The 288358-nt window shown below is 41.0% G+C and overlaps 8 protein-coding genes and 4 long non-coding RNA genes across 35 annotated transcripts in view; 6 read left to right on the plus strand and 6 right to left on the minus strand.

Annotated features, from left to right (window-relative positions):
- The window catches only part of LOC125700251 (uncharacterized), a 15448-nt gene extending 3230 nt beyond the window's left edge, over positions 1 to 12218 (minus strand). The window contains exons 1-2 of the long non-coding RNA XR_007379822.1: positions 12075 to 12218; positions 2906 to 3041 (exon numbers count right to left, since the gene is read on the minus strand). This is a non-coding gene — a long non-coding RNA (uncharacterized LOC125700251). The remainder of the gene's footprint in view (positions 1 to 2905; positions 3042 to 12074) is intronic.
- LOC125700249 (uncharacterized) overlaps positions 1 to 14658 on the plus strand; it is a 15025-nt gene extending 367 nt beyond the window's left edge. Inside the window, exons 2-3 of the long non-coding RNA XR_007379820.1 lie at positions 6714 to 8519; positions 14242 to 14658. This is a non-coding gene — a long non-coding RNA (uncharacterized LOC125700249). The remainder of the gene's footprint in view (positions 1 to 6713; positions 8520 to 14241) is intronic.
- Positions 14659 to 42865: 28207 nt separating this feature from the next.
- Positions 42866 to 45040, minus strand: PTTG1 (PTTG1 regulator of sister chromatid separation, securin). Its single transcript, XM_048960689.1, has 5 exons — positions 44944 to 45040; positions 44484 to 44656; positions 43983 to 44076; positions 43384 to 43533; positions 42866 to 43012 (listed from the first exon to the last, which is right to left on the minus strand). Exons 1-5 carry the CDS (start codon positions 45023 to 45025, stop codon positions 42933 to 42935), a joined length of 579 nt encoding a protein of 192 aa, XP_048816646.1. The 5' UTR covers positions 45026 to 45040; the 3' UTR covers positions 42866 to 42932.
- Positions 45041 to 45815: 775 nt separating this feature from the next.
- On the plus strand, positions 45816 to 56019 carry SLU7 (SLU7 homolog, splicing factor). Of its 3 annotated transcripts, none has more exons than XM_048960687.1 (16): positions 45816 to 45930; positions 46051 to 46233; positions 46388 to 46541; positions 46824 to 46904; positions 47295 to 47459; positions 48333 to 48398; positions 49809 to 49856; positions 50315 to 50446; positions 50712 to 50809; positions 52212 to 52279; positions 52493 to 52632; positions 53465 to 53626; positions 54033 to 54137; positions 54289 to 54363; positions 54611 to 54715; positions 55593 to 56019. In XM_048960687.1, the coding sequence occupies exons 2-16, from the start codon at positions 46070 to 46072 to the stop codon at positions 55770 to 55772; spliced, it is 1743 nt and encodes a 580-aa protein (XP_048816644.1). In that variant the 5' UTR covers positions 45816 to 45930; positions 46051 to 46069; the 3' UTR covers positions 55773 to 56019. The 3 variants fall into 3 exon arrangements, with proteins under 3 accessions (XP_048816644.1, XP_048816643.1, XP_048816645.1); XM_048960686.1 differs by having other exon boundaries at positions 45843 to 45947; XM_048960688.1 differs by lacking the exon at positions 49809 to 49856 and having other exon boundaries at positions 45843 to 45947.
- Positions 56020 to 61550: 5531 nt separating this feature from the next.
- Positions 61551 to 70091, plus strand: C1QTNF2 (C1q and TNF related 2). The gene is made up of 3 exons (XM_048960902.1): positions 61551 to 62376; positions 66346 to 66594; positions 67619 to 70091. Exons 2-3 carry the CDS (start codon positions 66354 to 66356, stop codon positions 68230 to 68232), a joined length of 855 nt encoding a protein of 284 aa, XP_048816859.1. The 5' UTR covers positions 61551 to 62376; positions 66346 to 66353; the 3' UTR covers positions 68233 to 70091.
- A 3116-nt stretch (positions 70092 to 73207) lies between these two features.
- CCNJL (cyclin J like) lies at positions 73208 to 98360 on the plus strand. Of its 6 annotated transcripts, none has more exons than XM_048961029.1 (6): positions 73507 to 73727; positions 74482 to 74772; positions 82417 to 82627; positions 90577 to 90876; positions 91675 to 91834; positions 92874 to 95229. In XM_048961029.1, the coding sequence occupies exons 3-6, from the start codon at positions 82462 to 82464 to the stop codon at positions 93319 to 93321; spliced, it is 1074 nt and encodes a 357-aa protein (XP_048816986.1). In that variant the 5' UTR covers positions 73507 to 73727; positions 74482 to 74772; positions 82417 to 82461; the 3' UTR covers positions 93322 to 95229. The 6 variants fall into 6 exon arrangements, 4 of the variants coding, with proteins under 4 accessions (XP_048816987.1, XP_048816986.1, XP_048816985.1 ...); XR_007379929.1 differs by lacking the exons at positions 73507 to 73727; positions 74482 to 74772 and adding exons at positions 75177 to 75355; positions 96016 to 98360 and having other exon boundaries at positions 92874 to 94636; XR_007379930.1 differs by lacking the exons at positions 73507 to 73727; positions 74482 to 74772 and adding exons at positions 75177 to 75355; positions 95236 to 96000 and having other exon boundaries at positions 92874 to 94636.
- FABP6 (fatty acid binding protein 6) lies at positions 86642 to 137652 on the minus strand. Of its 11 annotated transcripts, none has more exons than XM_048961049.1 (6): positions 136980 to 137302; positions 135858 to 135945; positions 103147 to 103251; positions 102125 to 102300; positions 99499 to 99588; positions 86642 to 86802 (listed from the first exon to the last, which is right to left on the minus strand). In XM_048961049.1, exons 3-6 carry the CDS (start codon positions 103211 to 103213, stop codon positions 86788 to 86790), a joined length of 348 nt encoding a protein of 115 aa, XP_048817006.1. In that variant the 5' UTR covers positions 103214 to 103251; positions 135858 to 135945; positions 136980 to 137302; the 3' UTR covers positions 86642 to 86787. The 11 variants fall into 11 exon arrangements, with proteins under 11 accessions (XP_048817006.1, XP_048817005.1, XP_048817001.1 ...); XM_048961048.1 differs by lacking the exon at positions 86642 to 86802 and adding an exon at positions 98472 to 98575 and having other exon boundaries at positions 136980 to 137303; XM_048961044.1 differs by lacking the exons at positions 86642 to 86802; positions 136980 to 137302 and adding an exon at positions 137539 to 137652 and having other exon boundaries at positions 98582 to 99588.
- A 74-nt stretch (positions 137653 to 137726) lies between these two features.
- Positions 137727 to 163415, plus strand: PWWP2A (PWWP domain containing 2A). 4 transcript variants are annotated; one of them, XR_007379928.1, is made up of 3 exons: positions 137727 to 138404; positions 148969 to 154777; positions 155117 to 157466. XR_007379928.1 is itself a non-coding variant. In XM_048961023.1 (3 exons), exons 1-2 carry the CDS (start codon positions 137728 to 137730, stop codon positions 150647 to 150649), a joined length of 2358 nt encoding a protein of 785 aa, XP_048816980.1. In that variant the 5' UTR covers position 137727; the 3' UTR covers positions 150650 to 150663; positions 160790 to 163415. The 4 variants fall into 4 exon arrangements, 3 of the variants coding, with proteins under 3 accessions (XP_048816980.1, XP_048816981.1, XP_048816979.1); XM_048961023.1 differs by lacking the exon at positions 155117 to 157466 and adding an exon at positions 160790 to 163415 and having other exon boundaries at positions 148969 to 150663; XM_048961024.1 differs by lacking the exon at positions 155117 to 157466 and adding an exon at positions 160790 to 163415 and having other exon boundaries at positions 148969 to 149936.
- Positions 163416 to 173039: 9624 nt separating this feature from the next.
- TTC1 (tetratricopeptide repeat domain 1) lies at positions 173040 to 206279 on the minus strand. 4 transcript variants are annotated; one of them, XM_048961037.1, is made up of 8 exons: positions 206188 to 206279; positions 205370 to 205720; positions 194140 to 194200; positions 192169 to 192281; positions 190019 to 190055; positions 188645 to 188793; positions 181325 to 181379; positions 173040 to 173667 (listed from the first exon to the last, which is right to left on the minus strand). In XM_048961037.1, the coding sequence occupies exons 2-8, from the start codon at positions 205709 to 205711 to the stop codon at positions 173534 to 173536; spliced, it is 891 nt and encodes a 296-aa protein (XP_048816994.1). In that variant the 5' UTR covers positions 205712 to 205720; positions 206188 to 206279; the 3' UTR covers positions 173040 to 173533. The 4 variants fall into 4 exon arrangements, with proteins under 4 accessions (XP_048816994.1, XP_048816995.1, XP_048816992.1 ...); XM_048961038.1 differs by having other exon boundaries at positions 206162 to 206193; XM_048961035.1 differs by lacking the exon at positions 206188 to 206279 and adding an exon at positions 205926 to 206010.
- An 11158-nt stretch (positions 206280 to 217437) lies between these two features.
- ADRA1B (adrenoceptor alpha 1B) lies at positions 217438 to 238359 on the minus strand. Its single transcript, XM_048961026.1, has 2 exons — positions 236859 to 238359; positions 217438 to 221585 (listed from the first exon to the last, which is right to left on the minus strand). Exons 1-2 carry the CDS (start codon positions 237817 to 237819, stop codon positions 221023 to 221025), a joined length of 1524 nt encoding a protein of 507 aa, XP_048816983.1. The 5' UTR covers positions 237820 to 238359; the 3' UTR covers positions 217438 to 221022.
- A 37122-nt stretch (positions 238360 to 275481) lies between these two features.
- LOC125700450 (uncharacterized) lies at positions 275482 to 280080 on the plus strand. Its single transcript, XR_007379933.1, has 3 exons — positions 275482 to 275617; positions 277739 to 277818; positions 278486 to 280080. It is a non-coding gene; the product is annotated as an uncharacterized LOC125700450 (long non-coding RNA).
- Positions 280081 to 284428: 4348 nt separating this feature from the next.
- The window catches only part of LOC125700449 (uncharacterized), an 11684-nt gene continuing 7754 nt past the window's right edge, over positions 284429 to 288358 (minus strand). The window contains exons 4-5 of the long non-coding RNA XR_007379932.1: positions 285812 to 286022; positions 284429 to 285696 (exon numbers count right to left, since the gene is read on the minus strand). This is a non-coding gene — a long non-coding RNA (uncharacterized LOC125700449). The remainder of the gene's footprint in view (positions 285697 to 285811; positions 286023 to 288358) is intronic.

A 288358-nucleotide genomic window follows, 5' to 3' on the forward strand; every position in this document is an offset into this window, starting at 1 on the left:
CAGGCATTGAATAAAGTAAGGTGTTGCCTATGATGATGGTAATTCGTATGGCTATTCTGCACCTAGAGTGCCTGGCACTGCTGCAGCAGTGAGACTGCCTTTACCCATGGCATCTCCTCTGCTCACCCTGCTCTGTGCCTACAGGCTGCAGGCATGCCATCTTCTTCTGGGCAGGACTGGGCTGTGATGCCCAGCACCATGCAAACTTCCATGTAAGACTTCATCTGCTCTCTTTCTTTCCTCTCTGTCTCAAAAATCACAGCAAAGTTAAACCTTCATTGTACAGAAAGGTTGGGAAATTCATCGAGAAGCTTGAGGGAAGAAGTCAAAGTTGTAAGCGACCCTGAGATCCCTCTGATCCCTCTGAGTTGCTGTGGGGTGTCCATGCTTTGTGCTGCTTGCAGCACCAGATAGAGCTGACAAAATCCAGAGCTTCTGTCCCCAGAGCCCTAACATCTCTTTAGCAATACTTGTGGCCTATACAGGGTATAAGCTGCAGGTTATATGTCCCCGGGGTCTGATGTAAAAAAGCCTTATGCCACTGCATAACTGGGAAAGAGCCAGAAGTGAGCAAAGTGGTATGAAACAGAGATGAAGAGACAAAGTCTTTCCTGAGCGAGAGGTGGCTGTGCTGCTGGAGATGCAGCTCAGGTGAACCATCAAGCTTTTGCTTGCTCATTCACCTCTTCCAATTCTTTTAAGCTCAGGAGGTTTTTCTGCTCACACATGTCCCTGTGAAGCTTTTAATTTACAACAGAAGGAATGATGGTGCTGCTTCTAGTGGTGTCAGACACTGTGAGAGCTCGTGCCCTCTTACCAGGCACCTCTTATTATCAAACAACATCAGAAACCTGATAGTTGGCAGAGAGAGGAGACGAAAAGGGTTGAGGTTAAGGAGAAATGATGGAAACTTTCTTTTCAAATATCAAACTTGTTTTCTGCACCAATTATGAATGAAGATTGCAGTTGGCTTTTGTTCTATTGATTGGAGAAGGGGATGGTGGGTGAAATATAGTGGAAAGGACGTGAGATTTTTACAGAGCTGCTCACATATGATTGATTCATATCACTGAGATTTAGAAGGCTAAAGAAAATCCATACAAAGGATTGCAAGGGTTTTCCAGCTCTCAGAGATCATCAAGGCCATAAATGCATTATTTCTATTTGAAAGGGAAAAAAAAAACCATTGTAAGAGCCCTTGGACTCCAGTACTTCTAGTTGAGCCACTCTTCCTGCATATTTTACATTTCCCCTTGTATTATCAGTCCCTTCTTTGATCAGGTAGCATATCTAGCAAGAGACAAGTTTCCTCTGGGCAATCACTTCCCAGCACACCGGTAGGCTCATACACCATGAATATACCAAGCAAAACCCACACAATAACACTGCAACTGAGTACAGGTAGAAGCAAGTTTAGCCCTCACATTCTTTGAATCAGCCACAGAAGGGCTGTGCAACAGTTGCTTTGTCTTTCAATAAGCTTTTGCAGACTGCCAAGTTTGAGGATCAATTTTATTTTCTTTTAAATGCACTATTTGGCCAGACTGCCTTCCCTTCCCTTCCCTTCCCTTCCCTTCCCTTCCCTTCCCTTCCCTTCCCTTCCCTTCCCTTCCCTTCCCTTCCCTTCCCTTCCCTTCCCTTCCCTTCCCTTCCCTTCCCTTCCCTTCCCTTCCCTTCCCTTCCCTTCCCTTCCCTTCCCTTCCCTTCCCTTCCCTTCCCTTCCCTTCCCTTCCCTTCCCTTCCCTTCCCTTCCCTTCCCTTCCCTTCCCTTCCCTTCCCTTCCCTTCCCTTCCCTTCCCTTCCCTTCCCTTCCCTTCCCTTCCCTTCCCTTCCCTTCCCTTCCCTTCCCTTCCCTTCCCTTCCCTTCCCTTCCCTTCCCTTCCCTTCCCTTCCCTTCCCTTCCCTTCCCTTCCTTTTCCCCCTCCCCCTTTCCCTTTCCCTTTCCCTTTCCCTTCCCCTTCCCCTTCCCCTTCCCCTTCCCCTTCCCCTTCCCATTCCCATTCCCATTCTCATTCCCATTCTCATTATTCTCATTCTCATTCCTCTTCTCCTTCTCATTCTTGTTCTCCTTGTCATTCTCCTTCTCCTTCTTCTTCCACTCCCTCCCCTTCCCCTGATTCACAAGCTAGTTACAGAATCCTTTAGCAGTACAAGCTATTTGTCCCTTGCAGTAATCAAACCCAGTTTACGGCATGGTGCAATTTTGTGGAGGGGCAAGATGAGTGCACAGGTCTTGTACCAGCTGTTAGGCTGTCATCTGAAAACTCCACCCTGGGTGATTTGAGAGATGGCACTTGTGTATGCAGGAATCTTTTCTAGTTGGTGACCCCTGAGTTCGCTATGGCAAAGAGGTGTGCGGTGAGGGCTGCCCACAGGAGGCTACTACTTACATACATCTGTGATACCGATATCTCAGATGGTTCAGTGCCTCCACGACTGAAGATCTCAAAGCATTTCACAAAAGAGACAACGACTGATGAAAGCATTCAGCACACACTTGAAAAGGAATCACAGCAATCTCCAAAATCTTTCTGAGCATCAGGGAAGGGGAGGCACCTACACAGAACTCTAACACTTATCTGCCATAGCTACCAGCTCTGACTATATAAAGCACTCAGAGATTTACATCAGGAGACTTTAAATATAGAAGTCATTTTGTGTAAACTCTTTTCTTCATTGCAGCTCTGAAAAGGGGAAGGAGGGAAAAGCCCTTCTTTTTTTGGACTTGGCAGGAAAAAAGCAGTTAAGTAAGCAAATACTATAAAATGAAAATCTTAAAGTGATTACAAATATGAAAGGAGCGAATACCAAATTGAAACAGCCGTTTAATCAAGATAAAGCACTGAAATCCAGCAATTGGCCTCCTTCCATGATCCTGTAGAGCTGTGCAAAGGAGGCAGCTTACCGTGCTATAACCGATCTCAGATGCTCTCTGCTGACTGCGATACCCCAATGTCTTCCACTCTTCACAGCTTTTCACATGCAAAATGACTTCCTTTATGGATCACCCTTGATGTAAAGTGGCTTTAATTATTCAAGAACTGAAATAAAGATGAAAAAGTAATTGCATTTTAATTGCTGTAATAATGGCAGGAAGCTGCACTGTGACTTAAATAGTGAGAAACGAGAGATGAAGAGTAAGACTACTTCTGCTAAGATGCTATTTCTTCAAACGCAACTTGTGTGCATTTTGCCCAAGTCTCACGTTATTCCCCCACCCCACAACCAGTCCCACTAGTAAATGCCAGGTTTATCCTTAAGCTCCCGAGACAGTTTGTTCTGTTAGACAGCGATACCTACAAATAGGAGCTTTTTACCATAAGCAATTTTAAGCCTGAAGGATTTTCTTGTTATTTACTGATACCAAAGTGCAGCTTATCACCACGAGGTGCCTGCCTACCCTAAGCACCCACAGGCTGTGCATAGCAGCCCGCTGTCTCTTGGCATGTTGGGGCTGCAGTGAGGATGTTCCATGGCAGGAGCTGGCACCCACAGCTGGGCAGACAGCGAGGCACTGGCCAGGGAGAAACATGCTTGGTTTTCCTTGGCATATGCCATCAGCAATATAGAGCCCCCAGGATTTGGAAATGGGAGGGCAATAAAAAGGAACTGCTTTCTCTTCACTGCACGTTCTGTATCCATGCCAGTAGGAACAAACTCTCCAGCAGCAGTGGGAAGCAGCATCACCCTGCAGCCCCAGGCTAGAAAGCATCAGGACCTGAACAAGACTGACACCACCGCCACTTTGGGAATTAGTGTGAAACCCATTGATCAATATCCATGCATCCCCTCCAAACATCTGTTATCACACAGACAACTTTTCCTTCTGCACGAGGAAGTTTTCTGCTTTTGTTACCATCTCTGTCACAACAGGAGCTTTAATCCCTCACACCAGCTCCTGCCTCAAACCAGAGAGCTCGCTCTCTCGCACACGATCCCTCCTGTGACTGCACCATTCAGCAACACAAAGCCAGACAGAACAAGCTCAGAAAAGGAAAAGATGCAGCTGGAATATAGAGTGAAGCTATTGACTTGTTGTGCCAGACGCTGGCTGCAGTTAATTCCAGATGTGAGCTGAACAATAACTAAAATCCTATACTTTATCACCTTTTAACATATCTGGAGAGATGTCCAAACAATTGCTTTCAGTGAGTGATTTCAGGCAGTCATTAGCCTCACACAGGGAGAACACAGATAAATACACAGAATAGTCTATTGTAAGCACATGAAATCCATCAAAAGAATTTTTAAGAATCAGTCTGTTACATAGTGGGGAAGCAAACTCCCTTTTGTCTCTCACCCTCCTCTGCCTCTCCCACTATTCCTTTTTCTCTTTCAACGCTTGTGGTTCTCAGTAGGAGCTCAGTGCTGACAGTGGCTATGCAGTATTTCTATCAGCAGCCCAAAGAGAAGCGTCAGGGTTATGAAGATGTTACTATTTGGGGGTAGCTTATCTTTGCTGGAAGAATCATTCATTCAAAATGCAAATCATAACATAAGCAAATCCCCCTATTTATTAATTAATTGCTCATTTAAATCAAAGTGAAATACACCACGTATTGGCTGTGCCTCAATAGGTTCCTGTTGTGGGAGTACTGCACTGCTGGAGCTGCACTAAGCACTTCCCTCCAGGAAGAAGAAGAGCACTAAGTCACATCGTGCCCCTCCCAAAGCCCCCACTTGTCCAGGACACTGTCAGCCTGACCAGGGCAGCCAACCTCTGTGTGCAATGCCAAAATACAACACACTGCACAGGGGGAGCTGTGGGATGAGAGAGAGCTTATTGGAAAAAAAAAAAAAAGAAAAAAAAAAAAAGCAATAATGAAGTAAATATTACAGACATTCTTCAGTCCCATGTAATGGGAATGCCACCATAGTAAAGTCTGAATTACAACTTGCATTCAAAAGTAGGAAGAAATTACTCTACTGCACATTTCAGTGAATGAAATTCATTTCATGAATTAGCATATGTTGCTGTGAGACAGTCTGCAGTTCCAGAGGAAGCTGAACCTTGTGTGCATGGGTTTAAAAAATCTTTGTTTTTTGTTTTTTGGTTTTTTTTTGGCAAAGGAAATACTCTCAAGGGTTCCTCCCTTTCTTTTCCCAACACCATCAGGGAATGCTGCCCAAGGGCAGCCCAGATCTCGGCTGGAATACAGGAATGTGGGGCAGCCTCGTAACACTTTCTTCCTGAGCAGTTCTCACAGGATCAGTGGGGTTTCAACTTCACTGTTAATGAGACACATCCGAGCTCTGTCTCTTTAGCACCCTCACAAGAAACACCCTTGCACTGACTGAAAGATGCTTCAAGAACAGGCAAGGTCTTCTCCCTTTACACAGAGATGATTAGACCCTATTTGTGGATGCTCTGAAGGGAAATGTTCCCATGTGTTGCAAGAGCTCCCAGAGAATGTTTTATACCTCCCTTAAATGACAAATCACCTTTAGTAATCGTGACATTGTCAGAGTGACCTGAAAGAAGGGTGCAGGCACGGCACAGCAAGGCACAGCAGGCTTTGGTCTCACAAACCAGCTCTCTCCCAAAGCACCCTCATTCTTTCTGTTCCTCTTTCAAATACAAATAAAATACTTGATTGTTACCATTAAAAATTCAGCAACTATGCTGTTTAAGCCATCAAACCTATTGCAAACAAAGTGCTAACATATTTTAAAGTAATGAACCAAGCACAGTGTCTAATAACGAGGCCATCTCATTGTTCTTGGCAAGTGCTGTAGAGGGATGAAATTATATCTGTGACAAGGGACATCCCTTAATTTGAATATCAGCTCTACTAAACAGAAAACAGCAAATGCTCTACCTACCACCTGATAGCATGAAAGGAAATACTTGGTATGGTCAGTACACGAAAAGGGGGCAGAATAATTCCCTGCCTCTCCAGGAAGCTGCAGAAGTCACACATGCTTATGGGGAAATTTAACTGAGCCTATGGAGATTTATTCTGTGAGAATTTTCCTTTCTTCATGGTAGTTGTTTGGAGCTTCTTTCCAGTTTCTCATTATGAAAACAATTATTCAGAGGGGAAAATAGCATCATACAGATGCTATGTAAACAGTAAATTTTGGAGGAGTAAGAGAACATGGCAATTTGGTTTACAGGTGAACAGACAGGAGAATGAAAAGGAGTAGCTCTCATGAGGAGATGCCACCTCAGGAGCTAACACAGCTCTCAACACCCAACTCCCAAGGTCAGGCTGGACAGGGCTCTGAGCAGCGATGAAGCTGTAGGTTTATGTTCATTGCAGGGAAGTTGGACTGCTTGGTCTTTAAGGATCCCTTCCAACTCAACAATTCTATGATTCTAAAGGGAACACTTGCACAGAAAGCACCATCAAACAGTTAACAGCCTCGTGATGCAGCAGGTTTCACTGTCACTAGCCACCCCAGAGCAATGCAGGGACCAGCAAAGTGAGTAGCAGCAGAGTGAGCATGCAAAGAGCTGGGAGGTTAATTAGCTTGTGATTTTAATTAATTTGCCATTCCTAATAGATGCTACAGATGCAGTCCTGAAGTGTTGCCTATTGGCAGAGTAAATTTATTATGTGTCGAATGAGCAGCATATGCGTGTCCTGTGCATACACAAGCACAGATCTCCTGGGACCTGTTTCCCTGGTGGGAAGTATCCAGGTGTGCCCCATTCCCCCCTGTTCATACAAGTGGGTTCCTGCCCCTGCACTGATCTCTTGTTCTCCCAGAGCACAGGCACTGTCCTGGTTTAAAGCATGAGAATGTAGACAGATGTCCATACGGGTTTGAAATCAGCATCTTGGACAACGTCTGCAGCACTGGGCTTATGGTTTGCAGTTGCCACAGGTAAGGAAATGGGCATTGATATCCCCTGCACCCTTGTGAGAGTTGTACCACAGACAGCAGAGTTTAGCCCCAGAAATTAGTGTCTTTCCACTCTGAAATGTCTGCCATGCTTACTACAGGGTCAGGTACTGCATTGCTTACAGGCAAGCCAGTGATCTGTGGTTTAGCACAGGGCAGCTGCTCCCTTGACATCATTGAGGGTGGTCAGAAAGCCAGCACCAGGCAAAAAACTATGTTTTAGTTTCCTCATCATCATCTGAGGAGGAGGAGAGGAGAAGGAACAGGTGAGACAATCAGAACTGAATGCTTCCAGCCATAATTAACAGCAAATCTCAGCGGCACACACAGAGAGCTCTGTGACACCCACATGGAAGAGCTTGTTTAGGATGGAATGCTGGCCTCGGGGTCTACTGTCAGCTGGGAATATTGATGTGATTAACAATGATTTGATTTGGATATCAATGCAAGGGAGATTGTTTGCTTGCTTTGTCCAATTTAGTCCATGAAATATTGGCTTCACTACAGGGAGAAATTCAGCTGAAGCAGGAAGGGGAATTTGAGGAGGGGTGGAGTGGGGAGTGTTTGTTATTTTGTCAGACATCCGTCTGGATTCTAGATGGTGAAAACTTGAGCATTCAATCAAACGTTTTATATGTGCCTATAATAATCCAAACAAAGGAACAGCTGACAGCTCATGATCATTTAAAGATAGAGCGATTTCTATTTAGCAATCTTGTGACTGCATTTTCTGTATCTACGTGCAAGGCTTCCTAATCATTATGTGGGTTTTGTTGCAATTTGGCTGCAAATGAAACACAGTGAATTTACAGGAAGCCCAACAAAACCAGTCAGTATTTAAGAGGAATATTAAGAAGCCATTCTCCTGGGCCGCGCAGCCAAGAGGCTGCAAATGCCATTGCTAGGTATAAATGGTTGAGCTTCTGTCTTAATCCTATCTATATCTGGAGAAATCTTGTGATAATTCATCACAGACAATGTGTATTAGAAAGAAGAGACTTTTTTTTTTTTTTCATTTTATTCCCAGTAAATTGTTTCTCTTGCATTAGCTCCAGGGAGCCTCCATCAGTGGCTTCTAGGAGCAGTGCAAGGATCCCTGGGTTTTGTGGAGTGGGTTGGGAAGCAAAGCGGTAACTGATAAATGGTCTCTCCTGATATGAATATGATTTTTTCAAATATGTGAAAAGCTTGCTCATTAAATCCTGGATTCCATCTTAGGGTACAATTCTGACACACTAACATTGCTGAGTAGCCACTTTTTCCAGACAAAGCACTGTAAAAATCAACACAAGAAGAAACAGCAAACATCACATCAGAGTTGAAAGCTCATTGTCTTAGCATTGCCCTTGGGAAATTTATCCTCCTAAAAGCACCAGCTTTGTCACTTATGATGTAATTATGTCATCACTCACTGTGGGAAATGGATGATTTGCCCTCCCCTCTTCCATACTCATATTTACCATGAAATGCTGAGTCATGTCCTGAAGCAGTGATTGAGCACCTGGTGAGAAGGCAGGGCCCACCCAGAGGAGCTCAAGTGTATGCAATGTACCTGAGTGACCAGAAGGGATGGAGCCAGGATCCGCCCCTTTCCAGACTTCATTTAAGGGTTGGCAGTGGAAGTGAGGATATCTTGTTGGAGACCCCTGTGTGTTGGACGATTTCTGAAGGTAAGCAGTTGTTTTTTTTTTTTTTTTTTTTTTTTTTTTTTTTTTTTTTTTTAATCTACGTCTGCTGCATTTGGGCTTGTCCTTGTTTGCTGCAGCTAACTCCACTATTATTGCTGTACTTTCCATCATATTATAGCATTACACTGTAAAATGCTTTGTCTCTCTGTTTTGTTATACTGGAGCTGCAAGAATCTCCCTGGCTTGAATTGAGACTGGGTGTTCAACATTCAGTCAATTCTAAACAAAGAAACCTTATGAAGCATGACAGCAGACAGCTCTGCCTTCTACATGGGTTCTTTGCAGAGCTGTGGGCTGTGAGAAGACCACAGGAGATAGGTTGTAGCAGGCAGTGTTTCTTGGAAGAAGGCTGGCTGTCAACTCCCACATTCCATCACACCTCTCTTTAAGCCCAAATGGAGGTGCTGGTGGCTGAGTCCCTATAACTCTGATCAGGCAGATTGCTGAGAATTGGCTTACTGAACAGCACATAAGGGAGAAGTACTGCTCTTGTATGTAAGCCTGCATGGCTTATTGAAGCCACCTTGTCTTGGATACCTGCTGTTTGCTTACACACATCCCTGGGTGGAGCTCATCTCCTTGCCTATGCCATCCACAGGCCCAACTTCTCTGTAGCAGTTGTTCTTACAGACTCAAACTTCAGTTCCTTGGAAAGTCTTCCCCTGCCTGACCCAGGCCTTGATTTACCAAGACCCAAATATTTCCTTTCAACACAGGCTTCGTGCACAACATCACCAGCGTGGCTTTAGCATGCTTGTGTCAGCTTGGTCTCTTTCACTGGATGCATCCCACTAGCAGAGGCCTCCCAGAACCACTGGGAGTTCTGCGTGGTGCAGGCATCCCTTGCACCACTATCTGAAACTCAGAATAGCTCCAGAGTGAAGCAGGTGCCAGGACATCAGCTTATAGAAGATGTTCTGCTGCTTAGTACAGATCAACACATTTTACATACAAAAGCACTGAATGGAAACATTGTGTTAGTCTATATTTGGACAGTGGGCAATACCAATGTAATCCAAAGGGAAGTAGAACAATCAAACGAGGAAAAAGACATCAGCACTGAGGCTGAGACCAAACTGCAGCAGTTAGCAAGTTAAAGTGACTGCAGCAGTTTGGGCTGTGATCTCCTTGGACCTTACAGCTTTTCCACTAACCTTTTCTCTGCACTAAATTCCTCACACTAGTCAATTTGAGCAGTGATTCAATTCACTGCGGTCTCCTCCCTGATTCATTGCTGAAGCAATTCTTCAAGAAAGGTTTAGCATTTAAAACAAAATGTTCTGCCTTTTGAGATGGGATGCAAACCCCAGCTGGTCACAACTGCTCAGACTTCAGTTATCACAAGTGAGATCCATCTGATGCATCTGTATCTGGGCAGTGTGATGCTATCCTTCAGCCTCTTTGTGCAGCTATTCAGCAAGGCTCTTTACCTCACTGCTGTGTACCTGTGATATTTAGATGTTTTTGTTCACATAAAAAGAACATTACTCTGAGCTGGACAGTGGCCGTAGCTTTTCAGATCCCCCGAATAATTCTACAATTGCAATTATTAAGTGGAGTAGTTCTGCAGTGTGGGTAACAAAGGACACTGCTCTGGGCACAGCCATTGAGCATTTTTGGGTGCTTCTGTGCACTGAGAAGAGGCAGCTCTACCCACAGGAGGGCAGTGCTGGGAGAGTGGTTTCTGTTTCAGTAAATGCTCTCCCAGCAGAGCACATGGAGGGCTGCCTCCTTCCCTTGTATTTTACCAGGAAGGTTGGCCAGGGGCAGACATGCAGTGCAAGTTCCCACTGCACTTATCCCTCTGCAGTGCCAAAGCCCTTCAGCCTCTGTGTCACTCTGAGCCAGATAAAGACTTTCTTTTGCCAGAATCAATACAGGCCCCCTGGCCTTGCACCCATGAGGATGCTCTGCATGGGCCTAGTGCTGACCCAGCAGCTACCCAGGCTTTAGGCAGGCCCAGCTGCAATTAATTCCATCACTATTCAGAACTAATACCATTGCTGCTGGTAGAGCAATAGCTGAGCTATATCCAGGCTTGCCCACAGCACAGGCTCTTGGCTCAACTATTAAGGTGTTTGCCCTGTTCTTACTGGCATCAGCGCTGCTGACAGAAAGCAAGCAATGCATTTCAATAAATCCAGAGAGCTGTGTTTGGCCTCCCAAGCAGCTCTGCGGTCAGCTTAGTGGAAGCGAGCTGCATGCTGCTGCAAGGCGGCTTCTTGGGGACAGGGGAAGGAGATGCAGTGAATATTTAGGAGGTTCAGTTGAGCAGCCTCTGTGTAAACAGTCTCTGAAGCAAAGGCAACTGCAGAGCTCTTTGGATTAAACAAGCCTGAGAGCACTAAATGTCTTCTGCAGAACCCAGGGAAGGAATAGGACAATTCCCAGTGCCAGTCAGTGGAAGTAACAGTTCTGAAATCACCCTTTGCTGTCTCTGTCCCCTTCTTCCAATGCCACCTGTAAATTCTCTGTGAAAACAAAGATTCTTAGAGTAAAATGCCTTCCTCCTTTACAAATTCCATCTGTAGAATTGACAAGCATTCATTTCCCTGATTTTTATTTTTATTTTTCCTCCTAAAAATATTTGATAGATACTTTGCATCTCATCTCCCAGAGGTCCACACCTCCGCTTTCTCCACTTCCCCTTTCCCTCTCCTAATGAGAGCAGCCCCTCACAGACACCAGCCCCCAAGCCTGCTCGGCACAGCCTCGGTGTTGCATTCCTGCCCTCTAGCGCACGGCGAGCTCAGCTCTTCTTGCTGCTCTGAGAGGGAAAAAAACCTCAGTATGAACCCTGGGTTTAAGGCTTTCATGCTATCTGTTCTCAGTACACAGGATGGTCATCTCCCTATGTTTCCGAAGCAGCAGAACCCCGTGGCAGGAGGCAGGTCATCAATAGCTCCTATAAATGCTTGTGCTCGAATGAATATGTGCATTTTCTGTTTCTCATCCAGTTTTGAGGAATTCGCATCAGAGAGCTGGGCTTTCTCACAGGGGGCCTCTATGAAGCTGGGTTTGTTTAACTAGAAGTTCAGATAACTTCTCCCCCACTGCCAAGGATGTGAGCTGTAAGGGGAAAGAAACAAATCCTGAAGGAAAGCAAAAGGAAAAGTAAAAAAAATATGGAACCAGAGAACTCATGGTAAGCCAGGAAGAAGCAATGAAAGTTTTCAGGCTAGCTAAGAGAATTAAAGAGGAATTTCCAAGTTACCCCACCAACATTTGATTTATGCAAGGCACAGACCCTGTTGATGTGAATCTCCCAGTATCAGTCCCTGTTGTCGTGCTCGTCCAGCTGTTAAAAGAAGCCTTTGGATTGGTTGGACTTTAAGACCAACCAGGAAAACAGCAAAGCACAGCAAGTTATGCCGTGGTTTCTGACTTATCTTCCTGGGTGCCTCTGTGTGAATCAAAATGTTTTCTCTTAAGCCAGAAATATTTGTCTCATGGTATGACTGTATTGCTACAGTGTCCTGAAGTAGAGGGAGTGTTAATACTATTTTAATCCCAAGCTTTGCATTAATCCTGCAGTACCTCCAGCATATGGATGGAAGTGCATTGAGGCCATGTATGTCTGTGTGCTGCACGTGGCAATTTCCAGAGAAGGCAAAGGAGCTTTAGTCCTCCAGGCTGACAGAGTTCCTCCCAGGACCTGGTAGAAGAGAGGACAGACATGAGTGTATGACATCCTTTTAGCTCTGTGCTCTGTCCCCTTCCCTGCTGTGCTGGCCTGTAACAGACTGTGCTGGTGCTTGGCAAGGCTCTGCCCTTCCGTGTGAGTTCACTTCTGTGCCAAGGGCATGCAGAGCTCTGCACATCCTGTCAGCTGTAGCTGAAAAAGGGAAATGTTACAGCGTAGAGCTGCTAACAGCTGGATCCAGCCCTGAACCCAAGCCCTATGTTTCCTTTTTGCCTATTAATGCCTCATAGCACATTGCATGGCTTGGACTAGGTGATCCCTTTAGAACTCACCCAGCCTTATTTTCTTTGATTCTTCTTGTCTTATAGAACCATAAGTTTCTCCTCCCAGTACAGACATACTTTCAGTCCTTTTGGCAGCTTTTCTAGCCTCCGTTAGATCTTCACAACCCTGAGCAAAGTGTGGTTGCTTTACTACAGGCAATGGTCTGCAAAGTTTCCTTATTTAAATTAATCTCTTTCATAGTCATGCAGTTCCAGAGCCATGCTTGTCCAATAGGCATAGATTCCTCTGTGTTTGGTCCTTCTCGTCTGATGACTGCAACAGGTGTGCCAGGTGGACCATACATGGGCTGCTCATTGCGTGGGGAGACTGCTTATCATCTGAAATGCAGAGTGGGAGGGCTGCAGGATGCTGAGCATTTCCCATCCCTTGCATGTTTTCTTTTAGATGTACTGTCAGATGTGATCAGTTCAACTTTTCCTCTATAGATAAGTATAAAGAAACACAAAAATCCTCTCTAAGTACCTTGATAACACCTCCTCAGCTGCTTCATTATTACCTATTGTGAGGCATTGCCAAAAAGAAGAGCATTTCACTGTGTGTGTCAAGTGGTTTGGACGAAAGGTGCGGATGCTCCATTACACAGACTTGTGCTAGCCCAGGAGCATGCCTGTCTGCACCTCAGGTGTCTTCCAGCAGCAAACCAGCAGCTCCATACCTGCCCAGGTGAAAAAGAGCAAGAGTGGCAGGATGGACATGCTCCTACAGCCATCAGGGAACAAAGTTCCCTGCCACAGTACTGAGAACTGCTGATGGGGGGGGGGGGGGGAAGAAAAGCCCTCTCTGTTGAAGCTGTAATTACACAAATCCCTTAGATGAGTTTATGTCAAAACCATTGGTCAAGAAATAGTATTAATGAGGCCTAATCCACACTTCGGAGGCACTAGAACATAACACCATGGCTCAGGGGGTTTAAGGCAGTGGAGTGCAAGGCTTCCTTAATTTTATCCCTGTGATTTTGAAGGCTCATGTCTGCGGAGAAAAAGAAGAGGGAAGAAAACAAAGAACAAAAAATTCAGCAGCTTTATGAATTTAACCCCATCAGGTGGAGCTGACACACTGAGATGGGTGGGAGGTTGCAAACTACTGTGGCTGAGCCCAGGCAAATGCAAGTGCCCCCTGGAAGTTGTACCTTTGTGAAGAACTGTTGAACTATCACTAAATAGGCTAACTGCAGGCACATCTATTTGCTTCTCCCAGAGCAGGCAGACACCTGAGAACTGCATTGACAAAGAACTAAATAAATTATCTGGATTATTTACTGTGGAAAGGCAAAGACTGGCAATGCTCCAGCCGAGTCAGCCCTATCCAAACATGACTGTGCCCTTCCACCTGCCATTACAGACAGCCATCTGTTAGCAAGGGCAGAAGGCTGGGGAGGAGCAGGCAGTGGGAAAGTGCCTCAGGTTGTGGGCTCTCTAGGGTTAAAGCAACCAGAAGAATCTTAAACAAAAACAAAGAGAAGACCAATTAAAAAATAAAAAAAAAATAGAGCTAAGCGGCAGCTCTCGCAACAAAAAAAGCAGTTCCAAAATTAATGAGATTTTGATAACCTCCTTTAAAAATTGAATATTTCCATTTTAAAATGTACAAAGACTAAAATCTTCATAAATATCCTATTAAGAAACTTCTGCCGCTGTTTTAGAGTTTCAATTGAAATACAGCGCATGGAGGTTGCCATAGCGACAAGCACATTTTTAAATAACTGTTTTTCATCAGAACAGCTGCAGCATCATGCAGAAAGGAGGGCGAAGAGGGGAATCTGGAAGGAGTCCGACCAACTTCAAGCTCCTAATCAAGCGGCTCCGAGATCTTCACAAACACAGACTGGGAACTTTTAATACGCTTTCTGCTTTTTTAAGAAAATGCTGCCCTTCGTTACTTGGCAGCAGCCCAGCAAACACTGTCAGCGCTGCATGAAATCTCAGTCAAGAGAAGAGCTTTGTTTTCATGCAAGAAAAGATAAAATTTTCTACTGTTGAAGCCCTGCCATGCTGAAGCCCAGAGCTGTGGCCTCAGGTCTGCTCTGGGGGCTCTCTGTGTGACCCGGCTGATTGGCAGCAATGTGCCCCAAAGTGCCTTGTGAGCCACAGATATCTGTATCTACAGCCCTTCCACGCTGAAAGCACAGAAAGGTGGAGATGTGAAAAACAAGGGAAGCTGTCAAATGTTAACAGTGTGATTTGGGAGTGGGAGTGGTTTAGGTGGTCCTTCTTGCTGTGGGATTCGTCATTTTGCTATCTTGCAAAGCCTTTTGCTGGCGGGAAGAGGCAGAGCAACTTTCTGAGCAGCAATGCAACCAAAAAATGGACATCTCTGCACTGTGTGTATCTGTTCAGAGGCGGATGGGCTGTGAAGAGACTGATGGCCTCCTTTACACTAATGCTTTTCAACAAGTGATATTAACTATGGCAAAATTCCTAGAAAGCTTCAGATAGATTCATTTTGTGTCCTCAGCCAAGTATGTCCCTGTATCTTGGTCTATAAAATGAGAATAAATAAATAATAAAACTTCTCACAGGAATACAAGGAGACTCAAGCCCAATAATAATTGAATTGCTATCTATAGAAAGTAGAATTGCATGGCTGTTTGTTTTTTTTCTGAAGAACAAATGAATGGCCACTATTTAATACATTCTTGTGAACCTGCATGGATCATCACGATGGCAACTGTTGTCACACAGGCTGCTTCATTTGTCTGTGAACTGCTCCTAGGAGGTATGGGCTGTATTGCACAGCATGGGGCTGTGCCTGCATGTGTGTGGGGCAGAGCTGGAGGTTCACAGGTCAGAGCAGATATGTACCTGTAGAGACAAATCTGAGCACAGCTTATGTTTATTGCAAATCTGATTCAGAAGTTTCCTTCTTGTCTTGAAATGAAATAGCCGCCTTTCCCAATGATTGCCTGTGCTTGTTCCAGTATGTATAGGAGGCAGCTGACAACAAAATGTTGGGAATATAAATGAAAGGGAAACAAAGGTGAGGAAAGTTAAAGAAAGCCTGAAAAAAAAAGAACAAAAAAAAATTAAAAGAAATGGAAGTAAAAAAATTCTATCTTTTCAGGTTCTTTTAACAAATTACATTATTTGATCAATCCATATATTATCTTTAAATGCTGAGGCAGTGTGAATCCTATTTTTAGCAAAGAAAAGGAAGAAAAAGTGAAACAAATCTGTCCCTCTTGCTCAAAACCAGATGCTTAATGGTAGCCAGAGGCATCTTGGTGCCCCAGCAGCTTTCAGCTGCCTGTGCCCATTGCTCCTCCGCAGCTCAGCTGCAAGCATACAGAAAATGGAAAGCAAGGATGGCTACCAGAGAGACAGCCTAGCAAATATTTTTCAGAGTAACTTCAATCTAATGTAAATTGAAAGAGCATCTCTGTATCAGTGTGAAAATAGGCTGGTAGAGATTCCAGTGAGCAGAGCTTTCTGTACTCAAGAACATGCACGCTGTCAAAGGGAGAGGCCTTCCAGGACGTCTGGAGCTAGCAGCTTTTCTCATGTAGGCCTTTCTTTTCTTAAAAAAAAGAAAGAAACAGAAGATAAAAAAGGCACAACCTGCTGTATGGCAGGGCTGCCAGGAAAACAGATTGTGAGTCACTGAAAGCTGCTGACCTTAGCCAGCGCATTGCGACTCCATGGCTTTCAAACCCTGCTGTTTCCTTCCCAAGGCAGACGAGAGGCTTGTCAAAGCTGTAGTTTCCATATATACACATGCACAGTCATGCACATATTAAAGCGCTATTTCTCTCAGCTGTGCAGACATCAGGATTACTGAACCTGACATAAACTCATCATTTTCCTGGAAGCAAAAAGGGCTGCTAGCCAAAAATGGATGAGCTGCACTTGGCAGCAGCTAGCTTGTCTTGGGGTACCAAAGGGTAGCAAGCACAGAGCCTTCTGCAGAGCAGTGTGCAATGTGTAGTCACCCTTTAGAAAGTGCCTGAGATCATTTGCTGAGCAGAAATACTAGTCTGCAGCTGGCACCCACCCCTCTCCCACCAGCACCCACCAGGCAAGGTGCACACAGTATCAAGAACGAAGGCAGAGGCTTTCATGGGGTAGGAGGGAGCGAAAGGGACCAGTGGTTGGTCAGCAAGTGGGGACAGAACGTCAGCCAAGGGAGAAAACCTCAGCGGGACAGTGAGGAACACTCCTGCCAGCAGGTGAAGGTGCTTGTTGTCATTTATGTGGTGGGAATGAAAAGCAGAAAGCCAGAACTGACATACAGCAGGCACACAATGGAATTCAGGGTTGTGGTCCCATTCTAAGGATCAGGACCCAGTTTATTTATCTGTAAAATATGGGTGGTCATGCTGCTCTGCCATAGCTGTGCCAGGAGGACTCAGCCCACTGCTTTACCTGAACATAATGTGCAGGCTGAGATCTGTGAATAAACACTGGAAAGAGGTGTAAATCAGCTAGAAAAAGATAGAGAGAAGGGTAATCTTTTCTAGCAAATGCTTTACTTGGCCCAAAATTGAGTTTCAAGTCTACAGCAGCAACAAATACAGCTGAATTCACCTGAATGAGTCTGTAAAGAGAAGCAAAAATTACAATGACAAATCAACATTTCCCTCTGAAATTAAACACGAAGAGGCCTAAATTAAAACGATCAGTTTCATAAGCCTGGGTACAGAAGAAGCTAAAAGAATTTGGGTATTACATCAACCAGCACATCGCATACCCGGGTGCACAGTGGGAATCACATCAGAGGTCCTGGAGTTGGAGTGCCTGAGCATTGCCCAGCTCAGACTGGAGAGGGGTCTTTGTGCGTACTGCAAGGCTGCGCAGGCAGAAGGCAAGTTGGTTTGAAGCCACGTGTTAAAAATAATTTTAATTCTGCAGGAGTGCTCTTGAAAGGTGAACCATGTGATTTAAAGAAAAAATCCCCGGAGTATCCGGAAAGAGAATGCTTTGTCATGTTGGGCAAGGAAGGATCAAAATAACTACAGGAGCTCACAGCAAAGGAAGAGCACATAGAGTGGTCAGCACCGAGGGCTGAAGGGCAGGCTGGATTTAAGAGCTGACTAGAAATTCCATTACTTCCAGCTAGACACCAGCAGCACTATTGTTAGTTCACAACTTACGGTACATTTCTGAGCAAAACCAGCGTTACTAACACCATGCTTTAAGGACCACCCTCGAAGTGATAGGACGGCAAAACTGCTGTACCAAAGGCTATCTTGATTTCATCAGTGGCTTTGTGAGGCTGCCATCACAAACACATCTCCTGTGCTGCATCAGTGCCTGCAGGCTGGGCTTTGCCCCAGAGGTGGGACTGCAGCCCTGCTAGCGGATGCCTGCCTCAGGCATTCTGTGCAGCTGCTGCCTCACTGTCTTCTTTTGCAGATTTTGCTAACTCTGACCTCCAGTTTAATTCCCTCTTCTTGACAGGGAGTATAGCAGAAATGAAACTTCAGAATTTCCCTTTCATTTGTATGTGTTTCTCCTCCTTCTTGTTTAATGGATATCTCCCAGCAGGAGCTGGTGGGACTGGTGAGTCCTTCCAAGAACCATTATCTCACAACTGGGGAGCATGATATGCTTCAGACAGCCACAAAGAAAGCCTTCAAACCCTAGAATAAAATTTATATGAAAAGCACATCGGTACAAAGGTACATCTGTATCCACAGGCAACAGTGATTACATCTGATTATTTTTAGTGTAAATACATTTTCAGAATAAAAGGCACACAGCAGCTTTAAACTACTTAGCTGAACACGCTCCTCCTGCACCTGTGGGATTTTAATATTCCTGTGCTTTTAACAGCATTGCACCACAGGGATGAGATCAGTGACTGATCCATTTTACTGAGTTTGAAAAATGTAATTTAGGAAGGGTTATTATTGCAGGAATGAAGTAGAAATCTTGTTGGTAATTATACCTCTTTACGTGTTTGAAGACCATAAATTTTATTTTCCTGACGCTTGAAAGAAAATAAACTTTAACACGGATCTTCCAAGGAAGAAACACAAACTTTGGCAGGCCACAACTTGAATGAGTCCACCTCCAGGTGGCCAAAAAAGAGGAAACAGTAACTGTGCAGCAGTGATCCCATGGGAGGCTGCAGCAGACCGACAGTGGATTGACCTGGCAGGGCCGGGGTGCTGCTGGTCCCATCTGGGATCAGAGCCACATTCAGCAGCACACACAATTTTTGGGAAGCATAATTCAGTCAACATCATCTCAGCACTTTATATGTAACTTCGATAAAACTGGGAGTTGAATTAACCAGCAAGCAGCCATGCAGGGACAGACTGTCAGCCACGGAGAGGTTCAATCACTGTGCAGCTACTCGACATGAGAGAGCTTGGTCTTTGCAGTGAAACCTCCCTGCCAGAGTGATTCACATCAGTTATTCTTTCTCATTCCTATTTGCTGCTATCAGAATCCAGAAGAGTCAGCACATGATCAAGTGCTTCTTTGATCTCCGGTGTATGTGAAGACAGAAATATCCAAGCTGAAGAACTGAGCCCCATGGGTCTGACAAAGGATTCAATTACAACCCATGGAATTCAGTTCTCAAAGCTGAGGATACACGACATTCGTTTCAAGGCCATTCTGATGAGTGGCTCTATCTCATCCTCTGCTCTCTCTCCCCGGTGCTTGGCTTTCCTCCAGGTGCTGTAAAACAGAAGAGGGAAATCTTCACTGTAGCCAAAGCAACTCTATCCAGACCATAGGTCAGATGCAAAATAATGGCTTGAGGACATATATATTGAGAAACAGGCTATTTTATGTTTTCTTTTGGCACAAAGGAGGCCACATTCATAGACAGAAGGTGCCCTAACACATAGCAGAATCGCTGGTAATAAAAATTGAAATTTATAGCTAAGGAGCATAAACAGTACAACACTCAGCACTTTCCTGGAAGCCTTTGTTTGAGAATTTCACAGGGATAAGTTATACATTTCCTTCTTTTTCTTCTCTCTCTCTTCTTCTTTTTTTCTTTTTTAAATAAAGTATGAAGGCACAGAGGTAAAATCTTCCACAGTCATACAGCAATCTAATACTTCCAGATGCTCCAAAGAAGGAATTCCAGTATGGGTACAACCCTCCAGCCATCAGAGTCTGGGTGGCAGATAGGCAAGCAGGAGCCATCCGTGCCATGGCTGCACTGCTATTGTGGCACAGCCTGCTCTGATGTGACAGTCTCATCCCAGGGTGACAGCCTTACCCCAGCACAGCAGTTTTGAGCTACAGATAAAGTGCTGCTCAAGTGCACTGGTGATCAAAGCTGGCATCTCAGCCAGGAAACACCTCATCATTACTGTACAAATGTAAGAGAAGTCACTGGTGTCATCAGACTTCACACCCCAAACTTAGAATTTTTGAGGAGAAACAGATTGGGTAAGATGTTGGATGATGTGCTCATCCCTTCAGCGTCACTAGATGAGACACTGCATCTGCACAGCACTGCACACACTCTGTGGTGTCCCCATTAAAAAAAAAAAAAAAAAGTTTCAGATTTATTTGGAACAGTTTAAGCATATTTCTTTATATTCTGGATGAGATGTCTCAAAAAGTCTCTTCAGGATCAGTGAAAAGAAATATTTGCTGTGAGGTAAAATATTTGGAGGTTGAAGAGGTTCAGATTAAATCTTTCACTTCACCCTCACAAACAAAATTTAGGTAAATGTATTTAACAGCATGGCTGAAAGAGAATGAATTATTTTGTTCTACTGCTGGTTTTCTTATAAGTATATAAGCAAATTATAAGTAAGCATATATTTATGAAATATTGAAACAAAATGTTAAAAGTTTAAGGAGTTTATAGGTTGTCCCCTGAGAGAGTAATTTGAAAATTTTTTTCCACATTTCCAATAAAAATGTGCAATTTATTCTAATCACCCTCAAAAAGATTGCCCGGTGGTGGCAGGAATCCAACCCTCCCAGCAGAGCCCACTGGCAGCACGTTGGTGACTGCCACGCAATTGGGCTGAGCTCTGCATGGATGTCAAATCTTGTTTTCTATACAGCCTGTCCTGCAGCAATCAGCATCAGCTTTTCTAAACCATTTCACTAGGAACAGCTCTCAGATTTCTTTCTAAAACCTTCACTATGAGTGAACAACCAACACCTGAGCAGAGGGAAATGAGTGATTTTGCAAACACCCTGTGCCACTTTTTCAGCTGACGGAGCGGCACCCGCAGCCCAGTCGGCAGAGCCCCAGCGCAGTGCTTGGCACAGCACCCAGCAGTTTGGCTGCTGCAGCATCCCACAGCATGCCTGTGGCTCTACTGCTGTTAATTGTTTTCTTAGTCTATTAAGGCAGTCATCCAAAGAACAGAATTTTCAATATGCTTCTTGAACAATTTCTCTTGCAAAGCAAATGTCTTGTGGTACCCTCAGACCAGTTCAGTCCCCCCAGTTAGGCTGCTGGCTTTGTGAGACATCTACTATAGAGAGAAAAAAACAAATTAGCACAAGTAGCTTCTTGTTAAGACCCTCAAATAACAGGCAAATTTTCATTTGAAAGAAGATATCACAGCAGTCTCATTTGATAGGAGAAGAGGGAATGATCTTAAGTTGCACCAGGGGAAGCTCAGGTTGGATATTAGGAAAAACTTCTCTGAAAGAGTAGTCAGGCACTGGAACGGGCTGCTCAGATAGGGGGTGCAGTCACCATCCCTGGAGGTGTTCAAGAACCATGGAGATGTGGCACTCAGGGACATGGTTTAGTGGGCAATGTTGGTGTGGGTGGATGGCTGGACCTGATAATCTTAGAGTTTTTTCCAAACTCAATAATTCTATGATTCTGTAATTCAATACATTCTGCTTGTTTGGTTTTTCTAATTGGTCACAGGAGCACGGCTTACCAAGGAGATCTTTGCTGATGTAAAGCGAAATATCTGTCTGTAGCCCAGCCCTGCTGTGATAGTGACTCTTCAAGTCTAGAATATGAAAAACATCAAACAGTGATCAATGAAAACATTGATGGTAATGGAATGGTAATGGAATGAAATATGGTAAAATAGAGAAGTAGCCAAATAGAATAAAGCATGGAAGTGCCCCTGGAACAGACTCCTGGGCACAGAGTCGATAGGTATGCCCTGGAGCAGCCAGCACTGTGTGGGCACCCAGAGCAGGGGGACACTGATTTGGTTACTCGTTTATATTCTGACCAATCAGACACACTAAAGACAAGGGAAAACATCACAACCCCCTCCTCAATGCTCAGTAAATGGACCTGAGGTAGCTGCAAGCAAGCTAACATGTCCCAGTGTTCCACCTGAAGGACATCCCAGCCAGATTCTCCACCAGCACAGCCGCTGTCTAACTTAAATTCCTAAACTGCTGGTATGGATGAGTGCATCTTCACAATCCCAATCATTTTCAAGGTAAGTTGACTTTAGAGGTTTTTTTAAAATATGTAGGAGAAAAGGTCAAACTCTCTCTCAGTTTTCCTGCTGCGTTTAGTGTCGTCACAGCGCATTGGTTCTCTTCCACCTTAAAAACACAATGCCAATGTCAGACACATTCTGCTTTGACCCAATATCAACTTCACACATGGCATCCTCTGTCCTATCAGTGTCATTCCTGGAGCGTCCCCCAGCCTCTGAGAACTCATTTTCTCAAGAATTAAATTCGTGCACTTGCAAACAAGAAGAAAGCCCATAGAATTATACTGTTCTACCACTGTAAGAGCAGTAAGGAGGTGAGCCTCTCAACAGACCATAAATCCACTTATTGAAGAAACATTATTTTTTCCTATTCCATCAGGGTCACTTAGTACCTCACAGCTTGGAGGTCTTATTACACTAGAAATAACTATCCCTAAAGGACAGGCACTTAATAGGCAATCACTGTATAAAGTTTTAGTGCTACACCAAAAGGCGAATCTTTTTAGAGCGATTAAGTAATGTTAAGTGCCTGAAGACTATTCTTCCATAAGTTTCCTTCTGAATTAAATATGTTTTAACAGGAAATGAACATAATGATCCTAAAGCTATCAAGTTAATGGATTGTGTAAAACTTTGGCGTTTTCCTTACCATCCCCTATTTTTATTCTCCATGTTGTTGTTAGTACCTTTCTTGCTAATACAACATCTACATTTGTCTGTGTACACACCAAAGAGTGAGATTTTAATGCTTCTTAACCAGTCAATGATGTACTGCAGCTCCGTGTGAATCCAGATACGTTTTAAATGAGCACATCGTGAGTGATAATTAATTAACACTGATGGGGAACTTGAAATAAAAATATGAATATGGTCACATTTCATTAGGAGCATAATGCATCTTTTTCACCCTTATTGAGTTAAATACATTTCCCCCCCATAGCTAGTGGGAAAACACATATCCCACAGCTATGCTGCCATCTGGCTGGATGAAGCAAGAGGACAGAGCAGAAGAAGGAGGCACTGAGGCGGCAGGACAGGCAGCACAGCAGCTGGGCCCTTGCTTTGCTGAGCAGCTCTGCTCCCATCACATGTACCAATACAGAGCTGCTCTGCATTAAAATGTAAGGATCAGCAGAGAGGTCCTGACACAGTGCTTGGACACAAGGCAAACACTCTGTATATCTTAGTGCTTTGTCAATTTTGTTAATCCATTTTGATAAAGCAAATATCCATGTTTGCAAACATCTCTGTGCTTAAAAGCAGAGAAGCTACAACTCTTCCCCAGTTTTGTAAAAACTGTATTCAGTACTGAAAAATACAAGAGCAGACCTCCAGTGCAATCACAAAGAAAGAGCTTTGCACTTGAGCTGCACTCTGCTCTACTATTTCCATCAGACAGACACCTGGTTGCTAAGCACGCCCTGCTCCAGCATCGCTCCCTGGGCTCCCAGTGTCAAACAAGAAACTGATTCCTCCTCCTGAACCCTTCAAATGCATCAAGCCAGCAATGCCTTCAGCCCAGGAAGAACACGTAGACTTTTGTAGTCCCCCTCCACTGAACAAAAAAAAAAAGAGCTTTAAAAAAACCCTATTTTTTATACTTGTATTTGAAACAAACAATCTCACATTTCATGATAAATTGGTATTAGCCCCCCCTTCCCCTCCCCCACACCCCCCATGTTTTGCTCTTGGCAGAAGCAGCTGCGTTTGTTCCCAAACTGCTTTCTGAAACTCGCAGTTACTTTCTGGATGCATTTTTAATTTCAGGCGGTAGCTGTGTTTCTGCTGCCAATACCCATGTCACGAATAACAAACATGCAATTTCCTCCCCTGTAGAATTATTCCACTCTGCTTATCTGGAGGTTCAGTTCTGTTGTCACCATTTTAATCACATTTTCCAACAACACATTACTTTGTGCAACAGACCGTTTTCCTTTGCGAAAGATAAAAATCATTGCATATTCCATTTCATTTCTTGACCTGAAACTGACAGTTTTTGCATTGCACCACTAATTTAATTTAAAGAAAAAATACATGGCAAAATGCTTGGATCGATATTTGAAACATATTTCACCTTGACTGCCATGCATGAACACTGTAGGTGTTTAAAACAATCATATGGAAAATCATAGCATGAAAAACTTGTTTCAGAGCTTTAAAACTTTCTTGCCATCAGTAATAATTATAAAAGCCTCTCAAAACAAGTACTTTTAGTAATCTCTGTCGTGCATAGAGTGTGGTGATACTACAGCACGGTTTCAGTTACACTTAAAGGAAAGCACAGTAGATCACACCTCTCCAAACACGATTCCAACATGTTTTTGTACTGAAAAATACAGACATCCATGTTTCCAGATTTCTCTCTATGCACTGTCAGAGGACCGAAGGGAGCACTGAGCAGGGAATGTAAACAGTATAAAACATGCACTTTGCACATGGACACAACTGCAGTAACAGCTGCACTGACACTGCCCAGATGTTGCGAGGAGCAGCAAGGACAGCCAGAAAGCCCATTCTCAGCATGCTAACGAGGGCAAATGAGAGCTGAGAAGTTAAAAGCCCTTGCAAAGCTATGAAACTCCAACCCTATTTATTCCTTATCATTTCATTGATACATTTTTAATCCTAACGGCAAAACGTTTCATGTCAGTAACAGTGTCAGGAAAAGACCTACCTCTTCATATATGGAGCTGGTCCCAAATCCAGTAGCGCGTCCTCCCTGGGCTCAGATATCCAACCAGGCATGTGCTGCAGATGCTGGGTGCAAGGCACGTGCTGCATCGCAACACGTGGCATTATGAATTGCTCACCTGAACCAATTCCTGATGCACATGGAGGAACCAAGCACCAGAAAGGACTGGTCCGGCCATACATGTCAGACACAATCTAAATATCCAGTAACACAGTGAGAGGGGGGTAGAGCAAACAGGAGAGACTAGCTGGCTATTCCTTGCTCCCTTCCAATTTCTACGTTTTTAAGAATTCAAAAGAACTGGCATTGTTCTATCTGTGGCAATAACACAGATACTTACAAGTCTCTGTCCTTGTGCAACTGCTGTGCTCTGTGTCACTAACCCGAAGTGATTAGGCCCTGCGTAAGTAGTTGAAAAACAGGCAAACTTTAATTAATAGTTTTAATTAATTAAAATGTTTTCGCAATTATTGCATTATTTAAAAAAGGAATGCCATGATCTCTCAGCAAGGATTTTATTCTTATTTATATTAGGCTATTATTATTCAATTATTTATTAGTTAGAAATCCATTAGAAACTGGAGATATTTTTTTTTTCAGACAGGTTCAATATCTGAATACTTGAAACATAAAAGATGGAGTTGAAATATAGAAAGGCTGGTTGGATTCAAAGGCTTTTAAACATCCCTTCAAACTCCACTGATCCTACAATTCTGTAAGAGATGGCTGTATTTATATTGTAACTATACTGTAGCTACTTAAAATAAGCTGTGAAGAGCAAGCGTGCTTTCTGTTCACACATAGCCCATTTCAACATTAATTCACTGAAACTGACTACTATTAAAATCAGAATAATGAAACAGCTCAAGTGCTGTGCAGACCGGCCGTAGCTATGCAGAGGCACACAACAGTGAATGCAACAGCCCGAGAGCTCTGGCTCGTGACCAGGTGCAGGTGTGACACCGCTGGGGGCTGGGTGGGTGTTACACAGCCCATGGGCTGCAGCCCACCGCTTGCTGTCAGACACCAGAACCTGCTCAGTGCACGAGCTCATTTAGAAGATCCAAACCACACGTCTGCTCCGTTTGGCAGAGAAGCGCCAGTGCTGGCAGACGGAGCCGGGAGCCGCTCTCTGGATGCTGCCAGTGAGCGCCTGCAGGTGCAGACGGCTCCTTGTTGTGCATGGGAAATGGTCCAGCCGTGGCTTTTCCAAAAAGGCCCCATTAGAGAAGGCTGAGAAGCGCTGATGCAGACAGCCTGCAGGGAGCCAGCCTGCTCTCCACTGGGATAAGCTCACCACCATGTTAATTCTGGCTCCCTTTGAGCTCACCAGGGCTGATTTTAAAGAAAATAGTTCTGGGTGCCATTCAGATTCGATGATCATCTCTAGAACGTTTTAATCAAGTGTGTTGACTGCTAGAAATGATTACAATGGAAAGTAAAGATGTTCTTTGATTTCTACACATGGCATTGCTCGAGTTGTCGACTTGGCTATCCAGTATGCACTAAAGAATCCAAGCTTTGCAATAGTTTTCAGCAGCTCTGTGTTTTCCGGATTTCTCCTTACTGAATCCCCCACAAAGGCTGCAGGCAGTCACTGACACACTTGAAACCTCTGTCCAGGCAAACATCCCTCGGCTCCAGGATCTCCAGGCTCTGCTTCCCAAGGGAAGAACTCAGCCCCAGTGGAAGCTGCAATGGAGCACGGGCACCTGAAACACTGCGGGAAAGAGACTAGCTGCAGCCTTTCATGATGGTAGGGAATTGGGTCAAAAGTCTTCCAGAAAATCTATTTCAATAATGAAAGCTGATTTTTCTTCTTCTTTTTTTTTTTTTTTCTAATTATGGGAAAAGGTGGATTATATATTTAATCTAAAAGACCAATAAAAGCACATTAAAGGGTACATTTTTCTCATAAAAATAATCCACTTTTTAATTGCCCATGAAATCTCCATACTCTGACTGATTAATACAGCTGAAATATAGCTGGTCCTGACAATGGTGTGGACTTTTGGTTGTGGCAATTAGCCATGTTTTCCTCTACTAATAATATATATATATACACATATATATAATAAAAATAAAAGAAGAAAAAAAAAATGCCATTCAGCGGAACCTGGAATGATTATTGTTCTTTTCTGAACAATAAATAAATAAGCAAATAATTCTAGCTGTACTAGAGGGTACTTCTTGGTCTAAAACACAATACTTTGTTTCTTCTTTGCTGTCACTATTGCTGCATAAAAACAATATATTAGAACAACATGAAAATGAAAATAGCATTTTCAAAGAAAGAATTAGCATTTAATTCTAAAAATGTCAAAATATTTCTACTTTTTATGATGTTTATCCAATACTATTTGCACCACTCCGTCCATCTCTGTCAATAATTTCGGCTCATTCAAAACGGCATTTTTTAGCAAAAAAACTATTCTGAAATAAAAAAGAGCATAAGAATAACTGTCTAATTAGGTGAAGAAAGAGAGGGATGGGAGCTGCCTTATCCTACAGGCTCCAGATGCCCATCTCAACACCTACAAAAGCCTGGAAATTTCACCAAGAAAACTTGTGGTGCGTCCTCTGTCCCTCTTCTTTCATACTATAGAACAAAGTTTTGGATGCCCAGCTAAACTCAGAGCATGCAAAGGAAGAAATAAACCTGCAAAAGAATAAGGAATTAATGTGAAAGAAAGCAAGGTGTAGCCAGCTAAACCCTCCTGCTGGAGTCAAACACTGCACTTTCAAAATCAGCGGCATTTTGTGGAGAAAAAAAATACTTACATCAACTATCTCATGCCATTTCCCCATTTAAACAGTTGTTAAAATACTCAAAGTCAAAATGAACATACATAAATCATAATGCAAGGAAACATCACCCCTTCTTTCTGTACTGCCATTGGATTCAGAATAAAGTCAAAACAGCACCTCAGTGACCATAGCAAAATTCCTGCCCAGTGAAGACAAGCATTAGAAAATGTGCAGCTTCCCTGACAAAACGTTATTTAAAAGTCATTCTAAATTTCTCATAACTTCAGCATAAATAACTCAAAATGACTTAAAGGACTTGATCTTGATTCAGCTGCTGTTTACAAATTGTAAATCCGTCGGATCTGTCGGAATTACACTCGTTTAAAGCTGGAGGAATTGAGGAAGAATTTGGCATTTTGATTCAATCTTTAATGTGCAGTTCACCCCCACACACACAAGGAGCACTGATTCTCTGGCAGAAGATAAATATGTAATAAATCAGCTTACTTTTTTTTCAGCTCTTACTCACAGTGGAATCCCCAAAATTCATTTTATTTATTTCTTTTTCCCACTCTTCAGCTTTTTCTCTTTCATTTTCCTTCCTCCTCTTCAATCACCAAAGGTTTGCTTTTCTCATTTTCTATTTTACATCACTCCGCTTTGTTCTCTACAATGGAAAGACAGACAAGCAGAAAGAAAGGCGGACAGACAGACAGACAGCACAGAGAGATCCAGCCAGTCCGAGGCAATAACTCCGGACACCCACATTCTGGAGGAACCGTTGCTCTCTCAAAAACTTTTTATCTTTATAAAGGGAAGGGAATCAAGACTCATTTGCATAAGGGTTCATTCCATCTCTTCAGCTCACATGTTTATAGCTCTGGAAAGTCCCTTTCTGATTCCCTGCTTGATAAGGAGCCAGGAAGGTAAGCAGTAGCAGGGAGAGGTGTTTTCGCTGACCTTGCAGGCAGGGCGTAAGTGCAGTACTCCATTCTCCATGCTCTTGGACCCAGCTGAGAGATTTGGGTGCTTTTTATCCTTTGGACTTCAAGATTCAGACTGTGCTTGTAAAGCTAAAGATTCAAGTTGGAGAAACCCCCACTCTTGCACAGGAGGAAGCTCTGGTCAGGCGCTCAATACTTCAGCTTCCTGTCTGTACACTCCGCGGTCTAATCTGGGGAAATCCTGAAAACATTATCAGATGCCTGATAAGCTCCTTAGCTTTCAAGTACATAGTGATTCAGTTTCGGTCAAAACCTCATTTGAATACAGTTTTAAAATCTAAATAAAAAGTAAGTCCCTAACAGAGAAGAGATTAGACTTGTAGTCTAACATCACTGGTATCCAAAATAACGTGAGTGGTATTTAAAACTGGCATAAACAAACCTATTCTTCCGTACCTGCATCAAGATGCTCAGTGTGTGTAATTCAAACTTATTAAAACGGTCTGGAATTACACGTCTGGTTAACTAAATGCCTTCATTTATCCACAAACAGCGCAGCAGAAGCAGCAACACAGATTGCTTGCCCCATCCCAATGCTGCTCACCATTGACTCGAGACAGATTGCTTCTGAGAGAGGGATTACTTGAAACTCCAGTGCCCACTCATCCTACAAGCTTCACTGGCAAAACTGGCAAGTGTGGCAATGTTTGCTTTGTTCAGCATAGACACTCATTTACCAGGCATTAGATGGATATTTCCAAACTCTTTCTCAGCCTCTCATTGCAGAATAGCAGTACAAATCCTGTAGAGGCATGCTCTGCTCTCTGATCTGTGGATTTATCCCTGGAAGATTAAACTTCCACCACCATAGTCTGAACACCCAACACCTTGCGTTTCAGACTGACACCGAATCAGGGCTCACCAAAGGCAATCACTCCTGCTCCGCTGCCACCTTCATCCCAGCCTAGCCAGAGAGCTTGGGAGCTTCTTGAGGACATATTCTGGGAAGTAATCCTTCACAGACAATTTTTGAAGAGCTTGGAGAAACCCAGTCTGTCTACAGGTCTAGAGGGAACTGGGAACACTATCCCGGGTATTGTAGATCTGCAGCAATCCAGTCTTACTTTTCTTCCCCCTCTCTGACCATAAAGTATATCAAATGCTTTTCATGAGAACTCTGATGTTTGCACTCACCCTTAGGGTTACCACAAAAACTGTGCTCATGTGTGGACCAGTTACTTTGGAGAAGAGAAAAATTGAGAGAGTATTTGTTGTTAATAACCACATTCCTCTGAGTCTGTACAAAGGCTCAGATCATCCATACTCAAAACAAAGGTTTGTATCATCTTTTGTTTCATCCCAAGGTCTAGTTTACAGATTCCTAACTTGGCAAATGTACAAAATACAATTCACAGGAGCAGAGACTTCAGACACAAAACTACTCACTATTTTAATAGCCCTATTGAAATAAGTAACAACAAGTAAGTAAGTATCACTGGAAGGCAGATCCATTGACTCTGAGCGCAGATCCAAGTGTGAAACATCCCAATGTTTAAAAAGCATCTGGAACTGAGATTTAATCTTTCAGCAGCAAGAAATACCCAGTGTAGTCAAAGAAAATACCGTGTCTGAGCTCTCAGGCACTGCCTTGAGCTTTCTGGTGGTTGATGCTTGTCAAGTTTGGGTATGAGAAGCAAAGGCCCTGATAGGACTTACCAGTAGTGATGCTTGAATGAACTTGCACGAGTCTTTGCACAAGAGAGAACAGTTATATTTCGGGCTGAAATTCAGCAGCATTTGCAGTGCTCACTGGTGCAACTTTCATCACATATCCCCATCTCAGTCCCATGTTTTAAAACATCCTTGTAAGCAGCTCTGAACTAAATTCATCTGTTTCCTGCAATCCAATACACTCTCGCTGTTTGGGGTGATCTCTTTTAGGGATTATCTCCATTTCTTGGGTGACAAGAGGTAAGTTTCACTATGCGCTCATCAGCTGAATAACCTAAAACAGAAAGTAGCTCAACAGCAGCAGAGAGACCCACAGGGAGATAATGGCACTTCCTCAGTCCATTTTCCAAGCAAGAAGGAAAACACGACCAGTAAAGTCTAAACACTTATATAGGCTTTCAGAAAGGAAAGGTGGCAGGACAGGCTCTTCAGTTCACTTTGTGGAGCTAAAGCAAAGGCTCAGGGAAAAAAGCTATATGGTGACAGAAAAGAGAAGATATATATGCTGTGCATCATTCTCAACAGCTGACATCAGTTGGGATGGTTACTATCATCTTCACATCTCATCTGGAAAGTTCTGACTAGCAGAATTTGTTTTTTGACAGGAAGTCTAGACCTCACCCTAATTCAGTCGCTGGAATTTCTTGAGGCAATATTATGTTAAGCTAAACAAGATAACAATACAGCCCTGAGTGCAATGTTCTCAGAAACACAATATGTAGACAAGCAGTACTTTGTAAAGGCACCAAATCACAGCCCAGGTTCTGCTGTCAGCACCACCTGGCAGTTTCAGCTTTTTTGCTTTATTTATTGCTGTTCTCTGTATTCTTTATAAATACAAAGGGCTAATTTTCCTCTTTCACTGGGGAGGAATGTGTTCTCAGAAGAGAGAGTCTCTCATAAGTAAAGCTATTTAAGCAAAAGCTTTACAGCAGTATGAAACATGGAGGCATCAGAGATAAATCAGATTCATACGTAAGTATCTTTCACAAAAACTGTCTTCAGAAAGCACAGTAGACATACAGACATTTCTTGCATAATTTCATAAATCTTCCATTCCTGCTTACAGCATTTCTCTGTAACAAATTGCTTATTTTATCTTCAGAGATGAGTTCCATAGGTCTTTTTTTCTGTCATGTAAAGCCTTAAACATACATGTAAATATATGTTCCTTTTAACTTTTTTGTTTCTAGGTGTCAAATTTCTTCAGGTTGAATTCACATGTAAGTCTTGTGCACTCTCCTACTGACTTCTATCTCATGGCTTTAATATGCAGTGCAGCCATTTGATTCAAAAGAAGATGATAAAGAAACCTGGGGAAATTCTTCATAAAATGTGAAATTTTGCATGTTTAGAAAGATATATCACAAACCAGATAAGCTCTATTTTGCACTGTGATGGATATATAAGCTAAAAGACAGCGCTTCCAACTCTTGTGTGAGCAGCAAAGGGCCATGGCAACATACCTGGAAGAGCGGAGGGGAACAGTAGGAGCAGCCCTTCTGCATGCTACTGTTGCCCCGTGCAGCCTGCAGAAGTTACAGGGCTCTGCTGGCAGACAGGGCTCACAAAGAAGGGGGAATGTGCCAAGACAGGAGAGCTGAAGCTGCCCTCCGTGACATTCTTTTCTGTACTGGGAATCGTTCCCAGTAGGAAATGCCTGCAGAGATTCACACAGAAACACCATTAACCTCCCCCACAGAGCCTGTTTGTGTACGTGAGTGCACATACATGCCCATATTTCTTGTCCTAAAGGAAAAGCTTTGCTCTGTAGCTGCACAGAAGGCTCCAATATCACCAGAGGAGCCCTGCAGTTTTGTTCAGGGTCCTCCATGACAGCCAATGTATCCACCCTAGATTCTTGCATCCTGCCAGGGTAATCCCTCTCTGGTTTATCATTCTTTTGGGCATTTTGCTATGAGTTGCTTTTCTATCGAAGAAGGCAAGGTCCTGAGTGGTTGATTACCACACCGTGAGCCCCATGATCTCAGTGAGGCCTTGGCCTGCTGCCCTGCTGCGATGCCTGCTGAGCATAGGTCCTACATACAGCTCAGCTCCTGACAGGAGGCTCCCATTGGTAGCAACGCTGTGTTCCAGTGTGCAAAAAAAAAACCAAAAACCGCTGCTGTCCTACCAGCCAGCTGGGCCAAAAAGAATTGATGCAAAGCAGTATGGGGCAGCAGAATACAGTTTCTGTAACCAGCTTCATAAATGACTTCACTAGATGTTTTGCAGTCAGGAGTCAAAAACAGGAAGGTTTCAAATGAGTTACGAAGGCAGGAAGTGAGTCAGCCCCAAGTGGGGGGATAACAAACAGCAACCCCTTGCACCGCTTCAGAGCCAGGTGAACCAGCCTGGGACCAGGGACCAGAGGGGCAGGAGTCGACAGTTGTCCTTCTCCTTGCATGAGCAGGCTGACCACCAGCCACCCGCAGGCCCTCCCCCTCGCCAGGGGCACCACGCTCCTGTGTACTGCACTGAGACTCAGAAAAATGCTCTGGAGTCGCCCTGCTGGGACTACAGTTTCAGTGCTTCTCGAGCATTTTGAAACTCGAGCACAGGCTTCTCACACATTCAGATGAGTACTGTGCTCTTGGAAATAGAAACGCCAACACCTCCTCCTCGGCTGCCATCCCACTCCGCCAGAATCTCAGAGAAACTGCTCTGAAAACATTGTCATATCAGCCTCCATAGAACAAGGAGGCCCAGGAACATCTCAGCGGGCTGAGGCATAAGCCAAACTCTATCTGCTTGCCTAGAAACAGATGTTTATCATGGAACTCATCTGGAATAATCAGAAGAGCCGTAAGCCATTGTGTGACCACAGCTGAGCAGCATTATGGCAGGAGATCTGAGGAACTGCAGTTTGGGGATAGGTGCAAAGGAGGCCCAAGTCCTTTTGTAGGCGTACCTGCGGGCACACAAGCTACGTTTAAAAATAGAACCTGGGTTCTGAAGTCACACACACAGCTTTGAATATTATATTTGAGATATTCGACAGTATTGCATTTCACACAGAAGTGTTGCATTCCTGGTTGCAGCATCAGGAAAGAACATCCAGCACTAAAGGCTGGGCAGTCACACAAGCACTCACAACAGAGGTTAGTAACAAATTCCCACCAGCTTTTGCAGACTCCCAAACGGGACAAAATAGGTGAAGTATTCGCTATGAGTGCATGAGGTTCCTACTATGTTAGTCTGTAGTCTCAAGGCTCAGTGTTGAAGCTGTCAGGAGGACGTGTCATTTTTCTACTCTGTGTATCAATCAGAAAGATAGGATGCTAATTTCAGCTAAAAAATGAAAATAGAAAAGTAAGACTGTAGAAGAACTGACAGAACTGGCTCAGTTCCAGTGCTAGCAAAGGCCCTTGCCTCTCTGCTTCTTCCTCCCAAAAATAATCTAAAAAGCAGCAAGCCACTGTATCAAAAGCCTTAAAGTGACAGCATGGTCATATACAGCAGAGTGAGGAGTCAGGAGACAGACAAGTAAAATATGACCATCCTCAAGGTGAGTAGACTTCAGTACCAAGCATTGCTTCAAAAGACACTCAGAGTAAGACTCTGGAGGGTGAGCATGGAATTACAACACTTCCAAAGAAGGTTTACAAAACTGAAAGAAATCGCAGAGAACTCCTTATCTGGAAGGAGAAAAAAAGTAGTTGGGGTAAGACTGGGTAGAAGGTAAAAAAGTGAAGTCCAGCATCTGGTTGCAACTTGCAGGCTTTGAACATTTTCCAGTGGAATAATTATTCATAGAAAAGTGCTGTGCTGTTCAAATATTTCCCACAGGAATGTTTTCGTTTTGATTTTTTTTTTCATAAGGTCCAAATGCTTCTGGAACCAGGGAACATTGGATCAACAAAATGATGTTGCATTTCTAACTTTTTCAGGGTAAGATTCTGTAAGTCAGGTTTGGAATGGGAGTCTTTATTTCATAAAAATAAGACATTTAATATGACAATTTAAAATACCTGAAAGAAACTTAATTTCCTTCACAAAATCTAGGAGATGAGATAAATATAACAGGCGCTTCCAAGCAAAGCATCACGCAGCTGCTGAAGGCAAAATATATGTGGCTGCCTACATACAGAACAGTTGTGGTGGCTGTTTTGTCAAGGCTTGTGTATTTTTAAAAAATAAGGGGGATGGAAGGGAGCAGACAGTACCTAAACAGCTTAGAAACAAAACTGTGTGAAAAAAGCTTTCAAGCAGGAAAGGTGTGAACAGCAAAGAAACCATCACTCATTGTTTGATGCTCAATATGTTTAGGCCAATAGAACTACCTAAAAGTAAAAAGAAACCATCAGAAATAATCACAATTTGTTTCTCCTGCTGGAAGTTTCCAAGCAGCAGGCATAGAGAATCTCACTTCTGGCTAGTCAGATGTTACAGGGAGGTGCTATCATGTTGAATAAAATGGAAAACCCTTTGAATTAGTAAATACTGGCAGCACCTTCTATTTTATTATGTATTTGATTAAGGAAGAAGATGATAGCTTATTTTAACATTATATTAACTTACTGATTCCTGAAGCTGCAATGTTTTTGCTCACCAGGCTTACAGAAAATAGAAGCCAAACAATAACTGATTGAAGCTGTATCTTTTCTTCCTTGTTGCAGCACTGAGTCACAGGGCGTTTACAGAACCTGAACTGGAACAAAGCCAAGAAATATATATATTCTTGGTGAGAAAAAAAGTTCTGCTGAAAGCCAACATCCCCTGATGGGGACATCCTGGCACAGAAGCTGTTTGTGCCTGCTGAGATTTGCCACAAGCCATAGCCCATCCCTCTGAAGACATCTGATTCACCAGCACATGGAGCAGCAGCTTTTTTGCTACCCTGCAGGAGTATTCAGTGCTGCTCTTGAGATCCATCAGGGACCTGGTCACCACACAGAATTCCTGCACCTGCCCAAGGTCCCTCAAAGGGGATGCTGGCCGTGTTATTTACCCTGCAGAACTGCACATTGCTCAGGGGAGCAGCAAGAGTCTGTGGGGCCCCACAGTTGGGATTCCCCTGCAACAGCACCAGGGACATCCCTCACTGCAGGGGCAGGCACACGTTAGTTTTGTTTCCCCGTGGACAGCTGGGAGTTTACCAGGGAAGGAAGAACAGGATGACTTTCAGTTCAGCTCCCTGGAAGCTCAGCAGCTTAGTCTCCCTGAGGCACAGCTCATCTCTCTGTCCTCTGAGGTGCACAGTCAGACCACAGAGCTAGAGAGAACCACTGCAGGGAAAGTGAACATTTCTGGGCGTTTTTACTTAAGCCCACTGACAGCCCTTATCCAGATGGCTGTTTAAAGAAGGTTAATAGCAACATCATGCTTGGATATGACAAAAAAAAAACTGAGCAGCAGCAACAGAGAGAAGAGTCACAGTGGTACTAAAAGGCACTCGGTTGTTGCACAACAGCCATGCTGGTATCATTCACAAGGAAAGATGGGAGGCTTTTGTGAAGAAAGGGTCAACCTCTGCCCTCTGGGAAGACAAGGGTCTGTAATTTGGGATCAGAGACACTTCTCCTCATCAGGATCCACGTCACATGCACAGGCAGTTGCAGTTACAGAAAGAAATCACAATGGAAGCATTGCTGAAATCTGTCCCTGTGTAAAGTGCACTGAGCAGCCGTGGGTGCAGAAGCCAAAGGCAGAGGCTCTGCCCCTCTGCCTTTCTCAGCACCGATCCCTGCTGTGCAGGGAGCCTGAGGGCTGGAGCCCATCGACACAGCTCCGTAGCAGCAGGAATTGACGAAAAATTTGCTCGTGTCCTTCGTTTTCTGATAGTTGGTAACAGCGGCTCCCTCTTGTGGCCCAGCTCGCTAAAGAAGATAAAAAACGCCTGCCAGAAGCGTTAGGAAGTTCTTGGCTGTGTCCCCATCCCCACCACCTGCCCCAAACATCGACTCAGTCCAAGGACGCTGCTTCTTACTGCTGACTCCTTTAGCTCCCTTTACCGCCCTCCTCCTACCAAGCTGTTAGCCACATTCCTACCTTCTTGTATTTTCACAGCACCAACTCTGATCCCTCAGATGTTGTCATTGAGGTCTCTGAATCCTTCTACTGCCATGCTGTGTGCTCACTTATATTCACAGTGATAACGTCCTCTGTCACTAGTAGAATGTGTTATCTCCAAATAAAATGTAACACGTAATCAGCTCTTTGTCCTCATCCTTCAAAGCTTCCGCCCCAGAACATCTACTTCCCCGACAGGTCATGAGGCTGCCTGCACCAGCCCTGTACAGCTCCTGGCTGTCAGCATGGCAATACCCAATTCTGCCTCCCACAGCATGAAGCACAGATGTGCCTGATGGCTTACCCACCATGCCTGCAATACCAAAACAGAGAAGTGACTGTTTTTTAACATGCAGCAGTTAGAGGGGGAAGGCAGCAGGAAAATGGCATCTTTCATAAGTACTGATTGGTTGCACCTCGATCAGAGGCAAGGCAGACACCAGCACTGCTCTCCTCTGGCACTCACAGCCACTAAGGGGTGAAAAGGCCAGACAGTACAGACTCCAGAGTAAGAAAGAGGAGCCAAAGGAATGCTGCATATAACACGTGAGGCTCAACAGGTCTAAAGCCAGGCAGAAGGATTCCTGATGTGCCTGCACAAGCTGCAGATCAGCCCCTTCTGACGGCAGCACAGCTGTAGCCCCAGGCACTTTTGATACTCTTGACTGCTTTCAGCCAGTGCTCTCAGAGTTTTGCTCATGGAAATTTAATCTGAACTGGGAAAGAGCAGAAGACTTAGGATGCAGTCTCTAGAAAGCACCAGAGCAATTCCCAAGGGCTGCTGAGCACCCACATGAAGGCAGCACAGGCCTGAGGCTGCAGTGCTGAGTATGCACCACAAATGTCATTTTTGATCACAGTGGTGATTTACTTCTGGGTTACTGGGCAGAAAAAAAAAGAGGTCAAATCTATCTTCAGAATCTGCCTCACCCATACTCTTACATCTTCTGCAGGACTTTGTCTCAAATCTGTCACCACACAGCTCAGAACGATCTTTTTATTAAGAGGACTCAGGGCTAACTGTGAAACTGAAACCAGGTGCATATGTCTGAGGTCAAACCAAATGCTCAAGTGGAACAGGTTCTTTCTTAAGTTTCCAAATATCTCAAAACCAGCTGTTTGTTTGGGATTTTCTACACAAGCCGAGTTCCTGAGGAAAACATTCAACCCCTAAGTACCAAGGCTGTGAACTGAAGAAAGTGCCTGAAATTTGAACTGGGCACTGCTGCCAGTACACATCTTAACCTTATTAAGTAATAAAGCATAATCTGCTCAGGTCAGAAATTGGTGCATTTGGAGTCATTCTGCAGGCTGTTGTAAGATCTGCTGAAGCTTGTGGAAGTTGAGCTTGCAGTACTGTGAGGGAAGTGGCATCACCAAGCGCCTGTGTCTCTTGTCACACAGTGATACCACTTCGGGGACATCTGAGAGACGTTATTGTACTTCTATCTAGCACTTTGCTGGCGCTAATAAAACTACAGTGAAAATAAAAGTTACAAAATTCATGGCCTTACTAGCCCTAGAGAGACCAATTGCCTGCAGGCTTCTAATTTCTGTTCCTTTTAAACAACGGAAGATAAAAAAGCCCTCAGCTGATATACTGTTCCCTGTAGCCACAGGGTAACGGCACACTGAATTCCTTACAGCTGACTCTTACCCTCCATTTCACATTAATGGTGGAATGAAACCCATTACAGATGCCTGCGCTGTGCACAATGCACCAAAGGCAAACTTCATCGCAGCACAGCTGTCAGGCTGCAGGAGCTGTAATGCATGCTGTTACCACGGTGCCTCCTGCTGCCAGCACCTTACAAATAGGGTGAGTTATCTGATGTGCACTGCAGTAATTTTACTCAGCCCGCTAAGACATTATTTTTAAGTGAATCTCTGAGTTCTCTTTGCAGAAATTCAGGTAAGGATTTAAAGTAGTTGTTACCATCAGGTTGCTGAGAAAGACAACGTCTGACAGACTGATAGCAGTCAATGAGGTACCTGTTATATGTCTCATTACAATCCAGATTTCCCAGTCACATCATGGTTACACTGGCCTTTTAAGGATCACTCAGACAACACACCACTTATATCATAGCCATGGATTTACATCCTTGGCAGGAAGCATAAACCTGATCGAGTGAACTGAAAGAAGGCAAACAGTTTTAAGCAGGGCTTCTGTCGGTGAGGTAATGCTCTGACACCTCTTTGAGCTCAAGTTGTATCTATTTCTGACGCTGCCCCATCAAAGAAGCAACATTTTACAATATATGCAACTTTTTATATATATATCAATAGCAAAACTGTTCATGAAATTGTTTTTTGGTTACCAAAGGTAGTGTTTGCCCCTAGTTGAAACAACAGGTAGCAGCGCAGAACTCCCAAAGGGTGGGCTGCCTGCATCTCAGAAAACAGCATTTTGTGGGCTTACATAGCCTCAGAGCTGCAAAAGATGCCTCAGAGTTTATGTTTTCCTGACAGAAGAGACTGTGCACATGTGACTGCGATCTCATTGAGTCACTGCAAACAGGAAGGCAATGATTGAGCCTCATCTCAGCTTGGTTGTCATGCAAGTTACAAGAATCACAAGAGCATGCATTTCCCTTTAACCCCAACCAACCGAGTTCAGAAGTACCTGAAACAGGAAAATTAAAAGCTAACTGAAACCAACGGATCTTTCTGACAAATGTTTACAGAGCTGAGCTTTGAGGCAGATTTGACCTGCATTCGCCAGAGAATCCAATGAGAATAAAACAAGCCTCAGGGGGGCTCATGGGCAAAGTTTACCAGCAGCAGGAAGACTGTCTCAACCATCCGATTATCATTTACGAACATGACAGAAGCTATCCATACCAATATGAAATCTTACAGCTAGCAAGCGTGCTCTGAATGTTTTGACATCATGAGCAACACTGTGGGTGTGGCACAAAAATGTAAGTACTGGAGGAGTGAAGAATAGATGTGTGCACTTGATTACTGAATATTTCAGAAGAACGAATAAAGAAGGATTGTCATAAAAACCTCCCTAGCACAAAATACTAATATCTCTCCAGATCAAACAGATGGACATGCAAATAGATGCAGCCTATATTTATGCATTTAACTTGATTTAGTGTCACAGCCTTACGTTATCTCATACTATGTTGCCCGGTGTTTTGTATTACATCAAATGACTTGTTTTTTGTTTTAATTTGCATGGCTGCATACGAGGCCACATGGTGGCACTGTGCGATCAGTTTCAGTGCCTTACTTACAGGCATTTGCAGCTTCAATGGGGCCTGGAGTCTCATCCCGGCTCAAATGAACTGGTAGAGACAAAGTTTGAGAACTGCCCATTTCCTTACTTCCTTCTAGTTTTGCCTTAACTCCTGTGACTGTTAGATTATACCCAAACTTAGATTTCAGCTGAAAAGGCAATGATAATTTTAATATTTCTTGAGTCTGAAGTAAGGGTCATCAAAAACCTGAGCTACATGATTAAAGGAAATTCAGTTCAGAGTTTTTGTTGGTCTGATACTCTCCTGATTATTTTTTGAAGTTTCAAGCCAAAGGCAAGAAGCTAGTCATAAAGACAAAGAGCAGCTACTGTATAATTCATTGGTATTTAACACTGCCTAAAACCCTGACAAGTTTGAGAGCAAAGCAGAATGAGCGCCTGTTTTATTTCAGGTGGCTGATAGTTCAGAAACAGCAAACCTGATTAAAGGTCAGGATTTGCGACAAGACAATTCCCAAAAGGCTTGTCTACCTTCAGGCTCATCTGCTTCTGATGAGTAAAAAGCATTAAGGACTTGAAACATTCTGAGGCCTGTTATTCTTTCTGGTCTTCAAACGGATTTTTTCCACCTTTGACAGCTGTGCAGGGCACAGCACGAAAACAATTTCACATTCATATCACACCTTTAAGCAGTCAGGCTGCACCCTTAGCACGCTTCTAAAACCATCCCTGATCTGCACCAAATTAGCCTGATTTCTTTTAGTTACCATGCAGTGAGCATATTATTTGTTACTTCAAGTACCAGTATAAGCATGAGCTGGAAAGCTGTTTTTGTGGCTGCTTAGTTGTGGCAACCTGGAGCACCCAGACCACCTCACTGCAAAATCCAGGCTGCTACACTCCACAAGACTGTAAGAAGCTGTCTAACAGTTCTGAGAAAAGCTTCTAGAGGCTGCTGGTTCCCAAGTTCATTTTAAAGATTCAATAAAACATAAGAAGTCTTAGGCCTGCTTTGAGAAGCACCGTAGAAGTGTTTTCTAAATAGTCTCCAATTACGTTTATCCAGTAGTTTTGTTGGTTTCTTTTAATAGGATCTATGGATCAAAACACTTTTCTTCCATCTTCATGGACTTAAAATCACACTCTACAAGTCTATCTGCAATCTCAGGTTCCCAACAACCCACTGAAAGTTGAGCAAGTGGCAGAGATTGCTCAGAATCTCTGCTGAGTAGCAATAGCAACATCTTCAACATATTTTAATTAAAACAGTTGAAAGGACAGCCTACAGGACCTTAATTACAAACACAGAAAGCACCAAGACACCCTTTCAAATGTATAGCAACAACATCAGTAGAATGTTTAGCACTTAATATTTAGCACACTGGAAGTGAGATGTAGAACCCCTCTCTAGGTACTAGACTGGTAAGATAGCCACAAGGAGGGCAATAACAAAAACCGTACGTTCTACTGATATATGTAGAATTATTAAAGCAAAGGACCCTAGCAAGCAGTCAAGTATTTTCTCAATGCAGACTATCATGGGGTTCTAAGACAGTAAACAGAATATACAAGTTACTCACAGCACCATTTCCACAACCTAGATATGCAGCTCTTGTCACCTGTCACCTTTGTGTTCTGTGACTAGTGCTGAGTGATGCTTTTAATTCACCCTTATACAGGAAAGCTATTGGACACTACTTAATAAACATCTTGTATACCACTGGCACACAGCACAGCATACAGTGATGTCTTAACTACTACAGCCGTCATTGTGGTGATTGCAATGTATGATCATAAGAAAGCATTGTTCATTTCTCAAGAAAGTGACTTCCATAGACAGGAGATGGGAATAAGGGGTTAGGAGCTGAGATGCAGAGGTCTGGAAAACCACTAGTTTGGACTCATTAAACTGCTTCTCTAACACCTGCTTTCCTTCAGCCTTGAAATGTCATCTACACTACACACCTACCAATCAGGAAAATAAAGCTGTTGACAAGCTCCGTCCCTCATCTGTCAGTCACAATGATGTTAAATTTGACACAGCAGTTCCTGTCCATTGTACAGGAGCTCAGCTGCCCCAAAGAACAACAAAAAACTATCACAGTGTTGTAATTCATGGTCAGAATGAGCTTAAGGCAGCTCAGGCTGCAGCAATCCAGGTAGATCAAAGTATTGCCCAGGAACTAAAAGCAAGTGAACATCAATTGCTAATGTTGTGTACAAAACTAGAAGCAAACATTACTGGCTATGATTCCTGACTTTCGCTAGGACTTCCTGTAGCAGAAACACTAAGTCATGGCCTGAAGCAGTGATTAAGCACCTGGTGGGAAAGCAGGGCCAAACCAGACAGAGGTCAGGTGTGTGTAATGCAACCGAATGACTGGAAGGGGTGGGACCAGGATCCTCCCCCCTCCCAGAGCTCATTTAAGGGTTGGCAGTGGAGGTAAGGTATCTTGCTGGAGATCCCTGCTTACGTGAGTCCTTCTGAAGGTGAGTTTTTTTTTCCCTTTGTTTTTGCATTCACGGCTGCTGCACTTGGGTCTGTCCTCACTTCTGGCAGCCTGGGACTCTGCTACCTCACTATCATTGCTGTGTTTTCCATCACATTATAGCATTACGCTTTCTGAACTGGCTTCTTACTGCTTAGAAATATACTTAAGAATTAGAAATGTAGTGTGTATATCAAATGAGGACACGAATCTGCTATTAATTCACTTTTTTTTTTTCCTCACAAGAGTGAATTCACAGCAACAGCAAGTAAATACTACTTTTTCTGGAAAAAAAAAACCAGATGTTTATAGTAGTAACTATACGTAACTACTACACATGTACAAGCATCATAAGACTTGCAGGAAGATGGAATAGCATATTTTCATCATAGAATCACTATGAAAAGACCTTGATATCCCATCCACCTATCACCAGTAATTCCCACTAAACCACATCTCTCATTACAGTATCTATCTGTTTCTTGTATGTTTCTAGGGACAGTGACTCCTCCACCTCCCCAGGCAGACCCTTTCAGCACCTGACCACTCTCTTGGAGAAATATTCACTAATTTCCCACCTGAACCTCCTGTGAAGCAACCTGAGGCTGTTTCCTCTCATCCTATTAGTAGCTATGTGGGAGCAGAGGTTGACCCCCACTTCACTGACCTCCTTTCAGGTGGTTGTGGAGAGTGGTTAGGTCACCCCTGAGCTTCCTCTTTTCCAGACAGAACAATCCCAGCTCCCTCGGCTGCTCCTCTTACAACTTGTGCTCCAAACCCCTCACAGCTTCATTGCCCTTCTCTGAACGTGTTCCAGGATGTGCCTTGTAGTGAGGGGCCCCATATTCCAGCCTTCATTAAACACCCCAAACCAAGTTTTATCCACTGTGGTATAGCAGGCAACTATGAATCATGCCACCTCTAAACCTGACTTGTCTTATGAGATTACAGAAAGGAACTGGAACAACAACAGTGATGAGAAGAAGAAATTGAATCTGTACTTGTGACTTGAAGATTCATATACTAACATCTGGATATAGTTCAGAACGCTGAATTATAGATGAGCTCTTAAGCAAGACTAAGCTTAGTTTCAATAGCCTGTCAGATAGTAAAATGCCTACATCTTGGGCACGCAGCATATTAACTCTACTGAAAGAAAAAAGCAAGCAAGTGTTATTTCACAAGTTAAACTAACCTTTATTATAAACAGGAAATTCAATAGAGACTTCAAAGTATACTTTTAAAAGTCATAGTTCATAGGTGGCATATCGATGATGTCATCCAGCGTAGAAATAAAGTCAGTAGGTGGTTGTAGCAAGTCTGAAAGTTAGAGAGAGAGCAGATTAGTTACTCATAAAATCCAGAAGTTTACACTCAAGCTAGCTGCTGGTGGATTAGCAAAAGCCTCTTGAATGGCTACATCAAGTATTGTTAGCCTGTATAAACTAATTCCTCCTAACAAATGAGTTAGCAATACATCACAGAAAGTTACATGGCAGAGCAGCTTTGAGACCACTACCTATGCCAGTAGAGCTGACCAGTTAAATTCAGCTCTGTTGTATACTGAAAGCTCTTTGAGACAAACGTCCTGCTGTTGTACTTACAGGAGCAATAGCTGTTCACTACTGCAGCCAACTTGCTTCCTTAATGAGCACTGTATGCACTGGAACTCAGGGTAGTTTTCCACTTACCAGACTCCCAAGGCATCTTTTCAAGCTTCACAGGTGAACAAGTTATGTTCACAGGCTTGTCACAAGTACTTGTGTGTATCATGAGAGGAACACCATACAGCTTGATATTGCTTAATCTGTGCTCTTCAGGAACTTCAAAACTCTCGAAGTCTGTTTAGGAAAGACATGCTGTAGCTCAGTAACAGCACACAATAGCATGAGGAGCTGCAAGTTGTCTTTGATTAAGTGAAACAGGAGTAGTTCCAGGACAATTCAATCCAATAGTTCCTTCTTATGGAGTGCTTATTGTCAGTTACTTATCAGTGTCCATGAAATTTTGTATGCTAACGCTTATCTGAAATCTACGTAACAGTCATTATGAAGCAAGAGCTGTAAGGAATTTTTCTAATCCCTATGCTATGTAAACTGTATCAAGCAGTATGTGTGTTTACAACAGTCAAACAAGAACAAGGTGATGCTTCAAAAATATTGAATGCCCTTATGTTTAAGAAAGGACTCTGCAGAAATGTAATACCAGCTTAATTACCACAACAGCTCAGTGAAAGTCTTACAGCATCAACACTTAATTTGGTTTTAATAACTACCCCAAGAGCTCTTACCTAGAGGATCAAATGGAAACATGTTTTCTATTTCTGGGTAAGCTTCGTCACCCACTGCATCCCAGCTTTCTAATCCAACAGCTTTTTCAGCAACCTTAAAATGAAGAAGTCACATTATTTGTGCTACCATGTTTTCTCAGTGTAGTACCCTTTTTGTGTCTGTAAACCTGTATAGCATAGAAAAGACATGAGCACTTGCCACACAGGCTCTGAATTCCATTGCCATACTGTCTGAATTCTAACACCCTTGATACAAATAAGCTGCAAAAGGGGAAATGCTTCAGCTGAGCTTGTATGGTGATACACAGTGGCAACTAATCTCTGCAGTAAGATATTTAGGCTCATAACAATAAACACCCACTGAACAGAATATGAACAAGTCAATAGCCCAGCCAATATTTTGTCTAGAGCCACTTCTTCACCCTTGTGTGTTCCCTAAGCTGTTGTAGGCACATCATGCATTCTTCTGATACCAATCCATTACAGAAGGGTTGTACTCACTTTCTTTGCACTGCAAGGCTGATTTTTATCTCTCTGTTCCTTCTTGCTTGTAACTCCTACAGTTCTGTTCACGTTTCCAAGAGCTTTTCTGACAGAGTGGGATGTGGCTGGAGTTCTGATTGGTTTTTTTGGAAGTGGAGTATTGACTTGTGTTCTTTCTGATAAGACTTTTGCTGCAGACAGGAAGGGAAGGCAAACTTTAGAACCATGTTAATGCTAAAGCTTGCTTCTAATGAAGTGCGTGTGCTAGAAAGCTACTTGTTGTTCTCCGCTTGTAACTCAAAAGTGTAAATCCTGTCTGTGACAAAAGACAGGCGATTTCCACATTTATAATAGTTGATAAACTTAGTTTTATTATTTATCAACTTAACCTGTTATTTCTGTTCAAAACAGTGATTAACAAAATCCAGGACATGCACTGTACTCCATCCCACACTGCCTCCATGGAGCATATACCCACATGATACTGAAGGGCGCCTCAACTGGTTCTTAGTTGCACCAACTTCACCATTCTCCTTATCCACAAAGATCAGTGTTGACATCTCTGGGCTGATGAGACCACCCTGGAAAGGCATACAGAAGATCTAGGCAGTTCTTGCTAACAGAAACAGCAAGTGTTTGAAGTACGCTAGGAATGGTGCCACTTTGGACGGGGCAACCTGGTGTAGTATTGTATATGGAGGCTGGCGGCCCTGCGTGCAGCAGTGGGGGGATAGGGTGGGGAAGGGGGGGGGGGTTGGAACTTGATGATCCTTGAGGTCCCTTCTGACCTAAGGCGTTCTTTGACTCTCTGATGACAGTTGCCACGTGCTGGCACGTGAAGAGAATGCAGCAAGCCGTACTTCGTGCCACAGCAGTTTAGCTACAGACTATCGGCCCTGGATACATCGATACCCGGACCCATGGAGCTCACGTGGGTTTGAGAAAGACTCAAGGTCTCACCGCAATCCTGCGCGTTTGCTGCTTCACTTCTCTCCAGCGCTCAGTGCTGCTCACAGCAGGAAGCCTGGGCTGGCGATCCGACTCGCAACGCGAGCAGCCAGCGGTCACAGGGGGCCTCTTCCCCCAGGGCAGAAGGATCGCTCGCAGCCAAGAAAGAACTCCCTGCGCGAAGCCGCACACTTACCTGCGGTGAGAACCGGACGGGAACAGGAGAGAGAGGACAGCGCGGAGCGGGCGGGAGCGGCTCAGAGTGCGGACAGAGAAAAGTACAAACAGCGCCCTGCCGCCACCGGCCCCTACAGCCCTTCCGCTCCTCCCATTGGCTGTTTCGACTAACGCTCAGGCATCCGATTGGCTCAGCGGCGTCGGGGCGACGGCGGGACTGCCGGGTTCCGGTGCCTCGTTGCCGTGGTGACTGCGTGACGGCTCCTCGGGGGACGCGGCGCCTTTAAGGGGCGGGGCTCCCGGCCGCGGTGCATTGTGGGGCGGCGGCGCGGCCTAGCTGGTAAACAGGCGACGGAGGTGAGGGGTGGGCGCCGGGTCGCGGGCGGCTGGGCGGTTATGAGGGGTGCCTGAGGAGAACCTCGCGGGATCCGGCCGGGTTTGAACGCGTGTGGTTCTTTAGTGTTACAGGGGGAAGTAAAATGGCGTCTGGGACAGCGGTAAACGCAGCTCCTTCGGGAGGGCCGGGCGACGTGAGCATGGAGGAGCCGAAGAAGATGACGAGGGAGGACTGGAGGAAAAAGAAGGAATTGGAGGAGCAGAGGAAACTGGGGAACGCGCCTGCGGAAGTGGATGAGGAAGGAAAGTGAGTTCGTAAAGCAGATTCATCAGAAGTTAACAGTTCTGTTGGTAAAATAGGTTCACCTGGTGACAGAGTTTAACGTAAGAGCTGTTTGTTAACTGAATGTGGTGGGTTTTTTTTCCTGTGTCACGTGTTAATTTCGTAACGCCTTTCACAGAGATATCAATCCTCACATCCCTCAGTACATATCTTCAGTCCCGTGGTACATCGATCCTTCCAAAAGACCAACGCTGAAGCATCAGAGGCCTCAGCCAGAGAAGCAGAAGCAGTACAGCTCCTCGGGAGACTGGTACAAACGGGGAGTGAAAGAGGTATGGGGCTGCCTTTGTCCTGAAACAGAGCTGTGGTTTATTCCTGTGCAGTAACAGGTATTGACACCCTGCATGTTATGGTTATGTGTTGTGGAGGGTGACAGGAACTGGAAATTTGTACTCAGCAAGCATTACCCAGTGTTTGGTTGTCATCAAAATGGCCTTTTGAGTTTGGAGCATGCGTGCTTTGGTTGTGTTAGAAAATAAATAAATCCATTGGTGGATTCATCTGTATGAATCTTAGCACAGCTTTGTTTAATGCTGTCTTCTTTTGCTGCTTAGCACTCTATAGCTACCAGATACCGCAAGGGAGCTTGTGAGAACTGTGGTGCACTGACACACAAAAAGAAGGACTGCATGGAGGTGAGCTTGACGCTGTTGATATTTTAATGGTTCAAAAGTGAATGTGACTGCAGTGAAAAATGCCTTGCTATAGGTAAAATAGCAGTTACTTTGGAAAAGATTACAGGTGCTGTAATGCTGTTTGAAATTATCTAAAGCAGCTGTTCTGTGGGGAAAATAAAGAGGAAAAACAAAGAAAAAAATAATCACCATTTAATTCTGCTTGCAAGAAACACTGTAATAAAAGTTGGAAGTGTTTGACATTTAGTTCCTTATGTTAGTGTACTTCAGTTCCAGTGCTGGTGTGGCCATCTTAACGTTTTTACATTAACGTTTTTAAAGAGTGGTGTCGCAGGGCATGTTTCAATTGGATCAATTGATCCAACCCTTTTGTATGTTTTTTACATCCAGAGACCCAGGAAAGTTGGAGCAAAGTACACAGGCATGAATATTGCACCAGATGAACACGTGCAGCCTCAGCTGATGTTTGATTACGATGGAAAGCGAGATCGCTGGAATGGTTATAACCCAGAAGAGCACATGAAGATTGTGGAGGAATATGCCAAGGTTGACTTGGTACGTAGGCGTTGCAGTTCAGTGGGGAAAGATGTAGTGTTTGGGTTACTGTGAGGGGTGTTTGTTTTGCACACTTTTAACATTAGACCTTGTGCCGTATCAGTAATGGAAAAACTGGGTGCGTGTTGTGTTAGCAGATTCACTAGAAATAGAGGAATTCAGATCTGAGTGGGGGTCTGCTATGTGTCTCTCCTAATTGCTTGCATTAACTAGACAAACCCTATAATGAGCTGACCAAAGTGCAGATTAATTTGTAGGCAAAAATGGAATTTCTAAGCAATGCTTACTATCTGGAGTCCTTCTTGTTACTATTGTGGAACAGTGGTTGTTCATGTGTGTCTCTGTGGTTCTGTGATGTCATGCACATAAAAGCTTACTTTGTGCTGCTCTAAAATATCACTTTGATTGCTAAAATGTCATGATTCTTGTATGAGTTGTAAATGCTTGCACTATCTCAGTGAACTACCTTAACTACTGAAATTCCTGACTACATGAAGAGGGCACTATGGTAAAACACATTTGTTCTCAAACACTGTTGAACTAAAATAAGCTGTATTTCTTTAATTAGTTCACACAAAGCAACGGTACAGCTGCATGAGCTATAGTAAAATTGCTTATTTAACAGTATACCATAAAACAGCAAAATGGTGAGTTACATGTAGTTTCCTTGGGGCTCTAAAAGCTGTGATGAGTCTTAAGCATAGATGACATAAACTTTAGGCTACTGATTTTTTTTTTTTACAAGTAGAACTGGAAGCTGATTTTCTTGTGATCACTGCCATTTAAAATCTGTTACAATAAATGCTTATGACATCACTATGTGCTTGTTATGAAAAGGAAATATTAAAACAAATGCATTTGCATGATATGCAGGCCAAGCGCACGCTGAAAGCCCAGAAGCTTCAGGAGGAGTTAGCATCAGGAAAGCTGGAACAAGTGGTAAGTGCATTAAGCTCTTGATTTATTTTTGCTTAGGCTGAATAAAAACCCAGCAGGTTATTTCTGCTCTCTGATGCGTTTAATTCTCTATACACAGTTTCCTGTTGCTTTTTATAGCCTGCAAAATATTAAAGTTCTTTGTAGCCCCAGGTGGTTGTGTGTTGTACAAGAATTCAGAGTACCTTCTTTCAGATGTGTGACTTTGTATTTCGCTTCTGGACAAAACTTCCTTCTGATTATTAACCTTGTAAAATTAACAATGTGGTATTTTAGATCAGAAAGCTCATCTGCCATACAGTCATTCTGCTCATACCCTGAGATGCATTTTTTTTGTCTGGTTTTTTTTTTTAATTTAAAGGTTTGTTTTGTCTAATACTGAAGTAGTGATTGTTGCGTGGATTGTTTTATTATGGTCGGTATAAATGGGAATAGGAAGATATCTTTATCCTGGAACCAGGCTTGTTTCTTCTTCAGTCATTGCTATGGCTGTTTGCAGTGTCTTTGATTATGTGAAGGCTGAGCACAGATATTTCCCTCTGGATTGTAACTCTGTGAAGTTTGCATCTTCCACTTCAGTTCTTCTTAGATTATAGGCAATGCTTTGGATAATATTTGATATCAAGTTCTGATTTTAACAGCATGGTTTTTTCTAAGCTCAATTTCTGAGTTTTGACAACAGGTTTCTAACACAGAGACAACATAGGGATTGTTTCTGGTCAAAAGAGTGTTTGAATTGGTATTTTAAGACAGAAGGCATTGAGCAATAATGATGTACAATCAGAATCCATTTTCCAGAGGTTGCCACCCTGCATTCTGTCACCAGGTGGCAGAGTGAACCGAATCTCTGACCCAGCATAAAATAGAGTTCTGACCTTCCAGATAAAGCTTCTGTTATTTTTTTTTAATGTGTGTATTCACTGCAGAATAACATTTAAAGTGAAAGGCTAAGCAGGTGAATTAAAAAATCAGGTTTTGTTTCTCCAGATTGAATTCAGTCTTCTGATTCAAGCTCAGTCTTCTTGTCAGTGCTAATTAAATATGCATACCTAGCTTCTTAATATATATTTTTTAAAGCTTTCAGAATTTAATCTTGGATTTATTTGCACGGTGTGAAATATTCCAATCTGTTCTACTCTGAAGGTGTAGCAGGCTTTAGGTAACAGTGACAGTACTGAGCCTTTGCAAGAACGGCAAATCCTAGAAATTTGGTTGGTAATTCAGTGATGAGCTGTGTTACAGCTCTTTCCTAGGATACTCAGCATTCAGTGATCTGTGTGTTTTGTGCCACAAGTGCATTGTATTTTTGTATCCAGCATCAAAGTCCTGCTTTGATTGGTCTTGATCTGCCCGCTGCCTTTCCTCTCTGCCCTATCTTATCTTCTCTGCTGATGTGCTCTTTGTTTGCTGCAGAACTCCCCAAGACACCAGTGGGGAGAAGAGGAACCAAATTCACAGACAGTAAGATGAATACCCACTGCATCACATCATGGGCAGAAATAAAGGACCTGTAGTTAGTGAAACAGCAAAACAAGGGTGGCATAAGGGTTTCAGAGTTGGGCTCAATCACTGGCTGCCTGTTTTTCTTTCATGAAGGGTTTTTTGTTATTAATTGCTTTGTTTTGTGCTTTTTTTTTTTTTTTTTAACTCCTGTGTGTTGCCAAACCTTAAAGGTGTCAGCAAGTAACTGCTTCTTAAGGCATGGTATGATTTGCCCAAGGTAGCTTTTTCAATTCATCACAGTTGCAGTTTTTAATTGGAGGAAGTGGCAATCCTTGATGAGTATTTCTGGAACGATGAATGTAGCTGCATGATCCATCTGCACACTTAAGCCCATTTGTAACGAAACCACTAAAGTCAGATTCTTGTCTCCAGAGTGAATGACTGCTTCTAAATAAGTTCTCTATCTCTGTTCTTAGGAAAGAGATCATAACAGTGAAGATGAAGATGAAGATAAATATGCAGATGACATTGATATGCCTGGGCAGAACTTTGACTCTAAAAGACGAATCACAGTTCGGAATTTACGTATTCGGGAAGATATTGCAAAAGTGGGTAAAGGATTCTTCACAGGTTTTCTTTTTTTCTTCATATTAGTGAATATTAAAAGTTGAACGCTCCGTTATCACTGAGTTTGAGTGTGAGTCCCTGTGTTTGGAAGTTGAGGTCAGTTCTCAGCTCACTTCCAGCTTATTTTGTGACGTTCTCAAGGTTACTGTTCTTTTAAAATGTCTTAAGCTGAGGCATCAGCAGTAATTTTAGTTCCTTGAAAATCAAAAATGTTAATGAAATAACTTATCCTCTTTTCTTCCCCAGTACCTGAGGAATTTAGATCCAAACTCTGCTTATTATGACCCCAAAACGAGAGCAATGAGGGAGAATCCATATGCCAATACAGGCAAGAATCCAGATGAGTAAGTTGAAATGGGCATGCAGGTGCATCCAACAAAACTCCGTTAAAAATGAGAAAATGAGTTTTAATAGCTTTGTATTTTATTTTGAATCTGTATGTGATGTTACTAATTAATCCCTAGTCAGTTGTAGGAGGAGGAGTCTTTCAATAATGCTTTACATTAAACATGCAAAAGTTCTTCTATTTATTACCTTCGTGGTTTAGTACATGCAAGTAGTATTTTATTGATACTGGTCTTTAATCCTCGGGTGCATGAACTGTCATTTACTAAACTGACACAGAACTAGGAACTTCTCTCTAGAAGTGGTATTTATGAACAGTGGTGATGATGATGCTTGTGCAAAGTATTTCAGTAACTGAATCTAAAACTTCCTCCTTTGTTTTTTGGGAGGCATTCAGCACTGGAGACCTCTAACATGGAGCGTCTGTGTTCCCTAACTGCTAGAATGGGGAACAAAAGCTCACCATGTATTCATAGAGCCTGCACAGAAAAAGTCTGAATGTTTTATGGTTGTCTAGATAGGTCACTTGATTGAAGGATACTGTAGGAGGGCTTGGTTGCAAGTAATGCTGTCTCGCCTAAAACCTGGGTCAAGCACTTGAGCTGTGACCCTGCCTTGACCTGTGTGTGCTGTGGACATACAGAGCAGACAAATTGCAAGTAGAAACACTTATTCAGGGTACAGTAATTGGATTAGCTTGCTGCCTGAAATACAACGGCAGTGGCTAAATGACAGCAAATAATGCTCTCTGCACCTCTCCTTGCCCCCAGATAGAGTGAAGCTAGTCAGTTTTATTTCAGATGCAAGTACTTCCTCTTCTCCCCAGTCATAATTTGACCTTTATTGAATCTGTGTTCCTGCTGCAGTATTGCAGACTGGAAACTTTTCAGGGTGGCTGTGGGGAGGTGCAAACTGAATTTGTTAACATAATTTGATTTTTTTCAACCTATGTTCCAGCTATGGTTTGTGAACCTCTACAAAGAGGTGAGCAAAAGGTAACAAAGGGCAGTAAAGCTTTTGCCAGGCTTTAAATTGCTGAAATATGCTGAAGCTGAGCAGGAAAGATTGATAAATACAAAAGCTGAGAGTCACTGCTTGAATATTACCTGCCATTCATGCAGTCAGATCCAAGCATGATGCATGGTGTCTTAGGTGGAGCTCCAAGGAAGTGTTGCAGGATGTACCCGTATAAATGCAGGCAGTGAATATTCTGAAATGCTGCCCAGTGCTTCCATGACTGCTGGGAGCCTAGGCCTCGATTTCATGTAGTGAGCTGCACACTCCCTCCCTATGCTTGTAACTCAGGGCACAGAGAAGCTTATTTTCCTGTTAGAGTTGCATGACTGCCTTTAAAAGACAATCACTTAGCTGCATACTAAAAATATTTCTTTTTTTTTGCAGGGTTGGTTATGCAGGTGACAACTTTGTTCGTTACACTGGAGATACCATTTCAATGGCGCAGACTCAGTGTGAGTGGTTTCTGTTTTTCTGTGACTTGCTGGGCTTTTTGTATTGGGTTTTATTTCTTGGTTGCTTGTTTTTAGGGAATAGATTTAACGGATCTATATTAATGCTGCTCTTCTGCAAAAGAAAAGTCTTTTAGATGGAGAATTAAAGATGGAAATGTGAATGAGTACCTTAGTTTGAGAATAAATGTTGAGTGATGACTCTTGTGTGTACAGTGTTTGCTTGGGAGGCTTACGACAAAGGCTCTGAAGTTCATCTTCAAGCAGACCCTACAAAACTAGAGCTGCTCTATAAATCCTTCAAAGTGAAAAAAGAAGACTTCAAGGCACAGCAGAAAGAAAGCATTCTAGAGAAGGTAAAACACACATGGTTTTATTTAGTTAGAATTCTGTTGAGTTTGAATTCTGGGTCTTAGGAAACAAATACATAATGTTATGTGAAAACACAGCAGCTATTCTAATGACATTTATGGTATGTAAATTAAAAGACTTATATACACTAATCTATTGGAACCATTATTTAATACAGGAACCTTTAAAGATCTACAGATATCTCTTTAGATTACTGTGGGAGCTTCCCTTACCTGTCAGAATTTCTCTAGTGAAAAATCTGACACCAGTGTGTGTGATGAATTCTAGGTATTTTGTTTTAAAAATAATACAACTAGTTAAAAAAACATTCCATATGCTTTAAAAATGGCATCTTTGTAAAAATACCCCAGCAGCTGTGTCACAAAGCTTCCTTTAAGTTTTTCTTCTCTTGAAAAGCAGAGTTTTCAGAATCTAGTTTTAGGTGAAGTCTTCTTAATGAATATATATCTCTTATATTTTGCTATTGGATTTTTGGCCAACTGACCAAGAACTCAGTAATCCATGTAGGTTCTGACCTTGCCGACATGAAAGTGTGGAGTGGGGGGGAAAAGGTGTACTTTCCAGCCTTTGATTTGATCTGAAAAGTTTTCCTGCTTCGAAACATCACTAACAAGGATATCTGCTGCTGCAGTCCTCCAGGAATAAAAGAAAAGTCAGTGGCCATAGGAAATGCATTTCTCATAGCCTTTAGTGTTGTATTTCTGGATTTATGTGCTGTGGATAGAGAAGGCACCAAAGGTGGCATTCTTGAAATGTATGGTTAACCATATGCATAGGTTTTCTTCAGAACTCACATGATTTCTTCTTGCATTGTAGTATGGAGGACAAGAACATCTAGATGCCCCACCAGCTGAGTTGCTGTTAGCTCAAACAGAAGATTATGTAGAGTATTCTAGGCATGGAACAGTGATCAAAGGACAAGAGAAAGCTATTGCTTGCTCTAAATATGAGGAAGATGTGAAGATTAACAACCATACAGTAAGTATCTAGTTTAAGGGAAAAAAAAATCTTCCCTTTGTAAGGGAGTGACATGTGGTAGATGCAGCACAGTATGATCAAAACAGCATGTAAATTTATCCTTCTGCAAAGAAGGAATTTCAACCTCATTATCACAGCGTGAATTTAAAGAATTATGATGGCCATCTTAAACTGAAAAGGAAGTTACTATGTTTCCCTTTGATGTGAATGAGTTGGCCACATCCTGTTTTGTTGTTTATTGTTAAATAATACCTGTAAGACTAATGTAAAATTGCTAATTTCTCATAGCTTCTCCCCTCTGGGCTGTTTAAATAGGTTACTCATCAGGAAATAATGGCAGGCATAAATTGTATCCTGCCTCATTAGGGGACTGTCCTTATGACTGCTCTGTCATCTTCTCCTGCAGTGCATTTGGGGTTCATACTGGAAGGAAGGCAAGTGGGGTTACAAGTGCTGCCACTCATTTGTCAAGTTCTCATACTGTACAGGAGAAGCTGGGAAAGAAATTGCTGTAAGTATATATGTATTTATTTTTTTTTACTATTTGAGAAGAGTTGGAAAGCATTAATCTCTGTAAGCCTTAGATGATTTTGCTTTAAGTTGTCCTTCTGCTTTCAAACATGCTTTCTAAATGGATATCCTTTCTCTTGCCTGCTGTACAGAATGCTGAAGCAAACTTACTAGAGGAGCAACCCAGGGAGGAGGAGCATGTGACCAAACCCAAAACACTGATGGAGGTGGGTTGTTTCCCTTTCTGAGGGAGATATTTTTCTTTATCCCTTTAAGCAACCCAAACATTTGTGCAACTACAAAATTATTTAAGTTGTTTTAGTAAGTCTGGAAGTTACCAAACATAATTATGTCATTGACATCTCTATTAAAAACTAAGCTCTCAGTAGCATTAGTAGACAGTTGGGATTTAATGGTTTGAATATTACAACTGTTTACTGAATCTTAACTGCTGCTATTTTTTTCACCTTGTAGATCCACCAAGAAAAACAGAAGGAGAAGAAAAAGAAGAAACACAAGAAGAGCTCAAATTCAGACAGTGAGGGTGAAGAGAAAAAGAAGCAAGAAAAACTTAAAAAGGTACATTCAAAAGCACTCCCAATTTTTTTGTGGCAAAAACAGCTTCAAATGCATTTTACATCAGGTTTATAAATTCTGTAATAGTTCTGCAATAGAATTCTGTGGACAGAGTTCTTTTATGTTAATTTTGAGCTGAAGCAAATTTAAAATGCTGTTAGATGTTGTAAAGCACACTGCTGTTGTTTCCTGTTTCTCTAGCTCTGGAAGACTTGGTTTAGAAGGTACAGAATGCTTCCTTCCTGGTCACCTGTTACTGTTGCAGATATCTAAAAGGCATCACAGAGTATTGAGTATTAAGGAAAGATGCAGAGATAAAAAGCACTGTCAAAGCTCAACGTAGCATTTTTTTAATCCCATAGTTAGGCACCAACTCACAGCTAATAAAATAAATCCATTCACGAGCTATCCTGTCCACTGCTGAATGGACCCTGTGCAAACACAGAGCCATGTCCGCCCTACTTTGTGCTTTTCTAATAGTAGTTGTTTGAGGAACTGAAAAACTTGTATTTCAAAAGGTATATTTTCATCTAAAAAATTACAGCCTAAATGAAAAAAGACACATCAACCCCCTAAGATGGCATGTTTTTGTCCTTCCAGGATCATGATTACTCTTTAGGTAGAACCCAGGAGTTTCATACTTGATTTTGGCAATTGGAAAGGAGTATCTTGTTTGCAAACTCCAAACTTACCGTTGTCTTGTGGTTAAGACTAAAAAATGTGCATTGAACAGCACACAAGGTGTGCTGTAGGCAGCTAGGCATGTGTGCATTGCTTATCTCAGCATTCTGCCTGTTCTATCTTTGTTATGCTAGGATTTGATGCAAAATCTTGGGTTTTTTTTTTTTTAATTTCATTGCATTTTTTTCTTCCATTTCAGGCATTAAATGCAGAAGAGGCTCGTCTCCTGCAAGTTAAAGAAATTATGCAGTTAGATGAGAGGAAGAGACCATACAACAGCGTGTATGAGACCAGGGAGCCAACAGAAGAGGAAATGGAAGCCTATAGAATGAAACGTCAGAGACCTGATGATCCCATGGCCTCTTTTCTTGGACAGTAGCTGAAGTCATTTCAATACCCAAGACTTTTTTCTTCTTTTCTATGCTTGTTTACGAGTCCATAGACAGTTCCCTTCTATGCAGCTCAGAAATGCCAGACATGGCAGAGATCCGTGTACCACAGAGGCTGGTGAGAAAGTCTTTCGGTAGACTTGAGCAGTCTAGTACTTAAAACAATGTTATGTTTGTATGTATATATACAGTCACAAATATATATGTACATAAGTGTATAAATGCATTTTAAAAACATACACTCTAAATTCTTGATTGGAAAAGATCAGATATTGGCTGTAATTCCAGAAGTTCCAGGTTCATTTGGCCGTACATAAAGACTTACTAACTCAATAAAATTAACTACAGTGAAGAGATGGTCAACAGGTGTCACTGTTAATGTATAGCAGTAATTGTTGCATGTAAATTTGTGCAGCTATTGAAGCCCAACTTTTACTTGTGTGACAGGCAAGCCCTTTCACGGCTTTAAAGGGAGAAATAGTTTTTGATCAGTTTTCACTGAGTATTTTGGAATGTGAAAATCATTTTGTACAGCTTTGATTAAATTAATGTAAAGGTCTTAAAAACTATCTAGGTGTTGTAATTAAGAGTTCAGGAGAAGCTGACTACAGAGCTATAAAATTCTCATTATGTTCCTGCAGGTGTTGGTGCACGTTTCAGCAGCAGAGATCTCAGTTGTTTGGTTTTGTTCCATAACAATATACATCTTATCCTCATAATGTAACTGGACTCAGGAGGTTGTGTGGAAGTGATGGTTAAATATCAGTACCTTTTGCTAGCATGCAGCATCTGCATGTTGTTTGGACATATTTGTCCTTAAGCTGTGAATTCTCTGCTATTAAAAGCTGAAGAAATAGGTGAAAAGCTTCGTGCCATAGCTTTGTACTTGGGTGGGTTGAGAATTAGCACAGAGATTGTTTTTATGTTTTCACAAAAAACATGGATGTTTAGAAAGTCAGAGGGGAAGAGGGGTTGGGGTGCAATTTCCCTTCTGCTTTACCAGTGATTTGCTCTCAAGGTTTTCACATCAGCTCATCCTCACCTTTCTAGTTTGTGAATAATTTCAAAGGGAAAATTACACTTTTCTACAAGTAGCTGTATACACTAAGAGCAAATTTGAATGTTCTGCATATGATTTCTCAGCCACCTTCTGAGGTCTGAGCATTTTAATTTAGTGTGCAGTAAAATGGAAATTGTGCGTTAGGCACTGAAGTAGTTCTGTGTTTTAAAAAAACAAAAAACTTATCTGTGCTGTTGTCATTGATCAGTGTTGTGGATCACTTTATTGTGGTCCAGAGATCTCCTGTTACGACCTTTGAATGATTTCTTTTTCTGATGTAGTTGTTTTGAACTGTAATACTTTTGTACTGGCCAGTACAGCATCCAGGTGCCAACTGCTGTTGTCTTAGTGCCGAGCTCAGTGTGAGGGAGAAGGGGATGTTAAATCAGTCTGTGCTATTGGTTCCTTGAGCTGTTTGGATACTTTTTGAAGTCTTGACTCTTTACAAAGGAGGCAGTTCAGAAATGACACCGAAAAGAGCAATTAAAAATGATAAACATAATTCAGCAGTCGAGCAGCTGAGCACAGTAGTGTGTATTTTTATGAGAGAGAAAGGGCAAGAGTTAAAGGCACCTGTATTTAAAAGCTCATGTAACATGCTCAGTGCTCTAGAAAGACAGGTTTCTTACAGAAGCATACCGAATTCCACCATAAGTACATTTATGTGACTGGATTTTGTGTCCAATGCCTGAAGCCATGAGTAGCTCCCTGGCAGGTCCTGTCTTGCTCTGCTCAGAGAGAGCCTGGGTGACTTGTGTTTCCCAGAGCAGCCAGCTGTGGAGTGAAAAAGCATTTAGACTCATGCAAAGTACACTTCTTTGGACTTGTGAATGACAGAGGATCTCTCTTCTAAGTCAGCCTCCACAGTTAAAGGGAAAAAGCTAAAAAAGTATTGTTCTGTTTCTGTGTCAGAGGTTAAATGTTACAGAACATCACGCATCGTGATGAGGATTAATTTTCCTCCATCTGTTTCCCCTTGCATTTGGCATGCAGTGTGACTGCGTGTCCAATGATCACCTCCCCTTGAACAAGCAGGGTTGGGTTTGTTGGGTTTTTTTTGTTGTTGTTTCTAAAATGAGTTGGGAACAAGTTTATGGGCAGGTTTGGATGAAAATAATCATACAGTGGAAAGCAGCAGGGATGGCTGCAATTGTTTCTTGTGTACACAAAGACAAGGGAGATGAGAAGAAATGTAGTAGCCTGTTAACAGAACTTGTCACGTTCTGAAATCATAACGCAAACCAGACCCAGCCAGCACGCTCGGAGCAGCTTTCTCTGCATCTCACCCTTGGCAGAGCTCAGCATTCATTTTCCCATCTCCCTTCCCAGCAATTGCTTCAATTACCTCTTTTTTCCTTCCCTGTTTGAATCCTGGTTCTGAAGGCACACTCAATCTGCAAACTGAGAGCAAGACGTTGATTTGAAGGTGTTTACATTTATAAGCGTCCAGATAAAACGTTTTCCTTTATTTTTTGCTGATAAGCTTATCGTTCTGTGTTATGTTCCTTCGAGGCACAGCAGAAGATGGTTCTTTTACTGTCTTCCACATTTCTTTGTAATTGGATCTTTATGGCTTTCCTGAGTGGATTAGTGAAAGAGAGGTGCTGTTCTACATGTGTGCAATTGTTCAGGGATCAGAGCATAGCAGGAATCTTAGCAATAGTCAGGAATGAAACGGAATTGGTCCTTTGGGGATTAAAAAAACAATTAAAAACTGCAGAGACGGGATTTTCTGTGCCTGCTAACGCAGTGGCTATGCCCAGTGCAGCCCAATAGCTGTTTTCCATCCCATTTTTGGATATGTTTAGGCCAAAACACTACATGCAAGCAACTTCCTGTTCTGCTAGCTCTCCTGGTGGCATTAGCTTTGCTGGATGTAACACAGAAAAAGGCAAAAATATTTTAAGTTCAGCTAGTTATCTTACATGGAACAAATTTGTTCACTTCTGGGATAATTCAGGCAGAGACCCACCCAGAGATAGCAGGCAGGGGTGGGCGTTGCTTCCACTAAATACTACTGTATCTCAAACCTCAATCGAAGAAAAAGAAAACCTTTTGTCCAGGGAAATGTTGTTCCATGGGCAGATGAGCAAACCCAAAGCTTCCTAGCAGCAGTCTTAAAAAGATATTCGCATCATTCCATTGCGTTTTAGGAAAGCCATCACCCTGCCTCCTCTTTGCACTGCACTCCAAGCACAGCCCATGGCCCTGCCCTGTTCACTCCCACTTCACCTCAGCAGTGGGACCTTCCAACAGCATCTCCCCTCTTAGCTTTAACCCATCCCCGCTGGATGCTGAAGCACCTGCTGCAATGGTCCATCAGCACAGGGCAAGGAGACACTGCCCACGTCAGCATGTGTCCTGTGCATGGGCAGCACCCTGAGAGCCACTCTGAGATGCACTGGGAGGAGAAAGCCCGCCTTCAGTCAGCCCCTGCTGTGGTGTGGCTGCTCCTTCTTGCTTTAAGAGATCTCACACTGGGCACATATAGAAGTAAAAGCAGCAAGGGCAGCTCCTAGCAACTGAGAGCCAGTGCAGCCTACAATGTGCTCTGTTTTAGGAGCAGCAGAAAGTCAATTTCTAGCAAATTAATTGTTGTCTGAGGACCAAAAATCCAGCTCTAATGTTAAATTCTCCACTTGGAAAGCAACAGAGAGAGATGGGATTTGTTCCGTAGCTATTATTAGCTGTGCAGACTGTCACGGCTCACATGCAGACTGTGTAGGGGATGCAGCTTTGCCTTGCAGGACGGAGGCACTGCATTGAGGCTCTCAACTTTCCTGGCCTGGGCACTGCCCTTATCCCCAGGTGCTGCCATCACTGTCAGTGATGCTCAGATCCCAGCTCAGAGGTTTTGCTAACTCCAGGTCTGGCTCCCCTGGGCCTTCAGAATGTACACAATCACTCAGAGTTTGCAAGGTTTCTGGATCAACTCTTGCTTTTCTACTTTGTTTCTTGTCTATATCTGTATCTGGCCTTCAGTTTGAGGAGATTATTTTGCATCTTTTCCCCATTCTCTACTAAATAAGCAATCTGCTCTCCCTCTTCTCTGCTGCTTTCAGATGCTCACTCAGCTCTATATAACCTGCTTATGCACAAATCAGTGCCATTGCATTTCCATCGCTCAGTGCTCTGAGTACAGGCTTGGGCTCCTATAGAACTCCATGCTAATTTCCCATTCCCTTTTTTAAGCTTTCCTGGGAAATGCAAGGCATTTTCAGAAGAGTTCTTGTCTAAATGTGTTACTGGATAGATCAGCAGAAACCAGATGTGGCAAGTCAAAGAGACTGCTGGTTTTGAGTTAGAAGGCGCATAAGACAAAAGAAAGTACAAAAAAAAGAAGCCAAATAAACAAAACCACAGCACCACTTGTCTTCTGCACACATTGGCAGTGTCTCACTGATGTTTGGGCTGGTTCCCACTTTCCTCCTCCCAAAATAGACCTATTTATTTTTATCTTAATGGGTTAGGACAGCAGCTTCTAAGCAGAGCTGATGGTCTCGAGCGTATCCTTAAAGTTTAAAGAGCGATTTGTCTCATTTTATGGGGGCTTTTGGAGAGGGACAATCACTCTCTGAAGAGTGCTCAGAGGCTTCCAAGCTCCTTTCAGGCAGGGCAATAAAAGTGACTCAAATCACCACTCCACGCTAAGCCAGCAGACCTGCTGCAGAGAAAATGCTTTTTTCCTCCCATTAGTATCTTCCAAACATAAAAATGAAAAAAAAAAAAATCAAAGGCCCTGCATTCATCTTTGAAGAGAGACAAACCTGCTCAGCCATCACCCCGCTTCGCCCTGAGGCCACCTGTCAGCCACCTCCAGCTGCAGCTGCTTCTGTCCTGTCTGACTCCTTGTGTCTGGTTATGAAGGCACTGCCATGAGGTCAGCGTCTGTAACAGCACAGTTTCCAAGAACCAGCAAAGGAAAACCCTCTGTTGCTGAGATACACCTCTTGTAACAGTCTCCTGCAGTGCATTAAAAGAAAAAGAATGGAGAGCTGCATGCCAGGGCTGCTCTGCTTCACTGCAGAGGGGCGGCTCATTGGTTTACAGCACATGCTGTCAGCGTGCTCTCCAGCTCTGCTGTCTGAGGGCCACGACCTGCTCACACTTAGGTGGGAAAAGCCAACACAGGGTGCAGGGAAGAGGAGCCTGTGGATAGCAAGATACATGCAGTATTTGAATGCTGTCACAGCTCTGCTGTATTGATTAGTGCCCCGGCAGCAGCAAGACATCCCCACCCCTCCAGGAGCAGCCTCACCAACTGCAGGTCACAAAACCAATAGCAGATGCACTCAGTTTATAGGTTGTCTCTCTAATGCAAATAAATGCAGCTGAATCTGCTCTCACCATGTTCTGAGAGCAAATGCTGCAGAAAACTCAAACAAACAAAAAAACAAACAAACAAAAACTCTGAAAACAAAAACCAACCACGTCAGATCTCCGATGCAGACAAATTCTGGCATGAAGAGGAATGGCACCTATGGAGCACTGCTGCTCTGCTGGCCCTCGGCACTGAACAGAACACCAGGCGCCGACTGGCTGGCAGCAGCTGTGTTGGCCTCAGGGCTGGCTGCCAGCACATGTGCTGAGCAAGGCAGGGCCCTGTGCCTATGGCCAGCAGCACCAGGGCACAGAGCAGCCCCAGGGCCAGCACTGCCATCCCACAACAGCTGACTGCATCGCACAGCAGCCAGCTTTCACTGCAGCACCACCTCCAGCACCGCTGCCTCATCACCAACCATTGCTGGGGCTTTGCAATTACTTTGAAAGCTTACAGCAAAACCTCAGCCTTTCCAAAGACAGAAACTTTCCCACTCCATCATCTCAGTGTCAGTCTCCACGCCTTATCTCACACACCCTCCTGCAGCACCTCTGTGCAGTACCTGCTGTCTCCTTTGAACATACATTTTTGCAAAGCTGCTGCTTCACAGATATGTCATTCACTCCAAGCCCTGAATGATCTATCCTTACTGCTTCGTCTAAATTATTCCATACACAAGAAGCTTGTTCCCACCCTCAGCATGAGATTTGCTTCCCTTGCTAGTGCTCTAAGATTGAGCATCAATCCCTGTTGCCCACGGCCCTACAAACCCTGCCCATAGGGGCAGTGGCTATGGCAGAGCAGAACCCACCCAGGCCCAGCTCCGCAGCAGCCTGCAGAGGAGAGGAAGGGGAAAGGCTCCTCAGGCACTGAGAGCTCTCCAGCCATGTGTGTGCAAAACTTCTGCCCACGCCACGTGACAGAGGAAGAAGCTCGGATCCATTACACAATAATAAAAATATGCCTTTGGCAAAGCTGAGCCAAAACGTAGAGCTGCAGCGGGAAGCCAGCAATACATGCAAAACAGGGAAAAACATTAATAGAAAAGAAAGACCCACCAAGTCAGAACCACAGAGCACACTTGGAAGGACGCAGTGGCAGGAGGACGGGGTTTGTGCTCCATGATGTGACAGCAATCTGCAGCAAAACATCTGCTGCAAGCTGAGCGGAATCCCAGCGCCTGTCAAGACCTCCCTGAAGAGATTAAGCCTGAGTGAGTACATTCCTTTTCCCTGTTTTTTTGTTTTATTTTGTTTTGTTTTGTTTTTTTTGTCCCCCTCTTTCTCTTGACTTAGCAAATGTGACCTAAATTATCACGCACTCAGGTTTCCAACACCTGCACAGGAAACATAAAGACAACAGCCCAGGTTGGAAGAAATAGTTGGGGAAGGACAGCAGAAGAGGCGGTGTGGTTTGGGGTGCAGGAGATCCATTGTTCTCCCTCAACTCCTTTAACACTACTTTGTGCAGCAGAGCATATCAGTTATAGCAACTTCACTCGCTTAATCGGAAGTTAAATGCATGCTTTTCAGCCTCCAGGCAGAGGCTCTCACTGTCACCGCATTACATGAGGCCACTTCCCTGCCAAAAATCTCCATTTGTCCACTATGCCTGGTGCCAAACCATCACCACAACCAGCAAGCCCAGGAGACTTTCCCCTCCGCTGTGGTCTCGGCCCAGCTGCCTCACAAGCACCAGGAGGTTCAAGCACTCCTTCGCTCCTGGGGCTCACTCTCATAGGCAAAAGCTTTTCTTGCAGATGCTCCTTTTTAATGCTTATTCATATACAGAACTAGAACCCATGGGGATCCGCAGCATCATTTTACACACTACACCAATCCCAAGGGATGCCCTGGACCCCACAGCAGCAGTTCTTATGGATTCAGCTGAAGGATGAAGGGCACACCGTCCTAAATCCCAGCTGATGCTACCTGTCACCACCTGCCCGTGGCTCATCCTGCCGCCTCAGGACCCAGACATTCTCTGCACGTTTTGGAGCCTCTCTCAGAGATCAGAGGCTGCCAATAGATGGCCCAGCAGTGATGAACCTGCCAGCATCCAACGCTGACCTCAGAGCAGCTCAGCATTGCCTGCCTCCGCAATCGTCCCATCTCCCCCTCCAGGCTGTGCTCAGCCATCAGCCCTCACATTGCTGGGCACAGGGTGCAGTCCCACACAGCAGGGATTTGTCAGGGCCGAAAGCCTCCAGAACCCTATTACAAAAAGCATTAATTAAAACGTTTCTATAAAAGTGAGACCTCAGCTGAAAATGTGCTGTATGGCCTTTGGTGCCAGGTCTGCTGCTTGTACCGAGGAGAGGAAAGATGCTGGTCTGTTTCCAATTTGCTTTTTGGAACTCATTGTATGTTCTTCACTGAGATGCAATTTTCCTTTTAAGGTGGAACAGAAGGAGATTTTTTTTTCTTTCAAAGGGATTCCTTTAAAAGCTTATTTATAGATCCTCCTGTGAATGTGCCACTGCTGTGATGTGGGATGCAGTGCTCTTGTGGAGCCCCAGACTAGCCATGCAGAACACCCAGGTGGCCAAATGTTCCACATGTGTGCATGTGTCAGTACCTGAACCTCCCAGCCTCAGGGTGCTGTGTGTGTTACCCCCCTGGGTTAACAAGGGGCACTGCTTGGAGGTAAATAGAAAGTTCCAGAGAACTTGCTGCCCTCTGCCCCATGCTTTACTCCTGCTCATTCCTTCTCCACACAAAGCAGATCCATCTATGTTTTTCCCCAGGTTATGTTCCACAACAGAATGCCTCCTTGCCACAACCGCTTAGAGTCAGCCATCTCCAAACACTTCTCCCTTCTCTTCTGCCCCATCTGATGTGGTTACTGGGAAGAGAGGATGGAGCTTTCCTTAGCATCTCCCCATTCCAAAGGCATTTTAGCACTTTTTTCCATTTCTGTAAAGTGAGAAGACTTTTTCAACTGTCCACATCAATACTGGTTGGTGGTTTCAGTTTCACAAGGCCATCAAACCAACACTTTTCACCAGCAAATAAATTTGGGTGTAAGGAAAGCAAAAGAGCCCAGACGAAGGAAATGGCTTAGCAGGCACAACCAGCTCAGAAATCTGTTCTGCATTTCCTACTCCTCTGCATGTTTTTAATTATACATCTCTCAGAACCAGGGGGCTCCCACTCAGCATTTATATATGGCATATTGCTGGCCGGATCTGGAGCATGTAATGTGCATTCCCACCCCCTTCAGGAGCTGATAGCAGGGCGGGAGCACTAAGGCAACGTTAAATGTACGCAATCCTTCAAACATCTCATTTCCAGTGCAGGAATTGAACATAATGCTGCCAGAGAGATGCTAAAGATTCCCAGTACTTGGCCTCATGCCACACAGGATCCTGCCTGACCAGAAGGCCAATGAAAGACGGGAGATAATGCAGCTCATCTGTCTATTGCAAATTTGCCTCAGCACCAAAGCATGAAGAAATATCTGAAATGCAGTTTTCTCGCTTCATAATCCCTGCTTCTGTATTTAGCTAACAGGACTGGAGATGTGATAAGAAAGCCCACGCAAGTGGATAAGCCTTTCAAAATATTTAACCTCCTCCAGTACAGGGTAGCTGTAGTGAAGGTAAAGACTGCACTTCATAGAGACTTTACCACCAAATAAAAGTGTGCACCTCCTAGCTTGGAGCTCAGGAATTGTATCAAAGTGATACATGCCTACTCCTTTGGCTCCATCTCTCTTGATCATGGAGCGAAAACAGTGAGTTCACTGAGAAAACAGTGAACCAGACAGAGATGTTTTAGGTTTTGTCTCATTTCTCCAAGAGCTACTCCAACTACAGAAGGTCAAAGAAAGAAACTGAGGCAGGGAATGCCTTCCATCCCCCACCAGCTTGTTTCCACACTGAGACCACTGGGAAAAAAAACCCAACACCAAAAGCATTTCCCTCAGTACATGGTCAGTGCCCGCAGCTCATGGCTGTGATCTCCCTCACTGGCAGGAGAAGGAGAAAATCTTCAACTTGGACACCACCAAATGCATAGCATCCTCCAGAGCTGGGAGGGGATGGCAAGAGGATCTTCGTTCGTCTGCCAGAAACTGATACCTAGGGGAAATCCTCCTTTTAAGTATATCTGTAATGAGATGCAGAACCAATGCAAAGTCTACTTTACTCTCTTCTGACATTCAGAGTCTCAGGCAGGTTGTGCATGAAGATGAGCTCCTGTCAGTCAGATAGATTTTGAGCACCTTCCCTAAGCTGCCACTCCAAGCACCATTTTAAGATGCAGTGGGGTTACTCTGTGTGCAGCTCTTAGCAAACAGCTCACGTGCAGACATCCAGAGGGAGGTGTTACTGCATGATAACTGCTCTGTATCGCTAACAGTTCCACAGGAATAGTTTTATTCTAGAAATGATTTCCTATCAGAAATCTGTCCAGGAGGGGAGTCAGACGAGCCCAGGATGATCAGCCTCCTCTGTCAATGAAGGCAGAGGCAAGGCTGCTCCAAAAACAAGTAAAACAAACCTTGCCATATTCTAGACCTAAAGCAATGGCTTATGGTCGAGCCAGGAGAAAAGCAGCAAACAGTGCTGTTAATGGCCATCCATCTACAAGGTGAGCGAGAGCCACAAGCCCCTGCAGCAACACAGGTCACAGCAGTGGTGGCTGCAGCAGGGCTGATCCTGGCTGCAGGCAGTGCAGCTGAGCATGATGAAGAAAAGGAACCCCAAGCAGGTGTCCTCAGCTAGCAGAGGCTCAATGCATACTGTCAGGCAAACCACATTAAGAATTTCCTTGACTGACTTGTCCCCAGGCTTCCACAACTCAGCTCAGCCCCACATCACCCTAGAATTTGTGCTTGGACCCTGTAATAGACTCAGCAATGCAACAGCAGTGCATATCTCAGAGCTTTGGTGTGAGCTTCCCCAGTTTTTCCTTCCTCTGCCCTGTTAGTCCAAAGCACCTGCTTTCTGTAACTCTTTGCCATCATTGCTCAGCTCCTGGGGGGAAAGCAGGATCAGCAAAGGGCAAAGAGGAGCAAAGAGGTAAGAGAGAACACACCAAAACAAAAAACTCCCCCATCCTGCCAAAAGGAAAGATCTCATTTGTGCTCCATTTTCACAGAGCCCTGGCAGAGGGCACCGTGCTGCACCCACACACGGGTTGCCGCACGCATCAGCCGAGCCCCCATCTCTTTTCTCCAGGCTGTGCCATGATTTCTGCCGTCCTCCTCCTCTGGACTGTGCCCTGCGTGGCCAACCACATCCTCGGGGGCTTTGCCAAGGCAGCGCTGCAGGAGGGCCCCCAGCTGACGTGCAGCCTGCCGGGTCCCCCCGGGCCTCCCGGCCCTCCTGGTGCACCTGGGACTCCGGGGACAGTTGGCAGGATGGGCTTCCCAGGGAAAGATGGCAAGGACGGCAAGGATGGGGACAAAGGCGATCACGGTGATGAAGGTAAGAGGGAAGAGCTTCTTTGCAAAGCAAGGGTAAAATGTAAAAGCATGAGTGCAACAGCCCAGTTAACATCAACTTGTCATCCCACATCCAAGCCTCAGAGCAGGCTACATCTCATGAGACACTTCCAGGAATTCAGCCTCCTCCTCTTAACATTCTCCTCTTCTCAGATCTTGCCAGTGAGTTTTGGATTCTCACACTGTGTCCAGGCGCTCCCACGTAGCGCTGCCACAGCAACAGGTGGATACTTTTATTTTCACAATATCGAATCCTTGAAGGTCTAATCAGCCTAAGCAGCAATAGAAAGTATTTCAAACATCACCCCCAAACCCGTGCCAAAACCTCCCAAAACATATTGTTTGCTGATAGATTTGTAATGCTGCATGTAATCATTTTCTTCTTCTCTTTGTTGATGCATATTTCCTGTGGAGAGAGATCTTCCGTTTTGACACACACACGTTATGTGAGAGACAAAACACTGATCTCTGATTCCTGCTTTCAGGGGAAACAGAATCAAATGAAAAATTAAGCACTGATTCCCTAGAGCACTCTCACTGAGGGTCAGGCACTGCTCTGACCGTGCTCCATTAAAATCAAAGCACACATCCACCCTCCTCTGGTCCTGCAAAGGGGCTCTTTTTTCCATCAGTCCTCACTGTGAGCATCAGGGCCAGCTGGAGGCAGAAGGCAGTGATTTCCCATCACCACACTAGAGTGCACTCCTGGTTCAGCATAATGCCAGTGTGCCAGTGCTGCATCTTCTCTCACAGTCAGAACAGGGAATCTAGAGAACATTTCCTCTCACGGCCATCTACCCTTGCTATGGCAGATAATAAGACACAGCATAAATCCCAGTATTTACATGATTTATGACCTGACGTGTGTCCAGCCCCAGGTGGTATTTCATTGGTTTCTTACCACTACGATTTTCCTCCCAAATGAAAACATACTGCTGCAATGATAACAACCCCTTTCCACTTATTAAACTTTCACTAAAGAGTTTACAAGGTTATTTGTCTTTCAGGTCCACAGGGCAGAACAGGAAACCCAGGCAAGCCGGGACCAAAGGGGAAAGCAGGAGCCATTGGCAAGGCCGGCCCACGAGGACCAAAGGGTTTAAAGGGTAATCCTGGAAAAAACGGAGCACCAGGAAAGAAAGGACCCAAAGGGAACAAAGGTGAGACTGGGATGCCAGGACCCTGCACCTGCAATGCCAACAAAGCCAAATCTGCCTTCTCTGTAGCGGTCTCTAAGAGCTACCCAAGAGAAAGGCTCCCCATCAAATTTGACAGGATCCTGATGAATGAGGGAGGACATTACAATGCTTCCAGTGGGAAATTCATATGCAGCATCCCAGGTATTTACTACTTCACTTATGATATCACTTTGGCCAACAAACATTTGGCCATCGGTTTGGTCCACAACGGGCAGTACCGGATCAAGACTTTTGACGCCAACACTGGGAACCACGACGTTGCCTCTGGATCAACCATTCTCTCTCTGAAGCAAGAGGACGAGGTGTGGCTGCAGATCTTTTACTCTGAACAAAATGGGCTCTTTTATGATCCCTACTGGACAGACAGCTTATTTACTGGCTTCCTGATCTACCCTGACCAAGATTATCTCAATGAAATATAGAGTGAGAAACAAATAAGAAACGGATGCAACTTCAGTCTAGCAAAATGTAGCCTGCACATGGACATGTGTGATATTATTTCACTTTTTTGGCACTAACAGCCCATATTGGCAATACAGATATTTACTTGATGTCTCCAACTAGTCCATGAAGTATATCGTGATCTTTAGGACCTACCTTTAAGTGACCTCATGACTGTGTAATCCTGGAAGCCAGCCGCTATGTTTTCCTACTGTTCAAACATACCACAGACACGTAACTCAAAATACTGATGCAGAATGTTTTGATTTTATATTATTGTAATGCATAGAGACCAAAAACCATTTCCAGAAAACTGAGCTTATAAGTGCCATTGATGTTGGAGATTATATCAGTGCCCCTCCTTCTGCCACCCTCAATAATAATAAAACTTACTACACTTTACCAGCTACTTACAAGTCAGGAAATTATCAGCTGCCGTTACAAAAGTACCAGCAACCTTCAGCCTCATCAAAGCAGTGCTAATAAGCAACGGCATCCGGTTTAAATAGGACACAAAGAAAAGAGCTCATTTAAGGCTAAAGGTAAAACTTCTGCTAAGACACACGCTGTCGAATCGAGCTCTGCTGGTGTTGCTCAGAGTTCAGCCACAACAAAGCAGTGCTGAGTATTGCATCTGCTTTCAGATGAGTGTCAAAAAGCTGTGACCAGAACCTGACATTGGCTGTGCAAGCCCAGTACCTGCCAGCCTCTGGTCCATGGTGGAGAGCAACACTGCAGATAAGACTCAGTTTTTAGAGAGAAAGCGTGAACCTTCACTCCAGAAACAGGTGCATCAAATCCCACTCCTCCATCCCTGCCAGCTTTTGCTGAAAGGAAATACTCATGGTGCTGCTGAGGTGCTCCTCACAGGCTTAATGCTGCAGATAGACTCTGTCTTAATGACGTGCTTTGCTTTTTTGGTTTTGTATGTCAAATGTTACAGATGATCCAATCTTAACATAGTGGTTCTAAACTGTATAAAAAAGAAAAACAAGGCAGAAAAGGCCAGAGGTGAGCTTTTTGGTCTTGCTATGATGAGCTCTGCATTTTTTCCCATTTCAACCAGCAGCCATACAGGGATATGCTCCCAAATGGAGCATTATTATCACAGCAAAGAGCTCTCCAGCTGTATGGCTGCTCAGCCAGTTGCCTTGCCCCAGTGTGTGCAGCTGCTCACTACCAGAAGTCAGTCTGCGGTCAGAGGGAAGGAGTTTTCCTCAATATCTGACACATCTTGGTTCCCACAGTCATATTTCTTGTATTCTCTACTGCAACACAAAAACTTGTATCAATTTCCAGTTCTACTCATTTGCACATTTAGACGTTGAGCCCAGAAGAACAAATTAAGAAAGAACAAATTAAGATATATATATATTAACCTTACTTCTACAAGTCATTGTATTTGCATGATTTTGTGAACAACTTTAAATGTGTTATATTTTATGAAAACCTTTTCAAATACTTTTTTTTTTTTAAATAAAGCTGAACAAAACTACCACTGCAACATCCTTGATGCTTATTAAGCAGTTTTCCTGAAATTATTTCAAAACTGTTACAGATTCCACAGACGCTGCCAGTTTCAGTGACGGATTTTGTAGGGCCAGATGCCACCAGTGTATTTCCTCCCTCCCAACCCTACAAGCCAGGGAGCACACACTTTTTTACTCTCTGTGCAAGGCCTTCTACAAGGTGGAACAGGGTCTATACGTTCCCGCGTAGCTGCTCAGCCCGCTGGCAGAGGTCCTTTCCCAGCAGTTGCTGTGCAAATAATGTACTTTCCTTTGCAATGCCCTCATTTAGTATGTCCTGGCCTGCATTTTGCAGGCAGCAACAGTTCAAGCATTGCCTTTCTCTCTCAGTGCCCAGCCCTGCATTTCCACCAACAGCCCCAGGGGGTGGCAGGACTGCCATCTTGTTGCCCTCAATTTCTCCAATCAACCATCCCCAGCATGATTTTCATTTTGGTTTTCCAATGGGTTACTGCTGAACCCAGTTGGTACAAGGCAGGTGCCAGAGCTGGGAGGGAATGGCAGAGCACCACAGGGAATAAGATTGAGGTGGGGAAGCAGTCAGCAATTAGCACAGCTGCACTGCCAACCAGCGTCTAGGGCTGGACTCCTTGTTGTCCTGTTATCTCAGCAGCCCCAGCAGGGAGCATTTCCCCACCATCAGTCCTCTCAGGGGCCCACTAGCTGGTTTCCCCAGATGTGAAGCCATGGGAGTTATTAACTCTCTGGCAAAGCTTCGTTTTTGATCTAGTGAAAAGGAAAACATGCAAATGCATTCAAATTCCGAAGATCAAAATGCAAGTTATAAAGAAACCCCCTGCTAAGCACTCACTAGCACAGAGCTTGCTTTCTGTCCGGGGCTATGAGGCCCTCCCTGCTGACCTGGAGCTCTGGCTCCAACACACCCACATCCACCCCTGGGAGCTGCCCCAAGTCACAGTGCTGCTTCTGTGGGCACAGCTCAGCCCCAGCTCTGTGGATCTGCTGCCATCAAGGACTCAGAAGAGAAAGCTCAAGCCAATAAGATACAGCAGGCAGAAGGGAGAGGACTGTTTTCTTCCAATTGTTTAACCTCCGATTGCGCTGCAGTCATTCAAAAGATATCATACATCAATTATGTCTGCAAAAGAGGCACAGTTGTTTGAAGTACACAGATTGCTCCGAAAAAGATTTATCTCTTCCCAGCATGTTTTAAGATTAAGCAAGGCAGCCTGCATGCTGACCAAGATGGCTTCTGCTCAGCACAAACCTGCACAAGCATCTCCTCCAGCAGCTGTGGGCTGCCCTCCTTCTGCCTCCCCCAGGAGAGGAGGGAGGGAAGGGCAGCAGCGCCAGGGTTATCTCAGGGCTGACCATGGGAACATTGAGTTTGGGGTGTTTTTTCCTCTCTTCAAGAAACTGGCTCAGGCTTCAGAGCATTTCAGAAATGATACATTCTGGCTTGCTCTCACATCTTCAGGCTGCAGTTCAGTTTGCAGTTCCATTTTTCTCCAGCCAAACAGCTATTCATTCGGTTTTTATATGTACTTATTTTTGTTGTTGTTGATTGTTTTTTGTTGTTGTTGTAGTTTTTGTTTTTAATGAAAAATGAGATTTGCATAAGATTTTTTTCCAGGAATATGGAGTTTCTGGAATAACACCAAGTAAAGACCTCTGACTTTCACAGCCAAGCTGTCACAAGAGAGAACTGCTCCCACGCAGGCTGCTCGCCCCAGCCCAGGCAGCTCCCGGCACCTCCATTACTGTGGGAGCAGAGCTGGGAATGTCTTGGCTAGGCAAATGTGTGGGCAGATGCTATCAGGAAGGAGGGAGGAATGTCCTGGCTGAGGCCGGATGCTGTGTGAGGGCAGTGGATGCAAACAACGCCTGTTACACTGCAGCAACCTTCTCCACTGTGAACACCAGAGCTGCCCTAGGCTGCTTTGTGCACCAAGTTTTGTCACAAGCAGGTCCCTCTAGGAACTCAGCATGCCAGGTGAAAACAGGGAGTGCAACACCTGCCCTCAGTGATCAGTTAGCAATGACAGCTCAGCTGTTTCATCTCGTGGTTCATTAGAAGCCAGCACAGACGCAGCTGTGAAAACACAGACACAGGTCCTCTCCATGGGGTCAAAGGGTTTCATTACCACGTGAACTCCTCTCCACCACCACAGAGCTTTCTCCTTCCCACCTTCATCACCGAACCGTGCAGCTCACTCCAGCTGAGCAGAGCCTTCCAGTCTCCATCACATCTTCCCTCAGGGAGGCCAAGGAAGGCCCAGGAAAACCTGCCTCAAGTAGCTGTGTACCAATTACCTGGCTGTGCACTGCTGCGTTGCCAGGGAGCGTTTCTGCCCTTGAAGCAACCCAGCCTAGCAGCAGAAGCTGCAGCATGCCCTCTGGATGACACAGACCTGTGACTGCAGCTGCACAAATCCCCAGCCCCTCACCCCACAGCTCCTGGTGCAGCACCCCTGCCCAGCACAGGGACGCAGAGGCTGGCCTTGCCCTCACATGTAGCACCAGGGATTTTACTGCAGGGAAAATAATAGCAGGGCTGTCACCCAAGAGCTGCTCTAGTACTGCTACAACCCCATAATTACCTCAGCTTGAGGCTTTTTCAGTGAGCATGTGCTGGAGACCACGTCCCCAGGTGCTTGACAGGCAGGTCAGGAAGGGGAAGACTCCTACAAGGGAGGACACTTTCACAGGGTTTCCAATTTCCACACGAGCTGGTGGCTAGAAGGAGGAACAAGGAAGTTCCTATGCTTCAGCTATAGCATGTTCAAAGGGATATCCTGGGGGCCTGGCTGGGCATTAGTTCTTGGGCACAGAACTGAGGTACACCAGGCTGCTGGCCCACAGACCTCCCCAGCATTTACCACAGCCAGTGCTGTATCCCCAGAGTCACAAATCTCTTTTTTTGAGTGTTTAAAGGTGAGGGAACAGGACAGCCTCTCTGCAAGTCCCACTACAGCAGTGAACACTGCTGAAGGAAGAAATCATGCTTACATCTTGCTGCTCTTCTTGTTTGCTTTGTGCTTGCTTCAGATCCCTGTGAGCCTACGGAATGCTACAACTTACAGAAAGTTACCTTGACAGAAAGACTAGGTTTAATGAGATGGGTCACGTAGTGAAAAATGCATGCTGAGTGACAGAGCTACAAAGGAGCAGAGTGAAGAAGAGAGATAGGAAAATATAGATACAGAGAACCAGCAAGAAGGAAAATCAGTTCTTCTTTCAGTAGAAGAAAACCACCACATTAATTTGAGTGAAAGCACTCAAACTGGCTGAAATTGTTGCTCAAACTGCTGCTGATACAATCTGGCTTTGGGATTTTGGTGAAATGTGGAGCACCTGAGTGGCATCAACCTGGGCTGCCCACCTGTGGAAGGAGGAGCCCTGTAGGGCTATCTGGGCAGGCACCAGTGCTCTCTTCTTGTACTCACCCCTTGCTGAGCACCAGAGCAGCTCCTGTCTGCCTCCGGCAGCAGGTGGGGGTGGGCAGGTGGAGCTGCAGAGCACAGCCGTGGGCTCTGTGTTGTGCATGGGACTTCAGAAGCCCATTCTTTTCCACCAAGAGCGCTCCAGCTCCTTGCTGACTGATGCAGGTGCAGCCTCTGCAATGCAGCATTTCCACTGTGTTCTTTTCCAGCTGAAGCTCGCTGTGCCAGCAGGTGAAATACAGGTTGCCTGAGCCCTGTCTGTTAGACTGAAGGCTTGTACCTTGGCTATTGTCGGGTAACTTTATTCATCCTGAATGCATTTTATTGCTATAATGTCCAGAATGGTGGGGTAGTGGGAAAGCTGCTGATTTGCACAATTTAAACTGATTCTTAAAGAAAACCTCCATAATGCTGATGACATCAGTGACTTGAAACTAGGTTTGCATCACTTAAGTCTCAGTGGCTGTACCTGTGCTTTACCCAGCCGTGCCTTATTCATAGATAGATTCACATGAAGTTTCTCTAAAAGAATGTAAACTCTCAGTAAGTCTATTTACTTTGGGAATTCTTCTGTGATTTTGTTGTTGTTGTTCTTTTTCAGACTATTTGATAAACTGCTCGCAAGTTTAATACACACAGTTCTGATGTGGCTGAAGCCTGTGTTTTAACCACAGCTGTACCCATTGTATCAGAATGTGTGCTTGTCCTGAAAGGTCCCATGGTTCAGATGGAAAAATTACACTGTAACTGGGCTCAATTTTTAGAACAATATTATTCAACAGTATTAAAGTTGATAATAGTGTTGAGATAACCTAGAGGTTAAAAAAAAAAAAACAAAACCAACTAATAGCAACTGAATACAGTGCTGTATGAATCACATGGGTTATTTGTAAGGAAACTCTCAGACTGCTGTTCAACACGTTTTTAAGTATGTATTCAGTTTTACATGAAAAGAGGGGGAAAAAAAAAGGTGGTTTCGTAAATTGTTTCTGACGGACACTTGGTGGCAGCTTTTATCTGCGGGTTTAATGGGCGCTGCTACTTAACTTCATTGCTTGGCTTTTACAGCAGGGCCAAGGCAGAAAGCTGATCATAAACAACTGGGGATGTTTTCACCGGTAACCGCTCAGCAGCTTTTCTTTGCTGATCCTGAAAGCATTTTCCCAGGAACGGTAAAATCAACCAAGATAGTAACTTAGATGGAAGCAAAGCATGCAGGTTTTCTGTGTTGTGTTTGTTTGTTTGGAAACCAAAGAAGAAAACATCTCATGAGGGTTTTTTTGTTTGTTTTGCGAAGTCCTGTGCAGGACGACTGACAGACAAAGCCCCCAAAAATGAATGCTGAAACTGGGGTCTAATTCCCAAGAAGGGAAAGCTGCTGCTAGGCCGGGGGAACTCGCTGTGGCACTTTCATCATGAACAGATCAGCGGTGAGGTTTTGGTATAGAACAGGCTGTATGGTGATCTTCTTTTCCTGGGCTCTTCGAGTGTCAAGCTGGGATGTGGAAATGGGCCCCGCGGCAAAGCGGTGACATCTGGGCTGAAACCGTAGCCAGGTCACGCCGCCTGCACGTCCCCGTAACTGAAGGTGAGGAAGCACAGAACGAGGACAAAGCCCGCGCCTCCCGTCCACGCTTGCGGACTCTCGCTGAGCGCCGCTCGCCGCCGCCAGCACGAGGAGCGGCTCTGCCCGCACGGAGCCGGGCAGCCACGTGCCGTCGGTGCCGCGCCTGCAGGGCGGGGGATCCGCTCCCCCCGCGGGGCCCCAGGAGCGCGCAGGTGCCGCTGCCGGCGGCGCGGAGGGGTCGGCGGCGTCCCGCCGGGGCGGGCAGCTGTTAATTACAGCCCATTAACCCCAGAGCCGCGCCGGCGGACGGGCGGCGGTCCTCCCGCTGTCTTCTTTCCCCTCCTCTCCCCTCTCGGCCGCGGGGCTTCCGCCGGCCCGAACGCCGGCTGCGGAGGGGGGCGGCCGCAGCGGTCAGCGCGGGGGGGGGCTCGGTGCCAGCGGGAGGTGCGGGGGCCGGCGAAAACGGCTCTTCCGCTCTGTTCTCCGTCCCGGTGGTTCCCCGTCCGCCTCCCAGAGCTTTGTCTGGATGGGAAGAAAAAGGATGGAGGAGCAGTGGTGGAAAGGGGAGCTGGCGGCAGACATCCATCAGACCCTGAGGACGAAGGTTTGCTCCCGCTTTGTTCCTTTCCCTCAGCTTTGCTCTCCGTTGTGCCCTCCCCAGGAGAAGGGCTGTGCTGCGGTGACCGCGCTGTGCCTTCAGCGGGGCTGCCGGGCGCTGCTCCGATCGAAACTTGTTCAAAGTGAGCCCTGAGCGAACGGCAGCCTAGAGAACCTGCGGCTCTTCGGTAGCTGTGACTGTAACTTAGCCGGGGTGGGGACTTGTTCTATTAGACGCTGGGAGGATGCGGGTGTTGTCCTGTGAAAGAAAAGTCAGCGTGTTGCAGGATCTGGAGAAACGGCTTTGCTTCTCTGCGCACAGATAAGCGCTAAGATTTGGGACGTCGTGCCCAGGAGGGCTGTACGGGAGCGGGCATGTGCACAAATGGGCATGAGGTGCTATTTCTAGAAGTTCAGTGTCGTTTACACGTTGATTGGAAAGCCAACTGTACGTCTTGCAGTAAGCAAAACAGGCACTGCTTTTAAGACTTAGCGTACTTTTACTGAAGGCAGGTAAAATTAAAGCTGCTGTTTCTTTAGGTAGATTTCCAAAGTAGTAAGTAGAAATAAACCCTAAACGCAGGTGGTTGGGCACGAGAGCCAGTCCACAGCACATAGTGACTGCCTGTATGTAACACAGCTTGATGTTAGCAAAACTATGGGTAATGAAGTTACCTTTGGATGTTCCTTACCGCCATTGAGCAATAAATGATGTTAGGTGATGCAGTGTTCCCAGATCCAGGTTCTGAGGGGGTCAGGTCCCTTCTATGGGGTGGGAGGAATGGCGGGCATCCAGTGCTGGAGTGTGAAGGGGCCGGGGATAACTTTCTGGTGTGTTTGTTAATTCAGTGTATCTGCTGCCTTTTAAACAACCATTTCATTCTTCAGACTTCTTTCCAGATGCATCTTGCCACTCTAGGTTCCTAAAATCTCTCCTTTGTTTATGGATGTAGGCCGGCTGAGATGATGTAAAGAACCCTCAAAGAGGGAGAAGGGTCTTTGGGCTGCACTTCCTCAGCTCTGAGGAAGGTTTGGGGCACTTTGTATACTAATTCTGCCCACCTTACAAGGATGACTTCTTTCCTTCTCAAAGTACTAAAGGAGAATCCAGGGTGCCACTGTAGCGAGAAAAAATAATTGCAGGTGGTAAGACTAATATTTGGTTCACTCTTTGTTTCCTTCTTCAAGTAATATCCTGCAAAAACTACTCTGAAGTGCATTGCTGAGTTGTTTGTTTTTTTTTTTGAGGGTTTTTTTTTTTTTTCAATGTCAGAAGCACCAGGACTTTAAATAGAATGTCACAAATCTCAAAAGGACCAGACAACAAAGTTTGGGAAGATGAGCATTGACAGCTTTGTGAGCATGGGCTGAGGATGCCTGTGGCAAACGTGTAGAGAAAATAAGCTTCAGTAGCTGCATCTCCACTTGAGCTGTCGTGTGTCAGTGCATTGTTAGTGCACTGCCTTATTGATGATGGGATGTGAAGAATTAATGCAATGGTACCTTCAGCCTGAGTGACCTCCCTGCTTTAAGGTGCCTTCTGAAGAGTCTTAGTGTGGGCCCGTCTGTGTCTTGGGTCAGAAGAAACAGGTCTTAGTTGGAGCATGTGAGTATGAGAGGAAAGTTATTTAGTAATTGTCAAGGATGTTGAAATGTAGGCTGCAGGCTGTCCTGCTTCTTTTAAGTACATATTTAAGTCTGTTTAAGGTGAGGAATGAAAGGTGATGCAGCTCTTCCTAGAACACTAGAAGCGATTGAGATGCAAATGGAAACAACCAAGTTTTTATGTTAACTGCAAGAAGTGTAATTCCCACCCCCTTGGATGGAAGTTGTTGTTAATCTTTTTAGAAGTTGGCTGCTTAGTGACAGATGTTGTGCACTGTTCTGATGGATGCGTTCTGCATGAGAGCAGATGCTGAATGTGTGGGTTATACCTGGCTTCTCATTCTGACAGCTGAAAAATGCTGCTCCCCAAAGGCTCCATCTCAACATGGAGGAAATCAATAGCCCCTGAATTGTCCAACTATGAAATATCAGTGCTGTGATAACGTAGGGACGTTGCAGAAATAGGTGATAATAGAAAGGTACTGATTGGTCCAGGCTGCTGGCCCACGCTGAAAGTCTGAGCTTTCTGAATGGAAATGGAACTCCTGCAGCACCTTTACAAAGCTCTCTTCTTTAGTAGCTCAAAATACTCAGTAAGTGTGAAAAGCAGAGTAACAAGTCAGTGTGTGGTGGTTTGTTTTTGGTGTTTGAGAAAATCCTGTACTTCTGAAGGCAGTGTGAATGTCCCAGAAAATGGAGGGATGTCTGGTTGCTGTTCCTCTCCTGTTGCTGCACTGCGTTGAGCTGTTTCCTCTCAGGATATGTTCATTTCTTGCAATTAATGAGAATAACTGGATCTGTCTGCATTTCCTTTTTATTCATCTCTTGCATGGCTTCTCAGAGCAGGGCCGAACTTTGCAGGACCTTTTTTTATGTATTTAAAAAGTTAATATTGTAATGTGATCTCTTTAAAGGCGGTCCAAATGTCTGTAAGTAACTCCCTGTGAGGAGCGCTGATCTTCTTCCTGCTGAAAGCAAACAGTCCTTTAAGTGGTAAATATGTCTGGGTGAGTTCCTCTAGGTGCATCACATCAGCTCATGATGTAACAGGCACTGTTTTGTCTTCCAGCCAATGAATCCACTCGTCCTTGTTATTTTAAAAACTTGTGATCCCTTCAACACTAAGTGAGCATTGATGGAAGTGCGATGTGCTCAGATCTGCCTGGCACTGCCTGAAGGTGGGATTGGCGCAGGCCCCATGGGTTGTGCTGCAGAAGAGGGAAGGCAATGGGGCACTGTGCAGGTGGTGCTTCTGGTGTGGGGTTTGTTTTCTTTTTTTAAAGAACTCTAGATGAGAAAATCAGGGGAACCAGATACCTGGGGCATTCAAAAGGGTTTGGACTCTCACTTCAATTAATCAAGAGGATAAAGCATTAACCTTTCATTCTGATGAGCTTTTCCACTTTGAATCAGATGTAAGAAAAGAAGGTGTTAGAAGGCATTGAGGCTTACTAATATCAGGCTTTTCCCAAAACTGGAAGTCCAGCAACAAAGCATAATCTGTTCACTTCAAAAGCTAGATTATTTTTTTTTAAACCAGTGACAATAGCATTACTGGCCTCTAGCTGTAGCTTGCTTATGTTGTAGATGGCAGCATATGCATGGAGCTGAAAGGAACAGGTGTTCTGGTAAAGTACATGGTTATTCATGACCTTTTTCTTTCTTTCTTTCCTTCCTTCCTTCAAGTAGGAATTTTGATTTTCACACTTCTTTCTCTGATCCTTCACAGATCAGTTGCTGAATTCTGAATGCTTTGAATTGTGTAAAAAGGTCTTAATGAAATGTTTGATAATACACTACAGTGAAACACAGGAAGTGATGCATTTTTCAAGCACAACAGCAGTCTGGTTTTCCCTCAAATTTCAAAAATTTCAGACTGCTGTAAGGATGCTGAAGGGCTGAATAAGATCAAAATGATTTTAAGCACAGTTGAAATATGGTTCTGCTCTGATGCTTTTTTTTTTTTTTTAATGGCATCTTAATAGTGTGACTGAATCTTAATTTAACTGTCTACATACCACAGATCACATTGAATCCTCTACTGACCTTAATCGCTGTAAATTTGAACAGGTATAAAGATTAGCCTGTATTACAAGACAGCACGGCTCGTGCTTGCCCAGACAAAGCAAGTTCGGCTGTTTTGGAGGCATTTACGATGCATTTTTGCTGTGAGAGGAAATGCATCCTGCTGGCTATACCTGAAGAACACTGCACTGTCACTTATCTTTGCCTTTCTCTGAGCCTGCATGGCCACAGGGAGTCAGAGGTTGCTGCATGATTCATCTATGGGAAAACAGAGCCAGGCTGAAGACGTGGTAGAGAAGCAGATTCAGTTAACATCTTTATGAATGTCAGAACCTGAGGAATGTTTGTCATAGAGGCTCACTTTTCCTTTGTCGAGGAGCCTGCGAGTTGATGAATTTCACTTTTGTTCTGAGAACTGATCATTCTTAGTAGGAGTTATTACTGTAATGTCACATCACTTGCTAACTTGTAAGTTTTCTGCTGTTTGTCAGTTTATTACTGGCTTTAAATCTGGGGAGGAGGAGTTGTGCTGAAAGGAAATGGGATGCAACTTCTTGCTGTATTGAACACCCAAGCACTATGGTGTAGTGCTCTGACCACATTGAGTGGGGCATGGAGCAACTGCTGTAGGGGAGCTGGAGGACATCATCGTGCTCAATTTCCTTCCTCTCCTCTTCAGTTGTGGTTGGCTAGTCCAGCTCAAGGAGCCTAAACTTCATGAGGTTCACTTACTCTGCTTGTTGCTCAGCATCTCCTCTGGGGTGGCTCAGAAGGGTTTGCTCAGCCCTACTGTGAAGCCAGCTGACCCATAGGTGAAGCCTGGTTCTTTGGGTCAATGAGCAGTGCAGGAATCAGTCAGGTTACCTCCTGGGAACTCCCTGAGCCTGGCTACACTTCAGCTCTGACTGCTGAAGATTTGTCATCTTTAGCACCACTTAAACATGTTTATACCAATTCCCTTCTTTTACAAGGTCAGGTTTTGAAGCTGATAGGAGCCAGCTTATAATTGACTTTGCCTTTAAAGCTGCTTCTCTTTCAGCCCATGCACAACCTCACTCTTGCAAGCCTTAGTTATCTCAAAATGTGATAAGTGGCAATCATCCCAAACGCTGTGTTCTGCCTGCCTGGAGGCTTTTAGCTGAGATACTGACCAATAACTGTTGAAGGAGCTCAGTTGGTCAGCCCTGAGCCACATGAGAGCCCATGCTGCCACGTTCAGTGTTTCAGTGCATTGACTGCCAGCAGCCACAGCCAGGTGGTGGAGGGAGATAGGAGCGAGCAGCATGAGGTAAGCAGCAGCAGCATCTGAAAGGACCAGCAGACAGCAGAGCTCCTAGCTTCTTCTCTATTGCTTTACTGGAGATAGAGGAAAATTCTAAGCATGGGAAATTATTCTATTCTTGCTTCCTGAAAGACTTTTTTTTTTTCTTCTAAGACTTTTAGCTGCTGGTTGTGCACCAGTATCCCTAAAGTAACAAAGGTTTGTTACAAACACTTTTAGTGTTCAAAGAAGTAATTTTTTTCTTGGAGAACTGGTGCTAAATAACCCTGTGAGGGGAGGCTGGGGAGGAAAGGAATGCATATCAATGGCTGTGTTTATACAGCTTCTCACTTTGTGTAGGAACTATATACTTGCCAACCATAACTCTGGTCCATGCAGGAAGTTTCATATTAAATACATATGCTGAGATCTGATATATCTAGAGAGCATAATTTTGCTGGGAGATCTAACTGTTTCTAAGCCAGAAACATTTCAAAAAGTAAAACTTGACATTCCTATTAGTCATCAGGAAGAAAAAATGTTTTAGAGATTGAATTTCCACCTGATCTTATCATAGCTTGGACTTTGTACTGACATTTAACACAAATGCAGTTCTTTTTACTGTGAAATAATTTCTTCCAGAATGCTTAGTTGTGAGTATACTATGAACTCTTGCTCTCAACCTGTGTCCTATTGATGGGTTGATATCCTGGTATGTAAGGTGGTTGTGGTGGTGGGCATTATGGTATGTTTTTGGGCATAAAACAATGTGGGGGTCGTGTTCCATTGCCTCCCTTCTTTATAAGAAGGGGTATTTTTTATAATCCCCCAGTGAAGGTTGCCCCAGGTTTCAAAGGGCTCCTTGCTTGTCTGCAGCATGTGTCTGTTCAGCTCAGAGGAAAAAAAAAAAAAGGGCTGGTAACAGTGCCCAGCTTGCTGTCTTTGTGAGCTGCTTCTTGGTAACAAGCCTCTCTGGTTTCCAGTCATGTGCACCCCTCTGAGCCTGACTGTGCAGCTATTTTCTCCTGACAAGTTGAACCTCCTCACGGAATGCTTCCTCCAGGGAGATGGGAGAGTGTGGGCAGGCACTGCTCCAGCTGTGCAGGGAGGTGCCCTTCTGCAAGCAGCACACCAGCGTGGATACTTCTTCTGATCTCATCTGTTCAACTCTGTGTTTGTTTTGTAGAATTACTGCTCTATGCACTACTTTGTGTTCTGCTATAAGACACGTTTATCTCACAGCGCTATGCAGATTCCAGTTCCTTTTCAAATGCATGCAATACAAAAATGATCTAAAAGTGGAATCTGAATTACTGATGTGCACCATGTTGATATATACGTATATATATAGTTTGCTTGCTTTTATCTGTGCTTACCCATGTGCATTCAGTCCATTTCAATTTAAGTCTGGCTGCTTAACACTAAAGTGGCATTTGCTTGTGGGTGCTCCCCAGGATCTTCACTCCCTCCCTCACAATGTGGCTACAAATCTGTATGAAACGCTTTCAGGTGAAGGGATAGCATAGGTAGACCAAAAAACTTCAATAATTCTGCCTTTAAAACTAAAATTTCTATATCACATATGAAACATTTTGCAAGTTCAGAGGTTAGTTTTTATATTGCTGAAACACATCAGCATGAAAAATGCTTAAATTGGCCGTAATTGCAAGTCTCTCATTATTTTTCTTGTTAATGTCTACTTATTGCAGCTGTGCACAATGGCTTTTTTTTAATATTAGAAATTCTTCATGCTACAGACCTGTGGGGTGCTTGTTGGTTGGATGGTTCTTGGTATGGAATGTAGTAAGTTGGAAGAGGCACTATCAGAGAAATTTATCTTGCTGTTCTAGCTTATGAAAAAGTACTTAATAGCCCAATTTTAGGTGAAGAAAATAAAGTCCTTAAGGGACAGCTCTCATGGCCAGAAGTTTGGTGTTCTGTAGGAAGTGATAACAAGATGTTCCTGGGTGAAACTATGTTTAAATGCTTGTAGGGAAAGTGCAGTATGACCGAAGTACTAGAATTTAATTGGCTGTTACACATGCAGCCCTGATTTCCATCACAGTGCTGTTTTTGCTACGTTTTCCATAGCAGGTGGAGAGCGTTAGGGATTCCTGATGGTTCAGTGGGATGTTTCAGTACTTTCCTCCTTATCCCCCTCTCTCCCCTCCCTGTAGGAGCGTAACCTGCCTCTGTACAAGGCCCATTCACCACAGATTGGGATGCGCCGTTACTTCATTGATCTCTTGACCGTCCTCAGCAACCGTTGCAGTCTCTGCCCTACAGCTCGGCATCTCGCTATCTACTTACTGGACCTCTTCATGGATCGCTATGATATCAGTGTCAAGCAACTGTATGTCACTTCATTTGCCTGTCTTCTCCTAGCAAGTAAGTTGGCTCTTATTTTCTGTGGCTTTTCTTCCCTTCTCTAGCAGATGGTTGTTCTCTTTGCATGTCTTAACACAGAAAACTGCACAGGATAACCACTCCCAATTGCTTTCTTTAAATGTTTAGAAGTAGTTTTGAGGGACGTGGTTTAGTTGGAAATACTGGTGGTGGGTGGATAGTTAGCCTGGACGACCTTAGAGGTCTTTTCCAACTTCAGTTATTCTATGATGTACTTAAGGTAAAGCCCAATGAAGTCCACAGAAGGAACTAAAGTAGTCTTAAATTCTTCTTGACTGTACAGCTTGTTCTGCACATTCATATGATGGTGTTAGTGTGTGGAGGAAGTTTAGGTACCTGAAGTTGGATTGGTGAAAAGGGGCAATGAAGATAAGGGAGTAATGGAAAGGAGATGGCAAGATTGGGGGAGTTTAGTTCTAAAGAAGAATTAGTAGTAGAGAGTAATACAACTGTCCTTGGATCTGTGCCTCTGTCATGATCACTGGGCATAATCAATTCCTTGCAAATCAGAGTTCTCTTGTACAAGGACCAAAGGAAAATTGCATCCGAAGGCACTTAGTAGGTATGTTGATGGTACTGGAATGCATATTGCTTGTTCTGGGCTCCTACTCGTTACTATGAAACAGAAGTTTTGGTGTTGGCATCCATTTGGCAGATGATCTTGAATGACTGTGGTTAGTACTTTCTTGAAATCTCTGCAGGCAGTGATGTGCAAGTGGAAGAAAGTGAGGCTGGTGCCTCAAGGAATTACAGACTTGCAATCTCTGTTTCTAGGTTACTAGGAAATTATCCTGCCATATGGGAGCCAGGCAGAGCAGCGTGCTATTGTTGTAGGCAACAAAAGTTATGCAAACTGCAGCATCAGTGGCTGGAAACTGGTTCAGTGGCAGTTATACTGGTTAAGGTTTAAAAAAAAAGAAAAGAAAAAAAGGAAGGAAAAAAGAGAGAAGAGAGAGAGAGCCAGAAGGGATCTGCTGAGGAAAGAATGTGATATCATGTGTTTATTGATCAAGGTACAAGTTTGCTAACACTTTTCTTTATGGGGAATGCCCTGAAGAGCTTGATCTGCAGAGATAACAGTAACAACGAGCTGTACTTTACCATAATATACACATAGTGTATTTAAGCATTGGCAGTGTTGCCTCTAGAAAAAGATGATGAGTTATATGGGTAGGTGCTTGCTTGTGTTGCAGAAAAGCCAGAGTTAAAATCAGAGGAAAGAAGAATTGAAATAGTTTCCGTAGGTGCGGTTTTACTGCAGACTAAGTGGTACTTAGTCTGGAAGAGCTGTTGAAGTTCTGCTTACCTGAACCTTTGATGAGCTCCTTCAGACTAGAAAATTGGCAGAAAACAATCCCAGCTGAGGTGTTTGCTTTCTGTTTCCTATACTTTTTTTTTTTTTTTTTTTTTAACACTCCATTTTTGTATGTGTAACCTTGTAACTGCAAGATGCATCACAGCAATGCTGATTTATTTTCCAGGTTCATGGTTGAAAGTATCCATAAAGAATATAGAACAGGATTTTCTTTAAACCTGATACTTTTGAGCATTCTCCTCTCCCACTAATCCCTGCCATAAAATTGGTGCTTCAGCAGTTCTTTTTAGTGATGTTTTTTGAATTTACAGGAAAGATTTATAGATATAACTTACATGTGCAGGTAGGATGGCATTGGTGCCCTCGAACTTCTTATGAGTTGTCAGATTTGGTATAATGGTAACATCTTGAGTAGAGCCTTCCTGTATGAGACTGGGAGGGCTGCACAACTGGTTCATGTAGCGTCTAGGATTTAAAATGAAATAAAGTTTAAGGCTGTCGTTGAGTAAGGGGCCAAAGTCAAATGCAGCTTTAGATCATCTCAGAAACCGCGAAGGAAAAGGAAGTTGACAAACCACCTCATGATGGTATTGGAGGGAAAGAGGAAAATGTTACTTAACTTTTTCTTTTTTTAAAGGCAGTTTGATTCAGGGATCAAGTCCAAGCCTAGTGAGCTAATGAGTATGAGGATCTTTCTAAACCTGACACTAGCTCAGTGCAGCGTTCATGTATCCTATTATGGAACCATCCTTTATAAGAAAGGGGAAAAGTCTATCATTGTAAAGCTAGCTTTCCTACCAATGTGTAGAAACAAAATGCTAAAAATTGAAGCAAAGCAGCTTTGCACAAAATTAATACCTAAACACTTTGTGTAGACAAGGTTTTAAATCTGGAGAGTCTCTAGATGTAGTAAGCTCTGTTGTTCGTTGTTTGAGCCATACTAATGTTCAGTAAGGACCTTCTGCTTTGGTACATGTAGCTTGAATGGGGAAAGTCAAGTTGGGGAAAGCCATTTTATGCCAAATGGGAATTCCTGGGTTTAGTTTATTTTCAAAATGATAAGAAGTAGAATAAATGGTATACTATAGTCGCCTGATATTTCTCATTATAGCAACAAATATAACTGGTTTTTCTTTTTTTCCTTTCACTGCAAATACAATAATTAGGACTTCCTGCAAATAATTAGGAAGTTGCCTATTTGTTCAGCAAAGGATTGCAGCAGAAATACTCTTCAGTCTGTAGCAAGACACTTGTACTTATTAAAATATATATTAATAAGTTTTGAGAGCAAACAGTCATCTTCATAAAAGTAAGGTTCAGTTCTTTGGAATACGGTGTTTACCTCGCTCAAGATGATTATTGAATGTTTATCAGAAGATAATTCTGCACGATAAACACCGTTTGAGAAATTCTGCTTTTTCTTTCTGATTGTTTCCTTAGAGAAAGGCAGGAGGTTAATGGCAGTGTGCAGACCACAAACAAGATGAGGTGTAGTGAGAGGTGACGTTTCCGATGTAAGTGTGGGGGAGGTGGATTTTCTTTCTTTTGTTGGGGGACACTGAGGACAGTTGTGTAAGTTCAGAGAAATTGTTGTCAACTTTTATTTAGCTTTCAGGTTTGCTTCTCGGATCTGAAGAATCTCAAACTTTTATTTTTTTCCCTTACCAACTTTGTCATCCATCTTTGAGCATACAACAGCAGTGTTCTCATGTCACAGATTACAGCTGTCTTTTAGTTAGCTGGAGCTGATTTCTCTTGCTGTGTTCTAGAAAAGCATTTTAACTGGCTCATCAGTTTCCCCATCTAGGAAACTGGATGGTGACAGTGCCTCCTACTATGGAAATAATTGCAAAAAGAGATGAGAGAGTGGGAAGATGATGCTCTTCCAAACAGATTGTGTTGGCAGCCAAATCATGTTCAGCCTGGACTTACTGCAGCTGAGAGGAACGTGGGTGGGTGTCCCTGGAATCATCTAAGTGTTCTCTAGTTGGAATATGTATGTTTCTTCTGCAGATGATCTCTGGAAATTCCTGCCGGGTACATCAGCCCCCCCAGAACAGCTATGAAATCTTTGAACTTTACTGTCATCAACAGTTATTTCCTCTGTATCAGTTCTGAAAATGAATGGTAATTGTTCACGGTAATCTAAAGGTGAATGGAAACTCATCTGGGAGGGAAGGAAATGTTACTGGAAAAACTGATGTCACATTTTAATAAGAACACAAAAAATAAGTTCTGTTACTTGTATACAGTAACTATATTGTGTATTTCATATGTGGCTCAGGTAAGCCCAAAGGTTGGGCACTCATGATCTAAAGAGCAGGAGCAAAGTAGATGAAGCCAGGCAGTTCTTGGTGGTGCCCAACAACAGAACAAGGGGCACTGGGCAGAAACTGAAACATGGGAAGTTCCATATGAACGTGAGGAAAAACGTCTTTACTTTGAGGGTGACAGCAGTGGAACATGCTGCCCAAAGGGGGTTGTGGAGTCTTCTCTGGAGGTATTCAAAACCCAGCTGGACACTTCCCTGTGTGACCACTGTAGGGAGCCTGCTTTAGCAGGGTTTGGACTAGATGATCTCCAGAAATCCCTCTGTGATTCTGCGAAATCAAAAAAAACTTTGCCCTTTTTTGGCACAGTACCTTTCTAACACTCCCATGCTGATTATCTTCTCCCCAAACTATGGTCTGACTTTTTGAAATTTCCAAGGTTGAGTGAGAAAGATGGAAGGAACTGCAACTTACAGAAGTTATAATGACAGCTTCTTAGTTTCTTAGCTGTGCAGTGGTTTTTCTCCTTCTGCTGGTATATTCCTTAAGCTTCTGTATCAAACTGACGTCACCTTTTGGGGTGGAAATAAAAAGGAGGGGGTTATCTTCTCTCTTCTCAACTTTTTTCTTTTTAAACAGTTCTAAATTCAAGTTTACTGAGGAGATTTATGAATGTGTGTACACAGACTCCTGAATTTTTAGGGCTTTTTCACTGGTAGAACAGGAAATGAATGTCTACTTCTTATGGTAGATGTATTTTGTTTTTGACTTCTATTGTGCTCTTTTATGGTGGAGTGGCTGCTCTATAATGCTTTTAGTACATTTCATATCCATGATATCTGAACTGGTTCGAAGATAACAAATCAAGATGGAAACATTTTGTTGAATAGAATTGCTATCCTAAATGGATAGCAAGATCTTTTAATGTAATTTGCTGGCACAGTACTGTTTTTAATTATTTTTAGATTGACAAGAATGTTCTGAATATTATGGTAACATCTCCTCAGTTCATCTCTTTCTCAAAAAAAGAGGCAATGGGAGAGGCAAAAAAAAAAAAAAGAGGCTCCCTTGGAGGCAATGGGAGAATCACTGAAGCAAGAGTCTCTTGTGGGTGATGGGCATTCAAGAAGAAAAGGAATAATAACTACAGTATACTTTAAAATAGCTGTACAGCTAACCAAATGAGTTTGAATTTTTCAGCAAGGGTGTTATTTAAGCAGCATTGGAAAAAGTTGTTATTACTGGTGATTGATTCTTGCTAGTTTTTGAGCAAGGCATGTTAGGTAGCTATGTCATTTTGGTTTGGTAACTGCAAATTTAAAAAGGTCTCCTTACATTTGCTGCAAAGGAACACTTTGTTACTAATAGGCAAAATCCTGGCGGTATCAAATCTGCCTTTTCTGTATTTTTTTGGTCTCTTTTGAGAACAATAAAAATTGAGATCGCGTTTTACTGTACAAAATGACAGTACTTTCTAGCTACTTATGGAAAAACTGACTGCTTCTAGACACTGCTGCTGTTTCAATAGCCTAGTAAATGCAAATTAGAAAAAGGTGTGGCTTTGCTCAGCTATTTGGACTCTAAAAATGCATGCTCTGGGCTAATCCTATGGGAATTATTTATGTTAATCACTTGGCTACAATGTACAACTACTAGCTTTTCAGCGACCCTAGCTAATGAGGCCTTCCAAGACAGGATGGAACAAAGAGAAATTATGAAACAGCAAGGGCAAAGGTGGTGGTGCCTGAGGGTTTTTACCTCTTCTTTTTTGTAGCATATGCATTTAGCTTCCTTACCCAAAGGACAGTATTGATACCCAAAGGACATTTTTTCCCTCAGTATTAGATCTTTGCTTTTTTTTTTTTTTTTTTTTTTTTTTTTTCTTCTCCCCTGTGCTGCCTTTTTTCTTCATGCTTTACTGAATGCCTTTCATCAGTCTGCTTCCAGTTAGGAAAAACTGGTCTCTAAAATGACTACAAGAGAGATGACATGACTGAATTGTGGTGTGTTGTTTTGTTTTTTTTTTAACTTTCTTTCAACTTCACTCAATGTGTAGCTTGAGAAGAAGAGTCAATTTTCTGTCCTCTGTTCTGCTAGTAACATGGATGTAGGAACACATAGTGGGAATGAGGAACCCGAATTACCTTGGTATGAAGGCCTCTTGAAATCTGTTGTGAAACACAGAAGTATAAACTAACATATTTCTGTAATCCAATAATGAAATCCACTCATTGCATACTTTAGGTTTTACTCATTTCTTGTAGCATTGCAGAGTCTAGATCCTACCTGCAGTTCTATAGCAATCTATTAAATTGTTCATTAGTGTACTTATGAAAAGACAGAAATGGCTTCTCCTGCTGTGGATCAAGATTTATACGGAGGTTGAGAGAAGACGAACTAATCCCATCAGCAGAAAAATGTTTGTGATGCTCTTGTTTAACTCGCTGAGAATAAACAGGAAAAGAGAGATAAGCCACCACTTCGTGTATTTTCAAATACTATTAGTCCTGGCTTATTGTGAATTCTTAACTCCTTCTCTCTGGCTAGCAAAGTAGTGAGGTCCTTGAGATTTTGTGAGAGAATGGTGAGAAATGTGTGTCCAGGTAGATGTTGGCCCTTGTGAAGGGCATGGGTTTCATCCCTGGGTGAAGCCGTAGCAGACGGGATAGCTGCTCAGGCTGAAATGATAGTATCTCTGCTTTGCTGGGAATGGCTGTCCTTGTTGGCACATGAAATCACTGATTCTGCAGAATTTTGTAGTTTTGTGCCACTTTAGTAAGCTGAAGTGGCATTTAGCAGGAGGGTGTCAATTGTGTCATCGAGATAATGTAAAGGAAAGGCAGGGTCAATCTAATGTCTTGCTTCTGGTCATCTCAGGATAAACCTGATACTTTGAGCTTTGATTGTCTAAAGCATGCCAAGCATCCAGTTTGCAATTGGTAAACCAGTACCAGCAGTCTCCCTCACTGCTGTACTTGCAGCACCTGAAAGTCAACTGTGGTTAGGATGCCTGGTGATCAAGAATGATGGTGGGAAGCGTTCAGGAGCATCAATCAAGATTAGACCATGACTTAACCTCTAGCAATTGAAACATGCTGACTTCTGTCCTGGTATCCCAGTCATGTTTGTTAGTTTGTTTTAGTATGTTTGTTTTGTATTTAATTTTATATTAGCTTTTTTATTTCTTTAAAAGTATTTCTTCATTGTCAAAAACTGTTGGTTTTTTTTCTAGTGGAAAAACATTTAAGCAAAGATCTGTATCATATTTAGTCTTGTTGACTCTTCAAGGGTATAATACACTCCAAAAAGCTTGTGGTGGGATGCACAGTTCATGTCATAACTTGAGAACTTCTGAACATGACCTGTCTATGATTGCAAGTCACATATATAAATCAACTTATATATAGTGGTCAACTTCAGCTATGATTACAGTATTTTTTCAGATCTCTACGGCTGGTATTTTTATCATCTGCATTTAAAATTGAGGATTGTTCAGTTATTTAAACTCAACTTTAATGAAAAGGCTTAACAGAGTATATTGTGATTAATGCTCATTCAAAAACTTAAATACAAGAAGGTTTGTAAGCTAGTAGACAACTTCCTCTTTAAATACGGACTTGTTAGTTTTTATTATTTTACTTTTGAAACCTTATGTATAAACCCTACATTCAGTACAAAACTGTCTTGAAAAGACATCAGTTTCTCCCTGTTCTGCTTCCTTTATAGAAATGCATAAGCCTCCTTGACTGCAATGCCAGGCATTCTGCCATGAATAAAAATGCTAATGAATTGTAGCATCTGCTTCTGTTAAATTCTTAGCAAACATTCAGTGACAATGTTAATGTTAAATGGATACAACAGACCTAATTTGAGATGAATGCGAAGAAGAGGTACCTCTTTCTGGAGAACAAAAAAAAAATGATTAATGAGCAAAATACAGATGAACATCTAAACTTGCAGTAAATGATTTGGCTTTCCCAGTTTCAAAAGTATACTTTTTTCTGTGAACAAGTGTTCTTAAAACCAGAAGCATCACGAATATTAAACTTCTATTTGTTGTACTCTTCCAGCTCTCCAGTCCAGCTCTTCTAAGGAATTAATCTTTATTTTGGTTTTGGCATCAAAACTACATTAGATATAATAATGATATATGATATGGGAACATGTTGACCAGTCTTTTTCCCTTTTTTTTTTCTTTTTTCCCCTTACTTGTGTCCCTGCACTCTCTTATCTCTCTTTCATCCATTGTAGAAAGTGCCTTTCACTGTTAGACTTTCTGGTTCTTTGGCTTTTTGACACTCCATCATTATGATGTACCTTAGCTGATAACCATCTTTTTTTGGCAGGTAAATTTGAAGAAAAAGAAGATAAAGTTCCAAAGTTGGAGCACTTAAATAACCTGGCATACATGTGCAATGTGAATGTGGTACTGAGCAAGAAAGACTTGCTTCAAATGGAAATGCTGCTTCTGGAAAACTTCAACTGGAACCTGTGCATACCAACAGCAGCGCACTACATTGACTACTACCTCTATGCATCTCTTGGTGAGAATGACCTTCACAACGGCTGGCCAATCACTTCACTAACCAAAGTCAAAGCTTTTATGGAAAAATATGCATATTATTTCCTTGATTTTTCAGTGCAAGGTAAGAGACTTAGTTTATGTTAGAATGATCTTCCATTTGCCAAAGGGCAAAAATCTGGAAGAGAGAAGGGTTTTAAAAGTTGTCATTATATGGACTGTACAAAATGATCTATGTAGACCAGCGTGCCACTTGGCAGTTATTTCAGATGGCAATTGGTTGTCCTTTCCTTGCAGATTAGTCTCGCCTCTACTCAGAAATGAGAGATCCATTTTTTTAATCTCAGAACTCTTAATTGGCAAGACCACTGGAAATGGTTATCTGACACAGTATGAACTGCTGTCAGTTGTAGACATGACTGAATGCAGTTTAACGTATGACTTTTTTCAGTTATGTTTTTGAGGATGCTGTGCTGACGTGGTGATATGATACGACGCACTCAGACTGAGCTTATAGTGATTTGGTTTGCAGCACCAGTTCCAATATCTGCCTGTGAGAGAGGCAATAATCTGCAGTATTCTTAAAATTCCAACTCTAATGTGAACGTATGTGGCTGTCAGTAGTGAACATCATTTCACTTGACACAAGTCTAAAAACTTTGGCATAGTTAGTCTATTTCATATATTTCGTAGTTTGTTGTTGTTGTTTTTAATCAAAACCCTCCAGTCACCAGTAGCACACAGCTTTTCAGTAAAGCTTCATCCAGTTTTGACAGAATTCTCATTGGCGTGAGTTGCTACTTTGAGATGTGTGGAATAAAGTTGAGGATTTAACTTTGTCCTGTGTTGCCATGTACTACTTACTAGGCTCACTGCAGTGATCAGTAAGAGTATAACCCATGCTATTTTTATTGCTTCGTAGATCACAGTTTCCTTCATTTTCGTCCATCTCTGATTGCTGCGGCTTCTGTGTGTGCCTCACGCATCTGTATGCAGATTTCTCCTGCCTGGACAACACAGCTTGAATTGCTCACATGTTACTCCTGGGAGCACCTTGCCCAGTGCATTGAAATGATGCTCATGTAAGATCAAAATGCAAGTAGCCTCTTGGCATTCTTAGCAAGTTGTTGATGCTTGCTTAGAACAAAACAAAAAATACGCAGGAAAAAGGACCTGTTATAGCTTAATGATAGCTATTGCTTTTAGCTATTACACTGGTAATCTCTAGCTTTAGTATGGGGAGAGGAATAAAATGGAAAAATTGGATCATTTCACTAAATACTGTTTTTTAACAGTACGTGCATTGTAGAATGGCACACAATTTATTGTTCTTTTCATCTTGTACTGGTTGTCCATGCCATTGGATGGAAGCTTTTACGGATGGTTGCTGAAAGTTTTTTTTCTTTTCTTTTCTCCTTGTAACCAAAAAGATCTTGCTGCAGAGGGGCACCGGTGTATCTCCAACACTGGGAATACAGTAGGGAGATGTTTTTCAGGACTGTTCTTTGCTGCTTCTGCAGTAAAGGACATGACTGCAGTGTGTCAGTACTGGTTGATTCATGTGAGCACATACAAGTCTCAACAGAAAACGCAAAAGATCCATAGAATGATGGTGGACTTCAGAATTTTTCCTTAAAGTGGGGCCAATTGAACTTGAATCCAGACTGCTTGGGGCACTGTCTAGTCAGTTGTTGCTATCTAAGGACAGAGATTTTCCAGTTTCACTGAGCAACTTGTTTTACTGATTGATGACCCTAATGATTATCAGATGTGTGAACGTGTTTCTTCCTGGTAACTTACAGGATTTTTCCTGTGTTTCTCTTAGCTGTGCACTTAAATACTTTGCAAGTACCCATGCAGACTATTTTAAGAAAGTCATGCTGTGGACTTTAAGGTCTCATAACTTTCCATAGCAAGTCCAATTGTAAATGTACTTGGGATGCAAAAATTATTCATAAGCCTTCTTAGGATATGAAGATCTTACCAGAGTAATTAGAAATGAACTGTGAACGTGTGAACTATCATATATACCTATGGGTAAAAAGCCTAATGGGTGGAAATTTTGGTATATGCATATTCTGTGAATTTTTCCTGTTGATGAATCTAACTTATTTGTTTCAGATATTATGAGAATGACATCAAAGAAGCCAGTAATATAAAAAAGGAAGTAACAATCCAACATCAGCAGCAGGAAGTAATGGAAAACCTGAGACATGAAGCCACTACTCAAGTTCTATTTCAGCAATCCAGTTATCATCCTTTAGCCCAGCATTCAGCTAGTCTTTCCCACTTCCAGTCACCAGTACAGGATTTGTGCTCTGCTTATCGTGACTCCTTACAGCCACACAGACCCAGCACTCTGATTGCTGGGAGTGCTGACAGCTCAATGCATCCCTATGCTGCTCTTCAGACCAACCTGCAGCCATCTGCCCAGACTCTGCATGTCCAAATGCCTATTGCTGTGCAGGTGGCCTTAGGAACAGAGCCCAGTCACTGCATTTCCATGGCTTGTGGTAGTAGTTATTTCAGTGGTTGCCATTCGTATCCAGCTGGGTGTTTTGATGGATAAATATCGGCACGAGAATAAGGTGACATGAGTGAAAACTAAAGAAAAGACCCTGTGAGTGATACAGAATGTGTATCTGAATGAGAACCGTGAAGGAACAGAATCCGTACATCTTACTCATCCACAGGACGTGGATCTGGATCCATTGATCACTGGAAGCTGGGTGCCTTTGCCAAGGATTGTACCTTTCTCTCTTAATAAGAGAAACAGAAATGCAGTAACATACCTCATGTGAAGTAACTTTGAAAGACATGCATAGCAACCCTGTGGAGATTACTGCTTTCTAGTTCTCAGATCGTGGCTCACTGATCTGAGTTGGCTGAAAGCTTGTATGTTATTTCAGGCTAGAGTGTTCCTCGAATTTTTGGTTTAGTAGCAATGTTCTTAGAGGATGTTATTGAAAACAGAGTGCTCTCTCTCCCAGGGATGTGTCTTTTCAACAGTGGTGGCTTATACTACTGGAAGCTTCTACAAAAAGTGCCCTGAAATGGTGTTCACTTAAATGCGGGTGCTCTTTGTTTCTGCAGAAACAGATGCATAGAACACTTCAATTTTCTTTGACCTGGAGTGACAATGCAGGAGTAAGACTGCATAATAAAAGGAACAAAGGCTGGAAGACTATCAAATAATCTTTGACTTAAAATTATCTTGGAAACAAGATGTGATGATACTGAACTGAACACACAACACCGCTCTGCCTTTGCTTATTTGAAAAAAAAATAAGCAACAGAAACATTAAAAAGCATAAATGATCTTAGAACTTAAACATGCTGCTGCTTTTTGAGACTGGAGATTACAGTTAGTAAAACTGTTTACAAGCTTTATCAGGGATTTAATGTTACTTGAAGAAATTTTCTTTGAAAAACTCTCAAAAACTTCAGTCCCTTCAGTTATTTCGTAGTGGTTTTGGCAGTAGTTCAATTTTAGGACAGAGGAACTGCTGGTAATGTGGGCAGAGATGGGGAACTGGTTAACTTTATTGGGAAATTGGTTTAGTTGCAGCACTAGGCAATCCTGACTTAGTTTTCTTGAATATCACCTTGATTCTATTGGAAAATATAGCTGGTGAACTGCAGATCATGTTACTTTATAATGAGATGCACCTACTGCCAGATACCCAAATGTTCCCTTTTCGATTGAGATCAGAGAAGATTGTAGAGGTTTTTGTTTGCTTAACTGCAATGTAGGTATTTACAAGAAACAGACTTCTGAAATGTGAAACTTCTAGTTTTGATACGCAACCACAATTGTGTGTTTGTTTGAAGACAATACTGTTGGACTGTCCTTTTTCCCTAAGGATCTCAGGACTGCAGTACAGGTAATGTGCAATATGCTTTTTCTGACTTGGGGCAGCTTTTCCAAGTCACGTGTCAATGTTGTTTTAAATTATATTTTCAGAGAATTGTTTTTAAGGGTGTTTAAAGGTGGAGGGAGAAAATTACCCTGCATGCTGATGTGTGCTTGTGTAACCATCTTCTGAGAATGCAATGTTGGATGTTAAGCTAATGATTTCCTGCATTCAGCAGGCTAGGGGCATTTTTTTTTTTCATTTAAAAAAGGCAAACTGTAAATGAAGAGGCTGTACTCTTCAGAAATTGATCTAGAAATGTAGAGAACTTAGTCTTTACTCTTTAACTCTGTTGGTTTTGTATTTATATTAAACTTTATTTTTAGAAGACTTTAGTGTATTTTATAATTAGTCATTCGTCAGAACTACTGAACAAAACAGTAGTGGCAGTATGTTGGATGATTTTTCTTTGTTTTTATCACCTTTTTGTTCAGGTCACACACACTGTTACATTTTGGGCTGCCATTCTGCTTAATGTGAAAATACTTGCAGCATTTCCAGTGAAAGCTTCCAATAAATAAGTGTACAGATGAAGTACTCTGTTAATTTTTCTACTGTTTTCTCCCAAGCTTTCAGGAGCTAACAAGGAATACATCTGTACCTTAAAAAACACCTGATCTGAGTACTCATAACATCTTACAGAACAGTGGTAGGACAAATGTGATGGAATGGCCTTGTCGAATAATAAGTTGTGAAGGGTTAGGCAGGAAGATGAGGAAGTTGGTCCCTGTGCAGAAAGTGAGGTTTTGCTCCAAGTTTCAAGTGTTGGTGTGTATAAGGAAACACAAAGCAGGCTGTGGGGATTGCTGAAGAAACAGGCAAAAAATGTGCAGACATGAAGCAGGACGTAAGAACTGATTATTCCAGCTCATATGGCCCAGTGCCATGAAATACTGAATCAGAGAACACAGTTGTACGTTATCTTTTCTTCTGGTAACTGCATTTTAAACAAGAATTGTCCATTGGCTTCTCTAGCATTGTGCCTTTGTAGCATTGGTGAAGTTGGAGCAGATTTTGTTCAACAGCAGTCTCAGAAAAATACAGAAAAGATTTCTGAGAACTGAGTTGGCCTGATAGTGTTTTGACTGACTGTTCTCTGCAGACTGCTTTACATGTAGGTGAGATTTCCTAACAGATTTTTAAGTGGATCTTTTCCCTCTTGTGAAAACTTGGGAAGAGAGAACATAGAAGAGTTCAGACAATCAAAAAGATGCTTCTCTATTGACTTTCTTGCCACAGTTACTTTTGAAGTGAGCTGTAGAGATGCATATGAAGTTTCTTTTGAAATGATATAAAACTTCTCACCCTGTGTCTGTGTTGGTTGATGCTGTCATTTCTTGCATAAACAGATCAGAATTTTTGCAGTCTGATCAACATGCAATTCCCTGGAAAGCTTTGTGAAGAAACATCACTGCAAAAGCACATACAGAACAACGTGGCTACGAATAGAAAGCACCGTGCTGCAATTGCCAAAATGAACACTAGCAGCCTGTGTCTGGCTCTATGGTTCTATGTAGTAGGTATCATGGGCACATTTTTTAAGATCTGTAAGATGTCCCATTGTTATTTGAAGAGAAATGATGAGTGAGCCTGAAGAAATATCTGTCACTTCCTGAGATGGTGTTCTGCAACTGGGTCTGAATTATGCTTCAGCTTCCTCATGCAAGATAATGACATTGTTACTGTCCTAAAGGAACACAGAAGTTGCATCAAGCCAACCCTGCATCTACATAGTGGTAGTCCGTGTGTTCTTGAAGTTTTGCAAATGCTTGTGGCTTGCTCTCCTGATTGCTGCATGTGCCTGATTTCCTTGAGCACAGACATCCAGTTAACCAAACCAAACCAAAACAAAAAAAACCCCTTCTCATAGTCAGAGAAAAATAGCACTGTCCCTCTTGTACTTAGTTTCTTAGTAATAGTCTTCATATACTGCATATACCTGGAACCATTAACTGCAGAAATATTTCTGATTTATGGTTTTCATTATATTGTTCAAAATTTTTAATGACTGCCAATTCATTATTACTTATCAGTTAAAATGTGATGTTAATTTGGCATACAGATGACATTTCACTTTTTTTTTTCTTACGAATCCAAGGACTTTCAATCATTAAGTTATCAAAATAACTGTTTTACCTCCTCCATCCTAACCCACTCCAACCTTCACAGGAACCCAATTACTCTGATAAAAATGATACTGATTTACTGGTGAATATAAGAATCTTAATAAGCTTTCCATTATCTCTGTTACAGGCAGTTCTGCTTAACAAAACTGTTTGTCTGCTTGATCAATCTGAAGTATTGCAATTTTAATGTTCATATTTCAGTGGAAGTTTCTAATAATGATATTTCCAGTCATTCTTATGACTGTGAGAGGGGTTGCTTGCTTTTCCCGCACAAATGTTATGAAGTTCAAAATAAGAGCTTTACTGTCCAATTCTGATGGCTCTATTATTTCCTTTTAAAAGCAAAATTAACATCAATGGATGATAAGAACTGAAATCACTTATTCACTGTCTATCAAAGGACCATCCAGCAGGGTCGACAGCACAAGGCTTTTGGGCTGCTATCTATGCAAGTGGCAAAATGCCTGTGTGCTCCAGAGGACCTGCTTTTATGGGTCAACTTTGCAGCTCTCTGTTTTTTGCTTTTATTTGTTTGATTTATGCTTAGTATTGCTTTCTACCCCATCCATATTGCAGCGAAGTAGCAAGGGTGTGAAATCTAAATGGAGTGTTCTTGTTGAGGGAAGAAGAAATGAGTGATACCTCTTCCATTCAACTGAAGAGGCTGAATTGGAAATAAATGATTTGTTAATGCAGTAGATTTGTTTGCTGCATGTACCAAAAGACTCCTTTAAGACTGAGAGGTTTTGGAGTTGACAGATGTTTTTCTAATTAGGGGTTCAGCATTATGAGTTGCCTTCAATGCAAAACAAGTAATTAACTGAGCAACACCTGGTCATAAGCTGTGTGTAGCCTATTTTGAGTAAACTAATGCAGATAGGAAACATTAGTAGTCTCAATTAAGATGAAAAATATAAAAGCAATTAAGAACACTTTTTGACTGCAAGATACCTGAAATGATTAGGATTGTCAGTCATGAACAAGAGAGAAATTAGACAATGAACTTTTGTGTACACAAGCCCTGTCTTGTTATTAATTAACAAAGGGTGAGAGCAAGCAGCTAGATGGATCCAGAAGAAATGACAGCTGGAAAAAATGACTTCAGAGCGGAAGTCTGAAAAGAGAAATCTTTGTGGACCAGATGTTGGCCAGAAATTACTTGGAACAGCGCATTCAAAAACTTTTATCAAATTCCTTCTGTGTTTAAGAGAACAGATTTTCATGTGTTCTTTGTAAACTGGATTGTGGTGAAGAAGTAAGATTCCGAATTTTCCTGCAACTATCCGTGAAGAACTTGGATCAACAAGAGATGTTGATGAGAACAAAGTAACCATGAGAGCAGTGTGAAAGTGGGTCTAATTTTTAAAGCTGCTTAATTTCTGCCTTCTAATCAGTGAAAAAGCAACAGATGTTCCTCAGGTCTTACGCTTTGATGTCTAGACAGAAGCTGGATGGAGCTTCCATTAAGTGTGTGGTGAACAACATTTGAATATGCCAAGTATTTATTATTATATCCTGAAATAGTGGTGTTGCTTCAGTATAAATAAATGCCAGTTTGTGTTTCTTTAGGAAGTTGATAAGCATCAGTGGAATATCACTCATATTCATTTGTGAAGCAAAGAGAAAGGAAGAGCAAACTAGATCACAATAGATCAGAATTATTTTTATTTGTATTGCTGCTTATTTTTGAGTGTACCAGAAGACTGACTTTTTTTTTTTTTTTTTTTTTTTAAGCAATCTTTTTGCTGGTTCTCTTGTAGACTACTCCAGCACAAGTGGAGATCTGGAATAAAGAACACACCAAAACTTGGTTGAACAGGGTTCTTAAAGCTTCAGTGTCACAAACAGAAAGACCTATTAGCTTACACATGGAACCTGCCACTTACTGAAGCAGATTTACCCTTTAGTAGAACATACATAAACAATAAGCTAAATAGTTTAGACTGCTCCAAGTTACTGCAGTGGTAGACTTGGCTATCACCGACACCAAGCTGGTATCAGGATTTTAGACAGTTGTTCTCCAAAAGCAATAACTGAGTAACAACATCGCTTTGTTTTTTATTGTAAGTTACTATTACTCAAAGTTAAGATATGCAGACATATGTAGCTGACACAGAGAAAAGCCACAAATCAAGATGCCTTTTGAGAGTCAAATCAAGATTTACCACTGCCATGTGACTTCAATGATAAAATAGGACACCATTCATAATATAAGCTCTTCCAACATTTTTGTTCTAGGAGTAAGACTGAAAAATAGACTAGGGTCCAACAGAAATGCTGTGAGGAGTTATAACATATTGACATTTTAAAAAATAAAGTTAATGACATTTTGTACAAACAAACATAGTTCAAGTAGCAGGTGAATAACTTTACATATTATTTTCTATTCTTTAAGCATATGCTTATTGACTGTGAATATAGTCAATAAAAAAAACAGCAACTCAGGAATACCTCAAGCTGAACACTCCAGTCTATTACAGTTATGAAACTGTGTGTCTGTGTATATGATACAAGACACAAAATATATAACTAAAAGTTTATTCCATGAATTTTGGATTAGAATTTTAAGAGATTATCTAGAAAGGAGAAAGTTAATACACAGTTTTGCATTGCTTATTTGGATGTATTTTTCTGAACTCAAAACTTAAATAATAATAATAAGACTTGCAGTCCTAACCAAAATAGTCTGGACACTTGAGAACTCACCTCTACAAGCTTTCCTCCAGAAATCTCTACAGTATGACGATAGTTGGGAAATTCAGCTACTATTTTTCCACCTTCCATTTTAACAGTTGCCTGTAACAGACAGAGGTTTAATGGTCTCTGAGCTTACTGGCATTTCTATTATCAGTTATGCTACATACATCATGTTTGAAGTTTTTCCTTTAAAAGAAGAAAAATTCGTCCATTACATTCACAGATTCTTCAATAAGACTAAAACTTTGTGCTTTAGTTCCTAAATGTAAATATTCACAATTTAAATAGAAAAATGTTCAACTAACAATACCTCTAAGTTTCATACTTACAAATAAGGCATGGACATTATTCATCCATAGCTCTAAAAATGGTCTTACTACAGACTATATTCTCAGTCATCAACACTTTGTGTGGTTCTTTTGTTTCGACAGTTGTATGGTAACTGTTGAGTCACAGGCTGAACCCCTGATTGAGCACCCAGGGAAAGAACCAGGTCAGCCCTGGGAGCACAGGTGAAGGCAATTCAGCTATGTGACTGGAAGGGCTGCAGCCTGGCTGCATTTCTCTTAGACCTCTTTTTAAAAGAGGGCTGACTGCTGCTGGGGAAGGATATCTGATTGGAGATCCCTCCCTTGTGGAGTCTTTCCTGCAAGCCAAGATCTTCAGAGACAGGTGAGCACTTTTTCTTTGTAAAACCATTCCATTTTCTCTAGTCCCTTTGCTTCTGGACTCCTGTATCATCCTTCCACCATGTTGACCTTTCTGACTGTAACAACAGTGAACTAAAAAGCATAATTGTAGGAGTTACTTTTAAAGTACTGTTCTCAGATAGTAAACAGCTGGCTGCAAACAGCAGAAAAGTGACTGTGAGCTAGTGATACCAATTCTTCACTCTAGATCCTAAGTTTCATAACTTCAACTGTGCTAGAGTTCACCGAGATCAAGTATGGATGAACTGACTGTACAGTTTGCAGTCACACCGTCATACTATGATCTGTGCCAGCTGCTTTGTGTTCTGTAAATTCCTGAGAAGAGGAAATGGAGAGAGGTTCCAGTCTCTTCTCCCTGGTAACCAATTAAAGACAACAGGGAACAGCACATGGCTGCATCAGCCAGAGGTTCAGACAGAACATCAGGAAAAATTTCTGTGGTGTGAGCAGTCGAACATTGACACAGGTTTCCCAGAGAGGTGGTTGATGTCTCATGGCTCTCTACTCAAGAGGCATTTGGACAGTGCCCTCAACAACATGCATTAACTTTTGGTTAGCCCTGGTCAGGCCATTGGAGTAGATGATCTTTGAAAGTCTTTTCCAAGTGGACTATCATTCTCACAGCTATTTCTGCATGGAAGAATTACGTAGGACACTAATCTAAGATCACAAGTTCCACAGCAGTTCAGCTGACTGCCAAAACCAGCTCTGTAGAACTAGCTACACAACTGGATGACAAAATGAGTCTTGTTTACATAGGAAGTCAACCTACTATGAAGTAGTAATAGACGGGTGAGTTAATCATACCTAGAAGGGAAAAAAACTGCAAAATGAAAAATGGGCTGTTTTTGTTTTTTTTTTTAACTAGATACAAGGAAAGAGTCTTACTAATTTAGGTATTGTTTAGTGACTGCTAAAAAGGCAGGGGTTTCACTGCTGAGTCGTTTATACTGCCTCTGGCTTTAGATACTCAGCAGGATTTGGACTGCTGAAGATCCTAAGGCCAAAAGAAAGGCAGTATTTGTAATACTTCAAAACTGTAAAGTAGACTAAGTAGAACTACGTTTTGTTCCATACGTTAGGCTTCAAAAAGGTTTCTCACAACCAAAGACAAATGTTCTTTTTCTCCCCTGTATAATTAGAATGGTATGACTGAAAAAGCGTTCCAGAAATCATGCAATGTTATTGCTGTTATTTTGTCAGAGCTGCCCAATGCAATTGATCATTTTCCTGTCTCTTCAATATAAAGCATTTATCTATTAATCTGTTGTAGGGTTAATGCTGAATTTAGTCATCTGAAACTATCCGTTAAAATAGGTGAGAAATGAATAAGGTATTAAAGCAACCATTCTATGTAGATATCAAAATTTTGTCCAGGTCAGGTGCAGATCAGGTTGTACAACCTTATCTCTAGAGACTGTTCCAGTTGCAAGTGGATCTGTACTTCCAATATCAAGGATGGTACACAGAGATTTGTTTACTTTCACTTTACATAGTCCTTACATAGTTTAAGGCAGCTTCAAAGACTGAACACTACAGTCAGGCTAAGGACCACAGCACTGCTGTCAGGGTGTGCTTCCTTTGTATGGTGCTGGACAACAAGGACAGCTGGGAGCCAGCTTATTACAGTTCTAATGGGCACTAAGATTGCTTGAGCCACGACAAGAGTAGATGCTCTTCACTTTTTCATCATTCTTTACTAGTTAATAGTTTTGAAGCTCCAGCCCTCATCAAAATGCAGTTCTAGATTTAGATATTTTGCTAGGACAACAAGAAACAGGGAAAAAATACATATGATGTCCAGGCTATGATAGATGAATTAACAGGTTAAGGGAGATGTACCCGAGTCATATTTGATTTTCACTCTATATTGAAAAACAACAACAATCGAGACTGCACAGAACTCAAGGGCTAAGTTAATATACCTTGAACTTTCTACCACCCATTGTCTCCATGTCTGCTTCCTTGTCTATAGTGAATGAATTAGTTGTGGTGTGTCCTCCTGGGAAATGCTGAGACCAGGTGAAATCATTTCCATTCTGCACCACCTCGGTGACTATTTTGCAATTCCTTCCCAGTTCGATCTTGTCAGCAGGGAGACCTTAATAAATAGAAAAATACAGTTTATCAAATCAAATGTCTCATCAGCTGCGTTTGAAGTAAAGCACGCTACTGGGATGTTTGTTCTCAGACATTGATGTCTGAGTATCTGATTTGTGTTTTTGTTTCTTTATTTAAATTAGTGATACAAAGAAAAATACAAGGCAATCAATGCATTTGCTAAAATTATAGGTTTTGGTCTTGATTTCTTTTCCCTTAGGAATGATATATAATAAAGGTGCAGGTAGAAGGAATATATAAATGTCTGCATCTCTCTACTTAGGCTACACATGCAGATACATGGAATTTCATGTGAATGAATTTCTGCCTCTGCCATACAGCTGTGCATACATACTTACTATTTGCATTTGCTTTTTAAACAAAGGAATACAAGAACTGAATTTATGCACACAGATCATAGTGTTCCTAAGGGATTTCCCAGGAGTGATCTCAGACACAGGCTTACACAGTTTTTCTGAAATGCTTCAAAGAAACCTGGTCCAGTATAAGACTGACAAGTATTTTTCATACTTAAAATTTACACTTTCACTAATGAATACCCAGGACAGAAAAAAATTGTTCTAATGGTCATTATACTGCAAATATCTTTGCCCTTCATTCCACTGCCACTGAAAAGGAATAACAACTTCTGTACAACAGGACTATTTCCTGCAGATAACAGTGCTTCTTGTTCTTAATGAGAACTGATTCTCCTTGCTGAAGTGTGGAGCACTCCAACCAGTTCTATCTCCTGTTGATCTCAACACATTTTCAATAAATTGCTTTATTTAAACAAGTATTTCTAGCTAATTTAAAACCTTTAAGGCTCACCCCAAGACATACTTACCAATCTTCTTCACAAAGTCATCATAGTTCTCATCACTTTCGAATTCGTATTTGCCTGTGAATGCCATGTTGCCCTGCAGATGTGGCCGCTAGAGCAGAATAGCTGCTGGAACAAAGAAGAATGGGTAAGTGCAGCTGGCCTGAAGACCTGTTTTTATAAGCCAGACAAGCTGTTCAGCCCACCTGTAGTCACACCCCTTGGAAATGTACTTTTATGATCTAAGTGAGTCATTAACACGGATGCTATTGACCTATATGAAAATGAAGATCATAATTCAATAAAAGATCCTGAATTGATCTGGAGATCAGCAGAAATCAAGGGCAAAAGATGGATTTCAGGTTTTGTGCATATTTAAAGAAAGTGATGCATATTTACTTTAAATATCCGATTGATTTTGCAGAGACAGTGAAATAATGGTAAAATAAGTTATGATAAACAGAGAGAAAATGCCTTCAAAGCAGTGTCCTTAGATCACAACCCTGCTGTATTTGGAAGCATATCTTGTATTAGTTAACACATGAACGAAGGAAGCAAGCTGCACAGATTCCTAAGTAATTCTGCTCAGACACAATTCTGTGTAAATTACTCCAGTTCCACATCCTTCCTTATCCCCTCATGGAAAAAAAGAATTGTGAAATATATTACATTACTTGGATATAAAGTACATTGGATGTGTTGATAGATGGCACCATGTTCCTGTATCTTTTTTAACATCAGAAAACAAATAGTGCTTGATATTGCTTAGAGAATGTTTGCACAAAGCACAAATGTTTTAGAAACATATACTTACTTGGGAAATGCAGAATTAGAGTTCTGATTTGTGTAAGATGCTCAAAGTCAGAGTTTATTGGGTAATTTAGAATGCATACAGGAGCAGGGTAGGAAATCCCAGCTGCTGTGCATTGGCATTGCTCCACAGACCAATGACACAGACCAACAATCTGAACAAAAACCTTCCAAGGATTTATGTGCTAACAGTGTGTTAGCAATGGGAGACACAAGGTACCTGAGGTTTGAATAGAAAAACATCTCCTGTCTTGGGAAAATCTTTGCAGTTCTGAAACTTTTCCTTACAGAGGCAAAGTGAGAGGATACCAGAACAATACATTGGCCAGTGGGTTAAAAGGCTGAATCAGGTGCAAAAGGCACTTCTAATTGAAAAGAATCTTATGACTGTGGACTAGAAGAGATCTTGCCTTGTGTTTATTGCTTGCAAACTTATATTTCTGTTTTTCTCCCCCACCTACTTCCTCTTCTGAGGTCTGAGAGAGTAACTTATAAACCTTAGTACAGAGGTGTGTTTTTTGAAGTTGACAATAATCCTTTCAAAACTATTTGTTTTGGCATGCGCTCTTTGTGGGAAATCAGTTTTCTAGAACAGATGCAGAAAGTGAACAAAAGGGAAACATAAAAAAATCATGGTCAATTTGTAAAATAAAAACGGAACAAATGTCCTCAGAATTATTGCCTTCCCACCCCTAGCCTGTCACTCCCCCCACGTTCACTCAGCTTTAAATCGTACCACGCTGTGCAGCGGCTGACTGCATTGTGCTGGAGTTCGTGACACCACAAAAGCCATACCATCTGCTGTCTGCTTGCAATTAAAAGGATGTCTCCCCACTTGAAATAGAAGGGAGCCATATACCTTTCCTCAGTGAATGTTCTCCCTGTTCTGCGATCTGAATTCAAAACACAGGGCTGTGGGAGGAAAGAACTTAACCGTTTTCTTGTTTATATGTGTGTGTTTGTGTGTGTATCAGTTACAAATTCAAAAGGTTCAGGAAAGAAGCAGAAACTTGCTGTGCAATGAGTGTTACCTTCGTGCTGATTTTCAAGTGTCTGCCAAAGGATTCTGTCTGTTCTGAAACTACATTTGACACATTTTCTTTTAATTACAACTCCTTCACCTCAATCTCAAGCTTGTTCAGGAGCAGATAACTGAGAAAGAAATTTCCTTTAACAACTAGGTCCAGATTACTAGGCCTTCAGTAGATGAAGTAGCATGGCATCAGCACAGAAAACAATGAAGTGGTTGCACACAAAACCCTCTGTTCTTATTGCCATGGTAAAGCTTAGTAGGCACTGGTTAAGCTCAACAGTGTAAACTCTGTGCCATTAATAGAGGCAAAACAAAGGAAAAAATAAAACAAAAAAAAAAAAACAAAAAAAACAAGTGAAATTACTATTCACTCCATCACAGATTCCAAAATATCATTTATGGGAAGGTATCACCAACTCTACTACATACTTGAGCAGGCTGAAACACAAAGAAAAAAGAAGTGACCTGTCAGAGCATTTAACGTATGCAATGGATGACACAGCAAGAAATTCTAAGTCCGTGCATAAACCCCATGTCCAAGAAATGGCACTTAAATTAAACATTCTTATAATAAGTCACTAGAAGCAGACAAGGAGAGCTCTGGACAACCAGTTACTTTCACACAGTCACCCAGGAAGTTCTACAGTTGTTCCACTGACGGGCTGTGAACAAGCGTTTCTTGCTGCCTTGCATGGCTGGCTGTGTAAGCGTCTGGTTCATGACACACTCTGCTCATGGCTCTACATGCTCTGTATACTAAAAGGTGACCAATGTCCAGCACCAACTGTGCTTTCTGGGACTGGGAACCACTGATAGACACTGCCCTCAGGTTAGCTCAGAAATGAAGGCCTCCGTCTTGTACCAGGCTCTCAATGCTTTGGAGAGACATACGTAACTGTGAAAAAGGTAAATGAACCCAAGCCATAAACCCGCCTGTTTACACTCAACTTATTATGGGCCAATACCATTGGTGCTGTAATGCCACATGGACCTTGAAGGATAGATCAAACTGGATAAAGAAAATGGTACAACTCTGTCAAACAGGAAAAAGATAACTAGATTATAGGAACAGTACTTGAGCTTTTACATTCTCCCTCTTTATAAAGATTAAATTACACTGATGACTATCTTGTGATGAGATATAAAAATGCTGACAGCTACACAACTCTGAAACAGAGCTTGCCTGCATTGGGAATGGGGGAGGAATAGAGCCAGCATGTAGTACAGTGAATTACAGGTGAGCAGCTACTTGACTGGGTGGGTCACTCTAAGTTTATTCAGTTTATTCACCTCCAAAGAGTTGTACACTACATCACACCTGCAAGCTGCAGCATATGTTACAAATCTCCGCATCTAAATAAAAATAAAAGTACGTGGTGTTAGTAGCTGTGCTTATTCTGCCCGGGTGTTTGGAATCAGAACAGTTTAGAACAAGTTTTGAGCAAATTTCTGTACCTGTCTCTGCAGATGAACTTTTAATGTGCATAGTGAATTTTCATCCATTTTCTGTTCACTTATTCTGAAATAAACTCTCCCTTTAATTGATGTCTTTTTGTTGTAAAAACTAACAAAATTCAGGAGAGTACTGGAAAATTCAGAATATCATTACATAGACTTTCAGACAGTGAATCTGGATAATGTTTATTCCAAGAATAAAGAGATGGAGACCCTCTGACTTTAATTGGTTATGGTCACTTTCACAACTGCTAAGGTTAGTTAATCAAGTTCCTCTCTCTTTGGTGTCAGTTAAAAACTATGTTCATTTAATGACCTTACAGTATATTTACAATATTCATGGTTTTCTTGCCTCTTCAGAGCTGAGCTTTCAGTGTTACTTCTGCATACCTCTACAGCAGTGCTTCATCTTTGGTGGGCTGGGCACTGAGCAAAATGGTGCAGAATAACCCAGTTAAAAAAAAATAAATGAAAAGAAAATCATCTATGTCTTTTTCATAGTACATGAACACTTCATTATGTACTTAGTCCATTCCATCTACTACTGATGCAAACATCCTTGTGTATGCTATGCTTCTACTTAACAAAATTGATTTGAAATGCAACTGAATGAACAACAATATCTGAGATCAATGGAAAAAGAAAGGGTGTTTTCCTGTTCACATTCAAAGATGAAAAGGAAAGGCACGATACAGGAGTTATAATGGCGAAAAACAAAACAATAAAAAGCTTCAGGTGTAAAAAGCTGAAAACAACTCTTAAAACTTTATGAACTTCATTGTACCTGGCACTACCATTTTCAATGGAGGGATAAACAGCTGTTCTTTATGGAGGTCACAAAATTATTCTATAGAAGATCGTGCCATCTGGTGGCCAGCTCCCAAGGCCTGTCTGCCAAGGGAGGAGCCCTGCCTCATCCATGTAGGGCCCTGTCTTCCGTTACAACGCACCAGGGTTTGTAACCAGCCTGGTGCCACAGCTGACCCCAGTCTCCTCATTCTCTGACTGCTTAAAACAAACAGAAAAAAATTCTGCCTGAACCAGAAAAGGGTCACAGAATAAATGCTGGCTCCCCTAAATTCAGTCAGAATTGTCTAAAGTGAAGCTATAACTTCAGAACAATCTAATGAATCTAACTTTATGTGCAAATGTTATTTGTGACAGATTGGCATCGATGAAATCTGAGTAGATACAACTGTCACAGAAACATAAACAAGGGTGTGTGTGCTTAAACAGAGCAGACAGAAGGCAAGGAAGTGGTATACACAGGCTTTTTACATTGAATTTGTCTGACAAAGTAGAAAACCAAAACAAAACAAAAAACCACAAGACTTGCATTCACAATCAAGCTCATCTATCTTAGAAACTTTTCTGAATCACTGATCTAACATCAGCACACAGCAAACCTCAGATTTGAACGGCCAGGACTTTGGGAAAGAATCAAACTGTTAATTACAATGAGAAGTTACACAGAAAGGCTGCACGTTAGTTTATTAGGATGTTAGTTTATTAGGATCACACGAGTTGAAAATGTGGCTGCTGTAGATGTTTAGCATGAGTAAGTTTTCAAGAGAAGTAAAACTCTCATGAAAGCCGATATCCAAAGGAAAAGCTCATCTAAAGCAAGCAGTTCATTCCCTCTGTGTCTCAAGTCAGTTACCTCTGATATGCAAAACAGCTGAGTTTTCAAATGCTAGTGGAACAGGAGGGACAACTCAGGAACAAAATCAAAGGCCAAGGATATCTTTACTTTCAGAATTTACTTGCCACACAGTCATAAATATAACGCCTTTACATTCTTTTTGTCATGTTGGAGTTACTCTGCCCTTGAATGTCTCCCAACATGCTTTAAAGTTTATTAACCTTTCAGAAGTGTTGTATAAAGCCAACTGATGTACGCTCAAAGACAAAACGGAGATAAGGAAAGTAATTCCATTAGTGAATGAACAAGGTTGAGTGACTGCCTTTGAAGTGCTTTTAAAACTGGAATGCAGTTGAACAAGGAGTACAGACTCAGAATAAAAGCAGGAGCTCTCCAATGAAAAGAAACTTACCCTTAATGATTCTTTCAGAATGAAACTTGATCAGGAAAACCTGTAAATTCTTAATACAGCTGTATTCAACAGCAATTCAACAGCCCTCCACTGCAAATGGCTAATGATTATTATTAATTCCTTTGGTATTCAGAGTAATCATTCATAATGAACTCAGAATGAACACATTTGGTGTTAATGTAATGTGTAATTCCATGAGAGCTGTATTATAATTTTGTCTTATTAAGTATCCATTTAGCATGGTACTCGGTGTAGGAAAGTAATTACCAACAAGATGTGGTTGAAGTATTGAAGAGCTTGTACGAAGTCCAACCATTTCACAGCAATCCCCTGGCCAGCTCTACAAGACAGCTACAGGTGACTTAGTGGAGATTCTGCCCTTGCTCTAGATGTGAGATTCTGAAGGTCTGAATCTGCCTAAAGAAAACAATAAAAGATCCTACCAGAAGCTGAGAGATAGGAATATTTGCAGGGGATGAAGGCTCAGACCCTTCAGAAATCAACTATTTTGGGGAGTCCCTGAAAGGAAGCCTGCATATTTTTTTTTTATTTTTTTTTTCAGTCAAAGCATTATATCAGGAAAACCTTTAGTCTGCTTTGATTTCCAGAAATGTACCTTCCAGAGAGAAAACGATGGATTAACTGGCTCAAGCTGGCAGAACTTCCGTAAAAAGTGATTGGTTCTGCTGATCCTGGCTGGCATTACTGAGCTTCTTAACAGGACTGAGGTCTGGTTTGGGCAACTAGAAAGACAGAAAACTAAACTTATGGGGGGTGGGGGGGGAGGGGGTGGAGGGGGGGGGCTGGAGAGAGTAGTTTTCAGGTGGTTTCACTAGTTTTCAGCTGATTTCATTCTCTGAGCTGTCCCAGTGTATGGTCGTACTCTGCCAGTACAACAGGAGGTACAAGAGAGGAGAGAAAGACTAATGGCACTGTTATCACCAACATTTGGCCCTTTTGGTGGTCCAGAGGTGACTGCAAACCACACAGTGACTGAGAGCATCCTGAGGACATGACAGCAGTGCTTAAATCATGGCTGTTCTTGAGCTACCTCTTGCTTTGTGCTGACACAACAGTTTATGCAGTAACATAGCAACCAGAGGAAGGGCTTAGTTTGAATTAAAATACAAAGATAAATACGAAGGTTCTTTAGAGATGGATCAGTGCTCTGATGGCCACATAGATAGCTGTATTGGCATAGTGGAAGTTCTGGCATGGAGGAGGGCACATGCAGCTAAGGGAATAACTGCACAAGGTGATTTTGCCCCTGAGAAATGCTCACTGCAATCATGATCTGAGTTATGCTTTATCATCCATATTAAAAGAAAAAAGAAGTCAAAACTGATGATTATAAGCAAGGCTCTACAGGACAAAATCCGAACTGTGTTCATGCTATTTGAGCAATTGATATGTGCCCAGTTCAGCTCAATTGAACAATTTTTTTTCTGTGAGTTTGAGGCCCAGATTCTCTACAATTAGTATTTCACATTGGCTGTTCAGAATCCAGCACATAGGTAAATTAAATCAGAAGCATCTGAACAAAGAACTGGGAGGGATACCTGTAATTATGTCAACCTCTAAGAATTTACAGCATTCTAAGAAGTGTTTGTCTTTGCTATTTAAGCAGGCAGTTTACTGTCTTGTATGTAACATTTTTCTTTTAATTTCTAGTTTAAATCAATTCATATTTGTTCTAAACATGTTTATATTTGTGCCAGCATTACCCTTTCTCTTAAGTACCACTTCCTTTTCTAAGTTTACCTCCAAAGTGCTTTAGGGAGCACTTTTTCTGTTAAACTATAGCAATCAGGTTGAGCCACACCAAACTGTTTGACACTTCTGAAGTCTTCTTACTCTTATCATCTCAGTATTCCCCTCCACTTCCCCTGATTTCAGATAACCTTTTGGGAACAGAGGTGATTAGGATCCAGAACATTTTCCAGCTCAACAAGTTTCACTGGTACACTACCCACCTTATAATAAAAGGTCTTTATGGTACCTACTAAAATATTTTAGTTTATAGAGTATGACTGATACTGGCAACACCTTCTGAATTTAATTGTTCCTTCCTCTCTTCAGGACTCTTCCCTTTAATTAGTTCTCTTAGACTGATTTTATCAATCGTCCCCAAAACAATGGGTAATGGGAGCTGAGAGCAGAACTAGGAAACTATCTTGGACCACCATGGAAGACTCAAAGGCCTTTGTTATGCCACTTTTGAGACAGGCAATCTGAAAGCGCACAATAAAAAAATAATTTTGGCTATCAGTTTGGCTCACACAGACCTGTTAAGATCCCTCCAAATTACCATCTTTGGACTAAAAGTCACTCTGAAACATTTTGAACCCCAGGAGTTTTAGCCCAATGAAAAGAATTTTTAATAAGTTGGTAAACAGAAGATGAAAATTGAAGTCAGGCTGGGATGGTCTCTGAGCTACCTGATTGAGCTGTATGTGTCACTGCAGGAGAGATGACCTTTAAGGGTCCCTTCCAACTCAAAGGATTCTACAATTCTATGAATTCGGCCTTATCTACAGTCTTCTGGTGAAAGCCAACTGACTTAAGGATGCTACCTCTATATATTTGTTCCACATATATATACAAACCAGAAGTCCCTAACAGAATGCAGCTATGGTTTAAAAAATTCCTGTCTGACCTCTCTAAAGACAGGAATCACCGCAATTACCCCTTCTGATTTTTTTGACCAAAAAATAATAGCCACGTCCCCTTTATCTACAGATGCGTTATAAAGATTTTATTACTTGATAGTATCTATGTGATATTACTCAGTGACTCATCAGGACAATATAGCTTCAAGTGGGAGCTTATTTTCAAGGTAACAGTCTCATTTGGAGACCTGTCGCGTGACTGGGGCCTTCTAAGCAATCCTCATTCACCACCTGAAGGGGAAAAAGGGCTCAAACTCAATATGAGATGAATGCGCCCTGAGCTTGCAGTTAACATTAGCAGAACCTGCTGGCAGGGAGGGCCACTGAATGCATGTTTCTGCAATAAGCTGTCACTGACACATAGCACCACCACTACCACATTTAAATTCTCCCTTAGCCACAATGTGTTTTGAAGGCAGCAATCGCATCCTAGAATTCTTCTGTTTTCATTCTTATCATTTACCTACAAAACTCATTCAATCATATCAGAAATTTATACAAATGAGCCTTAGAAGGCAATGGGATAAACATGGGAAGAAACCAGGACTTGGATGTTGCACAGACGCTCCCTGCTTCTGCAGTACAGACAAGTTCAGCAGAGACTGCTGGCAGCACGCCTCTTATGAGAGCTGGGCAAATTTCTGATATTGGTCTTAGACCTCCTGCATTTCCATATGCACTGAACAGATTTGCTTCTTTTCCTTCTGTCCTGTAGTTTCCTACAGCTGCACACCAGCAAGCAGCATGTGCCACCTCGGAGATACAGCAGCTGATGACTTTTTCCATGTAACGCTGGTTTGGGTTTTCATGGAGAAATGCAGCTCAGAGCTTGGCTTCAGGTCTACTGAAGTCAATAATAACCGATATGTAAGACCATGATTTAACTTGTTATTTCTGTAGGAATTCTGCTAAAAGCTTCTCTGTTTCTTCACAAATGTTATAATAAATCAGTTTAAGTGCTACCTGCTGTACAGAGGATGGATTTTTTAAGCCTATAAATTAGTAAAATGAGCATGGAGAGCTCAGAGTTCTTAAAAAGTGAAAATTACAATAAATTATTTGGCCTTTTTCAATTTCACTCACATTACTGGCTTATTAACCATAGGCTACTACTATGCAACCTATGGTTAGTAAGAAAGGAAATATTGCTTATTGTTAGAAGACCATCATCTGATTAATACAAGAATACTACCAGTCAGTCTTGCAATATGAAGTATTTCCTTGTGTTAATTAAGGGATCTCACAGGAACTGGAGATACATTCAGCATTTCACAGAACTCCATCTCCATTAGCTCCACTTCACGTCACATTTACTTAATACAGAAGATAAATTCTCCTCAGTAAGGCAATGTTTTAAAAGAGACCACACTTTAAAGCACAAGCACATCTGACTTTTATGTATGTATCTGTTTCAGATTTCTACTGTTTAGAGAAAGAGTTATTAATTTTAAGTGGTGTTTCAAGGAAGAACAAAGACATTAGGAGCTTCTGTCTTTTCCTTCTCTTTCTCCTATAGTAAAGGATCACCACGTTGAAAGAGGGACAGCAATCCAGAGAGACATGAAAGAGTCTGACATAACACGGAGTAGTCTAAATTGTTCCCACACCCACAACCAATGTAGTGTTACAGAGCACTTAGCTAAAGCTGCACCCTTAGAAAATCCTTGTCACAAAGCGGAGATGCTCAGTTACATTACATGCAAGCTTATACAAATCATACACAGGAAAACCTACATAAAACTGGATTTTTTTTTTTTTTATTCCAAACAGCATTTATTTTGCTTCGCTTTAAAACAAAAGCATTTTTAAAATGGGTGAGTGTTTAATTTCAAATCCACCAGTGATTTATATACAAGTGCCATTTTAATAATTGTATGGTAATAACAGTCCTACTCCTTTCCCTTCATCTTTTCCTCCTAGCTTGGGACACCCAGAGGTTTTTCTTTTATACACTGCAGAGTTTATTCCATGATATCTGTCATGGAAAACGCAGGCTACCAATGGGGTGCTGAGCAAGAGGCGAAATTGAAGCTTCAGCAAGACAATGCCACATTTAAAAATATGCATTCATTCCATAGGTCTCAAATGGAAACATTCTGGATATTCCAGTAAAATGTAAAGAAGTATCCTTCTACTTTGTATGCACTGTTTCTTTGGAACATACCAACACATTTTCATATTTCTGCCATGGAAAATACGCAAAAACAACAGCAACAAAAAAACCGAACTCCTTTTCCCCCCCTTCCCCTCCATGTCCTTATGATACTTAGTTTCACATCTTCCTTATTTTCGTATGTCTTTACTTCTGTAACTTCAACATTTCTGTATCTGGATCATCAATAGTTACTGAAGCAAACACAAAGCAGCTGAGCTAAAGAAAGGCCAAATTCCCCAATCGGCCTGTCAGGGGAACTTCCATGCTGCAAGGGTTACCCAGAGTTCAGCATGCATGGAATAAACACAGCATACTTTATTATGCATCCTGCTTTCCAGACTGCTGATCCCCAGCCCTTCATTTTTAAAGCAATAGTGTTGCATTTTAAACACAGATTATGTTGTTTGCCCCAGGTCATAAGAGATGGGATTGATAGGCAGAAATTCTGATCCTCTGCTGTCTGTCACAACACTAGACATCCCTCCACCTTTTGGGTATAACCATTTCTCCAGCACATTGCCCTTTATCTCCACTGATTTTCCTGGAATGTATTAACCTCCACCTATTGCACTTGCACAGCCTGCTGCTTTCACTGTGCACACAAGCCCAGAAGCAGCTCCATTCTGCTGCTCCAAATGATTCCTTCAGCTGAAGCTTCTGAATCTCTGTTAAAGTCAACATTAAAGTTAGATATAAAGGCAGATCTGTTTTGCAGTTGATATTCCTTGTATTTTAAAATCATCCCTCTTCACCCTTCCCATTTCCTTCACTTCTCAAGCTTCTCCTCAGTTCCCAGCTCCTGCAGCTCACCTTAAGAGTTAGATGGAGCAGACAGCTACCTGGTGATGGCAAGAAGTTATTTGCTGCCCCTAAAGACCTGGCAAAAAAAGGGATTTTGGCTTAAAATAAAGAATCTCAAAGACAAGGAAAACCAATATTCAAGTGTATTTTTGTTACACTAGCACAGCATTTATGATGTGCTGCACTAAAAGTACTTGTGCAGGTTAATGGTGCAAGAACAGTTCAGAGAAGGACACATTTCTCTTCTGGAAGTACAACAAAAGCCATATATAAGTACTATAAGTACTTTTTTGGGCTTTGGCTTTGCTTTGATCTGTCTGAAACACTGTAATATCTTGCTGAGAATTTTACCGAAAGTTTGAAATTATTTATATTTGTTTAGATGCACATTTAGCACAAGAAAAATGTGCTTTCACAGCAGGGAAAACACATACATGGCATGCCATTACCTCACCTTCTCCAAAAAATGCCATTCTTTGCATCTGCTTTTTCTATTAGCTGTTATGTTATCTAGACTGCAGTGTTCCTCTTCCAGTGGGTTTATCTTGGATCTATTTTCTGTGGAATTGGGCAGTAATAGTATGCTGGTATTAGTTAAACAATGCTGATATAAAGCTAGGAAAATGAGACCATGTTTTTAACAACTGTGATTTTTATCTTAAATCCTGTTGTAAGTACTATTTTTCTACTGTTTCCTTTAGGGATCAAGAGGAAAATCTGGAATATACTTGAAAATCCAAACTTCATCTCATAATGCCATACAACAGTTTATATCCATTTTCTTCCTACACCATGAGAGATCCGTAGGGAATACAAAATAAATAAATAAATAAATAAAAATTGCTTATCTTTTAAACTTCGTTTTTAACCTAAATTTGCATTTCTGAATGGCACAGCTTGGTACCACATACAGATCAGTTACTGTCCTTAGGGTGCTTAAAAATCTAGACACAATGATTGGAGAAAGTCATCTCTGCGAACACCTTGGTTCCTCAGACAGAAACCACACTGACAACATTTGCATTAAGCTTACAAAGCAGTTGGATCCCCCAGGAATGCACAATTCTGGCACCCAAGGTAATGCCTGGGACTCCTCAGTGAGCATGCTGAAGTGGCTCTAAAATTCGCATTGCTGAACCTTTCCACCACAGAAGGCAAGGCCCCTCAGAGCAGCCTCCAGCAATCAGATAGAGAAGTCTGAATCACACTGCCATCTAGTGAGAAGCCTTAATTCTGCTCCTTAGCTGAATAAACATTCTGATAGGCGTCAGACGGAATTCTATGCAAAAATAAATCTGTAGCTTACAAGGTTAGTTACAACTTGTGTCAGGCTACAGCATAGAAATCTTTGTTGACTTGCTAATGCTGAGTGTGTTAAAGACATTCTGATACTGATTTGAGTTGCAAGGTCTGTCCTTGAGGAATTAAATACAAATCTCAAGCCTTTAAACATGAATTTAAATACATTTCTGATTATTAATGACTAATTCTTTACGGTTTTAATACACTTTTTCTTCAAGCTGTCAGTTACCTCACAAATAATCCCCAAGGTCATACAGGAGGGCATGTGGATTCACTATTACTTAGCACACCTGAAAATCAGCTCTCACTATCTCCCACAATAGTTGAGTCTATCTTGTAAGCTGCTGTGACTAAGGGACAGTTTCCAAGGGTATGCTAGATGTAAGCCACTATCCTGTTGTATTCTGGAGCCGGTAAAACAGGCAGGCTGAAACAACTGCTTGAAGAGAGAATATAATTCATCCTGCTCTATTAATCTCCCTGGAGTTTACTGCGATGTTTTTACATACCAGCATGAAATATTTCATGACTTTCATTTTGGCAGGTGGGTTAGAGGAAAAAAATGAATTCCATAATAGAGAACTAGAGTTGCTCCAAGCAGAAGTGCAACAGGAACGGGGGAAAGAAGATGGCGAAAGAAGTCTACCCCATGGTAAATGTCAGAGCTAATCTAAAATGGGAGTCTATCTCCCTCTGAACAATACTGGAATCAGCAATGAAACACTTGTAAGTATAGCTTTAGCTCCTGTTATGCTGCAACAGCAAAGAGAAAAATTAAACTTTACTAATCAAACATAAATGGACTATGATACAGAATCTAAGCACCTAAATAGATTTTAAAGCCAAGGGGAAATGATTGATTTCCACTGTTGATTTCAAAAACAAAAATCTATCTGTCTAATACAGCTTTTCTACAAGCAATCTGTACTCTCAGGCCCAGCTCATACCTTTGTGTACTCTTCCCTCCCACACTGTGTTACTGTTTGTAACCCAGGTGTCAGTAAGAGCTCTTTGGCCAAGTGCATTTACCCCTTCTGCACCCTAACTCTTCACAGCTGCATCACTGCCTCCAGTTTCTCCTCTTAAAAGAAATGCTTATTTCATTATTGTTACATGCTGGTATTCTGTTGCTTGCATAGAGGATGGCCGCAGAGCTAGATGGCAGATCTGTTTTCCTTTTCCTCTTCAGGCTTCTCTAAGCTGAAAAGTAGATTGTTAGAGAAAAGACATTGACTATGTAGATCCCTGCATAAAGGAGTAATTCTTGCATAGAAGCACAGAATCACCAGAGCGGGCTGTTGGTCACTGAGTGATGTTCACAAACCAGGGAGCAGCAGGAGAGGTTTTTGTTCAGATCCTGTAATTAGGGACTGAGGAAAACCAGAAATGTAAGGCTGTCACGAGGAGCTGCCGTGCAAAGTAGGAGAAGCTGACTTGTATCTACCTCTTTATTCCTCAGGAAGGATGATCAAGCTAGATTTGATTTACATGGGGTCAACAAAGCACAGCAATTCAGGAAGAGAAATGGCTTGAATCAGCTTCCCAGTGTCTTGCTGCAGTGAACTGGAAAAGCTCACAAGCAGGAGACAGGCTGAGAACACAACCAGTGCAGGTGGTCCTCTACTCAGCCTCTGGTGAGTGGAAACATGACTAACTGATAAAAGCACTGATTACAGAAATTCTTTCGGTACTAATTTTCAGTCATCTGTTTGAGAAAGAGCCCTTCTCCTACAATAATAGGATGTTATTTTTTTTGAAAGCTTTTTGCCTGCTCAGTGCTTTCTCTTAAGTTATTGTGACCTACATACAGACATGATCCAAATAAAGCCTTCTTTCTTTAATTTTTTATGTGACATTGCTTGGCTGAGCCAGCTCTGGAGTTGCTGTGGCCTCTGTTTTATTTTCCTCACACCAAGTCAGACATGTTTCTATACATGTGTATTTGTTTTCTCCACTATAAAATGAATGTTCAAATATCTCTCAAAAAAACCTGGAGAATTTACACGCAGGATGTGGCACTGACAGACACATCCTTGCTGTATTACTATCCTCAAGCATTAAAAGAGAAAGCCCAGAGTTACACATCTGCCTGCAAGAACTGATGCACCCAAGGAAGTTCCTGGTACCTAATGCGCTATGAGCGAGCAACAGTAATTGATCCACCATTCCCTTAGCTGCCTGCCAACATGCAGAACAGCGTGCTAGCTTAAATCATTTCCACCAAGATAGTTTGATGAGGTTTGAATGGCACAAAAAATTACTCTAGGGATAAGGAATTCAACCTTTGCTATTTAAATCAAGATTGGTAGGATCATTACTACCTGACGACTGTTCATTAAGCCTGGATGAGATAAATTTCATAGTCAGTTCAATTCCCAGTGGCTGGAGACTGACTGAAAGCCCATTTCATGGCACAAAGGTCTATTCCATCTGGAATAACTCAGGCTACGAACCAGTCTCTGGCTGGAAGTACAGACATGCTGCTTTTCCAGAGCACGCAATTCACTCCACAGCTGGCATTCTGACAAACAAAATTCACCAAGAACTGAACTGTCCAGTAGGATCCCCTGTCTTGTGATTTGTCCTTGTAGGTCAGGGCTGAAACTCCCTCCTGCAGTAAGGAGCTCTGTCAGGGCTCAGGCTGTAGCTGCTGTCTGAATATGAAGCAGAGCAGATCGCACTGCTGTCGGTCTGGCACCTTTCACTAGCCCTACATTACTCAGCAGTTAGAGAGAAACAACAGGCATTTCAGCATAGTAAGGGAGCAGCAGCTGGCTAAAGGATGAAGGAATAGAAAGAAGCAATTATACCATTATGACTATCAAACAAGCCCACATCACTCTTACTTGTGCTTGGGGGTGCAACACCAGCTCATATCCACCTTTGCTGCTGACTGTTTTTTTGACACAAATTGCTCCCTGAACAGTCATATTCAGTGATTATTTGTCTCCTTCCTTCTTCCTCTGATTACAGCCAGACTGGGATATCCCTGATCCGCATAGAAATGAATATTTTAAAAGTCAGTGCTGCCCTCAAAGGGGCTTGTGCACCATTAGGTCTCCAGATTTACTGCATTAGCAAAGAACACTGCAGCAATGAAGCAGAAGCGATAAGCTACAATGAGGAGAAAAGAACTAGCAGAAAAGAATTTTGTCTTCACCATGGACCTAGCTGAAAATTAAAACGATCACCGAGGTCCTGTTTTTATATAAGGAATTTTCATCGAATTTTGTAACCATGCTTACAGAGCCAACTCTAGTGCAGCAACACTTCTTGACTCAGCACTTGCACTGTATTTTGCCTGTGATCATGAACAGCAGCGAATTACTACTGTCAAAAAACAAAGCAAATTTAAAAAAATAACATTTGATGGGTTGCTATATAATATTAAGTCTCACGTTCTAAGTCTCTGCAAAAGTTGCTTTCCCACAGCCAACTGCAGCTTGTGCAAAATAGAAACTATTCTCTGTGGTACATGACAGTAGCACAGATTTTCCCAGAACTATTGAGAAAGCACAGTTATTAATTGCAATATGTGCACCCAGGCTGATATAGTTGGCAACAGTGTTAACGAACGCGCCACATGCGTTGCCACTATAAGATGTGCCAGGACATCATCATCTGACTTCAGAGTGTGGAGTCCTCTGCCCAGTTCCACAGTGTTATTTACTTCTCATATTCCCTCCCTAAAAGAGAGTGTCCAAGTCACAGGCCAAACCTACTCCTTTCTAGGTGTTTTGCTTTATGTTAACCCAAAAGCAATCACACAACATAAACATCTGTCAATTTCTCCTCCCCATTCATGGCTCTCGTACCTCTCTTGTGGATATTCCCCAGCTCTACTGATGGAAAAGATCTGAAATTCAGCTTCAATTCAGTTTTGATTCACTGGGTGGACCTTCTCTCCCATTGAATCATAGACATTTCGATAGCTGTTTCATGCTTATGACTGGCTTTACTTGCTTAACTCTCTGAATTGACTCATATTTTCCATCAATTCAGATCACTTTGAGAGCTTATTCTGGCTTGACCAGATGTGACTCACTTTGAGTGACTTCAAAAGTTAGAATCAAAGAAAGATTAATGTAGAAAAACCATAGTCAAATAGTAACTATGATCTTCCTACTGAAATGACAAGGAATTCCTGGTTTCCAACACAAACAGAAGGCAGTATTTATGTGGTCTATCACTGGTCTAAGCCTGCATCAATCAGCCAGTTTGGTTTTATTCTGAGGGAAAAACATAAAGGCTATCATGATTGTCTTTCATACTCAACTTGCCTTGGAGAAAAAAAACACCTTAAAAAATTGAAGAAAAAAAAATTCACTTGTACCACAGAGATAAAAATTTTAGAAATTCATACATATTTACTTTCAAGTTTTAATCCATGATAGAAAGAAATAGTGAGAGAACAGCAAATTTCCTTAATTACGTGATATTAAGACAGCAATCACCATTCCAAATTATAAAATAGAATCACAGAATGGTGTGGGTTGGAAGGGACCCTAAAGACCACCTAGTTCCAACCCTTCCTCCTGCCATGGGCTGGTTGCCACTCACCAGATGAGGTTATTCACAGCCCCATGCAACCTGGCCTTGGGTATCTCCAAGGATGGGGCATCCACAGCTTCTCTGGGCATTCCGCCCTCATCCTATCACTATGTCCTGTCACTCGTGATAACCAAACCACAGCACAGTATCAGACTGTGTAAAAAAGTCAGCCCCCCTCCTGTTCACAAGCTCCTTTTAAGGAGCTTTGTAGAAGGCCTGATGAGGTCTCCCTGACTCTCAGCTAAACAAGCCCAGGTCCCTCAAACTTTCTCCACAGAAGAGGTGCTCCAGCCCTTCAAGCATTTCTGTGGCCCTCCTCTGGATCCGCTCCAACAGCTCCACATCTTTCTTGCTCTGGGGCCCCGAGGCCTGGATGCAATACCACAGATGCAGCACAGCAAGGTTAGAGTAGAAGGGGACAATCCCTTCCCTCACCTTGCTGCCACCCCTCTGTTGATGCAGCCCAAGATACTGTTGTGAGTACACACTGCTGGTTCATGTCAAGCTTTTAGTCCACCAGGACCCCCAGGTCCTTCTCCACGGGCTATTCTCAATGAATTCTTCTCTCAATCTGCGTGCATTTGTGACTGCCCTGACTCTAAAGTGACACCTTACACTTGATCTTGTTGAACCGCATTAGGTTCTTGTGGGCTCACTTCTCAAGCTTGTTCAGGTCCTTCTGGATGGCATCCCTTCCTTTCCTCATATCAGCTGCACAACTCAGCTTGGTGTCATCAGCTGAGACTCCATTGCTGAGACTCTGTCACTAATATTCATCACTTATTTTAGCAGAGTGGTCTACACAAGAACTTAAAACACTCGTATACAATAGTTGTAAAGTCTATTTTACACTTGTGAGTACTCTGTAGAGCAAGTGAAAAACACAGGGCAAAATTCCGAGGGCTTCACTGGCTGCTTGTTCAGTTCTTTGCCTGTCAAACTCCTCTTGAAATTACCACACATTTTACCTGAACAGAGATATCAAAGATACTCAAAAGCAGCCAAGCTGACAAATACTTGTTACCACAAATCTTCTTAGAAGTACAAAAACGCTACATTAAAATGTATTGTAGTTTCACAGTTTCTAGGCGAAGAGAGTGAAAATAAGTCCTTTTTTCCCTCTGATTAGTCCCGTTGTGTCTGACATTTTGTTCATTGTTCTAGGACACAGACATGTACCTATATTGTGTTGTATGATTCACCACACTCTTTTTGCCACAGAAATGTATCACTTGATGACAGTACACATCATGAAATCTAAGTTGCATTTCATAACATTTTTGTCATTCAGATGGATGCTGAAGTAGAACAAACAGCAGACACATGCCAGACTGAAGAACAAGGACAGTGATAGAACACTCAGTAAACATAACATCTAACTGACACAATGTTCAGTTGGGGGGGATGGGAGAGAAGCAATACCAAAATTGCAGTGGTGCTCCAAGCATTAATTATCTAAGGCGTAGACCTCAAAAACACAAAGAATGAACCTTGTATGAGATGCAGATTGTTTTGGTTCTGTCTTTTCCCTGTAATTAATAGAACGTGTCAGTAGCATTTATTTGTTAACAGTTTTTCCCTCTTCTTATTCTATTAATTTGACTGAATGTAAATAGAGAAATCCTATAATCTGGTAAGATTTACAAACAAACAAGAGCAACAACAATAACAAAAAAAACCCATCAACAGTAATTATACGCTCTTCATTTTCAGAAGGAAGCATCTCTCCTGCTATTTAATGTATACATCTTTCAAATTAGTATAAACCAACCTGGGGAAAAGGTATTTTTAAAGCTTTTCCATTTCTGCATCCTTCTACCTATTAGAAACAAGAAGGAAAAACAACTACACTTCTCACCAACCATCCCAGTGGAAAGAAAGATGTTTAGGGTGGCAAAGGCATCTTTTCCTTGTAGGCTATGTGTTATAGAGTATGGTGGTTTCAATTATAATAGGAAGGAACTGCATCTGTAGAAATAAACTGTGCTACACAGCTACATCAGCATATCCTAGGTACAGCAGGCTTGGCTCCATTTTGTGATAAGCTGCCACATGGGGAATTAGATTAGTGTAACTTGAGAGAAATGCAGCATAGTTACAGCAATACACTTCCTCATAAGGCTGGTGAAACAATTGCTGAAGGCTTGAATTTTTCTGTATTCTAAGCTGGAAGAATATGAGGGGGGAGTTTCAGTAAGATAACTTTTATAATACAGATTTTCCTGTTTAAAGAGATGCTAATACTGCACAGCTAATATGAACCCAGCCAATACTGCTACTGCTCCAGTGAAATAAGGTACTGTGTTTAAACAGTCTGCACTATTTTCACACATCCTACCACCATTCTCAGAGTCTGTAGTACCTAATGAGCACCACCATTCAAGCTTCCTTCCTTAAGGCAGGTATGTAACTTCACAACTTGTTTTTCAGTATTTAAATTGGCCAATAAAAGGAAAACAAAGGGGGAAAAAAACCACAACAACTGTGGTGAAATTGACCACTTGCCTAGAAAATAATATTACAAGCTTCAATTACAACATTGCAACCCGTGGCCTACTGATATTTCGTAGAAAAGTAGAGCAAGGTATTTTGTCAAAAGTGCTGCACATAGACTCAGTGGACTCTGTTTTGCTGCTGACCTGTCAGAAAATGACAGGACATTGGTACATGATAAAAACACAGGTGTTCTTGATGCTCTCCACAGTAGAAAAAAATGGGGCTTTAGCAAGAATTGCAGAAATCTGAACCATCTCATGGCAGTTTTTCTGACACATGGCACATTCCCACAGTCCTGAAGTCGGCCTGCCAGGCCCACAGCCCACACGCGACTCTGGAGAACAGCATAGCAGGATCACAGGGTAACAGCATTCTGTGGGGTAACAGCCTGCCCACTTCGGTCCTTGAAATGACCGCTTCCATAAAGCAACACTTTACACTTCACTGAAATGCTCTGAAACCCTGCTCGATGTCCCTGAACAGTCTGCCAAAATTCTTCACGATTCCTGCTGCCAAAACAGCCTTCTCTGAACATCAACAAAAATCCAGTTTTGCTCATTACACTTTGGCAAGAATTCCACTGATATCAATTGTCACACAGAGCACAGACAATAATCATGACAAACTACAAACACCAGAGCTGAAATGTATGACCTAGCCACTCGTACCTTATCAGCTTCAGTTAAAAGGAACAAACAAACAACACATTTTGCAAATGACCAAGATCTGTTCTAGCTATATTATTCATGTGCCTTTGAGGTGCCAATGGACAGAGGTGCAGAAGTCACAGCTAAGCTAGGCTGAATGACACTGTGACAGAGGTGTTGTGATGGAACACCAATAACCAAAAATCATAAAACCGTGACAGCCTTTTTTGTATTTGTGATTTCATAAACCAGCTTGTGACAAGACCAATCAAAAATGGAAATTAATTCTACATTCCCAAAACTTTGGGAAAGGCAACATTCATTATATTGCAGTTTTTTCCCACTGACCACCACTCGTCCTTATCAGCAAAAGGATAATTAAGTCTGTTACATTAACAACCCCTGACACAGCTTTGTGGATTGGCTGCCAAGCACTTGTCCCAGCCTAACAAACCGCAGTGGTTTATTGATTACAGCATCACAAGCACAACCTAGTTTATTTTTGGAATGATGGCATATTTTTTCTATAGCTATAAGGCTTCAGCTAAAAGAGTTTCTGAATGAAGACAACACAACTTCCCAACCACTGACAACTAAGCATATCCTTAAGAAAAAACAGAGCAAGCTTTTAGCTTGGAAAATCTGCTCTTGATTAACAAACCACTTGCAAACAGCATTTTCTCAGAGTTACATGTTATCATTAGATAATTTGGTAAAGGTAATTAAGGTGACCTGGATGTTACCAAAGGAACTGGATTGCCATTGGCCATGATGAGAACTGCTGATGAGCTCTGACAAGATAAGCTGAGCCTGAGCTATCCATGAACTGATCCCACCTGGAACTAGATGAGGCATTAGATAAGAACAGAAGCAAATCAGATATGCAGTACTAGTGGTGGACATTTCTTTGTTCTTGAAGTACTCTCAGCACAGAAGGTTTTATAACTTAAGATCCACAAATTCATTTGCTGACAAGAATAAAAATATGTAAGACAATACAATATAATGCACCGAAAAGAACAAAATGAACTAAGAAACAAAAGAACAAAAGAAGAACTAAGATCTAGAAAGAAATAGCATGTCCAGTAGATATCTTAGGAATCAGGACATAAGTTTCACATTCCCATTTCACTGTGTTAATGACTGAACTCAGCAGATTTGAGTCCGGACTGCATCTTTTTTACATGCTCTTATTTCAGGAGGCACTCAAAGTTACTGCATGCCAAGCATATTTTGCTAATGTAAGGGTAACGTTTGTGACTCGAAAGCAGTACAGCATTTCCCCCCTTACAAACTTAATGTTCACAGAGTTTTAGCAAAGAAAAGTCTCTACAAATTCAGGGAAGGTCCCAAGCCTTGTTGTCACAAACACAAAACTGCTGATGGAATTAAGGCATCTGACAACACAGCATTTCAGCACAGCTATTTTTTCTTACTAGGGGAAGGAAGGCATTTCCCACCTGAAACTCCATGTACCACACAGTTCTTGATTCAGATGAAAAGCTGTTCAGCACATGACAGATTTTCCAGATTCAAGATTTCCAATTCTTTGGGATGAACTTCATAGTTAAAGATGAAGTGGGATGGGAGAACTCAGCTTCAGTGCTAAGCACTACGTGCATCTTAGACAACTAACGAGATGGCATCAATGTCTTCAACTAGCAAACTTTTGGGGGAGGAGATGAGAGGAGGAGAATGAACTCAATTTTAGAAGCTTAACATTTGTATGATCACTGAAAGGAAGTACATAAGGTCAACAATTCTCCTCCCTTGCTACAGCCCTACTCACTAAGAAGGCTGACCAGTAGCAATCTCTCTAGATTAGTTCCTCATATACTGCTTCTCAATATCTGGTATTTTAAAATTAATAATAACCTTGACATTTCCATTAAACACTAGAAACAATTTAATATTTTTATTTAAAATAGTAGATTGAGATATGCTGTCTGAGGTAGATTTTCAGCATCAGAAAAGCAGAAAACATTTGCCTATGATGGCATTTCTTGGGAAACCAGATGAGGCCTGTGGCAGTACGAGGATGGATAAAAAAGACAAAAACAGACAAAACAAAAATGAAAAATAATCCTGTAGTAAAATGTCACCAAAAAAATCTTTGGAAAAAAAAGTCTGCCATCCAAAACTGCTCTGATTTTAGTTAAAGGACAGAACATCTGATAGAAGGATGAAATCTGAGCATCAGACACCAGCACACACAAATGGGCCATGACTCCTCTAACTGTTGTCAGCTTGCATGTATGTGCGTGTGTGTGCACCTACAAACACCAGGAGGGACAAATTCATCCCTGATGCAATCAAATTAAGAAGTCAGTGGAATTACATCAAAATGAATATTGCCCTGAATATTGCTGTACTGATGTGATTATATGGTTTGGGAAGATTCCAGCTCACAGTAGCTTTTTCATCACATGGGAACCACAGACTTCAATATTAGTTGTTTTTTTGTTGTTGTTTTTTTTTCCCTCCTTCTTCCAAAAAACAGCATTTAATTGAATGACATTGCTAAGTAGTATTTTACAGCTTTCACTGCTTCTTTGGCCTATTTAGGTGGAGAGGAAAGGCTTGAAAGACTTGGTTACAATGCCCTTTGCTCACATTTATTCTTGCCTTTTAACAACTACAAAATCTCTATCACAAGAGGCAGCAAGAATTAAGGTAGTAGGGAATAATTTGTAATTTATAGATTAACTGGATGCATCTGAAAGACTAATCATCTTGTTACTGTGTCTTCATCAAGGATAATATTACAGCACATTTTATCCTCAAGTTGTTTTTAAATGTCCATTGCAATTAAACCCTCATTACACTCCTATGAATGAAAAGTTATTGTCCATATCTCACAGCCAGCAAAACTGAAGCTATAATGAGTCATAAAAAGGACCATGTCAGGGGTGTGCAGACAACTCGTGTTCGCTTCAGCTAGGGAAGCAGAATGGCTCCAAATGATTACTGATCAATTCTACTTCTGTTACTGTCCTGCCTTCTTAGACTATGCCAGCACAGAACCGTGACTAATAGACAAAGTAGGATTTTACCATTCTTGTTATTCCCATTCAACAGAAGCTTTATCTCCAAGGACTACAGCTAAGGAAAAGCCACACCTCAACAGCAGCAGGTGCTATTGCAGGTGGTCAGAGCTTGTCTACAGATGTAGGCCACAGCCTCAGAAATGTTACTGCGTTTCCACAGCCAAAGAAAAAACAATCATTTTGACATATCGTTATTGAAATGAAATAGACTTACAGAATTCAGGAAGTTACATAAGAAATCCAAAATGAACTGCCATACTAGCTCACCCATACTTCAGTTTAAGCCTCCCCATTTATCACTGGAGCTAGGGTGACATCTCCAAACAATGGCAAGGAGTGAAGACTGCATACCAGTAATGCATTACATGCCTGCATGTCAGCAGCATACATGTTTCAACCCATAAGCTATGTCAAATCGATTAACTCTTGAACAATGTGGGCATTAATGTGAAACAGGTATTTTCACACAGAGTCAGGAATCAGGAGAAGAAAATCAAAGGTAAAATCTGGGTTTACTACTCAAGGAAGATAAAATGCAATGCTTATACACAATACAAATGCTCTTTCTGCTACTGCAGGAAAAGCTGCAAAATCTGTCAGTTCATGCAGTTATTTGTATTACAGTAGCAGGTAAAAGCTGCAACCAGGGTTTGGTGTCAAAAGTACCTGCACTTAGAGCAGTCTGGTCCATTCCCAACAAAACAACTTCAAAATGGTTATGATTCAAGAGCAGCATCTTAACAGAATGCAATCAGTCAGCTGAAACACCCTTTGAGAAACTTGGTCTCAATTCTGTTGTGAAGTGAGTAACATATGATTGGTTTACAGAGAAGCAAAAATCCTCCTTATAAAGACTTGTAGAAGAGTTCTCTCTCATAGGAGAGGCAATATTTTGAAGTACTGAGGTACACAGAGTAGTTGGAGTGGATTTATACCATCTGTTAGAGCAACTTGGGTTACAACACGCTGCATGCCAAACCAGCCCTGCTGAGTTACATGCCTGTATCATTTACGGGCTTGTTTACAAATCCCAGTTGACTTAGGTAGTATATGGGCTTAGTAACAGAAAGAAATGAACACCAAAATGGGCAAGTAAAACTCTCAATCTACATTTTAAATGTCTTTAAAGTTGTTTGTTTTTCCCCCCAGTACAGTCAGACAAAAGGAAACTTCAAAACTCACTGTTACATCTACTGAACAAAGAACAGAGGGACAGGAATATCCTTGAAAACACTTTCTCCCTAGTTCCACGAGTAACCTGCCCCCCAAAAGTATGCAAATCTAACAGACAGGTTCCCTAACTTCTCTCCCCCTTCCCCCCCAAAAAAAGCCACAACAGAAACAAAATCATAATCCAATTTGTATGTAATAGTTGTGGCTGCCCAACCCGAGTGTAACAGCTTTTGTGTCCATCTTTGTCCCTTTACTATTTCATTACACACAAATTTGAATATAGATGTACTCCAAGGCAGATTTCAGAAGAACAGTGAATCTCCTAGATCTCCCCCTGCAGCAGGAATTCTTCAGCAAGAATGAAAATAATTATTTAACATCTAACCCACAGTCTGTAAATAACTAATATTAAACCAAAACACTCAAAGGATCCTAAACAACAAATCTGATGCCAGATATCTTAAAATGAGTAACACAATAAAGTGCAGAATCCTCTCTTGGGTAATAAGATTAAGTATTTATAATTGAGAGTGTAATACTTCAACCAAATACCAACTGCTATTGGATTATTACTTTTTCAGTTACCCTGACCTCCAATAATTTTTTCTGCCAAAGAGGTGACCAACAGCCAGTAGTAAATACGTTTTTTCCAGAGATGAACAGATGTTTCCAGCTTCCATTTTCTGGTACAAAGAACCAAAATTTGCTGTGCTCATCCCATAAGGAGACGAGGTTGTATGTGATTCCATTGACACAGCAAAGCCTACAAACTACTGATGGGCTGAAAGGAACGTGAAGGATTTGGTCTACTTACAGATTTCCAGGAAATATTTGTACAATATATTTTCTTGCTGCAATCTTCACATAAGATTGAAGATCTTTCTTAGTTGCAACGTTCTTTAATTCTTATTAAACATTTTTCAGCCACATATTTAACTAGTCCTTATTGCAGTGCTTATTTGCCACAAACATTCCAAGGGGCTTTCTCAGAAATAGCATTCTTAAATAATTAAAGGAGATTGAGGAAAAATGAAACAAAAATTAATGGAGCAGGACATTTTCATGGAAAAAATAATTGTACTTGTACGTCAACTAGAAAAAGGAAAAAAGTAGGAACAAGTCAAGAAAAACAGAATTTGCATGAGTGAGAACAGAAGAGTCTGGCAATGTCAGATTGAAGATTGCATCTTTAGTCCCTTAATATGCATTTGTTTAGATAGCCTTTAAATAACTAGTTGTATTTTTCTGTACTTTCATTCTTTTTTTTTTTTTTTTAATTTTTAGCCATACAGACTGTCCTGTTTCTGAAGAAATTTTCTGAAACTCACTTGCATACATACTATTTACAAGATACACTGCATTACTTGAAGTATAATTTGTGATGTTTTAATCACGCTGCAATTATATTTTGCCAGCTGGAGACTTAAGAGCTGCAGAGTGCTTGGCTTGTGACAAATTAGCCACATATCTTTTGTTTCTATTTATTCACTTAATGCTTTTCAGACAGAAATCTAGAAACATTCTCTTCCATAAGTGTCCAAAAGAGATGAGACAGAGTGCTAAGCTAGAGTTCAGAATGCAGATATTTACACAGCCTTACTTACAGTAGCCCCTTTCATAGTAATTTCTAAATGGCCGCGCATAATACACAGAATTTATTGAATTAGGTGTTCTTAACTGGAACTCACAAGCTAAGGAAGAAGGAAACATCATTAATTATTGTGGTATAAATCATTATCAAATTTGGCAGAACACTGCCATTTACACAAATGAATCTTTAGGTGATTCAGAAGTACCCCAGTGATTCCAAAAACATCACCCCCATGGCTTGATGCAGTACCCCTCACATGATAAAACAGGACACAAAGGCAGGTAAATGAAACCAAAAGGAACCTTCTCAACCTTTCTCTCAGATGCAAAAGAGGCTAAGATCCAACCCTGCTGCAGTACGCAATCCAACCACAGCTTTGTACTTAAGGCGACTGCATTCAATTCAACTGCAGAGAAAAAATACACAGAAGAAAATACCAAAGTCACCAAGACCAATATCCTAGGAAAAATACTGGGAGAGCTTGAGTTGCCTCTCAAACACAGTACCTCCAAGGACTGGTTTTGCCATGGAAACCATACAGGGAAAAGAAAAAGAAAGCTACTTACTGGTGCTGCAGCAGCTCGAAGAGATTCTGCCACAGCAGCAAGGGTACCTGCAAACACCTGCTACAGTTCTAAACTGCACTATGAGAACTGCAAGTTGCACGACAAGGCCTCGCTTTGGAAAGCCTTATTCCATCAGAATGCAGCATCCATAAAAAGAACCATTCACTAATAGCTTCCATGAGCAAACTCTTGTGCTGCATGAGCCACTGCTCGGGTAGGATGCTGATTTAGCACTGATTCAGGGGAAAACTGAGTCACTCAGTAAATCATTTGAGTGTGCTCTAGGGACCTCCAACAGAAATTCAGGTAAGGTCCAGACATGCTTACCACATCAGGACCATATTTAAGGGAGTAACTGACACAAACAGTGCTATAAACTTCACTGAAAAAAACGAATAACTATAAAATAAGAAATGATACGTTTTCAAAGTTTTTTCTCCATTTAAAATTGAAGAGGTAAAGATTCAGAGAATGCAGGATAATTATCTGATTCTTGGTAGAAAGGAGCTAAAAATCTAACAACCAGATGGAAGATCCTTAAAGTGATCACAAATCATTCAATAACCACGAGAGCCAAACCTTAACAAGCTTTCTGCTATATTGAGCAATCCTCCAGACCTGAATGCCATGTCTGTGTTTAAGAGAAATAAGCCATACCCACAGTTAAAGCACTCTGAAGAGCCACAGGAGAGTTTCACAACTAAATGTTAACACAGTGTTCTTAGCAAGGCACAGTTGCTCTTCCATTCCCAATAAAACTTAGGGAGCTTGACTGGAAATATTTCTGACACATTGAAAACACCTATGGCTTTCCTATAAATTCATCACCTGGGAACTAAAATCTTAGTTTTCACTTGCAAAAATCCATAAATGTGAATAGACACACGATGATGGTGCAAAAGCAGCAGTGAGACTTGGTAAAAATTAGCATACCCCAGGATTCATAACCCTTGTGTGTGGGTTTTTTTTGTTTTTGTTTTTGCAACATTACACTTGAGTGAAATTTAGAACAGGATTCTAAATCCAAGACAAAATATACAGTGGTTTACATTCCCACAGGATAGACAGCTTAGACTATTTGAGCAAATGTTTTCTTTTATGTTACGATTTTTTCAATACTACCTTGTATTTATGCTAAAACACTGTAAGATCCTGGCTAAAATACCACTTAAAACATGAGTGAGAATATATTCCATTCTGTTTGCTAAACAAGAACTTTGAGCAGGAAGAAAAGAAGAATTTAATATCTAAAGGAAACAAGATCTCAGAGTATTTGGATCTTCAATTCAGGCAACAGCCCCCAAGCACACAGCTCTGGGCACTAAGAGAATCAGCCAAAGTTTGCAAACCATGGAAAACACAACCAACATTGTTTTAAAACAGGAAAATTAATCTTTCACAAAAAATAAGAAAAATGTGATAAGAATAGTTCTGTAATACTTAAGTCTGTTTGAAAAACTTCTATGAAAGTGTTAATTTATGGATAAAGAGTTGGAAATTGCATTAAGTACTGGTTTAGTCACAAAATTAATAGAAGAGCCTAAGGCCTTTAAGCTTTCAAAAATATTTGGCCTTAGAGCTCAAACTGAGAGAAAACACAGCTAAATGCCTCAACAGATTAGTCACTAATTTCCCCAAAAAAGCCTTGTTAACACTTGTAGACCTTTCCTCGGGTTTTGAGATACACAATTCTCATGTTTAAATTGAGCAGTGAACATACCTGTAGAGTCAGAAGGACAGATGTTCCACTGAGGAGATCATTTCAAACCAGCTTAGTGTACCCTTCTGAATCACTCTCCTGAGAGTGCTTCATCTCCCCACTAACTACAGAGCTCATAAACCAGCCATTTAGTTTAGGCACCTAAATTAGGTCATGTGTATTTGTCACCCTCTGACCAAAACGCTCTTGTCCACGTTATTCATTTAAGTGTATTCCAGATCAAATCTACCCCATGCAGCAGAAAAGACGCACTTCTCTGCCTGATGAAGAAGTAGTCAGAGGGGCTGTCAGCCCACCGAAACGTTTGCAGCTCCAGCAAGAAGGAACTGGAGTTATTCACACCCACATCAGGCACGAGGCTGCTGATGTGCAGCATCCCAGCCCAGCAGCTTCTTGTAGCTACACCGATACATCTCACGTCCAGAGCACTGCAAAGGCTGACTAAGTCTGACAATGCATTCCAAACAATTTGTCAACTCTGCTTTGATTTCTTGGTTACATTTAAGACTAATCTTGCTTTACTGAGACTCCAAGTCTCAGTAAAACCCATCACAACAGGGCACTAAAAACTGATCCATAAATGAATTGATTCATTCCCTACTACAGCTCTTAATACTGACAGGCATCTGTGGGAAAAGGGCTGGTACTTGATGTAGTAAGAATAAGCTATAATCAGGAAGTTAATCATTCAAATATAACAACCACGGTTTGTGAGACACTATATACCAGCTTTTGGTGCATATTAATTTTTTTTAGTTCACACTAAAATGATTTTTTGTTGAAGACAGTTATAATGCACGCACCCTTGTAAGACGGGACATAAGGTATTTGATACTAAAGTATGATATATAAAATAAGAATATAAAATGAGATTCAATTTTGCACCTTGAATTTGCTTTATTTTATTTCAATGTGTGGAGATACTGTGTAGATATCTCATGTACCTACAGAGGCACTCATTTCAGAAGATGACTGACATCAGTGAGATTACATGACAGCGCAGGAAGTAGCTTCAGACCACACTTTCTAAAAATCATAAAACAAGCATGAGGCACATCAGCAGTGAGCTAATGCCAGTGCCTTGCCCCAAGGGCTCACTTATATTTGTAATTTTTTAAGCAACTCAATCTACGGTAATTGATTTAAATCAATTTTACACAGACATCGGGCAGAGCCCCAGTCATTGATTTCTTCTCTTGTTCCTGAGAAATTTAGCTGTTAGTTAACTTCCCATATTCCAGAGCAGACTTTCAGGGCATGCCTGCTTACAGTGAGATTTTATAAATCCTTTATGATCGTTCACAAACCCAGCAATAGCAGCTCAGTACTCATAAGGACATAAAACATTTTTTTTCCTCCACAATCAAAAATGGTATTCCAGCAAGTAACTGTTTTAAGAGCACTACTTTCTTAACTTGCTATAGAAGCAGCAAGTCTGCAGCACACAACCAAGACCCAGCCTTTATTACGTGCTTATCCTCTTCTGAATTACTTATGCACATCAGCTTTCGCTGGTCACATTTATTTTCTTTTTGAATACAGAAGCCTTGAAAATGTCACAGTTGTGGAGCTTGACTGGCAAACATTGTGTTACTAAATCCATTTTAAAGTAATTCAGTATAAAACCATGGTTCTTAAACCATGACCTACTGAGGGTTTTTATGAAACTCAGATTTTGCTCAGGGTCACAAGAAATTGTTGTCACTATGACAGCCACAGGAATCTGTTGCCCCTATGATCCCAATCAACAAGTGGAACAATGTTGCATTTTCCAAAGTGCATTATTTCTTAGTGTTGCTCCTGACAGGAAAGATAGGAGTTGCTGGTTGATAACATACAATCCCTTTGATGTGTGGAGTCACAGAACCTGAGTAAGTTTGTTAGAGCTTCAAATTGTAAACTTCTAACCTAAAATTCTTACATAACAGTCCAGAAACCAGGAAAAAATACCTGATATTCTATCAAGACTTCTTGTAAGTCCACATAATCACTTAAGGTTTCCATTTGTCTACATATAGATCAACTGCAGCATCAACAGCTACAGTGAATGCATGTGTATCTAGCCACCTTGGAAACCAGTAACAACGAATTCTGGCTGCTAGGCAATCGCAAGGTGCAGCCCATTCTTGAGGCTGTTTCACCTGCAATGGTAGAAATACTCAGCTACCATTTAGCTATGTCTGCTGCAAAAAAAAAACAATTTTGGCTTCACTGGCTCCCTGACATGCCTGTGGTATATAATGTTCCATTTCAACCTTGTGGATGTGCCTGCATTGTCTGTTGGACCTCTCATGGCAGCGTACGTTTATTGAACCCAGTGCACACAGAATGACGTTGTTACCACTGCACAAGTGAAGCACATACACACTGTGATTATCCATACACTTTGAGATTTCCTATTAATATTTAGTTTGGTGCAATAAGACCTTTTGGCCTTGACAGAAAAAAGTCAGCATCAATATCTGGCAGTAGAAGCATTTCAATAGACAAGGCTGCCAGACCTGATCCTTACCATGACCCAGCTTAGAAACACAACTCTTTCACCAGTGTATACTGATGCAGTGATAGAACCACCTCTGCTTTTTACCACAACCTTATCACATCCATTTACTCACTCAATTCAAGCTTAGTGCAAATTATGCCACTCAGTCTGTTAATATATCTTCAAATAACTTTGCGTTTTTCCTGCCTTCACATTCATCATTTTATGCACTCCAATTTTATGAGTTCCTTCCTCCCTTGAATTCATAGCTTCTTTTCTACTTTTGTCCTTTCTGCCAATCGCTGAACAGAGACTCATTTTAATCTAAAGAAATTGTGCAATTTGTTTCATTAACTTCATTCATTTTCATTTGGCAGTTTGTAAAGGCTCGGGGACAGAAACAAGGCCTCAGCTATTAGCTCTATGCAAACCAGCCACAGAAAGACAAACCCTATCCTCAGGAGACTACAGACTACATTTAAAATAAACAGAAATTAAATGGTGATCAACAAAGATCGGGCTGGAGAAAAGTTATACAACATGCATTTTTCTGTTCAATGAACATGTTTCATCCTGCACCTACATGCCTCCTGCTAACAGCATTCCCACTCAGGGTTACTTGTGATATCCTATTTCTGTTCACCATTGGAGTAGAACAACATATAAATGTTCTATTTACTTATTTTTACAAGCACATGCAGCTCCTTTGAACACGTAAATAACATGGACAAAGAGCTGGTTATATATCATTTTTAAGACCCTCCCTCCCCCCACGTTTGCAGTGGTTGGGTTGGACGGGTTAGAGGTTACCTCCTCAGTTTGTTATTACAAGGAAACTTCGAGAGGTGTTAACAAATCATACACCGAGGTTCGCTTCCCCTGCTTCGCATAAGGACTACTGCGGACTCCAACGGACCAAAAGATGGCTTTCAGCATTTTAATGCTAATTGCCTGCCATAAGCAACACTTGATGAAAAGCAGGGTTGGTTTCAGTAAGCATTAATCTCCCCGAAGTTTTGGAAGCGGAAATCTTCCATTTTCTGCCCATCCTTTACAGAAGTCTGAATTTAACATAACAAAAAGCCTGCTGGGCTAAGCTATTAGATCTCAATGTCCCATTAGCTCAAGGAGTAGTCTCTTTGTATAAATTGGTAATTTCTTGTAAGCTCTGAATTTAACGCCATTCTTCTATGCCAGGGCACAGCAGCACTAGGAAAATGAATTGCAGCTAACTGAACTATCCGTGTAGCACAGTTAAAATCACAACCATATGAAGTAAATACACAAGCCGCGCTGTTTTATAGCAGGAACCGCAACAGCTCAGTCCTCTCCTGCCTTTTGAAACACAGTAGCACTACCTCTCTTAAATACGGAAACTAAAACCAATAAAAAGAAGCTCTGACAATATGTATCCCTTCATCCTGCCAACCCTGAGGGCTAACCTGATGCCTTTTCCTCGCAACAAGTGTACACTACAAGTGTAAGACATTATAGGGAAAGCAGCATTAGAACACATGAGCATGGCTCTAACAAGCAGAACGGCTCTGTGCAGGCAGAGTACGGTTTGGCCTACTGTTGAAATACAGCTGGAGTACCTCCAAGCACAGCCAAGTTCTTTGCGTAGGAGAGTAATGTGAAAACAGTTCTGGTGTTACATATGAGCTATCTTCACTAATATGTTTTTATAATCTGCACTAGGACTCAGCTGAATAAGGTAAAAGGTTTCTGATGCATCACACACCGACACAATTGCAGAGGACAAAGGAAACGAGAGGAAAAAACAGCACAGCCCTCCTTACACTTGTCTGACCGTTTTTATTTTTGTTTTTATGACACCAGGCTCTTTCAAGATAAGAACCCCTTCTGCATCATTTGCAACTTCTGCAAATCTTTCAGTGCCACTACTGCACTCTGCTAGGTGGAACATAAAGAAAAAAACTGAAATCCTTGCTCAAGAATAGCTTTGAAATTGAGGTAATTCAGTAGTGACAAATCTTCTTGCTGTTCTCCAGAATTCTGAGAAATAACACGTTCAGCCTTGAAGGCTCTTGGACAGTTACCATCTCTCAAAGTATTATAGCCTCAGGATACAGGTCACATATCTTACAATGTTGGCCAAACAAAATTGTTTCAAAATGACCTAGGCAGTAATATTAATAGTAGGCAGTTTTATGAAAGCTTACCACATATGATTTCTTAAAAACCACAGATCGTATGTCGAATCCATCTGCTGTTTCCCTGTGATACTGATTGATAAAGCTGGGAGCATGCCTGGGAAAAAATAATTAAGAAAAAATTAAAATCAGTATCTACTATTTGTTCCCCCAGTAAATACATTCTATCCTACAAAACCACATTACCAAACCAGCAGTATAACAGATACGATGGGAAAACATAAAAAATTAAGTGATTCTACCTATATTTTCATAGCATTTAACTATATTAAGCAATAGTAACTATATTTGTGATGCATGCCTCCAGAAATACATCTAGTTTTTTCCTGATGTTCCTATATGTTTTTTATACAATTTACACCACTATGTGAAGCAAAGCACTACCAGATATAAATGGGGCAGAGTCCATGCATGTTACGTGTCAAACCACTGCATTCAGGCCAACAGAGCACTTTAATACTTATTCTCTACTGAAATCCTACAGCCAGCAGATCACAGGTCCATACATGAGTAGCAATGAACTAACTGTTATACATCTCTGCTTTGCTGTTAAAGAATACTCCCAGTCTATTACTTAAGAAAATGGCTCGCATTGCTGTAATCTGCATATAGCCCTATTTTCCACAACAAAAAAAAAAGGTGAGCACAATACTGGGCCTTACACTTGATTAATGATTTTTCCTCTTACTTCTTAGAAAAGTCTCATTGGCTTTGCATCCACTATTTATATGCTTTAAAGCAAACACATGGGGCATAGCTCAATTCCTACCCCTTCAAAACCTGCCCGTAAGAAGTCACTAACTTGATCCAAAGGGGACTTTTGCTTTTAAAGAAAACTTTAGAGTTTGGGCTTGTTATTTACAGCAATTTCTGTGTGTCACTGAGCAACATATCCCTGACACCAACATGCGGAAGAAGCACCCACGCTCTGATGGCACCCACCTCCTCAGTTGCTCCCACCTCCCATCCCTCCTCCTAACGGCGCTCTCCTTTCTGCTCCTCAAAGGGAAGCAGCTTCCAAAGACACATGTAACAACCTAAACCGTGTCTCTTTTTTAAAATATTTTATTTATTTTTCTTTTATTTTTCTTTTTTTAAAAAAATTTCCTTAAGAAGTGCATGATTTCCTACCTGGGAAAAGCAAATCCCCACACACCAAGCACTGATCCCACGGGGAGAAAACCACTGACTCAGAACGTCCCACGGGAAAACGTTAACTTTTTTCTTTTTTTCCCCCTCTCTATTCCCCCCACCTGCTTTTCACTTTTACCCAATAAACCCAATTAAAAAAAAAAATTCATCTTTGATTTACTTCACATAACGCAACGAGCGCCCTATCACCCTCACGTTTTTCCCATTACAGCCGATTTCGCCCCTCAACCCCTCCCCCGGGGATGGTCCCTCAGAGGGGCCTGAGGAACCCCCCGAGGCCGCCCGCGTACCCCGCCATCTTCCCCTGCGCCCCCTCCCGGCCGCCCGCAGCGCGCATGCCGACCACCGCGCGCTCCGCTGACGGACGTCAGCTCCCGCCAATGACCGCCCTCCTCTGGGAGCGGCTCCACCCTCCGCCAATGAAACGACGGAGCTGCCGCAGAGGCCCGGCCCCTCCCGTCCGTAAGGACCTGTGAAGCGCTAAGCCACGCCCCTTCTTCCTCTTCCCGACTCTCCATTGAATGAAGTCCTCACTGACCAACGGGAAGTTTCCACTGGGCTCGACTGACAGCTTCGCTCTCCATTAGAAGTAGAAAGCTCCGTGGCGTCCACCAATAGACTACCAGACGTGAGCCTAGGGGGCGGGCTCTCCCTCCCAGGCGGGCGGGGAAGGCCGTGGTTATCGATCCCGCTGCTGGAGGGAGGCGGCGGAGAAGCAGCAGAGAAAATGGCGGCCATGGCTGCGGAGGCGGCAGCGACTGCAGCGGTGCCGGGCGATGGGGGGGCGGGCGAAGCCGAGCCCGAGATGGAGCCCATCCCGGGTAGCGAGGCCGGCGCGGACCCTCCTCCTGCCGTCACCGAGGCCGTGGAGTCGGCGGCGCCCGACGGAGAGGAGGCCGACGGGGGAAAGGGAGCTCCCGGCGAGGCCGAGGAGCCGCCGCCCGTGCAGCTCGCCCGGAGCCCGGCCGGGACGCGGGAGCCGGAAGGCGAAAGGACGGAGACGCCGCCGCCCTCCGGCCTGGAGGCGGGTTCGCCGCAGGCCGAGCTCCGAGGAGCGACCGGCCCGGAGCCCGAGGAGCGGCCGCAGCCCTGCCCGCCGCCCGCCGCGCGTCCCCAGCTTCCCGAGGAGTGGCCGCAGCCCTGCCCTACGGCTGCCGGGGGCTCCGCGAAGCGGGAGCCCGGGGAGGAGCCGTCCCGGCCGGAGGAGGAGGAGCCGGATGCTGCCGCCGCGGAGCCCGAGCGCCCGCCGCCCGCCGCCCCAAGCGGGGGGGAGGCGGAGGCGCCGCTGCTGCCCGGCTCCGAGGTGCGGGTCACCCTGGATCACATCATCGAGGACGCCCTGGTGGTCTCGTTCCGGCTGGGGGAGAAGCTGTTCTCCGGGGTCCTCATGGACCTCTCGAAAAGGTGAGCTCTCACGGGGGAGCCGTCCCGAGCCCCCGCCCGTCCTCGGAACGGCCGAGGACAGCGGCCTCCGCTCCTTCCTTCCTTCCTTCCTTCCTTCCCGTCCGGGGATCCTGGCCCGCCCAGGGCGGTCGGCATCCCTGGGGGCGGCAGTGGCGCTGGCGATGCCCGGTGCTGTGCCGCTGCGCCCGGCGGAAGCGCTCCCGAAGCGGGAGGGGAGGGCCGAGCACATGGGCGCTGCTTTCGGCTCGGGTGGGATTCCCGGCGCCCCCGGCAGCGCTGCGCATGGGATGGAGCTGCGAACCGCAGGTGTGGGCACGTGTGCCGGCTTGGTGTCTCGCATTGCTTGGGTAACTTCGCATTTCTATAGGTGCCGTAATGGTTTTCAGGCTACGCCGTCGCAGTCCTGAAGTACGACTGTTAGTGCTAATTGCTCCTTGCGTGCAGCGAGGTGAAGTCTGATGGTTCTGAAGTACAGTAATGATTTTATTTTAGGGGCTGTTATCACAAACAGAAGTAAAGCCTTAATAGCACTGGGTTTGGCTTTTTTCGTTCCTTTCTGTAGCAGTGTCCTCTTGGGATGCTCAAGCCATCACTGAGAGCATATAGGTATAAAGAGTTTAAGTGCCATTTACAGGTGAAAATATGCCCTGTTTCTTTACTAAACCTATAAATGCTATGCAGATATGTGGGAGGAAAATGAAACGTAGCCAGGGTTATTATTTAAAAGAATCACAATGCGTAAAACGTGTCTTTTCTCAAGATGTAGGCCACATATGCTTTTGTCTTTCATCACTGTGGTTTACCTTGCTACCATCTGCTTAATAACTTCCTGTTATATCAGATCATCAATGTCTTGTGAAAGAAGGTGGCCAGCATCTTCATCCTAGGCCTAGCAGCTTGGTTGGCTTGTGAAACAGAACGCGTTTTCTGGAGCTTAACTCCTGGATGATGCAGATGGAGTAAGCTTTACATTTTTAAATTGTTGAACTGCAGCAACCAATCTTTGAAAACCAAGTACTAAAATCTGATCTGCAAAATCTGTTCATCTTGAGTATGACAGTGCCTTAAAGAACGTCAGGAGCAGTTAACAGATATTACCTAGCCCTAAAACTTCTTTTGTAGGTTTGACTTCTGTACCAGCAAAATCCCGTTATTAATCTAGTTAGGAAGGTGACAAAGCACATGCTTCTGTGCTTGTAAGGATCTGTGTTGAGAAGAAAAACGAAACATCAGCTTCTCCCTTTCTTGTAAGAGATATCTTTTTATGCACGTACTGCCTGCAAACATCCCCTCATTTGCCTGAGGTTTTCTCATGCCCTGTGGATCCTTCTGTCAAGCAGCAGAGCTGCTGCAGCCCCTTGCAGCAATAGGTGTCTGCGGCAGGCAAACCCTGGCTCTTCTGCCTTATGGCTTGGGTGGAAGCTGCATCTCAGTTTTCCCTGTTTTAAGCACAGGCCCTGGGGGAAACCTTCAACATAAGAACTAAAGACCTCTGGAAGAAGACCACTCTGAAGGCCTGTGTCATTTCTCCCAGCTATTCTTGTTTGCAGTTCATTTACTCCTTCTTCTCCAGCTGTATAATCTTGGGCTTCCTGCAGGGGCACTTGTTACACTGGGATCCAGGAGGTAAAATTAGATCTTTAAATCAAAACCACCTCAGATTCAGCATAACTTTACATGGAAGCAATGGGATTTCTGATACAGAAGAGAGTGGATGTGGAAAACAGTCTCCTCTTGCTCATCCAAGTGAACAAGAATAGTTTTATAAGCCTTCCTGATGTGAATTTTCTTTGCTGTAGGTTGGTATCTTAAGGCCCCTCTAGAAGAGTTCTCTGTTTTAAAAAACCAGTTTGAATTTTTTATTGAAATCACTTTTTGAAATTAAGGGATGAGTGGATGTGTTCTCTGCATGTGCTGGTACTGTTTTTCTCGTGTATTCAGAAGAAAGTAATTCCTGTTCCTTCTTGGATCTTAATTTCTGCTTTCCTCTGAAGGGCAATGAAGCTGATTCTTCTATGCAGTAATGAGAAGAGTGAGTTTTAATGAACACTTAAAAAGCAAACACAGAAACCTGTCTGCTGGACTCCTGTCTTGTCAAGGCATGCTCTAAATTAGTTTAACTTCAAGGTCAAGGAAAAGAAAAAATATCCCCATTAATTCTATTTTCATTATTAAGATGATGTTTTGACTTTGCATTTATGTTTGTGGACTTCAGTATGAAGTTAATGATATTAGAGATCTAATTTCCTTCTGTTCCTCCTGCCTGCTGTAAGTAGGATGTCCGTTTAGGTGTCTGTAAAACGAGAGTACAAGGACCTCAGTGTTAGTGGACGTTATTCCCCCATTTCTTTGAGGTAAGGAAGTATTTCTGCTCTTACTGATGGCAGTGGGGTACACTGCCTGTCAGCAGCTGCGCTGGAGGTTCTGAAAATAGGGAGCCACGTCTACCGAGTTCTGAATCAGCATCTTATGCAGTAAATCTTCTTTGAGTAGGACTTCTCAGCCTTTTTTACATTACAGGCTTATTGCACAAATTAAAAAATGTGATCCTTCTGTTAAAGGATAATGGCAGTAGTGGTAATAAAATCTAAGTGCCTTATTGTGTTCCTGGACGAGGTTCTGATGTGGGCTCTGTGGCGTGACCCGATGGAGCGGATGGAAGAAGCAGGAAGTGAAGCCAACCATCAGGCAGGTGAAGGCAGTCGTGTCATTGTGTCCAAGTGGATGGGGAAGGCTGTAGCCAATTTTCCATTCCAACTACTCGTTAGGTATAGGGCTTTTAAGCTTGCCTGTATGCATCATTTGGCTAACACTGTTTGCTTAGGGTATATGAGATGTTAATGCCACCTGCTGGCTTAGAATTACTGTAAATCTTGCTCTGCACCTGGAGGAAAAAAACAGTAAGGAAATAACTACGGAAAGTAGCATTTGTAAAACTTTAAAATGTAGAGTTAAAAAGTCCTGTTCTGGTTTGTTCCTCTGGAGAGACTTTCAATCCTGCCTTGTTTTGTTCATTTTTGTGCCTTCTTCAACTTTAAGTACTGGAGAAGAGGTAGGGAGGAATTTTGCCACCAGGCAGGACTTAGACTTCATATGGTGTCATCATTTGACTAAAATTTTGTTTCTAATCCTATGGATGTGAGGGACAGTTGCCTTCCTACTGCTGTTCTCTCTAAGCTGTTTTGGGTGTGATTGTGGCAGCTCTTGAAGGAGGCAATGGGAGAGGAGCAGAGTTGTGTTGCAACCTCAAAGCCTTGGGTAGCTGAAAGGTGATGCCTTTACTGCCAGTGGATAGCTGTTGGAACTGGCATCTTAGTTGGGGTTTGACTGTAGAAAATGAGGAAAGACTTCTAGAAGCAAGATATGAATGAACTGTATGATAAAAACAAACTTCTTCAGGTAGGCTCAGATTGTGATAATCCTAACAATGTTTTCACATATAGTGATTCTTTCCTGGAGTCTCTTGAATCCTACTTTTTTCTAAGGTTAGCAAAATAGTAAGGTTAAATGAACTGTTGCGCCCATTCCTGGATTTCTTTTAATCTGCAGAACATCTGTTACATTTTTGAATTGCTTACATTTAGCAGTTCTTGAAACTTGTCTGCATATGCTGAGATTTTGTTAAACTTTACTGGGTGCACCTGGTGTATTGTAACTGTATGCACCAAGGCAAGAGGAGGACAAAAAAAAGTACTCTGAGTTGCAAAAGTCTGAAGGTCTGCTGGTGTGAGGAAGAAGCAGCAAGAATCTTGCATGAAAAATTGTGGCTCATTTCTCTTTGCTTTGGGTTCTCTTTTACTAACTGATAAATTCGTTTAATAAATTGAGACATTTGATGTTCCTTGTCCAAGGGAAGTTTAAGTTCAGTGGAAGTGGTGGTACTACAGTATGCGTTCTCAGCAGTAAAGAACTATCTGTGTTACTTGGGGTTGCATGGTTGTTAAGCTTTTCCTTTTTCCCAATTTGCAAAGTGTTCATAAATTCATTGCCTATTTTCCTGTTGTTTCTCAAATGTGTAAAGAAGCTTGGTGGAATGCTAGTGTTTAAGAAAAAAAAGCCATAATGCTGCTTTGCTATTTGTTTTTTTCCCTAGAACACTGGAAGCATAGGTCTGATGTGAGTGTGTGTGGTTAAGACAGTAAATCACATCTGGTTTGTGACTGACAAGTGACATTGAAAGGTATAGTGTCAAATTTAGTTAGCCTCACTTAGAGCACAAGGTTGGATCAGAGGATCTTGTGACACTGCTTCCAAGCTAAATTTTTCTGTGATTCTGATTAGTTTCAGCTTCTATATGTGAAAATAGTTTCTCCTGTATTTCTGTTTACACCCAAAGCTTTTATTTGTTGTCACTTATCAAATACCTTTTTGAAAGGCTTTCTCATTCCAAATTTCCACTTGTAAAAATGGCTGGCAAAACTGGAGCGGCTTTAAAGCTTTTCTAGTATAGGTATAAAACACATTGTAACTGCTGCTTACACTGAGCAGGCATACTTGTCAAACTGCTGCTGGTTTTGAGCCAGTACAAGGAACGTGATTTCCATCCACCCCCTTCTGAAACCAGTAATAATCCCTGATCTTGCTGCTGCATGGTGTGTGTGTGTGTGTGTGTGTGTTGTGCCTCAAACTTCCCTTTCCTAAAGTAGCTGTAGTCTACTACTGTTCTTTGCTGGACTTTGATTCAATGGATGATGGCTAAACTGTGCTTTCTTCTTATGGCATGCTTTTCTGTCTTCCAGCAGCATGGGTTACTGTGTTCTGAGGGTAGCTTAACTTGACTGAGCTTGAAGTGTTGGAAGACAAAGGTCTGATGTGAAGTTTTCAGTATGCATGAAATGATTGTTTTCCTTTATGATTCTATAGGGCTGATTAATCTTACACATTTTGCCACTGAGTTGACTTAAAGCTCATCCATTAGTAAATGATGTCCTCTTCAAGTTTCTTGGGATTTGACTGTTATTTGGGTGATCTGGAATGTATATTCAAGACATCTTATAAAGTTTTGTAGCTTTGTAACACGTCCAAATGTATCAGCTAAGTATCTGCTTTAAAATGTGATCCATGTGTTTAATAATGCTAACAGATGTAAAATGAAAAGATGACTTTAAATGGATCTTCAGCCTTAAAAGCATGACAGTAAAATTGCAGTAGTTAGTAGGAAGCCTAAGCTTAAAATATTTGCATTTCATCTCTCAAATAAGTTTACTTTTGTATCCTTGTCAGAACTGTGGAAGTTACAGAGAAGTGAAGGAAGCTTTGAGAATTCACATGTAAAGTCATTCCAGTGAGAAGGTGAAGGATACACTCCCTCCCCTTTGGTGGGGAAAGGAATGATTAGGAACCATCTGGGTACCCTTCAGGCTTATCCACTGCAAATTGTTCTGTCTATGCAGTGGCTAAATCTTCATGTCTGCATCAGCATCCTGACTACATGGACTTCTCTGATGTAGTTTCATGGAAGTTGACTTTGAGGATGCAGCTTTTCTTGATGTGATTTCCTAGAGAGTTGCTCACACTGTGGTTCTTTGTCATATTTGCAAAGCTCTAATTGCAGTAGGCATTTCTTGGTGTCTTTTTTCTATTGTTACATTGCTTGGGAGGTAAGTAAAGTTCTGAATTGATAACTTGGCTTATGTGTATCTTTTTCAGTTAGGTGCCTACCACTAGAAGCAGTGTGCCACAACAAGCTTTATCGTGCCAACTAAATCCCTTATTAAAAATAGGTTACTGCATAATCTGTGTTTTGGATACAGACTGTTTTCCTGGGTTCTGAAATACTTTGTATTGAAATAGCTATGATCTAATTGTGTATTACATCAACTATTGTGATTTAAGCCCCCAGCTTGTATGTACATGTGAAACAAATACACTTAGCCCTATGTTACCTGAGCGTGTTGTTATACTCTCAGTATTCAGAATCATTGAGCCTTTATCCATGAGATGAAAATTGCTTTGATTGCTTCTTCTCTTGGCTGCTACAAAATACCTACTGGTAATGTAGGTTGAACAAGAGTAATGTGTTGAAAGGTAATTGATGATTGCTGTAGTCTAACTTAATGGTGAAGATGAGAATTTTGATCCGAATCATTTAGAACAGAATTGATTTAACCCAGCACTAGAAGCTATTGTGTTGTGTTGAAATAACCCAGTGTTTGTAGACAAACATGAAATACTTCTGAACCCTTTTTGCACATTCTTTCCTTTGGCTTTTCTTGGCAGGAAAAAATATACTTGTACTATTTATTTTTTTTTAATTGAGAAAGGTAAAACTTAAACATTGGAGACTAAAGATGGGAGCTGGAGACTTTACATAGTGATGCAGACACTTTGCCCCAGGATGCATCATTTAGATGTTTATGTACATGCAGTTGTGCATTTAGTTGGTATTTGTTCCTTATCTCCTGCTTATTTAAAAATACTTCTTAACTGTGCCCTGTTTTGCATACAAATTGAACAGTAATATGTCTTCATTATAATAATTCTGCTATGGGATTTAGATGTGAAAAGTGACTTCTTAGTTTCTTTGAAGTGCTTGGGTTTACATATCTGTAATACAAATCTCTATAACTTGTAGGTTTGATATTAAAAAGTAGCTTCTGCACAATCACAGAAGATGCCATGGCTTCCCATTCATTAAGTTCCAGTTGATAAGACATGGAAATAAAACCATAAGTGTTCTTATCACATCTGTCTCTGTATAACCTCCCAAGCTAATTGAAAGTTGTTTGTGTTGTAAAGATAACTGGACTGTCGGAAGGCATCTCATCTCTCCTGTTTCTCAATTACTGATTATTATTTGCTTTTAATAAGGATGCATGTAGGAATTGTGTCCGGCACGGGGTATCACGTGTGTATGATTAGATCCTACTGATTGCTGTGCGTACTTGTAAACTTCTTAAAAATATTGTTCTTACACTGAGTGTTATCCATCTTTGTCAGAGAGAACTTTACAGAGTAAAGAAGGGCCAGGACAGTTTTTTGAAAGAGGAAGCTTGGCAACATGGAGAACTGATTCTAGTTCTGAATACGCGTGAAGCAGAGGTGCCTTAATCTCTGTTTAAATACCCATTTCTTACTCTCTTTTTTTAACAATTTGATTTCAGATCTTCATCAAGGAATCCTTCTATTACATCATGTAATATTCTGAGGTAGAACTGTACGTACAGTGCAGTAGTGGACTGTACAGGGCACAGCTGGAACTTAGACACACATTGACTTTTATTCTATTCATTTTTGATAAGGAAGGCGCTGTCTTTCACCTTCCCAAGAGTAGTGTTCTCTGGAATGTTGGAAGAAAGTATTAAAGTAAGGACAGGTGATACTTCAGGATCAATGCATTCAAAAAAGATGTCTAGAATAAAGGCAAGGCGATCTCTTGCAGTATGTAAGCATTAAATACTTTAGTTCATAACTGCTGAATCACTTAGATGCTCTGCCATGTGTAGTTTTCAGTAGGTTTGTTCTGGTCACATTCATTCTGCTGCTTCTGTTGAGAAGATATGCCACTGTCAGCTTTCTCTTTGTGCTTATTGCCTTGTTCTTCTTTCCAGCTTTGTACTCGGTTCTGTACCACTCCTAAATCTTTCTGCTCACTTTCTCTTTTAAATTTGCATATAATTCTTCCAAGTTGGACAATTGGAGAACTTCACCAAGGAAGAGTTAAGAATCATAGAAACAGAATGTGGGCACGACCTGCTCTGGAATGGGGCAAAAAAGAAAAAAGACATTGCAAGTAAGAATCAGTCTCTGGGCGTGCCTGATTTATTTTGTACTTCGCGTGAACTGCATCATTGCTTCTCGGGCCTTTATGTATTGATGTGCAGTTTACACAAATCACATTCCTATTTGCTCTTGCATAACTGGCACCAGACATCAGTGAGAAGTCTGTAATCTTACAACTCATTAATTTTTAGGTAGATAGGGCCAGCAAATTTCAGCTCATTCATTAAAACATTACCTTTTGTGAGACAGGCTGTAGCCTCAGGAATTCAGTATGAATGGTTCTGTGCCTTCATGAAGTAGGTTTGCCTCCTATATATTAAAGTAGCCACATCAGCGGTCCTATTCCTCAGCTTTTTGGACTAAATATTATGGAGCTTCATGAAGGAGAAGATGGTCTAAGATGCAGTCACGGTCTTAAATGGCTTTAATGGCATCAGTGGTGTTCCTGGTGTTCACTGTGGATTGAAATCTGTATAGCAGATTCTTGTCCCATCTAGGGGTTCTTGTTCTCAACTCCTACGCTACACTAACTGCTTTCCTAACTCTAGCAAATCTTATCAGGTGGTGAACAGTGGGATCCAGATCTTCTTGCTGTACAAGAAACCAAGCTCTTAGTGCAAGTAACACTGAAAATGTTGCTAGTTTTATTGCTGTCAGCTGACAGCTGGTGTTTGTTGTTTTTTTGTAAATCCTACACTCAGATCTGAACAATTATTTGTCATCCTTAGTGAAAGGAACAGCGTTTGTGCAAAAATAATTTCTCGACTCTTGGTGGACTTCTGAGTCTTTAGGGAACTTAAAACCTAGTAATGAGTATCTTCTGAATTAATGCTGGCTGGAGAGATGCACAGATCCACAGTTCAGTGCTCGTAATTTGCTGTAGCCCTCAGTAGTGCAGCAAGCTGCGTTTAGTTTTGATTTTTATCTCAGGGAGGACATCTGGAGTCCAAATGGAGTGAGTCCAACCCTGAGAAATGAACTGTTGTGGGGTAGTAAGGTGTTCTGTGGCATAGGATGCTTGTCACTCTGTGTATATACAGAATAGTTCTCCAGCAGCTAGTAGACCAGGCTTTGCCTGGGTTCCAGGTTTCAAAGATGTGAATGTTACAGTATCTAGGGGGAAGGTAACAACAGCACTGGATGCTTCCTACCTGTAAGTTGTCAAGTGTACAACTTCATCTATTTTTGATGACAAAAATTGGTTGAGTTGTCACTTGACTGGGTATAATGAAATGCAGATGGGATGGATAATTTAGTTTTGGATGGATTGCTTGCTTCAGTTACAACTTCAAAGTATGAAAAGAGGCTTAACAGGTAAGAAGGACAAATAAGTGACGGCTTCTGCTTGTGACAGTGTAAAGAATATTCTAACATGTATTGAAAAAAAAAAGTCGTAACAAACTTTGAAAAAACAAGAAGCCAGCCTGTAGATATTTGTCTAAACTGCATGTTTATTGCAGGAATGTGAATGGAAGATAGACCACCACTCTGCATTTACCTTCAGTCTAGCAGCAGCCATAGATGACAAATTTCAGTTCCGTCAGTTCAGATGTTGCAGTTTAACACCTGCACAGCAATGTGAACTAGTGTTAACCTGAGGACAGGTCTTGGTTAATTACTTCATTCTCAGGTCATGTGAGATAAATACAAACGGTGTTTGGTGATTTGGAATGGGTGATTTAATGTTTGAATTGCAACCTTGTCTATAGTGTTCTTGCTGCAGTAAGCTAAGCTATTCAAATATAGCCTAATGTAAGCCAAACACATCTGCGTGTGTTGGAGCTGGAGTTGGGCAGAGAGTTCGAATGCCTCGTGAGGGCTTTGTAAGGTTGGTACTGCAGATTGTAGATTCTAACGTGGGACGTGAGAATGGTTAAACAGGCTTTTATAATCCTTCCCTTTGTGTTCAGTAGATTGAAAGACAAATTGATGAAATACGGATGTATTTAACTCTTCTGCCAGAAGATAAGCATTATGCCCTGTAAACTGATGACATTTCCCTTAGCATAACATATTGCAGAAGATATTGGTTACCTGCTGAACAGCATTCTACTTCTCTTAGTATAGGGAAGTTAAACTAATGTATAAGACTTAGTGGAGTTTCATGTGTGTCAAACAGGGTGTTAGAGATCTTAGAACACCTGGAGCTGCCTGCAGAAAAGTAGGCAATGTTTTAAAATAGCTTGTTTGCAGAACGGAAGGGAATTATTTGTGCTGTATTGAAATTACAGGGGTATTTTTGCCAGAAGGAACCCAAACTCCAAGTTCTAGGCTGTAATACATCAGGTGGTTGAGCAGTAATCTTCTGTGGATGTCAATGTGAAGAATGGCAGTGCTGTTAAATGCCAGTATTTACACGTTGTGTATCTGGCTGAAATTTAACAGAAGTTCAGACTGTTGTGCTATGCCACAAATTGAAGAATTCTGTAGAATTCTGTTTAATCAAAAGCCTTCCTTGCTCATATAAATGGAATTGGTGTAGAAATATCTTGAGTAGATTTGGGATTGATGGGGTGAGTATGAACTTCGTGTTTATAAGTGTTTTCTAGAAGTATAAATGCTGTCCTTGGCAATATTTTTGGATATATTTTTGAAGATTGTTGTTGACACGATAGAAACCCATGTAAGTGAAGTGATGTATTTTGTGTTGGATGCTGACTTGGCTTTGATGTTTTGCTTTTTCGAAACTTAGCCTAAGACTTGGTATAATGTTTCAATTTTGTCCAGAACTGATGTTTCTCAAACGGTAGTTATGCTGACGGCTTTTAAAATGCTTTTTAATAAATACAGCGAAAGATCCCTCAAACCTTTAATGCTTTTTGTTGTTGTTGTTCTCTTGAAGGTTTGGACCCCACGGAATCCCTGTGACCATATTTCCTAAAAGGGAATACAAGGATAAACCTGAAGCCATGCAGCTCCAAAGTAAACCATTCCAAGATGAGGCACAGGTGAAGTGTGAATCTAATGCTGCAGTCCCCGATGACTCTTCTCTCACACAGCCATCAGAACCAAGCTTAGCTAAAAGCCTATGGACTTCTAAACCACCTCCTCTCTTCCATGAGGGAGCGCCATATCCTCCTCCTTTGTTTATCAGGGACACATATAACCAGTCAATACCTCAGCCTCCGCCCCGGAAAATTAAGCGGCCCAAGCGTAAAATGTACAGGGAGGAGCCCACTTCTATTATGAATGCTATCAAACTACGACCCCGACAGGTCTTATGTGACAAGTGCAAAAACAGTGTTGTTGCAGAAAAAAAGGAAATAAAAAAAGGTGGCAATGCAAGTGACTCTTCAAAATATGAGGATAATAAAAAACGAAGAAACGAGAGCGTGACTACTGTGAATAAAAAACTTAAGACTGACCATAAGGTGGATGGAAAAAGCCAAAATGAAAGCCAGAAAAGGAATGCTGTGGTCAAAGTTTCAAATATTGCCCACAGCAGAAGCAGAGTAGTTAAAGTTACTGCACAAGCAAATACTTCAAAAGCGCAGTTAAATACAAAAAAAGTTCTCCAGAGCAAAAACATGGATCATGCAAAAGCTCGGGAAGTCTTGAAAATGGCCAAAGAAAAGGCACAAAAGAAGCAGAGTGCAACCTCCTCTTCCAAAAATGCACATTCAAAGGTCCACTTCACACGGCGTCTTCAGAACACCAGCTCAGGTTCCCTCCCACCCCGATTGCGTTTAAAGCCACAAAGATACCGGAATGAAGAAAATGACTCTTCTCTCAAGACAGGACTTGAGAAAATACGGAGTGGCAAGATGGCAACTAAGCCGCAGTCTCGCTGCTCCTCCACCCGCTCAGCAGGTGAGGCCCCTTCAGAAAATCAGAGCCCCTCAAAAGGCCCTGAAGAGGCCAGCAGTGAGGTTCAGGACACAAGTGAAGTGCATGTAACTGTTGATCAGGATGAACACCAGACATTGGGCAAGAGAGGCAGCAAAAGCAATATAACGGTTTACATGACCCTTAATCAAAAGAAATCTGACTCTTCCAGTGCATCAGTATGTAGTAGTGATAGCACAGATGATTTGAAATCTACCAACTCTGAGTGTAGCTCTACTGAAAGCTTTGATTTTCCTCCAGGCAGCATGCATGCACCTTCCTCCTCCTCCTCCTCTTCGAAAGAAGAGAAAAAGCTCAGTAATTCCTTGAAAATGAAAGTCTTTTCCAAAAAAGTCTCTAAATGTGTTACACCAGATGGCAGGACCATATGTGTAGGGGACATTGTTTGGGCCAAAATTTATGGCTTCCCTTGGTGGCCAGCCCGTATCCTGACCATAACTGTGAGCCGGAAAGATAACGGTCTTTTAGTTCGCCAGGAGGCTTGTATATCATGGTTTGGCTCCCCAACAACGTCTATTCTTGCTCTTTCACAACTATCCCCCTTTTTAGAGAACTTCCAGTCGCGCTTTAATAAGAAGAGAAAGGGTCTTTACCGCAAGGCCGTCACAGAGGCAGCCAAGGCTGCTAAGCAGCTGACTCCCGAAGTTCGGGCCCTGCTGACGCAGTTTGAAACGTGAACATGGAGAGTAAGGTAGGCAAGAAATCTGGAGGCTCCACGAAATTCATAGCCTAGTTAGAGGACTACCATGAAGGATTTGCCGAGGCAGAAGTTGCAGTCGGTTGGATGCTCTTTTTATACTAAAGTTCCATTTGTAGCGGTTTCATGGAAGTTAAACAAATTGAACATGCAATCAAAATTAGCCTAAAGTGAGAATTTCAGTATTTTTCAAGTGAGAATTTTTTTTAAAGAAAGAACTCCTCAAACACCCGATGCATAGGAGCCATAGCCTCAGCTGAAAGGCAGCTTATTTGCAGGGAATTTTTTAGTAGTTTCTACCCAGTATGTACCTAGTTGCTGTGTGGCAAAGGGTTGACACAAGGGGTGAAAGTAGTAGCTGTGATACTTTATTTTTCTTTTCTTAGGTGGCCCATCAGGGAAGTGTAGAAACGTAAGCCTTGTCTAAATGGTCTTTAAACATGATTTCAAATACTTTCTGATGTATTTAGTCTGGCCAGTGCAAATTGGTTCAATGCGCGCATGAGCATCTTAGAGGCGTGCCCCAATCCACGAAGGCCAGTTTAAATGGCATTAGAAGATGTGCTGAAGTTTTTAAGGAAGAAAAATTCACAAAATTGAAGACCAGATTAAATGGGGTTTTATCTTAGTGACCACTTCTTAAACACTCAGCCTTTCTATGCACATGGGGGCACAAATATTAACACTTCAGGGTCTGAGAAGCTGAGAGTGATGCCTGTAGCTCTAAGACAAAGCTGAGAAATTGCTCAGTGTTTGGGATCAAGGGCTGTTAATGCTGCATAGGTGTGAATCATAACTTCTGGTCTTTCTTCCTGAAGAAGTCTTTCAGGCCATTTGCCTGGAGTTTTAGATTAAGAGAGGCTTTGTTTTGAATGTGTAAATAATTGATTGATGAAATTTGGTCAGATTTTCTCCTGACTGGTTGTTCCTAAATTCTTAGGATACGTCCTAGTTAATTACACTTTGTGAATTGTCAGATGTGTAATTGTTGCATTTTGGATGTATCTAACTTCATTTTTTTTTTTTAAATATTTCCGTTTAAGGTATCTGTTTGCAGGTCAGAAAATGAGAATTATGTAATTGTGTAATGCTCTGAAATGTAAAAACAAACTGTAAATAAAATTGACTAAATCTGAATTATTTGTGTGTGTTTCTCAAAAAGCTTTGAAAAAAATCTAGGATGTTAGAGTACTTGATACCTATGCTGGATTTAGAGGACACCCTTTTAAAAAGTAAATTGTCCTTTTTTGCTCATTCTTAAAGATAAGTGCTGGTGAAGTACTGTTGGTACACTTCAGTCTTAATTTGGAGATGAAGCAGTTATTGCTCCCCTTTGTTTCAATACTAGCTCCATAGAGGGCTTTCTGGGAAGTTTATCAGGTTTTTTTCCCCTTAATTAGCTTTTGTTCCATATATTTGACTAATAACTGGATAATGTCACCTGTACAGTGGGGAAATGTTTTTGGTTTTCTCCATCTATCAGAAACTAAGCAGAACCGCTCCGCTGTTACTTCAGCTTTTCCTGCATGTCTGTTGCTCGATGCTGGGCACTTCCATGCAATTCGCTGTACAGACTGTACATTTTTCCCTCTAGTTTTGGTCCTCAGCTGACTTATATGTATTGTCCTCTCTTTTCCAACCCACTGCTGTTTGAGCCTTGCAATGTGTTGTGAAGAATCTGTCAGCGTTCATCCCAGAGCAGTTTTCATCCTGTATTTTTTTTCTCCCATAATTGCCCACGTAGGCAACCATGACAGATGTAAAGATCCCAGCTTAGGCTGCAATTAGATTTTGAGCAGACATGAGAAATGGGGGTAAGGATTTAATCATCAAACCCTTAAAATCTTGTGAACTTAAGATTAAATTTTGTATATCCGTGATACTGCCTGGTCTTTCCAAAGCATTCGGTTTCTTTAACCTTTTAAAATTATTCTGTTGTGCCCACAGAACTATTTGCAGTCCAAAGTGTTGAGTACACGGCTGTTAGCATTTCCTCCCGAGTATCTGCTGAGCTCTGTTAGGTGCTAGTTAAGCTTCCAGTTGTCAGCTCTTCCTTGAGCTTCTAATAGCTACCAGAAAAACCCAGATCAAACCAAACAGCTGGTCAATGCTTTTTGAATGTGATAAACACACAATAAATTTCATCGTACAGAAAAAAAAAAAAAATCCTGTTTCACTTCTATGTATTCTTTCCTGCAAACAGAAACAGTTTCTTTATTGAAGTAAATAAGCCTTACTTTGTTACTAAAGCAGAGTGCTTTTTGAAGCCAAGAACCCATCCAAGGTGGTTTAGATGTCTGCACTGGTTTCTTGAGGTTTAGAATCTTGAGCAAACTGCTTGTGAGTTGTTGCGGGTGGAGTAGAAGTAGCACTGATGTGTACATTGTTAGTTTTTAATTTGAAGTACTTGGAAGCTTTGTATTCTTTTAATTTCTATACAGATTTCTATAAAGGTAGCACAGTGCTAGAGTGTACATAGCTGGAACTTACGTGTTTGCTGCTAAGGTTGAAGAGCAACAGCTATGAGGGGTTTCTTTTGATTGCTTTGTGTTCAAAAGAAGGTTCTGAAAGGCCTTTAATGACTCTGAGTTGTGGTTTGTAGCTGATTAGTCTTTTATGAAGTCCTTCCTAAGTTTTGTAGTTTGTACTAAACATAAAGTACATCATCACTGCTGACTTAACAGGTCCCAAACCCAGCAGAGAATTTCTTTCATCACAGCACCCTGTTATGTTCCATTGAAAATATCCTATTCATGGGCCTGTGATTCTTCTTTTTGCTCTGAAGTAGCTGCAATTCTAGATTGAATCCATAGTGGAGAAAATGCTGGGCTTAATGTGCAGCCTGGTTGTGCCATAAAGTAGCCTGGATGGTGGCAGCGTGGGTGCTGTGTGTGGATTAGCTTTGGAGACTGGCACAGCGCCGCGCTTTGCCTGAGCTGCAAAATGCTGCATTCTTATGAGCACCCCTGAGCCCAGCAGTGCCCACAGTGTGAACGTGTGCAGTTCAGGACTTTTGCCTCCCCTCTCTGAATTACCTGCACAGTGTAAATGATTTATCAGGTAACTAATCAGAGCGTGTTTGTGAAGTGCCAGGAAGGTGCATCTGTGTGACTAAGCTGTGCAGCTGTTGTAAGCAGGCTGTGTGCGGAGGAGGAACAGCAACGCACAGACTGTTAGCTTTCTATCAGCTTGATACAATAAGCAGAGGATGCCTTTCTGAATTAAGGAAGTTCCTCAATGTGGCTGTGTGTGCATGATGCTTCCATTTGGGGAAAAAATAAGGCAGGTAGTGATGGGTGTATAATACAGGAATGTTTTCTTTTGAGTAATGTTAGTTAAAGCTACTTCATCTTAAGGCGTTTTATACCAAAACATAAAGATTTCTTTTAAGTTTTGGAAAGCCTGAGTGTTTAATGAGTGAGGGTGGGACCAAATGTGAAATACTTGTGTTTCTCTGGAGTTCTACAGGAAATTGAACAAATATTTGGTATTTTTCTAGTCAGAGTTGTGATTTTATGTCAACATTTAAATAAGGTGATCATCTCTTGTTGTACTTATTTTCTTTTAGACAGTGTTATCTTTGGCTATTCGAATATTTCATTACCTGAATCCTGCAGAACTGGCAGATTCCTCCCCAATGGGGTTTTGAGGATGCATTGAATTTAGGTCAGCTGTGCAAGGCTGAGAAGCTTTTATTTCTTATCACTGTGTAGGAAAAGGGTTTTTTGGAAATGAAGGTGAAGCTTCTAAGTGTTACCAGGTTAAAGAAACATCACTAATGCAAATAGGGTTGTTTTTTTCCCACTGCTAGGTTTGTGGAACAGACTAACAAAGTCAACTGGTTGATGTTCCCAAGGCCTGCCACTGATCTCAGTTTGTCACCTGTGAGCCGTTGCTGCAGTTGTCAGGGTTCAATGTGAGCGTGAACTATGAAAGAAAGCAGCAGCTCATCCTCAGCACTGTTATCATCTGCCCTCATGTCTGTTCTGTGGGGTATAATGTAGAACAAGTAGAGCAGTCCTCTTGGCTGCAGTCTCAGAAGGCAAAAAGCCTCCTAAAGGGGAATGAAGGTGGAAGCATTTTGTGCCTTAAGCAGTTTGGTAAAAATGTGGGTATATTATTTAAAAACAAAGTTGAAAGTGATCTTACAGCGCAGAGTTTATAGTGCTTAAAGGCTGAGATGCTTTATTTTTCTGTTCTTATTTTCAGTTTACTTTTTAAGGGTATAAATAGAAAGGTCATAGGGAACCTGAAGGAGAAGAGAGGAACTTGGTGTGTGAACTTAGATATGATAACATAAGTAGAACTGGGAGAATAATAGTGAGAATGATACAGTACTTTACAAGTGCAGTAGGGGGGAATAGTTCTGTGGCTTGGTGCTGGATTCTGTCAGTTTAGGCTATGCTTACATGAAGTCCGTGTTCTTTCTTTATTTTTTGAAATACAGGTCTGATGAGATACCTGGTGGTGATGTAGTCAGGCTGTACTTGGCAGCAATACAGTGCAGTTATCCCTGCAGGTAAAATAAGCTATCAATAACCAAAGAGGTCTCTTCATGTAAGTAACTTCCCTAAGGTTTCTGATGTGGCTGAGTTCCTCAGGAATCACCCACGTTCATCAGCAGGCCAGGCAGAGGCCTGCATTCTTGGCTGCTTTGGAGCAGCTGTCAGGATGAGCTGGAAGATCCAAGCCTGTGAGATGTGGCTGCAAATGCACAGCTCAAATTCTTACTGATCTGTTGTGGGAAAAAGCTCTGCTTGAATACGTGGCTGCGCTAATCATAAAGACAAGTTCTTACTTGACGTTTAAAATACCTCAATTTCAGCTCTTGGTAATGTTGTATTTCCTTAGTGGCCTTATGCTGTGTGTTTATAGAACGTGGCCATTTAACTGGATAAAAAAAGATCCCCATGTAAGATGCTTTTTCTGTTCCCTGCTCATCTTCCTGGCATTTCTTTCACCATTTCCAGTTTGAGCTCATCTTTCTTCAATGTCAATGGTAAGAACTGTTTCTGGTAATTTACATGGGGTCTTGCAAAACTCACAGAGCAGCAGTGCAATGGTTCTTCCCCACATTGGTTATTTCTCTGGTGACTGCTTTTGCTTTTCAGTTGTTAGAGCCTGGGAGTAGCTTGTGGTTGTTCTGTGAGTTACTCAAACATCTCAGTCTTTCTTCTGTAATATCAGAGATTAGTACTAATTCATATTGAACTTTAATTTATACAAATATATTTTGAATTGCTGGGACACAGCTGCCCCTGTGTGAACACAAGGAAAGTCAGCAGCTCCCTGGCACGGCTGTGGAGACACTGGCATGCTGACTGACCGTGCTTTTTCCTGCAGTTTTGTTCTTGGCATCAGATCCAGCAGCTGGGGAGCAAAGTCTCTGGGTGGCCCTGCAGCACGGGCTGGCTCACCACCAGGTGCTGACTGCTGAGGGGAACTCGGATCCATGGCTAAGAAAGAAAAAGCATCCCTGTGCTCTTGGTAGGGAGTAGGACAAGCAGCAGCATGGAAAGGGAGCGTGATTGAGATGTTCTACACATGAGAAGACCTGAGCCACCCTGCACATCCAGTAGGGAGACAGAAAGGAGTAAGGGATTGTCTAGCATAAACCCCCTGCATGATCTGCAAATGCACAGTGCTAAAAAATTATCTACCTGCTGTGGCCCAAAAGGATGATAACAACGTCAGCTGCAGGTGAAAGTTGGAGAAAGGAACAGATCAAGGTCCCCTGTTTTATATTCAGGCTTTGCTCTTCCAAAGTATGAAGACAAATGGTTTTGTGGAATTAACTTGGGCTACAACTGAGAAGTTATTTTCAAAACCAGGACTGGGCACATTTTGAACAGCTGTAGTGCAGTTTCTATGTCAACGATTTTGGCAGAGGTAGAAGAACAGCCTGTTGGGACTGGAAGTCTGCAAGTACCTGACAAGTGAACTGACAGAGGGGAAATGAAATATTCCTGTTTAAATGCAAGCAAGACAAGAAGTTATAGTTAAAATTACCAGACAGAAAGTTAAGCTTAGAATTTATTTAGAATACAGCAGCAAAATCCTTGATGTTGTTTTGAGAGCTGCATAGCTTCTGTAATTGCAAGCTTTTGGGAACAAGTGAGGTTAACCTCTGTCAGGACTGGATTAGTTAAATTCATCCTGCGTTTGGCTATGGGTCAGAATTGCTGAGCTGTCCTGGCCCTAACACAGCTCCCATTTCTGTAATTCTGTAATTAACAGCTCTGATTTAGGAAAAAGAATCTTTGCAGAAATGTGCAGATAAGGAAGTGCTGTGCCTGGTGTGTCAGGCAGCAATCACGCTGGGTACAGTGAAAGCACAGCGCCCAGACTGCTCTGCATCTCCTGCCAAGGGGCCTCTCCTATGCAAAATCAGGCTTGGATGACATCATTTATATAATATGTCAACTTCAAACAAGTTCTTCTTTTAAAACACGTAGGTCAGTTTTCATGTTTACTTACTAATGGTTTTGCTATCAGATCCGCAGTACGAACAAGAGCTGTTCTTACATGTGCTAGCCATGTGCTGTGCAGTTGAGATTTGGAAGGCAAGCTGTGTTCCCACCAGCTTGTTCCCATCAGCAAGAGGCTGTAATGGGGATGTAGTAGAACTCTGGTGACAGACTCTGCCCAACTGTCATTGCCCATTTGTGTTTTAACAGGTGCACAAAGGGGAAGAAGGTGCTTGCTTTGTCAGTAAAGCAAGCAGGTTCAGTTCCAAGCAAATATTTACTTAAATGCCAGTTTTATATCCTTTTTTTTTTTTTTTTTTTTTTTTTTTAAATTTAGCAACATAGAGCATTTTTGTTTGGCTTTAGGGTGTTTAATTGCACTGCTGCAGGGGTTCCAAATTGTAAAGCATATGGTTCAAGTACAACATAGAAATAGCTCCCTCCTCTGTCTTTGCCCCTGCAAAAAAAAAACAAAAAAAAAGGCTAGATTTCTGCTATGAGGAAGAAAAGAAAGATGTTTTCTTTCTGTATACGTTGCTGTTAGAATCATAGCTGAAGGTTTTGAGCATTGAATATTCTTGGATGCAATATTACATTAGCAATATATGGTTATTTTAGGGGGGAAAATGTGAGCCATTCCGAGCACTGAGGGCCCTAGGGAGTTATCTGTTGTGATAAGTTCATTTTAAAAAGCTGGCTCGTGCAGGTTCTTAGAAATTCTTGATGTGTTAAATATATTTCAGAGAATTAGGTACATAAAGTGAAGAATGCATCTCTGCTTGGTAATTATGGGAGTGAAGGCCCCACTGCTGAGTACTGTCATATGCTGTAGAAGAACGTGGCAGTTCTGCTTCCCTTTTGGTAATCCATTACGTGGAAGAGAAACCTGTTGTAATAACTGCTCAAAGTCTGACGTTGCAGCAGTTAAGTCACTTCTGTTAGCTGGTTTTATCTACAGCCAAGGTGCTAGCAGGCCGATGAAGCTGGTCGTGTTACTGCAGCTGTGCTTTAAGAAGCAGCTGTCTTTTCCTTTGGTCTATTTGATGGGAGGTGCTGTTGGTTTTACTCCCCTCATCCCTCCTGGCCTCCCCTCCTTGCTGCCAGCCTGTTGTCTTTGTGCTTTTCCTTTGAAGAGAAGGACTCAGCACCGGGGTTTTGCTGCCGCTGATTTGAAGGTCACAGCAATGGAGTGAAGGGACTTGCTGTGGAGCAGCTGATGAAGGCACTCCTTGGTGCACCCAGAGGGCTGGCAGCAGTGCTGCGCTCTGAGCATCGCTGCCTTTCGGCCCCTGGGCTGCGTTGTGCTCAGCACACTTGGAGGGAATCCCGAGGGTTACGCACAGCTGAGCAGCCAACTCACTTTGCATAGCCCTGCCTTAAGCCTCGTCTGTACAAAACATTGCTCCTGATCCAGATACAGCAATGTAATTTTAACTGGGCTGCCCCTTCGAGCAGCCGTCCCCCAATCAGGTTATGTACCTTACAGCAATCCAAGCCATGGTTCTTCTTCACCAGCCTCTGAAATGCACCTGATGCCAGCGTAATGGCAACCAGGGAAAGGTTCCATCACAAAATATTCTGTATTCATGAATTTCCCCAGACATGCAGATAAGCGTATGCTTGGTATGCGTGAGAATAGCAGGTTCTGCAGTACTTTGGTTTATTGATTTCAAGAGAGTCTTTCATTCTTTTTTATCAGCTTTTTTCCTTGGATTTTTGCCCCTGAATCGTAACAGCCTCGAGAGCAACTGGTCCATTTGCACTTTCACCTTGGGTTGTCTCAGGTTTCTTCCATGCTATAATCACTTCAACAGTGATTATAATGCTACTGCCAAAAAGGCTTTGAATTTCAGTTTATAGGCTGTGAAGGGCCATATGGGGATAGTTGTTAGAACAAAAAATGTGAAGCAGCACACAAAGAAACTCCAATACGCTCTACAACTGAGAGTCATCTGCTTTTAAGTGACTTTAATTGCTATAGTAAAGACATTCTGGGTAGTCTGGCCATTACTAATGAGGTATACACAACTGTGCACAGTTTCATATGAATACATAAAGCCAAAGGAGAGGCAGTTTCATCATTATGGTTTTCACCTGGGGAGGAAAAATGGTTCTTCATCGGCTTCACGTGCGAAACAGGAGAGGAGTAGCTGCTGTTGTTTTACGTTTTAGGAAGTAAGGCATATCTAAGACACAGAAGAATATAGGTATGAATTGGCTTTGGCCACTGGCTGTGATGGCACAATGTCTGCCTATGTGAAAAAAAAATCTATTTTCTTACAGGCTTCATTACAAATCGGATGTAGAACACTATCCATTCTGAATAGTCAGTGCCCCAACTTTGCTTTTTTTTACTCTACAATTTATATTTGGTCATGGTTACCAAAAATTGCAATCCATTGCTTCAGTTCTCACTTTAGACAGTGTGGCACAATTCATAGTAGAGCTCTGGCTTTGAGCACCGAGGTCTTCTGTGGGCAGTCGGGTCCTTACATAGATAAGTACCTGTTGCTGTTGATGCTGTTGTGCTGTCTGCCAGTTTCTTTGCTAAACGATGTGTTACTTCCCTGGATGGCAGCTAAGTGCATCTTTGCCTGGATCTGCTCAATTTTGTAATTAGTCCTCATTTTATCTGCGTCAGCTTTCCCAAAATTTCGCTCCTATTTTAACTCTATTTCACTCATGAGCAACTGAACAGTTGAGAAACTGCACAGTTATCTCCTGTATCTTCCCTGCCTTCTCTGGAGTTAGGCCCAGTTTCATGAATTGCTCTCGTTTGCTCTCATTTTTTTATTCTTTGAAGGATCCTTAGGAGTTTCCCACCTGCAGTATGCGTTATTCACCAAGCCACTGTCAGTACAGGAAAATGTGTACATGCATCTAAAGTAGCTGCAGCAGTCTGAAGCTCAACAGAACAGTGATGGGAGCCAACAAGGCTGGCCAGGACCTGCTGGAGCCCTTCTGTGAGCAAAGGGGTTGGACCAGAAGACCTCTAAGAGGTTTCTTCCCACTCAAATATTATTTTGAAATCTGCTTGCTCTACATTCCAGAAGCACCATTCAGGGCACACTGCTAATCTGTGCTGCCCTCAGTGGTCGGTGCTGTCATGCAGCAGTCATTACTCGGCCCGTTTCTGCCTTACCATCATTTCATTTGAGTTCTGAAGAGCAAATGGGAAAACATAGGCAATAGTGGGAAGAAATGTGCTGAGCAGCTTTAGCCTTCAGTGCTCCCATGCGTTCTTTAGGTCTCACCTTCAGCACGCTGCTACAGCGTCAGCTTCAGTCCAGCACTGTAAATTATACATCACTGCACAGACCTTTTGTTTAAATCTCATTCCTTCATGAACGACCCCTAAATGTGTTTGAAAATTGCAGTTCTCTCTTGATGCTGAAATGGGGTGAGACGTAACAGATCGGTACGGAGCCTCTCTTAAGCTCCCATCAGTGGAGGAGTTTGTTCACTGGTGTATGTCTTACTGTCATGTGGACACACACATACACGTATTTGTCTTCTGCACACAACGCACCAAGCTGAGCAGGTGAACCGGGAGCTTTTCTGGCCACCTCAGATGTTGTTTGCCTACTTTTGCAATATACACTGGAAGGCACTGAACCACGTTTAACCGTTCTCCCTTTGTCTCCCCTTTGCAGCTCAGAGGCACTAGGCAGCTGCTGTTCTTATGGAACCTCACTACACTGCCACGAAGAGCACCAGCTCATCAGGACTGAAAGAAATCTGAGACTGAACGGTCCTATTTTTCCTCTGAAATCTTCACCAAGCAGTAAACATTTTTTGAATGGGAAAGGGGGTAAATATGTTGAAGCCACCCCTCGCACCCTGCTGGGGCACCTGTACCTAATGTACATTTTCTTTAAAGTTTAAAAAGATGTTAGGAAATATTTTATAAAACTTTTTTGCAATAAATGACGCATGAAATTATTACAGACTCTATGACACTTACATGCAAGGAACCACTTGAATTATTGGTATGAAGAATCACTGCAAATAACTGTTTTTTTTTTTGTAATGTGACAGTCAGTTTGTATGTTTCGATAGGTGCCAGTGATGGAGCCAATTGCCTGGGAAGTTGACTGTAACTTTTGAACTTTTATTTTAATTCTTAACTTTAGCATTGCAATTTTCCATTCTATGAGGCTTAGTTAGTATTTAGTGCAGGTGTTAGCAGAGCTGTGACCTGTGATCAAAAGCATGTCTGAAACCAGTTGTATTGTACAATATGAACAGTCCTGCTACGTGAGACCAACATTTCCCATAGAAGCGATGGAAGGGGCAGTGACCACAAATCCGTGTATCTCTGTATTATGGGAAAGCTCCTTCTGTGTGAATATGGTTGCATTTTATTTATGCTGTTGTACCACTTAGGGAACCGAGGATTGCGGAAGGGTTACGATGCAGAGAGCAGCGTTTTGCTTATGATACTTCGACGAGATGGGAGTTGTGAATGTAGAGAGATTAAATGGAATGGCATTTCTATTTCAAATCATGGGTTAATTTTTCCTTTTGACGTCAATATTTCTCAGATACGTAAGTAGTAGAGCAAAGGTTTTATTCGTGTTTCTGATGGTTGTTGACTTCTTTGAATAGCTGTAAATCAAAAAAAGAAACCCAGTGGGTTTGATCCATTTTATTCCCTTTCCCCAAAAGGTGTCTGGTGATTACGACTTACTTCAGTGGAGCTTGTGAATGCTGGACATGCTGCTGAAATATTGACTTATTAAATATTAATTTATTTGTCACTGATTATTTCATGTTGTGTGCACATTTTCTCAGCAGTATCATTTCTTACGTTTTTAGAAGGGGATCTATTATATAGCCTGGGAAAAAATATTTGTTCTGAAGAACTGAAAATGTGCACATAATCTACTCAAAGTCAAATTTCTGTTTATATAGAAGTGAAAAGACTTGTATTAAACTCTTTTCCTCTTTACTAATATCCTGATTTGATTGGAGAGCACAGTGTCTTTGTCCAGGTCATTTAAAAAGAAAAATACCTTTCTGAGAGGCGTCTGTCAGCACGAAGGCAGTTTTACAGCCTTCATGTATGGAGCCTGAATTAAGTAACATTGACTCCAAACTCACTCCACCTCCACTGCTTGGCTTTGGTGCTGGCAGTGGGTTTCAGTTAGTTGAGCAGTCGGGGAGAAGGGCAGTGAGGGGCTGGAGCAGCTCCAGCAAGGGCAAATCAGCAACGCACACAGTGAGGCTGGTCGTGCTGAGCGCTTGCTCAGTTCCTTTTATTAAGAGGTAATTTATTTATGAAGCTGGAAATCGAGCACATGCTGCCTACTCCTTAACAAATAGCTGCATCATGCTATATAGTAGGTTCAAGTTGTACCGTTTTTCATAATAAACTGCAATCCTTTTTAAGTTTCGGATTAATGTTTGGCAGCACTCTTCCTTTTCACCAGTCAGGTGCTGTTGGTGGCTGAGATGTGATTAGAATTTAGAGAAATTAAGGCATCTGATGTGATGAAAGGGAAAGTGATGTGCTATGGTGTATGTGCTGGCCTTTCACCTCTGGACACCAAACCCCCATTGCACTGCTAATCAGTGACAGTCTTGGCCTAATAAATCACATTTTTATCCACACCCACCCACCCTCACCCAAAACCAAACAACCAAATTAAAAAGAAGCCACCAAACAACATGGCACAAAACAGTTTCTGCTCAGGAAAAAGGCCCAGGACTGTAATAGCAGGGTTATTGCACATTGGGTTGAAAACCGATTGATGTTGTAAGTAGAAGCCGGTAGTGCCTGCCTGTGTGACATCTGACTCTTAACAGTGCTCTGATTTCCTCACCGTGAGCACTTGTGCACAGCAGCTGAAATATATATATATATATTTAAAAAAACACTTAAGAGTGATGCAGGTCTATGCATTGGATAATATGGGTATATAAGCAAACAGCATAAAAATAGACAAGGTAGCTAACTGTACTTGTGTTTGTTTTCACAGAAAGTATTGCAGCCATTTTGTTTGAAACCAGATTTTCATTTTGAAATGAAATTGTCAGGGATATTCTAATGATAGAGAATTACAGTAATGTATTGCTTTTCACTTTTTTTGCTTTAGTTGCTTAATATTTAAGCTTTGCTCCGTGCTACCTTCTTGTCTGTATATTGAATGGTCACTATGCCTCTTTCATTTTGTAGACTTGAATGAGGAAAACGATTCATCCTTTAAGGTTTGCTGAGAAGTAAATGATAAAGAATGTTGTGTAACATTTATTCAAATAAAGCCTTGATTTTTTTCAGTGCTCTTTTAAAGGGAAATAATGTTGAATAACGTTTTCACATTGTAGCTTCCTTGTTTTATTAGTCTTTGGCCCAAAAGATTTCTATTTATTTATTTATTTCCGAATTAAAGATTAAACTGAGTTTATTTGTCCGCTGCTGGAAGTGAGTCATCAGGACAAGTCTCTCTCCAGGCTTACATTTCACAATGGTGAAAGATGTCAAGGTGTGCTCAGCCAGCTTGCCACAGGAGATGGGGAAAAGCTTTTCTTTTGCTTGCTGGTAATGAAGAAGATGAGATTAGCTGTGCTTTATAGAGCTAGATTCACAGTGAACCTCGATGGCCCAGTTTCATGGTTGCGATGGAGGCACCCAGCCCTGCTGAAGGAGGCCCCAGTGAGAGGCTGCAGCCCTCCAGCCGTGCTTCTAGGTTGGCAATGATCATTAGTGGGAGCCACAGAGCTCCCGGCAAGCACAGCCCAGTGGGGCACAAAGCAGCAGCGGCACAGGATGCGCTGGGTACCCACACCCCACCTGCTCACCTTTCTGTGGCAGTACTGACGGCTTCAGACAAGTTGTCTGCAGCAGGTAAGTGCTGTGAGGAATTCATTCCTCTGGTTGGGTGAGGAACGCGCCGTGCTGAGTGGCACTGTCCCACTGTGGTGCCCTGAAGGAGGAGCAGGTTGTGTGGTACCGGCTGCCCTGTGTGACGCCAGGTGTTTTGTTATTGACCCATCGCCTGTTGTTAAGGCTTTCTCCAAAACCGAGTAGTTAACTTCTGGATGGAGCGGCCGTGCACATGAATGCCATCTGCAGTGCTGCCGCCCTGGTGTGGGGCCTCCATGAGGCTTTTGGGTCAGCCTGTGCCTCCTGTAACCAGCAGGTCTCCACCTCTGGCCGTCGCTCGGAGCGCAGCCCCTGCGTGGTTTTCTTCGCCTTCACTGAGTTGTTTCTTATTCTGCCCGGATTACAGGAACTCCCATCCCCTTTCTCTCATTATTCTTTCATTCTTGCAGCAGTTCCTCTTGAATTGGTTATCCTCATTAGGGGTCGGTGGAGAGGGGAAATCCTGCTGAAATGTAATTGCTCACTAATGGCTTTTCCTTTGTGGCATTGTGTCGGGAGCTTTCCCTGTGGGAGCGCTGGATTCGCTGCATGGCTGTGAAACCCACAGGAGAGGTTGGCCATACAGGTTTCAGAGGTCTGCAATTACTCCACTGATTAATCTTCACTCCAGCAGTGTGGTGATGAAAGTATAAAAGTAAGCCAACCTTCAGCAGTGAAGCCAATCCTGCACAATGCCACTCTGTAATAATGTTTACTGCATCTCCGAAGCATCAAAAGGGGAATACTTAATGAGAGCAGAAGTGCTCGTGACGTGCCAGCTGAAATGAGAGAGATTGGAATGGAGAAACAAGATTTCTTACAGGGTGAGACCAATGGGCAGACTTCTGAAGGAAATCAGGCATATTGCTAACAGAGAGGTGGGGTGGTCAGTTCAGATGCTGTCACATACTCGTTATTTTTAAATGTGATGTGATAAAGAGCACAGAAGATGGTTAACTGCCCACGGCTGCTTTGGTAGTGAAGGAAATGGCAGCATCTCACATTACCTTTGTGCTCCCCATTGATGAGCTGGGCTCATTTCCCTGTCTGACAGCATCCTCTGGGGATACTGAGAGCGTAAGGGGCTGCTGAGATTTGCATGGCGATGCCCTTTTCCTGCTTTTGCGCTTTCAGAAAGGTTGGGAATGCAAGAAGGTTGCATACAAGGCTGGTGTCGTTGTGCCTCACGTGGAGATCTGACCCACCCTGTAAGGAAGTTCATCCTCCTGCTCTCCCAGTGGCACAGCAGTACTTGCACTGCCATGTGCTGGTTGTAAAAGCAGTGCAATGACACAGCAGCAGTGCATGCAGCCCTCTGAGAGCCACAGGAATGGTGACCTGCCCTTGGCATCAAGGGGCACCCGCTGTCTTCATTTCTGCTCTCGTTCACTTGTCCACGCTCAAGTCATTGGATGTGGATTTGTCATTCTCCCTCTTTGTTACAGGAAAGCTCTGGCAGGCTCAGCACATATAGATGGCCTTAGAAAAAGGGTTGGGTTATTTCCTGGTTGGTGTGGTGCTGGCAGGTTGTTGTTTGCATTCTGCAGCCTGGCTTTATGGTTCTGTTCATGTTTTTCCCTTGAGTGTTTCAGTAGTGTTTGTTTTTATTTACCCACTGGGTTTGGAGCTCAAGCTATGTGTGCTCAAGGCCAGGCAGGCTGTGACCCATGTGTCAGCTTTGGGCTGTTTGGGATTTTGGGTAAATATTCAAAGCTAACGAGGGGCAGTTCTAACTCTGAAATCCAGACTTTCAGCTAAAAGCTCTGAATCTTCAGAGCTCAGAGGCACAAATTTCCAAATGTAGTCCTCTTGGTCATTAAATATTAAGGGCAGGCTGTGCCTGCTCCCGGGCTCATTCAAATATTAAAGTTCTCTGAGCCACTGGAGAAAGCAGCTGGGGCTGGGGATCCAGAATGCAGAAGGAAGAGCATCAGCCTGTGCTTACGATGAGGCCTCTGAACTACTAATACAGTACAGCTGGAGATGGTTAACCTTCTCCTGAGTCACTCTGTTGTCTGTTTCTCTTTTCAAAGAGAAGCTGGGAGAACAAGGGCTGCTGTATGTACATCACGTATGTTTTCCTTAATATGGTAAAATTATAGCAGAGCCACTGGTTGCATCTTGGCTTAGTAAACTTGCTGCTGGTTGCACGTATCAGTGCCTCTGCTGTGTTTGAGCTCCTGCTGGGCACCTGCAGGTCCGTGTGGCCGCAGAGAGCTGCCATGCAACAGGCAGGGGCGGCAGTACGTTTGCTCACAGCCTCCTCTTCCCAGAGCTACCAGATTCTGCCTTTCCTCTTTTCTCAGACAGAAAAGTGCCCCAAGATGGCAGGCTGTGGCAGACGAGCTAAACGTGTCAGTTCTCCTTGAGATAAGGACAGATGCAATTGCTGGATGCAATTATTCCAGCAGAGCCCAGCCGCGCTGCTGCCTCTCCAGGGGCCTGTTTTATGGCTGGCACATGCCACCAATGCTCTGGGAACGCATTTAGGCCATTCCAGCCACCTCCTGCAGCACAGGGCCCCCGGTCCCTGCAGCAATGCTGGGGATATGGTCAGTGTGCGCAGCGATGCGAAGGACAGCAGGGTGAACAGGCTGGGCTTGGAAAGGAGAGCTGTTGGTGTTGTTTCTGTGCCAGGAGGGCTGATCTGAGAATGGTTTTCTTGTGAGCCAGCTGCTGAGCAGCAGGCAGGTATGGGGAATCCTGGCTCCAGGCTGGAGACGTAGCTGCAAATGGTGATGCCTCCAGCCAGGAGGATTGCCACTGAACATGCAGAATCAGAAAAATGTGGTTACTGTTTTTTGGCTGGTTTAGGACATTTCATCTGTATAGGACTTTCCTCTGTCAGGGTAGGCTGCGATGACTCTGGCTTAATGCCACAGCAGCCGAGAGCCTGGCAATTTACTGTGCCTCAGCAGAATGTTTCTTTGACAAGCAGCTAACCAGAGCCTGTGCTGATGAAAGATCCCCCAGCAATTGCTTCCTTTCACACAAGAGGCTGTGCAGGTTTAGAAAAAAAACTAAGCAGCTGAACAAGAAAATGCTGGGATTCTTCCAAACAGGGAAAGCTTGCGAATGAGCAATGTCTTAATGCACATTAAATGTGCCTGTACACATCTGTACCTACAGTTAAAGAGGTGGTACTGGGATATAATTGGTTCTTGGCTGCAGCAGCCGGCAACAGCTCCTGGCTGCTGCAGTAATCCCTTAGGAACAGCACAGCTCATTAAAGCACAGGAGCTGGTGACCAGAGGCTTCTCCTTTTTGTGCAGCTGTGTCTGCTCTCATCAGGGGTAGGTGGGTCTGAAAGAAAGTGATGAAATGCACTAATCAGGGAGGGAAGGGTTCAACTTCAAAGCTTGGTGCTTTACCAAATCCCAAATATTCTGGTGTGAGGAGCTGGGAGCGGTTTCATATTCCTGCTTACTGACTGGGAGGAGGGGATCAGCAGCACTGCAGTTACAGTAAGTCATGGATTATGTTAGTCCCAAGGCCTCTTCTGTGCTGGAGGGTGTTGTCGCCTGCTTAAGACTGGTGTTTTGAAAGGCAGATCTTATGATACAAATTGAGACAGTGCCAAATGTGAACTCTGTGCAGGTCTGACACAGGAGCTGGAGCTGATGTGAGTGCTGGCAGAAGAAGAGAGGATGAAGACAGCACTCCTGGGTATCCCACTCCCATCACACATGAAGGCATAGAGGTAACAGATGTGATATAACCTGAAATTTACTCTTACAATTAAATGCAGATTATGGACAGGAGAACAGTCAAAGGTTCCTTGATCTTATTTCTAATATTCCTGCACAATAAGAAAGTTGGCACGTCCTCACAAATGATAAAGATAGAAGCTTTAGCACATGGTGATGTACTGGAATGACTTAAATGATCAGACTGGCAATTATTTGCTATTACCTATTCAGGAAGGGTAGAAATGAAGATACAGCAGCAATTTTAGATACCACAGACTGAAGAGGCGACTGAGCACAGCCACTGGCTGTGCTGGTAAAGCCCCAGAAACGCTACTTACGGCATCACCAGTGAATGAATGAGCTGCTTTCTAAGTGGCCTTGTAATGAAAAGCTGAAGTGCTGAAGATGTGCTGAGCACTCTGAATTTTTTACATTTATTTCTAAAGGGCTTTCTGGTACGAGCTCCTGGCTCTGCTGCTTTGGACGGCTGTAATATCTAGAGCAGCTTGTTCAACCTTTTGGCTCGCCTGGGCCACACTTGTTCACTGGGCTGAGTTCAGCCATTGTACCAAAATGCATGAAATTATTTGCCATAACTTCAGCTTGCCATGATTAAGTTTCATTTTGAATGCTGTTACAGGTCGAAATACAGCGCAGAAAAGTTAAATTTCACTCTGAGGAGACACGTTTAACTCAATTAAAAGAGTAGTGAAATGCACCACAAATGCTAAATCCATGAGCCATTTTTCATCCACGAGTTCTGTCACAAATTTTCCTTTTGATCCCATAAATGACCTGATTTCACTTCACAACTTGTAAAAATTTTTGTAGCATTTCACTCTTAGTCACCTCTCTTCAGAACAGTAAATGATGTCCCCATAATCAGCATCCATTCGCTTAAGGAACATCTGGAATTGGTGATGACTGAATCCCTCAGACTTGATGAAATTCACAGCTTTGATGGAGGTTCACACGACATTATCCATTTTTGAAGCTTTCATACAGGCATGTTCTTGATGTATGATGCTGTGAGATTTCATCAAACATGAGTTGCTGGCAGCAATTGCATCTTCTATTAATTTTGTAAGTCCCTCTTTTTAACCAGCCATTGCTGGGGCCCCATCAATTGCTGTAACAGATCTGCTGACAAAGGCTGAAGAAAATTGCTTTAATGTAATTTTTACTGCTTCATAAAAATCAAGAGATTTAGTTGTGTTTTTTTCAATGGCATCAAAGAAGCCATTTCTCCAGTGATATTTGCTGTCAATATCTCTAATAAAAATGGCCAGTTGAGCCATCGCTGTAGCATCAGTAATTTCGTCCAACACCAAAGCTTTGAAATCAGCAGCTTTACCCTCAAGACTTCTTTCATTACATTTTCCCATTTCTTCAGTTTGCCTGAAATTGTTTGGTGAGACAAGCTGAAAACTGTTTTGTTTGTCCACAACAAGAACTCATCTGCCATGTTCCACCGAACACTCTTCGACCCTCTTCCTTCATCCACAGATTTTCTCTTTTTGGGGTCCTGTTTCTTTTGAGACGACACTGGGTTGAAATACTGTCTGCAATCTCTACTCACACCAAGTGGCACAGGAACATGGCACGTGTAAGCAGGGTCTCAGTAGAGAAGAATTAATAGAAAAGAGGCAATTAAAATCCATCAAAAATAGATCTTGTCATTCAACAATTCTCAGCTAATCTAATCATGAAGATACATCACCTAGCACTGCACTCTACAATATATGTAACATTTGTAGGGAAATATCTACAACATAAAATAAACATTGCACACATGAATTAAGGTCTCTCTCTGGCAGACCTCAAGCAGTTTGCCACTGTCCTTGCAGTGGGGATGCTTCCTGTGAGATCCTGCTCAAACCTCAGCTAGTTCTCATACTATTCAACACTTCCATCTGTCAGTGAGAAACAAACCTGAAGTCACTCCTGAAAACCCTGGTAAGCAGCAGCATGGTGGAAGTCATACCAAACAATGCATTTTTTGTCAAGCTAGACCAAAGGAAACGTGACTGAACTCTGCATTTAACTGCAATAATGCAAGTAAGAACAACTCACCCACAGCTGCAGGAAAGTGGGGGTCTGAGGAACCAGGTATTCCTTCCAGAAAAGGCTTAGGGGGTCTAAAACTTGGCACAGCTGTTGCCTAAAGGGCTAACAGTGTTTGAGCATATAAGCAAGAAAGAAGTAAGCAAGGATGTAATGCTTTCTATATAGAGTAGAAAAGAGACAAAACTCAGCATCAGTTCTGATGTCCCTTCTTAAATGACAAGGATAAAGGAAAGAGACAACTGATAAAGGAAAAACAAAGTCTGAAACACAAACATTACAGAAATCCTGGAGAAAATTATTTGCAGGGAAAGTCTTAAAGAAACCCTGTCTGTTCAGCTTACAGAGAAAACCAGCTGGCCCCTTCATTACTATGCAAACATGTTCAAGGAGAAAGTGCCAGGTACTAACAGCTTTGTATTTTTGCAGAGAAATGAGATGAAACAAAGGCTGGGAGCTGAGGAGAGACTACGCCAAGTGGAAAAGAGGCACGTCTGTTGAAAACACAAGGGTGAGTAACTATTGGAATGAAACTCTAAGAGATGTTGTTGGCTTAGAGCATTTATATTTAAAAGATTGCTGCACAGAGCATTTTTTCCTATTAGAGGTTGTAAACCCAATGCATGTGACTCAAAACACCCTGGCAATAAGGGATCTGTGGCCATTTACAACAGGAGGAAGTACCAATTATCTTTCTCTTGGCAGCTGTGATGACTAGTTTAGATATTAAAAAAAATCCCTTTTAAAATAAAAAGCCAAAAAAAAGAAAGGGCAGCTGCTTCAGGATGTGGACAATGCAAAAGAGCTTCCATCAGGCAATTAATTGGTGTTTTACCTGGAGAAAACTTGCAGTAATGTCAAATAACACAGTCCAGAGGTTTCTATTCTAGCCAGACAGCGGCACTTTGAGTAGGAATGACCTACAGATGAGTCCTCTCTAATGGTGTGCACGACTTACAGTGACATTAAGCTGTCTCTTTCACACAATGCAATTAAATTACAAACAAGGACGAAAAGCAAATCAGCTGCAATTCTTCAGCTCCATTTATTCTACCCTTCATTTTAAGACTACAGGTACACAGCAGGCATCCAGCAGGGAAGTTGCACAGCAGGTAGAAATATCACAAGTTTTGTTGTGCTTTTATTTTCCAGAGCAAGCTACCCAGCCTCTGCCCAAGAAGGTCTTTAAAGATAAGAATGGAACAGAATGGCAGGAAGAGCATTTGTCGCCAAATTCATTTGTAAGACAAAGCAGCAAATCGTTAAATCGCTGCCTGCAACTCCACGCGACAGCCATAAACCAGTAAACACAGAAGGCTGAGTAAAGGTAACAATTAATTGGCAATAATCAAGATACAAAGAAAAAATTAAGTACAGCATCCACAGTAGCTTCAAAGTGGTTTGATTTATGCGTGGTGTAGGGGCATGCATTGCAGTTGAGAGAAGGCTGGGACTCTGATCTAAGCTGCCTCACATTCAGTGATAGAGGGCTGTTGCTAAACAAGACAAACCCCTGGATGCACTCCTTTGCTCAGGCCAGATGGTGAAATCCAAGTCAGTGGACTGCCTTGCTCCAGCTGCAGCCGTACTGCCCTGCTTCCAGGGCCAGACACTTCTTCAGTGTCAGGCAGCATGGAACCTGCAACAGCAACAGTGGACATCTCTACCTGTCACGTGCTGACCTAGAAGCTTTAGCAAGGCATGATTCAGGCATTCCTGAATGGCATCTCAGTTTGGGCTCAAACCAAGCTTATGAGCTCCAGCTCAACAGGGCCTCTGCCCAGGGCTGCTTTGGAGCCTCTGCTCCTTAGTAGTCCAGGCTTCAGGTGAAATTAGTGAGATTTATACCAGTCTCAGTACTCTGCTTCACCTAATAAGCCTTCTAAAGAGTCTAAAGAGCTCTCTTATGAAAGCAGAGTGCTGCACTTCTGAAAGCAGAGTTGCTAGCTCTGAGCCAGTTCATTAGCCTATGCAGCCTCTCGGGTGTGAGCAGACTTCTGTCCCAGTACACTCCCTTATATCCTCACTGCACTGCCCAGGTAAGTTCAGCCCTCTGCCACTGGGAATGGAGGGGGTGAGTGAATGACTGCATGGCGCTGAGCTCCCAGCTGGGTTAACCCACAGCACCAGGAGCAGCATCTTTCTTTAAAGCCTCCCATCCATACACCTACCAGTCTACCCAATTTTAGTACAGGAAATAAAATCTTGCACTTAGGAATTGTAGTCCAGTAAAACAAGACACGGTTACTGTTTCAGCACATGGAAATCCTAGAGGCTGAACGCTTTTGCTTAGTTAAGAGACATTTAATTACACAGAAGATGTTAAAGGCAGCACAGTCCTTACTGTGACTTTGGTTTTTCTCTTGGCAATGACATTTTAATTCTCATAAATGTAACACAACCTCACAGCAGACATGAAATAAATTACAGACAGTTAACCACAAAGTCAAAACTAAAAATGCACCAGGACAGAGTGAAACAACAATCAAAAAACAAACGAACAACAAACCCCAACCACTACACCTTTAAGTCTGCACTGGTAAAATGGAAGAAAAAGAAAGCACCAAGAAAGCTTAGCTTGAGAGTATTCCCTTCAGGCACATCACTGTAAAGCTTGAGCTCCAAACATGCAGCAAGTACAGTTTCAGTCTTTAAGTACACACAAAAAGATTTCTTGAAATAAATTTAAGATGACAACTAATAGCCAACAGAGAGCTACCAGTCATTATTTAATTAAATCATGTTTTGAAATCTGCGTGGAGACAACTGAAGAAGTCTGCCTCCAATGTAAACATTTCCACAACAATATGCAGCAATTACAAAAGATATTCATTCTCCAAAATCTGGATGAACTACTTGAAAACTACTTTTTTTTTTTAATAGCTCTCTATAAATTAATGCTTCAGCATCCTCAAAGCCTGTTACATCACAAGAAACTTTTGAGATCAATTTTAATGTCAATTGTTGGCCATGATGGGGATCTGTAACATGAACAAGTCTCAGAGAAGCAGATTTCCCTAACTTTATATGACCTTTCCAAGGTGTACACGTAACATCAACAGCTTCTGTAGCATTTTCAAAAGAAAATAAATAAAAAATGAGAATAAATAAAAACTAAACAAGGGTAACCTGAGGATAACGGACTGATGTTGCCATAAGCAAGAAGAAAAAACCACCAAGTGCATCAAATTACTGTCTTGTCAGTATGTTATCTGTGGGTAGATGTCAGAATTTTGCACAACACTGCCACCATGGAAAGGATTCACACAAGACAAAAACTTCACGTTCAATCCAACAGAAATACTAAGCCTTTATTACCAAGAAAAATTATTCCACAGAGGAGGTCGGCTTGCTTCCATGCATGCTGTCAGTCACATCCACCTCCCGAATGTGGAGAAGTGCTTCTGCTAGATTCATTGATTCCCCAAGACACCATCTGGCTTTGTTCTTGGCCACAGGTGCACGGGCATTTCGATTCAACTGAACTGTTTGCTAGAATTTTCTTGCCAGCATTGAATGGGCCCAAATAATGTACCTGACTGGTGGACAAGCCAAATACTGCAAGTGGAGAATCACACACAGGACAGAGTTATCACTAAAAGAAGTCAAATGACTTTCTTTACATCCACATTGTAAATAATTTATAAGCAGGGAAATGAATGTGCTTGAGTCTATCTTCACTTGGACAGAGTGAAGAATGTTTGCTGAATCCTTGTGTTGGTACATGCAAGCACATGGTCACGAAGCCTGAAAGCCAGCAGAACTAAGCTGAATTCATGTTATCTATTGTTGTTTGGATTTTGAACAAAATTGATGGAATATGAGCCAGTTGATGAATCCTGTTTTATCTGGAAATTTTCTGTTGACAGGCCAAAGGGGCGGAGAACCAAATTCCCAAGATCTTTCAGTTTGCCTACAATGAAAAAGAAATACGTGAGTAGTAAGCAGAGGGAAAACTCCCACTGAATGATGCCCAACTACACACTCCAGCTCCACCAATTCATCTACTAATTCAAGGGAAATGCTGTGGAAATCTCTCCAGTTGGTTGAATATTTAGGCTCCTGTATGAAATAAAAAAATTCCAGTTGTGATGTAGGCAGTGTCAGCTCTGGAGCTGAAAGTAGATCAGTTCAGATTCTGATAGGTCTCTCAGGCAGCCCTGATGCAGTGGCTGCAGACACCATCTGGTTGTGGCTAACTAGCAGGTCTTTATTTCCTCACTCACAAGTGCTCCTTACACAGGACCTTAGCAGCTCACAGAAAAGAATTAGTCTCTGTTGTACTTGGATATGACTTTGATGCCTGCCAACATTCTGTTTTATAACGTATTTTTTTTTCAGTTCCTGCCACTTTGGTGCAGTTACAGTTCTGTAAACATTCAAGGATATTAGAACTGCCCAGTTTCCTGGACTGCCAACAGAAACAGGGAAAGCTAAAGTTCAAACTCTGCTCGCTCCTAATTATGACAGCTCTCTTTCTAGATCATGTATATTGATACAATGAACACTGAAAGAAATCCATCCGTGCAAGTGTCTGCACCTTCTAACAAAGCAGTTCCATTTGAAGCATACAACTCTGTTACCATTTTTAGCATGACAGATGACATCCTGCCATCAGGAACTCATGTTCAAAACTACAGTTCTCTGTAGCCAACTCATCCCTGCTAGGAATTCTAAGCAGCCGTTATTTAACGAGCATTATTAAAGACACATAAGGTACAACAGTTAAAATCCAAAGGCCACTATTAATATACACACCACACAAGCTTTCTGACTCTACTAAACAATAGTTCCTACCACCTATAAAAGGAGAAGGACAACAAAAGGACATCCTTCAAAGAAATCATATCCAAATAGAGTTTGTAGAATAAGTAAAATGCATAAAATTAAACAAGAGGCAAAATTCACACCTTCAGTGCTGGCTAAACACAAGCTAGCTGATCTGCTGGCACGACAAGGCACAAGAAAGACGGCTGCTTTTCCAAGAAAAATATCACCTTCCTCCTGGCTGTTCCTAACTTGTAAGCATGTGCTTTCTTAAAGCCATCTTAGACACAAGACGTGTACGTGTTATTCTAGATGTCATCTTTACCTTTACTTCTAAACTAAGTATTAGGATACAACAGCAAAGTCATAAGAGTAGTTACCATTTAGTTTCTATGCTTCTGCTAGGTTCTTCTGCTTAAGGTGGCACCCAGGACAAGTTGTCCCCAGAAGTGCAATCATTACTACTGCTATTAGCTAAGTTTCCTCACTGCAATGCAGCAAACAATCTGGACTGAGTTAGAGCTTTGTTGCTAAGTCATACTGAAGCAGTAACTTCACAGCACTGATGAAATACAGAAATGTAAGGAGCGAAGTTGTATGCAAGTCCTTTGCAAAAGGACATGAACAGTATTTATGTTACACAGAGCACAAACAGATCAAGTCATTTGCCTTGCACTGTGCTGCAACCCTGTGACTGAACTCAAAACAGAAACTGTATCAAAGTCTGAACTTATTCAACAGATATGAGAGACAAGGGGCAGACTATCTGGCAACTGTTCACGCCAGCTTAAACACTGTCCCAGTAATCCAAAATAGACTATGTTTCCAATCACATTTGCAAAACAGAATTAGGGCAGGGAAGCTTTTCAAAAACACTCATAGAAAATACAAGGAGAAATGATAGTAAAAAAATGCAAACATTTTAGTCTGAGGAGCAGCTCAATCTTGGATAAGGAAACTAACAGTTAATATTACTGCAGTACTTCTAAATATTAGCCAGTGTAATTAAAGATCTTGCATCAAAATGCAGGTTCAAAATCTTTCAGGTATCTGTGCAATTATCTTAAAGCCAGATTGGTCTCTGAGAGGCAAAATGGAAATTCTGCATGAAAAGAAAGACAACCTTTGTCTACAAAAGCAGCTAATTAGTAGGATGGGTTTTTGCTTTTTGTTTTATTAATATTATTTTCCTGTTCCGATTAACAGATGAGGTGGTTGAGTGATCTGGCCAAGGTTATTCCAGTGGGCAGCTCACTTAGGGTTAGTTTCCTTCTGCAGACTCTTTTAAGCTGCACTGCTTAGTGTAAATTAACTACTAAGTCAAGTTCATAATTTTACACTTCATTCTAAAAGCACTCTGATATCAAACTACAAAGATGTTCACAGTGTCTCTACGATGGGGATGAATAGTTGCTATTGTGCTTTTAGACAAACAATCAGTCATTGCTTAGGTTCACTTTTTTGGGTGAGAAGTGTCTTTGTCTAGTGGTGGAAGAATCCTGGCATAATCTGGCATTCCTGCAGCCAGTTGTAAACAGTTTACAAGTTATCCGAGCACTGCAGCTGGCTCAGGAGCAGGAAGACAAGTTTGCCTGTTTCAGAAAACACTGAAAGGCCTTTTCTAGTGGCAGTTATGATGGCTGTTTTCCGGTCATACTGGAGCATAAACACAGAATAACTGCCTTGGCATTCTTGCCTGTAGCTAGGCCAGTTCTCTGGGAGAAGCTAAAGGCGAAGATGTATTTAATGCTTTATTCTTCATCTCACCCAAGCTGTGACTATACATTAAACAATACAGTTATAGGTCACCATTCTGTTCTACCACAGAAGTCCACACAGCACTGCTTCTTGGTGCAGCCATGTTAATTAAAATGTTAATCATAGAATCACTTAGGTTGGAAAAGACCTTAAGGATCATCGAGTCCAACCACAACCTAACCATACCACCCTATCAACCCTCTGCTAAACCACGTCCCTGAGCACCACATCCAATAAATAATATTAATAAAGCAGAAGAAAGCCCTGCCTTTTCCAGGAACTCAAGCCCAATGCACTGCTCCCACTGTTTGGAGTGCACTGTTTCTTCCTCCCCCACTCTCCTTTCATCCCTAAATTAAGATCAGTAGTTAAGCCCAACCTTTCCCTTCCCCCAAAGTAAAACTCTTAAAAGAAAAACAGTGCTGGAAGGAGGCAAAAAGCATGTGGAGCTGTGACTCAGCTGCAAGGAGTTCTCAGCAGTCAAGCACTCGCCAGAGCAGGGTCACATTCTCCCAAAACAGCACGTGTGTACTTTCCACCTGGAACTCCATCATGCTAAAGTCATTGAGCAGAACAATATTGAGAGATTAACAGGAAAAATAACTGGGAAAAATCAATGTAAGTCTCAGAAATCTGCGATTCATTATTCACCTAAACAAAAAAGTAATGTTCTGTTACAAAAGACAGATGCACAAAGACTTCTCATGATTTATTTTTCATGTAACAATCACAACTGGCTGCTGTTGAGTATTTCTGGCAATTCTTCTAATATAGCTGCTAGAGATTTTGTGTTGCTTGGAAGTTGAAAAGCCAGATATTGTTTATGCTAAGAATTTTTTTGGATTAGAAAATTTCTGAAGAGGTCTTATCTTTGTGTAACTTTCTGTATATCAACAGCATTTTTGAAGCAATTAGAAGAGCTAGAACAAACCATCTTCCTACCCCTAAATGGTAAGCATAGACTGGACAAAAAGTAACTGTATGTCAGTTCTGGTTTGAACTACTTCAAGTGACCTCAAGTTCTCTGTACTCGCAGTACTGAGCTTCAGCTGCTTAGTTTCAAATACAACATACCCTTCAGTGTCAAAGAAGAAAATCATTCTTTAGGCATTAAGCCTCATAAATATTTGCACTGATCTCAAGTAGCTGCAAAAAGCTCTTATTGATGGAAAGGCCCAGGCGATATGCTCTAATTGGTCTTTGTGTTAATCACATTAATAAGCAAGGACATTTTACTGTTTTCAAGAATACACTCATTTTATAACTTTAGCTGAAAATCCCAAATGTTTTTGATCAGATTTGATGAATTGTTTGTATAAGATGAGTTACACAGATTGGCATATGTTCCACTCCCATGTTTATACCCAACACGCTTAGCTTTCCTATAGCTATGTAAAGAATTGTGTTGGGATCACAGACAGCAAGCTGCTAAACCTCACTGAAACAATTCCAAACTCCCGCTCACTTCACACCCTCTCCCCGAGGGCCACGGTCCTTCATCACAATAATGAGGAGCTAAAGAAGACTAGCTTTTGTTGCACAATAGCTAGAGACCTTCGTTTTAAAATCAGAAGAAAAATAACCCAAATAGACATAGGCAGTGAGGGAGGCAGAGGATGCCCATGTGATGAAACATAAAGGAAAAGAAAATAGGATCACAGAATGGGTTTGGGTTAGAATGGACCTTTAGAGACCATCTAGTCCAACCCTTGTGCAGTGGGCATGGGCAACCTGATCTCATGGAGGATGTCCAAAGCCCTCTCCAAACTGACCTTGAACACTTCAGTGCCACAAGCATTTAAAAGCTACTTTGAAAGTGTGCTATAAGTAAAGATTTCATTTATATGAAACTCAAATGGAGGTTAGGTGGCACTGAGCCAATTTTAGCCTCGTGTGACAACATTAACCTGCCAATACTGAATGGAAAATACAGACATAATTTAAAGGCAAATGCCAGCTTTAGATGCGTTAAAACCTTTCAGAATACATAGCAGAAATGGGGCTGATTTGGCAATAAACCATCATTTTTCTAATGACATTAACTTCATTAATCACATGCAACTACCATTTGTATGCAAGAATTCATAGCAAGGTAGTTTGGAAAAGAAGATCCAGCCAAGAACGTGTACTCTGATTTATTTACATACCGTCACTTAAGAAGTGGTTTCAGTTTCTGTTAAACTATGTGGTAATGAGCTGCTGCACTGGAAAACAGGAAACAACACATTGGGGGAAGGAGGAAGATGCACTCCTTTTAAAGTGTATTTGTACACAGTTCTGGTTTTCATGGCAGCATTACTCAGCTGTGCTGGGTACACCAGTCCTAAGTGTGTTTCAACTAAACCAAAAAGCCCAGAAAAAAAAACATGTTTCTGGGCTGATATGCTGTCTAAAATAAGAATTCAAGGTAGTATCCAAACTTCAAAAGGAACCAAGGCACACGTGTGATGTTATTCTAAAAGACATTGTTAGTTATTACATAAGTTCAGTGTAAGTGCACCTGCACAAGGCCTGACCTGGAACTATTTGGATGTGTCTGACTTGCTCTCCTGGGACCAAGAATTCTGGGGCACAACCCAGACAGCACAGCTGGCTCTCCTGTGAGAGAGATGGGAAACAAATCTTCCTATGCCTGGCACTGGTTGCAGATTGCTGTTAAGCTACTGTTAATTCTGATGCAGTACTCAGTGGATAGATAGCACTAAAAAAGTTCTTGAAAAACATGAGTTGAAGCAGCTTAAAACACATTGTACAATAAAAAGAATCCAAAGAAATGTTTTAAACACCACGCTTACTCAAGATTGTCTTACATTCCTGATGGAACTCCCAATTCCTCCCTGCTCCACCCTTCAGCTGGAAGGGTTTCTCTTCCCAGGCCTGCACCATTAGATGCATGACATTGCTGCTGCTTCTGTTATGGACAAGTATTGGGCATAACACTTAAATAAAATGAGTAATTATTGCCCACACTTGAAACTTAACTTCAAATGTTCTATGAAGACACCGAATGATAGAAAAATTCCCTACTTTTTGTTACACTGGTGATAACAAGTAATGCCATGAATAAATGCCCAAATGACCCAGGCAATTTTAACAACATATAAGACAATTTATGTGAATCCTGTTGCACTGAGGTTATGGATGAAAACAGGGTTACATGCTGACTCTTAGTCTGGCTGTTTACAAAAGTAAATGTCAATGCATCCCCTTGCACAGATACAATACCACTGAGAAGGGATTCCCTTCTTCAGCATCCCAATACACATCACCTGATCTAGCTCTCAGAAGACTAGAACAGTTCTTAAATCTTACCTGCCACTGGATTAATACTTCTAAATAAAATTACATCTAGTCTGAAATCTAGATGAAAGTTAACAATATAGAATTAAACTGGCTAATGACAATTTATAAAGCTGGATTTATTGTTTCAGTACTTTTTGTGGTTAGTGAGACTTTTTAGACATTGTTAGCAATAGTAAAAAGGGAGAATTCAGAAGAGCTCAGGAACTGTTTTCATTTTAGTTTGTGTTGAAAACTATCGCATCCTCCAAAGAGGCATGATCCTTCTGGAGATTTTCTGCAGTTGTCAGTTATTTATAGCTCGTTCTAAGCACAGTGCTGGAAACAATCTGATGATGTAGAGCAGCTCTAGAAAGCCTTACTGCAACTTTATTTAAATTGAGTAGATCAAGACACATACAAAACAAGAGCACATCAGGCCTCCTGCACAGTGAGAGGCAAAACTTGAAGAACAATGTCAACTACAGTAGAATCTCTCCAAAGAGTCTCTTCTACCCAAATATTTTAGGAATCAGCGTTATTGTATGCAAGATAGACTGAGTTTGTTTAACCTGATTCTCCACAGAATAACACAACACCATCCTATACTCTCAAAACCTATCCATCTTAGCAAAAGCATTTCATCTACTGCTTGTCACACTTAGAATGAGTAAATAGCTAACTGCTGACAGCTAGTCACGTACAGTCAACTTTCTCTTTTTATCTTATACTGACATTTGTCCTTGCTCTTTTGTGTGCAATTTCTAGATGACACAAATGAAAAGATTATGTGAAAACAAACAAAAACCCACCAACACCTTGTTTTAAAACCAGAATATTGGGATATCTGTTATCTGAACCTATAAGAACTACCAAATCCTCTGAGTAGGAGGCAGCAAACAACGTTGGCAACAGCCTTTGTGGGTCACCCCACAACGATTAGTTTATCCATAACACTGTGAGCTGTGCAAGGAAGTGTTCTGCTTAAATTATTATGACACAGGAAAACCCAACTTCCTTGGGCCATCTTATTTAAGTAATTACCCTTTTGAGAGATGTCAATCCTGTTAAGTCATTATCCAAGCAACGCCATGCAATACAATCATGAGGGCACATACATTCAAATAGTTATACCAATTACATTCTCTTTAAAAAATAATAATGGTCAACAGTATCTTGGTATATATTGACATTTATGAATTATAAGGAAAGTTAAGAAATCAAATTCCTTTCCTAGCAAGGCCAGAAGCCTGCTTGTAACACTAGGTACCTTTAATCCAGCCTCAACACACACAGCAATGAAATACCATATAAACCAGGATAAACATGAAGACTTGGAGGTCTATAGGTGGAAAATGCTACAAAAGGAACCAAATTTATTTTTTCAGTCACAAGATCAAACATGCTCAGTTATTACAGCTGGTTGAATTCTTTTATGTATGGTTTAGTGAAAATTGTTTTAACCCATTCATGGGAATGTCTCCTTTGAAAGTTTGCTTGCACAGAGTAAGGACAGAGCCTGTTTCAAACCATTTCCCTCTGCTTCTACATTTATTGTTACAGAATACATTGAGTATTACTGCCTATAAATTTAACTAATAACCTTTTCTGTAGGGGAAAATCATTTGGCTAAAACGTTCTGTAGGCAAAACTAAGCAATGGAGAACTAGGAATAAATCATGAGCTTTGTTTAACACAACTATATCCTTTATTTTTCTAGCAGACCACAATGATTATTAAGCAAGTTATATAAGCATACTACTTACCTAACATTTCTTTCTTTAATTTTTCATTCCGCTCTTCAATTTGTCTAGGTAATCGCTGCAGAAAAGGAGACAGAATTGGAATCAGATCCATGCTTTCAGTAATACTGTAGGTTAAGCGTATGTGACTTTCATGTACATACCCAAGATACATTGTTTATGGCTTTAAAAAAATCCTCATGTCAAACCAACACTTTTATCCCACTGTGGAAACTTGTAATTCATTCTATGACATCAATTCATAGAAACAGAGCAAGTTGTAACTTGTTAAGTGCAGGTTTCACACAGGCACACATTTTTATGGCTGAACAAGGAATCTGATCTGCTTGCCTAGTATTTCAACTGAAGAGTTCAGGGAATTTAAGAGACCTAGAATTAAAGTACATTTTTGTCCTATCTCCTCTACCACAGACATTAAATATGGCTAGGAGAGACTAGAGAAATTAAGGAAGCACTGTATTTACTTCTGAACATGAGTACAGGTCTAATGAGGAAAAGTATCTGTAAAGTCAAGTTTGAATTGGCAGACAGCTTCAGGGAAATGCATGCTGAAAATGTGAAGATCTTCTAGACAAAAATATTTTATCAGAAGATCACTGAATTGCTGTATATGAACTTCAAGATACAGTTTAATGAGCAACACCTCATTATTCAATGTTGCCATATTTCTAATGAGGACCCCAATTCAATGATTCATCATGGAGAGAACTTCCAACAAGTTCATCCTGAGCAAGGCGTCAGTCCAAGGAACAGTCTGGTTTTTTTCCTCCTCAGAAATGGCACTAGTGTTAAATCTGTGCACCATCACAGGTGAAAACCTTATCACATTCTAAAAAGCATTACATAACAGCATAGTCTACATATTCCCAGTGATCTGAGATTCCCATTTACACTTAAAACAGCTGTGGCTCATTTTCCATCTCAAACAGCAGTGCTGTTTTGCTAACTGACTGTAATGACCATTTTAAACTATAGTTTCATATTCACTACATTTACTATTGAATCAGTCGAAAACAGCTTAGATCACTTTGAAAGTAATGCCTCCCATTTATTTCCATAGAAACTACAACAGATCCAAAGAGCACAGTAACACTATTTGAGAGAGCAAATTCTCAGCTACAAAACATTATTTTTCATATAGTCACCATCAGTAACGAAGAAGAACCTGCATGCTGTGCTCATAAAAAGTCTGTGCCAGAAGAGGTGACCCACTGTTGAAATGCACCACCCATCACCTCACTGTGCTCACATTCACTGTTTGGCCTCTATCAACATTCACCAAGTTGTCAATGAGTGTCACTCAGTGTACCATTTTCTCCCCGTGGAGAAATCCATTTCACACTGTGCTTCATACACACTTCCATGTCAGATGCCATTGTGTCAGAATGCCCCTCTGCTGCCATCTGTCACATGGCAACAAAATGGAATGGAATATCGGTGACAAGGTTCAACCTTTGCTTCCATACCACCAACATCCACCTCTGACACCACAGGACAACATAATAAAATAGGAAACATCACTTTTGAGCAGCCTTTGTATATTAAAAATATATGTAAAAAGCAACTGTCATTCACACTGCATCTTCTTCATATTTTCAGAAGTTACTATTTCAAACTTACTACGCTTATTACTGTACAACTCTGGCAGCTCAGGATCCAATTATATAGTCATGGCAAATAAGACAGATCTGCTGAAATGGTGCTATCAGTAAGTTAATTACAGTTGTAAACTATGGTAACAAGTGTGGAATTCACTCCTTATGTACTTCCCTTGTGATAATTGGCTTCTGAACATAGTTAAAGAATTCAATTTCCTAATTTAGTTCCTTCCTGTATTTTATGACTCCAACCATCACGGATGGGTTTGTCACTCTGACAACATTGTTACAGTGAAATAAGATATTCATGTCAAGGAAAAAAAAAAAATCTGCCTGGCTATTCCTCCTGTTCAAAACAGTATTGATTGGTGAACACAGGCACTTTCAACACTGATGGGGAAGAGAGGTGTTATACCCCATACAAACTGAAAAGTCAATATGAAAGAGTACAACGCACATACACAGAGGTGGCTAAGCCTGAAATGAGCTTAGGCCCAATACCACCACCAGTGAATCAGATCCAATTAGTGCAGTCAGACACCATCCAACTCCTGCTGACCCAGAGGGCCTTATTAACTTGGGTCTGGACCCAAGCTGCCTACATGAAAATGCGTGGATATCCCCAGGCTGTAAATTCAGTTTGCATTGTGGCTGTGACATTCTCTCTTCCTTTCTTCTATCTTACTAAGTAGTTTTATCTCAACCCACGAGTTCTACTTTGTTATTTTTTTTTTCCTGTTCTCTCCCCCATCCCACTGGGAATTGGGGGAGTGGGTGAATGACTTTGTGGCGCTCAACTACCTGCCATGTTAAACCACAACACATCTGCTCTATCTTGGATGAGTTTGGCTTACACAGAATCTATCTCTCATGTGGACATGAGCCTGCAGCATGAAATGAAGACCTAAATACTTGATCAGAAATATGTGTTCTGTGTTTTGTCTGTCTGAATAGTACTATTCCAAAGACTCAGCATTTCTCACTCCAGAAAAGTACATCTAAGGTTACTTATCTATAGAACGGTATCCATAAACCTGGCTATTCATCTTGGTCTGTGACATCTCAAAGTACAGCTTCTTTTGGTAAGTGAGTTTACCTGGTCTGCCACTCCCTCAGAAACTGTGCTGAAGCTCAAATTCACACAACATTGTTATACACCTTCTAAAAACAAAACCTAACGATTGATACCACATAAACACTCTCTGGGAAAGCATCGATAGGTATTATTTGACCACATAACACTGTAATTTCAAACTGTTTCATTTGGCATAAATGATGTCAAAGGCAACCAAAGTGTGCAACAGTGGGCTTTAAACCATGAGTGCTGTACTTCTGACATATAAGCCGTACTGAAATTTTACAGCAGCTAACAAATCAGGAACCTAAGCAAAGAATTACTGTGCATTTAACTTCATTTAAACCCCCATTTAACAAGATTATTATATTCCCTACAGCAGTATGTGAAGTATTTCTTATACGTAGGAAGGAGAAAGATTGGCTCTAACAGGTGAATAAAGCTAATTTGCAGATTCTCTTGATGCATCATTTTCACTACCAGCGGAGGCACAGAAGTGCTGAACTAGTTCTGCAAAGAGCAGGGCACTTTACATCACAATAAAGCAGAACCTCTTAGTCCCTACATATTACAGATCTGCTAATTACATACGTGGAGACAGCATTATATCTGGAACAATGTTTTTTATTATAAAATTTAGAGATCAATTACAATTATTTTAAAAAGCATAAAATTAGCCATGTCAGTATTTCATTAACAAATTTTCATGGGGGGGGGGAGCAGGGAGGGGAGGGCTTTAAAGCCTCAATCTCAAAATACTGCTTTTATTCTGAAGCTTGACCAACTGAAAAGCAAAATGCTGTAAACCACTCCAGTACAAACTGAGGGCATTTCATACAACGTATCCTGCACCACATGTGACCTGAAGTCTGCCTACTAAAATGAGGTCGAGGAGCAGAATGTACATGAAACAGTCAAACTCTGTGCTTTCCAGCTACAGAAATGATAAGTAAATGACCAGTCATTCTAAAACACTTCTGAAAGATGACCAGGAAGAACAGCAGCACTGTTTCTGATTCTTTCCTGGAACAAATCTCCACCAGATACTGAAAGAAAATTGTGGTTTTGAAAGAGACAGAAAGGATTGCATCTAAACTTTTAGGGGGTTCAGATCAGTTAAGATGTATGTTTCAAACTCCTTGTATTTTGTACCAATGACTGACTGCTCTCACATCTTCATCTATGGAATCCTTACTGGTGCTTCGTAACAATCTGTCAGATCTGCATGGCTGCTCTTTGTATGAAGAGCTGCTAAAACACGCTCGCACTGTTTTACCAAGTAACCAACTAGATTACATTAGGCCTCTTTCTTGGATCGAGGCTAATGCTAAAAGACTACAAGCTACAAAACTAAATCCCATCGTTTCCTTTAGAAACATCAGCAGATTCCTTGGCTGAACTCCTGGATCAAATAAGCCATAGTCTCAGCTAGGAGACTATAAACATGGCCAACACAAATACTCTTTTCTCGACTATGATGGATGCATCACGTTCACTGCCCCTGCAGTAACGATGTTTGACAAGCCTGTCATTTATTAAGCCATTGCCAAGAGCTAGGTGATAAAACGCTCTCCTGCTCTCAGCTGCACGCAACAAGCATCAGGGGGTTGTTTCACAGTACAGTAAACTGACCTTGTCACAGGGTGCTGCCAGAAATGACCGGCCCAGTTCTGCACTGCCTTGACCACATCTTTCCTTCTCACCAGTAACTGCAGTAGGACTCCTCTGAGAGCAGAAAGCCAAGGCAATATAAAGCTGCCCCTTCAGGGCTTTTTGGTTGCTGGCTTTTTTTTTTTTTTTTTTTGCTCACTTATAGATGCTTTTCCTTCTGGCCAGGTTAGTTGCCTGCCAGAGCCACATGTATATATGCATATATATATCACCAGCCATCTCCACAGGGTCAGTCATGGACTCGTACCAGCATAAGCATGAGGAAAGCAACTGGACAGCTTTCTAAGCAGCAGGCAGTTCAACACTTCAGCTGCTTTGTGAAATCTTACCCTTACCACTAATGGGAGTTACACAGTTAAGCAGAGTACTTTTCTGCCATCAGTGCAATTGATCTAGTCCCAAAGGAAGTAATTTCAGGCAAGGCTTCTTGTCTAATATGCTATTAAAGCACTTCCTAATGTGTCATTACAACACCACGGTATGGGGGAGGGGAATTTAAAAAAAATCACTACTAATACCTTATTTTCACAAATAGGGAATTAAAATAATTAAACCTAAACCTTGAAAACATATTTCTGCACCAACGTATAGATAGCAGCTTTTACACAAAATTTCTGGAGTAAACTTTTTTCCTTTATGGGGCAGAGTAGGTTGCAGTTTCACTGATATGAAGCTGAACACAGAACACTGATGCCCTTTGAAAATTTAACAAGCTATTAAAAGTCAAGTATGTCATATAGATTCAAGTGCCCAACCAAGCATTATATTTAAAAATCCATTTATCATAAAATGGAATTAAGTTGTTGCTTTCCCTATGGAAGGTAGTCAGCTCTTTCCAGGCACTCTGGTGCTCACAAGCCATTCACACACCATGACACGAAGCTCCAGCTCTGAAATAACTGGTGGTCACTTTCTATTTGATAGCAGCTACCCTTCATTTGCATGCATTCTTTCAAAGCCACAGACTGTCTCTCTATCTACCACATTTTTCCTTTCAACAGCCTTCATAACCTCTTTCAGAAATAGGAATGGCAAGCAGCCTATAAGAGGAGCTTTCTGCATAAAAACAGCCCTTCGTGCTACACCAACCTTTGTGAAAAGACCCTTTGAAATTGTCCAACTGACAGCAGGTTTCCATGCTAAGCATTAAAATATTGAACATTCACTAGAAAAAACACTTTCTGCTTGTATTTGACAGTTACGAACTCAAATGAACTGGCTGTAGCAATGACTTTATATCCTCACTGAGTAGAGGTTATTTACATGATAGATTGGGCTTTGTGAAGTGTTAGGAGTTTTCCTTTGTTCAACAAAGCTGCCACATCCTGAAGTCCAAGCAAACCTTAAAGAACTTACTTTTTTTAATTATTATTATTTGAGTGATATGACAAAATTTCCCTCAAGAAATCATTAACCCTTAAGTATTTATAATGTTCAGTGAAAGCAGACATGGGAACACAGTGCTAAGCTGAAGAACTCACGTTATTTGGGAACAAGAAAAATAATTTAATTAGAAAAGAGTGACGCAACTACCAGGTGCCTTTTTTATGTGAAAGGCTAAGTTTTTAAAAATTAATAGCAGACTTCAGTCATTATTAGTAAAGTATCTCAAAATAGCCAATACACACAAGGTATATGTTAAAAACCCGCAACAAACACCAAAACCAGAACACAGCAAAATCAAGAAGCCAAATACCAGCGTTTAAGTAGACTTATGTTTAAGTAGACTTGCAGATAACTCAAACAGCCTCTATCTGCTGTTCACTTAAATAATAAAGTAATCAAAAAAGTATCTATTTCTATGCCAATAAAGCATTTAACTGCAAACTCATCAGTTACCAGAAAAATTATACTGAAAGAAAAATAGATTCCCACTAATTTATTAACAAGCAAAAACTTTATTATTAAGTATTTGTATTCCAACTTTAAGAATAAAAGTCAGAATACAATTAAGGTTTTGTTTTTTGGGGTTTTTTTTTTTGTTTGTTTGTTCTTAGAATACGAGCAGAGAAGCACTGCACAGGCTGCCCAGAAGCGGTGGGTGCCCCATTTCTGCAGACACGCAAGGTCAGGCTGGAGGGGCTCTGAGCCCTGATGGAGCTGCGGTGTCCGTGTTCATTGCAGGAGAGTTAAACCAGATGGCCTTTAGTGGTTCCTTCCAATTCAAACGATTCTATGATTTCCAAATTGCTGATCCGTATTGAAGTGCTGGCTACTAAAATGCTGCAGTGATTCACCACAGCAGTCAGTGCTGTCCTGTTTGTGGCCTAGCCAACCTTTCCTAGCACATGTATAAATACAGTTAACAACCTCAGTCAGGAATTCAAAGTTTGTAATAAGTGCATTGTCACGTTACTTAGACGAGTATTTTTGAAACGTTACTGCATTCAGTTACAAGATATCCCTCAGGGAGAATCAAACTAGAAGAAAAGTGAGAACTGTAATATATTCAGTGACAAACTGTGTAAGGAAGAACTTCTTCACTGTCAGTGACGGAGCAGTGGAACAAGCTGCCCAGAGAGGTTGTAGAGTCTCCTTCTCTGGAGATATTCAAGACCCACCTGGAGGCATTCCTGCTTGTGAGCTGCTGTAGGGAACTTGCTTTAGCAGGATTGGATTCAGCCATCTCTAGATCCCTTCCAACTCCCACAACTCTGTGATTTTTGTGTGTGCATTGTGTAAGGCGTGGGGTATGCTATCCAACAGGCACAAATACAGCTTGCAGCTCAAAACACACATCTACCTTCAATCATTTTACAAACGTTAAAAAAAAAACACCTATGCTTAGCAGGACTCAGGTCCATAATGGAAGTTGTAGCATTTCATGCCTTCTATTCCATGTAAAACTGGAAGAGAACAGTACATTTCAGACTCAAAGGTATTGCTACAGGAAGCTTGCATTGAGAGCACTGAATATTTAGACTAGGAAAGGAAAGTCTTCATTTTGAAGTTGAGCCAAAGCATACTGAAAAGGCTTACCATACAAGCTTCTCTGGCTTGATGAACTGATGGGTCTTTTTCTAGGATTGCTTTATAATCTTCCAGAGCTTCATCTAGTTTTTCTGTTTTTTCATATAGTTCTGCTCTTCTCAGCAAAGCTCTAATATAGTTAGGATCTAATTCCACTGCTGGAAAACAAAAACAAAGCACAGCATTTTACTTGAAACATTTCTACAGCTCCTACAAATAGTTCTTAAGTGTGTACTAATTTTTTTAATATCAATAGTTATTTTTAGGACTAAAAGTTAGGACTAAATCCTAAACTTACAATTCACAGGCTGCTGTTGATTTCTCAAGAATTTATTCACCCATTTTTCATCACAGTAAAAGCAAGTACAAAATCCTGCCTAAATTTTTAATTGCCAACCCATTAAAATTATTTTCAGGATAACTAAAACTCAGATTAGGCAAGTATTCTATAGCTTATTCCTTCTGGAAGGACAAAGACAATACTACAGTCAGCATGTTGCAGAGCGAATTGCTCTGCTGTGCTGTAGGTGTTGCATTGCAGCTTGTAAGCCAAGTCCCTGGGGAGCATCAGGCGATGGTTGAAGTCTCACTGCAGCAAAACATAGCAGTCCTCTCTAAGCCACCACAAAATTATCAGAAATGTTTTTGAAAATGCACCGCTGCCAAAACGCAAAACCCCAGAGTAAGAGAGGTCAGCTAGAATTTGTTACCTTCAAGGTTACTTTTAAAACATACAAACTCCTATTTACTGTACAAGCAGTACTGGCACTCAGCCACTGGATTAGTTTTCTGACTGGTAATTCGGACATTCTTCCCCAGCTATCATGGGGAGTTTAACAAATATTCGAGCACGGGTGAGTGGGTGGAAGCAATAAAGCAACACACAGCTGAAACGATTTCACTAGAAGTCGCAGAGATAAAACTATGCAGGACAAAAATGGGAAAGCATAAGCCCTTGTGACAAAGCAAAAGCCATGCATAAAAGGGAACTGATAATGCTTTTAATTCTATGAGGCCCCACAGCTCTTTGGAGCCTGGGATTAAACCAAGGTTTGAGGGGAACGGCAGGTGGAAGTGGGTTTATAAAAGTAAGTATAACAGCTTCCACAATAAAAAATGCTTTCTTATTAAAAAAAAAAAAAAAAAAGTACAGTCTTGTTGGCACAAAAGAATATAAAGTAAATTATTACAGATAGTAAGTTTCATTCACATTTCACAAAATAAGTAATTCTAGATTGAGATGCTTTCCACTACAGTTTTTCTCTAAATTATTTCAAGACTGCTGTGCCCAAAGTCATAGCTCTGTTGTAAAGCACTAATTGGTGTCATTTACTCATCAAAAATCTAGCACAAGAGCAAAACACAGGAAAGACAAAGTCATACCTTTGCTGCAGTCATTTAGGGCAGCTTCTGTCTTGTCCTAGAACACAGAATAGTTTTGTTACAGTTAAACTGTATTTCTTGGGAAACAGATTACTTACAATTGCAAGCAAGAAGGGTTGTCTGGAATTCCAAGGAACTGGGATGTTCATGTAATCAAGGCTTTTCATACCATTGCTTCTGATTTAAAGCTCTTTACCAGTGATTAGCTTTCTCTCTGCAAAGACTGCCAGCCTTCCAATTGCACGCTGCCCCACTAATCAGTCTGCACAGAGCAGCCAGCAGCAAGCTACAGTCAAAAGGCTGAGTCACATCTGCAGGCCTTAGCTTAACTGAGCTACAGCTTTTGTACGTGTGTCAATTAAGTAAGAGGTTGGAACTGACTGTTCCCAGACTCCCAGATAAATTCTTGTCCGTACAAGCTGAGACATTTGGAAAGCAGATATTCCTTTAGGACTCATATAACTTCCTGTACCAGGGAAAACGCTCGAGTCTGCCAGAAGCAGTAGGGACAAGATTTTAGTGTGCCCAGACAGCCAAGTTAGAAGAGGAGAGTCAAGCAATCTGCTTATAATGGAGAAAAAGAAAAAAAGGAAGAAGACTAAGACAAAGAACCTATTTTCATCTAAACTAAAAGGCCTTCAAGAAAACAAGGCTGCTCATTGCTATTTTCAGGGTAAAGTATTGGTGTGGGAGGTTCCACTCATCTGGACAGGTGAGGTTTTTACTCTGTGGATAGTTCTTTCATCATCTTGTGATTGTTTGGAAATTATTAGATTAGTTTTCTAGTTAACACCTGGATTATGAGGATGTTTTTCAGTTTACAGCTTTTGTATTTGAAAGATTCCAGCACCTGCTACTACTGAATTCCATTTTTAACTTGTCTGGCCAAATAATTTAGTATCCCAAAAGCAAGTTAGATAATTCTGTCTGAGCAATGATTTATTTATACTTAAATATGGCTGCAAGGTACATTCCCAAACAGAGCTCCATCTGCCTCAAAATTAAAGAGAACTGCAAGACAGTTCACTTTACAAGAGGACAAAAAGATTATAGGAGTTACTATTCTACTTTTCCAGAACCATTCAATCTTAAAACAAAAGTAGGGAGTAATTTCTTTTGAATTTTCACTTTCACTTATTTAGAAAGAAGAGGTAATTTAGCATGGTTATAGCCTGAAGAGACCTACTTCTTTAAGTACAATAATAACCATTATAGAAAAGCCATACAAATATCTCAGACAACTAAATTTAGACGCTGAACAGTCCTGTGAGCCAGAAAAGTGTTACCAAATACTTGCTGATAGGTCCTTCTAGCTCCCTTTGCAGTCCCATGCAGTAGCATGTCCACAGACTGTATTAACTCAAACTGGCATAATGGTTCTCCTCCCATTCTTCCAGTTGTACGGCAGTCCAACAGCTTGTTTATAAAGATGAAATCTTCACTTACATAAAGAACCTCTAACTGTTATTCTTTAAAATCAATTATCAGCTTACAAAGTAAATTGTTTAGTTTCTGTTCAGACTGAGTGGGTCCTAGGGCTTCTATTCTGCCTACAGATGAATACAGATTCCAGGAACAAGTGGGCACCTGTCCCTGGGTTAGGAATAGAAAAGACATGAAGAAAGCTGCAGCCATTCTCTTCAGACACTGCCCTGCTACGTAGATCTATGTTATAATACAGCAACTACGAAGGAAGCACACACACTGAATTAGTAGTTAGAAGTTCTGCTTATGCCTTAAAGCATCTGAACAAATTATTTTACAAGACTACTCAGGTTTTTAGAAAAAATACTAACTAGCCACGCTTCTGAACAATCTAACACATGGTCTGTGTATGCTAAGCATGCTTAAAGACATCTGTTCCACATGAACTTTGAATTTGTTTAAAGGAGAATAAAAACCAATCAGTGTTTAAAATATAATGTCAAGAGAAACTCTGAACAGTTCCAACTGCAACTTTCAGTTTTGAATTAACCCTCAGTAAAACCAAACATGCTAGCATTCCTACTGGGAGCTTGAGAGAATACACAAGCAGCAAAGCCTGCAAACGCAGCAATTCCTTTCCCTTGTTACAGATCCTTAGTGACTTCATAATTTCACGTGGCATACAATCAATACTAATCATTTCATAAAATAAAAAAGATATTCACCTGTTTCATTTTTGCAGCAGCTCTGTTTGAAAACAAAACAGCCCTATCTTTTTGGAAGCAGGCTGGACAAATTTGCAGAGCCTTTGTGTAAGAGTCTTCTGCCTCTCCGTACTCTGTAGATGCAAGAGGGGAAAAAAAAATAACAAGAAAGCAACAGATCATTTATTTCAAATGCCAGTATGGTCAACGAATTACATGACTATGATTTCTTTGGAAACATTTCTCAATATATGATGCAATATTAAACCAGTGGTCAGAAGCAGTAGCTGCTCTATGACAAAGTACATGACTGACTACCATCCACATAAATGACAATCAATTAATTTAAAATCAGCAGCCTCATGGGAGCAGAAAAATAGACTTGTGCTTAGTATAATGAGTACAGCATGCTGTGCATGCAGGTCTCACCCCTGAAGCTGTTTTGTCCTATTTGTTGAGAGGGTACCATCAGCCTCAGAGGTTGAATCTTTCCAGAAATGTATCCTTGCCCTGAAAGCAACACCTGCTGGACATGGTGTTCTGCCAGTAACTGCTCTCAGCTGCTTGGGAGATAACTGCCCCAGATTCCTCAATGACTGACTTACAGGTCCGTCACCATAAACCACTGACACCCAATGGTCATCCATCATCAAATCTGGTCTGAAGGAAAGACCAGTGATTAAGCACATTTTATTTCTTTCCAATAATGGTAGAAAGAAGTAATGGAAAGGTCTTGTACTGACTGTGAGCAACAGCCTACTAGCTGATAAATGCATTCTCCTCAAAGCAGAGCAATCATTTCTGTCCACATTAACCAGTGATCAACCAGGTGCTTAAAAGTTTATTTCTGATCAGTAAGCAATTTGACAGCCATCAGCAGCACAAGCACACTGAACAGATCCAACAAAGAATCTGTCAAGAGACAGCTATGGATAAGATCTCACAAGAAAGCTGAGCCAATATTACAGGCTTGCTACTTCCATGGTTCCACCAGCCCCCTTCTGCCTGCTCTGGCACTTGCCTGAATTGGTAAACCATTACCCAGCAATCTTGCTTTCTCAACACACAACAAAAGACCTCCAACAGGAAGACCACTATCTGATCATAGGAGTATACCCTGGGAAATGGAGGTTACTTGTTTGTGTCCCCACTGACTGAGAGAACCATTAATCTCCATTTCCTGGTTTCTTTGTGAAACCTCTAACCTTCAGAATGAAAGGTGGGTGTCAAACATTTTCCCCTTCATACATTTTACCAAATACTGCTGGTGGTATTACTTACTGCTCACCTCAACTCTGCTGCTACAGATTAACTACATTCACAAACATCCAGTTTCAGTGTAAGTCAGAAATTTACACACACCTAGATCTTTTTCACTATAGAGGTCTCTATGTGCATGCATGGTTGTGTACAGCTATATAAAAGTGTGTATCTCTGTGCATACACATAAAAACAGAAGTGTGTATATTCATACATAGAGAGATGCACATCAGTGTACACAATGTATGTATAAATAAGTACAAAAATGCCTACACAATTACAGCACATACATGAAGGACTGAGCCAGTGGATAAAAAGACACATACAGACGTACAAAGCTATGAGAGAATTACTGAGCCACTGAGCCATCATCAATTCTAAGCAATTGCATTAGCAATACTCAGGACTGGTGGAAGCCTTTTTTGATTCTCAGAAAAAGCCTTGGCACTCGGAAGGCAGTCAGTTTTGTATCGTGTTCTTGGATTTAAACTCAACATTCATGACAATCCTGCTCTAGAGATCCAAGTCTTTGTGATTTGAACTTAACTCTTAAGGAAGCCTGCTATCTCTTTCTGTTCTCTAGGGCTGGGTGAAGAAACGATAAAAATGATAAAGCTGAAAAATAATAAATGCAAGATTTTCCTATGAGTTTCCTGCAATATCACTATGATGGCTAAATATTAATCTAACATTCACCAATTTCCATACAATATTCAAAGATTATCAACGCACCTCCTTTCTTGAACTGTTCATTTCCTTTCTCCTTTAGCGTTGTGCTTTCCTTTCTTCTTTTCTACAAAAGAAGAGACGTCTCAAAGTATTTAACTGAAATGAACAAGTAGGTCAGCTGTATTTCCAAATAAACTATGAATGAAAATCAAAATAAAACACAATCTGAAGAATTTTAGCTAGTGCCAAGATCCCTTGCTTACATCTACTGTGAGATGATAGACTTCATAATCTATAAAACACTGCAGTACATCAACAAGGCAGTCAGAAAGCCCCAGTTTGTGAACATTATGCACCAAGACCACTCATAATGAATTATACGGTTTAAACTAGCATGTTAGTCTCTTAGCTGTTTGCTTGCTTCTTAATTCCTTACCAATTCAACTGGTGTAGCTCTACATCTAAAATGCATTCTATATAGTCAAGTCTCAAAAGTTTTGTTTGAAATAATTCCACCTCAGAAATCCATAGTTACTTTCAGAAACATGCAAAGCATTTTCAGCTCACTGAATTAGAAACAGGTCTGTGCATAATACCTCTCTGAAAGATTTCTTATGCAGAGTGAATAAACCATCAGACCCTGAGACAGGAAGATTGTTCTGTTATACAGTGAAAATTGCACACGCTGAGCTGAGTTGCGTTCTCATCCATGAATATCTTAACAGTACTCTTGGCACAGGCAGAGTTGACATGAATGTTCTTAGCCTCTGACACTGAAAACACAGGATGTCATCAAGCCATCTCTGAAATGTATTTACAAAGGCAGGCTTCCACACGCAGGCATACCTCACAGAAGTAAAGACAAAAGGCTTGTAAGAAAGACAATGCTAACAAGTGCAATGCTCACATTTGTGAATCATTTCCATAGTAAAAAAAGAACAAAGACAATTTGGTCCCCGATTTGCCCCTAACATGCAGGCACAAGGGACTCAAATCAAGGCGTTCAGAAATTACAGATCACCGAGCAATTAAAAAGCCAACGCTAGGAAAGGAACAGTTTCCCACAGATTGTGTAAATCAAGGATTAATGCAATTATCAATATCGCACAGAACATCTCCTTGGAAACAGCTAAATATAGTACTCTGTGGAGCACTGCACCATCTCACAGCTATGCCAAGTAACTGACAAACAATGCGAAATCAGAGGTTCTCTCCTCTCACCCTTATTGCTTTTGGATGATCATTCACCAACCACTGTTACCATGTCAGTAAAACAGGTCACAGCGCTCTGAGGGAAATGCCACTCGGTGGTCGCACACAAAACCACCCAGCAAAGTCTCACCTGAGCCCACAGGTACACAATTACACCAGTAACATTCTTCCTATTGCCAATTAAAAACAATGTCTCAGATTGATTGATCTTCACATTGAAAAAAAAAAAAAAAAAAAAAAAGCGGATGAGATGTATATCACTATTTAGAAATCAGCTTTCCTTCAGGGCTCTCTGCCGAACCTACACAAGTCCTTCTGCAATGTCATTAGCACCAAGGTAAACGAGCCAGTGAGTGCCTTTTAAATATGAGTGTAGGAACAAATTTGAGAGATTAAGGCACAAACAGCATTAAAAGCATGCATTCTTTGTGTACACGTGGGATTCTACAATTCAGCCCAAGGAACACATAGCCACATTTGAAAGCTGCACCCTGACTTTGGAAGCACTCATCACTGCTGCTCACACAGCAGCTCCACAATAATACATTTTAAAATCACCTTATAGATGTCATTTGCACAGTAGTGAACCAAGAAGTATCATCAAATCACCAAGGTTGGAAGAGACCTCCAAGAACAAGTAGCCAAATTTCAGCACAGAATTGGCTTAGGTTTAGAAAAGATGATCTTACTGGGAAAGATAAAAGATCTACATGAATAAACCTTATCCAAGATAAGAAATGCTTGAAACACAAGCCCTGTTGACTTCATTGCTCATGACCTATTTAGAACTGGCCTTTAAGTGCTATTAACTGATTCAATGTTGCAAAAGATAGACTTGTGTGCAATGTAACAAAAAATTCTCCCCCTATAAAATGGTTGCGGTATTCCTGATGCAGAAACCCTAAAAAAGAAGGAATATCAGATGAAAATCTTTACTCGCATTAGCACTTTATTAAAAGTATTACAAAAGAGTATATGCTTATCCCAGTCAAGTATCAAAAACTAATATAAAAATTTACTCAAAGCGAGAAAACTTCAAGAGAATAACCTTTATAATCTTTAAAAAAAGAAAAGGAAAAAATTTATATCACTAAATTTTTGAACTATGGGCTCCCTTGTTACTTAGCAAAGAGAACTGCGAGCTGGTTTCAGCAGCAAAGAGGACTGAGGTGTCTGTACAACCCACATTTGCTGGGGAAACGTGGTCAGACAAAAGTTCTGAGCAGCTGAGGAGCTAAGGGCTGTCACACTGCGATGCGATCGTTCACACAGCTCTCCTCCTCTGAAAGCCTGTTCTTCAGCATGTCCTCTTGGTCACTCACAATCTTGAAGGAATGAGGAAGACTATTACTCACCCTGCTGTTCCAGCCATATGAGTGTCAGTGAGAGACTTGCAGTGACTTCAGACTATTTGACCAGAAAAAGTGTTGTGTAAGCATGTTTCAAAAGCATTGGTAAGAATACCTTATATGGCCCTGTAGCTTACTCAGCTCCCTGGAAAGCAGCTATAAAAGCAACGCAATTCTGGTTCAAAACCAGGATTTCTGTTACAGCTTCACCAATGTTTTCATATCCCCATGTTCACAGGTTTCAGGCTGTCACTTAACTGCACTTTTCAGAAAGGCAAGACTCAGGGGTACCTCATGCATCGTTCTGTATTTGCATTCAAAGCGTGACCCGTTGGTGATGCATGATAGCAGATTATCATCCCCTACAAGTAAATCCCTCTGGCTTTCTCACAAAATGCTAATGCATACATGTCAGTACATCCCATCCTAAATGCACTAACGTCTGCTACGGATATTCTACAGATAACGGATATTCTCTATTTGTGAAATAAACACAATTTGTTCCTGCACATAGATGCATTTCTGCAATAGAAAGTCCTAATACCAAAGCAGCAGAAAGACAACTCTTCTGGATTAACACCAACTTAATCTGAAAGGCCTGCTGTACCATGCACTGCTCCGATACTGTTAGAATCTTCTGCACAAACTTAGGTTTAAAAAAGGACTATTAGAAGACAAAAGCTCTTCACTCAGCAAGCTGAATTTCCAGCTTCAATGGACTGGTCATCAGTTAATGGCGATCACATCAGACCAGAGATCAAAAATTGCAAGTGACTTGTCCTTGGGACAAATTTTGCACTATGTCATTTCAGTGTCCCCACCCACTCAGTTTTCAGAGCAAGATTGAGGTTGCTACAGGGCAGGCTACCCCTCCTCAGCGAAGGAAGTAGGTCAGCCCAAACTCCTGGAATGCTTTGCCTAGAGAGGAAATATCCTGACCCACCATGCACCCTAAGGCTGCTCACATGAGAGGGTAGGGTAAAGTCACAACTTCCCAACTTACATTCTCTTATGATCTCCTGATAGTCAAAATAGATGAAAATCTGCCATTTGTTTTCTCGCAAGATTTCTTAATAAGATGATCACAAATTCCAAGCAGCAAGCATCAGTTTTTTATATACACAGAAGAAAAAAAAAAAACCAAAAAAACAAAAACCAACAAAACAACTGGGGGAAATAACTGCAATTAACTAGAAATATTATTCTTAAAGGATCTGATTTGGATACTGAATTAGAATTGTCCACATTTGAAGAAATTAAGATCTTAACACTTGCCTGGCACGTAAGAGGTGCTGAGAATGAAGGCCTGATGTGAAGTAACAAGACAAGACAGCTTGGCCTTCTGACAATGAAGTACAATTCAAAAGAAAAACCATCAGATACAGTCCTTGGACCTCAGCTACTCCACCAAGAAGCTTGCAGTTAAAAATAAAATCATTAAAGTTTTATTCTAGTACTAGAGAAGGCAGCAACCTACACATTTTTTGCTGTTTATTTTGGAAGGAACCAATATAATAGAAGTGTTGGAAGCAGAATCCCTAAATATAGCTGTGAGAGCTGGAGGCTGAATACCTTCCTTTTGTAATGCTTCCAACCACGTTTCCTTTGGCTGCTCCTATGCATTTTATTTGATCAATTGATTTAACTTTGCAAGGGAAAGTTCTTGGCTCCAGTTTTGTGAAGAGCAGCAAATATACTTCCTTCGCTGCACGGCTATTTATACAGTGTGACAGAGCACATCTGCATCTCATATACCCTTCTGTAAGGTCACCCAGTAGCAGTCATTTAAAATCACCAGGATTCGAAGGGTGCACAAAAGCAAGCAATTTGAACAGATAAGGAACACACTTCTGAGCTTCAAATACCAATTCTGTTTGTAAGCCATCTGTGGTTAGTCATCTGCTTCCCCCTGCAGTTTTGTGAAGCTGTTGCTGTATCACACGTTCAAGGATCTGAACTTTGCTTTATGGTTGTATGGTGCTCACTGTAACTTCATGCTAAAGATGGATTTAGTCTTTCTGCTGCCAGTCACTACCTTTTCCTGAAATTGTAAGCAGCACTTCCACAAACAATAGGTCACATCCATCCCAGGCAGTCAGTTTAAGTTAGCATGCCAGACTGAAAGCAGTGACTACCCCTGAGTGACAATACACGCCACCCAGTCACTTCTGCTCAAGGAGGCAAAAGCCTCAGGCAGAAAAGTGGAGCTGACCACTTAATCCATCAGCACACAAGTCAAAATATTTAGTCACATACAAGCCTCTCACTTCTGTAAACCAAAGGTCTGAGTTTGACAGTATCTGCATCTTCCAGAAAAATGCAAATCTAACATAAGCATAAAAACAGCAACACTGCAAGAAAAACGAAGGTATAATTTTTCACTCTACGAAATTGCCATCCAGCAATTAAGTTTATAAATGCAGCTGGGACTATAAATCACACATGGAGACTCTAACTCCAGACATCATGCAGGTTCTTTTCACCAGCACTTAGAATTAATTACTGCAGCAGATACCAATATACTTTTCAGATGTGCTTTGATTAACTCAGAAAATAAAACAGGATATTTTGTTCTATTTTTAACCACCAGATAGGGCAGTTTTAGTCCAGCAAACCATCTTCTACTCTGATCTGACCAAAAGAATCGCATATCTAGTGTTGCTGCTGCACTGCATGCTGGATTCAGGTTACTAAAGTAGGTCATCTTAATGCAGGAATCACCTTTGATTGTATTTCCACAAGATTGCATTTTGAAGCCTTCAAAACCCAAATGTATTGCAAGTTTTATTGCTATGCAAAATAATTGTGAACATCTATGAGAGTCATTAGCAAAAAATATACTTTTCAATAATTTGTATAACAAGCCCTGCTGCTGTACAGTCAGTTACACTGTCTTATGTACTGATAATCTTGTTTTGATCCAGCTAGGATTCTCTCCTGCTAAAAAGTTTTGAGGCCATCTCCAAGTGACCAACACCTGAGGTCTGCTCCAAATTACATCTCACTTCTTCACAACTCATCTTCCATTCTATCTTTATTTTGTCACTACTGCAACAAACAAACAAGCAAAAAAAACACACCACCACAAGAGAAGTGAACTTTCACAGTGTGTGGGAACTGTTGAATGATGGTCTGAACCACTGATTGAGCACCTGGGGAAAGGACCCGGTCAGCCCTGGGAGCACAGGTGAAAGCAATTCAGCGGTGTGACCAGAAGGGCTGCAGCCTGGCTGCACCTCTCAGACCTCATTTAAAGGCTGACTGCCACCAGGGCAGGATCTTTGGTTGGAGATCCCTCCTTAGTGAAGCTTTCTCCTGCAAACCTGGAATCTTCTGATACAGGTGAGCAATCATCTTCTCTTCTTTAAAAGCACCTTTCTACTGTGCTGGTCCTTTTATCACAACTGTTGTAATGCCTTTCCCACTGTACTGATGCACAAAAGTTACTATCCTGTATTGGCCAAACATTAGGAAAACACCAATTACTGAAATGAATGATTACACTTGAGAAGCCATCTCAAAAGAAATCCCAGATCCTTTCCTACACCCTGATAAAATAAATTCTCTACAGAAGCTATAGTTTTTAGAAGAACAATGAGATCAACTTAAAGTATGGGGCAGAAAAGGAGAAAGAAGGCAGCAGTTTGAATGTCTTGATGAGGACAAAGATGTTCTCTAACATCTCTGAGAACTTCCAGAGGTTTAAAAAAAGATTTTGCTTCTTTGTTCAGAACTGAAAATAGGCAGAACTCAGAAGCACTATTTCTCTATGATCAGTTTCAATTAATGTCTGAAGAGGTGCTAACAAGACACTAATGAAGAAACTCTTCTACTAGAGCATGTTCTTATCCTGCTGACATTTCTTAGTGTTAACACAGAAGATGACCGTGCTTACAGCCAACTGAATCTCCAGCACACGTGTGACAGCTCAAAGGCAGGAACTGTTTTTGAGAAATGCTACATATTTATTCCAGGGTCTCAGAGCAGCTAGAAAGGAGTGTTCTACATCCACAGTAACAGCTCACTAGGGCAGGTGCTTAAGTCTTTCCCAGACAAGACCCAAAGAACAAGCAACATCTGTCATGAGGGATTCAGAATCTTGCGGCTGGACAAACTCATAATTAATAGGAGCCCCCTCCAGAAGAGGACCAGGTCAGACCGATACAATTACCACGTAGCAGCTGTTGGGTGTCTTCTGATTAATTCTGCCGACAAGACCAATGTCAAAGCCATCACTGTCAACGGCAACTAACCAGAAAATCTGTTTGTAATGCATCAAAAGCAATTTACTGCTCAGTGCTCTGCTGAGACAGCAATCAGCACACTTAAAAAAAATCTTATAAAACTGAATTTTGTTTCAAGCTGCATAATTTTCAAAAAGCTGACTTGCAAGTCCAAGCACAAAAACCAGCTCTGTTCTAAGCTACATTTCTGCATTTGTTTTTTAAGAATATTTCTTGCAAGTTTGTGTCTTAATACTCTTCTCCTTTCCTCTTCTTATTCTATTTCACAGTGCAAAGAAGACCTCTTAAGGTATTCGTACTGCTTCTGTTGAAACAATTCCCATTGCTTAAGATTAGAAACCTCACTACAAAAACCTCAAATTTTACTCAGAGCTGCTATTGCAAAAGCTTACACATAGAACATGCATAAATACACAGAGCAAGGACTAAAATCTGTCCCTACATTTTCAGAATAAATTAGAGACTTCCCACAGCATATGAGAACAGTGCTCAAAATCTCTGTTTTATTAAAGCTGCTAAGTGACAAATGTGCTTAGTTTAACAAAAAAACTATAAAGGGATACTTCCATCATTTGATTTGAGCAGGGCTAACGCTCAGCTCTCCTTATTACAAATATTATGACTACTTAACTTCTGTTTGGTGTTGCAACCATAATTAACACAAAGTTTTTCTTACATGGGCAAGCAGTCTAATTGAAGAAAACGCATTTCCCCATAAGTAAATGCCGTCATGAGGCTTTCATTTGATGTCTGCTGCCTGTAATCTAAAAGTACAGCATTATTTCTTTATCTGCACCAGACCCTGTAACTGGTTCACTGCACATTCACACAGAGAAGCAGCTCAATGAAGGAGGCAGCAGGGGCTTGAGAATAACTGATCAAGGACTGCCGAAGTAGCAAACAGCACCACTGCTGAGTCTGCTGCCACAACCTAATGATACTGGCAAATAAACAGCTTCCGAATATTTCTGCCTTCTTGTCTCCTGCTTCAAAAAGAAAAAAGCTCTTCTCAAAAACATCCATTGGAGTAACTTGAGGTTAAAAACTGAAAAAAACCAAACAACTGAATAAATGGATGCAGACTGTAACTGCAGCATTTGCTCAGCACCTGCATCATTTAACTGATCATAACCAAAATATGCAAAGACTCAGTTTCAGAAATACAAATAATATTAAAAAAAAGTCAACAACAATTCCAAATACCAGAAGGAAATGAGCTGAGACCAAAGGCTTCCCTTACAGAGAATATATGGTCATGCAAAGTAAGAGTGTGCTAATGGATTATTTTGGTAGTTGTAACATCTGCTGCAAGCTTCCAATTCATCTCATTTCAGCATTTCTCAAGCTGTGCTTGTAACAGATACCAACAATATTTTGTTACAGAAAAAAGTTGTATTTCAAAGACTGCTTACACACTCCATTCAAAAAGCCCTCTGTGGAACATAAAAGTTCACACTATAAATAATCTGTGGTGATACAAAGCAGTGAGATCCACCCACTCATCAGGTATATCCATAAACAATGTTGAAGAATATAATCCCTCAATACCACTGGAAAAAAAAACAACAAAACAACAAGGGAAAATGAGAACTGCAACTGCCCATTCTTTCTGTAAGGAAATGTTTCCTGTTTAAACAGTTATTTTGTACTTCCACATCAGCTTTCAAAGAAGAATGTAACAAAGCAAAATGCAAGTATTCAATCTTCACACTTCTTTTATTTTTCAATGGGCCAAAGTTACTGTGGAAAATAAAATGATTACCTAAGAATTCAATAGAAACAAGAGAAGCAGAAAAGCTAAAAGACACTCATTTCCATGTCTGTTCCTTTTTCTACTGCTTTAACCTATGCCATTTTTCCTGTGAAGTTCAGTATCTTTTCTATGAATCTCTTTAGCTGCCTTTGCCCTACAGGCTGCTGCAGAAGCCTCATCATGACTCACAATCACACTGTTCCTTGCTGTACAAGCAATAAATACTGATAGTGGTTTAAATTAGAGAAGACAAGGTGATCATGTTTTTTTCTGTGCAGCAAACAGATGGAGGTTTTGCCCTCTGTTCAGCACTTGAACACTGCGTCTGAAAGGTGTCAGTTCTGCATTAAAAAAGAGGCCCTGACTTTCTGGATACACAAAATAGGAGAGGACACCACAGCTGGCCAGGATGCTGGAACCAGGACCTAAGCAGACAGCCTACAAGAAGTGATTTTGTTCAGGCTTTGGAAAAAGGTGCCTCAGAGAGACCAGAATGCTAAAGGAAACGGAGACAGACTCTTCCTGGATGCGTAGAGAAAAAATTCCAGTGGTCACAAGCTGCAACAAAGGAAATTCTAAATAGACACAAGGAGAAAAAATTTCCACCCTGAAGGTTGTTAAACACTTGAACCTAGAGGCCTACAGTGCCTGTGCAATCTTCAGACTGGGAGATGTTCAGCACAGTTCTGAGCAGCCTGGTCTAGTTGAACCAACTTTGAGCAGGGAGTTCAATGAGATGGCCTCCAGCAGTCTTCTCAAGGCAAGGGAGACATTAGACAACTTTCTGAGATTTTTTAAAAACATTTCTCATTATTAGATCTCAAAGCGTTAGACCTGAAAAGCAGCATTTACAGATGTCAAAACTGAGAGAGATCAAGAGAAAGATAAATTAATTTTCACTAGGTCAACCAGGAGATGTTGTTTTTGTTGAAACAGGAATGAGTTTAAGGAGATTATATTCTATGATCCCCTCCTCCAATAGCCCCATTGTTTTTCCACTTCAAGGAACTTCTACATTGACATTACCCACTGCATTACTGATGAAAAACTCCTTTTACCTTCAGTGATGTATTTGGGTCATAAATTCCACCCTACCAGCAAGGGAACAATCTGAATGACAGCTTGGTTAAACTTCTCTGTGCTGATTTGTAACAAGAATTTAGTTGTTTAGGCGCCTGTGGCATCTTAGCTCTGCATATTTTGCTCACCAGTCTCTGTTTATCCTGGCTGACAATAAGACAGTAAGCCACTGTCCAGTCCTTCCGTCTTTCCAACTGTTTGGGAGCAACGTACAGTCACCTTTTATTTACTTACACAGGTCTACCCAGCAGTTAAGAAAGAGTGGTGCAGTGTTACCAGGTCAGGTGAACAAGAAAGGATTAGACTTCCTCTACAAGAAGTAGTTAAGTCCCTACAAATTCACAGACACATTCATAATTTCATTTCTTCTTTTCCTCATTTTCATAGTTTATAGCTACAGTTGTATTCCTTCTGCTGCTTCTGATGATTCAGAATTTCTGAAACTATAAAGCTATACAATATACTACATTCCCCTATGAAGTAATGTTTTCTTAAGACAATTTCTATCTTCTCTTGTTACCTGCCAATCCTTGTTCAACTTTCTCCTTACCTCATCATAATTATTTAGTGATATTTATGACCTAATTTGTGCAGCTAGCCCTTCCAGTACCCTTATTCTTAACATGAGATCTAACTCATAGAATAACTTGGGTTGGAAGGGACCTTTAAGCCTATCCAGTTCCACTCACTGCCGTGAGCTGGTTGCCCCCACCAGATCAGGCTGCCCAGAGCCCCCTTCCCACTTAGCCTTGAACAGCTCCAGGGATGGGACATCCATAACTTCTCTGGGCAGCCTGAGCCTCACCACTCTCTAATTAAAGAATTTCTTCCTAACATCTAACCTTTATATATGTACTTCATTCGTTATTTTTACTCCCCCACCATTAAAAAAAAAAAAAAAAAAAAAGGAAAAAAATCATAAGTGAGTAGATAGCCTTCTGCTACATGCTATGAAAACCTGATCACCAGCACAAAATGACATTACTCAAGTCTGAATCAAACCCTGAAAGTAACTTAACAAGTTATCAATAAAGAAAATGTGATGACACAATATTTTAGAACCTTGAAAATGAACAGCTGTCAAGTGACACCACTGACTGAAGGTCAAAACAACTGGGTCACACAGACTTACTATGGAGTGAATATAATCTCTAAAGCTCCTGAACACTCTCTCAGACTTATTTCATTATTCCCCATAACAGTATCCAGTTTATCACTGTGATGGGCACCAAAACATTTTGTCCAATATAACAGCACTGAAGGCAAACAGAACCCAATTATTTTGTGCATTTTGTTTTGAAAGCTTCAGTAATCTAGAGGAGTAAACTTCAATTTGAATCCACAAACACTGCAATAAATGATTTAAACTATCAGATAACAAAACTATCTTGAAACCTCCTCTGAATTTTAAGGACAAAAGAACAAACGCACAAAAACTAAACAACATAATAGAGATTTTTGTTTCTTATAATCTTTCTTAGCCACGATAACCTTACACAAGCCAGCAAAATGTTTGTCACCAAAAAAGAATCACGAACAGTAACTCTAAACACAGAAATGTTTTAAAGGACTATTTTCATGTTGGTTGCAGACCATCCAGAGAAGTAATGGTAAAAATATAACTTATTCTATTTAGCCTGGGCTATCTGGATTACCTGTTTTTCTTCCTCTGGCATATCTTTTTCCAGTTCTATTAAGTACTCCTCATCCAGTTCTGCCTGCTTCCTTGTGTTATTCTCATCATTCTGTGAATTTCCCTCATCATCCAGTACAGGCTCTTTCACCTCAAAGGAGTCACGACAGTCATGGAAACACTCATCTGCTGTGATGGGATCTTTGGCTGAAGATGGTATATCGCCACTTTCCATGTTTGGAGGATTCTGGGCATCTTTGGGGCCAGATGCCCATGAGCTGGTGCTCTCTGCTGACTTCTCATCAGAAAGCTTTAAGTGATCAAGCAATTCTTCTGGCGGATGTCCATTTTTCACCTCCTCCATGTCAGACTCCTTGGTTTAATTTATAGAAACAAGAGAGACATAACCTTCCATTAGCTTAATACAAACATCTCGACAACAAATACTCAAAGTGCTTATGGATACACCTAATAATAAGCGATACCATCCTATGGAAGCCATAACTCCTCCAGAAACCATCACCTTCCAGGGTAAGGCAGATCTAACGCACGCTTTTTCAAGACACTGCAAAACTAACCGGGGCCATCGCCGATCCCACACCCGAAGCACACTCCCGGGGCGCTCAGTGCCAGCCGTGGCACAGCAGCAGGCCCCAGGCACGCACCCTGCCGAGCCGCAGGCCTCGAGGCCCCCGCGCCCCGCTCCAGGCCCGCGTTTCTCACACCTCAGCCCAACCCCGACTGCTGAGAGGCGGCTGTGCTGAATGCTGCCCCTCCAGCCCCCCTCGCGCCGCTCCGGGTCCCAATCCCACACCTTCCCTCCCGGCCGCCGCTGCTCACCTCTCACCCTTCACCTCGCGGACCGCTTCCTGTTTGCGCCAGCCAATAGGAGAGGCCGCGCGCGGGCTGCCGGGATTTGTAGTCTCGCGGGATGCAGCGGGAGCGGGCGGCGCTGCGCCGCGCGACGGTTGGGTGCGCGCGCGGCGTCTCCTCACTCTGAGGCGGGTGCGGGCGGCTGCTGCGCGCTTACGGCTTCAAGTGCGCGCGCCCGCGTGTGTGGGAGATGAAAATTGCAGTGCAAAATGAAGCCGTGCTGTCTGGAAGGGGCTGGAATGCCATTTTAAACTCCTCTGTCTGTGAGCACAGGGGTTTAGGAAAGGTACATCCTGAGAAAGAATGGTGGTGGTGAGAGCAGCGCTGGGTGCCAGGGGTCAGCAGTGCTTCCAGGTGGTGTCAGCCTGCATGTTACCTCGTTTCCTAAAGAGAGCTGATCTGTCAGCAGAAGCACTACAGGAACCAGCCCTGCTTAGAATTCCACAGCTGTTGCTGATCAGGGCTAATGTATGACCTTGCTTCCATGTGAGACAGGGCTTTTGAGCTCCTGCACATCTGAGCTGTGGCAGCTAGGGCTAGGAATGCTGTTTTCCAGGAGCTGCAGTCCTTGGCCAGCCCTGCTGCGTGCCATCCAAAGCCTGTCTGTCACTTCTGGAACGTGTGTCATGAGTTTGCTGATCCCATGTGACGGGTATTTTTTCTTCATTGTCACATTTTTAAACAGGGTTCCTCTGCTTATTTTCTGCCTGTGTCTGCTCTGATCTGAAGACACTTGGGGGCTCTCTGAGTGATAGAAGTAGAGACTATCCAGCGATTTTGTTACTCCCAAACGCAATGTAAGGGAAGAGCTACAGTCCCCCAGAGCCTCCGTTCCTAATGATTTTTCTCTCATGAATCTTTACTCTGGATCTAGCAAGAAGTGCAAGGTCCTAAGGTCCTAGTCCACAACAGATGGGCTGCAGTTTGTGGGTGCTGATGCATCCTGAAATTAGCCTTGAGCATGCTGCAGCTCTGTGAAAGTCTCCAAATATCCTTCCTGTGGAATTGCCCCTCAACACCACTATGAAGCAGAAACCCAAAGACTTTGTTAATATTCCGTGAATGAACCCACCAGAAGAACCCTCTGCTTTCCATCAGGCTACCAGTCCTCCAGACAGCAAATGAAGAGGCAGATTAATTCCTTATTAGGTATACCAATATAGTCAATGTATGTAACTTCTGTCCTAAATCAGCACTTAAAACCTTACTGTCTGTTTGTCTGTCTCACTTTCTCTTCTTTACACTTTAACATTCTTAAAAGAAGTGTTGTTTTCATTGGGTCCATAGTTTGCTTAATATTTAGAAAGTAAAGAAACAAGTTCTCTTACTGTATCTTCAAATGTACACATTTTACTATGAAACACCCTGGAGATCATAGGGCAGTTGTCAGCTTTGATCACTAAATCTCACTTGTTCAAACACAGAACATGTTAGTGCTTTAATCAGACTTTTAGGATCTCTAATTCATTGCTTTAGGCAGAAGTGTATGAATAGCTGAAGCTTATGTATATACAAAAAATGAAATCTTGTTTTCATTTATTTAATCTTCTTGAGGTTAGGGGATTTTTACAAAGCAGTGATGTTTGTTTAAGTGAACACCTGTTGAAAAAAACGAGAACATATAATCCCAAATAGTAGAAATGTTTGGTTAAGAGTTTGGCTATGGAAGCTTTAGCTTGTGTTGAAGTTTACTCACTGTTTTGAATGGGCTTACCTCCTGAGGGCAGTAAGGATGTGTCAAAGTCCAAGGTCACTGCATAGCACAAGTAGAACATTTTAATGCTACAACACTTTCCACGAGCCAGACGTAAATTGAAGAGGTAATGTCAGACAAAGAGTCTATATCTCAAAACTTTACCAAAACCTTTTTCTCCTTCCCAATTTTTTTCCCTGTTTCTTCCCAAACCCACAGCTTGCTGAAGGTGATGTAAGCTGGTGCAATCAGCTGATTCAAGCATGATGGAGTGTGTGAAAAGAAAAGCTGCAGGAAGAATGTTGGGTTGACTCTAACTTTGTCAGTAGTACTGAAAGAAAATAGGAAGGAGTAATATGAAAGACTTAAGTTCTTTTGTTTCTGACACTAAAGTTTTCTACTAGACTGTTGTAGGATCTAGAACATCTTTCACTACTTTCAAGAGAATCTTTTACAACTGTGAATGCAGTTCTACAAGTAGGGAAGTCAAGAGGGCAACTGGGAAGCGCAGAGCATTATATTCAGATAGTTGAAGCCATGTTTTTAAAATTCATATTTGTTACTCTCTAGTTTGCAGCAATGTGTAATTGCCATTTGGGAAAATAGCTCTGCTCTTTCATTAAATCTATGGAAATTCATAGCCCAATATCCTTGAGTTAATCCAAACCTCTAATGAGACCAAAGACAGTGAGACTTTGTGTTATTTTCAAGGGTAAAATTCAGTAAATCTACCAGTAGACATAAAATAGTCTTAAATGCTACAGTCCAGCTGATTTCCTGCTGAACAAACTCCTGAGAGCAATCTCAACTAAATCTCACACCGGGACGTTGTAGTTCCAGTTTTTTGGCCAGATTTTCAAGACAGTGCTGCACATAATTAGGCATCTAATTACAGTGATCTTAGGGACAATGGAGTGATTCTTTAGTACGGAATTTCATTTGTTTGTTCATTTGTGTGATCTATATGAAAAAGCAAGAAACGTGACCATAAGGAGCAGCATTTTGAAAAATTATCCTTAAAGTCTCATCCTGTTGATAATAAATAAAAGCAACTTTTTGTTTGGTAAATATTGCACTCATTCCCTCCTGCAGACTTCTGATATCCATGCATTATTATCCCTTTGTGGATAAGAAATGGCTAATTTTTCAGTTCAGAAAATTACATTGGTTTTCTAAATATTTCCATGAACTGTGACTTGTTCAAGTTCTGAGCTCCCATATCTGATGAGCAATTCATGTTTATGTAGTTTAAGAATATGTTAATTTTCCCGTTCAAGGTTTAGATGATCCTAAAATTGCCTTTTCTCTTATAGCATTCTAGTTTCACATGATGTTAGAAGTGCTAATAGGGTTCAAATTAAAGCTTTCAGGATGCTTTAAATGTCATCAGTATTATAGAATCACAGAAGGGCCTGAGTCAGAAGGGACCTTCATGATCATCTAGTTCTAACCCCCTGCTATGGGCTGGTTATCCAACAGCAGATCAGGATGTCCTGGGCAGCAGTGCCAGTGCCTCACCGCCCTCTGAGTAAAGAATTTCCTCTAACATCTAACTGAAATCTCCCCTCTTTTAGTTTAAAACCATTCTTCTTTGTCCTGTCACTATTGGGCAGCGATGGGACCAAAACCCTGTGTTCAAACAGCCAGGCACTTTGAAGATGTGCAAAGTGAAGTCTTCAGACACTCTCAGATACTAATATTTACTGCAGAAGGTTCATAAGGTAGAGCCAGTATGAGCCCACAGGCTGAGCGTTGTGTGTTTTGTTTTTCACAGTATACCTAAGCTTTACAGGAAGAGCACTGCAGGACTAGAGCAAGTGAGGCCTGGAATTCTGTCTGTTAAGAGGATCTTTCCACTGCAGCCTGCTTCAGGCCAGCTCTTTGGCCCTTCTGACTGCAGCTCCTGTCAGCTAAGCATTCCTGTAGGATCCCTGGTCTTGTCTCAATCATGAAAGCAGGAAGCTTTGCTGATGGGTGAAAATGGCTAATTTACAGCCAATTTATGAAGTATATCTGCTGGAAGTAATTCGTGCTGTGTCCTAAAAGCATGCATTACTTGAGAAAAGATCAGACTTGTGCTTCTTAAGGCAGGAATAATGTAAATGAACACGTTTACAAGGATATGTAAGGATTTCAAACCACGTGGCTGCAGTGCTGCTGTGATACCAGAGGAACTGCTGTGCCCACAGCTGGGATGCAGCAGGCTGTATGGTGTGCACCAAAGCTGAGTGCAGCGTGTGCTGCTGAAATTCAGCATTTGGGAAAATATTCTCTCTTTCTTTTTTGAATATTATTGCAGTACACACAAGTTTTGCACTGGAGTTGAATCATTTAAAAATGAAGGCTGAATGAAGGAGATTCTACTAAAAGAATTCATGTTATCTCCAGAAGTAGCCCAATTTTTCTTTAATAGTTTTTAGTCCTAAAACAGAAAACTGCATTCTCTGTTTTAAAAAACAAAGCAAAACACACATAGAATAAAACTTCAAGGCATTAATTTATATGGAAACCAAATACCAACTTCAATTATAAGGAGGGGATTTTCAAAGACACTTGCAGAATTTCGTTAGCTGACTCCTTTCCCTGTTAGCTTACCAATCATAACTCCCGATTCACTGTTAACTTTGGATTGAAGTTCATTGAATTTCTAATGCGTAAAATCCAGGAGGCTTCTTATTTGTATTACTGTATTTATGAATCTCAACTGGAACAGAAATCCAGCAGGTGGCAGTGTTGGATTTCCAATGTCCAGGTCCCTGTTCCTGTCAATGTAAACCTCGTGTTATTCTCATGGAAATCAAGGCTGAAGATCCCACTTAATAAAATAGCGCAGGGCTGAGCACTAAGCTAACTAAAAGAATAGGGATGAGCTGTTCCGTAATTACCTCAGGCCCCAGAGCAAATGCAACATTTATTTTTGGGGACAGCCTTTTGATCTGCACAGTGAAGAAACTAAACCTTAACGAATCAAACACAGAAAAAATAATTACAATTTTCCAGGGTTCATACAGAGTTCAAGTTCTCTGCTGGAATTAAACATTTGCCCACAGGTCTCAGAGGAATCAATTTATTGTGCTTCCCAAAGAGTATAGTAAAGAAAATTGTGAAATGGACAATTACAGTCTTTTTAATCAACTGTAACCTAAAGTTCTACCATATCTACTTCTTAGTGTGACTTATTCAAGTAACTGTGAAGGACTCTTACTCATTTTGACTCTCTGTTCTCTTTTTAGTCCTTGTCTCGGCTGAAGTCTTATAAAGAATATGGGAATTCTGTAATTAGTTGGTAGGGATTATGTTCTTCACTAATCAAGCTAATGTATTTTGACATAAGACATTTCCAGTAACAACACCAGATTTCCTGTTCCTGTAACCTTCCAGTTATCTGAAAGACCCTAAGCTAGTTCTTTGTCAAACCTATTATTCTGATCGATTTGGCTCAAGTTCATAAGGAATAACACAAAATCCCAACCTGCTAATTAAGACTATTCTTTGCATTTGTTTGGATGTTTTGTAGAAGCAGAATGCTTATTGCTCGAGCAGTGTACGTGAATTTGTCTCATTTGAGCTCAAAGCAACTTCTATTCACATCTTCATTGTATCTAAACTGGGATTTGCCATAGTGACGTCACTGATTCATCTAGTGGAACTGCATGTCCTGCAATAACAATAATAGACAGTAAAAAATGCAGGGGTTCAGGCTATAAACAAACCCCAGAGAACACTTAATTTGGAAATTCCCAAACTGCAGCCTGTGGCTCTCACAGATGGTCAGCAGCTTTAGCTGGCCAAGTACTACTGCTAAAAGAAAAGTGAGTGGAAGTGAGGAAGAGCAGAACTGCTCTATTTGATTAGCTACCTCAAAGGCTTATTATGTACATTACAAACAAATTCAACAGAGCACATTTTCCTATTGATTATCCATGCAAGCAGTTGCAAAAAAATCAGTAATATAATTGGGAGAAAAGATAACAGACTGGCATATAGCTGTGGTAATCACTGCATTCGCTCTTTGAAGATATTCTTAGCAATACTGAAGTTCTGAATTAGTGCTTTCTAAGCTAGGTTGAATTTCAGACTTCTACACTGGAAGGAAAGTTGCTCTGAGCCCAGCAGATAACCTGTTTTTATCCTGATACTTGAGATCAATCCAATTTACTTTAGATTACCTGTTACAAAGGCTATTAACAGTTGTAAATGTATCAGCATTTTTAATTATTTAAATATGGTAGTAAAATATTTGCCTCAGGTAAAACGTGCTGCAGTAAGTTTTATAGTTTCTAGATAAATCAATTTCATCTTGCAGATGATGACTTTCATTTGGGACATGCTGCTTTTTTCATTGATTTCAGACTTACATCTTCAATAATGCTAATGAAAAGGTGAAATTTCTGTGACTTTGCAATTTCTGTGAAGATCACTGGTTACAGGAATAAGTGAACAATGCAACTTTAAAGTTAAGCCAGTACTTAATTAAAATCAGCAACAAGTGTGTCATTGTGAATGATTAAGAAGTAGAAAAAAAATGTTTCAGACAAGTATCTTATTAGAAATGTGTACTCTAATTGGAATATTACTAAAATTATGGATATTTGAGGGAAACAACAACAACAACAACAACAAACATAGATTGTAACTGAGTATAAATTGAACCTAACTTCATGCTTCTGCATCCAAGATGACAGAACAGAGGAATACAAGAGCACCAGTTCACATCAAAATTACATAAACGTACTAATAATAGTCTTGCTTTTCTCTATGGCTTCATTTAGTTATAAACCAGTCAGATAAATGTGGTGGCCATTAGGATGAGTAAAGGCTAATCGATGGATTTGTGACCTTTCTCTCTTAACACTTTTCCCATTCACTTAGTGTTTTCAGCACCCTCGTTTGTCTTCCACGTTGCCATTTTGCTGTATTTCACACTGCCGTGTTTTATCAGGCAAATGGGAGCACGTGGCTTGGCTGCTTCTAGGCTATATGTGCTGACTAGCTGGTTAGCATGCAGGAGCCTAAGTAGCCAGCAGGCTTTGAAAATGATGAAGGGACAGACTTCAAAAAGGTCTTCACCTGAGAGGAGGCCCTAGTGTGGGTCCCTTCCCTCTAATTGGCCACCAATTTTCATAACATGAAATTGATTATCTTTCTTAATTTATCTTTTCAGTGTTGCAGACATCAATGAAGAGGTTCAAAGGCTAATAAGAAGAGAATGAGAAAGGAATCTGACAGATGGACAGATGTGTAAGCCTCAGTTCTTTAAAATACCACAGTAAAGATTAATGCAAGTTAATGAGCCATATGTTGTCCACAAACTCAGATATATATCCACATCTTTTATCTATAACCAAAGGTGAAAACAGTTCTGTGTAATGTATTGGAATAAGGACTGTTACTTATTGAGAATTTTGCATGTGCAGGCTGCATGACATCTATTTTTATACCTAGATTTCATTCTGTGTTTCCCAGAAATTGTTGCACACTGTCCAATATATATGAACTCTATTGGTGCCTTTGGTGCTTTTAAAATGTTTTGCTTATTTTCAGCTGGCTGACACAAATATTTCTAAACAAGCAGGAGAACAGAGTAAAAAATTTCTGTGCACTTTAACCACAGAAAGCAGAGTTAATGATGTTTTGATTACTGTGCATTCAGAAAGAAATTTTCCTCCCATTTCATAGACAAACCAATAATTACACATCCCAAGAGAATAATGAGTTGTTTGCATATAGATGTATACAAACAAAATAGTAAGTAACGGATAAAGAGACCTTAAGAAGATCAATAATTTCTGTGTGTAATTTAGCTGAGCAGATGGCTCCGGTGAGCCTATAATGTAAAAATTTCCTCCCATTTTCTCTGGATTCTTTGGTGATTTTCCTTCATACTTAACATAATTGCCAAATACTATGCATAGATCTTCTAGAACTTTCAGGACAAGTATAAGGAGAAGGTATTTGGCTAAAAACAAATATGTCTGCACAAGTAAGGATATCTGGAATGATAACAACAGACTACAAAATACTGTAGTCTTGTTGTCTGTGAATCCTACACAACGATGATTTAGGCGTTTGACAATGGGGTCTAATACACACTACCTGGGTGAAGCTAAGCTGAAAGATGTCTGCAAATGTATACTAGGACATGGTAAAAGGGCTCAGGGCATCCTGAACCCCTGTCCAAAGGCTTTACTTGTTGTATGCTTCAGGAAAGTATCTGCAAGCATGTCAGATCTGCAGTCGAGATATATCTGCTGAGGGTAAGCACTTTCAGCTGTTCTTTGGTAGATTTTGGATCAGTGCATTCTAATCTAGTTTAAAAAGAAAGAAAAAGGAAGAGAAAAATCCATAATGCCAGTTAGCATAACATTCTGTAAGAGACTCTTTTCTCAGCAATTTGGGAAGTGCCTTAAATCTAGAGAAAAAGATAAGGTGGAAAATGGTATAGAAGCCATGCTTCAACAGTATCTAAAGCTGGGACTTCAAGATGCAGTGTGCCAGGAATAACGTGCCATAACGTTATGCAGAGACATCTGAAAGGAAGGAGTATTGTTCTTTGCCCTCAGCAGTGTCTCTGCAGATTACATCATGGGTTTATGAATGGTAGATCCTGTCTGACAAACCTGATTTCATTCCATGACAAGGTGACCTGCTTAGTGGATGAGGGTAAGGCTGTTGGTGTGGTCTATCTGGACTTCAGTAAGACCTGTGACACTGTCCCCAACATCCTCGTGGAGAAGCTGGCTGCCCATGGTTTGGATGGCCATACACTCTGCTGGGTGAAACATTGGCTGGATGGGCAGGCAAAAAGAGTTGTGGTCAATGGAGTAAAATTCGGTTGGCTGCCAGTCATGAGTGAAGTCCGCCAGGCAACCCTACAGGCTTGGGAAAGAGTGGCTGGAAAGCTGCCTGATGGAAAGGGACCTTGATGTGCTGATGGACAGTTGGCTGAATATGAGCCAGCAGTGTACCCAGGTGGCCAAGAAGGCCAATGGCATCCTGCCTTGTATCAGGAATGGAGTGGTGAGCAGGACTATGGAAGTCATCCTGCCCCTGTACTTGGCATTGGTGAGGCCTCACCTTGAGTTCTGTATTCAATTTTGGGCACCTCAGTACAGAAAGGACATGGAGGTGCTGGAGCAGGTCCAAAGAAGGGCAACAAGGCTCATGATGGACTTGGAGAATATGGCCTATGAGGAGAGACTGAAGGAACTGGGGATGGTCAGTCTGGGGAAAAGGAGGCTAAGGGGAGACCTTATTGCTCTCTTTCAATATCTGAAAGGTGCTTACAGCGAGAGTGGGGCTGGTCTTTTCTCACTGGTGACAGGACAAGGGGAAATGGCCTCAAGTTGCACCCTGGTAAGTTTAGGTTGGATTTTAGGGAAAACTTCTTTACAAAAGGGGTTGTTAAGCACTGGAATAGGCTCCCCAGGGAGGTAGTTGAGTCACCATCCCCGGATGTGTTTAAAATCTGTTTGGATGTGGTGCTCAGGGACATGATTTAATGGAGGGTTGTTAGTTAGGGTAGTATGGTTAGGTCATGGTTGGACTCAGTGGTTTTTGAGGTCTTTTCCAACCTGAGTGATTCCATGATTCTATGATTATACAGCCAGGAGATGAAACATCAAAGCAATTGTTAAGGTTGGAATTCTCCTAGCTTAGTTCCCTGACCACTGTGTTACTTCTTCATGTGTTTTTCCTGGTTTTGTGAATCATGACTTACCTTTTGCACTAGAACATGCTTCTCTAGAAAGGCAGCTAGTACTCCTTCCAGATCCAAAACAGTCTCAGTGGATGGAAACATTGTTAAGCTTCATTAAAGTTGCTAAAACCTGTATGATGCATCTTTGTATCAGCTGCAGCTGACATATTTCCTTTTCAGTGCTTCAGGACGAAATTGACATTTGATTGTAGCATCCTCATAGTACCCTGTTCTGCCCAATGAAATATGTTAGCTGTAGCATTGAAACTTGGTTTGGAAAAAAGTTAAGAGTAGCTGTTATAGAGTGCATTGAAAGAGAATCCATTTTATTCTCATGGGAATGAGTGGGCTTGTTCGTAGTCACTAATAGGAATAAGCAGCTGTTGGTATACCAATAGTTTCATACCATAGCTCTTGTGTTGTGCAATTTTATGCTAATTTGTATCAGGTGAAAGTCAAGCACAGTGACTGAGAGCAGGGAGAACATTTGTTCAATATAAAGTTGCTATTTTTACATTTTCAGAGTAGAGCTGCACTTCATAATATTAATGTCCCCTCTTCTCTTCCTGCTGCATTTGGAAAGATAATAGAAAACTGCATTTCCAAAGACTAAGGAATGTAAAATGCTCTGGAGTTTTAGTCTCATTCAGTGAGATTGATTTTACCATAACTCTTTTCAAAAATAAGAAGCACTTTCATGATAGCTGAGCGCGTTGAAGCCTAATGGGTTTAATTTATGTGCAGCTGGGCTGTAACAATATTCTGTGAGCCATTACAGCTGTGCCTCTCAACTGAATGGCTTGTACAAGCCTCTAGTTAGTGATTAAGCTCCAAACAGCAGCTTAACCTGGAGAAATTCTCAGTGTTTTATGAACAACTTCTGTGCTAAACAGTTGTAACTTCTCTTTGGGGGTAAATCTATTTGCCCACAAAATGGGTTCATGAGCAGGTTGGTTATTAGTCAGAAAAAAAAACATGCATGATGGACTGTATTTTCATCTGATAGACTGCCATGGTGTTCCAATTGCCATTTCACTAAATTATGGATGTTCTACTTGTCGAATGAATTTTAGCTGTACTAAAAATTTGGCTGATATGGGTTTGTCCCATAGTGTTTGATGGCAGTGCCCAGACCCAAGTAATTTTTCCTTTGAAGGACAACACTACAACAGGTGTGTAGTGGAAATGCTAAGTCATGGCCTGAAGCAGTGATTGAGCACCTGGTGGGAAGGCAGGGCCAACACAAGGGAGCTCAGATGCATGCAATGCAGCTGAATGACTGGAAGGGGTGAAGCCAGAATCCACCCCTTCCCAGACCTCATTTAAGGGTTGGCAGTGGAATTGAGGAGATCTCTGCTTTTCTGAGGCCTTCTGAAGGTGAGCAGCTCTTTTTCCTTTATTTCTTTATCTGTGGCTGCTGTATTTGGGCTTGTTCTCATTTGCTGTAGCCAAAGAAAAGTCTTTTCACCCTGCTGTTGTCATCCTATTATAGCATTACATGGTGAAAGATTGAGAAATAGATGAAGGTGATTTCTGTGGTCTCATCAGTGGCCTGCATTTGTTTTGGTAGTCACAGAGGATTCCTGTATTAAAAATAAAGACATTCAAGCTGGATTTATTCTTCAGAAGTCAGGTGGCCTTGCAAGGGTATCATATTTTAGGCTGGTGTGTCTGTCTTTCTCAACTGTAATCCTTGTAGTCCTTGAAGGATCAGATATATGTATTTTTTTCTTCTCTGTTTTAACAATCAGTGTGGTTGTTGCCTGTATGTTTGCTGAAGCTGTGGCTGGAGATGATTTAAGCTCTGCATATGATCACGACTCTTCCAAAGAAAGAAAATATCCCATAATTTAAACATACTTTAAAGCAACATAAGGAATCCATCATGCACTTATTTCTGTTATGCCATGTGGGCTTTCTAATTTTAAAATGTAATTGGGAAGTTAAGAAGAATGAGGCATAATTTGTTAAAATGATATCTGAAGTACATACCAGGTGCTGCCCAAACTAATTCTCACTTCTTTCTGTTATCCCGCTTTGTTGTGCTGAAGTGTGCAGTTTATTGCTTCTTCTGTCTGATGCTAGGGAGACATCAGATGATCCTCTAGGGTGTAGCCTAATGACCATGCTAAGGAAAAAATGGGTCTGATGGTGCTGTCTGTCTTAAAAAGGACAAAATAAATCAGTTTTGATTGCCTATTGTTGTTTCCAACTCCTAGTTTTCCAACTTCAACATTCATTCAGCATAAATAAGCCTTTTTTCCTTGTATCAGAGATGACCAAAGCAGAGCTTCTTTTTCTTTCCTGTTTTCTTGCCAAGGCAGCATAACACAGTCATGTCCCAAGAAGGTTATGGCACTTTACATGCTTGCCAGACTTAAGCTTGAGGAAATGAAGCACTGCAGGGTAGAGAATCCATGAATCTTGAGCCGTGTGTGTTTTGCATGCAGTTCAGATGTGCCTCTCCTGCTAAAAAGATGTGTGATGTGAAGATCAGCAGTGCTCTGGCTCTAGCAGGGATGGATGAGTCCATTCTGCTGTAGCAGCAGAGCCTAGTAGCCTTCATAGCACAGATCTTTTGGGGTAAAAATATGGGTGTCTGTCTGTGCAACACCTTCATACCTGCTCTCTCTAAGGCTTTATTGAACACTTGTCTTGGGACTTCTGACACTCTGAGGGTTTTGGCCTCAACAGGGCACAGGCTGATATGATGTTATTGGAAATCTTTTCTTTCTGATCTGTTACATTGTTTAGAGAAAACTGTTTTTTCAGTACTAAAATCTTCTTTTTCTTTTTTGGAGAATTTAAAGAAAGCAGTTTACCTTGTAAACAGATCATATGTATAACATCATATATAAAAAATGTATGGAGATTACAAATACTGGTAGGTGACCCCAGTATGGGATAAAAGGCTATCTGATGTCATAGATAATTATAGAATTGTGTTGAGGCCCTTAAATAGTGATCAGAGATCTCAGTCTTGCTAGAATTAGAATCTAATAAAAAGAATTGTTAGTCTCTGAGAGCTACGTAGTTAAAGGCTTTAGTGTAGTGAAGTGCTATTTTTTTCTGAAACCCACCAGCATCACATAGAAACTGTAAAACGTGGATAAAGTTGCTTCAATTTACTCTGCGTAAGTCACATGTGACTCAAAATCTGGCTGACTTGTGCTGTTCATTGGTTAAAGAAATTCATTTCCAGCTAAACTTTACAAAATCCAGAAGTGTTTCACAAGTTTCTGTGGATTTCCTCCGAAAAACTATAGCGAAAGTTTGAAAATGTAGTTGTCTGCCATTTGTAGGCTCAAAAATGGTAAATTGATATTAGTATATCACAAGTAGGTAAAATACTATTTATGGCAATATGAGTAGTAAGTCTGTAAATCCGTTTTATAACGCTTATACATTTTAGAAGCATTGTCCTCCTAAGAGAAAATTACAGCCTTCCTCACAATCAAAATGGAACTCTTCAAATAGATTTGCCTTCCCTGCAGTGGGACCAGAGTGGACTCGCAGTGTACTTACGTAGTTCTCACAATCCCATCTGACCACGGGAAGATCTTGGAATGTGACTTTCCTATCTTTGCTGACACTGAACTGGGAGATGTTTCATCTGACCACAAGATGCATCCATTGCTATTGTCTTAATCTGAGAATACGTATTTAAGGAAACAAAAGGAAATGGTTCTCCATTGGGACCTAATGTTTTAAATTGTCCCTAAGTGTTTTTAGTACGTCTCTTTGTGGCTTGTTCTCTGTTTCAAGCTATACAAAAGAATTGCTAAAATTCTTAAGAAGAAAAAGGAAGGAGGAAGGAGTGAATTCCTGTTTTCACACTTTATACCACTTCAAATAAAAGAAAAATCAGTCATTAATTTAATGATTCACCCTTAGTTGCAAGAGATGAGATTTCCAAACATGAGCTAAAATGTCCTTGAAGATATTCTCCAGAATTAAGTTACATACTTTGTGTGGGAACTGCTGAATAAAGGCTTGAACCTCTGACTGAGCACTAAGTCGGAGATGGGAGCACAGGTGAAGGCAATTCTCCTGTGCTGCTGGAAGGGCTGGAGCCTGACTGCACCTCTCCTCGACTCACTTAAGAGCCGACCACCAATGGGGAAGGATCTCTTCTGGAGATCCCTCCTCTGGAGTTTTGCAGCAAGCCCAGGATGCTTTCTATCTATTTTCTTTTTGTTATTATAACCTGCTCTGCCAAACTCTCTTGTTTATTTCATAATTATCACATCTTTATATTCATTGACTATATGCTTTGTTACTGAGCTTAAAACTATCGATGGCAGTGAAATTCTATCACTACTGCATTGTTTTAATACTTTCTCTTTTTATCTAACTGGCAAAGTAAAAAAACAACTCCATAAGAGCAGTACTATTTTCAAAGCATGCAGAAACAACCAAGGGCTCAGCATTTTTGTCTTTAAGCTGGCTTTTGGTCCTCCAGCGGTCAGTGCTCTTTTCTGCTCTGTTCTCAGCGCTGTTTATGAGGGATTTGGAGGAATTTATGAGTGTTGTTTTTATAAATAAGATCTTCTGGTAGCCTGTGTATTTTTCAGGACGTTTTACTGATGTGCTGAAACGTGGACTGTGAGCTCTCATCATTGCTGCTATTTTCAAACTTTTGAAATAGAACATGGTAAAGTCTAGAGGAATTCACAACTGTTGATAATAAGGGAATCATGGCAAGTAAGCAACTGCAGAGTGTCAAGAACATCCTAGGAGTTATAACTCTAAACTTAACCGCCGTGTTTTATTTTAAAATGGATGCTGTGAGGAGGGAACTTGGTTGGATTCCTGCTCCATAGTAATAGGTGCAAGTGCTTAAATTGTTGCGAAATTATTTTAATCTTTGACATTGTTTTCCATTTCTAAAGTGCTAATGTACAGTGAAGTACAGCAACAATCAGAATTTTGCAGGCAAAATCAGCAGCAGCTAGTGCTCTGGAGAGGTACAAACAACGCTGTACAACTGCATTGCTCACTTCCACTCTCAGGTATCCAAACATGCGGCTAGCACACGTGTGCACACAAACTTTCATACACGTTTCCCTTGCCCTCCCCCATATTTATACATTCTTTCTATATACATGTGTGTTTGGCTGTTCTACAGCACTACCATGATAGCTGAATAATTGGCTGTGTACTTCCCTGGGTTTATCCAGCTACTTCTCTGCATTCTGTATTTGTTTCAGTAGCATCTTTAGCAACTTATTAGGAACATGGCTAGCCTCTAGATTTTGCCATTCTTGTGATGGTAATCTGCCTGTTCCTCGCTGACTTCCTTCTAGTGCCATACTGAGAACTGTGCAGTGGTCCATGTCTTCCCCTGGGATAAATATCAGAGGTTAGTGTATGAAGAGAGCAGAATCTGTGCAGACTGATTAGAATCCATTCATTCCAGCATGATGCTTGTACTACAGTCAGTTCTACCATTCACTGTGTCACATATGTCCTCATGGTCCCCTTTGCTGGAGGCTTGGCTGCTAGCAGCAATGTGTCCATTGCGCTCTGTTAGGAGATTGAAGGTGAAGAATTGGCATGGGTCCTTTTGACTGCTGCCTTCTTGTAAGGGGCTCAGGAAAGAGCTGGGATTTTTCCATTCCTGGAATGTACACATTTCCATATGCGGGTGAGTGATTTTGCTCAGGTAGCCAGGGCTGGGAGATGCTGAAGATAATGTCCTCTGACTGCCACTTAAGAAACTCCCACTGTCTTCCAGAGAGTCCTTCCGAGGGTGTTCAAAGGAGCACCGATTCCAGTTCCTGTAGCTGTAGGCCCACCACCCCAACTGCTTTCGACGGTGGCACTGGCATTTTAGAATCTGTATGAAAGCTCTCTTGAACTCTTTGCTTGAGCAAGGGTAGATGATTGGATTCAAGCAGCTGTTAAAGTAGCCAAGCCAAAAAATCACCTTGAAGACTATTTCAGGGGGTTTCAGAGCTGAGAACAGGGATCCTGTTCAGAAGAAACAAGCAGACATTATTTGAGATAATTGATTTACCTGGAAAAGGTAAATATCCTGTCAGATCAGTGTTAGAATCTGGTTGCTGAAAATCCTTAACACGTGCTGCTTTCAGTGTTGGTCTTCTGACAATAAGGTGTTATTTATATTATTTTTAAAGCTAATGAAGAATTGCTTTATCCACCCCACAAAAGATATGGAAGCGCGTATTTAGTGTAGAATTAATATGAAGTTGCTATATGTATGTGTGTTGAACAAACTTGCTGTATACCACTGAAAGATCAAACACCCATTATCAAAACTACTACACACATGGAATAAGGTCATGCCTTCTTCAAAGAGCTATTAAATGTCACCTGCAGAAAAGGATCTAAATATTTCTGGGCTTTTCAGAAGGAGAGTATTCAGACATGCTTTATAGCTTATATTCTTTTTCAGCCTATAAATATTACCCAGTTTAGCTAGATTATTGGTAGGCTACAAACCTCTTGAAACCAGAATTAAATTTGGCAGGTGACGTATCCCAGTCATAACAAATGGTGTAAACCAAAGAAAGATTCTTTTATGAATACTTCCTGTTTTGTTCACAACTAAATAATGTCACTTCAGAGGATGCCCAAATGAAAAACTTGTACTGGGAAATAAATTTTGTGTATTTTGTATCATTAAAAAGATGGAATTATCAATTAAATTTAGTAAACTAATCTCCATAAAAGAATGCTTTTTTTTTTTTTTTTTTTAAAGCAGACATTCAACAGTTTTCCAGCTGGGAAAACACCTTTGTGTCTGGCTAAAGTAATCAAAGAACAGAGGTTCACAGGGCATCCTGCTTTCAAGAACTAGAATTAGATTTTCAGTTCTTTCTGTGGGAGATGACACTCAAACTGGAGTAACACATACCTGAGAAGAGGACCTTCTACACTGCAATGATTTAGATTCCCTGGGCTGTGAAAGCAGCTGAGTCAGTTGTGGCTGTCAGGATGCCGTGGTGGGGAGGGCTGTGATTCTAGGCATGTTTCCCATCTCATGGCAATGTAGAGGCCATGGCTTGGGCCTCTAAACTATGAAAAGCATTTCTCAGTGACTTGGTTAAAAAGCTCTTATGTGTCACAGCAGATACTGTTTACATTGAAGACAATTCTGGAGTAGCTGACTGTATGGATTTGGGTCTCCTTAGTTCACAAGGAAGTCAGAAGGAGTTACGTGCACGTTGTTTATCAGGTGGCTGCTGTCCTCCTCTGTCACTGTGTCCATTGGTACCTGATCTGGCTCAGAAGAGAAAATCAGGTACTAAAATGGCATCAGCTCTCTTTATCCCCCTCACCTGGCTAACAGAAACCAGGAGAGATCCTACGAATTCAGAATAATAGTTCTTCATTTTCCCCTTTGCTCTGTACTTGTATGCTGCTGGTTAAAATTAGCTCTGTTTTCTGGAGCTTCCTTAAAAAATGAATTACTTTTTTTTTTTTTTTAAAGCCCAGTAAATCTCATGAAGTGTCTGAAGAGCTTCCATTTTTCTTCTATGTGTAAATCTTGATTGGACAGTGGTGAGTTTTTCCAGACCAGTTTGCTTGTTGTTATCTTATACTGTAATAACTAAAAATCTGTAGGAAATTGCTCCACCAGATTTTAATAATTTTAGACATAGTAAATGCTGTGGTTTGTCTTTCAAAGATATAAAATATTATTAAGAAAGTTTGCTGACAAATTCTGTGAAATTCCCTAAGGACAAATAAAATAAGCTATAGAGATGAAAACTCTGAACCAATGCAGATAAATGAGTTGTGATTGTTTAATCTTACACGTGAGCCAAATAAAACCACGTACTGTAAAGACTAAGAGACCAAGCTGGGGGGGGGGGGGGGAAGGGGTGGAAGGAGTAAAAAGCTGAGTGCTGAAAAATGGCTGATCTTTAAATTGCTGAGAGGAATATGTGTTCCTTAAAGAAAAAAAAAAAGGTAAGGAGCTTACAACTATCTTCTACAATAACCTGTTTTTCAAATGTCATTTGAGAAAAAAAAAAGACAGCAGATTATTTTCAGCAGCTGCAGCAAGCATTTCCAAAGGTCTTTTGTATTAAAGGGCAGCAACACAAAAGAGTGGAGAATTCCTCCATAATAACCCTGACTGACAGAGGCACCTTGTATTCAAGATTCTAGAAAAATTGCTGAGCCCCAGTTGATCATTTAGAAGTGATCATGACCCAAGCTGAGTCATTAGCAGATAAAATTTGGGGATACATCAGTTTGGAAAGCTGTGTGGTGGTGTTATTTTTAAATAAATATCAGCATTTAGTTACGATAGTAGGAAAGTTCTGGAGTTAAGAAATTTGGGAACAAATTTCATGAAGCTAACGATCATGAAACAGTACTTAATTCTTCACTTTTTCCTAGTTCTGCAAACAGCATAGTGGAAATTTGTTCATTTAAGTCACAAAGAAACCATTAAGTTTTGATAAGCAGGTGAGGAAGAAGTGTGCTCTTCTGAACAAGGGGCATTTGATTAAAAAAACAACACTGACTTATAGACTGTTTTGTTAATTTATCTTATTTCAATCTGGCGTGTTAAAACTGGTTAGAATTCTTAACTCTTCTACACTTCCTTGTGTATGTGTACAAATACAGGTATATGCACTGCTCTGAAGGCAGATGAATTTCATCTATGAATTTTGCCTGTGGTACAATGCACTACTATGTCCTAGTGTTTGGTGGGGATTTTTATCACCAAAATCAGGTAGACAGTGATTTCAGGAAGGCCCAGCAGTAAGAGGTTACTGCAATCCATGTGGGTGTAAGTTCCTGAATGGGAGCATGTTCTACTTGCTGTCGGATGGCACTTCTCATCTGTCAGTCATCCTGACTACAGCATCCTCTTGATTTTACCAATGAACAATCTCAGCTGGAGGAAAGTAAAAGCAGTCAGCTGGTGGATGTGGGCTCAGTAGTTTTCTCTATGGAAAAACTGTTTGTTCTACCAGGAGTGGAACTGGAACATGCCAGTGAGATCTGCCATGACTCAACCTGTCGAACACACAGTGAATTCAAAAAGTGTTTTTGGTGGGTTCTACTGCCTTTCTACCTTCCCAAAGAAAAATCGGAATTCAAGAATATTTTCTGAGATTAACAGAAATTAATTGATCCATATGATAAAATGCATTACTGGCACTGTGTGGGTTATATTCAATGGCTACATGAACTCAGCAGAACCCCACCCATGAAGTGATCCATTTGTAATGAAGAGGGCCACCAGTGGAACATATAGAATCATTTGAAGATTTGTAGTACATTGTGGAGAATAAAAAGAGCTGAAAGGACACCCAGCAGTTAGTCTTCAATATTAAAATAATCTGAAAGAGGAAGTAAATGAAATTGGAAGTTTTCCATGTCCACCGTGGCTAATATAGGAAGCACAGTGATTTGAACTGCAGTAAGATGAACTGGGAGGTGCTTTCAGACTATCAATGCAGGAAGATGCTGGAACATCCCACTTAAGAAAGGTTTGGAATTTCAATGCTGAAGACTCTTAAAAATGGAGTAGACATACATCTACTGATCTAGGTATAGCTGATCCAGCCTTTGGGTTGGCGGATGCCCTGTGTGACTTTTTCAGATACCTTCTGGTCCTACTTTCTCTGATTGACTCTGCAGACTATAACTTTGCTCATCAGGAAAACCTCATGGCTTAAATTTTTTGGCAAGCCAGCAAAGTTTTGCATTTGATGTACTGGAATCTCACTGACACTGTAATCTTCTATATTCTCAGTAAATATATCCACTATTTAGGTTGAGGATTAACTGTCAGAAAAATGGAACGTCTGGCTGATATTTCTTTGGGCACTTATTCTCTTCAGGTTTTTAGAAAGTTTCTGAGTTTTTGTATTCAGTTCCTTCTTGCTGGGTTTCCTTTCCTACATAGAGAGAGGATGCACTAAGTCATCCAGAAGGTGGTATAGTTGGAAGTGGCTGTATATGCCGTGTACTTGTAAGTAGTTCAATTTGGTTACTATTATACAAAGCTCCTCTGCCTTTTGTAATATAAAGAGATGAAAAATATTTTGATTAACTTGTGTATTTTTAAGATTACTCTTCCTTACATTGTTCCTGTGATTAACAACATCTTTTATTTAACTGCACACATGCTTTTACCTTGAAATTAACCTGTCAGAAGCAAACAACTGTGGACTATTTTGGTACCTTGATAAAATGGGAAAGCTAAATAGACATATTCTATAAACATCAAATTCATATTTCCTTCTCTAACCTCCAACTATTTTCCCATCACAGTCTGATAAACAGATTAAGTATTTCCCTGTACTGTTTTAGATTGCTTTTCAAAATGGTTGGAAAATATTGCGCATGATTATCTCCTCAGTGATGTATTTGTGATGGCAGTAGCCAGAGTGACTCTTCTCTAAGTTACCTCCTTCCTGATGTTTCATGTTTAGCAGCTTCACTCAAAAGGAATGTAAGTTTTCTATCCTCCTGTGCTAAATACTGTGATTTATTAAACATAGCACCACAATCTTACCTCTGATTGCACCTCTTATGCTAATAAAGTTTTTGCAAAGCTTTTGCCAGACAGAAATACAGAACAGAAAATATTTTAACTCAATCAATCTGACCAGATTTTATTGTATTTTGGTCATTAATTTAACCAGCTGTGCTCAGCAGACTTGACAGAGCTATTCCGTTTGGGAATATACCGAGCAAAAGCAAACAGCATGGAAAGAAATTAAGTAGTATTTTGTTTAATAAAAGCTAATTTCATTTAAGGACTGACTGGGTCTTTATAATGAATGCTTTACTATGCTGAAAGTAAGTAAAGCATCCTCAATGAGATTAGGGAACATCATGAGAAACAATTTGGTGTATTAGTTGTCTTCACACATTCTGCAGAGCGTCTCTGTGCTACTGAAATTCAGACCACTGGAGTCAGTGGGAGTACTTGAAAGTCTTTGTAAGGGTTCATAAAGGATTTAGTGTAGCTTGGAACAGTCTCTAAATTAACAGATTGAAGAGCAGGAAAATCTTCTAGACTGGTTTACTCACAATAGCCTTAATAAAGAAATGTCTTTCACTTAAACAAGATTTGATGTAGCCCTGTACAGAGCTGAAACACATACACACATGTAAATACACATACACACTGCTTTTTCATATTCTTTCCTACTCTGTTATTTTTCTTCCATCTAAGTATCTGCTCTGTTGCTACCTCTCTCCACTGATCTCTATATGTGTACAGAAAGGAGTGTGGGAAAGTTAGGACCTTCTATTTAAGGATCCTTAATGTAACATTTGGCAAGGTTATGTTGCAAGTGTAGTACACAGGACATGTTTTAGTTTCCACATTCATGTTATGGGAGAAAAATTAAACCAGGCAATGCAACCAACCAACCATTCATCCCCTCAAACTACACCCAGGAGAAAGGAGAAAATCTGCTACTCCAGTTGTCAGGTGATCAAGTACTATAGTAATTATCTAGAGTTTAAGTCTTAAAAAGATTATGTAAGGTAATGTTCATGAGTTAATGAAAACTTTTGAAATTGCCTTTGATCTCTCTGTGCCACTGCACCCTGTGTGCCATTTCCAGCCACCTACAGGAAGTAAACAACTGTGGGTAATGATCAACAGTTGTTTGTGATGCCAGACAGCCATTTGTGAAATATCTGTTGGTTCTGTTGTGCAGTTACATTTGCTCTGTTCATCACTCATGCAAGAAATATATATACATATATTTATACTTGGGGCCAAAAGCCAAGAAGTTGCCAGAATTACAGAATTATTGCAGTGGGGAGGGATTTCGTGTGGTCTCGTTTCCAATCTTGGTCTCAAAGGAGGTTCAACACTGCATTAGCTCCCCTGAAGCCATCCCTTCTCCAGGCTGGAAAAACCCCATTCCCTCAGGTTCCCCTCACCTAGCCTACTCAACCCTGTGATATCCTTGGTCACCTCCATTGGACTCCAGTTTATCATTGCCTTCCCTGTAAGACAGCTTCCTATGTGGTTGCACTGTTCCAGGCGTGGTTTAATGAGTGTTTAATAAAAAGACATTATCACTTCCCTCCATCTACTGGCTCTGTTCCTGTGATACACTCAATATGCTCCCACCTTGCATCTGATAGGGCTGTCTGAATATTTTTACATCCTGCATTAACATCTGTGTGAGTCATCTTTGTGGGGCAGAATATTCTGTGTCTGTTTTCAAGAATGCCATGCGCTTATTATTTGTACTTAGTGGGAGCAAACTATTTAAGTATTTATATTAGACCAAAATTAATGACATTCTCTACCTATCCACCTTCTCTTTAATATCTCTCATGCTTTTCTCTTTCCACTGTGGCATGTTTGCTTTCCTGATATTTCCTTTCTTCTTCATTTTTAAATACTTAATTTTCCTCTCATGTCTCATTTAATTTTAAATTCTAGCTGCTACTCTTTTCTAATTGCTTTTTGTTGTGAAAATTGACTTTCTATTAAGTGAGCATTCACTGTTAATTTATCTTTGTCAATGAAGTCTATGAATTACTCAGAATTATCAACTATGTTCAGAATAAAGTATTTGATACTTAGATTAGATGATGGTTGAACATTTGATGAAGAGCACTGTGAGGTTTTCAGAGTTAAGGAGAGAAAGTCTCTCTGAATAAGTTTTGGGTTATCAGGTGCTGTGTTTTCTATCAGTTAACAGAAACTCGTATTTCAAGAACTTCTCAATCTGGTTCCACTTAGGGTGGGGGCCAACCTGGGGTGAGTGCATGATCTTGTTTACTGGAATAAATACTGCATTTGTTTTCATTGAAACAGAATGATCTGGAGTTGTTTAGGTCCTGTGTGTCTATTAGTATTCTGTAACAGCAGATGAACTGCAGTAAAATATGTTGTGGAGCAATAATGCAGCAGGAAGAGAGCATCACTGATCATTATTTTAATCTTAAAGAAAAGCCATAAAGTTTGGAACTTTGAAAGTTTTGTTACAGAATTGGTTGAGGGGACCTTGGAAGACAAATGCATCCTTCCTTATTGAGAGGAGAGAACAGCGTGCAGTCATGTGGCTGGATTTAAATCTGAGTTTTTCAGTGTTTTCTGGAATGCAGAAAATTCCAGTGTCTTAAAAAGCACAGTAGTGGTGTAAAACATTGCAAAATGCAAATGGTAACATGAATTCTGAAACTTGAGAAGCAGGAATTGGCTTAGGATATCATACCCTGTCCTCGCGAAGATGACTTTTGCAAAAATGATTATCGCTTCACTGTAAATTTGTTTTATGTTGAAAATCAGCCTTCCTATGAAAACCACCTTTTCCTGATGCAGTAGATGGCTGCAGTAGCCTGGCTGCGAACCACCACTGCTGCCCTGCAGTTCCTGCTGTGATTCCTGCTGTGCCAGACCTGCTACTAGCTGTTAGAGGTTGAATTACTGCCACTTCTTAATGAACAGGGAAAGCTGAAGTGCTGCATGTGGATAGCTAGTAAAATTCTCCTCATAAAAACAATAAGCTGTGTTTGACCACAGTTGTTATGAGCTTACAGAATGTGGGAAGGATTTTAGTCTTGTATTTAAGCTTTCTGTGGTCCTTTTTACCACTTGCTTAGCTAAGTCAACATGCCAAGGTTTTAAAGCTAATTGGGTTTCTCAAGCTCCTGATTTCTTTCCTGCCAGCATTCAGTTTGTTTACATTCCCTTGGATTTATTTAATATAGAAAAAAGAACCCCTGTTTACAAACAGCAGAGTACAAAACAGAGAGATACAAAATTAAGAGCTGATCAAGCTGAGAGAGCCTGCAGGCCTTCTAGGAGAAAGGATTAGGATAACAGCAGGGGGAATAAAAGATCCTGAGAAATAGGAATAGCATCCAAAAACAACAGAATAAAATTTATTAAAGAAAATGAAAGAGAAGAGATTTAAATTACTACCACAAGCCAGTGATGATGATGAGCATGTGTGCTCATTGAGGACATTGGTGTCTCTTTGAATTGCCTCAGGATGCATATTAACCAAGTTCCTGAAGTCTTGCCCATCCAAGGCCTGATCCTAAGCAAACAAATTCTTAAGCAGGTAAATTAAAGTAGCGAACATACATGACTGCCAAATCTAATTTTAAAAAGTACCTTCCTCTAAGGAAATATGAACAAGAGAAAAGCCTCAGGAAAATATTTTCCTTGCTATCCTATAGACTGGGAAAGGCTACAGTTTCTATTTTCTTTTCCTGATTAAAATCCGCAATTTCTCACCATCTGCACTGTCCATCTCTGACAAAGGATGGCTCACGTTTCAGGTGAACAAAACATTCCTACAAGACTTGCATTCACAGTGGCTCAAATCTGACATACTATTGAAGGCTCCAAAAATAGAGTTTTATCTAGAGTGACCAAAATAAAATCAGATCTTTACTTCCCTTGAAGCTTTGTTGATGGAAATTGTAGTACATTAGGTAATGTAATCTTATAGTAGGTAAGAATCAGATCTTACTAAAACTCAGAGTTGTTGCATCTTCTTGTTTTACAAGCAACTGCAAAGGGAAGTAACTGTATTTGCATTTTTAAAAGAGCAGTGCTAATGTATTTAACCACACATTACTAACACCGGCACTCCTGGTGTGCCAACATTGTCACCAGGCATGCAGATTTTATAAAATCATGCCTACAGATCCTGCTCTGGTCTGAAGTCCCCAGCTGCCCTTTGTACAGCCTCTTACAAAAGATGCTGTTGTTGCTCAAATCCTGGAGAGCTGACAAGTATTTTTAAAAACATAGGGTACAACAGACTATTGGCAAGTTGATATTTGTTGAAGGTATAGAAGAGTTAAGTAGGAACTTTCTCCAATCTAGAAAGAAAAAGATAAAGGAAATCTGTAGTTTAAAAAAGAATAAATAAATGAACTGGCAGAGTGAAGGTTCTTCGAGCCTTATCTACAGCTGTCCTATTGGCAAAAATTCTGAATGTCTTAAATAACAGAACATAGGTATTTAAGATATAGAAAATATACAAGATTTGGGGAAAAAAAGCCATCGAGCACACACAGAATTTTGTCAGAAATTCTGTTTGTGCTTGTTTATAGATCTATCCCTTCTCAATTCACACTACTTGTGATGGCTTACACTGCGGAGAAAATTAACTTTTAAAAATTTAATTAAATTTAACTTCTTTTTACACTGTGTTGCTCATGCATAAACACTGTAAAACCAAGGCCTGATTTAGGAAGAAACTCTTTCAGTACTCTAAAATTGATGGTAAGGACAGAAATAATATATTCTTGTTATTAAAAATTTGTCCAAAACAGATACAGAGTTTTGCAGCTGCTAACTAGAAAGAATATGAGCCAAGCTTATGTTTGTTTTGCAATGATTTAGCTGATCAGAGAAGTCTAGAAAAGCCACCCTGCGTCTGCTGACGTTTCATATGTTATACTTAACTATGTTCAATTACTGGGCATACTTTAGTGTCTTTTTCTCCCCTTCTCACTTTTCACCTATACCTGAGGCAATCTGTCTTGGGCATCACTAGATAACAAGAGGATTCTAGCAGGGTATTGAATACAGCTACGAAGTTACTGTATGAACTTCCGTTGTATTTTCTCCTTTGCTATTTAGACACTGATCGTTACTGCTTTTCAGTTTCTAGATGTCACTTGAAAGTCCATGAAAATAGCTCTAAATCTTGCTATGGGCTGTGGAGCAGAACTTCAGTGAGGATATGAAAGAAACATAAACATGCATTTTTATTCCTGATTATATTTCACAGACAGGTGCACTAAAGGACATACAGCTGGTGTCCTTAGAACTGTCCGCAGAAGCATAACTTTATTCAGTGCTTTCGTAATGACTGCCAACCTGAACAGTGGCACGTGTTTGGGGATTCCTAAGGCATGTGGTCCTTGTGTCTCCTGCTTTGTTGCATGCTGAAAGCTATGTTCCCTCTGGAACTACCAATTCTCTCCTGTTTTGGTTTCAATAATTTTGAGATTTCCTATTGCTGCCCACTGACTCAGTCCTGACTTTTTTTTCTCCTTGGAACTTTCTGATTCAGTGAAGGACTTTCATTGGAAGTAGTTTGTGCACCTGGAAACCAGAGTATCTTTTTTCTGCGGCTTCCATAGTGAGTCACTATTGTTTTAACCACAGCATTTTTTTTCAAGGGGCAGACGTGGTTTTATGGCAATAGTATCAGGATGTGGTCCATGCTCCTACATCACGGGTGATGATGTAACCTTGTATTTGAGAAGCCTTTCTTTTACACTTGCGGTGGGAGGATGCTGCCGTCCCTGAAGCTCAATGGGCTCCATGTGTTTTGGAGTTTTTTCTGCATATGCCTTGCATGTTTACTTTCCTAAGGCTGTACTCTAAAACTTCTTTGTTCCTCTGACCTGCAAATCAAATCTGCAAAAGAAGTGCCCAATCCTTCAGAATTCATAATTTTGGCTGCATTGATAAAACAGAATTTTTTTCTAAAATGTAGAGTACTTGGCAGTTCTAGATTAATTGTTGAAATTGATGATCTTAGAGCTCATTTCCAACCTAAAGGATTCTATGATTAAATAACTGCTAATTGGGATCCTTTGGATGCAATTTACTTTTGCACAGAAGATTCAAATCAGGGCTTAAGGGAGGATATTCTAGTAGTAAAAAGAATCTAAATTCTCCATGTGTGGCAAAACATGCTGTAGCTGTACTGGCCAAGAAATGCTCATATCATATATTTAGTCTTACAGGACTTGCCTAAAAAGTAGGAGGAGCAGTTTTCTGCTGTCACCATTATAACTGAATATGTTCCAAAGTTAGAGCTGCAAAGTGGGCAGAGGTACAGACTGCAACATGTACCATTAATTTCTCCTTGTTCTTTATGGCCATAATTCTACAGAGTAAGACTATTTAGAAAGCAGAAGGCAAGGCAAGACCAAAATGAGATGGAAGACAAACCAGGCTTGAAGCCTTTCAGAAAGCAGAACCCAGTAGTGGTGGCAGTGGTGGACCTAATGACTTGGAGTGTTTCCCATGGGAAACTCAGAGACCTAATTTGGTATTCTAGTGCAGAGATACAGAGGTTGGCCTGACGTAACATAAATCTATGTACTTTACATGAACAGCATTTTATTTTAGGAATCATTTTGTATTGGCTGGCCAATTAGCATGCAGAAGACTTTTATGTTCTTTTTTACTACAGGGAGGTTTAAAGAACTTAATATACAAAGGTAGTCAAAACAGCTGTGTCTTTGTTCTGAGGCTTTTGGGATCTTATACCACTGCCTGCTAAGTTACAAGAAGTTTGCTTCTGAATTTAGTGGCTGGTATCACAGGTTCTGTAGGAGCAGAGCGGTGGGCTCTGAACTTGGGAGTGAAAAATGCTTTGCTGATCACTACTGGAGTCAAGCAATAGGCTGGGGAAGTTGGCATGCTTTGGAACAGTAGTGGAGATGGTAGGTTTGTGTGCAAACGTGTGTTGTGTGAGCTCTACAGCTGGGAGAAGATTGGCAAGCCCAGTCTGATGCCTCATTTAACAGAGATGAGACTAAAGTTTTATCTGGTTGCCAAGGGAAAACATGATCTGTCATTTTGGATGCATTTTTAAAATGAAATTATTGGCATAAAATTAGATCTTCCTTTATTTAAAGGAGGAAGTTTTAGTGCATATAGCTGCAGGGCTCTGGTTTAGATTAATCACTTTTAGTTAACATTGTTCAACAATGCATTTTTAGTGTAGCTCTGATCAAGAATGGATTTATATGAGGGGGAAGAAAAGAAAGATTTATTCTAAAAACACAAGATATTTGCTCTTCATAGCTGAGTCACTGAATTTATAGTATGAGAAGTTGTCTCAAAGACACATCTTCATTTTGTTTTTTATGCGTCACCAGAAAAATAATTCTGAGCGGCAAGGTGAAAGTTTCCAAAGCTGTGAAGCATATATAAATAAAGACCATAGGGATATTCTGTTGCTCTGTTGCTATCTGGAAGAAATATCTGGAATAAAAACCAATTTTATCACATTATTCACTATGAGAAGTTTTGCTGCATCATCAAGTGCTTCTTTGTGCTAATAGTTTTACAGTACTCAACACCTCATGGTGTCTGTGCTCTAATTTCTCTCTGGGGCTGTATACAGAGCTCTGTCAGAGAGCTTTCTTTGCAGAGCCTTGTGATTCTTGCTTGAAAATCACCCTTTGTTGTGGAATATTTATTCAAGCAATATCCTTGCTTTCAACACCACATCAGTTCCCAGCATTTATCTGCCATCTGATGCAATAATCCTTTGTCTGGGATATAAAAATGAATAGCTGTATATATTAACGTGCCACAACCAAACAATTATAATTTTGGCTGGGCAACTAGTAGAACATCTGAGAATGCTTTTGACATGAGGAGAACTCCTACATATAAGCAGATTTACTAGATTTACTAACTCCTAGTTTTGGAGTGTTGCAGAAACAAGGATTACTGACTTTTCAAATGTGTTGCAGCTGAATCATCAGAAGTCCAGAGCTACTCTGCTAACACCACTGTGCAGTCATTGCATTACTGAGTGAAACAAGGCACACATTTTAAAGATGCAGATGTGAACGTATGATTTAGATTGGTGTTTGTAGATATAAGGGCACGAAAAATACAGGCTGAGGAAGAAGCCTTTCACTACAGTGAAGGCAAATATCTAGTCTGGAATCAGAAGTAGAAGAGGTGTTGTAGTTTGCAGTTCTGCAACGATGGGTGAATAGATTGTGACTGGAGCAGTCCAGGCACCTGTTGAGTTTTGTAAATCATAGATACAGCTTGGATTTTACATTTGCCTATCACTAAAATGGATTCTGTATCACTGTGTGTTTTCATAAGGGTTCTTAACTTTTCCTTTATGTTTGTAACTTCAGGACAAAAATGAAAAGATTTCTGTTATGAAACATGCAGCACATAGCAAAGCTCCTTAGGAAGTTCTCCATTGCTGTACCCAGTATTCCCATTGGGAATGACTGAATTATGCAGGTTGGGAAAAGGTCTTTTCCCCACTTGCTTTTGTAAACAATGCTTAGTCATCCCTAGCAGCATTAATATACAGACACAAAGTACATTAATGCACTGCTACAGACGTGAAAAGCACAAGACTCTGGAGTATCCTGAGTAAATAAAAAAAAGGAGTGGGGCAAGGAATGAGAACTGCCCTATTCTTTGTCAGTAAAACAAAGGAAGTACCACCACCAAATGTTTAAATACATTTGGATATTTTGTTGGATACTATGCATATCTTTTTTTACCCTCCTGCAATAGCAGTTCTTTTCCACTGCACTAGCGGTGCTGACACGCTTATTTTTTTCACCGTTCTAGTATTAACTGTAACAACAGCAGCTCTGCCTGACCCACCGCTCTGTGAGGCACCAGGAGCTCACAGCTCTGAAGTGAGCATGCTGTGATTCACTGGCACTCAAGCTGTGCTGGGTCAGAGCCCACAGCAGCAGGTCGCCTTTCAGCCTGCCAGGCACTGCTACCAATAGAGCTTGCTGGAGTGGCTGTCTGCTTCACTGATGGCTTGGGCACAAGTGAGATGAGAGATAAATGAGAGATAAAATAATACTGTGACAAGCTGTGAATTCTCCACTCATTTGTTATAATCAGTCACTCATTAAACCTCCCGGTAAAGACCAGGAATTTTGCAGTAATTTCCCAATGGGAAAACTGACTCTCTTCCAGAAAACCTAGTTGTTTGTCATATTAGTTATACCCTGTTACCAAAATGGTTTTAATGGACTAGTTTGCATCTGTTTGCTGAGTAGCACCAGTAGCAGTGCTAGTACTGGCTTCTGCTGGCTAAGCATGTGTTCTGTTGCATTCATGCTTGCTTTTTATTTCCAAAGTTCCTCCAATAATTCAGAATCAGAGGAAACATGACCTAGTAGATACGTGTCCAGTGCTACTGCTGGTAATATATGGGGAAAATAAATTTCTATCCACTTAAGTATGTCCTTCAGCAATGGTTGGAAACTTGTTCTATGTTGTGAACTTTCTTTCCTAAGAGATAGCATAGGACTTAAATTTTAGTAGCCAAAGACAACTTTGCTCTCAATTTTTCTTCTGTTTGGAATTTGTAACAAGCTCAGCGTTAGCTTTATGTAGATCATGAATTATGAAGACTTATCAGTTTTAGACACACTAAGTTAGAGGCAACGGTGACTCTTCAATAGCTCCAGCAGATGTGCTCTGGTTGACATTCAGTGAAGATGCAATGTCATTTAGACTAGAAATTATAATCTCAAAACACTTCACCACGACCATGCTGTTGAACACAGTTTAATTTTTTACAGGTCTCTGAAAGTATTCACTCAATTAGAAATGTTTTGATAGGGTCAGTAAGTAAACGTGAATACAGAATGTTGATAAAGGCTTTTCCTCCCTTTTTTTCTCCACCTCTCTGTATTTAGTCTGACTGTGTCTCAGAAGTGAATGTTGAACAGATATTTTTCAAAGCATAGTAATTCAATATTAACAGGTTTTGAAATGTTCCTCTTTAGAGCTGATGCTGATATTAAAGACAGTGTAAGCAGATTTCATAAGGATTTGAAATGCAGTGCACTGTTAAGGCCGAGTTGAATACTTTAATAATATTTTGAAGTTTAAGGTTGCTGTCACAAATGCACATGACGATCTCCTGGAATGCCTGAACGGAGACCTACTGAAACCAAAGGGAACAGTTTGGCAGAGAGAAGTGGGCTTCAAGGATTTATTTTTTGGGATTGGATCAATGAAATTTGAACTGAGAACCAGAACTCTTTCAGCTTCCTAAAGATCAGAAGGGTTTTGCACCTCATCATTTGGTTGGGCCCATTTTCACTTAAGACACTTTGTAATGTTTGAAGACTCTGTTTTATGGTCTGAACCTGCAGCAGTAACTGGAACAGAGAAAGTTTCAATGCTGAAACTAGTTTTGTTTCTGTCTACAAAGGTTTTGTTAAAGCTTCCTATACAAGCTAATTCAGTCTAAACAAAACCCACGAGGGAGGATTTTATATGTAAACTGACAGCATTATCCCTTGATTTGACATCACTGAGGAGGGCTCAGATGGGCAGACTTCATGCAGGCTGCACACTTTGCAAGGCTGCTGCATGAGCCTTAGAAAAAGCCAACATTAGAAATAAATTACTTTCGCTTCCCACCCTTTTATCTGTTCACTGCAGTTCTCAAAATGGTTATGTACTTCTCATTCATCTGATTATTTTCTGTGGGATTTTTATAGTAAACAACTATGCTCTTCCTCTCCCTCCCCACATTCCCTTGATTACCAACTTACCTAGAGGCAGAACAATGAAGAAAGGTAGCCAGCACAAGATAAACATGCCAACCACAATTCCCAGCGTCTTGGCTGCCTTCTTTTCTCTAGAGAATTTTAAAAGTTTGAGAGCTAAGAAATTTCTGGGATTGTGACCCTTGGATTTGTTGCTGCTTAAGGTGTCCTCATGAATGTTCCTGTAGTGGATCCGTAGCGTCAGCTCCTTGGAGTTGGACATTTCTTTCATAACCCCGGCTTCCAGATTTTTTGTAGTCCTTTTGGCCACTATGTAGACCCGACAGTACATGACGAGGATGACGATTAAAGGAATGTAAAATGACCCCAAGGAAGAAAACAAAGCGTAGAATGGTTCTTCAGTGATACGGCACACTTTCTCATCCTTGGGTGCTGGTTCTTTCCAGCCCAAAAGAGGTCCAATAGAAATTACCATGGAAAGGACCCAGACACCTAGGAGAGCTAGAATTGCTCTTCTTCTTGTTACCAAAGTTGGATACTGAAGAGAATAACGTACTCCTATATATCTATCTATGGAGATTGCACATAGACTTAAAATAGAAGCTGTACAGCAGAGCACATCAACTGCTGCCCAGATATCACAAAATATCCTCCCCAAAACCCAGTAGCCGAGGATTTCCAGTGTAGCAGAGAATGGAAGGACAGTAAAACTCAGCAACAAATCTGCTATTGCAAGGTTAATTATGAAATAGTTTGTAGGGATTCTTAAATGTCTATTGCAAGCAACAGAGAGAATTACCAAAATATTACCAATAATAGCAAAGAGTATAAAGGCACCTAGGATGAGCCCCACAGTTATCGCCCTACTGATATCCAAGGTAGGCAAATCCAGGTTGCTTGTTGTCTCATTGGAGCTGTTTGCAGAAAGATTGCTGCTATTTAATGCAGACACTTTCAAATATCCAAGTATTGATGAATTGGATTTCTCAGCAAGGTAGGCACTCATCTTAAAAGTAATTCTCCATAGCAGGTTATGATTGGATCCTGTGCACAACACGCAGATGGTTGAGTTCAGCAGAAAGTTCTCTCTCCACCCAAGAAGTTGCTGCAAAGCCCCCGCCAGGTTTGGATTGAGAACTCATCTCTCCAGCAAGCTGTTAGCTTTCAGCACGTAAAACTTGCACAGCGTGAAGTCCTCCAAAGCCTGTCGGAAACAACAGCCTGTTCAAACTCGCTTAATTTCTCACATCAACTCGTTTAAACAGAAATTAGCAGGCAGAGGTCTTGGCCGGATGTTGAAAGTAGCTGTTTTGATCATGACGGTCCCTGAAATAAAAGACAGGTTTACTGTCTTCCCTCGTGCATTTGTGGTTCGGTTGGAAGGATGCCCCCGTTAGCTGTTCTGACGTGCGTCTCCGAGGGGTTTGTCAGCAGTTCGGGGCTCTGCGGGAGCAGCTGCCTGCGCTCGCGGGCTGCGCTGCTGACATCACGGGGCGGCCCCGGCGCAGCGCTAGAGGGCAATGCGGTTCAAGATAAAGCTTCCACATCGGCGTCTGAACGCTCATAGAATGGAATGCATCGGTCTTAATTAAAGCATTCGCAACGTAGAAATTTGGGTTGAGAACCTTTAAAAAAGAAAATACAACCAGTTTTGTTATTTGAGGAAAATGCAGTCAGGAGGACATGGTGAACAAATCAATTTCGGTACAGAATGATGTGGCACCCTTTGCCTTTCACTCACCAAAAAAAAAAGGTCTTCGAGTTTATTTTGTGATCAAAGCAAATCTCATAATATTTCAGAGAACCAATCTTCTCCTGCTTTCTAAAGAGGAATAGGTTCCAAAAATAGGTTCTGTTCTATTCCTAGATTCAATATTTAATGATGGCATAGAAATGTACGTGGAATAGTCTGTTTCTCAGGGTAAACTTTGCACTAATATAGACAAAGTAGCACATTATCAAACCTTTAGTAGGATATTTATGTTTATTCTATGTTCCTGTATACCAGGCACAGCAGTGGCTTCATCTCTTTTCTGGCTAGATAAGTTTGGTAAAAACTAATGCATTGAATCCCAGCCTTGAACAGATCTGAACATCCTCAACCGCAGCCAAAGTGAAAGCAGTGAAAAGTATTTAGTCATTTTTCAATGTACTCTTTTTGCTAAAGTGTCTTAGAAAGGGCTGTGAGATCACTGAGATGGGGCCTGTTGTTCAGCTGCTACAGCCCTGGGAATAGCTGCAATAACCTATTAGGAAAAAAGTCAGTAACGAGTGATTTATATTTTACCTCCGCTAATAGCGTTACAATACTGGAAAACGTGTGCAGCTTTTGGTCACTAGACAGGGAGAAATACAGGTCTTTATAGCCTGGTACTGTTAACAACAAGAAGTGAAAGATTAGCCGAACATATAACTGCCAAAATACTGTTCTTAACTTTCTGCCATCAGATTATATTTTACAGCTGTTGTCTGAAATGCTCTGGGTTACTGTATATTGATTCTCCTATTGCAAAATGTAGTGTTTAAAAAAAAAAAAGGTTAATTCTTAATAATGCAGCTATGGCTGAAAGTTGCAGCTGAGTGCTGGTTATAAAGGATAAATCATGTAAACAAAAATGCTGGCTGAATTATATTTGAAGAATATATGGCAGATGTTTGTATAGCCCTTCTCAACAGCAGTGGCTATAGCAAAGCACTGTCACTGGGAACATCTCTTTGAAATATTTACACGAGTGACATGATAACATGCCACAGAGTCGCTGAAGAGAAGAGGAACAAACACTCAGTTTATGAGCTAACCTCAGCTTTTCTGTCTCTGCAAGACAGTTTTCATTGCTAATGAAAGCGGTTAGCAGCCTTGCTTTTTAGACATGCATCGTTGCATGGACTCCAGTTGAACTCTGTTTCATTTGTGATTTCTGATTTCATTTCTCTGCCTTGTTTGTTTAAACTGTAAATTCCTCAGGCTGAGGGGCTCGCTCCCACTGTGAAGGTGTAATCACAGCTGGCTGAGTACTGCTTTCAGTGCACAGGGCTGCAGGAGCAGCTGCTCGGGTAGCAGAGTCCCAGTGGGATCAGACAGCCTGCAGTCTGACTGCATGTTCCTGCTTTGGTACTTGAGTGAGCTTGATTAGAGCTGATTAGATCTGCACAGGTGATAATCCTAGCTAGGGGCTAGACACAGGCCAAGTGTATAAGCAGTAAGAAGGATCTTCATTTCTCCAGATACAACAATCTTTTGGCATGTAAGAAGGTCCCACCACTGCAAAATGAGGGGAGGTTCGAGAAGAAAAGATCACTGAGGGTGTAAGCTGGTTTGGTGCAGTTTTTAAGCTGGTGACATGGCATGCCTAGCCTATAAAGTGTAATGGAACAGCTTGTAACTCCTCTTGGGCTTTGGCTGCACCACATTAGAATTTTGTAGCCCTGAGGAACCAGATCCTTTAGTAGTATTTCAATAGTCACTTCCAGGGCCTGGCTGGTTCCAGCTTGCTGGCAGGGACCAGAGCTCTGTGTTAACAGCACTGTCAGGAAAGGGCAGAAAGGAAGGGAGGAGGGATTCTAACTGACTACATTTCTTTGCCCTGTATTTGCTCAGTACTGGGGCAAGTCTTACTAATGCTGCTTTTCTTGTCCTTTAAGGTGAAACAGTACATAGAAAAGTCCTTTTCTAGGGGAAAGAAAGTATAAGATAAAGCTATTGCACCTCTCTTATGACGCTCTTCTCTTATGAGAAGTTTGATGTGTTTTTGTGTCTCTGTTTACCAATCTGTGAAATAACATAATGGCTGAACAGTCACGAGGCTCAGCTGGTTAATGCTTGCAAATTGCTTTGAGGTCTTCAGTTGCAGGTGCTATAATACAACACATGTATCAAAAGCCAGAAATGAATGTGAACTATTTACATGCCTTTAGGTACATAACAGAATAGGTACTGTGAAGAATGAACCTTTCTTGCGGATGTCAACGTGGCACTACAAGTCAGTTCATACCCAAACATATGATCAGAAAATTGTGGATCATGTTCATTGCAGAATTGTTTTTATTCAGATGATTTATAATTTTCAGTGAAGAAGTAAATTTAATAGCCTGGAGATCTTGCTCAGTATTATTTTAATGATACACAGCAAGACGAGATGCCCTTTGGCTGTTCAATATTCTTCTGCTGGAAGGCTGCTGTAGCAGTTAAGGACTGGATACAGAATGTGTATTTGAGGAAACAAGTTTTAAATTTGAAGTATGTTTCTAAAATATACATCATTGTATCAGTCAAATGTTGCTATTGCCATAGTTCAGTTTTGTGATGAGCTACATTCATTTTATTTTTCTTTTACAAAGTGATGTTAAAAGGATGTATTGGCGTTTTGATCTGAGTTCAGAAACACAGCAAAAGCATTTCCAGAGCACTTTTGCAACATGGTGAATAATACAGCTTGCTCTTAATTGGACACGGGAGCCATGTGAGCCCACAGAGAGTTTAAATGAGTATACCTACCAAGAGTTTAAATGAGTATACCTACCAAGTGCTTCATACAATTTATCTCAGTTGGTTGATTTATTTGGAAACCTCTGACTGAAGAAAAGCAAGACTATAGTTCCAGAAATTCATTCTGGGTTGAGTAGTATTGTGAATATGCTGTCATTTGATGTAAATGATCTTGCAGTATTAGCACAAACCAGAAAACCTTCCTTCCATGGAAGAGGTATGAAAAACAAGAAGCAATGAGGAGGGCAATACACGCAGCTGTTGGAGCATCACACTTCCTTGCCACCACCCCGATACTAAGCCTTTCCTGGAAAGTGGGGTGAGGAAGTGGGAGAAAGTTGTTTAATAATTTACTTATAGTTTTGTGTGTGCACATAGACTTGTGTGATGCATCAGGTGTATCTTTTCTGTTTTAGCACTAGGTTATTTGCTACATAATACATCTTTGTAGGTGGCATCAGTCATTAAAAATGTAGTGATAAAAAAGATGATCTTGGCTGTTTTTGCCAGAAATTTCCATGTTCCTTACCTAGATACACTTACTTGATTACTTGCTTTATTAGTTATAGTTTTGCAAAAGCTTCTAGTCTTTCTGAACAAATGTTTTTCCTGAAGTCTTTTTTTTTCTTTTCTGTCAGCCATCCCTGGATTATATTTAAAATTCTCACTGTGATCCACGGTATTTATTTCTTTGATTTCTAATACAGTTGATTAGCAAATCTTTGTCCTTTATAAACCTTTGTGGCTCAGCCAGAGAAGTGAAAATTCCCATTGACACAGAAAATTCGTAGGGTCCCACTTCATTGCATTTCATAGTTAAACAGAAGCAAGTTTCATCTGAATGTGTGTGCAGGCGTCAGACCTCAGGACAGGATAAATCTCTGTGATAAGGAGAGTAAAAAGTGCATTTAAAGTGCTAACTTTTCAGTTGTCCTGTAATGATATTTTGAAAATTCTGATTCTTTGTATTTGTTGAGTTGGAAAAATGTGTCATAGGATTTTTCTTTTTTAAAGTAAAGGTAATTAGCTTAATCTCATCAGAAGAAGGTTGTCAACATTTGCAATTTTGAGTGATTTTTTTCTGCTGTGATTCAGTGCATATCATTTCTATGGAACAAACAAAGCAACAACAAAAAAAAACCACAACAAAAGAGCATTTTCTAAGTAAAATGTTAATTGAAATATCATGCTTCTTTTTTTTTATTGTTAATGGCTCCTCAGTCTTTTTTTAGTTTTTGGTTTTGTGGACCCATTTCTGGTATTAAAGCGTATTTTTTTCTCACACTCCTTTAGCTGTGCATTTCTGCTAGAGCTGTACCACCAAAATTACTGATAAGTGGTGTGGGCCCCATCTTAGAAAAGACTTGATGAGAGTGATGTCAATTGAACCTTTGTGTAAAGGGCTGCAGGGTTACAGCCAAACGCTGCGCTAAGCAGATCCACAAGGAGCAGAGATAGAGGGAGGACCTGTTAATCTCACCAAGCTCCAGGATCCCTTTCTGTTTCTCTCTGTCACAATGTAGTATCACCATAGCATCCAGTCAGCACAGATGACTGCAAGCTGTTTCATCTTCCCCAAGACAGCAGACAGTTTTAATGAGATGCTCAACTGAGTCTCTTTGGCCTTTTCTTTCATGATTGATCTGAACTATACTCTCCTTCAGCCCCGTGATTTGATCGTATGGTCCATCACCACTTACTCTTTTAATGCCTGCCTTCTGCTCCCTAGAGTTGGGGAGAAAGAAGAGGGCAGAGCGCTGGTGCTCATAACATGGCATCTGTCACCTTCTTGGAGCCCCAGTAGCACCTCTGACCTGTACAATCTCCAGCTACAAAAGCAGAAACAACACCACTCATCCAGTAGCACCGCTGAGCAGCTGTAAACAGGCTCCTTCTGACTGCTTGAACCAAGTCATTGGGTTGCTGACCTTCAGAAATTTCTCCCTGCTCCATGGTAGTATCTGCATCTTCCCAGGAGAGGACTAAAACAGCTGCAGGAGTAACTACAGACAAATATCACCAGAATGAGGAAAAAATGAGAACTTGTGAAGTCCAGATTTTTCTTCATGGTCTGCCTGGAAACTTGCATAAAGAATAGAATTTTCTTATTATTTATGACCCTCTTATCAAATCATGAAGACAACTTCTTTTCTGCTTTTTGTTGCAGTGAGACAGCAGTGAGACAAAACAGGGTTCTGTCTTGTTACATCTTCTATTGTAAAACAAAACAAGTTTCTATAGGAACAATCACTCCTGGTTTTTCTATAAATTGCAGGTCTTTTCTTAAGCATTTTCAGCTATTGGCATTGAACAACAGCACACTTCTGGAAGCATCAAAATGAATTCTTGTGGAGAAAGAAAATTTCATTTTATGAATCCTCTTTTGACCTTTTGTGTGCTGGCTGTGATCCCATAAACTATGGGCAAATTGCAGAGCTATTGGAAGACAGTATTAGCTGACAAGTTGTTCTGACAAACCACAATGTAGTAAAAAGAACAACCAAACAAAAAAAACAAACCTTATTAAATTACTCATATAAAGCATAAGATATCTTTACTATGAGAAGAAAAAGCCACAAAGCTGTATTTGATGATGTGCAGGTCTGTGGTGTTATACTCATTTAAAAAAAATGCAAAAGAGTGAAAAACTGTCATAGATTATTAATGTAAAGGTGCTTGCAAAAACATCCTGTGCTCAGTGAGGTGATGTGATGGAACAGCCCCTGCCCCATATGCTTTGCTACTGTAGTACAGTGTGTAGTCTTGATGGGATTCTTCTGTTCTTCTCTTATCTAGAAATTACGCTGTTACACTGCAGCATTTCTAACCAGAACAACAGAAATTAAAGCCACAAATGTAGAAAGGGAAATAGGTACTTTTCAAAGGATTTTCTTCTGTCCCTTAATTGATGCTTTCCATATGTGTGTGTGCTTTGCAGGAAAATGAATATATAGTTACATGTATAGATGATAGCCATTGCTAACTACACCTTGAAATTAGAAGGAAAATGTGTGCTAGGTTTGGAAATCCATCTCTGATTCCATGAGACCTTATTATTTAGGAGCTTAATCTTCAACCTGAGACAATCTAAGAATATTCAGCTGGCAGCGGTGAGAGTTATCTTCATTGTCAGAAGCCATTTTCACAGGAATGAAATTTTACATAAAGTGAACAGCACTGATCAGAAGTCCTATTTCATTTCCTTTTCATCTTTCATTCTTCCTTAATGGTCACATTTTCCCTCAGTCCTGGCTGTGACCTTTAAAACTACGTTTAGATTCTTCTATGAACATATTGACTTGTTAGCAAAGAATTGATCTAAGCTCCAGCAGCCTGGAAATTATATACCACAGCTTGACATGGCTCAGATGTCTAGAAGATGCTCAGCTGGTAAGTCAGTGCCAGCTCATGACAAGCATCACGTGGCTGGATGGCTTAGGCCATCTGAAGGACTCATACTTGAAATGAAACTTGACAGCAAGTACAAAATGAATGATTCTGTCTTTGGTGGGTGTTAGGAAACAGACCAGTAGCAAAAGTGTGATGATTGGTCATGGCTGGCTTGTGTGTCTCTACTTAATGATAACCTGCAAAGAGACCATCCAGGACAAACGCAAATCCCTTAAAACGTTGTGCTGAGCATATATGGGGAAACCCAACTAGAGATGAGTGCTAAGCCCTTGTGAGATCTAACGTGCAATCTTTGAGAATTTTGATCCAATTAGAAGATGCTTATGGGAACCAGATGAGTTTCCTTGTTTTGCATGGGCTGTTAGTGTGTTGAACCCAACAGTGCTGCAGCCCTGGTAGCTGCATAAGGTCATTGTTTCTCCTAGAAAAGCATTTTAGCCTGAACACTGACCTGTGGGAGAAGGCAGATGCCAGGCTATCCTGAAGGAATCCATTCCTACCCATCTGTCTCATAACTGGAATCTTAGAGTAGAACTAGAGTGGAAAACTTTTGGGCTCAAACACTACATTGTAGTCTGTCGTATAACATAAAAATTAAAATTAATAAAGACTGCATCATTCTTTTTTTAATTAAAAAAGGCACATTGCTGAATATATTCCTTTACAATAAATAAACCAGTCTGCCTCGAAAACATTTAATGTGACATTAAAATGACAGAAATTAAATGCTGAAAGAGGAAAATGTTTTTAACACAACACATAACTCATGTTACTCACTGTCATAAAATAATATTGTGCCAAGAGCTGAGCAAGATTAGAAGCAGATTAGACATTCATGTGGCTAATGAAACAATCACTGATTAACTAGCTAGGATGACAGCTGAGTTATAAATCTTCATTCCTCAGGAGATAAACTTGAAGGTAAATTCAGGCTGGGTAGAACCATCTCATACTGGCAGGTTATGTCATAAGTAATTAGTCTCATTTCTGTGACATACTCAGAAACATTCATTAATTCTAAAACTGAGGGTGATGAGTGTTGAATAACATCTGTAACAGCAGAAATTTGAGTAGGGAAGAGATTTTTCAAAGATATTTAGCTGCTTTAATGCAGCTGCACTGAGTGGGAATTTGTGCTGGCTTGGTGATTTTGACCTTCACAGTTTAGCACTAAAACACCTTATTGACTGATTGGTGCTTCTGAAAAACTCCTCTTGGAACTGTGCACCAGAGCCAGGACTGCTTCTGAGCCTGCTGATAGCCATTCCTTTGTCTTTAAATATTCAGGTGGTTTATTCTGCTTCTAGCAGGTCGCAGCAATTTAGGTCCCAAGGTACTTGAATGTCAACTTGGGACATTTTTATGGAAGGTCTATATTTCCTTTAAAAAAAAAAAATAGCATAAGCTTATTTCTCATCTCTTTCCATTTCATTAAGTTCTGATCATAGTGTGCACACAGTGGTACTTCGTGACATCTTTATTGCATTTAGAGTTTGCAATTGCAGCATAAATATCTTATTGCTGGTAAGTGGATAGGGACTCAGTGCTGTTAAACTCTGAAATTCATCTTGCTGTGGTGATACACCAACCTGCTATGATGTTTTTTCCACGATCAAAATGCCTGGAGAGGGCAGTGGATGTGTTTTATGTGTGCAGTGATATGGATCTTAATACTCAGACTCTAGAACTTTATTCAAATAACTTGATGTGAATTTTTAATCTAATTTTTGTTTCTCATATATGTGTGCTTAGATATCTTTAGGGATATCTTTATTGGAATCGATACATTTATTTATTCTTGAAGAAGCTTTTTTTGCATCTACTTCTGTTAAAATATGGATATCTCTGATAAAAAGAAGCAATTCTAGGTTTTCTGTGCTATTGGTTTCCTGTTGCAGCTCAAAATCTTAGAGAAGCTAGGAACTTGTATTTCTTCTCCATGTCTCAACAGTCACCCAGTCTTTCCTTTGCTGAACTCATTGCTGAGGAAACAATACTAAGAAATGGCAGAATTGTTTAGATACGGATTACTGACAGATAAAAAGCTTTTTTGGTCCAATATTGAAAACATAAACTCAATAAAGACCTCTTTGTTGTATAAGGAGGGAATGAAAGAAAGAGAAAGAAGTTTGCTATGTTGGCAAACATGGCAAAAATAATTGATACAGTCACTTCTATTAGACCTACAAATGTGCTGCTCCTAGGTGTCTATTAGTCTAAGCAAGAAATCAGTGTAAAATCTGGAACTTGGAAGAACCTCCATCTCTTTTGTCTCTTTTCTTAGAAGGATAATTAGAGAATTTTATTTAATTAGTGAATCAAGGTATTCCTTCCTTGACAGTATTTGCTAAGGCTCAGCATGAAAGTCAGGTACAGAATTCAAGTATTACATATTCTCTTGCTTCACAAAATTATTTTGAATGCATATAAACATCTCATAATGCTTACAAATATGCAGTAGTGACCTCACACAACTCAGTAAATGAAAGAAGTGTATGCTACTCCTCTTGGAGATGAGTGGGAGGGTAAGTATAAATTAATTCTTCAGTGCATTGGCGACAGTTGAGTACTCAAGAACTAGAGTACATGTTTGTATATGTGAAAGTGAGAACTTCAAAGTAAGGAATTAGGAAGAATTTAGCTTGTAATTTTGGTTAAAACAAGCAATAGATTCTTCTTTGAATTTATGTTAAATCTGTGTGAATCTGCTGCATTTCCCTCATCTTGTTCTTGTGAGGGGGCATAAAAATCTTCAAGGACTCTTTATTTCTTCAGAGAAAAATTAGGTGAAAGGAAGCATCTTTCTCTTGTCTTTATCCTATCAAGATTTGAAATGATCACATTTACTATTGAAGCCAATATGGAAGACCTATTTAATTCTAATTAAGCGTGCATTAGTGAACTGCAATTTTTATTGTCTCATGGTTGACTGTAGGACAATGAGAACAGCTTTGTTTTGTAGAATTGAAACAATCCCTGTTGCTTTCATATTCCTGCAGTTTAACAGAGGGATATGTCATATCTGGCTGTTCCTTATCCACACATTTCTTGTGGCAGTGTGAATCAGGAGAGGGCAGATAGTGGGAATCACTGCATAACTGACACAAGCCATGGAAATCACCTGATTCCTCTGTATCATGAAGAAGAGGGAAAGCAATACAAAACTCATTATCAGGTCTAATATTTTTTTCTTTTTTAAACACTTTCACAATGCCTAAGAAGTCTAGATGTATTTAATGGATTGCATGGGGATGTAGTACTGATGAAGTGTTTCAGTTTGTTATACATAATTTGGAGTCAAAAGCATTCAGCATTACTTGAAGTTTATGTTCTATAATCCTTTTAAGCACCAGTAAACAGAAGCAGGCAGGAATAAGAAATACCCTCTAGTGGGAGAAAAACAGTAAGATTAAAAAATCTGATCATGGTATAGTTCAATAGCTCTCTGCCTTAGATTCATCACAGAGCTGTTTATTAAGCGTGAACACAACTATTAATTTGTCACTGTCTTACACAAACAATAAGAGCTGTAGCACCAGGCATACAATATAAGCTCCTTTTCCAGAAAAGGACTACAACCACATGAATATCTCCTCTTGGATTCATTCACCAAAGGCAAAGTAACATGATGCTGCAGAATGTGGCTGCTACAAGCTATTGCTCAAATGAGAATCATCTGGATTTCGTTGAAATTCAAATTTTTCACACGCTCATTGCAAGTGATATTCCTGAAGACATCAGAAATCACTGTGAGTCAGAAAGAAAAGTCAGCTGAGGGCAACAGTTTTGATGGATGAGGAATAGTTTCACTTTCAAAGAGTTTTCACTTGATTATCCTACAAGTTGTTCTCTACCGGCATTGGGCAATGCGTGCCTCTCATAACTACTTGTCCAGAAGAACACCTCGTGGTATTGCCAATGTTTTGTATGAAGAACTAAATGATGAAGGAGGTAAAGATCAGAGAAATACGTGAGAAACTGCATGAATACGTCAGATGTATCAGCAGTATGTGGAGGGACATGTAATGGGAATATTTTGGCAAGGCTGAATGTACCAGTGGCTACTGTGCATTGAAATGTATGAAAAAAGACTAGGCGTATAATAACATCCTCAGAAATTAATTCTTTGGGATATTGCCAGTGATGTCTGGCCCCAGAGTTGTTCAGTTATACAAAATGCATTTCAAATGAATAGGAAATTATCCCTCAGAAACAATCTGTTGAACTCTCATGCAGGGGTGCACACTGGATAATATGTGTCCCCACCAGGCACTGCTGCTGTAGACTTTGTCCTTTTCCAAGTCTATTACTCAGATTAATATTTGTAGTAATTAAGAATGACAGTTCTTGACGCCAGAAACAAACGTATCCGTTAGAAAAAACAGTTCAGTAAGGCGTCGACTAGCTTACAAGTTGGAGATGCCAAATGAAGTCATTAGACTTGTCAGTCAGAATGGCACCAGTCTTCTGATTAGCAACTTTCCTTTTTTGGACAGGAATCGTCCTACAACTCCGTGGCTTAAGGAGACTTAGTTGTAACGAGAAGCTACTCCAGCAGTCTCTGGTTCAAATATAACTCACCTTTGTTTAAGGACATCTAAGGAAAGAGCATTCTGACCTACTTCTGACAGGAAGCTAGTCACAGCTTCTTCTCTTCTGACCTTTTGGAATGAGCATGAACATTTGCATGTGATGAAGATAATGGAAGAAAATATGTTTGAGAATGAGTCACAGAAATTTCTGTTCAGAAAGCAAGATCTAAAACCCCAGGAGATCTTATTTATAGCCTGACCAAACTTAATAGAGAGTTTCAGGAGGACAAATGAAACTCTAGGAGAAGCTAAAGTAATGAATAATGATAACTCAAATATTCTATTTCCATTACAAATTAAATGAGCACATTATGGCAGTGAAACTACAAAAGAGCTAAAACAATGTTAATTCTGCAGGGCCCTGCAAGAGGTTTTAGAATATACACTGGGTAATGCATTTCACTTGTTGCACTGCAGCAGAATAGAAACTGCTATGAATCTGGAGAATATTTAGAATAATACTGCAGTCTGCATTTCATCCTCGTGACTGTCTTTTTTTCAGTTCTACCACCTCAGAGTGTGATAATACTATAAATGTATTGAAATATATTCAGGGACAAAGGGCCTTTACAAGGCTAAAATCAGGCTGCTTCGATGTAACATTCCTGTCACTCTCATCTTGGATGTAATCATAAAGTAGCTGCACTGAGAGTATAGATCCTGGACAGGAGAAAAATGTTCCTGATAAATGTGTTACTTAATGGAACCAAAGACTTACCTGTTTATATGTGATTGATTTGCCTGTGTGTATATGCAACAGCAAAGTGCTATCAAGTTAACAGAAGTGTAACATACATGAAGAATGTCATACATTTTATAACAGTTCCACAGCCTTTGGGCAGTGGCCTCGTCCGGCCGCACCAATGCTCTGAACCAACACCCCACTGTGGTGCAGAGAAGCAGCCTTGCTGCTAGGCAGGACTCTGGCTGGAGAGTGAGGAGATGGTAATTGTGGTCTGTGCGCTTCTAATGGTGTGCTGCCTAAATTTAGACAAGTCATGCTCTCTTCCAGTGGCTCAGTTTCTCAACATTTCATGTGGAAATGACGGAGCCTATTATTTCAGTAAAATGCTTTCAGATATTGGGTTGAAAAGTAATAAACACCTAGCTAACATGACTTGCTAGGGATGAAACATAATTCTGTGAACAACCAGGCTTTCCCCCCTTCCCACATACACATACATATACTCAGACCCACCTTAGTACAACTGTGATTTTCTTCTGTTTATACTTACAATCATGATTCCTATGCCTTCACTTCTGCTAGAGTGAATCTTTCACAGAGCCTGTGCAGCCTTTTACGCATACTAACAGGGTGAGTGCCTGCTCATCTGTTGTGTGACTCTGAGGCTATTACAGAGAAAAACAACATCAATGCTTAAAAATAAATGAGCAACCGAGAACTTTCGTGGTGTACCTGTCGTTGTGACGTCCTTCAGTCTTGGAAAAATGGAGCAGTTGGAGATGCACTGGGTCTGTTTGTAGGTGGATGCATCGGGTGCTGCGTGTGCTCTCGCTGGCTGTAACAGGAGTATTTTTGGAATGCATGAAGGGGTGATTCTCTTGCCTCGCTTTGCACGTCACTGTGATCTCAGCACTGCTGAATATACGATGTGTCTCCAACTGCAAATCTTGCTCACAGCAGCTGCACGATGAATGCAGACTGCTACTAAAAGAAGTGAAGGTAGCTCACAAGAAGGAGATAATAGCTATTTTTTCTCTGCTTGTTACTGGGCTGTAACATAACAGGTTTCCATAATCTAAAACTTAATTTATCTCTGGTAAGCAAACATTTTACAGAGATGCTCATCAGAATTTTCCAATGAATGAGATTTCCCCAGAAATTCTTTGAAATCTTTCCAAATTGCTTTCAATACTTTGTAATCCGAACTTCCTATAGGAACATGCAGATTCTCCTAAACTTTTACTTACTGTTAAGTGGCAGGGTGGAAGTTCTGATTAGTATCAGAATGATGAAGGTCCATCATGAGATGTGTGACAAAGTTATTTGATTGAACTATGGGAAAGCCAGTGTTAAATTTATCTTCTACTTGTCTCGAGTGGGACATCCAACAGCTCACCCATATGGCTCTCACATTTCACTTTTTTCCCATGCTTGTCAAGAGATTGAAGATTTTCTTTTTTTCTATCAGTTTCGTCCTTTTTACCTATTCCTGGCTGGCACCATTATTTGAATGCTTTCTGTTGGGCAGCTGTACTTGCACTCGCCAGCATGCTTACAGATGCAGCAGCTAGGTGTTGGAGAAGGAAGTAAATAAGGGGTGGCTCAGCATTTGACATTCATCTAGACGGGTGTGAAAACTGGGGCTTTTTTTTCCCCTTTTAGCCTGAAGAAATCACAGAGTTTGGTCAATAGTACATATACATATGTATATCCCTTGTATCCCCAGGAATATGTGGTAGTGTGTACTGGAAGGGATCTGGTGGATGCTGCTGTGCAGAGATCATGGCAAGGGTCACTGGTAGTGCTCAGATAGGTTCGCCTTAAGGTTGCTAGCTCTATTCTGATGTTCCTATTGCCTCTTAAGGAGTCACTCCTGCCTTCAGCATGGCTCTCTCCCAGCTGTGGTGGAGTAAGCTGTATCCAAAGTTGGACAGGTTATCTCTACTGAGCTTATGCTGTGTTGGTTTTGTTGTTTTTTTTTTCCTTTATCTTCTTGATTTGCAGATAAGGAAACCAAGGTAGAGCAGCCAAGTTAATGAGCAGTGCAGCCTGCTGAGATGTTTCTGAACAAGGGAGGGTAGCAAACCGCTTTCTCAGAGGAGGACTGTAAGGTGCTGTGCAGAGGCAGCAAAGTGCTTCCCTGGTTCCCCATGCAGCTGGGGCAGGCTCTTCCCTTCCACCTGGCATGAGACCCTCTACTCTGTGCCATGAAACTTGTCATTTCTTGGTTATACTGCTTCCACCAGGCATAACCAGTGAGCATAGGTTTAAGAATTCTCTTGCACCAGAGCACTCCTTCCTCCCCAGGGCAGGTGGAAGAAACTCCTTATGTCCTTATGCACAACTAAAAAGTTCCTTGTTATACGTGAGAGGCAAACAGCAGAAACACTATAATTTGCAGGTCCATGAGCTGACACTAAAAAAAATAACAATACTACAGCAAAATTCTCCTTTTTGGCATTTATTGTAATTGAACTGGTTGAACTGCTGAGTTGTCAGCCTACTTGCAAGTTGTTGCTCTTCCCTGCTTGGTAAGTGAGTGAGAGTTCAGCTGAAAGGCTGCAGCTGTTTGCTTTATTGCTGTCCATGTGGATATGCAGATCTGCAGCTGTGGCATTGGTGATTTACAGCAGTTCAACCTTATCTTCTGAAAATGACAAGATATGGATTCAAGTCCTGGCATTCCAACAAACAGCAGTACAATACCACGCTGGTAATTTTTATTTAGGATGTAGAACTGAATTTAGAATAACTTATGCCAAGGTGGCCTATTCCTTAATCCTGGGCTATAGAATCTCATCAGAAAACATATTCTTTGTCTTAGAACTTTTCTAGCTGCATATTCTAACTTCTGTGTTCCAAATTGTGTGTTGGTTCTGGAGGTAAATGGAAATTCAATGGAATTAATGGTTGAAGCTATTGAACAAAAATAATGGATGGGTCAGAAATAAAATGTTTCATGGCAGAACGTTTTTTGTTTTTTTTTTTTACCAGCTATTTCAGTTTTTCTGTGATGCTCTCATTACACTCATCTGAGTGTTTTTTGTCTTTTGATATATTCCTGTATCTTCCACTAATCAATCAACCTTCATTTCAGAAGACGCAAAGCCGTCTTAAGCATCTTTGATCTTTTGTGTGTTAGCTGAAAGGACTTTCATAGGAGAAATGAATCTTGCTAGTTTATGTGTCTCAAAAAGAAAATAGCTTTCTACAATGAATGTGTTTTGACTATTTATTGAAGATTATGTTTTCACTCCTGTATATATGAAGTCAGTTAGGCACATTACCTTCAAATCCAAAATTGGCCTGCATTTGTTCCTTACTGTGCTATACTTACAAATGTTCTATTTTGACACACTGAAAATACATTACTGTTACTGTTACGTGGAAACTACATTTTAAGGAGAAAAATGTGGTTACTGTTAGCTGCTTTTCTTATTGTGTTACGCAGAAAAAAAAACAAGTTTATATAGTAGAATGATGGCTAGCCTTACAAAATTAATAATCCTAAATGGCATGGTCTTTTATCAGTTGGTAGCCAATGACAACGCTGTTTACTTAGGGCTGTTGTTCATGTCATACCAAAGTCTGCTGCTTTTCTTCATTGATTGCCACCTATGGGAGTGCTGTTGGCTTGCTGGCTTAGTGTTAAATATAGCAGGTACACGTCCTATCAAAAAAAGCCTTAAAAAAATATTTTAGAAAATGGAAGAACACAGTGATACAATTTTTGTTACATGCAGACCTTGCATTCTGACTGGCCATCTTTTCTACAGCTTCATAAATGGGAAATATCTGTAATCAGAGGGTGGCTTTGTTTGCTGGGTTGTTCATCTCTCTGTGCCAGTTTGTAAGCAGATGCAGTGTTTCATTTGTATATGATGATTTCAGTATGACTTCTGAATGCTGCATAGGTGGAATACAGGAAAAAGAGAATCTGTATGAATAAAATATCATTGCTCCACAGTGCTCCTGTTTTTATAGGCGTCGAGGAAATGGAATTACTCTATGTGAAAATAGATCTGTTAACAAGTGTATAGAATTGCTAGTAACCTTCCAGTGTAACATTAACATTACACTATGTATACAATATCTATGTCTCAGAGCACTTTCCAAAAGTCAGTTACAGCTTGCAGTGTAGCATTTAATGAATATTGAAAGTTCACTCTCTGTGCTGTCACTATTCCATCATCCCTGCTAAATTTTCTACTCAGTTTATCCTTTCATCCTCTAAGAGACATGCATACATATTTCCTGACTCCCTAGACTTGGATGAATATGTGCAAAGCATTATTAATGTTTTTAGATAAGGAGCAACGTTAGCATTTCGTGTCATAATATTTATTTTTATTGAGCATTATGCCAGCTGTCCCATGTTTTATAGAGGTTTAAGCAAGGATAACTTGCTCTGTCATCTGTAGGCATGCTGTCAACGTACTAGATTTGACAGAAAGGGAATTTATACTAGACTGGATACCTCCAAATGGTCTGTTTCGTTTGCATTCATCCAAAGGACACAATACAGAGTGCTTTTTTTTTTTTTAACAGTTTGTGAACCTTCCCACATTTCAGGGGGTTTTGCTGAATGTATTCCTTCAATCTAGTTGAGCATTTCAGCTGGTTGACCCTCGGGGCTGCTAAGAAAGGCCAGCCAAAAAAAAAGAAATATTTACAAGAACTGTGCCAGTGCTGCTGGGAGAGGTGTCCTGCAAAGGCTTTGGTTTTCTGATACACAGCCTTGTGTTATATAAATGTAGCACTTCTGGTACAGAACATCTAGGCAGAGAGGAGCCTGCATCTCAGTGCCCTGTCAGTGCCCTGAAGGACGCGATCTTCTGAAAGTGTCTCTCACCTCTCTCATCTGGAGTAGCCCCTATTCCTATTACCTGCCCACGTACATCTAGGCCAGCTCAGGGTGTGTGAAACTCTGCAGCTGCTGAGGAAAAATCTGAGTCCTGGCTTCTCAGGCAGAGTCTGTGGGAAACAGACATTGGGGCAGACAGCAAAATCAGATGCAGTTTGAGTGAAACCAACAGAGAGGCTCAGCGTATGGAGCAAGAAGTAGAAATGCTGCTATGAGAACTTGGAGCTGTGAGGCAATGACAGCTTTCTGAGCTCACATGGAAAGGCTGGCAGAAACAGAGCTTACTTAAGTGGTGCCAGAAAAAAATGACCATGCCATTTCAGCACTCTGTTCGTGTAACTAATAAAATGTCTCTTGCTTCCTTTCCTAAAACTTCAAGCTCTTTTAAATGAAATTATTTCAAGTTTATAACCCCCCTGAGGTTGAACATTTCCAGACACTGTTTCATTCGTGTGTTTTACCCGTTCTGTGCTGTAATGACTACTGTTTTCTTTCCTATTATTTCGGTCAAATCACAGCTACAAGCTGGTTTAAAACAGCAGTGATTTACACTGGATGAGGAGATGGCTGGTGCAACTCACAGCTTGTGTGCTGCTATTTCTGCACATTTTCATTTCTGATTCATGTTTCTCCTCCACTCCTTAATCAGAATAATGAGTATCATAGGTTGATACTTAGCTGACTTTTCACCAGACTTAAGGCAAATTGTTTGACAGAGGTACAGATGTTCTGGTTTATATCTAGTGGGAATTTAATGAACATTTTACTAAAATAAACGTAGTTAATGTTTTGTGGTTGCATGGAGCAGTAACTGTCTACAGATTTGTGGTCAGGATAGCTTACAGTTCATTGCAAATTTCCTCTCCCCAGAATAGGATCTTCTTTCCCAGCACCGTGACATAAGGCCAGAAGGGCAGAAATGCAGTTAGAGATTGTTTTACAGCTAACAATACAGTGCAGAATTTTAGGCAATTGTGAGGAATAACATTTGGTATCCACCGTTGATCAGTTCAGAATGATAAATGAAATTTCAGTGTGCTAAAATCCTCAGCTGATGCCAAGATAGTACCTGTGAAAAATGGAGAAGATTCCAAGATTTTGGGACTCTTAGAAAATGACACAAGTGTCTGTATTACAGGAAGATCAGGTATTTGTGACACAGGACTGCAGTCTGGGAGAAGAGGTACATTTTTCTTTTTCTCTACCCAGAAGTGTCCTAAGTATATTCAATCCTTTCTAGTGTCTGAGCCAGGGTGAGTCTATCACCCAAGTAATAGCCGTGCTGCTGGCTGCCCTTTCTCTTGGGGACTCAAGGTTATGCACTGTGGGAAGCCTGTTGAGGGAAGTGATCCCTGGAAATACCTTGGTATCCTACAAGTTTTCAGTATCACCTGGGGTAACAGGTGATGGAGATGATGGTTGGGGCTAATATAATACTGACTGCTGGCAGCAGAGAGAGTTATGGGATTCAGAGAGCCCTCCTATGTGTGTAGGCCAGGTTAGCTGCTGGAAGTTTGCTGTTTGCAGAGATAACCTATCAAGGAATCCAAGTACTACAATTCTTAACTCTATTCTTGCTTGTAGCTAGGAGTTACTGGATGTTTCTTCTTTATCTAGCAGAGCTGTCTCCCTTCAGGCTAACTTTATTTGAATGAATGAAATCCTTAGAGATTAAAATACTATAAAAATGCACTATGAAATTCAGAGGCTATGTGGGAGAAAGGATACAACCAGAGATAGATTAACAGTACAGTAAATAGCTCCAGGCAACACATGTCAGTCATTTCCTTTGGGATCTGCTCGACCTTTGTTGAATAGGAAGAGAAGCTGCCTTTGGCCTGTAAACCCACAGATATCTCATGACCTTTGTGAAAGTTCATTCCTAAATGCTATTTCTTGGACCCAGTGGCATCAAGGGACCTACAGAAGAGTTGCTGATTTTGTGTTTTTACTGATTGCTGCCTCCAAACCATCACCTCTTGGCAGAGAGAGGGCTCACTGCCTACGATAGGGCACATCATATTATTTTCTCATCTTTGTCTGTTAGAGCTGAAAAGGAAGACCATTTAATTGCAGGGGAATAGCTAGTCTTATTATTTGCTCCACCCAAACCTGAATAAGTTACCAGAAGGTTAGATCACCTGAAGAGTCAAGTGGGTTTTTTAACCTACCATACCCTTAGGTGTTTCCCTACTAATATTATCTTCTGCTACAGTTGACTTAAGATAGAAGTTTGCATTTGTACTTTCAGCAGCTGAAAATAGCTAGAGTATCTTTACCTTGTTCTAATAATTAGGGCAAACTTCTATTGGAACATGTCTCTAGAATGAGATATAGTCGTTGAATGGTTTCAACTTGCATTTCTGGAAATATATTTATTTTTGTACCCCCTGACCTGTGGGAAAATATTTTTTTTTGAATATCAGGATGAGATCATGGGTCTGGATGGGGGAAAACAAGACAGAATTAGTTTGGTTTTCAAACTTACGAAGATACATTATTTGGTATTCTGAGTCAGCTATATAATGACTGTGCTAGATTTTCAAAATACGCTATTTACGGAAACACACAGCGTAGTAGAAAAGATTTATTGGCAGAGTACCACGTGAACATGTACTTCCTTCTGTCTTCTTTGTAGAAACTAGTTTGTCTTCTCCAAAGAATGAGACCATTTAAGCCAACAGGAACAGTGCTGGTTAACAGGCTCACAGTACGCCATTTTTACATCAACTTTAAAGTAGCACATCTCGGCTGAGTCTTGGTAAAAGCAGGGACACTTCTACAGCTGTAGATACCACCGAGTTTCCCTGAAGATCCTTTCCATAATCTAATTGAGTTACACATCATTTTTTGAAAGAGGAGAAATAAAAATAATCGATAACGTAGCTAATATATTCTCTCTTCTCCCAGGAAAGAAGGGATGCTAATGAAATGTTTGTGGTAGTGCTTGAAATCATTTGATTGCTGTAGCTAAACTGTTTTCAGTATCAGACTACAGGAAATCTATCTTTAATAATGATGAAATGGTAATGTCATCTACCACTGAAAGAATGCTTGGCTGAGTTAAACCAAAAACAGTGGCGATGCAGCATATGCGATTCACAGCCGATTTTCTGAAGTATGCTATCATTAACATCATTTGTTCTTCACAGCCCCACGCTTAGCAGAGTACATAATGAAGCAGTGAGATTTCATTTTTAGTAAAGCAGTACGAAAGTGATCTATTTCTCTTCTAAAATGATGACAGCTTCCAGAGGACTTGGATTAGCGTGCAGAAACTAAGAAACCTTCTCACCATGTTTTTTTCCTTTAGTTGATATTCCACAGAAAGATAAGAAATAGATCCTTGAAGTGTTTGAATGCCTTTTTGCTGTCTGAAGGGTGATACCAGTAACTGTGAGGAGGGGACATGCTTTCAGATGTCATTTCAAGCTTATGTCAGACTCATTTTCTGGTGAGGAACTGTGAACATAGGTGTTAACGTAGGTAGGTATAGAGGTCTTGCCTGGATAACCAGTAGAGATTTCTGGTTTCAAGAGGAGCAATTTCTTTCTGCTTTCTACATAAAATGCCACGTGTAATCTGTCTGGCATAATGGCAGACATTCTTCATATTCTTTCTGATATTAAAGCATTGCTAGGAAGTTGTCCATTTTGGGAATATATTCTAATGTAGCAGAAGTAAGCACGTTTAAAAGACAGAGCTACTAAGGAAATCCCAACAAAACAGCACTGGGCCTCTCTTCAGAGGCCATAAACCTTAAGCAAGTTACTTCTGGTTACAGTTAACCTGGGCATTTTTTCCAGTCTTTCAGGAGCCCTTAATCTGCTAGTTAAGTATAACTGCATGAATAATGGGTGTGTGTCACAAAATCCTTCCCAGTGCATCTATATAATAATGTTGCAGTATGAGTTGGACTCTTCCCTGTGAGCATTCTCATGCACAGGTTGGTTGTGATGATTCCTCCAGGGCACTGGAGCTCTCCTTTGCTTTCAGCTTGCTGCAGTTAAAGGGATGTTGGAGCACAGGACAGTACTGCTTTATCTGGGAGCAAGCCCGAGGTGACAAAGACCTGCACATATACTTCTGTGAGAGGCTAATAGGAAGATAGGAGTGAGAAAACTAAAGCTCAAGCGAGGTGTTAAGTTGAAGATAAGGAAGCGGAGAAGAATGTGAGCACAGAATAGACAAACCTGTTCTGCAGACTTTGCTGTAGCTGGGAGCTGCTGCCAGATTTCCTCACAGCAGAACTGCCTGCCTGCCTTCACGTTCATGTGGAAAGGCTCTCAGTCCACTGTTGCCGCTCGAGCTGGTGTGTGTTACAGGACAATTAATGTGCTGAACCAGAAGGAGATTGGCAAAGATAGCCTATTGCTGTGTTTACTGGGGCTGTGGGGGAATAAAACCAGATCCCTGCTCCCGTAAAATCTGACAAATTGGAGATAAGGAAGAATATTAGTCATTACCACTTGCATTTGAAAAGCAGAGTAGTTCACTGAGGAACAGCTTTCCTTTCAGTATTAATTCTGCCACTGAGTTGCTAATTCTGCAGCCAAAGGTAAAGCCAAGGAGTTCTGTGAGACCTATTTGTGCAATAAAAAGAAGACTTTAGGTTGGGTGTTCAAACACTGGAACAGGTTTCCCAGAGAGGTGGTTGATGTCACATGCCTGTCCGTGTTCAGGAGGCTTTTGGACAATGCCATCAGTGCTGCACGTTAACTTTTGATTAGTCCTGAAGTGGTCAGGTGATTGGACCTTGTGATCTTTGTAGGTCCCTTCCATCGGAACTATTCCATTCTGTGCTTTTTAGACTAAAACCAGCAGGATAAATATCTTAGAAACACTTTGTTGGGTACAGAATTTTGTCCAAATATTGCTGTTGAAGAGAAAGTCTTACCTTAAAAATTACCTTAGCTTTTGAATGGTTATAAGTAAGAAAACTTGCCAGTGTTCTTGTTTCTGGAGGAACTATATGTATTGTTCAATTTCAGAGCACTTTTATATTCCAGCAACTGTGATTTAATTACTATCTCCTTTTCTAATTCATTTTAATAACTTTAATTATAATTTCCTTCAATGGCCAATGCTTTGGACGCTTCAAATAATTGTAAGGAATTGCTATGTGATTTTATATTAATGACTATTCCCTGATTATAGGGATCTCAATATCTTCTATTATTAAAATGTTCTAACCAGAATGAAATTCAAAGATAGCTTAAAAACAGAGTGCAAGACCATCATTTTGTAGATGATCAAATAAATGAGATGATCATACTGTTTTTCAGCTTCATATCTGTCTCTGAAGATGGACAGATCAGCACTCTGTTTTGCTCAGTGAAATGGAAAACATGAAAGTAGTAAAACAGATACTAATTAGAAATGGGCTGAGGGACAAGAATGATATTGAATTTGTACATATCAAATTAAAGGGAAATTGATATTTTTTATTCACCCAGATTTAAATGAAGAGGGGAAGGATAAAAGAGGAAGTGAATTCAAGTTTGAGTATGGAAGTGGAGGTTGGCAGTGGGAGCTTGGGTCAGCCCTCCTTTGTTTCTGAATGGAAGTAATCCTCTTTCTCCAATTGCACAACTGTTCTGCAGCACTATGCTGTACAACTCTGCATAGCGTAACACAGTTATAGGTACTGAAGTGTACACGATAATTCTTCAAGGCACCTCAATTGCTGCTTTTCCTTTTGATGCTAAGAAGTTGTCTAAAGCTGCATTTCAGGAGAACTTTGAAGTGGCAAAGCGTGTCTTCATTAACTTCTATGGAAGTTTTGGGGGGTTTGCTTTTTGTTAAATGCATGAGGAAACAAGAATGATATATTGTTTAGATTTGCTTATGTAAATCACCGTCCTCAATGATATCTCTTGGGTATTGCATATCGTGTGGGTGAAGTTTCATTTGTTTAAAATCCATAAATAAGTAAAATGAATGTAAATTCATTGTTAAACTGGAAAAAGAAGAATCTACAACACTGGGAAAAAATGGTAAAAAATGAGAGGTTTTCAGAGATTTCTTCTCAGCCTTTGGTCTGGGGAGTGTTGAAAATAGTGCTCTTTGTATTTATAGAATGCAGGGTGCAAAGCTGAAGTTTTCATTTTGGAAACCCTTCTTCATTTCCTTCTCTGCCAAAGGTCCCAAACCTCTTATTATTGGTGGTTCCATGAAAGAACAGCTGTTCTAATTTGCCCTGGTTGTGAATACAAAAATATTTCTTCTAAGCTACAAGCATGACTTTACCTGGTTGATGCATTTTATAAGATTAAATGCCTGCACTGTGGGAAAATGTTTGTAAGCCTGAGGTTATTTTCCTGTCAAAATATTGAAGATTTTCAGATAACAGTAAATCTGAGTTGTTTTTATGTTAGAATTTCATCAGTGGTTGTTGTTCAAATGGTCAGAAGCTCAGCTAACTTTGTAACAGATTGTACAGATAACCTGTTGGCAGTGTGATCATCTTAGGACCAAGTTTATGGCTCCCGCATGTCATTCAGTAACTACTTTTTCCAAGCTGTAGTGGAATACCAACAAAAAGACACATGTCAGAAGCAAAGTTTGACATGCACTGTGAAAGGGTGTGAGAACAAACTTATGTTTTCATGAGAACAAGTGTTCTGTTATGAAATAAAGATAAATAATGAGAACAAACATTGCATTAAAAAAATGAGGATTTAATGAGCTGGAATTGTGCTCAGTTCCAAGGAAAGCATTTTTTTTTCCAGTTTTTTTTTTTTTTCTATTTATTGCTTGTGACTACTTGAGAGCATTACTCAAATTTTTATCTAACTGTCTGAAAACATTTACCAAATTTATGTTTATTAGATCAAATAGTCTCCTACACTTAATGTAGATTTCAGGTTTGCATGGAAATGTATAGTTAATTTCCAGCCAGAATGATTGTTCTTCTTTATAAGGTATTATGATTGTAATTACAGACATGCATTTATAAAGTCATGATCCACATTCCTTCTGATGAGTAAAGAGGTTAACATTCTATTAATGGAAGCTCAATTATATCAACTTTTCCCATTCTGGTCTCAAGCGTATATCAGTTTGCCCAGAAGAGCTTTCAGGGAGGAGATCACCATCCCTGGCTGGACTCTCCTTTCTGGAGGAGAGGTTATGTTGTGAGGAATGCTCATTTGCCTTGGAAACAGGGGATGCTGAGAAGGCAGAGATTCTGAATGCATTCTTTGCTTCTGTCTTTAGTCCTAAGACTAGCCCTCAGGAATCCCAGACCCTGGAGGTAAGAGAGAGAGAGTCTGGGTAAAGAAAGGCTTTCCATTTGTGAGGTAGATCTGGTCAGAGAGCATGTATCCAAAATTGATGCACACAAATTCATGGGCCTCTATGGGGTGCACTCGTGTGTGCTGAGAGAAATGTCAGAGGAGATAGTTGAACTACTCTCTATCATCTTTGAAAGTCCTGTCAACTGGAGGAAATCCTGAAAACTGGAGGATACCAGTGTCTTCAAAAAGGGCAAGATGGAGGATCCAGGAAACTACAAACCAGTCAGCCTCACCTCTGCCCCTGGAAAGATGATGGAACAACTTGTTCTGGATTCCATCTCCAAGCAATTGACAGAGAAGAATGTTATCAAGGATAGTCAACATGGATTCCCCAAAGGGAAATCATGCTTGACCAACTGAATAGCCTTCTGTGATGTCATAATTGGCTGGGTAGATAAGGGAAGAGTAGTGGATGTTGTGTACCTTGACTTCAGCAAGGCATTTGACACCATTTCCTACAACATCCTTGTTATGAAACCTATTGAGATCTAACAAAAGCAAGTGTAGAGTATTGCACCTAGGGATGAATAACCACATGTACCAGTACAGATTGGGGGATGACCTACTGGAGAGTCTCGCTGCAGAGAGACAACTGGGGGTCCTGGTGGACAACAGGTTGGCCATGAGCCAGCAGTGTGTCCTGGTGGCCGAGAAGGACAGTGGCCTGGGTTGCATTAAAAGAGCGTGGCCAGCAGTCCAAGACAGATGTTGTCCTCCCCACTCTATTCTGCCCTGGTGAGGCCACATTTAGAGTACTGTGTTCAGTTCTGGCTCCCCGGTTCAAAAAAAGGCAGGCATTTCCTAGAGGGAGTCCAGTGGAGGGCCACAGTGGTGATCAAAGGTCTGTAGCATCTCCTGTATGAGGGAAGACTGAATAACCTGGGTCTGTTCGGTGTGGGGAAAAGAAGGCTGAGAGGGGATCTGACAAATGTGTATCTAAAATATCTAAAGGGCGGTGGGAGCCAGATGGGTGAGGCCAGGCTCTTCTTGGTGGTGTGCAGCAATAGGACAAGGAGTTAATGGCCTACAACTTGAATATAGGAAGTTCTGTACCAACATGCAGAAGAACTTCTTTACAGTAATGGTGGCAGAGCACTGGAACAGGTTGTTCAGAGAGGTTGCGGAGTCTCCTTCTATGGAGACATTAAAGACCTGGCTGGATGCCTAACTGTGTGACCTACTGTAGGTACCTGCTTTAGCAGGGTTGGACTCAGGGATCTCTTGAGGTTCCTTACAGCTCCTGCGGTTCTGTGATTCCGTGATTCTGCAATTTTGTAGTGCTTCTAGGTCCGTGCTAACCTAAGAGACTGCCCTACTGAAATGAACTGCTGAACCTTCTTGCAATTTGTTTTTTTTTATTATCGGTAAGCATTTAAAACAAAAATAGGGAAAACCAGGGTCCAGTCTTGGCCTCTGAAATGAGAAGGAGATCAGCTTCAAAGATCAGCTCAAGACTCTTCTTTGCCTAGAGAGATTTTTGAGATGTAGCATAAAAGGTGGTCTTTTGTCCCTTGTTTGCTTTATTTTTTCAGAGGAGAGCACTTAGCAGCCACTCCCAAATGGCAGCCTGTTCTCTTTCTTTGAAAAACATCTTGTGTTCCATAGCTGTAGTTTTAGTGAGCAGGTGGACAATTGAATCACTGAGTTCAGCCTCATGCTGGCTGCAGAAATTCATCCGGTTTCAGATCACCAGTCCTAAACAACCACAAACCATATTGTGCTTTAGAGAAAGCATCTGCGTGACTGGTTTATTTATGCGAGCAGTTTATGAAGCTATTCATGTTTATCATCGTCTCCTACACACAACCTGGTTCATACTGCTATAGAGAGGCATAAATTTAGCATAAATTAATTTGGCATAAATAAATTTGGCATCCTGGACCACTGAAAAGCCACCACTTTGAGCACGGAGCTTTATTTTTTTTTCTCAGCTTCTGGGAGTGTGGCTGTTACATGCAAAAACTGTCCGTAAGGTGTTTCAGCTTTGGTCCATCAACTGGAACAGCAGAAGTGAGCGACAAGGCCAGCTGTACAAGCAGATCTCTGCTTTCCCCTGCTCAGGCACAGAAGCCACAGGCAGGCTGGCAAACACCATGCTATTAGCACCCAGCTCTCACTGCAGGAGGATGTTAGTTGTTCACAAGTTGACACAACAGAAAGCGTGTGCACAAAGCCTGTACATTTAACTCTAGAAGAAAAATTTGAGACTGCTACAGAAGAAAATCTGCTTCAGTCAAACTAAAATCTTTGCACTAATAAACACTGCCTGTCTCTGTAGCACAAGGAGAGAGTGCATCATATAAATACATGCTGCAAGTCACTGAAAGTCTCTGCCTTGGAGCAAGCTGATAACTTTTTTTTCTGATAAATATAAATATTTCTTCCAAAGTAAGACTTTACTCATTATTCTTGAATTTACAGTATCTTAGCAGAGGGACGGAATGTACTGCAGTAACTAACAAGCAAATAGTTTCATAAATAACCCTCTTGACATGTGTAAGATGCTAACATGTTTTGAGGTTTATGCACAACTTGGGGCAGAAGGGAATTTTTTTGCTTGTTTTGCTTTTGAGGCAACTGTATCTTTTATTGTACTTCTTGCCAGTGGGTAGAAATGTCACTTTGCTCTTCCCTCTTTCCAAGCAGGCATACCACAATGGCTGATACTTGGCTGTAGATGAGAGTTTCCAAAAGTATACATTATTGAGTTTCAGCTAGACATATATGATTTGATTGATAATGTGATGTGATTAGGAATCAGAAAATATACCACGAATTGTAATTATAATCTTTAGTTGTTCAGTTGTTTTTGTGCTATAAGTCTCTCTATAAAATACATAAATTGAAATCTAAACTGCATGAAGCAGAATAAGAAACTTCTTCAACAGAAGAAAGTGAGTCAGTCCCTGCTCTAAGTGTTCACAATCTAAGAGGCATGGAGAGAATTTTTACTGGTAGGCGGCCTGGTGTGAGCTGTCATTGAAATGCCCTTCAGCAAAGATGAATAGAACAAGGTGTAAGGGACTGGAGAAGTCAACAGAAATATTTCTACCTGTTGGTGAGAGGTAAAAGCCCCACTGCCTTAAAACTGAAACAAGCAAATTCTCTTGGAAAACAAAGGTCGTTCCAAGGGCTTTGTTTTTAAAAAAGTAGGCAAGTGGGAAGAGATGAAAGGACAGGATGACAATGTGATGAGCAAAAATAGACGAGGAGGCCTTAAGAGCTCTCAAATATGGTGCTCACATATGGTGCAAAAGGTGGATGACAAATAGTCTTTGAGTCGTTGGCTTTATGGAAGTCTTTATGCTTAGCGACCCTGCTGGCAGCAGGCAGGGTGGAAACTGGAATTTCCCCAGTTCCTTTGGGCAGCCAAATGTGCAGCCCCTTCCTGTGGAGTGCACTGCATGTGGGGTCCTGCAGCAGGGCGTGCAGTGGGATGGCTGCCTGGCACATGGGAGGGGAGCCTGGGAGTATTATGGGGGAGCATTCTGCAGCTGAAGCGTCAGTATGATGCTGGTGATGAACCTGATTGAAAATTACTGGCTTTTTTTTTTTTTTCTTTTTTTTTTTTTTTGACTAAACTCATTTCCTTTGGAAAATTCTGCTTTTTGGCAGTTTTTTCTAGTGACAATACAATTCACATTTTTCATACAGAATAGACAGTTTAGGATGAGAATATTTTGTTTTGTGATTATCCAAGAATATCTCTTCCCTTGAGAAAAAATTTTTAACTTGTTTGTGCTAAATCTTGAACTGACTTTCAAGAGTTACCTCTCTCCTTTTTCATTTGACAGTCAGGAAAGAAATAGAGCTTATTCTAATCACTAGTCATTATAGAGAAGTGCCTATCAATGAACTCTATCTTTATTCCTTCCAGCTCGTGACTATTTGTTCCATTGAAGAAATGTATAATGAATACAATTGCAAGAAACAGTAGTGATATGTCTGGCAATGCCAGGAAAAATCTCACCTATCTCATAGCCTTCAAAGAAAGATCCTGAACATTAATTGCAAATCTGATGCCTACAAGTACATGAACTGTAGCAAGTAAATTGAGGGCGCTGGCTTTAAATGGTGTCTCTGCACCCATGATCTGTGCATAAGGATACTTGGTCTCCCCAGCCAGATCTTCCTTTCCCCTCAGCCACCCCACAGCTGGCTGAGGATGTTGTTCTGTCAGTGTTATTGCGTGTTTTCACTTCACCAGCCCTCAGAACTGTCTCCAGTAACACTCTGTAACTCTTTTTCCTTTGTGTAGGTTTTTTGTTTGTTAGGGGAGTTTATTTGTTGGATTTGCTTTTTTTTTTTTTTCTTGGCATGTGTTGTTCTCACTCCTCCTCTTGTTTAATCTACTGTTTACTATACTTTTTTGGCTTTTAAGACGCTGTTGTTTTTTCTCAGCTATTTTTAGGATGTCTGTTGTAGTCTGATAAAAAGACATAATTCATGTCTCTGTGTTAGAAGCTTTCTCAGGTCCTTTTAATGACAAAATAGTGCATATCAACAATTTTTGGATGATCACGTCACCATCCCAGGAGAACTGGAAAAGAACAAAATGTCTTAATGAAATGAATTTTCTGGAATTTAATCGCCAGCTGCATAGTGTAGGTCTGCAAGGGTGCATGTTCTTTTAAGCTACAGAAGTTAATTGCACTAATAAAAGCAACTCTGCTTCCAACTGCAGGATTCAGAGCAGTTGACAGTGGCTGCTTGGCCTGTTGTACTGATGTTTTTACCAGAGGTAATTTTAATCAAAAGGAAAAGCCTAGATCAGGAATGGGAAATGAAATTACAACTTCAAAAATATAAGACCACAGACAGGAATTAGGGAGACAAATCAATTAAAATTTTATTTTGCCTGTGTACATTGTATCTATTGTCTAAAAGCAGCCTCTATTTTTGTTCTTGTTGTTGTTTTGTTTTTTGAGGGAACATATTCATGAGACATGCAGTATTGCTCCTGTGACTGGGAAGAGTCTCCACATGTCCATCCTGCTGCTGATAGTCCTTTCCTAAGCATCCACTGCTGAGATGCCAAGTGCAAGGGACCTTTGGTCTCACCGTGCATGGCATTCCTTCTGCAGAAATCAGCTGTGCCCCTAGTGCAGACCTCTTTTGTAGGCCTGGACAACATCTAAGTGAGTGAGTGAGAAGGCTTAGGAAGAGCAGGTGGGGAAAGATGGGCGTAGAAACTGCGAATGGAAGTTGCGGAATGCTGTCAGAGCTGCCCTGAGGTAGGGCTGGACAGCATGAGGGGCTGGGACAGGGCCCTGCTCCCTTGAGAACTGCCCAGTATTGTCAACTTCCAATAAGCAAATTCTAAGAAAAAAACAAACAAACAAACAAATAAGCAATATTCTTGAATGACACTAAATAAGCACGAATAACAAAATGTGCATGATATCTTACTATTCCTTCAGAAAAATTCTTAAGTTTCAGTGTTTATATTTAAAGTTATGAAGTCACCAATTATAGGCAGTTCCAAGAACACATAACATATTTTCCAATTCTAATACCTTTTTTGGTATTGCCCTTCTAAAACCTTGACAACTAGAATAACAGCAATGTCATTTGAACTAAGTGACAGCTGGACATAGGGAGGATGGGAGGGAGAGTAGAGTAGAGGACGCTTAGAAGTGAGTGGAATGTTTTACTGGCACTGACATACAGCAGAGAGACAAGTACTTCTGCAAATGAGAAAAGAATTGAAGAACCTGTCTTGAGTATGTCTATTAGTATGTCCCACCTCTTGTAATGCAGAAAAAAGCTCTGTTTAACAACAACATAAATTGACTTCTTGAAGTCAGTTACTTTGAAACTGCTGAGTGCTGTGATGCCACACTGTGCAAAAGACCCTTCCTATCATTTTACTTTGGGGCAATCATATCTTGTCTTAGAATTAACTAGTGCCTTGTAAATAGAGTTAATATAGAAAGAGTCACATTTTGCTTTTGATTTAGTATTAGTGTTACAATTTCAAAAAAAACAAACAAACAAACAACCAGGACAGATAATAGTGTGCTTTTTTAACATTTAGATGAGTGCACATTTTGCTTTTTATAAATTCAGGGGAGCAAGAGAATAAATTGCTGACAGTGAAGATCAAGAGCTGAAGCCCTACTGTTCATTTACATACATAGTACAAATAATAATAGTATAGTGTAGTATACTATACTATAATAGAATAATATAATAGTATATAATATAATGTAGTATAATATAATGATACGTAAGTGCCTTGAAATAATAAAATAAAGAATCTTCCTCTTGAGAAGCTGCCTACTCACATTTAAGTTCAATATACCTGTGTAAATTTAATTCTCTGTCTATGCCTTTATTCTGAAATGGTCCTAAATCTTACCTCTATTGTTATGAGTGCATCTATATGAGCATGTTGCAGTGCTATCCAAGAGATATTAGTGCCCAGATCTGAAACAGCTTGTCCTGCCTTCTCATCTTCATGCCAAGACCTCCATTGGGACCGTGCTGGCTGGAACCTTAATGAAAGACACTTGAAGGAGGAGAATGCCTAGGATACAGAAGGATTAAGCATTATTGCTCTTGTGAATAAGAAGGAACCTTTTTAGCAGTTTTCAGTTGCAGCCCATAATTCGACTCAAATCTGTGGAAGTGCAGTGATTTCAATTACGGTATGAAGTGCTGTTGTCTCAGATGCAATGGATGGGATTCATATTTCTAATATTTAAAATATCTCTTTTTTGTTTTGGTGTGTGTAAGAACTTAACATTGCTATAAAAACAATCCTTTGTTTTGAAGTAATGAGCAAAGAGTCAAACTGAAGTCAGAATGAGCTCTCAATGTGGCTGGCATAACCCACATGGAATCCATGGGCTTTATCTTGGATCCCCTGCAGTCACACTTGGAGATGAGGCCCCGGGGTGAGAATCACTCCCTCCACACCTGGAGCAGTTGAGATTCCTTTATGGTGTGTCCCCCCCATTTCTTGTGGAGGGTGCCCAGACAATGAACTGATTGTGTAGTTTGGGAGAAGCAACATTAGTTTGATAAATCTGAGTCAGTATATTTTTAACCATGCTTGTTTTCTGTTGTCAGTCAGTCATGTTGCAGGAGCCACCCTTACATTTCTAAACTATAATTGCTCTTATAGGAAGGCCTGTATTACGGACGTATTTATTTATATATTAAGGAGAAATAGTAAATAGTAATTAGTAAAGACAGTCTAATTAAGGCAGTAGATAAAAAAAGTCTGTCATTCTAATGTGCAAAGTCACGAACAAGTCCTGGGTACACATAGGATGCACAGCATGGTGATATATGTCCTAGATGCTGTGTGGAACTTGCTAGGAACAAATGCATTTAGCCAAGCGTCTTCAAGCGTGCTCCTTTTTGTTGCATTAGGCTGCTTGGATGTTGTAACTTGAACTGTGGCTAGTTTGACTTCTGTGTAGACTTCTATGATATCACAAGCATATAATTAGCACGGAAGCAGGCTGGAGCAGTAATTTTTCATGTCGTTCAGATGCGTCCTAATAGCTTCTCAGTTACCATTAGGGTTCAGAGTCCCTGAATGGGAGGGCTCAGTGTACTGACAAGTGCTCGATGTACTTCCATCTCTGGCTATGTTTAAGCACAAAGTTCATTGATACAGGAATGGTGGTCATGTGCCACGGAACTGATGATCAAATGCAACAGAACAGATTCAATTTTGGAAAGTGCTAGATTCCCAGTCTGTGCAGCGTTCACAAACCAGAGAGATGGTAATGTGAATTGCAATTTCTCTCCTTATTAATGCATTATAACATGCAAAATATAAAACAAGCAGCAATACATCAGTATTTAAAGTTGAAGGAATCAGAAAAGACTTAGCCATGCTGGATCTTTAGGCTTTTTTCAACTTAAGTTTGTTATTGCAATATAGTGGTTCAACCTAAAAACATGCAAAGATTGATCTTGTTATCTGAGAGCCTACAACACCGATAGAATATCTAGTGAGTGATATAATACATGAAGGTTCTTTTCACACTGGAAATACCTCTTGTAGCTGAATGACCATGTGGATCCCAAGATAAAGGGAAACTTGTGCTACTTACTGAGTATTTACATTAGCAGTGCCAACTCATGCACTGCAAAAGTGAGTTCAGAGTCTTAAAAAAAAAAAAATCATGTAGTGAATTTAAAAGCAGAGAAGAAAAAAGAAAACTGTGGATTTGTTTGTTTGTTTGTTTGTTTTCCTTGCCTTTTTTGGAGACATAGGTTGTAAGGCTCCTTGTATTTTCAAACTTTTCACCACAAACATGTAGCCTAGAAACTTTATTTTCACATAACTACACAACAGGGGCCTTGAGGACGTAGCATGCAACCTGCAAGAAAATAACCAGATTTGGCACCATAGTCAAGGCAGAAACATACATCATTATTCCAAGGGAGCAGAGAACTGATTGTGTCAATAACATCCAAAATCCAGCTGTATTATTTTCAGTTGCCTTTTAAACATCACAGGATGGAGCAGAAAGGAGGTGGAATAAGGAGACAGGACAGCTGTTAAGCCAGCTTTCTAAGAGAGAGCCTGCTGCCAAGCTGGGGGACTGCCCAGCATTCACTGTCTGAGTCAGGCTGTGGGGTGCTGGGCAGGGTGGGAGAACAAACAGAAGGATGCTGAAAAACACCCATGAAGCATTCAGGCACTTGGAAGAAATGAAATCAAAGTTCATCTTCAAAATATGTCTGGTAACGAATGATATTTTCATACGCTTACAAAAGCTATCAAGTGTAACTGTTATTTCCTATATATGTTATTTCCTATATATGGTTTCTACAATCCAGCTGAAATACATGTCCTTAATAACGTGAATTCTGCTTTGCTGCCCAATGGGTTTTGATTCTGTCATCACTTACACTTCCTTATTTTTAACTTGTTAAATACATCTCCTATGTCTGTTGAATCTGCCCATTTGCCCCAGGGAGCATCTTAGTGCTTCAAAGCCCCTTCTCTGCAGCCAGCTCGTGTTCCCATGGGTTCTTGTGGCAATCCTTTATGCTCTGTCTGATGCTGAGCAAACACAGGGTAGGATTCTGTCCAGAGGAGGTTTTGTTTGGATTCCTGGAGCAAACATGACTTCCTTAATCTTAAGTCTTCTAAAGAGAAAAGGAGGATCCAATTCCCCATGCAATTCTGCAACAGCCTTCACATTGTGTTTACCTTAAGGCCCTTCCACTGGAAAGGCACAGAAAATGCACTCCTGTATCCTGATGTAAAAGCTGAATATCTACAGCTTAGATAAAGAAAATAAAGTTTATACCTAATTTTGCTGTGGGATTGCTCCTGGAGAAAAGGAGTGAGAAAAGTAACCGATGTTGACAATCGATGCTGTCTTTATTTGATTTTCTCCCAGGAGATTTTCAATTAAATCTCAACTCATGCAAACTTCTACTATCTGCAGTATCCAATGGTAAGGAATTCCAGCTCAAAGTATGAGGAAGTACAATTATTTTGAATTTTTTCTCTGCTAATTTTTCTAGACACTTCCCCATTCTTGTTTTGGAGGATCCAGTACATGATCACTCCATGCTCCATCCATGCCACTCATGGTGACCAACTCCTTGTAGCACAGTCCTTGAGCTTTGCCTGGCTGAGGGCTCCTGATCTTTGTAAGCTTTCTTTCTGCAGAAGGGAATGCACAACTTTCATTATCAACTGTCTTGCCAAAGGGGCAGGAGGGGGATTGCATAAGATTGAGTCCATAACAAAATTCCGGCCAAGGGAACAGTTTCAGTTCCTATGCAAAAATCTTTACTCTTGATCCTTCAATCTGTACTCATAAAAACTTCAGTATAAAGCTGTGCTAGCTCAGTCATTGTTCTTATTTTGTTTTCCTTGTTGAGAAATAACAAGTGAAAGTGACAAAACCTATCAGAACTAAAAGTCTGCTAAAGTGTGCAAGCCTCAAAATGGTTTAAAAGTCAATTTTGGTGGAATATTTGCAGAAAAAAAATCAGTCCAAATGTAATGATTTCATAAGATTAAACACCCTGAGGATTTCATATGTGAGTGTCAACTGAGCCTTAGTTATGCTATGCTCTGGTACTGTTAACAGCAATTACTGAGGAGAAAAATATTGCTGTAGCTTGTTAATTTTAATAACACATTAATATTTAAAACTATATTATTAATATATAAATGCATATAATATAATATTAATGTATAATATTGATATCAATATAGTGATTGTATTAATATAATATTAGTGTGTTCTAGAAAATATGCAATAATATTATTAATAAATAATTATTAATAAATTAATATTATTCACCTCAAGTGCTGTGTCCAGTTTTGGGCCCCTCACTGCAAGAAAGACACTGAAGCCCTGGTGCAGGTTCGAAGAAGGGCAACAAAGCTGGTGAGGGGTCTGGAGCACAGCCTTATGAGGAGTGGCTGAAGGAGCTGGGAATGTTCAGCCTGGAGAAGAGGAGGCTCAGGGGAGACCTTATTGCTCTCTATAACTGCCTGAAGGGAGGCTGTAGAGAGCTGGGGGTCGGCCTCTTCTCTCGAGTAACTGATGATAGGACCAGAGGGAATGGCTTCAAACTGTGCCAGCGGAGGTTTAGGCTGGACGTTAGGAAATACCACTTTTCTGAAAGAGTGGTCAGGCGCTGCAATGGGCTGCCCAGGGAGGTGGCGGAGTCACCGACCCTGGAGGTGTTCAAGGAACGGTTGGATTTTGTGTTGAGGGACGTGGTTTGGTGAGAACTGTTGGTGATGGGCGGATGGTTGGACGGGATGATCTTGTAGGTCTTTTCCAACCTTGGTGATTCTAAGATTCCATGATTCTATGATTCTAATTCTTCTATGAAACTTGAGCATAATTTAAAAATACATCCAGATTTGCAAAGCGAAGCTGCACTTTGTAAGGTTAGAATTTTTTTTTATTTTCATTATATTTTTTGCCAGTAGTCCTTTCACTATAGAGGTGTCTTTGGAAATTTCAGATATCTTTTTCCAATAATAAATTAGTAATAATATCCGGCTGGAAAATGCTTAAAGCCTTGAGACTAGCTGCACTGATATAAATAAGCTGTAGTAAAGGAAGATGCAAAAGAAACCAGATAAAGAAATATCACCAATGATAAGCATCAAACTTATAGATTTCACAGCAAATTAATAGCCCTTCTAATTCCTATTTTTTAAATAATGATGAGTGCTTTCTCCACTCTGAGTCTAGTGCACTGTTATTTACATTTATAGTGTTCATAAACAATTTTTAAATAGTATTCCTTTGCTTTACTTCCATTCTGCCTTGGCAAAATCCCAACACCTTATCTAGTGCTAGAACACTTATTGATGCGGGTTCTTTCCTCCTAACACTAGATCATTTGCAATTAAAATAAATCAGAGAGTTAAGGCAAGAAAGAGTTAAATATTTTAGGATCATACTGGTTTCTCTTTTTTTTATTCACTGCTTTCAGAGAAATCAGAGCTGGAGCTGTAAGGCCAGGAACTTGCAGGGCTGTGTGCTGCAGAACAGCTGGGGCCATATGCTGCCCTGTGCTTTGGGTAAGCCTTTCTTTGATGATCCAGCAGCTCATTGACAACTTGTGAACATGCAGTACCAAATCCTACTCTCGGTTCATTACTTGGTTTCTTTCAACACTTCTTCCGTCAGTTTTGTATCTCTAGAAAACTGTTTCCTTGGCATGTCATGTTTTTCAATGCTTCAAGCCTAAGTCAGTGATTTATGAAACCATCCTCTATTTAAAGTTGAGTAAGTGACCAAAATATAAAGCAGGAAGCATCTCAGTTGACATGGAAACTTGCTCAGGCTAGAAACTAGTATTTTCCACCATATCTTTCAAAAATCATAAATATCCAATGTCATGAGCAGTAAATACTCAAATGCTGCTCTTGAGAAAGCATCCGGCATTTTTCTTCCTAATGAAGAGTTTTCTGAATGTTTGGAGCTCAGTCCTCCCTTGGTGGCTGGGAAGGGATTTTCTGCTGTCAGAATCAACTTATCTTTAAGGAGCCCTAGCACTGCTTTGGCTGTAGTCATGGAAATGCATAAAAATTGCAAATTGCAGTTACAGTATGTTTTCTAAGGAAAACCAGAACTAGCAATTCTTATTGGATTTATGATAAGCTAAACATCGTTTATGAACTTTAATTAAAAAGCAAGAACAGAAAACTCGTACTGCAAAGATAAGCAGTATTTATGCATCTGTTTTCACTGTAAATTTTATAACAAGTCAGGAATATGGACCATCATCTGACATTTAGGAGCTGCTTGTGCTAAACATGCTTTGGAACGCAGATGAAAACCTTGCTGTTTACTGGCTCTTTACAGAGGTACTAATAAATGTAGTTTTCCCAATTACATGCTCAAGGCACCACCGGTAATCTTTCCCACATCATCAAAGTGGTGACTTCCAACATGCCTTTTACCATATTTCTAGGCCATTTTTCAGCGCCATGTCCTCATGTCGGATGAAGTATAGAAGATTCCATGACTCCGAATGGTCTGTGTGATGCACCGAGCTGCACCTTCTGTTCAGTGGAAGTGTGAAGGGGCAAAAGAGTGAACTCCTGCTCCTTCTGTTTTAGAAGTGGTCTCCTCCACCTTGCCTGGAGTCACAAACCTGTTTCTTTTAGACCTCAAGGGGACACAAGACAAGAGTAATGTTGTGAAGTACTAGCTCACTTGAGCTCAGGTGCTGAATCTAAAAGAAACATTCTTTATTTAAATACTGGATGCTGGCAAAAATCAAATCCAAGTCTAATTCTACACATTTCCACTTCTCTAATTTCCTAACCCATATACAGTAATGTTGACCAAACCCCCTCTTTAAATGTGCTGACTGCCTTTTCATGATTGGCTGTGTGCAGGGTCCATGCTGGCCTAGTTTCATTGTCCCCCTGTGCCTTTAGGATCAAACAAGCAGTTTTCCTATCAGGAGCACAGAACACAGGAAAATGATCTACAGAAGCAGAGCAAAGGTAGAAGAATAAATCAACTTTAACTAAAGCCTGTGCTTCCTGGCAAAGAATAACAATGAGAATGTTCCGGAGTACTGCCCTAAAACAATCAATGAGAGAGAGAACACATTTTGAAGGCAAAAAGTTGCTGTGTGAGCATGAACTGAATTACACATCAACTTAATCTGGTTGTACCCTGAACTGTTGACAAAATTGCAGGGGAAAATGCTTAACTCTGATCACTTTCCATGAAAATGCCTTGTAAATTAAACATTATGAAATATTTAGTGTGGTCCTTATCAGTTTGCACACATCCCAAAGAAACTTCTGTTACCTCATTATGGCCATTTGTAATAAAAAATATTTCAGAGAGAAGCTTCACCTCTTCTACCTCCTGCACTCCCCCAGAGTGGAAGAGATCTTTTTTGTGTCACTGGCTGGCTTTGCTTTTTGGAAGATGTCACACGGAATGCATTGTCAGCCATGGGGTAGGAGAAATAAGTGTGCAGTTGCTGAAAGGTAGAGATTCCAAGTGTCTTTCTGACGTTTTATATAGATAGCTTCATAGGTTGCTCATTCAAGAGTTATATTCAAGATAAATTTGAACATCAGGGAATATTAACTCTTCTTAATTTAAACAGAAGTTCACTGAATATGAATTAGGAGAGCCTGTGAAGGGGTACTGCTATATTTTTGAGATAATAAAATAACAACCGCATGTGAGGAATTTCAGGATATCTGATGATGTTTGTATCATTATCTCTGGGATTTCAGCATTCAGCTAAATACTCATGAAAGGAAACATAAAGAGTTTTCCATATTCTCGTTTACTATGTGCTCCCATCTGGATCAGCACTGAATTGAAAACAAGGTCGTCATGTTATGGTTTTTGACAAAGAAAGCAAATGTGCACATACTGTTCTGGTTATCTAATGGAAAAAGTTTGGAGTTGATGGGCTGTTTTATTCCCCACAGCCCTTACAGCTGTCTCAGAACTTTAGTGCTATCAGATACCACACCCCACGTTTTGACTTATTAATGAAGTTGATATGAATAATGATAGCATCATACTAAAAACAAATTAATACCAGTTTGAGAAATCCTCATGCTTCATGATATAAATTATGTCTCGGGAAGAGCAGAGTATTGGATCACTCTGTCAGACGGTAGGTGTTATCTTGAAAGTAAAAGCTAATAGGAGGCTTACAGTCTATGATTCACCCTCTGCAGTGTGCAGAAAATTTAGATAGAATTTTGCCAATGATTTCAGAATCATTTGTGTAACCATTGGCTCAAATAAAATGTTTCTCCCCCATCCTCAATTGCATAATAAGCAAAAGATCAAGAAGTGAAGAAATGCAGATAATGTTATTGCTGAGAGTAACGAGTCCCTGAAACAGCTTCTGAGAGACATGGTGTTTTCTTCATCTCAAAAGGCAATTAATTAGACAGTGATATCTGCCTGTAGTACGGTCTTAGTCTTAAATGCAGCACCAGTTCTGTTGAGGTCTGTGCAGTAGTTGCTGGGTAGATTGTAATGACCTTGGCTGGACTGGAATTTGAGTGTATAATCTGAACAGCTTTTCCTATTTTTAACATTTCTGAAGCAATATGTACCCACAGGAGGTTTACATATTAACAACATTACACAGGAGATGTTTCTCAACTAGTGACATGTAACCCTTAAATGGAGGAATAAAAGGTGATTGACAGTGGAACAGGGAGGAACTATAAATTGTTTCATTCTAAAGCAGAAAAATCTCATCCTCCTCCATCCTCCCACCGCCTCTCTCAAGGTTAAACATTTTCTGTAACCCTCTAAAATCAAGCACAAAAATAAACGTTGCCACTTTATCACTTTTATTGGTTGTTCATGAGCTGATTATTTCTTTTATAGCAAAGATTAGGGGACAGAGTCACCAGAAAACTTCACTTTGGAAAAATCCAGCCAATGGAAGAGATGCACAAATATTGCCTTAGAGGAAAGCCCTTAAGAAAATAACTAGGACAGAAGTCAGAATTTTTGCATTCTTCCTGGCATATTTGTTCACAGTCTTAATTTAATTAAATGTAATGGTATTCATGAATGATTCTAGTGCTTTCATCTCTGCTATCTCAATCAGATAAGCTTTCCCCTTATCTATAGGCCCATTTGAAAGCAATATTCTAAATAATTTTCCAACATAAATGTCCTTAATTTACACATTGTTTGCTCCACATCTCTGTTGTCTAATGAAGTAAAAAATATAATTGGAGTTGAAATAATCTTGCCTCTTGTATTTCTTTTCCTACTCTTCTAAGGAAGGTTTTTATTTGCCTTGTCTTCATAAATCTTCCCATTTGCTCTTCAGATTAACCCTGCTGGTTTTCAGCTCAGGAGCTCATAAAATAACTAGTCTGTTGTACCCATAGCAGGAAGTGCCTGCCAGTTTAGAGGTACTGCAGAGAATTGTCCCTTTGTTTAACAACAGCATTCTGTATAATATGAAATAATTTGTATGCTCAGACTGAATAAGCTTTATTTGGAATTTCTTCTGTTAAGCAGTTTGCTAATTTGCATATCAGCATTACATAAATTAAAAGAAGATTTCTGTCCATTGAGTTAACTTGGGTCATCTGATAGACATTTACTTTTCCCAGGTCTCCTAGCAGAAGACACATCTGGAACATGAAGCATGGTTTGGAAAGACTGGATAAACCTCGAGACATTGATTGCCAAGGTAAGGCACAGCTGTCAGTTCAGCTTCCTACAGCTGCTTGCCAGGATGTCCCAGTACCTGAGCTTCTCCCTGTCTGTAGTTACAACTACAGCACTGTTCCACTCCTACAAAAGCATGGCATTTTCTCTGTTATTGAGCTGTGCACACACATGCAACTCAAGATAATTGTAGTTTACATTAGAACTGTTTGCCTTGTGAGAGAGGGAATCTACATCCTTGGAAACATTCACAACCTGAGCAGGCATGGCCCTGAACATGTTCTCTCACCTTGAAGCCAGATCTAATGTTGAGGCTAGTCCTGCTTTGAGCTGGGATGAGCTGGTGATATTGGGGATGGCAAGGTTGAACCAGAAATGTACAGAATAGTGATTCTCTAGTGATGGCACTCCATCACTCTAGTGAAGGTATTTGTTCTGAGCACAGTATTCACAATTGCTTGTGTTTACCAAATATCAGATGAACTGTTTCTGAACTGTATCTGAATACCAAAGAGTTCTTCCGCTCTTTCCAACTTTGCACTTTCTGTGTTAATGGTTGTAAGTAGATATCACTTGTTTATGGATTCTGACTTCTAGGAAATGTGCAACAACGAACAGCCCACTGCTCTCTCCTGCCCTTGTCCTCGGATGCCTTTGTTCATATTAGAAATATTTCCTTTTCCCTTTAGCACAGAAGTTTTTCATCCATCACCATACAGCTACTGGAAGAATTTCCCCCTCCTACTTTAGGAGTGATTTTGAGCATTGACATATGACTTATAAAATGTTTTGGATAAGAGCAAAATATGTCCTGCTATTCTTCGGATGCTTCAAATGTTTCCACAGATATTATGTATTAATTTGCATACAGAGAAAGGCCAGAAATAATTTTCATGTTGGAATTAGTGTGCTTGTGTGCATGCCCATTTAATTCAAAATATTATATTAAGCAAAACAGAAGCACTTTAAAGTTGATTGTGGTAATATGTGACAATTAAGGAAGGAAATTTTTTATCTTTCATTGCTTCTGACAAGTGATTTAATGACAAATTATTTGCATAACTTCTTCTTAGATATTGCATTTTTCTTAATCTATGTTGTTAAAACTGCCATGCTCTACAATAACTTTGTTTCTTCACTTAATGTAATTACTAAAAATTACCAATTGATCTGATTGCTTATGATGGCTTTTAAGCATAGACAAATACATTGTCTACATCTGCAAATATTTCCTAGCTATTTTCAGGGATGTCTGCTGGTTAAGTATTTACAAATTGTTTTAAAGGACTAAGAAATGGACAGGACATAGTTCATAAAACTGAAGTGTCATTTGGAGTATGGCACTGTACTTTGCTGATGTTACTTCTCTGTGTCAACAAGAGTTGCTATGAATAATGATTTGGCTGGAGTCCTATCCACAATAGGATAAACATTATAAATAGATACAGTGGTTTTTAAAGTATCACTGTCTTTTTTTCTGCTTTATTATTATTTTTTTTTCTGTTGAAATATAAGTAATATTCTTTACTGAGGCTCACATCTCAAACTTTTTTATTCTGTAATTTTGTGATGGACAGTGCTCTAGACTCCATTGGGTAAAGAGTGTCACCACTCAAAGATGTGTTATCAGAAATATTAATTTCATCTTCCAACTAGTGAGATGGAATAAAATGTAATTAAACCAGGTCCTTTCTTGTACAACAGTGTGGAAACTCTCATCTTCTTAGTCTTCATAGTTTAGCTCTCCATTTGCAGTCCCTTGGAGTGCGACCACTGCAGCAACCAGAGGGAGCTCTGCAGCCTGCTGGGGAAATCTCTGTTCTTCAGAAATTTGCTACCTCTGCTGTATGGAGATCTATGCTCAGCACAGAGAAATTACAGCTTCGGCTTTTGGCTTTTCTTCTACCATCTATCACAAGTTCTTGGGTGGTCCGGTTCAGTAAGTGCATCCATCTACCAAATAACCATTCTGGTAGAAACCAACTGCAATGCTTGAAAAGAATGTTCTCTTCCAATGCAGACTGTTCAAAAATCAGCAGCTTTAGTGTTTCCTCTGTTGCTTTTCTTCTGCTGGAAGAGCGTGTTGCAATAATAAAAGCTACAACAGAGGATTTACACTATACTCATCTCTTGTACCTTAGCTGAGTTTTAGGAAGATCCTGGGTCTTCGATTGTGTTCACAGGCATGGCTTTACTGGGGAGAGATTAAGGAAATGCCATCACTCTATGAGAACTTCCTAGAGCTGCTCAACCTCCCTCATCACTGTGCAGAGAACTGCAGGGGTACAAAATTCAGTGCTGCCTGCCTCTATCCCATGGTTGCTCACAATGAACGCGCTGGCTGATCCCTGCTGGCTGAAGCTATATGAGGCAAAGTTGAGGCTGAGATGCAGTATCTCCCTTTTCTCCAGCCTGATTTGTCTGTCACCCTTATTCTAAATTTAACCTACACATTTATGAAATGCGAAGGGAAGAATCTGAAATGCTGGTTAGTTAAATTAAGCAATGGAATATCTTGTGTTTATTTTTTATTTGAAAAAGTGGATTTTATTTTCCATACACTGAAGGTCTGCTTTTGGAACCCTGCTGGTAATGTGCGTGTTTTTGAAAACTTTGTGAACAAGTAAATGTTATCCATGCATAGATTGACCTTTGGCTTAGCTTCTGACCCTTTCGTGGTTATTTTTGGCAAGAAAGTTCTGTAGAATAATAAGCAGTGGGACTGACAAGTAGTCTGTGGGCTGACGGGATAGAGGAGAGCCATGCTCTGGGCTGATAAGGCTCTCTCAAAAGGCTTTCCCCAAGGGAGGCCTTTCTCATCTCCAGGCTGCACTTTGCTGTCTGTCACCTCCTGTGAGCTGAACCCAAGAGGCAGCTTTGAAGCACCTTTGAACCTCCGCCTGTCAAAGGCAGCAGGCTCTCCGTTTTTCTTGTGGTTTCTTCCAAGAGTGACACCTGCCAGATTCAGAAGGCAATGACGTGCTGCTTTTCAACATCCCAGCACTTGGTCTGGTGCATCTGAGCCAAAACATATATTTACTTAGAATCACAGATGCCTCCTATCTTTATTTAACAGCTAAATCAGCCTATAATGAAGTCTGTAGTCCCAGAAGACCTGGAAAGAAGTTTTGTGAGATGTTTGTTAGGAATAGCACAGTATGGAGAAGTATCTGATGAACTCAGCTAATCTTTGGCCTGTGTAATTTTCTGTCTCTTTGAGAATAACATCAGTACATAAACGCTTTACGCTGGACTCCTTGCCTGCTGCAAACGCCCTCTTTAAGAAGAATTTATCATGAGCTTTCTGTACTAAAGGGATGTTGGAAGCAGATGTTTATGGTAGAATTCATCTCCTCTAATTTGAGGTACTTTCGCTCTGATCTCCTTGTCCAGATTAGCCCTACTGAGAAGGTAGCAGCCTTATGGGATAATTCCTCTCCTCCTAAAGTAGAAGTCTAAGATATTGAATGAATTGCCCTATAGGAGTGCCAGTTTCTTCCTGCTGTTACTGACAGTGGTCTAGACAGTTAGCCCAGATGCCGATATTTGTTGGCTTTGTGTACAGATCAGATGAAGGCGCTTTCCCTGCAGAGATATACCTGCTGTTAATGGTGGAACCAAGCACCTGAGAATTCAACCTCTTTAAGCTCAGAAGTCAGCCCTGTAGGACTTTTTCCTCCAAATCCCTGAAATATAGGAATTTTTTCAATTTTCAAAAAAGCAGCTCTTCCATTAAGCTACTTTTTAATACTATATCTAAAACTGACAACCCACAATTAAGTAAATTTCTTTGAAAACTGTATTTGTGAAAGTACTTTTTAGTATAATGACAGTGCATTTTCTCCATCGTATTATTTTAATTAGAATTTTTATTCAGTCCAACTTTTGATGTTAAAACCATAACTTTTCTGACAAAATAATGCCTTATCTACAGGTATTTTTGAGTTCTTTACAGTGTTTCTAGTGAGTAAAGCTGCCTACTTTCACTCTTTTAATACAAGAAACATTTTGCAGATTGGCTAAGAAGGCCTGTCAGCTGTACAGAAATAGCCTTGCAGTTGCTTAGAATGTGATTAAAGGAAATTAATTCTGGATAAAATGCTGGTTTAAATCCTGAGATCTTAAGTCCTTGCCATCTTACCTGGTGCAGCATTCTGCAGATATCACCCTTTAATGACATATCTTTGGGCTTCTGCACTATTTCCATCATTCTTTGTCTTGGGACTTACACATTTTTATTTTTATTTTATTAGAAAAAATATGATGTCCAGAGCTTGTTGAAAGAATGAAGGTGATAAATATTCCTCCTTGCCTCATAACACTGATGTCCCTGCTTCTGATGGATTTATAGGAGAGGTGAGGGAAAGGGAAAGTATAACGCTATCCAAATGAGTTCTTAGAATAGTTTTATGATTCTGCATTAGCAACTATATAACGAGACTTGTGAAATAGTCTGTCACAATTCCAGTGTGTAACTCCTGAAAGCCACACATTTCTGCTGCTTTGAAAGTTAAAAAATCGAGGTTAAGTCATCATACTCATTAACCAGTATCCAAACCTGCAAACAGTTCTGCGGATTTCAAAAGAGTAATGTCTTTTGTGGAGTGCTATTGAAATGATCAAGAAAAGTTTTATGCAGCCAAGTGCTCAAAATGATTTCACTAGAAAAGAAAAAGAAAAGAAGAAGGAGGTGATCTTTTCTAGGTAATTTCTACTTGTTGTCCATACAATACTACAAACATTTCCTGTTAATAGCAATTCTAGTGACAGATTCTGAAATCAAAATGATGAAATTCAGTCTCTGCTGAAAGGAAATCCCATCCCTTTTGCAAGTTTCACTACCTGTGTGAAGGACAGATATTTTGGGATTCGTGGAGTGGGGCCGTACAGATTCAAATGCACTTCACTTTGCCACTGTGAGAGCTTTCCATGGAGAGCATTTGTTTGTGTCCTTCCCATCCCACACATTCTACATCCATCATCACCAATCCTAACCCATAGCACACCACAGAGCACAGTGTTTTTCTCTGTCAGCCTCAGTTTCAAATGTATTTCCTGTGAGCAAGTCTGGAAGACCTGCCAGGACACTCTGCAAACTCTGTCAGTGTTTACTGCCTGTAGTGGTCTGAAGGCAGCTCAGCACACTTGGGAATGGTGAGCAATGGGTTGCGTGCAGTGGACCTCTGGCCAGAAACACTCATGTGTCCCAAGGGTAATGCTTGAGGGGATGTGTTTTTATCATATGCCTTGCAGCTGTTGATTTATCCCCGTAGCTTGGGATTTATAGTGAATAATCCTCTTTATTAACCTCATATCAATAGTGAGAGTGGTGTGAAAGAGAAGGAAGAAGAAAGAAGGAAACAAGAAAAATCCTGGGCCCTTCTTGAATGATATTTCTGCTCTTGCCTGCTTTTCATCATTTTTCATTGGTTTACAAGCAATTCAAAAAATAAGCCAGTATTACAACTTCCATCTCCACATCTTCCACTGGCAAAAGGGAAGTTTGTGTAGATGCAAGCAAAATGGAATCTCTTGAGTCCCAGGCAGCTACAAGATCTGGTGCAGCTGACAGCACTGTAAAAAGGTTTTATTAATGAACATCTCATCTGTTTTTTCAGTGTTTGGTAGTACATGCAGATTCTTTTTTGCTTGCTTATTTTAGACACAGATGTCACTTTAAATTAAAGTAAGAGTAAATAAGAGCAAAGCAGTAGAGTTCCCATATATATTTAAAAAAAAAACAACAACAACAACAAAAAAACCAACAAATCAGGGCATTGTTTTATCTTTTAAAATGTTTCCTTCTCCTCTCCTTCAACTATTCTGAACTTAAAATATCCAGCTATAATTAAATATCCTCCTTTTAAATTAGGGAACTTTATCCACAGAACTGTAGAGGGCAAGAGGCAAAGACAGGATGGGAGAGGGCAGTTTTCACCAAGCTGTGCAGTGGGAACCACAGCACTGCCTTCCCTCCAGTCTCTCTAGATAATTTCCCACCAGGATACTGAGCTATTTGGACACACTCTGCTGCGAAACTAGGCTATATGCTAAAATCATTTTACTTACAATTTATATTTATCCTGTATTGTAATTAAAAACATGTAAAGGCAATTAAATCTTCGTTATTTTTGACCTTTTTTAATACTCCATATTCATTCTATCTTGGTTTTCCTTAAATTCCCTGCTCTTTTTTTTAGTTTTTAAGCTGTAAGAGGGTGCATTTATGTTAGATGTTAGGTGGAAATTCTTTACTCAGAGGGTGGTGAGGCACATGGTGCCCAGAGAAGCTGTGGATGCCCTATCCCTGGAGGTGTTCAAGTCTAGGTTTGATGGGGCCATGGGCAGCCTGGTCCTAGTGACTGGCAACCCTGCCTGTGGCAGGGATGTTAGAACTATATGATCTTGAAGGGCCATACCAACCCAAGCTATTCTATGATTCTGTGATTCCCTGTGCAAGAAGAATAAGTGGATGGGAGTAAGTGAATGTTAGAGCAACCCTGCTCTCCACCAGACCCCAGTCTTCCTGTAGGCTTTCTGAACGGCAAGAAACAAAGCAATACCAACAAGTATATGGTGGTATGGTTCAGCAATCCCTCTGATTTGCCAGAAGAAACAGCAACTGCCTTCACCTCTCCTTGCTCCCTTTACAAGGGCAAAAAAAGAGATCTGCATGAGGTCCTGCAGCAGTAGAACTGCTGGATTTCCAGGTCTGTGCTTCACAGCTGCCACACAGCATAACAGAAGTCAGGCTTCAGATTCTTTTGGCTGTGGCTGTGTTTTTGTGCAATATGGAAAAACAGCCTGTCAGATATCTGCAAATGTACAAATACAATTGCATACATACATTTCCATATGTGCAAGCAAGCAAATAAACTAGAAGGGTGAAGGCTTTGAAGAATTCTAGCTCTAGCTTCTGAGGCACACCCAAGAGTCCCGTTATTACTTGGTTGTACAGCTTTTGTTTGAGAAAGTGTCCTAATTTCAGAGCACACGAGAATGATGCTATCATTAATAAAATATATGCGTGCGTATTTTCTTGCGACTCTCAGCCAGCATAGTATAGTCCTCTTAAAAGGAAACAAAAAGTAATCTGAGACTGAAAACTTGCTATTTTCTATTATTCTGGATCTTCTCATCCTTGCTATTTGTATGTAAAAAAAAGCTTGTAATTTGACAATAGTAATATCCATTAACAGTTTAATTGGTTTGCAAAGAAATGGTGTAATTGAAAAGGGTATAGTCCAGTGATAAGCAAATTGATAAGTTGCATTTCAAATCAATTATACCTAGTAAAACGTTGGGTAGTAGGTTTATTTTTCAGCATGACAAAGTCTCTAAATACTAAATGTCTACAAATCTCTCTGATGGAAGAGGACAATAAAGTGATAGATAACTATAGTGGTATAGAAACCAGTGTTACTGCAATGAAATGAAAAGTTACTGCTCATTTAAAAGTATAGCTCAGAACACACTTTGCCCTGAAGTGCTTTCCTCCTTGACCATCTGTGTATCACCTGCTTTGAAGCTATTTGATGGAACAGGAAGTGGACTGAAGTGACAGTTCAGGATACATATAGTATGACAACTAGATAGAATTGAAGCAGCTTGCGTTTCTCTCTCTGTAGAGAGAGATAAATCTCCTTCCAAGGTGATATCTGTGAGGAGCATACAAAGTAGTGAATGGTCTGTGAAACTAAATCCTGACAGTACAACCTGGAGAAAAAGAGACGCTTGAGGTCAAGTTCTTTTAACCAAAAGAATTCTGCAGATTCCAAGCTGGAGGGCTTTCCTCTGGAGAAGATACTTAGCGTGTCCAGTGCAGGATCATATTCCCGATTCATGTCTTTATTGTTTACTTGTGGTGGTGCTTATTTCCTAGCCATCCGGATTTTATAATCTAAAATATTGAGGAATGATGAAAAGAGAGAATGATTGCTGTTAGACATTTCAGTTTATAAGGCACAGTACTCTGCTAAATCACACAGAGCTAACTGAAGACATACTTCACACACCTTTGTAGCTGAAGGCTACTGAACATAGCAGTCTGATGAGAGGAACCAGATGCAAATAAGGCTGAGCCTCTGAAGAACAGTCCTCCATCCACTGGGTGAGGTGAATAGCTGATACAGCAGGCAAAGTGCTCTCTCAGCTGGTATTGCTCAGTGACAAGATCCCCACCAGTGCTAGAAGTCCTGGACTTTTTGGTAATGCCTAAAGCACTGCCTGGAAAAAACACCAAATAAAAGGTTTACCTTTCCCAGCTGTGTTGGGGCTGACTACAGAAGAATGGATGCTGAGATAATTCTTCCACCAACTTCAAAATTTTAGGAGATAACTTAGTGGATACAAAATCTTCTGAAACATTAGCAGATTTCTTATCTTCTTGCTTTGTCTTTCTACAATTACAAGGAAATTAATTACAAGAACCCTTCTAAAGACTCAATATTTTATCTTAAAATGATATTATTTTGGGTACTTTTGGCCACATGCGTGAATATATTGCACCATGTATACTGCACTTACACATGAATCAGAATACTTAAATTGTTTTCCAGGGAAGATATGTGATTTTAGAACATTGAAGAAGAATGATAAAAACCCTCAATAAACCCCTGTAAGAGATTAAAAAAAAAAAAAAAAAAAAAAAAAAGGCAGAAGCATAGACTGTAGAAAGTGTATGGTCAGTGACTGTGATGAAGCCAGGGATAGGCTGGCTCCCCTAGTTGTGTTTTAATCGGGAGATCTTTACTTGGACATTGGGGCTGGGAATCAGCAAAGCCTCAGGCGCAGGCTTGGCAAAAGTGCCCAACATTGCTGGACTATTGCTTTGATCCCCTTCCAACTGGGGAAAATCTGGGCAGAAACAGAGGGAACATTGCAGCTCTGCACTTTCCACTATATACTGATTATCTTGATCTGTCTCCTCAAGCTTGCATCAATTGCCTTCTCTTGGCTGAAAACCCATTCATCATTTTATAACTGTGAATCAATGAATCTCAGTATAAACCTTATTAGCTTTAAATGGTCCAGAATTAGTATGCGTAGTGGAAAGAGTCCAATCAATCAATCAACAAAAATTAATCTGTCTTGTAAAGAATGGCCTTCGGATCAATTCCGTTTGTGAGCTGAGCCACAGTATTGACTGAGCTGTGGGAGCAGATGATGAACCTAAAAATTCTGCAAATTGAACGATTTAAATTAGTACCGCAAATATTAAATCAATCCCAGGTGATGTGTTCTAGTGTTTATCCTAAAATTAAATCTGGACAGCTGTTGAACAGTGTTATTTTTCATAGATTTGCAGCTCTCTGGGCCAGATTTATGTCCTGTTCCAGTTTTTGTTGTTTCATATTTGCTGAATTGGAACCGAATTCTAATCAGTCTGATTAGGGATAGTTGGCCTCAGGGATTTTTCATGTGTGACAGAGAAAGAGAGAGAAGGGCTGATTGGAGTTGTGACTCACTGCATGAGAAATGACCAAAGTTAGTACCTCTTTCAGGAATACAAGCAGAGGAGAACCCAAGGATTGTGAAGTCTTCTTTAGCACGAGCTCACAGATCAGTGCAAAACATTTAATTGACTCAGGGTGTTTATGTGTACCTTTAGTGCCCTTACTGCACGTCTAGCTCTTGAGCCAAACACAAGGGTTTGGTTTCTGTTATGATTGGTATAAATCCTTAAATCTATTCTAAATTGGACAAGAAAGAAGAAAGGAAAGGAAGGAAAGGAAGGAGCTTATTTTGTCATCTAGGCATGATAATAGTGATGTCTTCCAGCTTTGTTTATTTTCCCTTTGGAAAACAGCGGCTTTCAATATCTGGAAGCAATAATCAGAAAAAAAGGAAAAAAAAAAGAAAGGTTTGTCAGGTTTGTATTCAAGTTTCCTTTGAAATAACTAAGCTGATAAGAAATGTTTTCTGGGCTGAGAAACAGAGTTGTACTCTAACAGAGGTTTGATTGGGGCTGGTGGTAGGTGATGTTGAATGCTCAGATTGTTCTTAACAGAATTACTGTCTCATAATAGTGTTTGCGACTTTCCTACTCTCTTCTTCTCCAGCAATAGCTGTTTCTTTTATACCAGAAGCTGCACAACAACAAAATATTCAGAACAGGTAGAAAGCAGTGCCTGGAGAGCTGTAAGTGAGGAGAGGAGGTGGTTCAGGGAAGCATCGTGCAGGGGAGTGTGTTTGGGCAGCACCCAAGACCACAGCAAGGGCTTCAGTTAATGATGGGCACTGTGATTTCTTTTGCAGATGATTCAATAAAAAAGAAACAGCACACAATAAAAAAGAAGGCAGAAAAAACAACCTGATTAAATACAAGGGCACTGCAGGAAATATTGGCCAGCGAGAATCTCATTCTCCCTTTTCATACGTTTCTCTAAGACAGAGTATTTTGGACTGGGCGGGCTCATGTGCCCTTGTTCCTCATAGTTAACTGAGATCTCACAAAAATATGTGGAAAGGTGAGTGAAAAAATCCCTGGACAATACAATACACATTTCCCCCATTCTTAAATTCATGCTCTTTCTCTCCAGTAGCTGAAAGTTGACTTTCTC

The sequence above is a fragment of the Lagopus muta genome, chromosome 14 (genome assembly GCF_023343835.1).
Source record: "Lagopus muta isolate bLagMut1 chromosome 14, bLagMut1 primary, whole genome shotgun sequence".
Classification (NCBI taxonomy): domain Eukaryota; kingdom Metazoa; phylum Chordata; class Aves; order Galliformes; family Phasianidae; genus Lagopus; species Lagopus muta.

Coding starts and splice junctions, on each gene's coding strand:
- PTTG1 (XM_048960689.1), bottom strand. CDS start 45,025: ATGTCAACACTGATCTTTGTGGATAAGGAGAATGGTGAAGTTGGTGCA. Junction 44,077..44,483: donor AGCCTTGCAGTGCAAAGAAA/GTGAGTACAACC, acceptor CTTCATTTTAAG/GTTGCTGAAAAAGCTGTTGG. Junction 43,534..43,982: donor GTTTCCATTTGATCCTCTAG/GTAAGAGCTCTT, acceptor TTTCCTAAACAG/ACTTCGAGAGTTTTGAAGTT.
- SLU7 (XM_048960687.1), top strand. CDS start 46,070: ATGGCGTCTGGGACAGCGGTAAACGCAGCTCCTTCGGGAGGGCCGGGC. Junction 47,460..48,332: donor AATATGCCAAGGTTGACTTG/GTACGTAGGCGT, acceptor CATGATATGCAG/GCCAAGCGCACGCTGAAAGC. Junction 53,627..54,032: donor TGAAGATTAACAACCATACA/GTAAGTATCTAG, acceptor CTTCTCCTGCAG/TGCATTTGGGGTTCATACTG.
- C1QTNF2 (XM_048960902.1), top strand. CDS start 66,354: ATGATTTCTGCCGTCCTCCTCCTCTGGACTGTGCCCTGCGTGGCCAAC. Junction 66,595..67,618: donor AGGCGATCACGGTGATGAAG/GTAAGAGGGAAG, acceptor TTTGTCTTTCAG/GTCCACAGGGCAGAACAGGA.
- CCNJL (XM_048961027.1), top strand. CDS start 75,278: ATGGGAAGAAAAAGGATGGAGGAGCAGTGGTGGAAAGGGGAGCTGGCG. Junction 82,628..90,576: donor TGCCTGTCTTCTCCTAGCAA/GTAAGTTGGCTC, acceptor TTTTTTTGGCAG/GTAAATTTGAAGAAAAAGAA. Junction 91,835..92,873: donor TGCATTGAAATGATGCTCAT/GTAAGATCAAAA, acceptor TATTTGTTTCAG/ATATTATGAGAATGACATCA.
- FABP6 (XM_048961044.1), bottom strand. CDS start 103,213: ATGGCATTCACAGGCAAATACGAATTCGAAAGTGATGAGAACTATGAT. Junction 102,301..103,146: donor TGACTTTGTGAAGAAGATTG/GTAAGTATGTCT, acceptor CTATTTATTAAG/GTCTCCCTGCTGACAAGATC. Junction 99,589..102,124: donor TGGGTGGTAGAAAGTTCAAG/GTATATTAACTT, acceptor TGTCTGTTACAG/GCAACTGTTAAAATGGAAGG.
- PWWP2A (XM_048961023.1), top strand. CDS start 137,728: ATGGCGGCCATGGCTGCGGAGGCGGCAGCGACTGCAGCGGTGCCGGGC. Junction 138,405..148,968: donor CTCATGGACCTCTCGAAAAG/GTGAGCTCTCAC, acceptor GTTCTCTTGAAG/GTTTGGACCCCACGGAATCC.
- TTC1 (XM_048961035.1), bottom strand. Junction 194,201..205,369: donor TGCCAGAGGAAGAAAAACAG/GTAATCCAGATA, acceptor CTTCTTTTGTAG/AAAAGAAGAAAGGAAAGCAC. Junction 190,056..192,168: donor CTGCTGCAAAAATGAAACAG/GTGAATATCTTT, acceptor TCTGTGTTCTAG/GACAAGACAGAAGCTGCCCT.
- ADRA1B (XM_048961026.1), bottom strand. CDS start 237,819: ATGAGTGCCTACCTTGCTGAGAAATCCAATTCATCAATACTTGGATAT. Junction 221,586..236,858: donor CTTCATTGTTCTGCCTCTAG/GTAAGTTGGTAA, acceptor TCTTCTGAACAG/GATCCCTGTTCTCAGCTCTG.